The sequence below is a fragment of the Microtus oregoni genome, unplaced genomic scaffold (assembly GCF_018167655.1).
Source record: "Microtus oregoni isolate MIOR12 unplaced genomic scaffold, Mior012 000026F_ref0000081, whole genome shotgun sequence".
Lineage (NCBI taxonomy): Eukaryota > Metazoa > Chordata > Mammalia > Rodentia > Cricetidae > Microtus > Microtus oregoni.
In genome coordinates this window covers 341,267-547,218 of record NW_024543085.1, presented here as the reverse complement: position 1 = coordinate 547,218, position 205,952 = coordinate 341,267, and the positions used below count along the sequence as shown (strand labels likewise).

Below are 205,952 nucleotides of genomic sequence, written 5' to 3'. Positions count from 1 at the left end.
AGACAGGCTTTGAGATCTCTTTTGCTCAAGCTTCCTTCAGGAGTGTGACTGTCAATTGACTTCCTTTTGCCTGAAAGATGTATCACTTTCCGCTCCAGCACCATGTCTGCCTGCACAATGTCATGCTCCCCATCATGATGATAATGGATTGAACCTCTGAAACAGTAAGTGAGCCACCTCAATTAAATGTTTTCTTCATAAGAGCTGCTGTGGTCATGGTGTCTCTTCACAGCAATAGTTACCCTAATAGAGCTATCTATCTGAATAGCTTATAAACTGTTATCCAGCTAGTCCAATAATGGTTATCTCCCAATAGAAGATTCAGATAGTAGTAGTTCATTCCACAAGGCTTGATGCCTCAGCTTGTCTTCAGCCTATGTCAGAATCCCAAAGGAGTGAGCTCCAACGCCAGCAAAGGAATGGACTTGCTAGTGAAAGCAATCAGGCAAAGAGTGAAAGCTTCCTTCTTTCATGTCCTTTATATAATCTGCTAGCAGAAAGGATGGCCTAGATTAAAGGTGTCTCTTTCCACCTCAAAAGATCCAGATTAAAATTGGGTGTTCTTACTTCAAATGATTTAATTCAGAAAATAATCCCTCACAGGCATGCCTAGCCATATGACTTTTAGTTAATTCCGGATAAAGTCAAGTTGACAACCAAGAATAGACATCACAAGTCCACTCCTTATCAACTTGACACACAACCATATCTCCTTATGTCAAGCGTAATTTCCAAATAAAAGCAATAACCAGGTTATAATTGCACCTAACATGATGTAACTAACCCTTGAATAATTACAAATGCATTATATATTTAACTAGGCCATAATTATGCCTAACATGATATAGCTACAACCAAAAATGTTTTAGAATAGGTAATAATATCCCTTGAGGGATATATTCTTTTGATATCTCAAAACTTAACCACAGACAGTCTCTTACTTGATGTTATACCACATGATAAAGAAACTGAGGAAAGAAAATACAAATATCTGTAAAAGCACATTCTTAACAAAATACAATAAAACACTGATGTCAATTATAATTCTTGTGTCTGCTACTAGTCTCTAGGCCTTAGCTGGCATTTTGGTATTTATAACCTTCCTCTACTACCCGTTCAGGATTTTCTCCACCTTCAGCAAGGACTTCTTTAGGTCTTGGCTCTTTTCTGGAAGGAATGACCCACTGCCTTCATTCCAGAAGGCCTGTGCCCTTTGTAATCTTTCCTGGATTAGGCTGTTGCAGTTCATAGTTTCCCATTGACCATAATCACAAGACATGATAGTTCCAAGATCTAGAGGATCTGCTGGACTCCAGATGTAATCTTTCTAACCTCCAGTGTAGAGAAGTGATCCAATTTTCCCTTGAAAAAAAATATGGATCAATCATCCCTCCTAACACTTATTTCTTAGCCTGTTGACTTGAGGGCATCAGAAGCCCAAAGTGACCAGAGGAAGTCTGAGTTCAACAGAATATTTGTTGTGGCTCCTGGCAGTAGCACCCCTCCCCCCTGTAGGCCAGCAGAACTCAGTATCACAAGAAGCAACATTTTTTCTAGTAGGTCATTAGGGTTAACAGTGAGTGCATTCCACCTCTTGATTCCTGAATCCACGGATCCTACCTATGGGAAAAACCATACCACATATTGGATATTGATTCACCACCCTTTGGAGAACTCTGTCCCAGCCCTCCAGGCTGCTGCCATCTTGTTGATGTTGTAACTGTGTCTTCAAAAGACCATTTAATCTATTGGGCTTGCTGTTTCAGTGGGTTTTACGATCATGGGCCCACTGTTGCACTTCTCTGGCTGTAAAGTGAGGTCTTTGGTCAGAAGCTATAGTGGTATTTTATTTCTGTTTTAATAAATATAGCTTGTCTGAGCATCAGTGGGCAAAACAGCCATACTAGTCAGCCATATTGGCCAAGGAATGGTGGCATATACCTTTAATCCCAGGACTCCAAATCCCAAAGGTCTCTTCTGTAGTTCCTATAGAGGCCTGAAAAAGGCTCCAAACAGCATGTCTTTCTGCTACTGATACCTCAGGAACCATTAGGTCTACTGGATCCAAGTAGTAGAGAGAATCCGTACTTACTTACTGGGCCAATGTTACCTGATAGGGGCTGGTCAAGGAATTAAACCTCAGACTCAGGATGGAGAGGCCCCAGCAAGGCTAAGACTATAACAGTTTTTACGAAAGCAATCAGACTTTTTACACCCTTATCAGAAACAGAATATAGTGGTAACTGCCAGGATCAATATAGCTATAGTTGCCAAGGTAAAATGACATTTGCAAACTATACAGGGTATACCCACGATTAATGTCTAAGATCAACTTTCTATCAAGTTTCCATGGTTTCTTAACTTCTAAAGGAACATACAGAGAAAGACAAAGTGGCCTGAATGCTTCACTGCCTGAGGGGGTGCCTTGGTTTCTCAGGAACTGAAAGGCACACAGTGCCCCAGAAGTCACAGACTCTACCCTGATTCATGCCTCTCCATTGTTTCCTGCAGTAGGATCTGTTGAAGATCCTTCTGTTGTTCCAGCCCTGACTCAAAGCGAGCAGCTTTCCTAGACACTTGGGTCTATGTGTAGGAGTGACACATCTAAGTGAGGATTGTGCTGTCTCCAGAATCCAAATGACCCCACTAAAGGCTGTGTTTGCTTGTTGGTGGGAAGGGCAGATTCACCTCTGCCTGCCCCATACCACTGGATTCCTAAGAATTTCACTGAGGTAGACAGTCCTTGAATTTTGGTTGGATTTATTTCCCATCCTCTGATGGACATATATGTTACCAAGTCCAAAGTGGTTGTTATCTCCTGTTCACTGGGTCCAAACAACATCATATCAATATGGTGCACCAATGTGGTGTTTTTGTGAAACAGACAGACAATCAAGATTCCTTTGAAAAAATTTTTGACACAGATCTGGTGTTTATATATCCTTCAGGTAAAATTGTAAAGATATACTGGAAGTCTTGCCAACTGAAAGCAAATTGCTTCTGGCAGTCCTGATGGATAGTTATCGAGAAAAGGTCATTTGCCAAATCAATAGCTACATACCACATGCCAGTAGATATGTTAATTTGCTTAAGTAAGGGCACCACATCTGGTGCTGCAGCTGTAATTGGAGTCACTACATGACTGAGTTGATAGTCAAGTGTCCGTATCCATGATCCATCCATTTTTGCACTGCCCAGGTAAGAGAGTTAAAGGGAGATGTGGTTTAGCAGACAATGAAGGATTAATTTCCTCAGTCAAAGGTGGAAAAGGCAGTATTTCAGGGGTTGGAGAGACGTGAGATAAACCCTTGAGAATCTGAGGGCTCAAAGTTCTCAGCCTCAATGGGGTTCTCCACATATCTCCACCCCAAGTTACAGGATCTCATTTGTTAACAACTAATGCCCTTATTTTAAACTCTGAGACCCTCGCATAATGAGACTTGAATTTTTGCTGTAATTCAGTCAGTCTTATAAGGAGGCCTTTGCTTTGATTTCCTGATACTTGAGCCCTGTGGCAGAGAAGATTTTTTTCCTGGGCACAATTCTCAGGGTGGGTGAATCAGGATAAATTTGTAAAATAGTCCAATAATTCATGACTACAGGAAGGAGAAAAGCAGTAGGCACAGGCAAGGTTGGACTGTGGTATTGTTGTTTCTTGGCTTTCAAGGCATTGTAGGCAGCAGGCATTCATGTGGTGCATATAATACAGGCAGGCAAAACACTATACATACAAATTAAAAATTAAAAAAAAACTAGAAACAACAAAAATGAGTACACTTCCACTTGGCATTCCAATGTGGATAAAGGAAACTTCACAAGCTTCATTCTTAGATGAAGAGCTACAGGCAATTAGTGGTTGCTAAGGGAGGGAGACTCAAGTCTTCTCCATGAATGAGCTCCCAAAAGTTCATCCAATCCCAAGCAATCAACCCTAAACATATCAACAAGTAACCCTAAATGGCCTCAGCGGCTGTACATGCGAATACATATATTTAATAATAATAAAGTTAGAGATCATGAATTTGAAAAAGAGTGGGGAGCACATGGGAGGAGTTGGAGAGGGTGGGAAAGAAATGACACAAATTGGGTACCTATAGAATTTTCAAAACATCTGGCAGAGGGCGATGTTGGACCGGGAAAAGACCTGTGGTTCTGACTCAACCAGTCAAAGGCAGTGCGTTCCTCTTCACGGCTGGGGTTTCTACAGGGTTCCACCACCAGAACGGGGACTATGGGGACTGGCAGAGCAACAATTTACATGTGTCACTGTTCCTCTGACTGGGGCATGCCAATGACCGTTGTGAAACTGGTGGGATGGGATCATAATACAGTTCTATATACACTCAGATCTGGAGGCTACATTACACTGGATTACCCTCAGGCCCTCCCCCTCTTCCGGACCATTAGCTTCCCCTCCCATTACTGAACATGCTCCAAAACCATATCCATTTCAGGAGCTGAGGAGATCTGTCAGCTATGAGTAGCAGAAGAGTTAGCACTCATCCTGGGAGGGGAAGAGTCTACTTGCAGGGAGTGGGCAAGTCAGTCCAATGGTCTGTAGCCCTTGCTCCAGACTGCAAACTACTTTGTGGCTATGACCTCAGCATGCAGAGAACCTGGGCCCTGAAGCTTCCTGCCCTGGAAACGGCTGTCAGACTCTGACACCTTCTCTGCCCTTTGCACCCAGCACAATGTTCCTTGCCTCTAAGTTAGCACTTGGCTGTGCTTGCTCTAAACCCTTAGACAGAACTTTATGTTTGCTCTTGCATTTGAAAAATGCACCTACTACCTATTGCTCAAACAAAAGTTCTTTCAGTGTTTTTTAGTCCACTATGAAAAGCTCTCAGAGATCAAGGTTCTGATTTTGGGTATGATTTACTTGATGTTCAATTATTCTCTGACCCAACAGCCAGGGCCACACTGCCTTTCGGCTAGAGACACAAAACTGCTGCGTGCCATAAAAAAATGTCCCTTTTGCTGCCTGCCTACTTGCCATCTGTTTACTAATTTCAGTCCTTCCTCTAGGGCTAATCCTCTAGCCAGTGTTCTCAACCTCCCTAATTCTGCGACACTGTCAGTTCTGGGTAGTCCTCTGTGGATGTCTCTGCATGTGGGTAGATAGAGGAGCGGTCTCCAGTCCCTAAGGCCATCAGAAATAAGTGTTTTCTCATGGTCTTAGGTGACCACTGTTAAGGGTCATTCAACCCTGGGGTCGTGACCCATAGCTTGAAAACCACTGCTCTAAACTTCATTACCAGGTAGAACCTTGGAACCCCACAGGTTCCCTTCATTCCTCACCTCAACCCTATCACTCAGGCGAGAACTTTCTCTACTATACCCCAGGACTCGTAAACTTCCATGGTTACATTCTTTTGACTCAGTTTCCTTTCCAGACAATCTTCAGCATCCTGTTGTCCCTGTCAAAACTTCTGGTCTAGGACTTCGTTTTGTCCTTACAAGCTAGTTACACTGTCCCCCTCTCAGGCATGCTGGCAAAGACAGGAGATTGGGGTCAGAGGCAAAGAGCTCACCTTGAAGGTGCAGAAGGCAGCTTTGCATCAGTCCTCCATACGTCTAGTCCCACAGGGAGAAACACAGGAGCCTGGATGGTACCAGGCATGAGTGTGCTTCTGTTGCATTTGAAAAATCCTCAGCATGAGGAATGTACTACACTTAGAGCAGATAGTTTGGGCTATTCTCGAGTCTGAAGGGTACTAGTTAGACAAACACAGAGAGTGCAAATTGTTCTTAGGCCTACGGTCACAGAGTAGCTACCAGCGTGCAGCCTCCCTCCCATGGTCCCCACCTCCTGGATGAGGGACAGTGTGACCTGTAGCTGACAGACCTCCTCGGCTCCTGTGACAGATATGTTTTAGGAGCATTTTCTGTAATGGGTAAGGGAAGCTAAAGGTCCCGAGTGAGTGGTTCCTGTTTGCAATTCAGTGTAATCTCTCCAGATCTGAATGGATAAAGGAACTGTTTCACAATGGCCTAAATACACAGCAGATGAATAGGTATACAAGGGTTCCAGAATGAGTTTCTTCCAGCTATTTTCTTCATGCTATTCTGTTTACTTGTGTGTCTCTTAACCTGTTTATAAGCTGATGTCTCATGAAGAGTAGGCCCTTGCAGAAGAAGCACCCAGGGAAACAAGGGACTAGGAGATGTAGAAAGCCTGACTAAGAAGCTTCAAAGACTGAAGAACAATTCCTCCAGAACTTTGGGCCACCATTCAGTTTGTCAACTATTTCAATTATAAGCAGACTTCAGTGAATACCATAAGAGCCATGTTCTTTACTAACTGTTGTAGGGCTCAATGCCCAATACCGAAGACAAAGAGAAGACAAACAAAATGAAAAACTGCCTGCTTCTAAAATAACAACTGTCACAAAAAGCAGTCTAGGTGAGAGCCACTTTTATCTTTCTAGAAACCTTATCTACGGGCTCTGATGATGTTATAGGAACTAACAAGGCAACAGTAGCTAAAGAGAGGATGCCACAATTATGGCCCGGTGCTATGCTGAGGTGAGGGAAGGCTCTAAGAACTGAGCAAAGGGACAGCCTTTCCCTATGCAATTACGTCAGCTCCACCCCCACTGGTCCCAATTCCGACCATGGTTTAATGTTAGGTTCCAAAGTTTTACGCTTTGGAGACTATCCATAACAATTTTAAAATAACTGAACTTCAGTAAGCCTCAGGTTTTAATGCCTAAGAGGTCAGGCAACAGGTTATCTAGGACTGAAAAAATAAAGATGAGACTAGTTGTTGTGGAATATTATTTAAGATGTGTTACATTTGTTTATGCTGTGCAACATTTGTTTAATGATGCCAAGATGTCCTGCATTCTTTTATGTAAATTTGTTTAACTCTGTTAAGCTGTGTTACTTTGCCTGTCTAAAACACCTGATTGGTCTAATAAAGAGCTGAATAGTCAATAGCAAGGCAGGAGAAAGGATAGGCAGAGCTGGCAGGCAGAGAGAATAAAAGAGGAGAAATCTGGGGACAGGGAGACCAAGGAGCAAGAAAAGAAGGGGTCAGTCAACCCACCACATAGCCATACATGAAATATTAAGGAAAGAAAAGTCACATAGAGAGAGGCAAAAGGTAGACAGGATAATTTACAAAAACCTGGCTAGAAACAAGCCAAGCTAAGGCTGGGCATTTATAAACAAGAATAAGTATCTGTGTAATTTATTTGGAAGCTAGGTGGCAGGGCCCCCAGAGAGCAAAGAGTCAAAAGAGTAAAACAAAGAACTACAACTAGTGGCTACAAAAGATACCTTGAAGGAAGGACTTAGCATGTGAACTCTGGAGGTATTTTCAGATCCACACAATGAAAGATACCTTGAAGGAAGGACTTAGCATGTGAACCCTGGAGGTATTTTCAGATCCACACAATGAAAGATACCTTGAAGGAAGGACTTAGCATGTGAACTCTGGAGGTATTTTCAGATCCACACAATGAAAGGCATACATAAAAGGCACGAAGCTAAGGTACTCAGTGGCATCTAGTGGCCTGGAACTGATGCACATACCCTGAAGGTGGGACACCAAGGGCTGTGTTCACTGGAAGCCAGAGAACAAGGTGGTGAGAGGCATGACCTTCTATTTACAAGGCATACATTTTTTCCTCCCAATTTCACAAAACAGAAATTGAAGTTCTATATTACCCTTCCTCTTCTTCTATTAGATTTTAAGGAAATGACATTTTTCCTCACAAAGCTAGAGAAATGAAAATGAGCACTAAATTCATAATTTTAATGTAGTATCATATAGTGAATTCAAATTTATCTTTGGGGTGCACAATGTTCAACAAATGGGCTACTGTAAAAAATATTAGGCACTAATCAATTAAGTGGCAGAACCAAATTAATACCATCATTCTGGAGGGTATTTAACATAAAGCAAACTTTACTTCCTAATTACTTTAAAATGAAGTTTATGATTTAGTGAGACAAAATGGAAATAGTTTAAGTAATAAATGTTTAATCAAAGAATTTTACATATTATTAACAGCATTCATTTGGCCAAACATCTACAGGTCTGTAGAATCCTACTGTATATAAAGTGGGAATGTATCAAGTATAGACTATGAAAGTGCAAATAACAAGTCAAGGTTAGATTAACTTTTTTTTTTACATTATAAAATTAAAGTTGTTTACAAAATAGGCTTTGCCAAACTTTATTACTGAATTGGAAAGTCAATGACTGTGCCGTTTTTAAAATATGTACCAAGGAAGTATAAACCGGAAAATGATAGTTTTACACCCAGGAAACCAGTACATCATGACAGGCACTGCACAGGGCACGGGGACAGAGGTCCCTCCTCTCCTCACTGCGACTGTGCAAGATGTCTCTAGGGATACAAGTGCTTTCTACTGGAAAAGTTACACCCTGGTCTAGAAACTTTATGGTGTTCATATTTTTAATCCAAATTAAAAATTCTTTAAGACCATTTCAGTTTAACATACAGTAATACACTGTAGACAAAGTTTGCATTTGCCCCACTAACTTTAAAGGGACTCATATCAATGCTGTGATAACTGGAGAAATAAAAACTATTAGGAACTCTTGATATCCATGAATAATTACCAGTCAATACTCAGGTACAATGTTTTGGCCATCTGAAATCAAAGTACATGAATATTTCAAAAGCAAGGTTTGAAAAAGAGGTAATAAGAACAATAATTATGGACATCAGTGTGAAAGACAATCTTCTACCTGGCCTAGGACTTACCTATACAAACTCAGTATAGAAATTTTGGTTTCTGGTAACAATGGCAAAGCACTACATGGAGTGCTCCTTGTATCTATTTTGCTTATGTTATGCTAGCTTTAATAATAATAAGTAAAAGAGCCATTCCAACAGTTTACTCTAGTATTAATGACACGCTGTACCACTGTATCTTAACTAGAACTAAGACCAGTATTTCTTCACAGTAGGACACTGGTAACTAGGAGGTTGGGTTGTCAATACTAAACAGTGATCACACAGCAGATGAGTTCTGCACAAGAGAACAAACACAGCAGCATTTGCTATCTAGGCAAACAAATTGAACACTTAGTTGTCATAGTTACTGTAAAGGCAAGGCCATGGGTGGTTTCATGGAGGTCTTTGCAATTCATAGCATAGTTACTTCAGAAGAGACATTGAAATTTGAATTACTGACTTACTTAACTGGCAACTACCCATTTAGGTTAGGCAAAGGCACGGTAACATGTTGTGTAGGATGTTGTATTGAATTTTTTAATAACTATGGGATTTACTGTAACTCATGAAAACTCCAGTTTTTCTATGTTATAAAACGCCATTAAAAGTAACTGCACCCATTAGTAATTAGAATGCACTGTAAGATTGTGAAAAGAAAGAACTATGATTGCACTTCCAATAAAGTGTCTCTTAAATACAGCACCGCTGTTGCTAATCAACTGTATTTTAATATTAAAATAAACTGTTTTAACAGCAGCATTAGCTTTAGTTTACTTAAGCTACAGGCTACATTTATTTAAATGCAGTCTCCATGGCAACAAAAGCCCATTAAATTCTGGAACATCATTGCTACCGAGTGGCACCTTTTACTCCCCAACAACGCTGACACTGCCCTGGAGCATACTAGGATGCTGCACACCTGAACATCTTGTTAGTCAGCGCCGGAGTCAGAGTTTGGCACAATTGGACGGTGAATAGACATGAGAAGGAATCTTTGATCCATGTGGGAAAAAAAAAGTCACACTGTGGTAGACAGGTACTAGAAGCAGCACAGACACCACAGCTCACACTGCTGGGACAACAAGGGACATAGACATAGACACTGAGGACACACACTCAGTCCAGCTTTTAAAATGAAGAAAACGTCTCACTGTTTTAAAAAAGAGGAAAGCCATCAGAGGATTAAGGAGTAAGCTTTTGATATAGGTGGTCAACTTAATACTGTCAACCCCAGGCTAGACAGAGCACTGCATTCTCTGAGAATGTGGATGTCAACCCATTATTCCATTGTGTTCTCTCCTGCTCTTCTTTTGTCACGGAAAAAGGGACAAACACAAAAGAAAATTCCCTGTAAGGTTAAAATCGACACTGGAGCTATCATCCGAGGGAACACCTTTGCATTCAATCCTAACATCAGTGGTTTATAACTGAGTTCAAACTGAGTGGATCAAAGTCTCTATAAAGCAAACTCCACCTAACATACCCCCTGTACTGCGATTCACCTGGAGAACGAACATGTACCACTCATACTAAATGTACTTGCTCGAGCCAGTCACTTGAGGTTTGAGGGGTTTGACTGGCAGCATCTGACAGATCCCCTCTGCTGACTGCCTCATTGCTACCGTCACCAACTTGAGACAACTCCTCCCCGGCCAGAGTATTCTCTTCCCGAGGTTTTTCTTCCCTCTGTGTTCTTTCGCCTTCATGGACACCAGCAATTTTGGACACTGAGTCTTCTGGAGGCACCAGTCTCACATCCCTCATACCTTCTGACCCAGCTCCGACACAGGGAAGCTGAGGCTCTGCACTCATTTCCGTGGCTGTTGCTGGAGGAATCAGGGCGATACTCTGAGGGTTCATGTCATGAAACCAAGCCATAATATTGCCAAGAAGATTGTCACTGGCACTGGGGTCCTGGCCAGCTGAGTCAAGGTCACTGGAAGAGGGACAAAAATCACTTCTTGGTTCACTGAGAGGTCGTGAACTCAAAGTGTCAGTTGAAAATGGGTCACCGTCTGCTCCTAGTCTCATGAGGCTGTCACCAAGTTCCAGTAGCTCAGAGCTGCTTAGTGCAGCCCGAGGACTATCTGTGCTCCTGGGTACAGAGTCTAGCCGCGAAGGTAAAGAAGTGCCTATGGCTCCCAGGGATGCTTCGTTATTAAGGAAGTCTCTGGTTTCATCATCGATGGCCAGTCCAGACTCTTGCAGTGACAACTGTATAGCAAGAAGTATATTGGGGTCATCTTCATCTAAGGAACTCAGAGCCTGAGGCAATGAAAAATAAAGTCACGTTAAAATTTGACTAAAGGAAACATTACTTAACCTAATCACACTTACCAGTTTCCTTTCTCAGATAATTCTAATTCTACAAGTTACTTTACATATTTACATCTTACCATTTTCTCCTTGCCTTTGATAAAAGGGAAAATATACCTAACATAAACCTGAAATACAAGAACACTTTTTATGCTTTATCATTAAAACAAAACTACCATATTAGGAAGAAAGAGGAAACCAGTAAAAGTAAATCCCCAAAACCACTGAGCGGAGAAGGAACGAAGCATGGTGCCACACCACCAGCAAGGTTACCTGCAGAGAGTCCTGGTTTCCAGAGCGACTGGCAGGGCTGTAGTCTCGAAGGGAAGAGCTATGCAGCACACTCATGGATGCAGAGCTTACCACGGATGCACCAGGCCTGAGGCTGCCGCCACCTTCTGGCATATCTGCTTCAAAGTAATAATGTGAAAACTCAGGCTCACATTCATATCCACTTCATTTCCTGCCCTTTTTAGCAGGTCTGACTGTAAACAATAACAGGTATCTAGTGTGATCACTGCAAATCTGTGAGCATTTTTTAGACTCTTGCTTGCAATCTATGACTTTCATTAATGCAGGTTCTACTGTTTACTCCTTTTTCCTGAGTTACAATGAATTTCATTATTTTTATCTTCAGATTTCATAAAATTAAACAGTTCTGGAATCACAATAGCCTCAAGAACCAATCGGTAGTTCAACTGATTCTGTTATTACAGTCTATGATGTGGGAGGTGATGTATGCTGTGAATATATTTATTGTCATTTAGTTAATAAAGAAGCTGCTTCTGGCCAATGCTTAACAGAGTAAAGCCAGGCTAGAAGATATATATATATATATATATATATATATATATATATATATATATATGTATGTATATGTATATATAATCACATACAAAGTAGGCAGAGTCAGGGAGGAGCTATGAAGCTGCTGCAGGAGACAGATGCCAAATGTCGGATGGAACCTTACTGTAGGTAGGCCACAAGCACATGTCAATACACAGATTAATAGAAATGGGTTAGTTTAGGATATAAGCTAGAATTAGGCTTAAGCTATTGGCCAAACAGTATTGCAATTAATATAGTTTTTCTGTGTTTATTTCATGCCTGGGCAGCCGGGAAATGAATGAAAAGTCTCTGAAAACAGATTGGCGTGCCAACCGTGTGCCAGCTAAATTCACATAAAACCTGAGAGAGCTTATAAAAAAATTCTAGACACACAAAAAAACCAAAGTTTAGCTGCATTTTTTTTTTCTCGGATGGGCTCTGTTCACTGGTGGCAAGCAGGGGCACAGTGGCTCATTTAAGAGAGGTCTTCCTGATTTATCATTAGCAGCTAACAAAAAAACAAAAACACATCACATAGCCCCTTTAAAAAGGCTTCCTGGTTCATGCTAGTTGAATGAATAGCTCTGGCCCTTTCAGGAGACCGAGCACTTAAATGGGGTCTGTGACCAGTGTGTTACAAATTGCTTAATGTTGACACAGACCTGCTACAACTCTGGAGCTGGGGAAATGTGCATGACTCTCACCACCATGTTGGACTGGGTGGAGCCAACAGGCAGTGCTGTGGAGGGGGTCCTGGCCATGCCTGTCATTTAAAAACTAATTACAGATACACACGCAATAAAGACAAATTCAGATAGAAAAGACCTCTAAATGGGTCACAGTGTTGGATAAATGTATGTAGGCTTGAGAAAGAGAGGAAAAAGAGTGTAGACAGTTGTAATATAAAAGAGTACAAACAGTCTTGGATTAAAGGCATAAATATTAAACTTGTAGAAAAAGTAATACAGTAAGAAAAATAAGCCATATTAAAATAGAATATACACAGACAATCTGGATTATGTATATTTGAGTAAAGTACAGAGCGACATTTCATTATATGTGCTGCTAAGCTAAACCAACATATATATTTTAAAGGTATCCTGACTTCAAAATTTAGGGCTAAGGATATGTTGCTTTGGAAAAGAGGTTCTACTTTTGTTTCTACAGAGGATGAGAACCTGTAGGTTTGATCAAAGAAGACTCCTGAAACAATGGCCTAGATGATCCAACATCCATGTTGGCTTTAGGACTGCTAAGATGGACCTACCACATAGGATATCCCATGACAGGCCTGATTAATAGCGCCACCTCCCAATCAGCAGGAAGTAGTCTAGACAACAATCCTAAATTCCCTAAATAATTGTTTATGTTTATTTACATTTAAAGGGGGATATGCTATTAGATTGAATAATTTGCGTTGGTATGGATCATGGTCTGCTGATACAAATTTTAGGTCAATTTTGTTATATGTATATTTCTGCTCTTGATTAAGGTATTGTGTTTGTGCAGCTCATTTAAAAATATAATGTATAATTAAGAAATACATTATTATTAATAAATAATCATCTATAATAGTCAAGCTTGTAGTCATGTTAGTTAGGTTTTCTAGATATTTAGAGATATATTTAGGTTAGATAGATAATCTTCAAACCTTTCAAAGACCTAAGGAATATGACATTTAAAATGTTTTATGAACTTAAGACTTTTCATGATAATGAGACACATCTGCTTCTGGCAGCACCAATCTACTTCAAGAGGATGATGGTCACTGAAGAGGCTCCTGATGGAGTTTATTAGACGTTTGGGCAAGAAACTGCTCTTGCCTGGACTGCTTGATGTTATGCTGTATGAACTGGGCATGCAGGACCCACAGAAAAATGACTGCTGAACTTGCCTAAAAGTGAGACCGTCCTTTGGGGTTCCTGCTTCATGAAAGAGTCTGCCAGACATTCTGCAGGATACAGAAGAAAGCAACTGATGAACTTTGCCAATAGAAGGCATAAGAGATCTTCCAATTTCCTGCTTCATGTAAAAGTCTGCTGGATACTATGGGCTGAAGATGGGTGCCCCAATGTTACAAAAGAACTCTGGGTGACTGTCCAGGCAGTGAGATGTCTCTGTCATTTCTCAAGTTTTGGAAGTTGCTTACAACGTACTTCCTGTTAACTTAGGTAATATTATATCCTTCTGGGGTCTTTGATGGAGTTGAAGAATAAATAGTTCTAGTTAGTTTTCCTTAGTTATAATAAAAGATAGATTAGATATAAAACTTTAGACTCACAAAGATAAGATAGATGATAGACTATTTTTCTTAATTTACCAAATGCAAATGGACTAAATATTGTAACTAATTCTTGGTTGATAACAGTTTTGCTGTATCTAATGATGTATTAAAGTTAAAACTTTCCTTTTAATTTAGACAGAAAAGGGGAGGTGATGTATGCTGTGAATGTTTTATTGTCACTGGTAAATAAAGAAGCTGCTTTCGGCCAATGGCTTAACAGAGTAAAGCCAGACTGGAAGAGAGAAATATATAGAGAGAGCAGGCAGAGTCAGGGAGAATTTAGATGCTGCAGGAGACAGATAATGAACACCAAATGGAACCTTACCCGTAGGCCAAAACCATGTGGAGATACACAGATTAATAGAGATGGGTTAATTTAAGATGTAAGAGCTAGCTAGAAATATGCATAAGCTAATAGGTCAAGCAATGTTGTAATAATCCAGTTTGTGTGTGTGGTTATTTCGGGTCTAGGTGGCTGGGAATCAAACTGCCTCTGCCTACAAGTCTAGGTATGTTTAATGAATATTTTTAACATTTTTAAAGTCAAATAATTTAAATAGTCCTGTTTAAGAATGCTTCTGGGAACACGATCCCTTGAGAAATTTGAATCTTTTATTCATTGTTTCCTAATCTGGTAGGATGCCTCTCACCTTAAGAGTCCAATTAAATGCAGAAAAAAAAAATTGAAGCATATCCTAATGGTATCAAGAGCTTCCCTTTCTGAGCAGCCACAGTGCTTTACCTGCATGGCCTAACTGGATGCTCATTTTAGAATAAAGAAGACAGAGACCGCAAGTGCCTGATTAAAGTTACACAGCAGAGATGCGTGCAATAAACCTAGGATGTTCCTACTTGATTCCTCAATACCATGGTTTTCTAAGAGACTATGATACCTGCCACGCCAGGCGCTCACCAAAAGTGCTTTCGCTTGGCTCATCAGGATCTGTAGGGTGACTGAGCAGACTGTGCACGTCTCCTCGACGGCGCTGTTGTCTGTGCCTCCTCCGGTACTGAAATTCAGCATATTCCTGCATAAACCAAAGGTTATAAAATACAGGAGAGCATGCAAATTGTAAAAATGTAAATAAAACAAAAATTCCTCCACGAGGAAAAAAAATGTATGATTTTACACATACTATAAAAATCACTTGCTTTAGAAAAGGGAACTTTAAGTTTAGCCAAGCCAAGGAAATAAAAAAGGCAGAAAGCAAAATGCAAAATTTCTAACAGTCACAGATGCTTCTACTGGGATACTTGCAAACTCCAGAGCTAGCTGTAACTGTTACTTCAAGGGTCTTGTTATCTAAAATTACCATTGATATCACAATAATGTTAGTAACAGTATAGGTTCTCTGGGGGTCTAGTTTTTAAGTGCTTGTGATATATGCAAGAAGAATAGGTGGGGAAGAAGAGGAGGGGGACAGCAGCAGAAAAAAACCAGATAGAAATACTGTTAAGCCAGAGAGTCTCTGTGACTACTACTTATCAACTCACAGGTCAAAAGTATAGCTGAAAAGAAGTATGTTACATGCTGGCTTTCAAATACATCACTGAGTTTTCTTTTCTCATTATTCAATGCCCAGGTTAGTTACAACATAGGAGTATTCACTACATAGTATTTTAGAAGAAGACAGACTAAAATAAGATGTCCATACATTTGTTTTACATTTATGATAATAGTTTATGATAAGTTTGTTACTACCAAAGGCTATGATCTAAGAATATCTGCTACAGAAATAGGGGAAATGAGAGTCAAAGAGAGGCCACGGTGTACGGCAGCAGACTTCTGAGAATCACTGTTGACTCTCCCAGGGTTAACATGAAGGTTCTCAGGCCTGTGAATATCCCAGTTACTTTAGAGTTACTCAAAGTGCTTATAGTGAAAGTACTAGGAGTAAGAGAAACACCAAGTTAGATATTATAAAACTTTCATACTTTATCCATCTGGCCAATACAGCCAATCTATCTGATCTATCTTTATTTATCTAATTCTACCTGTCTATCTATCTGTCTATTTATCTGTCTGTCTGTCTCTCTACCTACCTACCTACCTACCCACCTACCTACCTACCTACCTGTCGGTGTGGCTGGAAACTGAATCTAGGATATGCTACGCAAACACTCTATCACTGAGCTACAGTTTAGCACATTCCTAAAGTTATTTATTAATATTATTTTTACAATATGTAAAATATTATGTAATATTATTTTTACAATATGTGTATGCCTTTAATCCCAGCAGTCAGGAGGCAGAAGTAAGTGGATCTCTTGAGTTCATAGGCCAGCCAGGACTACAGAACAAGTTCCGGGACAGCCTGGTGGTATTATATCACTACCAGGCCACAACTCACAACTATACATTTCTATACATAAAATTTACATCTCTACTAACAAACTAGAAGATGTTCTAAATATTTATGCTATAAATTTGACTAAATTCTATGAAGTAATTAATAGCAGTGAAAGGGGAATGTACTGTTAGACTCCAATATAAGGAAGAGCTGAAGGCAGACTCCGCCAAGGCATTTCTGTTACAGAAGAAAGAACAAGCATTTCTGATCTCAGAGGATTTAGACAGGTGGGGATGCAAATGCAAGTGGGGTTGCATGAAGAAAAACCATGGAGATAACTCCAAACCCCAGAAAAACAATTACCTCAGGTGATGCAAATCCTAAATATTCCCAATCCCATGTTCCACCGGCAAAGCTACAAAGAAATTAGACATACTGTTTGATTCATTATCGGTACTGCAATAATATAACCAGACTCTTACCCTTTAAAATGCTTATCTGCTTATAACTTGCCAAACTCAGGCAGATCCAACTAGTAAAATATAATTACTTCCATTTTTTTCTCAAATACTAAGTTGCTTTACACTTGTGCAAAATGACGGAGAAAATAAAAATAACCATGTAACATAAAAATATTCTGATTAATTACATTTTAATTTTGTAAGTATAAAAGATTATTTCACCATAAATATTTATGTAAAAATAAGGACAAATGACTTTCTAGTGCTATAATTATAAGAAAAAAATGCTTTAATTTATTGTGGCACAAGCAATGGAGGATAATGTGAAATAAAATAAACAAACCAACTTCTCTTTAAGGGATTAATTCAGACCACTAAAGTAGTCTTAAAATACCAGACTTTTAATTTCCTAATACCAAAATACAAATATGAACACAGCAAGCTGGCAAAGATTCCAAATTCTACACCTTAAGATGTTTATGACTATCATTCCCAAGTCACTACATGTATTAAGTTTGAAATCACATGTCAGAATACTCTGGATTATGAATTCTAATATGTGAAATTAAGCTAGCCTTATTTAGTCTGGAGAGCTGCACAATGATAGACAAGCAAAATCATTTTGAAAAAAGTTGTATTAAGAAGAAAATATCACCAGAACAACATATTTTTATCAGCTACCCATATTGTAGGTATAAATAACTCCCAATATGAATGGCAGCACGATTTAAAAAAAGTCCTGGCACTGGTGGCTCAGACCAGCAAGGCTTCTATATTGCACAAATTTTTACCTGCGCCTGGGAGCATCTGGTGAGTCTGCAGGAGCAACTCCACGAGCTACAGAGGCCAGGAACTCTTGCCTTTTCTGCTGCACAAGGCAAGCTGCTCTGATGATTTTGTGGCGGGGGGTACGGAGATAAGGCCTATTGACTTTTTGGGCAAGGTCTTCAGTGACCATTTCTAGGTCTGTCTACAGAAAGGAGAAACGAGGTAAGCAGATACAAAGCATATATGGTTTCTTAGTCAAGTCAAATTCTCTTGAAGTCAGAAATTACATTTTGAAATAATTTCTCATTTAACATTCTTTCTATTTTGTATATTTTTCAGGTTATGAAAGGATGATATTTTAAGTCATCATGAATGCAAGGAGATAGCATCCATTGATAAACACAATAAGGGAGTGGGTGCAAATCTCCAAGCAGTAGAGAAAGACACCATTTAGAACAAATGTACAGTATATTCAGGGCATTGCATACTCTGGTACACAGCTGCTGCAATGGAAATGAGGTATGAATGCTGAAGGAATCTAAGACAAGGCAAGACTGCTGTGGCCTTAAAAGAAATACAGAATATAAATCAGTGGAGGGCAGCTTAAAAGTTCAGAATAAAAATCACCAGAAAATTGTGGTGGCCTCCAATTACGAGGATGATGTAATGAGTTTGGTGAGTTTTGGGACTGGCTTAGGAGTTTTTGTTTTAAATATGTAACTTTTTGAGTTCTACTTCTGAAATAAAATGGCAAAGATTAACTTTCTATTCAAGTATGCAATGCAGTTTGTTTCATCTCTAAATATAAAACCTCCATTTTTTAATAAGAAATAGGCCACACTCTACCGTGCCCAGTCTGAAATAAACTCATGCTCATAGAAATGTTACACAGTGCAGAACTCATTCAAACTCACACTGACAAATTTAAACACAAAGAAAATTTAGTCCATTAAGGTACTTTTCCCTTTATGTAAAGTTATTTAAAATATAAACAAAACTGGTTTACTACTCAAAGTCAAAACAATTTAAAATAGCATCTTACTTGCATTAATTCAAAAATTTCTTTCTTTGTGCTTTTAGGTTCTAAGAAAAATCCATATGGATAAGAACACTTGAGGATGCGTCGAGTTTTTAGGAGAACATGTACTGCATCTTCTATGAAAGTGGTGTCTGGACAGCCTCCTTCAGCTGCAAAGCAATTGAATACAGTGAATGTTTCTGCAAATATATAGTTTGACTGAACTAAAATCCTAGATAAACACTTGTGTGAAAGGTACAGGCCCTTGCAGCCCAGAAGCCACGAACACATATTTTCCTGAAGTGTCTTCTAATATGGTCAGGAAATAGTATAGCTCTGGGTCCACCCAAAGATGCTTACTTCATAAAAATAGATTATCCCTGACTTAAATTTTGCTGCTGTAGAATTTGTATAAATGCTTTTGTTAAGTTGCTCGCTTAAAAAAATCATAATTATTCCTCTGTAAAAGCAATATTGTAAAGAAAAAAAAATAAATGCTGAGGAACTGGCTAACTAAAACTAAAGTAAAAAAGAAGGGAGGAAGAGTACGGAGGATAGAGAAGAAATTGTCTTGGCAGAATAATACCAAGATATCATCATAAGATTCTATAAACTATAAATGAGACAGAATGAGCTGTAGAATCTAAATTGAAGTATTAGTGAATATCAAATTCAGCATACCATTAGGAAAATAATACACATGCGTGTACAAACTGACACGGAACATCCAAATATATCTACAGACATGTTGTGGAATATTTGTTTAACTAGGCAAAGATGTGTTACATTTTTTAGGCTGCATTTGTTTAATGATGGCAAGATGTGTTACTTTGCCTGCCTAGGACACCTGATTGGTCTAATAAAAAGCAGAATGGCCAATAGCAGTAGAGGGATGGGCAGGACTGGTGAATGGAGAGAAATAAGTAGTAGGAGGAATATAAGCTTGAAAGAAAAATAGAAGAGAAGAGAACAAGGGAGAAAGAGAGGGAGACGCCCAGGGCCAGGTACCTGATAGCCAGCCAGACATGGAGTAGGCCAGGAAGAAAGGAAGGAAAGAAAAGAGGAAGGGAGGAAGGGAGGAGAAAAGCCCCAAGGGAAAATGTAGATGAAGTGAAACAGGTTAATTTAAGTTTTAAGAGCTAGTGGGACAATGTAAGATACTCATAATTAATAATAAGTCTCCATCTCATGATTTGGGGCTGGCTGGTGGTCTAAGAGAAACCCTGCTACATGTACACTATGTCTCTAGGTATGTGTAGTAAAATTAAAAAGCAAAAGGAACTCAACATCCCTTGCCTTCCATTATAATAATACATGAAATGTCTAAGAAGCAGACTGTTTCATTTTCCAATTGTTACAGCTTCTAATTTTCAGCTTTACTCTGCTGCCTGGAATCTCTAATATAAATAAAAGCAATAATTCGCACTTACTGTTTGTTGTTATGTCAGACACAGTCCTAAACACGAGGAAATATGCACCTGTGAGACTTTTTGTTTTCCTGCTCATAAGCACACTTCTAGAGTTGGTATTAGTCCAGCAGAGTCACTGACCTCTAAAGTTTACACACTAACAATTAACAAGGAGACCAGACCAGGAGTGACACTTGCCTCCACTAATTTATTTAACTTTTTAAATGTCTTATTAGCAAACTATTTCCACAAAAAAGAATATAGGTGCAAATTACTTTATGAACTGAGATAAATATAAGAGATTACACTTTTATGTTTGAAATGTGCTTTTAATATATAAACTATGAACCCTCAAAAACAAGCATACTAGGACTTATGCTCTGTGTAGCTGGTGTGAATACTCACAAGTTGGGCCCTCTCAAGACTTTGCTTCTTGAGTTCAATTCGCCCCCAAATCTATATGATGTCTGAAGCAGCTGAGTACTCAGTTATGTGATGATTGGGCAACATGTATACTTCCTCCTCCTGGAAGACCTTTAGGATCCGTTCACTTTTGCCAACACTAGAGCACCAGCGCTGGCACAGGGGAAACAAGATTACGGTGCGGTTTTGTCTGGTAACAGCGGAGTCCACATGAGGAGTCTCCGGTAGACACTAACATGCTAGCACGCACGCAGGGCTTGAGAGAACTTAGGACAATGGCAGAAGCAGTTCACGGGATCTACTGTCCTCCTTTAGGGGTCTTCCCATCTACCATCACCACTGAATTGTCTTCACACACACACAACACACACACACACACACACACTAGAGAACTTACTTTCTTTGAGAGCTCTACTCAATTGTTCCATCTTTTCTTTGGCTGTTTTAAGAAGGCGTTGTTCTAACTAAAGGAACAGAAATAAATAATTTAAATATTCATTCATTTATTTATTTTAAAGGCAGGGTCTCACTGTGTAGCACTTGCTGTCCTGAAACTTGCTCTGCTCTGTAGACCAGGCTGGCCTTGCACTTAACTCTACCTCCTGAACGCTGGGATTAAAAGCATGTACCACCACACCCAGGCTCTTCACTCTGAACAGTGTCTTAGTTCATTTGTAATGATTTGGGACATACCTGATAACTATGTTCATGGTTTTTATATCTCGTGTAGTAGTGCATAAATCTGTCAAGTTCCTGAAACCGTTTATGCTTCTTCTCAGCCTAGGAAACAAAAGTACATTAATGACTTTTGCTAAAACTATATTAAAATTGGTTTTAGTGGGATTTATGTCTCATTAGTAATGGGTAGTAATTCAAGCAAATGTGCTATTTTGTTGCTAGAATATAATGACCTATACTTTTTCAAGGCGCTTGTTTGTAGTCTTGGTGATAACTCCACATCTTTAATATTTGATTGTATGGTTCATCTCTATAGAAGATTTGTATTCCTTCAAAATTCACATTGACGCCCTAATACAAAATGTACTTTTATGTGGTGACAAGATCCATGAGGAGGTGACAGGTTAAGTGAGACCATTTCAGCTCTATCTTAATGCAAATGCTGCCAGAGATCTCTTGTTCTATTTCCCAGTCACCATGACCAGAAAGTGGGGCCTGTTGGCAGGCCAAGATGAGCACCCTCACTCAGAATGAGTTAGGTGGGGCTTTGTAGTCACTACATGGGAGAAAGTTGAGACAAGGTTTCTTCAAAGCTTTGGAACGAGCTCAAACTCACAGAGATCCGCCTGCCTCTGCCTCCCCAGTGCTGGGATTAAAGGTGTGCGCCACCACTGCCTGGCTAAATTTCTGTTGTTTAAGCTGTCTAGACTAGAAAACTAGAGAAAAGGCTCAGTGGTTAAGAGCACTGGCTGTTCTTCCAAAGGACCCAGGTTCGATTCCTAGTAGCCACATGGCGGTTCACAAACATCTGTAACTCTAGCTTGAGGGGAATCTAGCACCCTGACTGTGGACACAAGGTATGTACATGGTACATAGACATATATGCAGGCAAACACCCACGTACATAAAATAAACAATGAAAAAACCCACCTAATCTATAAAACAAATATAATAAAACAACTATTAAGGCTGGAGAGATGGTTCAGTGATTAAGAGCACCACCTGCTTTTCCAGAGATCCAGGTTCAGTTTCTAGCACACAAATGGCAGTTTACTGTAATTCCAGTCCTAGGTGATTGACGCTGTCTTCCGGTCTCTGTGAGCTCCAGGCAGGCATGCGTATTGTACAAACTTATATCCAGGCAAAACAGTCACACACATAAAATAAATTAATCAAATAAAAAAAATTCCCTCCTTGTGCCTGACTGGAAAAAAGAGGTACGTTATAACACAATACTATATTGCTAATATTATGTTAAAATTGGTTTTAAATCTTTACAAAGGCAGACTGGAACTGGATTTTTCTCATCTTCATCAAAATAAAAAAAAAAGGAAAATTTTAAAGGAAAAAAGTTCCCAGTTGATAGTGTTTTTGTTTCAAGGGTACTCTAATGTGCATTCAAATCAATGCTTCATCATGATAAAGACAGGGAATTCTCTCCAACAGTAGCTCAGACAGAAAGTGCTCAGGCAGGGGCTACCTCCACAGTCATTTCCTTGGATTGCTCCTCTACATGCTGAATGACTTCATAGCGGGTACATCTGTAATAACCACCAGTGGAAGAACTATGTTTCTTCCATTCTTCTAGGCAGATCCAGCAAAAGTCATACTTGCACTGTAAAAGAAAACACACATGCGGGTATCTCCATAAACTAATTAAAAATTCACTCATTAAGTAGACCACAATTAAAAGATAATGACAAAAGTATAATGTAAAAATTCATCTTTTCATGCTTATGGGTTCTGCATCAGAAGATCTTCCCATTTCAAGTGGACAGTCTTCTGATTCTTTTACCAGGACTTCTTGTACTGGTTTGTTTATTGTTTAAACATTAAAATCTTGGGTATATCTTCTCCAGTATGAACTCAATTGTAGAGCTGTCTAGTTATTGCAATACCATGTTCTACATACTTCATGTTTTTTCATTCATTATATATTGCCATTACCACACATTAAATCCCTACGTATGCATCTATTTCCTAGGCTTGCTTTCTATTCCACTTCATACTCTCTGCATTCACATGCAGTACCAGAGTGTTTCAACTACTGCAGCTTCACAGCGTATTATCTTACAAGGCTACTTCCCCCTAAGGGAGTTTCCAAGGTTTCCTAACTAAGCTTGTTCTGATTTGCCAGATAAACATCTGAATTACAGAAGCACAAGAACAAGCTGCTGGCATTTCTGTTCGCATCTTTTTATTTAAAATGTTGTATTTCTATTTGTTTGCCATTTTTGTCTTAAAGAGGATTTTAAAATATTTTCAACAAAAGCCTTGTATATTTATTAAGCTCATTTCTAGATTCAGAAGGTCTATATATTCCATCTAGATGTTGTTAGGAGATATGGAGGTTATTATTTTCTGCACATTAATTCTGTATTTTGTTACTAAGCTGAATTTTTGTTGCTGGTAGTACTTTTTCAGTTGATTCTTATAAGTTTTATAGTATGTAGTCATGCCATCTGTAAATGTGATAGTGTTGCTTTGTTTTTGAGACAGGGTCTTGCACCATAGCTCAGGTTAGCCTTGCATGTGAATGCTGGGACTACAGGTATGTGCCACTACACACAGCTTTGAAGTTCAGGCACTTTATGACCATATTTCTAGGTTTTACACTCTCATTTATTTGTTATTGATTGCTTCTAATCTCTATATTAAATATTCTGGTCCTCTAATTCTCTTTTCTCCCTTTATTGTATATCTGAAATCGTTCAACTTCCTGCTTTGTAATGTTAGCTTAGTTTACCTTCATTTTTCTTTAAAAACTACCTTTTGGATTTTTTTTTGCCACACTGGTCATTATTTTTAAAAATTATTTTCTGTCTTAAAAAGCTTCTTACTGGTATTTCTTAATTTGCTTTTTAAAAAGCCAGAACCACATCCTCAATTTATTGTTTATTTTGTATTGTTTTAAATGAACAAGACTATAATGGTTTTAGCTGTAACATTCAGGCTCTGATAATGTGCTCTGATAATGGTATTGTTATTTCCATAAATTCTTTAATTTATTTGAGTTATTTGAAAGATTAAATATTTTCATGGTCTTTAATAACTTCATAATTAATTTCAAATTTATTCTCTATGATTAAGACTATTACTTGGTCTAATTTTTTTATCTTCTTTGATTACAATAATCATTTAAAATTATTGATTATAACAGCCAACACTTAAAGATTATTAACTTGTTTTTCTCTGATGATCCATGGTGTTTTGGAAGAAGACCACTGCTGCAGGAATTATTTTGGATACATACATGTATCTACTGTAGTAATTATGACACTTTTCTATAACTTCTATTTCTTCACTACTTTTTGGTTTCCCTGTAGTCATGGAGATTGAACTGAATTAAACTCTTTGCATTCATTTAGCACTTACTACGCATTTATTCAATAAATTGTGAATTTGTTTCAAAGCTCTATACAAATTCTTTTCCTGGTTGATAAAACCAAATTTTGTGTCTGCTTTGATATAAATACTCTGTGATGTGACTTTATTTCTCAAAAATTCATAAATCAACTAGACATTACCAATTATAATAGAAAAACAATACATAACTTTATTAATACTTTTATATGTTAATACTTTTTTTAATTTAAGAATGAAAGAGTTACATCCTGAGTGAGGTAACTCAGACACAGAAAGATTCATGCACACAAGTAAAGCATAATTACGCTATAATCTACAGCGCTATGGAGGCTAGGTAATAAGGAGGGCTCTAGGAGAAGACGCATGGATCTCCCTGGAGAGGGGAAATAAAATAGATTTGGCTGTTGGACTGAGGAGCAGGTAGGGATGAGAAGAGGAGGGATCAAGTGAGGGGGGAAGAGACTACTGGAATTGGTGGGGGGCACTTGCGTGGCAATATGGAAACCTAGTGAAGTGGAAATTCCTTGGAATCCATGAAGGTGACTTTGGCGAGGACTCCTAGTAATCAGGCAAGGCTTCCATTAGTAGGACTGAGACACCAACCCAACCACAAAACCTTCAATCTATAATCTGTCCTGGGGCAAAGATGGCTTAGAGCTTGAGGGAGTAGCCAACCAATGACTGGTCTAAATTGAGGCCCATGCAATAGGAGGGAACCCATGACTGACATGTCTGGATGGCCGAGAACCAGACTGAGGCTGGATAGCCCAGAGACCTAAGGTAGAATCACACAGGGCTGGCAAATTAAAAAAAAATATTCCTAACAATATTGTTATACTCAGAGATTGGTGCCTAGCCAAATCATCATCAGAGAGGCTTCCTCAGGCAGCTGATGAGAGCAGATGCAGAGACCCACAGTCAAACATTATTAGGTAGAAAAAGAGCCCAAATTGGAGAACACCTCCCCTCAGAGATTGGGGAATCCTGCAGAAGGGTGGGAGGAAAGACTGTAGGAGCCAGAGGGATGGCTCTGTGCCAGATCATCTACATACATGCTGTAGTTGTTTAGCCTGGGAGTGAGGGTATCTCTGAGTCTTTTGCCTGCTCTTGGGACCCCTTTCCACATACTGGTTTCTCTTGTCTAGCCTTTATATGAAGGGAGGTGCTTAGCCTTACTGTAACTTGATATGCCATGTTTGAGAGATATCCCTGGGAGGCCTGCTCCTTTCTGAAAGGAAAAAGAGATTTGTGCCTAGTCTCGCCATATTTGGTTGATATCACTGGGAAGCCTGGTCTTTTCTGGAAGAGTAGAAGATCTGGGGGAGAGGGATGATGAGGGGGCCTGGGAGAAGTAGAAGGAGGGGAGGGTGTAGTTGGAATGTATTGTATAAGAGAAGATTAATTTAAAAGAGTGATATGGGATACCCCTCTGTATGCTGTAAATATGTTTTATTACCATTGGTTAATAAAGAAGTTGCTTTGGCCTATGGCAAGGCAGAATAGAGGTAGGTGGGAAATCCAAACAGATAAAGGGAGAAAGAAGGTGGAGTCTGAAAGATAACAGCAGCTGCAGCTGCCAGAGAAACAGGATGTAGATAACACCATGGTCATGTGGCAATACAGATTATCAGAAATAGGTCAATTTAAGATGTAAAGGCTAGTTAGTAATGAGCCTGTGTCATTGGCCAAACAGTTTGTAATTAATATTAGGCCCCAGAGTGGTTATTTGGGAACTGGCGAGTGGGAGAGAAACCTCCAGTTATAAACGGCATGCCAATGTGAGGTCTTCCATAGGGCCTGAGGAAAAAAAAATGAGGGACGTTCTAAATGCACAGAAATGGATCTAACCTGGGCTCCCGAGTTTCACAGTCTCATGCCAGCAGCAGTACAGAGACTGCAACAACAGCTGCACGCAGGACAGCCGCCTTGAGCTAAGCCATGTGGTGGGTTTCCGCAGTCTCACACAGGCCTATCACCCTGCGTGGTAGATTTACCGTCTTCTCATACAGAAAGAAAAGGTTTGTGGGCCAATGGGAGCACTGGGGTGGCATGTAAGTGTGTTGCTTGTTGCTACCTCTGCCATGTTGAAAAGACAAGCAGGGTGGAACCAAGAGCCAAAGCACTTGCTTTGGTCCTAGCCACATCTGCTTACAAGCATAAACCAGTAATCAAACAATGATTACAGATACATAATAAAGACAGATTCAGAGAAAAACAAAACGCTCCAAAGTGGTCACTGTGTTTTAAAAATGTACGTAGGCTTGGGAGAGCTATAAAAAGAAATAGTTTAAAAAATAAAAGTCTTTATTAAAGAGATGGCAAAAATAATATAAAAGAAAAAAGCCATGTAATGATAGAAAATACACAAGGAGTCTGGATCCTGTATAGTAAGTACTGTATTGATTTTGATTTTGATTTTTTTTTTTTTTGATTTTTGAGACAGGGTTTCTTCGTAGCTTTTGGTTCCTGTCCCGGAACTAGCTCTTGTAAACCAGGCTGGCCTCAAACTCCCAGAGATCCGCCTGCCTCTGCCTCCTGAGTGCTGGGATTAAAGGCGTGCGCCACCACTGCCTGGCTCTGATTTTGAATTTTTTGATGGCTGATAAGATGACAAGGGACAGCTGCTGAGAGACATGGGATTGAAAGAGAGACTGAAAAAATATGCCAACCTAAATATTTTAAAAACGCCTTAACTTTAAAACAGATGTCAAAAATATATTTGTAAAATAGAACTTAAAAGAAGCATTATTTTGTAAAAATGTATTTGTAAAATGGAACTTAAAAGAAGCATTACTTTGGAGAAGCCACTTTGTTTTTGGAAACAAAAGGTTATGGATTTGTTCCAGGTTAAGATGGACCAGATTTGGTCAAGGGAGACCGCCTGAATTTTGAGAGGTGATATCTATTAACAAAGGTTATAACTGGGCTTGATCTCAGGGCTTGATCATTGTCTAAAAATATTATCAGGGACCCTAAAGATACTTTGCCCACAGACAGCAGGAGAGAACAATGTCTCACTCATAAGAATTTTGGGGGGTATGGATAATCTTTGGTTATTTGGTAGGTTATGAATGTTTGTTATATTTAGAGGAAAACAGGAATATAGGATAAAAAGACAACTATTAATATCAGATATTTTGTATTGACATGGATTTTGATGTAGGAGGAGGGGCTACTTGTTTGTCCCAGCTGCCCCAAACCAAAATTACCACACAGAAACTGTATTAATTAAAACACTTCTTTAACTGCTTATTGGCTAACTCTTATATCTTAATTTAACCCATCTCCATTAATCTGTGTATCACCATGTGGTCGTGGCCTACCGGTAAAGTTTCAGCATGTCTAACTTTGGTGGCAGAAGCTCCATCCCATCTCTCTGACTCCGTCCTTCTTTCTCCCAGCATTCAGTTCTGTCTCTCTGCCTACCTAAGTTCTGCCCTATCAACAGGCCAAGGCAGTTTATTTATTAGTGGTGATCACAGCACACAGAGGGGACTCCCACATCATTTTGGTATAGTGATATAAATTCAATCTTGTTACACTGTATATATGTTTCTATTCTTGTTTAAAGGATTTTTGTATATTGATACAAATTTAAAGTCAATTTTGCTATACTCTATGTATATTTCTACTCTTGGTTAAGGTATTATGTTTATGTGGTACATTTAAAAATATATAAGCCAGGCAGTGGAGGCACATGTCATTAATCCCAGCACTCGGGAGGCAGAGGTAGGCAGATTTCTATGAGTTTGAGGCCAGCCTGGTCTACAAAAGCTAGTTCCAGGACAGCTAGGGCTGTTACACGGAGAAATCCTATCTCAAACAAACAAACAATGGACAAGCAACCCCCCAAAACTAAAACCAGCCAAAACCAAAAAAAAAAAAATACGTAATGCATAGTTAAAAATACAAATTAAGGTGGGCCCTTTGTTCGCGAGCTAAACAGGCAGCGTGGAGTTTCGATCTGGGCACCGAGTGAAACATCATTGTGGTGAGTGAGTGCTGCGGCAGCTGGGAACATACCTCAGCCCGCCCACACTTCCAGGCCATCCCACAGGGGCTATACTGCCCAAACCGCCTCTCTATTTCTATCCCATTCAGCTTACATCCAGATCCCCACACCCCCTGTCTCCCTCCCTCTCTCCCTCCTTTGGGGCATAGCGCCTCCCTGCCCAGCCTGCTAGGACGCTGGGACCGAACCGGGAGGACATAGGGGTGGCCGGTAGCTCCTTTGTTCCCATAGCCTGCCCACAGCGAGCAGGGTGGGCCCTTTGTTCGCGAGCTAACCAGGCAGCGCGGAGTGTCGATCTGGGCACCGAGTGAAACATCATTGTGGTGAGTGAGTGCTGCGGCAGCTGGGAACATACCTCAGCCCGCCCACACTTCCAGGCCATCCCACAGGGGCTATACTGCCCAAACCGCCTCTCTATTTCTATCCCATTCAGCTTACATCCAGATCCCCACACCCCCTGTCTCCCTCCCTCTCTCCCTCCTTTGGGGCATAGCGCCTCCCTGCCCAGCCTGCTAGGACGCTGGGACCGAACCGGGAGGACAAAGGGGTGGCCGGTAGCTCCTTTGTTCCCATAGCCTGCCCGCAGCGAGCGGGGTGGGCCCTTTGTTCGCGAGCTAACCAAGCAGCGCAGAGTTTCGATCTGGGCACCGAGTGAAACATCATTGTGGAGAAACATCTCTGGGGAGTGACATCACTGGGAAGGTACATCAGTGGGCAAGAAGACCTGATCCTGTAAAAGAAGATCCAAAAGGGAGTATTGGGAGGAAGAGATGGGCAGACGCCAATGCAGGAATTCTCCCAACAATCTGAAAAACAACACGAAACCACCAGAAGCCAGTGACCCCACAACAGGAGGACATGAACACCTTAATCAAGAAGAAGTAGAAAAAACTGACTTCATGAAAGTGATTGACACCCTTAAACAGCATATAAAAAACGCCCTTATGGAAATGGATGAGAAGTATAATAGAAAGTTCGAGGAATTGAGTAAATCAGTGAATGATACCCTAGGAAACCAAGGAAAAACAATCAAGCAGATAAAGGAAACAGTTCATGACTTGAAAACTGAAATGGAGGCAAAGAAGAAAACACAAACAGAGGGCCGGCTGGACATGGAAAATCTAGGTAAACGAATAGAGACTACAGAATCAAGTATAACCAGCAGAATACAAGAGATAGAAGAAAGAATCTCAGATTCTGAGGATAACATAGAGAAAATAAACACTCTGATCAAAGAAAACAGCAAGTCCAACAAACTCTCATCACAAAACATTCAGGAAATATGGGACACAATAAAAAGACCAAACCTAAGAATAATTGGAGTAGAAGAAGGAGAAGAAGTGCAGCTCAACGGTCCAGAAAATATACTTAATAAAATTATAGAAGAAAACTTTCCCAAACTGAAGACAGATGTACCTATGAAGGTTCAAGAAGCATACAGAACACCAAATAGGCTGGATCAGAAGAAAACATCCCCTCGCCATATAATAATCAAAACACAAAATATACAGAATAAAGAAAGAATATTAAGAGCCGCAAAGGAAAAAGGCCAAGTTACTTATAAAGGTAAACCTATCAGACTTACACCTGACTTCTCTATGGAAACCATGAAAGCCAGAAGGTCCTGGACAGATGTTCTCCAAAAACTAAGAGACCACGGATGCAAGCCCAGACTACTATATCCAGCCAAACTTTCATTCACTATAAATGGAGAAAACAAAATTTTCCAGGATAAAAACAAATTTAAACAATACGTAGCCACAAATCCAGCCTTACAGAAAATAATAGAAGGAAAATCACTAACCAAGGAGTCCAACAATGACCACAATAACTCAGACATCTAGAGACTCTTCACCAGCGCAAATCAAAGAAGGAAAACACACAAACCCTACTACTAAAAAAGTGACCGGAGTTAACAACCACTGGTCATTAATATCACTTAATATCAATGGGCTCAACTCACCTATAAAAAGGCACAGGCTAAGAGATTGGATAAGAAAACAGGATCCAACATTCTGCTGTCTACAAGAAACACACCTCAACCACAAAGACAGGCACCTACTCAGAGTAAAGGGCTGGGAAAAGGCTTATCAAGCAAATGAATCTAAGAAACAAGCAGGTGTGGCCATACTAATTTCTAACAAAGTTGACTTCAAACTTAAATCAATCAGAAGAGATGGAGAGGGACATTTTATACTCATAACAGGAACAATTCATCAGGAAGAAGTCTCAATCCTGAATATCTATGCCCCTAATATAAAAGCACCCATGTACGTAAAAGAAACATTACTAAAACTCAAGGCAGACATCAAACCGCACACACTAATAGTAGGAGACTTCAACACTCCTCTCTCACCAATGGACAGGTCAATCAGACAGAAACCTAACAGAGAAATTAGAGAATTAATGGAGGTAATGAAGCAAATGGACTTAACAGACATCTATAGATTATTCCACCCAAAGAGGAAAGAATATACCTTCTTCTCTGCAGCTCATGGAACCTTCTCGAAAATTGACCATATACTTGGTAACAAAGCTAACTTACACAGTTACAAAAAAATATTAGTAACCACCTGTGTCTTATCAGATCACCATGGATTAAAGTTAGAATTCAACAACAATGCTACCCCCAGAAAGCCTACAAACTCATGGAAACTGAACAGTCAACTACTGAACCATACCTGGATTAAGGAAGAAATAAAGAAAGAAATTAAAGTCTTCCTTGAATTCAATGAAAATAAAGAAACAACATACTCGAACTTATGGGACACTATGAAAGCAGTCCTGAGAGGAAAGTTCATAGCACTAAGTGCCCACCTAAAGAAAACAGAGAAAGCACATACTGGAGACTTAACAGCCCACTTGAAAGCTCTAGAAAAAAAAGAAGCAGACTCACCTAGGAGGAGTAGAAGACTGGAAATAATCAAATTGAGGGCTGAAATCAACAAAATAGAAACACAGAAAACAATCCAAAGAATCAATGAAACAAAAAGCTGGTTCCTGGAGAAAATCAACAAGATTGATAAACCCCTATCCAAACTAATCAAACGACAGAGAGAGAATTTGCAAATTAATAAGATCAGAAATGAAAAGGGGGACATAACCACAGACACAGGGGAAATTCAGAGAGTCATTAGATCTTACTACAAAACCCTGTATGCCACAAAACTGGAAAATGTAAAAGAAATGGACGCTTTTTTAGACAAATACCATCTACCAAAACTAAACCAGGACCAGGTGAACAATCTAAACAGACCTGTAAGTCGCGAAGAATTAGAAGCTGTTATCAAAAACCTCCCTACCAAAAAAAGCCCAGGACCAGATGGTTTCAATGCAGAATTCTACCAGAACTTCCAAGAAGACCTAATACCTATACTCCTTAATGTATTCCACAATATAGAAACAGAAGGGTCATTACCAAATTCCTCTTATGAAGCCACAATTACTCTGATACCAAAACCACTCAAAGACTCAACCAGGAAAGAGAACTACAGGCCAATCTCACTCATGAATATCGACGCAAAAATCCTCAACAAAATACTGGCAAATCGAATCCAAGAACACATCCGAAAAATTATCCATTATGATCAAGTAGGCTTCATTCCTCAGATGCAGGGCTGGTTCAACATACAAAAATCTATCAATGTAATCCAGCATATAAATAAACTGAAAGAAAAAAACCATATGATCATTTCATTAGATGCTGAAAAAGCATTTGACAAAATTCAACATCCATTTATGTTAAAAGTCTTGGAGAGATTAGGGATACAAGGGTCATACCTAAATATAATAAAAGCTATATACAGCAAGCCGACAGCTAACATCAAATTAAACGGAGAGAAACTCAAAGCCATCCCACTTAACTCAGGAACACAGCAAGGCTGTCCACTCTCGCCATACCTCTTCAATATAGTGCTTGAAGTTCTAGCAATAGCAATAAGACAACATAAGGGGATCAAGGGGATTCGAATTGGAAAGGAAGAAGTTAAACTTTCGTTATTTGCAGATAATATGATAGTGTACATAAGCGACCCCCAAAACTCCACCAAAGAACTTATACAGCTGATAAACAGCTTTAGTAATGTGGCAGGATACAAGATCAACTCCAAAAAATCAGTCGCCCTCTTATACACAAAGGATATGGAAGCAGAGAGGGAAATCAGAGAAGCTTCACCATTCACGATAGCCACAAACAGCATAAAATATCTTGGGGTAAATCTAACCAAGGAAGTGAAAGATTTATTTGACAAGAACTTTAAGGCATTGAAGAAAGAAATTGAAGAGGATACCAAAAAATGGATGGACCTCCCTTGCTCTTGGATTGGGAGGATCAACATAGTAAAAATGGCAATTCTACCTAAGGCAATTTATAGATTCAATGCAATCCCCATCAAGATCCCATCAAAATTCTTCACAGATCTGGAGAAGACAATAATCAACTTTATATGGAAAAACAAAAAACCCAGGATAGCCAAAACAATCCTATACAATAAAGGATCTTCTGGAGGCATTACCATCCCTGACTTCAAACTCTATTACAGAGCTACAGTAATGAAAACAGTGTGGTACTGGCATAAAAACAGAGAAGTCGACCAATGGAATCGTATAGAAGACCCGGATTTTATCCCACAAACCTATGAACACCTCATTTTCGATAAAGGAGCTAAAAGTATACAATGGAAGAAAGAAAGCATCTTCAACAAATGGTGCTGGCATAACTGGATGTCAACCTGTAGAAGAATGAAAATAGACCCATATCTCTCACCGTGCACAAAACTCAAGTCCAAATGGATTAAAGACCTCAATATCAGCCCGAACACACTGAACCTGATAGAAGAGAAAGTGGGAAATACCCTACAACAGATGGGCACAGGAGATCGCTTCCTATGTATAACCCCAGAAGCACAGACATTAAGGGCAACATTGAATAAATGGGACCTACTTAAACTGAGAAGCTTCTGTAAAGCAAAGGACATGGTCACTAAGACACAAAGGCAACCTACTGACTGGGAGAAGATTTTCACCAACCCCACAACAGACAAAGGTCTGATCTCCAAAATATATAGAGAACTCAAGAAACTAGACTTTAAAATGCTAATTAACCCAATTAAAAAATGGGGCACTGAACTGAACAGAGAATTCTCAACAGAAGAAGTTCAAATGGCCAAAAGACACTTAAGGTCGTGTTCAACTTCCTTAGCAATCAGGGAAATGCAAATCAAAACAACTTTGAGATATCATCTTACACCTGTCAGAATGGCTAAAGTCAAAAACACCAAGGATAACCTTTGCTGGAGAGGCTGTGGAGGAACGGGTACCCTCATCCATTGCTGGTGGGAATGCAATCTTGTGCAACCACTGTGGAAGTCAGTGTTTCGGTTTCTCAGGAAATTCGGGATCAACTTACCCGTGGACCCAGCAATACCACTCTTGGGAATATACCCAAGAGATGCTTTATCAAATGACAAAAGCATTTGTTCAACTATGTTCATAGCAGTATTATTTGTAATAGCCAGAACCTGGAAACAACCTAGATGCCCTTCAATGGAAGAATGGATGAAGAAAGTATGGAATATATACACGCTAGAGTACTACGCTGCGGTAAAAAACAATGACTTCTCGAATTTTGCATGCAAATGGATGGAAATAGAAAACACTATCCTGAGTGAGGTGTCCCAGGACCAAAAAGATGAATATGGGATGTACTCACTCATAATTGGTTTCTAGCCATAAATAAGGACCACGGAGTCTACAAGAGGTGAACCTAAAGAAGCTAAGTAAGAAGGTGAACCCAAGGAAAAACATATAGTTGTCCTCTTGGCTAAGGGAAGTAGACCAAATTTCCGGGGAGAAAATGGGATCTTGGGGATGGGGTGGGATGGGGGTAAAGGGAGATGGGGAGAGAAAAGGTAGAAGGGAAGGAGGGGGGACCTGGGAAACAGGAGAATTGGGATAAAGGAAAGGTGGATAGGGGAGCACGGAACCACAATTCTTAGTTAAGGGAGCCAGTTTAGGGTGGGCAAGAGACTTGACCCTAGAGGGGCTCCCTAGTGCCCAAGATGAGGTTCCCAGTTAGTTCCTTGGGCAGCTGAGGATTGGGAACCTGAAATGACCCTATCCTAGAGCAATACTGACGAATATCTTGCATATCATCATAGAACCTTCATCTGGTGATGGATAGAGATAGAGACAGAGACCCACACAGGAGCACTGGACTGAGCTCCCAAGGTCCCAAGGAGGAGCAGAAGGAGGGAGAACATGAGCGAAGAATTCGGGACCACGAGGCGTGCATCCACCCACTGAGACAGTGGAGCTGATCTACGGGGAGCTCACCAAGGCCAGCTGGACTGTGACCGAAAAAGCATGGGATAAAACCGGACTCTCTGAACATGGCGAACAATGAGGGCTGATGAGACACCAAGGACAATGGCAGGGGGTTTTGATCCTACTTAATGTGCTGGGTTTGTGGGAGCCTAGCCAGTTTGGATGGTCACCTTCCTAGATATGGACGGAGGGGGGAGGACCTAGGACTTACCACAGGGCAGGGAACCCGGACTGCTCTGTGGACTGGAGAGGGGGGGGGGGAGAGGAGTGGGGGGAAGGGGAGAAGGGTGGGAGGAGGGGGAGAAGGGTGGGAGGAGGGGGAGAAGGGTGGGAGGTGGGGGAGAAGGGTGGGAGGAGGGGAAGGGAAATGGGAGGCTGGGAGGAGGTGGAAACTTGTTTTTTGTTTATGTTTTTTTTCTTCTTTTCGCAATAAAAAAAATTAAAAAAAATACAAATTAATAGTCATCTATAATGCTTAAACTTACAGTTATATTAGTCAGGTTTTCTAGATATGCAAAGATATATTTCAGATGGATAGGTAATCTTCAAATGCTTCAAAGACCTACAGAATATAGCATTTAAAGTATTTTAAGAACTTAGACTTTTCTTGACAGTAAAAGATTTCTGCTCCTGGCAGCACCGATTACTTCATGAGATAGATGGGCATTGAAGAAGCTCCTTATGAAGTTTGCTTTTAGTTTGTCAAGGGTCACCATTTGGTCAAGAAACTGCTCTTGCTCTTGACTGTATGCTTTATAAAGTTGATATACAGGACCCAGAGGAAAATGACTGCTAAACTTTGTCAAAACAAGGTGGGATGGTCCTTTAGGTTCCTGCTTCACAGAAGAAACTGCCAGACATTCTGCAGGACACAGAGGAAAATGACTGACAACCTGCCAATGTTACAGTTTTACAAATTTCCTGCTTCATTTAAAAGTCTGCTCGATCCCATGGGCTTTTAGGCCCCAATTTATAGGTCAACTTTGGGTGATTGTCCAAGCAGCCAGATAATCTTTGTCATTTCTAGAGCCTTGGAAGTTGATTACAATGCACTTCCCAGTTACTCAGGTAATATCATATCCTTCTGGGTTCTTTGATGGAGTTGAAGACTAGACAGTTATAATTATAGTTTTCCTTAGTTATGATAAAAGATAAATTATATATGAAACTTTAGACTCACAAAGATAGGATAGAGTATTTTCTTTAATTTTGACAAATACAAATAGACTAAATATCATAACTGTAATTCTTGTTTGATACATGGTTTTGCTATATGTAATTTTACTATGTTAAATTTAAAACCTTGCTTTTTAATTAGAAAAGGGGAGATGGTGTGGGATACCCTTCTGTATGCTGTGAATATGATAAATTACCATTTGATGGAGGAAGGTCATTGGCCAATAAAGGAACTGCTTGGCCCTGTGGGTGGAGTAAACAGAACAAAATGCTGGGAGGAAGAGGAAGTGAGGTCAGAGTCTGGACAGCTCTTCTCTCGGGAGAAGACGCCTGAGAGAGACGCCATGCCCTGCTCCTGGGATGAAGCTCCGACCCAGGATGGACATAGGCTAGAATCTTCCCGGTAAGTGCACCTTGGGGTGCCATACACAGATGATTAGAAATGGGCTAAATTAATACGTGAGAATTAGCCTAGAATAAAATGGGCCAGGGCAGTTCCTTTATTAGCCAATGACCTTCCTCCATCAACCATTGGTTAATAAAGAAGCTGCTTTGGCTTATGATAGGGCAGAATAGAGCTAGGTGGGAAATCCAAACTGATACAGAGAGAAAGAAGGTGAAGTCTGAGAGCCACTAGGAGCTGCCAGAGAAACAAGATGTGAAGTAACGCCACAGTCACATTAGATTAATAGAAATGGATTAACTTAAGGTGCAAGTGTTGAGTTGGTAATAAGATTGAGCCATTGACCAAACAGTGTGTAATTAATATTAAGCCTCAGAATGGTGAATTGGGAACTGGGGGGTGGAAGAGAAGCCTCTAATTACAAAAGAGATTTGTTTTAATTTATGTAAATGTGTGTATGTGTCTGTGTTAATATATGCACATGTATGCGCGCTTGTATGCACATGCCTGTACAGGTCCATGGTTTGGGGTAAGTGAAGAAGCCGGAAGATGTTGCATACATAGCTGGAGTTACAGGCAATTGTAGGATGCCTGGCATGTTACATAGTGTTGAGATCTGTAGTCCAGTCCTCATTATTGTGCAGTAAATACTCTTTAACTTCTGATACATCTTTCTATACTTCTAATCCTGAATCTTAGACACCAAGAAGCATTGGATGGTGGCAGGTGCCTAATTAAAGACCACTAGACAGAGTCAGTGTGTTCCTGTGGGCTGAGGAGAGGGAACTTGTGATCCTCAGCTTAGAGCCTCCAGCTCTTTCCTCTCCTACTAGGGGTCAAAGGTCCCAGGCTTCCAGGGTCTCAGAAGTCTAAGCAGGGACAATAGGAGAAGGAGCCTAAGTCAAAGGAGGATGTTCAGTGGATCTAGAGAAGAAACCTTAGCCACCAGGCCTCCTGATTCCACTATCAAACCATAGAGGAGCTAGGGGGAAAAGTGATAGGGTGGAGTGGGGTGGGTAGGGTTATGATACAACATTCTAATTAAAAATGCAGAAACAAAAAAATTTTCTAAGGGGAAATGAAAAAAGTATTTTAAAAAATAACTTAGTTTATTTTCATATGAGTAAACATGCCATTTAAAAAATGTTTAACCCATTGAATCTCAGACAATGCAAATTGTCTATTGAATCATAATCCACACTGAAGCATCAAAAGCCTAGGCAGATAATGACATTGTTTGCACTTCAGCATGGATTCAATTTTTCATGACATGTTTTATTTGCATACTTGAAAAATATTCTAAGAGGATTCAACTGTGTGCACTGAAGCTATTAGCTAGGTAAGTTTTCTATGTCAAAATGAGAACACCACTCTTCAGTTTATTTTCTTTCTTTTTGGATACAGGGTATCACTGTGTAACTCTAACTACTAGCTTGCTATTTAGACCAGGCTGGTTGCAAAGATTTGCCTGCCTTTGCCTATAGAGTGCTGGGATTAAGGCCATCTGCTATCATGACCAACTCGGCTTATATTTTCAATCTGAAAAATTCAAAAAGTATACAAAAATAAGGCTCTTAAATTGACAGATCGTGAAAATGTTTTAAACCCTAGCGAATCTCAAGCAACATACGCTTATGTTAGTACCTTTGTACTGATTAGTTCATGAAGTTGCTCCTCCAGTAATTCATATTCATGAAAGGACAGAAAGGGAATACTAGAGTCTACCTCAACAGCCAACTGCTGATTTTTTATGATCAAATTATACTTCTGTGCACATTTAGGAATTTTATACCACATTTTCTAAGAACAAAACAAATATGGAGTTAAACATGAGGCCATAATTAGAGAAAATAATTTTATTCAGTTCTTAACTAAACTGTTAAGTACTTTTGAGTAATTTTCTCAGAAAAAAACAGTATGTTGTTTCCTTCTACCACTTAGGGAATCACTGCTGGCTCAAAAAGTACATTTCTTTACATTAATTTTATTATAATGCAAACTTGTAAGATAATTTTGTAATTTCCATTCTTTTGCAAGTTGTAATACAATGATAATTGGTTTAAGGATTATCCCCCCAAGACAGCATTTCTCTCTAGCTTTGGAGCCTGTCCTGGAACTAGCTCTGTAGACCAGGCTGGCCTCGAACTCACAAAGATCCGCCTGCCTCTGTCTCCCTAGTGCTGGGAGTAAAGGCGTGTGCAACCAATGCTCCGCTCAAGTGATTCTTAGAGCAACGTTTTATTAGTCTTAACTATTTTAATTTCTTTTACATTCTAAATGAGAAAAAATATGATATCTTAATATTTTAAAACCACTTCAAATAAAGGGAGAAAATGAAAAGCATTATTACAATTTTTAAAAAAAACACTGAAACAGAGGCATGAGTTAATAAAATATTAACCTAATTCCAAGATTAAAACACAACAACAATGCAGATCGCTTCTTTTCTACACTGAGATCCGAAGATCACAGACTTCCTTTCAATCCCCTAAATGTTTCAGCCAGGTGGAGGCATTTTAATTTTTCAATGTAGCAATGAACTGAATTATTTATTTAGCTGATGGTTTTATTACCAGAATATCATCTTGTAGTACAAACTAAATTAAGACTTTTAACCACAAAGCATGGAAACACACGCCAGCACCTTACCTTGGCACACTGCATGTGATTGCAGCCTTCATTCTTCTGTATTGGAGACTTACAGTTTGCACAAGGCTTGGAGTTAGTTAACAACCACAGACAATTGGCAGCATCCTCATAGGCTTCACTGACTCCAACAACTTTAAGATATAGAGGACAAACATAAAAGCATATTATTAAGCATATGACTCCAGGTGGAACTAGACTTTTCTTTGCAGGCTGTCTCTCCAGTGTAATAATGTATTTCTTTTTCATAATAGTGTTTATGGAGAAACTTTTACAATTGCTTCAATTTTAATAATATAAGGACTTCTGTTCCAAAATTATTCTTAGAAAATGTACTTGAAATGAGATTTCTCTATAAATCTATACAAATAAACTGGGGAAGAATCAAAGTTTTTTTTTTTTACTTAAAAAAGTATGTGCTTTGTTTAAATTAACTATTATACCCAAGAAAATTTTAGAATGACTACGTTAGATCTAATGTTCTCAATCTGGGGGTTAAAAGAACATTTCACAGGGGTCAGCTAAGACCATCAGAAAACATATAGTTCTGACAGAACCAAAACATATTTCTTAGGAATCAAAATATGTTCCTCTGTCTGTCTCCTGGCAGGTCTGCCCACACGCAAATACACTCACATACAAGTAACCAAAGGTTGAGAACCATTGTGCTATACTATAATTTATTTAGATTTTAATTATTTTAGATGTGTATTTTGTTCTATGTGCATGACTATTTTGTCTGTATGTGTATGTATCACATGCAACTTGGTGCCTGCAGAAGAGTGTTGGATCCCTTGCAACTGGAGTTGTAGATGATTGTGAGTTACCTTCTGGGTTTGGGATCCACATCTTCTGCAGGAGCAACAAGTGTCCCTAACCATTGAAAAATCTCTCTAAGGCCCTGAACTATACTTTCCAAAACAGGTTAGTTGCAAACAAAATTATCAGGAATTTTTCCTAGTGGAAATTATTAAACACCAACATCTGTTTTGTGAGACAACTTGCTACGCATCGTCCAGGCCACCTACAAACCCAGAATTTGGCTTTCAGCCTTCAGAGTGCTGCAAATACACAAGAGCACCATTTTTTTTCTTTTCTCTTCCTTTTTTTTGTTTTTTAAATCTTTGATTATTTCAGATAAACAGATCCAAGGGTATATGCCCAAAAGTAAACATCAGTTCTTTTATTTACCCATGCTTGTAAGTCATCTAGAGAGCTCAGACTTCATCTACTGGGTGGACTGTCTTCAACACCCTCTGGCTGGCTCACTCACAGAACATCACTGATTCCACTCTTGACTCTTCCATGTCCTTTCCATCCCCACTTTTTGCTGTCTGAGCTAGTGCCCTGCACATCTCTTGCCTGGACAACAGACACACAGGAAACTAACCCTTCTTCGCAGTTCCTTCTCCCTCCCACTTTCAACAACACTGACTACAGAGTGATCTTTGAAAAATAAAATTCTGCCTTCAATCTTTCATTTGCTTCTCCTTGACAAAAGGACTACAAGATAAAAATCAAGTTGCTTTAGTAAACAGTGTGAAGTCCTTTACGACTTGGTGGGTTTTTCTAAGGGACTAGGGATGTATGGCTCAGTGGGGAACTGCTTGTCCCACACCAGCTTTATCAATTGTCTTCTTAAATTCATCTGTGATCTTAAGGAATATTATGGTTTTTAAAGATTCTAAGCATTCTATTTTAACTTCCCCCTAACAATTTAAAAAGTAAAATTAAAATTCTGTTTGTCCTGTAAGAATGGCAGGCGATGGTGGCGCACGCCTTTAATCCCAGCACTCGGGAGGCAGAGGTAGGCGGATCTCTGTGAGTTCGAGACCAGCCTGGTCTAGAGAGCTAGTTCCAGGACAGGCTCCAAAGCCACAGAGAAACCCTGTCTCGAAAAAACAAAAAACAAACAAACAAACAAACAAAAAAAAAAGAATGGCAGGGATCTGTGGGCTGTCTTTACTTTTCTACCTCTGCACTGGGCAGCCTTACTTTTTCTGTAGTGAAAATGATGTCAGGAAAGTCACATAAGAGTCACTGTAAGTGGCCATTCAAGTCAAGGCTTTGATTCCATGCACACTCTAAAAGAAGGTACAGCAAGTAAGGTTTGAGTTGTATTGTCCAAAGCAAGGAATGTTGCCCCAGTTCTTACATACAAGACAAAGGGACAGAGATTGGGGCTGACTGACCCTTAGAAAGCGGCTCTGAATGTGAGCAAGGGCTGGGCACTAGGAGTTGCCTTCCCATGGAACCTGGCGGCAGAGAGGAGCTGTTTTGCTGTACTGATCCCACAAGCTACCTCTGTATGTCTGCATCTACAACACCACAGCACCAGCTTTTGCCTATATAACACTGGTTTTTAATTCCACATAGCAAAGAGAAACAGCAGCACTAGTGAGGTGACTAGGTCATACCAGTTTCTAACTTGAGAGGAAAAGGCTGGTGGGGAGAACAGGAATCTGAGAAGGAACTCATAACCACTGGTGTGGTCAAGCTGTAGAGGCAATGCTGTAAAATCTAAACATATTTAAAGCATCGGATTCTTGTTTAAAAGAAAGAGCCTTTCTTCTCTTTTCAGTATCAACACTATTTTTAGTTTAGAGATTCTAGCATATTCTTATGATTCGTATTGTTCATTGTTTTAACACATAAAGCACAATGCCATGCAAACAAAGCCGCTGTATGAAGCACAACAGAGCACTTTTCTTCCACTCTTGGAGAGAAGGCTCACTTTTTTTTAAAAAAAAATATTTAATTATTTATTAAGCATACAATGTACTGCTGGCATGGAAGGCACCAGGTCTCATTACATATGGCTGTGAGCTACTATGTGGTTGCTGGGAATTGAACTCAGGACCTCTGGAAGAGCAGCCAGTGCTCTTACCCTCTGAGCCACCTCTCCAGCCTGGGAAGGCTCACTTCTAATTACATTCTAGGGCTTGTATGATGGTGATTAGGAACTGACTAACTGCTACTGTATTGAAACTTCTGGGGGATTTGCTTTCTGTGCATCCACTTCTTTGAACCCACCCTTCTGAGCACCTGTGATGCATGTCCCACCAGTGAGTTTTCTTACTCCACTGGTTTTCAAACTCTTCCTCTTACCTGAGCTATATATGTCTTATATACCTTGATCTTGTATTGTTAATAATTTGATGTGCTAGGGTCTCATGATAAGAAATATCAGCTTTATTTAATAGCGTCAGGGTATAACAGAATCTAAGCCTCTTTAATAGAACCAAAATGTATACAGCCAGTGCACGCACACACACACACACACACACACACGCATGCACATCCCTCTATATGCACTTGTATACAGACCACACACTTTTAAAGACTTGTTTCATTTAATGAATATATAAATGGTCTGCAAATTTTATAATTTTACCATTTCACCAGACAATAACTATACCCACTTCTTGCTCTGATTAAACACAACAGAATCAATTTAGCGCTTTAAAAGACTAGTCAATTGTTTATATGAAATCCTCTGAACTGATTTTTGGTATTTTTTAAATACTTTTTCTGATTAATTTGATTGTGTCACTTCTTTTGAATTTCACAACTCAAGGACTAGAAAACTGGGCTTAAGAGAAAAAAAAACACTCACAAACTTAAAATTTGGTAAAAAAATGCTTCTGACAGCTGAATGGGGTGGCATATGCCTGAATCTGAGCTATTTAGGAGGCAGAGTCAGGAAGAGCACCAGTTTCAAGTCAGCCTGGATAAGTTAGTAAGAAACTGTCTTTTTTTTTTGTTTGTTTTTTTCAAGACAGGGTTTCTCTGTAGCTTTGGTGCCTGTCCTGGAACTAGCTCTTGTAGACCAGGCTGGCCTCGAACTCACAGAGATCCACCTGCCTCTGCCTCCCGAGTGCTGGGATTAAAGGCATGCGCCATCACCGCCCGGTTAGAAACTGTCTTAAAAATGGTTGTGATTGTTATTTTTGTTGTACGAAGCAGACAGAGTAACCCTGGAGTGTGACACAAGTAGATACCTAGGCTTCTCTTGGCAATGGGGATTTTCAGAGCAATCTTGGTTTGGTGCCTCTTTGGTAGGGAAGTATAGGTGGACGCTCTTTCTTCTAGCCTGTTTTCTAACATTCTTTCCAATATTTCTGAATCAAAATTTCATTTGGACAATTCAAAGAAAAAATGTTAAGTTGCAGTCTATCTATCCCTGGCCAATAGAAATATCACGCATCTCATTGCTAATCTTACACTTCTTTCCTCCTCTTCCCATAGGATCCTTATTATGTACAAGGATGGTCTTTACTAGGTCCAACACTAACCTCATCTTGCCAGTGAGGACTCTTACTACCCTCCAGAGTAGAAAATTATCTGTGGGCCAGTTCTAAAATGGTGAGGGACAGTGTTGTGCTGTCCTAACTGAAACACTGCCTCTGGAAGAGGGCAGTTCAGGAAGAAGATGATATTCACAAGTCTCAGGGAACTCCTGAAAGTTAAAAAGATTCACATGGCCCTGCCCCCAAGGTTATATCAGAAGTCACAACTACTGCAGAGAAAAGACACTCCAACCAGCTTAGCTGTTGTCAAGCAGGAACTCCAGGAACACGGCTTTTATGTCATCACAAACTGAGGTCAATTTCCAAATGACACAGATGCCTTTGAGCCCACCATGCTACCCGTAGTCCCAAAAAAGCCACCGGATCACTAAGCTAGATTGGGTGGATTTGTTTCTCTGGCCTGCAATAGGTGCCCCGTTTGGGTCCCTGGAAATATGATACAAGTAATTCTATCTATAAATTCCCCTATAGTAACTCTAACTAAGAAAGTGGAAGAGTTGTATGATTAAAACTTTAAGATGTTGAAGAAAGAAACTGAAGAAAGTATCAGAAGATGGAAAGCTCTCTCTCCCATATTCATGGATTGGTAGGATTAACATAATGAAAATGACCAACCTACCAAAAAATCTACAAATTCAATGCAGCTCCCAACAAAACTCCAACACAATTCTTCATAAATCATGATATAACAATTTTTCTTCTTCATGTAGAAACACAAAAAATCCAGGGTAGCTACAACAATCCCAAATAATAAAAGGACTGTTGGAGGTTTCACCATCCCCAATCTCAAATTATACTACAGAGCTATAGTAATAAAAACATCATGATATTAGCACAAAAACAGAAACACTGATCAGTGGAAGCAAACTGAAGACCTAGACATAAATTCACATACCTATGGATACCTGATTGTGACAAAGAAGGCAGAAATACATAACGGGAAAAAAAAGACAGCATCTTCAACAAGTGGTACTGGTCAAACTCTATGATTTATAAAGCCAAATGAGTTGCTTAGACAATGGTTTGCATCAGACTTCCTGGGAGGGAGTCTAGTTGCATTCAACAGAGAAGACAATGTTAGACCACAGTCACAATACTATCCCATCCAGGTAGTTTGGTGAACCAATGTGTTTACTGGGGAATCACTTATAGGAACATAGGTGACTCAAAAGTCAGGAAAGCATGGATGATGACTAAAAACGCTGCTGCTCCCAAATTCTATTACACAAGGAACATGCAAACATTCCCTGCCAGTTTCCTGTGGTGGATTCAATGAGAAATGTTCCGTATTTGAGGCGCTGTTTGGGAGGCTGAGCTGATATAGCCTTGATGGAGGAAGATGCACTGGGGGCAGGCTTTGAGTGCTTAAGGCCTTGTCCTACTCCAGTTCATTTTCTTTGCTTCATGCTAGTTGACAAGATGCAAACTTTGAGCTTGTGGCTCTAGCTGCCATCATGGACACTTCTTTCTCTGGAACCCTAAGCACAAAAAAACAAACAAACAAAAAAAAACCAAAAAAAAAAAAAAACCCCTTCTTCCTTCTCTTGCTTGCTCATGGTGCTTTATCACAGCAATAGAAAATAATTAATATATATCCTCTAAAAATATTTCTCCAAATACTTGCTTTGCATATCAAACCACATACTTAGGCCATATTCTGTTTTAGAATAAAAAAGTATGCTAGACTAATTACATCTGGTAGCATAGCAATCTTCAAGCAACTAGCATGCTAGATTTAAAACAATGACACTGCATTTTCTTTAAACTCCTGTGTCTATTTACGTCCACCCGATCTGAACTACTGCCTGCACAGCTCCATCACTCACCACAGCACCCTGCATTAAGGACTGAATTTCAGGCCTTCAGTACGCCATGCCGCTTCACAAAGCGACTTGACCCTGCCCGTGAGTGTGCTTCTTATTTTGGTCCACAAGAAGAGCACTGACGAGGTTTCAAATGTGCATCAAATTTGTCACTCTTCTCCAGAGATTACTGCCTCCATGCTCCCCTTTCCCCATAGTTCATCACAGAAATAATATCCTCTTACAATATCTGTGACACTTACATTATTGAAAACATAAGTGTTAAGAGCATGGATAGTGTCTAAATTTTATATCTAAGACAAACAGTACTTAAATAAGGAAGACTCCATTTAAAATAAACAAATTACTAACTTTTCCTAGCATTTCTACTGAGCATGAGGCAAGTAGTTCTAGAATTCCACTGAACATCTCCAACCATTTATCCTGCAAGTACCACACATTCAACATGCCTACATCAAGCGCCGTTCTTTTTCCTAGAAAGCAACATCTTTATCTGAACTTGCTAACTCTGACTAAAGGTGTAACGGTCTATCTTATGACACAAATTCAAAACCTCAACTTCTCAATCACTGGTCTCTCCATCCTTTAAGCTAGCCCTACGGTTACCAGCTATTCTGATAGAGATAGGTTTGATAAACACCGTGTCCCTGCATAAATACAGCACTCTATGACTTATTCTATTAAGAGTTTCAGCAGACAACATGGACCTCAGGGATCTACAACACTGAGGACTAGCCCTTGGGCAATGGGAGATTCCCTTCCATAAGGCCAAAGGTCTCATAGCTCTAGCCTCTCTCCAAGTGACACTTCTGATACAAGCACCTTAGCCTCTAAATAAAAGCCCCGAGGCCAATTTACAGTCTCTTGCCTTCATGAGAGCCCGAAGAACCCTTTCTCCCTTCAATCTCAGCTCCAGCTAGCTCTTCTCACGTTTCCTTAACTGTATGCTAGCATATGCCATATAATCTGACAGTTTCTCTTAGTCCCTGCCTTCCCTAAAGGCCGATGCCATGCTTATTATGTGTTTGTTCTGAAGTATAGATTCACCAAGTGAATTCTTACTAGCTCCATTATCTAAAACACATAAGAAGACTCTCACTAAATCTTTACTTACATTACTTTAACAGGAAATAGTTGCTGTCAAATACTTTAGAAAATGGAAATTATTACAAAGAAAATACATTTATTTGTTAAATATGGGAATTACTATTAGGAGAAATGTAAAAAGGAATCCTTCAGAAATTCAAACCTATTCTGTCACTCGATATATGCCTTATGTCACTCAATCCAGGGGTCATCTTATCTGCAAAATGGGATTACTAACATCACTTCATATCCTTTCTACAACGGAGCAGAGATAATGTATTTATAGAAGTTTTAGAATCTGAATCAACTAAGCAGATGTCCTGGCTCACTTTGTTTGCCAATTCCACACAAGCTAAAGTCATCAGAGACGAATGAATCTCAGTTGAGGAAATGCCTCCATGAGATTCAGCTGTAAGGTATTTTCTTAATTAGTGAACAATGGGGGAGAGCTCAGTTCATGGTGGGTGGTGCTATCCTGGGCTGGTGATCCTGGATTCTATGAGAAAGCTGACTGAACTTTCCTCTTGACTCTAGAGGGGTTCCCAGGGGTCCAGAGAGATGTCCCCAGCTAGGTCCTTGGGCAGCTGAGGAGAGCCTGAAATGGCTCGATCCTATAGCCATATTAATGAATATCTTGCATATCACCATAGAACCTTCATCTGGCGATGGATGGAGATAGAGACAGAGACCCACATTGGAGAACTGGACTGAGCTCCCAAGGTACAAATGAGGAGCAGAAGGAGAGAGAACATGAGCAAGGAAGTCAGGACCGCGAGGGGTGCACCCACCCACTGAGACAGTGGGGCTGATCTAATGGGAGCTCACCAAGGCCAGCTGGACTGGGACTGAAAAAGCATGGGATAAAACCAAACTCTCTGAACATGGCGGACAATGAGGGCTGCTGAGAAGCCAAGGACAATGGCACTGGGTTTTGATCCTATTGCATGTACTGGCTTTGTGGGAGCCAGGTCTAGGAAGGTAAGTTCTATCGGGAACTCACCAAGGCCGGCTGGGCTGGGTCTGGAAAAGCCTGGGATAAAACCGGACTCTCTGAACATAGCGGACAATGAGGACTACTGAGAACTCAAGAACAATGGCAATGGGTTTCTGATCCTACTGCACCTACTGGCTTTATGGGAGCCTAGCCAGTTTGGATGCTCACCTTCCTAGACCTGGATGGAGGGGGGAGGACCTTGGACTTCCCACAGGGCAGGGAACTCTGACTGCTCTTGGACTGGAGAGGGAGGGGAGTGGGGGGAGGGGAAGGGAAAAAGGAAGCGGGGAGGAGGCAGAAATTTTTAATTAAAAAAAAAAAGAAAGCAGACTGAGCAAGCTAGGGAAAGCAAGCCAGTAGGTAGCCCCCCTCCATGGCCTCTGCATCAGCTCTTGCCTCCAGGTTCCAGCTCTGCTTGAGTTCCTGTTCTGACTTCCTTCAATGATAAACTACAATGCTGAAGTGTAAGCCAAATAAACCAACCCTTCCTTCCAATTTACTTTTTGGTCATGGTGTTTTGTCATAGCAACAGAAACCCTAACTAAGGCAGAAGGGCTCATTCAGACGGAAGCAGAAAGCATGGGGCCTGCATGGGTCTGCATCAGGACCTCTGGCGTTTCTGTAGAACTCCTAACAGTGGGAACAGATATACCTCTGAATCTTTTGTCTGTTCTTGAGAACCCCCCCCCCCCACACACACCTATTAGGTTGTCCTGTCCTGCTTGATATTAGGGCTATTGCTTTGTATCTTATTTTGTTGTGTTTGTCTCTTGGAGGCCTGGTCCTTTCTGAAGGGAAATGGACAGAAAGTGGATCCAGGGGAAAGGAGAGCTGGGGGAAGTGGAGGGAAGGGGTGTGGAGGTCAGAATATATTGTATGAGAGAGGAATCTATTTTCAATAATAAAAAAGTCTCAGTGTTTAAATAAATGTACAGAACTGCACAGTACCAAGAAATTAATATTTTACTGGAAGTTTCAGGGAAATAGGTGTTTTCCTACTACAGACCATAACGCTTATCTTGTAAGTACAGAAAAAACAAGGTGGCCCACTAAAGAATGAAAAGGGCTTGGTGAGAAGGTTAAATATGACCCTCACTTGCACCTTAGGTTAAAATTTCTTGTTACGATCAAAGATCTGCCTGTGATTCTGCCCTGTATAAACTCATCTCCAAAAGGATCTACGTGAGAGAGGCCACGCTGAACATGGGGCCTGGCATTAGCAAGTTTGAAAATCTCTCTTAAATAAAGATTATTTAAGAAATGATATGACATTATCTTTTGAATGCCCATAGGAAATATGTAGTGCAGATATGCAAAGTTCCACTTACGTTCCTCTGGCTTCATTTCAGTAATTTTTTGTAGCCAATTTTTCCATGTTTGGCAGTCACAAGGCTCATGTGCTTCACCAAGGCACTCCCTAAAAAACAAAACAGGAAAGTCATTGAAAAATAGTCCTCATCACTATCTGGAATCAAATATGTGAATGGCAAATATTAATCCAATTTTAAAATTGAAAAAACTAACGCACAAATGAGATACGACACATTTCAAAACTGGCTTTGAAAATGGGATTCCAAAGCTGGACGACTTCAGTGCAGTCTTTGAACACAGCATGGTTGCACCCATTAAAGTACAACTTAGTTTTGCAGCTGTAGGAGCCATAACACAGCTATTAATCACTTTTAATTACTGTTACTCAGGTATGATCTTTGTCAGCAGCATTGCCATTAGACTCATTCGAGCAGGCCCAGAGACCTGGCAACGACATCACGAACACTCCTCCTTCATTGTGGAGTCCGAGGAGCTCTGTGTAAGGAATTCTTCTAGTTTCATCTACCTGTGTCCACTCACTGCAGACCCCGCCCCCAGCGCTGGGGTTACAGACATCTGCTTTTATGTGGGGGTTAGGGATCCAAACTCAGGTCCTTACGTTTGCACAGCAAGTACTTAACCCATACAGCCATTTCCCCAGCACTGGAAAATCATATATGAACAGTTACGTTTACCTCCAAAATCTCTGGTAACTGCCAGTGCAAGCAACCAAAAGTTACTTTTACAAGGATTTTTGAAATTAGATATAAATAACTGAAAATATCAATCATTCATTTGTAACTCAATTACACATTCATTCTATGAATATATAGAGTTCAAATATTAGGAAAAAGTCTAAACCCTTTATCACTCATTTTGTTTCAACATGGTATAATATAGTGTTCTAGAAAGTGTCATTAGGGAAAGAAACTCCAAAGGCTGGACATATTAACACCACTGTTACTACCTTCTTAAATAAAAATCTTATTTGTAAAGGTTAAGTTTATTAAGACATACCAGTTGAGCGGGCGGTGGTGGCGCACGCCTTTAATCCCAGCACTCGGGAGGCAGAGGCAGGAGGATCTCTGTGAGTTCGAGACCAGCCTGGTCTACAGAGCTAGTTCCAGGACAGGCTCCAAAGCCACAGAGAAACCCTGTCTCGAAAATCCAAAAAAAAAAAAAAAAAAAAAGACATACTAGTTGGCTTAGATAATGCCTTAAAATCTAAGAGGTAATATTTCACTATACTTAAAATATACTGATAATGATTTTACTTCATACTCATTAGCATAATTATTATTGAAAACTAGAAATAACAAGTGTTGGTGAGGATTTAAAAAACTGGAGCTCTTGGGCACTACTGATACAAATGCTAATGACGCAGCTGTCTGGGCAACAGCTTAATGGTTTTCTACCATCTAACTCAGAAATCTCATGCTCAGGTATTGTATTATGATGTGTTTCTTTGCTGTGACAAAGTAACAGCATCTTAGGGAGAGGCAGGTTTACTCTGAGTTTAAGTAGGGAACTCATCATCACAGTAGGGAAGGCATGGGGTTTGGGTCCCACCTTTGACACAGCCAGCAACCCACTTCCTCAGTCTTAGGCCCCATGTCTCAGAGGCTCCATAAGGCCCCAAAACAGTGAATCAGCTTGGGACCAGGGGCTCAAACACGTGAACTTCATTTTGCTAAAGGAAATAAGCAAAATACAAAAGGATAAAAACTGCATGATTTCACTACTATTAAAAGTAGAGTAGGCTAATTTATAGACAAAGAAGACAAAACAATGATTTTGTCAATGGTTGTTGGGGAAAAAAAGAGGGAGAAGTGCTTTTTCATAGTCACAGGTTCTCTGGGGATCAGGAGGTTGGTAAGAGGTGAGAGTCACACTTTGATGGGAGACTTCAGCCAATCACATGCTGCTTAAGGTGTGTTCCCCTGGGGCCATGCAAAAGCAATAAAAACATCCACACGCTTGCTCTTCCTCTTTTGGTTCCCTGTGCTCCTGGGGTTCGTGGGATCTTCGGTCGTGTAAGTTTTCCCTTTTTCCTCAATTATTAAAAACTAAATCTTTTATATTGAGCTGGTCTGGTTATTTATCAATCGACCACACCCCTTCAACACTTAACAGCAACTTAAAAGCTACTCAAAACCCCAGGTTGTTTAAAAACACTAGTGCATAGTGCACGTGCTATATGCTAAGTGCAGACTCAGATCTGTGATAACCGCAAACTTTCATTATGCACCTGGACTAGCATGCAGAAGTAAGGAGTACATGCTATAGCCAGAGAGAAGCAGTGCTCCTATCTGGTGCTTGAGAATTCATGTTGGAATGCGGAAGATAACATTTCTTGGCACTCATTATTTTTAAAGCCTACTTGTTAATTATATTTCAAGAAAGCAGAAAACAAAATCCTAGGATGCAAAAAAGTTATACATCTTCAGCAACTATAAGAAATGAGTGAAATCAATAAATATAAATTAGTTCCATTAAGTTTTTTTCACCCACCCCTGGAGATTATATAGCACATTCACTATTTTTTCCTAGAAGAATCAATAATAGTATATTGGTCCTGCTGTAAAAATATATTTTGAGAGGAAAAAGAAAATTATGGAGGAAAAACCCAATGCTGTAAAACAGAATCTAAAAAGCCAATCAACACTTCTTCAAAAGGCCGTAACTGCTTATCGGTGTGCATGGCTCTCTATAACTGTGTGGCATTAGATAGCAACAGAAGGCCTTCCTTCCCCGAATCTCGCAGGACACAGGTTTGCTGTTGCTGCAGGTGCCAGCCCAATCAGTGATGACAGTCTGACAGTTCCCATGGACACCGAGAGTGGGTGTGAAGGAGACACTTCTAAGAAGCTTCAGGAAGGACTGCGGAGTAGAAAGTGAACCATGGCTGCTATTTAATGATATTCTTGAGCACTAACTCATCTGTGAAAAGAGGTTTGAACTCCAGAGTATTACAATAAAGGATACTAGATAGAGTAGCTGGTTGATAATCTAGGTTGAGAAGTAGTCCTGCTGATATCACGAAGCTAAATTCTTTGATTTTTTTTGTACTTCTGAGATGTGGTTTTGCTGTGTAAGTGGCTGACTTTAAACCTGTTACCCTTCTGTCTCAGACTCCTAAGTTTACAAGGATGCAATGTTATACCTCACTCCTAAAAAAAGATTTAATTGGTGAATGCTATCTGTTGCCTATTGAAATTGTATCTCAGGATGTCCATAGAACATGGTATGGAGGAGGACCGTGGCTAGAATTATTAATGGAATTGATCTACCAGGGTTATGAAGGAAAATGTGGGTGCCCACAGTCTTCATCCCTGGAGGCTAACCTGACATCAACAAAACAAGGCCCTTTCTTGAAGATGTGTCAATGAGCACCACTGTTGGTAGGAATACAAACTGGGTGAGAAAGAAAAAAACCTTCTACTCCTTTAAAGTTTAATTACTTGATTAAAAAAAATTCTATCAAGATCTAAGAAATTTCATTTATGTGTAATTATAGAACCTTAGTAATCACAAATAGCGAGTGATTTAATTAAGAATCATCACTTTGATAGTTATTTGCTTTAGTTACAGTTCTAAGTCTTGAAGGCAACCTCTGGTCACTGGGTGTCTTCCTCTATTATCTATCTGTCCATCCACCCACTCACCCAACCCATTTTTTTGAGGCAGGATCTCTTACTGAAGCAAGACTAGCTGGTTAGCAAGTCCCAGAATCCTCCTTTGTTGGCTTGCCCAGTGCTGGTTTACAGGTGCCCACCACCTCTTTTGGCTTTTTATTTGGGGTTGGGTATCTGAACACAGGTTCTCATGCTTATGAAGCAAACAAACACTTTCCCATTCAGCCATCTCTCTAGCCGCTGAACTTAAATTCCTAACAACTCTTTCCTAGGGGTCACCAAAGGCCATCAGAAAACACATTATTTCTGATGGTCTTAGGAACTGAGACACTGCTCTTTTATCTGTTTCCAGGCAGGTCCACCCACATGGAGATAAGCTCTCACAGGAGTACTTGAAATTGTATTAAAGGGTTGTGCATTAGGAAGGTTGAGAACCACTTTAACAGTGGCTGCTTGTTGATCACTGAACCACACTGTGAGGCAGAGTTAAGGCTCAAATGCAGACTCTTAGGATATCAATATGAACTTTACTGGAGTTCAATAAATTGAACTTTCAAGCAGTGTTTGAATATGCTGTTCTGTAAAGAGTATTTACAATATTTTAGCAATGACTGAGATTTGCTGAATAAAGAACACCACATCATTATTTCCAGATTGTAAAGACCTGGGAAATGCTACTAGTCACCAGGGCACCTTCACAGTCAGATACTGTTAATCAGGAAAAGTCATTCTTTCCATGTGTGGAGCTACTAACTCAGGGGATGGATTGTAATTAAATTAAAAACTTTATTTTAATCGGAGGATGTTTAAAGAGTCTCTCTGACTATGATGTCTCCAGCGAGAAAGATGAGCCCTAACTGTTCTTTACTGTAATTAGCATTCACGGTCCCAGGTGTGATAGCATGTGTCCGCAATTTCAGTAAACAAATCTCCACTGTTATACAATGTCAATCCCACCACGTCATATTTAGAGTATCTTTCCAGTGACACTTCTCTTTATTTTGTTGGCACTGTGGGTGGAACCTGGAACCTCCTGCATAGTAGTTAAGTGACCTACCACTCAGCTACATCTTCCAGCCCTTTCCAGTAAACTTGAGGAAATTATTCTAAGGTAGGTTTAATTGTCTACTGACTCACAGGAGAACCTTCCAAGTGAGTTCCCAGATACAAGTGCAAAAACCTGTCATTTGAGTTAAGGCCATTCTGGAGCAAGACAAGATGATTAGTATACCATGTTAAATCTTAGCTCTGGATTTGATAGATATGGATGCTGGTGGCCAAGAAATATTTCTGACAAAGAATCTTTAAATGTTTCGTCTAAGGCAAGACAGACTCTGTGCTAATTCAGAGGGCAGAGAAGTTACTTACTAGTATATGCAAGCTATAAATGGAAAACAGGGGACCAGTCACTGGTTAAAGTCATTGCCTTCCAGTTTGTGGATACCACCTAGCGGTGACTGATTTCACTTCAAATAACAAAAACTATTTAAATAGGTTAAGGGGAGAGAGCATTCTAGATTCAAACATTTTGTGGTGTTTGTTCTTTGGTCATCATTGGAAAACTTTCTGAGGTTCAATAGGTAAAGTGCTTGCTGCAAAAGCATGAGGAACTGAACTCATGCTGTGGGATAATCCTTCCGTACTCTGTGAATACATATTACTCTCATTGGTTGGTAATAAAGCTGATTTAGCCTATAGTGAGGTGGGAAAGATAAACTGAAAATACAGAGAGGAAGCAGGGCAGAGTCAGAGAGAGAGAGAGAGAGAGGAGCCAGCTGCAGGGAAGCAAGATGCTAGAGGACAGATAAAGCCATGTGGCAAAATACAGATTAATACAAATGGGTTAATTTACATTGTAAGAGTTAGTTAGTAATAAGTCTGAGCTTTGGCTTGAGCATTTTGTAATTAATATAAGCTTCTGTGTGTTTATTTGGGACTGGGTGGTTGGGAAAAAAAGAAAGCTCTGCCTCTGTTTACAAATTCAGATCCCTAGTACCCATGTAAAAGCCAGGTGAGGAGATGCACAACTGTAATAGCAATGCTGGAAGATGGAGACAGGAGGATTATGGGTTTGCAGTCTAAATAGGTGAGCTCCTGGTTCAGTGAGAGATACTGTCTCAAAACTCATCATAGTGGACAGGACAGATGGTTTGGTGGATAAGAGTGCTTACTGTTCTTTAGTTCCCAGCAGCCACATTAGGAGGGACCTGATTGTATTCTTCTGAACTCCCCAGAAACGGTATACATGTAGTGCACATACACATATACATAAAATAAGAATAAACGCATGTTTTAAAAAAAGGTAGAGAGCAACAGAAAAAATTGTCAGCAAGCTCTGTACACACAGAGACGGGTACAAGTGAATAAATGTACATATAGAAGATGGTTTAATAACTGTTGGGGAAAAAGAAAGGGGCAAAGCCAGTCACAGTCTTTACTTTGTAAAGTTCTCTCTTGTACAATTTCCTTTCACAAGAGATTTTGTTTCTTGGTGGAATAAGATAATAACATCAGATGTGGTCATTTTGACTCAGAATTTCTGATTACAAGTTCAAAACATTTATCCCATATTACCAAGAAACAAAGAATGAAAAAAAAAAGGACTGTATATTAATGCTCACAGTGGTAGGACAGGCAATATAGAAAGTTCAGAAAACTATGTAGTAATCATATAGTTGAATGAGTATCAAAATTGAAAGGCAGCTAGATTAAACTAAATAACTTAAAATTTGAGTTTGTTCTACATAAAATCTAATCTCATTTCATTTAAGTCAATTCCCCTCAGACCTATGTACAGAAAATGTTTCCATGTATGAAGTTCTCTGTTGTCCTTCTGCATAAGCGAGAGAACAAATGACTACCAAATGCGATCAAAGTCAGTGTATAGTCTTTCACAGATCCCAGACGGGAACAGAATTCACACCAGAGCCTGAGGTCCTGGACAACCATCTCCAGTGGATCTTGATTAGTCAACAGAAAGAGTAAACTGGTGCATTTCTCCAAAGGTGGGCAAATTTACCATTACAGCTATGTATGTGTGCACGCACGTACATGCGTACAGGCGTGTGTGTGTGTGTGGTTTTAAAGTATGACCTACCCTCAAAAAATAGAGTCTATTTGTTCTAGATCAGAACAAGCTCATTCCATGGAGCATAAAGAGAAGGCAGGACAGAAGGAAGTAATGTTCCACCTCCACGGCACAATGAGAAATCTAGTAGACTCAAGACCATGGAAATCACAAAACTTTGGGTAGATCTAGTCAGAGGTTATTTTTATCCTTCAAAACTTTATCTTTAGAATCTTTTATCTCTCTGAAAATGTTATATCTAAATGTTTTCTAGGCACTTGTTTTCCTTCTTTGTAGTGTTTCCACTTTAAAACCTAGCATCTTAGAACCAGGATTCCTCAATTGAAGCAAAGCGCTCGTAAAATGATTTATATGATAAGTTTTCTGAATTTTCCCAGGAATGATATACAAATGGTATCATTCTAGAAGCATAGGGAGGATACGATGGGTGCCTTTGTGGACAAGAGCTTGGTTTTTGCAAGAGATAGCATAGTGACTTAAAAGAAAAAAATAAAAATTTTTATTATTTAACACCCATAGTTCTCAGTAAAGTTGGTTGATACCCATCTAAATTCCATTTTTCTGTGGAAAATAATGCTCATTTGCATTTATTAAGTTATTTTTCTTGCTAAAGTTCCATTTATCTTTAGTATTAGTGAGGTAGAGTCAGTAACATGGTAAATAATAAAAAATTGTAAAAGCGTAGAGACTGGCAATTCTTCTTTTAAATGTTTAGAAAAATTACCTTTAATACATGTGAACAGAACTTATTGCTAAGCATTTTGTTGGTATGTTAATTTGTTCAGTCTGATTTAGCCAGAAAAGTAGTAAATGGAAGAAAAGTAGAAAAGTAGAAAAATGGTATTGTTTTCTTAATTACTATACCCAAAATCTAGTGAGCAAACTATTTAGGTAAAAGATGAAACAGTAACCATTTTAAGTAACTGTATACCAATGGCAAGAACTCACTTCTGCTGTTACAACTGCAAAACAGACACAGATAATACATAAATAAACTTGCATGGAAGGGCACAATTGTGTTCCAATAAAATTTTATTTTTAAAACTAGGTATACATAGTAATTAGATGGCCTCTGATCTCCAACATGGTATTTTTATAGAAAAGCAGGAAACAGACAAGATAATATAGGGATAGCTCCATTACTGTGCCGTTTTACGATTGCCAGTGCTATGACTAGACTCTGACTTGAAAACTGGGGTTTTAATCTTAAAATGTCAAGGGTATTTAAGTTCCGTAGGTGAAGGTGCTTGCTACCAAGTCTGACAACCTGAACTTGATCCCTGGAACTCAGATGGTGCAAGGACAGAATTGTCCTTTGACTTCATATGTTCACTAGGACACTCATGTAGCCATACACATACATAATACATACTCACTAGTAAATAAATTTTAAAATGTGATTAATTCTGGAAATAGACAAAAGGCAGAATTCTTATTTGGATCATCTAACTAAATAAAATTATTAATTGAATCTACCTGGAATAAATGAGAATGCTAATTACTAATAAAACTGAACGAGTGTGCAGAGTTACATAGTCTTTGCAATATTAATTGAGCAATATTAATTGAGTTCAACCTTACTCAGTACTTAGGAGGCATTAGAATATTATGTTTAGAATATTATTTTTAGATGTGTTATATTTGTTTATGTTGTCGAATACCTGTTTAATGGTGCAAAGATGTCCTGCATTCTTTTATGTAAATTTGTTTAACTCTGTGAAGCTGTGTTACTTTGCCTGTCTAAAACACCTGATTGGTCTAATAAAGAGGCCAATAGCAAGGCAAGAAGAGAAAGGATAGGTGGGGCTGGCAGGCTAAGAAAAATAAATAGGAGGAGAAATCTGGGAGAAAGACGAGGAGCAGGAAAAGGAGGAGGACTCCAGGGGCCAGCACCAAGCTACACAGCAAGCCAGGGAGTAAGAAATAAAGAAGGTAATAAATAGAGAAATGTAAAAGCCCAGAGGCAAAAGGTAGATGGAATAATTTAAATTAAGAAAAGATGGCTAAAAATAAGCCAAGATAAGGCAGGGCATTCATAAGAGAGTCTCTGTGTGTGATTACTTGGGAACTGGGTGATAGGCCCACAAAAGAGCCAAAAAAAGAGTAGAAAGTAAAAACAACCAACATCACTAGAAGCTAAGTAAAAGAGAAGCTATGTGTTGTCATAAGGTTTTTTCTTTCTTTTGTTTGTTTGGGTGTTTATTTTGCTGGTGTTGGTTTTGGTTTTACTAGACAGGGTTTCTCTGTGGATCTTTGGCTGTCACTTTTTCAGACTATGCTGGCCTCCAACTCACACAGATTCACCTGCCTCTGACTCCCGATCCTGGGATTAAAGTATGCGCCACCATGCCCGGCTAGTCTTGAATTCTTAACTAGAATCATGCTTTACAGTTACCTGAGAATTCATTTTGGGGGAGCCTCTCTAAAAAACATGCATTAAAACATTTAAGTCCAGGATGGAAATCTGGAAAAGATCACAAACCCTAAACACCCCTGGCTTAGAATGGCTGCCAAAGGCTTATAGTTTAATGAAGACATGAAGCTTTGAAAATTTCCTAATCTATGACCACCACTTTTGTCGTTATGGGTGAAGTAATGGGCTCTGGAATCAACAGGGGTCTCCACTTTCATTTCTGTCATTTCCTAGCTGTACAACATTAGGAAATGTCTCCATGACTGAGCTTCCTTACGTGGATAAAACAGTATTTAATTCAGAGCATTGGGAGAATGATTCAACTAAAATATATAATCACACTTAAAAGAGTTGGCATGGTGCAGATATCAAGCCCACGATAGTTATGAACTGTTTATTACACATTCCTAAATTACTAACAATAGTATCAAGTATACGGCAACTTAAACACCAGATTCAAAGTTCCAAATCTTTACAAACTGTGAGCACAGGGTGCAGTGTGGTGGCTCTGGCTTGTCTTATACTAACCAGCAGAAGAGGTGTCCTTTCCCGCAGTCCACAGCAGGTGCTCTTAGCAAGGGGAAGCTGAGTGTGTCAGACCCAGAGGGATTTGAGCCCTGCTTTGTCAGTCTGACTGCTCTTTCACAGCCTGCAGTTGGACACCATTTAATGGCAGGATTATTTTCAACAAAGGCCTGTTTAAAAACCATAATAATTAGAAAAACAAAAACTATTTCAGCTGCAAATTCTAAAACAGAATGTATCTCCATAGTGATTAAAAGCAAACAAAAGAATGAAATCAAACACAGGAGTTTAGCTTTAAAAAATACTAAAACCAGAACTAGAAATACTTCAAAAGCAAAAATATGGCATTTACCTTAGTAATAGAATGGTTTTTAAAAACGTTTTTTCCTTAATCTAAAAGGTAGGTAAATGATAACAAAGTAAAAATGCAATTATCTGCGAAAAGGTGTCTAACATAACAACGATTTGGTTCATATTAAGCTACTTTTTGACTAAATGTAAGCAGAAACTTGTGTATAATTATGTTATATTTTAATACTAAATTTCTAAATGTCATTTTGATAAATACATAAAAATCAGTATTATAATACTTTCTACATTGAAGAGGTAGGGCCTAATGTTTTTAAGATTACATAATAGTATTTAGAGTAAGAAAAATCATACAAAGTAATTAAAATAAAAGTTTTAAGTTATATACACAAAAAGAATAATTTTCATGTTTAATTCTTAAATGAAAAAAGAATAGGAAAAAATCAAAAATTTTAATTTATGTATTAAACTGTTATTTGGAATAAAAATTATTTTCAAGTTTAAATTTTTAAAAAAATATTCCTCTCAGGAGTATAAACTATTGTTTGGGAAGAGTAGCTACAAATAAATGCTATTTTCAACAATTAGTTATAAAAAAGGGACAAGAAAATTAGTAAAGAATATCAATAGCTTTTTTGTGGGATGTTAACTTTCATTTTTCCTTTTATACTTATAAAATGCTGCTTTGGTTCAAAGTTTTAATAATATTACCATTCACATATGCATTTTTTCTGGAAAATAGCACTATTTTGCTTATAAAAATAAAACACAGGCTTAATAAGTTGGTACCATACCTTAATATCAAACTGTAGGTAGCGTTTGTCCATCTCCTTAGAAACTACGCTTTCTATAATATCTACAGGCACAAGTTGAAAGCATTCATATGCAGGGCAGAAAATGTTATGGGCTTCACCTTCTTGAATTTTCAGATTTAAAAACCTGTTAAAATATTAATTGACAGAAAAAAGGGAGAGGATGTAAGTTATTTGTATGTCCTAAGACTTTCGTTTTGATCAATTTTCTATGAGAGTGTTGTTAAAATAACACCAAGAGCATGCACCAAAACCTGTGTTTCTTCTCCAGTCCTCATTCTCTTTATATATAAAACTTTATATATATAACTTTGTACTTTCAAAAACCTAAAACATTTTTCACATAAAAAAAACTCAGACCCGAGTGATCTAGAAAGGTTATATTAAATACTCAATATTCTTTCCCATTAAATAAATGGGAAATTAACAAGAGATAAATCAAGTATTTTGTAGGAGCAATAGAATATACAGCATACTTCTTAAAAGAAAAAAACTTTTTTCTTTATATTTCTTTAGATGAGTATTAAAATGAGTTCTGTGTTATTTTCTGTGTACACTAATGAGGTAGTAAGAAAAACTCATATTGCAAAATAGTTGAATCAACTCAGAAAAAGTTTTGAGCTAGGAAAATTTTAGTCTTTAGCAATTTATTTTAATGATAAAAGCCTTATTTTTGCGATATTTTAATGAGCATACTAATATGTACTTTTCAGAACTGCTAACACAGATTAGATAGTAAAATATATGCAAAAAGAATCTGTATGTTTTAGAAGGTGTTATAACTATTATTTAATATGTATATACAAGTAAGAAACACACTTATTATGTCTGGATTTTAATGGAATTAAATTTTTTTTCAGACAAGCTCTTATGTACCCTAGGATATAACTGAGAATGTGCTCTTGCGTCTACGTCATATGTGCTGTTGAGACTACAAACATGTGCCAGCAGGCCAGGTTTTTATTATACTAAGGTTGAAACTCACATGTTAACGAAGCATTCTACCAACTTGGATACATTTCTAGCTGTGGATTACACTATATTTAACAACTCTAGAGAAAACAAAATGAGAATAGGCAAGTATATTATGACTGTCTGGCTCTTAGGATCAACAATTTTTGATTTTTCTATTATCTTCTTCCGTTAGTACTATCTATTAATTTCACTGCACTTTAGGAAGAAACAATAAAGGAAGACTTAGAAAGACTGCATTATCCGTGAGGCTTAAGCCTTACTATTTGTAAGAATGTATCTGTGAGGGTGTCTTTTAGTCCTTGGCGCAGATCTGCAAAGCATCTGGCCGTAATGACAACGAAGAGATGGGGAAAGTAAAGTAGATGGGAAGTTCTAAGCTCACACTATTCTTCATTAAAACCAAGTTTTATTTTTCTATGTGTTGCTGACAGAATGTTTGATTTGTGTGTGGTGGTGGGGGACACATACTACATACAGTGTGCACATAGAGACTAGAAGACAACATGCAGAAGTCATTCCTCTCCTTCCAGAATGTGGGTTTGGGGAATTAAACTCAGGTCATCAGGCTTAGAGTCTCTCTGGCTAGACTCCTATTAAGTTTTAAAGATTTTTTTTTTGACGCCAACCACCCAATTTGTTTTACTGGTGTCTGATTTGACAAGAGCTGTCCTGGGTCAGATGGAGAATGCTAGAAAGCCACACAGCAGCAATGAAAACGGTAACAAAGAATTAAATCTTACTAAAACCTTTTTCTGAGTAGTCTTTGATAAGAATGGGAATTAATTTCTATGATACTACTTATGTGAGGAAGGTCAATAAAGGTCAAAAAATTAAAGTAATTCCCAGGCAAGGTCAATTTTCACATAAAAACCAAGTTCAACAATGACAAGATATAAAACCCAGGTAACACTTCCTCAAAACAGTATAGTTAATACTTCAAAACTGCATACATGGAAAAGATTTTCTGCTCTAGAATTGACTCAAAGATTGATTTAGTCTGTGAGTTTTGACTCTGTAGATTAGCTTATTTGTGCCAGCTATACTGACTTGATCCTACTGAACTAAAAAGTCTGCTCTACGTTTACATCTAAAACAAAACCAGGCACACTTATTTATTTTGACGCTTTGAAAAACAGTTTGTTTCCTCCAAATGAAGTCTTGCAGAACACCTAAAAGGACCACAAATGAAACCAGTAACAGATCAGGAGGCTTTCTATCTATTTGTGGGTGGGGGAAGGGAGGTGGATGAGAGAGAGGCAGAAAGGTGTGTGCAGGAGAGAGTCCAGGAAAACAGTAAGGTTTTAATGCACATATGTACACAAGTGTAGGAGTGTGTGTACGTATGTGTGTGTGTGTGTGTAGGCCAGATGACCTCCATTGTTATCCTAAAAACACTATTATCCACCTTCTTTGAGATGGTCTCCCAAAGTCATGGAATTAGAGGAATTTTTAAAAACGAGGCTAGATAGGCTGGCCAAGGAGCCCCACCCCGGGTTCAGACCTCTCTACCTCTCTAGCACTGGGACTGTAAGTGTATGCTACTGTCTGACCTTCCTGTGTGTTCCTGGGATTGAACTTGGTTTCCTATGCCTGGGCAACCACTTTACTCACTAAGCTCTCTCTCTAATCCAATGAGTAAATTTGAGGAGCTAACAGAGATATTCATTATCTTGATTATGGTGATTGTTTAATAGTATACATGTATGTCTTGGTTTATGAACTATTTAGTTTAAATGTACAGACTGATATATCTCAACTGCACCACAGCAAAACTGTAAAACAAAGAATACAAAAAAAAAAAAAACCAAAAAACAAAACAAAACAAAACAAAAAAAACAGACAGAAAACCTGCCAGGCCTTTGCTTTCTCACTCATGTAATGCTCCCCAGAGGCCTATACTGGTACCCAATATTCCATGAAAAAGTATGAAAAAAGTATTCTTAGATACTTATGACATATTTTGCTTCAATCATCAACTAAAGTTTTGTGAGTCTCCAGAGACAGTAAGACACTGTACTGCATCTGTTTTAGAAGCACTTTCAAAAAGTGCAGCTATAAAGTTAACACATAATATAATGAGAATGCATAAATCTAAGGTAATAAAGAGGAAATGAGAGAAAAATACGAGAAGCAAAATAAAACTTCCGGTATAATATACACCCAATCTCTAGCATAGGCTTTTGAGTTCAGAATAACAAAAAAAGAATTTAAAATATCTGCATTCTTACGGATTTCCAAGGCTATCTACTTGCTTTAAAAAATTCAGAGACCACAATGCTTGGGATTGAAGATGGAAACTGATTCTTGATATTTACATTAGATCTGAAATTTATATTATATGTAATATAAATAAAAATACTAATACAATTGTTTAGATATACTTTGTTTGATGTCAAAGAGGAAAAACAAAAATATTCTTTGTAATAATCCATAGTACATTTCAGTGTAACTCAGAAACCAATATAAATGATCTATACCATTAAACACTGAAGGCAAATAATTTCACTACCAAACCAAAGGTGTTAGCATGTAGTAAGAGATGAATAAGCTGTTCATATACTCACGACTCCCAACATCCTCTACAAAAATCATGTCCACAAGGCATATCCACTGGATCTTCAAATACAGAAATACTGCACATACAAATGTCACACTGGAGATGCACAAGAAAAGTGACTTAGCAAGGTCATACTCTGAAGAGATGCAGTACATTCATTTTGTTCAATAGTTTAATGACAAAAATTATTGCAGTAATTATAAATCTTAAAAACTAAATGTTTCAAGCTACAAAGTCTGTTAAGAGTACCTAGCTTGGACCGAAGAATAAATATCAAGACTGCCTCTTTTAAAAAAAATATTTGCTATAGAATTTAATGTCTTAATACAAACACCAAACTTAGTTTACCTATTAATCAGCACTGTGCATTAGGAAAGGGAAACACAAGAAACAAATCGTTAGCATCCACTCAGGTCAAGATCACACAGGTGCACCACACAACAACCACTTCAGTGTGTGGCTTTCACTCTATGCTTACTGGAAAACGCACAGAAACAGAAACTTTGCACTTTGAACACAGAAATTCAGGATTTTAAGAGTGGCAAATGGGTTGGGGAATGTGGCTCAGTGGTATAGTGCCTGCCCAACAGGGTTGAGCAGCTGGGATCAAGAGTTAGCACCTCCTACCTTCCCCTGCCCCCTCAAATAAATAGCAAAGTAAAGTTTTCATGCAAGGAAGTCTAACTCAACTATGTTACCATTTAACATGACTTATGAGAAACAAAGATAATGTTAAAATGTGAATTATAGACTAGCATTTTACTTTCCCAAATGGTTACTACCTAAGAGAAAGGGGTGCTATCACATCTATTCCATATTCTGCATGGCTAAACCATGCAGCATATCTGCTCCACAGCAAACCAGTCACAGGCTGCTTATCTTTCACATGGGCATTTACTAAGGACCAGCTCAGAAGCTCTGCTACAATGAGCACACAATCATACAAATATTCTGTAAATGCTTTTAAAAAACCAGCATTCAGCAAATTCTTTTAAAAATTATGTTTTAGGTTAAACATGCATACTACAAACTAAGTTTTAGTATTTCAAATATGCTGTGTTTAAAATACATTGAATACTTTTAGGTGAAAATACAGGGCATGCCTTTTCATTTTTTTTTTAAGTTGATTTTTATTGAACTCTACATTTTTCTCTGCTCTCCTCCCTGTCTCTCCCCTCCCCACTTCAACATTCTCCCATGGTCCCTATGCTCCCAATTTACTCAGGAGATCTTGTCTTTTTCTGCTTCCCATACATTTTAGATCTATGTATGTCTCTCTTAGGGTCCTCATTGTTGTGTAGGTTCTCTGGGATTGTGATTTGTGGGCTGGTTTACTTTGCTTTATGTTTAAAAACCACTTATGAATAAGTACATGTGATAATTGTCCTGCAAAATTTAAGATGTCGTTATTTTTTTTTTTCTGCTGAGGGCATGCCTTTTCTAAACTGTTTTGAAGTGAGAAAATATTTTGCTTTTTCAACCTATAATTCAGAGATCACAAAAACATTCTGTGGTAGGAAGAATTTACCAAAGCATGAAAATAACTGAGCTTTCAAAGCAAGGTACGACATTTAGTTACAATAATATAAACAACCACTCCATGGAACAGTATCACATAGTTTCAAAGTTGAAAGACTAAAAGCAAAGCTATGGGAAATACACTAAGCCATACCAAACTGGTATCTAAATCCCCAGGAGACAGACTGATTTCATCTGGAGAGGTGACAGAAGAGCGTGTAGTCCTTGGAGTTCTTGGGGAAGGAAGAGTGTCCCAGGCATTGTACCCACTTGGTGGTGGAGTTGGCATCTGCACACCTGACCGTTGGCAGCAGTTCTCTGGGTTGGACATCCAAGCTTCAAGTAATTTCTCCCTGTCCCAATCTAAAAAATGAAACAGATGTCTATCAAAATACAGAATTGAAACCTACTAATCACAGAAACAGGATAAATGAAGATGATATATGTCACCCAAGTTAACAAAATCACAGAATTTATATACAATAGTAACTACAAAGGCATGTCTAGGTAGACTGAAGTTAGTAATGTTTTAAAATATAATTTAAACTGCTATTACAAATATCAATATCTAAGAATGTGCTCAGAATTTCCAGTCATTTTTATTGATATTTTAATGGCTCATATCATTTAGAATTTACTATTTTCTTTAGTAGAGATTTAATTTAGCTACTTTCCACTTTTAATTCATAATTTTGCAACTGTCTTCACAATGGTCTCTAGCTGTAAAATGATCATATAGTGCGAAAGGTCATTTGGGAAAGAAACTGGAAATAGAAGAAACTTCCAAAGGAGACTGAGTTGTAAGTAAGGTTTTAGTGAACTAAGTATAAATATGTATTAGGGGAATTTAACTCTGGCTTAATTTAAAGCAGATAATCTTCTGTAAACAATTATAAAATGGTTAAGTGAAACATGTTACTATAAAATCCAGAGCCATAAAATCCAGTTTTTTTAAAAAACAACAAACTAAAAAAAACAAAAAAAAAAAAAAAAAAAAAAAAAAAAATAAAAAACAACAAACTAGAATATTCAACTATTCTGCTTGGGGTTGTATATATATCCTAAATTATTTCTCCCAACAAAGTTTTCAATTATTATTTAGGAGAAAAAACCAGGATGCAGAGACGTTACTTAACTTACCCAAGCTCAGAAAGAGACTTGAAACCTCTTTGAGATTCCAGAAGTGTGTTCTTTCCACTAACACACACTGTCAAGTGTATTAAAAGTGCCCCTCTCAAATGTAAAACAGAACAATATAATTTAGTCATAGCACTTATTCATAAGAGCCAAAGTTAGCCTACAAATTCGATACATGGATGGTTATGTTTATCTTAACACTAACTGCAATGAATAATGGACTCAACCTAGGTTCTAACCAACAGATGAACAAAGAACCCCTGCCCCCCACATCAACCTAGGTACTAATAACAGATGAACAAAGAACCTCACCCCCCACATCAACCTAGGTTCTTACCAACAGATGAACAAAGAACCCCTGCCCCTCACATCAACCTAGGTACTAATAACAGATGAACAAAGAACCCCTGCCCCCCACATCAACCTAGGTACTAATAACAGATGAACGAATAAAGAACCCCCATATACACTAACACAACTTTTTAAAAGTTCTACTAGAAACCAAGCAAAATTAAGTCTTTTAATTTAAGGCAATGGCTTTTCTATTCCACTTCTACTTCCCATTTCTTATGCCCACTACATCAGAAAACAATGTCTACATTTTCTGTCATTTCCTTAGTATATATAAAATACTACATCAGTTACTATCTCCCCTTTCTTTGCTGTTTCACTCATATGGAAAAGCACTTTAAAAAGTTACCTGCCCTTTTTTAATGCTTTCCAAGCAATCTGATTTAGATTGCAGAGAAAGAAAAAAAATTTCAAACGTGTTTTATCAGTAGTGATTCATTATATTATATAATCTCAGACAAAGTTTGGCACACATCCAAGTTAAATGCACGAATATTCTGAACAGGAATATTCAGTCTAGCCGACAAAAAGAATGCTGCAAGTCAAGCTAAACTGACATTGGTAAAACTACTTATTGTATTATAATGCCAAACTCTCAATGACGTATTAGGAAAACAAGCATAGGGGGAGAGATGCCCCAAGACCAACTAACTCTATCTTACTCTTGGAATAGGAAAGTGGTTGAGTGTTAGAAAAGGTAACTCATAACCCAGTATGTTCAAAGAGAAAAACAGTATTGGCATTTCTTCTGAAGATTGAAAAAAGTGCAACACATTGAAAAATAATTCTTGACTTTATATAGAAAGCTTAAAAGGAGATTATTAGCAGAGTAAAAAGGCAGCTTGCAAACAGGAGGGAATCTTTAGTAGATACATGTTGCTAAAATTAATCATACTCTACCCACCAACGACCCAGTCAGTACATGGACGAATACACAGTTCTCAAAACAAACACAAACGTCAATACACACTTTTTAAATGTTCGCATTTGGCCACTGGGAGTCCATCTCACTCTCTCCAGAATGACTAAGACGTGGAAGGCTAGGGACCCTTCGTCACTGCTGGCTGGGTCTTAACTGGTACAACCAATATGCAAATCAGCATATAGGTATCTCAAAAACTGGAAAAAAAAATCTGCCACAAACGACACACTTATACCAACACTTCTAGTTACAGAGGCAAAAGATTTCATACCTTATCACAGAGATACTTGCATATCTATGTTTGTTGCTAGTCATAAAAGCAAGGAAACGGAATCAGCCTACACGGACATGAACATGAAGAGACAACAAAAAGGTGGCACATGCACCGAGATTTAATTAATCTGTAAAGAAAATGAATAAGTCTAGGAATTACTATATCGAGGCAACTCATACTTAGAGAAATACTGCATGATCTCTCCTACATGGGTGTAAATATGGGCACATCATGAAATAGAAAGGGGACAAGATGGAAAGACTCTAAGGCAGCATGGAGGTTATTAGAATACAGTGACATGAAGAAGGAAAGGGACTGCTGAGGCTGCAGGAGTGATAGGCGGCAGGAGAATGGGAAAGGAGTGTGTAAGGGAGTAGGATCGACAAAACGAATTGGGAATGAAAATGTCAAACTTCTTACTTTGTATGCTACCTAAAAAAAACGAAATAAAGAATCTACATACACATGGTCAAATGAGGTTTTAGGTGAAAAGGCAATGAGGCAGAGAAGGGTAGAGTTTTTTAGTAAAGGACAAATTTCCATGCAAAAATTATAATTTTAATTTATATCCTATAAAAACAAACTAAAATTTTATCATAAAAGTAGCTTAGTGGTAAAGGTCTTGCTGAGCATACATGGTGTCCAAAGACTGATCACTAGCTACAGCTTCAGAAAGAAGCTGTGAAGCACAAGGGAAACACAGAGGGAGTCAGGCATGGTGACATACAATTGTGACTCCCGTATCGGGGAGGCTTGGACAGGAAGATTGTGACACATTTAAGACTAGCCGAGGGTACAGAGCAAAATCTTAACCACAAACCAACTATCTAGGAGATCAGTCAATCAAAGTCGTCAAAATTCCAGATAAAATCTTCATAACTTTAGGTTAGACACAGACTCTATGAGGCAGAATTGGCAACAGCAATGATCCATAAAAATAAAATGATGCTTATTAAATAGTTTTTGGTAGCAAGAGAAAGATACTTCTTTTAAGCTGGAAAGCAAATCTGGTTCAAACATGTTCTGGAGAGCTCAGAACATGATGCAGACATCTCAACCAATTAAAACTCATCTCAATTAATGAATCTTATATAGTCCCAAATGATGGTAAATTGGTGTAGGAGTTCCTTCTGTTTGTGTTGCTTTCATAGGATAATGAAGAAAGAAACTGCCTTGGCCTAGTTGATAGGGTGGATCTTAGGTAGGCGGGGAAGACAGAACTGAATTCTGGGAGAAAGAAAGAGTGAGAGAACCACCGTGGAGCCACCAGAATCAGACATGCTGAATCTTTCCTGGTAAGCCACTGTCACGTGGCGATATACAGATTAATAGAAATGGGTTAAATCAAGATATCAGAGTTAGTCAATAAGAGGCTAGAGATAATGGGCCAGGCAGTGATTTAATTAATACAATTTCTGTGTGGTTAATTCAGGTGTAAGCTGGCCGGGCGGACGGGATGAAAAGCAGGCCCTCATCCTCCAACAGAGGCAATTCCAGGATTAAAACTTCAATCTATTCACGGATGTACTGTTGTTGAATAATCTTTCTGCGCTGTATGAAGATGTGCCACATTGATTGGTTTTATAAAAAGCTGAATGGCCAATAGCAATGCAGGATTTTTGGTGCAGAGAGGACACTGGGAAGAAGGGCAGACACCAAGGGGATGGAGAGCAAGCAGGATGGGCACTACAGAGATGAGATAACAAAGTTACAAGGCAGAAAGCAAGTTAATAGAAATGGGTTAATTTAAGCTATAAGAGCTAGTTAGGAACAAGCCTAAGCTATTGGCCGACTTTTTGTAATTAATAACAAGTCTCCATCTCATTACTGGGGAGCTGATTGATGACTCCACTGATGAAAAAGGCTGAATATAGTACTACTTAAAAAACCAGATTCTAGTGGATCCAGATTCCCCCCTCCCCCCGAGTTTGCCCTCTGTGCGCTGGCACCCAGTTCGTGAGCTTCGGGCAAGGGGGCTGGAGGTTAAAATACACAGGCACACACAGAGAGACAGCGACACAGGTCATCCTTGAATTCCCCAAGAATGCCCCCTTTATTGTGTTCAGGGGAAGATTATATAGAGATAGCCACACTCCAGCCAAACCCACCAGAAACCACTCTCCTGCTATCAGGAACTCCTGAAGGTCTTGTGCTCAGAGCAGCTGTAGGCACTCAGATCAGGGGATTACAAGAAATTCAGGATCTGGGGTCTCACTGCTCCCAACACAGATCAGGGACATTTGTGGAAGCAGGATTGAGCCAGCAACCTGGGCTGGAGCCGGCCTGGGACAGCAAACTCCACAGGTGCAGGAATGAGTCAGGAGCAGGCCTGGGACAATGAACTCCAGGGGAGTAGGAGTGGATGAAGACCAGGAACATTTGCAGAAGCAGGACTGGGCCAGTGACCTAGGCTAGAGCAGGCCAGAAGCAGGGAGCTCCATGGGAGTGGGACTGAGCCAGTGACCTAGCCTGGATCAGGCCTGAGGTGGCAAGCTCCATGGGAGCAGGACTGAGCCAGCGACTTAGGACTGAGCAGGCTGACAGGGAACTCCGTGCTGAGTTTGAGCGGATTCAGACCGGGGACATTTATGAAAACAGGACTGAGCCTGTAACCTAGGCTAGAGCAGGCATGACATAGCGAACTCCACAAGATCAGGTACAGGGAAGCAACCTCTGAGAAAGTGGGCTGGAGCCAAAGATTTCTGCAGGTCCAGGTGTGAGTCTGCGACCTTCGAGGAAGTAGAACCCCTGCAGGTCCAGGCGTGAGTCTAGGACTTCCAAGGAACTAGGCCTGAGCCAGGACTTCTGCGGGTCTCAGACCTCTGAGAGAGTAGGCAAAAATCAGAGACCTCTATGGGTCTGGGCATGAGTCTGGGACCTCTGAGGGAGTAGGGTTGAGCCAGAAACTTTGTGGGAACAACCCCAAGACAGGGACCTGTGCAGGAGCAGATCAAGACAAGGGACATTTACAGAAACAGGTCTGAGCTGGCAACCTAAGGCAGAGCAGGCAGAGGAAACCCCGGGATAACTGAGTGACCTCGAAAAACAAGGAGTGACCAATGGGGTAACTGGAACCGTGACATTAACTGCACCATGAGGAAGAGAAAGTGGGAAATACACTTGAACGCATTGGCACAGGAGACCACTTTCTAAATATAACCCCAGCAGCACAGACACTGAGAGAAACAATTAATAAATGGGACCTCCTGAAACTGAAAAGCTTCTGTAAAGCAAAGGATACGGTCAACAAGACAAAATGACAGCCTACAGAATGGGAAAATATCTTCACCAACACCACATCAGAGAGAGGTCCGATCTCCAAAATATACAAAGAACTCAAAAATTGGTCATCAAAAGAATAATCCAATAAAAAAAGAAGTTCAGGCCTAAACAGAGAACTCTCAACAGAGAAATCTAACATGGCTGAAAGACACTTAAGGAAATGTTCAACATTCTTAGTCATCAGGGAAATGCAAATCAAAACAACTCTGAGATTTCACCTTACATCTTGTACCTGTAAGAACGGCCAAGATCAAAAACACTGATGACAACTTATACTGGAGAGGTTGTGAGGAAAAGAGAACACTTCTGCAAGCTGATACAGCCCCTTGAGATGTCAGTGAGGCGATTTATCAGAAAATTAGGAAACAACCTTGATGGAGGAAGGTCACTGGCTAATAAAGGAACTGCCTTGGCCCATTTTATTGGTTAGAGGATAGGTGGGAGGAGTAGACAGAACAGGACGCTGGGAGGAAGAGGAAGTGAGCTCAGTCTCGACAGCTCTCCTCTCGGGAGCAGACGCCTGAGAGAGACGCCATGCCCCGCTCCTGGGATGAAGCTCCGACCCAGGATGGACATAGGCTAGAATCTTCCTGGTAAGCGCACCTTGGGGTGCCATACACAGATGATTAGAAATGGGCTAAATTAATATGTGAGAATTAGCCTAGAAGAGAATGGGCCAAGCAGTGTTTAAATGAATACAGTTTGTGTGTTGTTATTTCGGGCATAAGCTAGCAGAGCAGGCGGCTGGGGTGCTGGGGACACAGCCCCGCCGCACCTAATACTACACAACCTTCCTCAAGACCCAGCAATACCACTTTTGGGTACATATCCAAAGGATACTCAATCGTGCAATAAGGACATGTGTTCAACTATGTTCATAGCAGCATTGTTTGTCATAGCCAGAACCTGGAAACAACCTAAATGTCCCTCTACTGAAGAATGGATAAGGAAAATGTGGTACATTTACACAATGGAGTACTACACAGCAGAAAAAAAATAATGACATCTTGAATTTTGCAGGAAAATGGATGGAGCTAGAAAACATTATTTTGTGTGAGGTAACCCAGACCCATGAAGATAATTATCACATGTACACACTCATAGGTGTTTTTTAAACCTAAAGCAAAGACAACTAGCCTACAAACCACAATCCCAAAGAACTTAGACAGCAATGAGGACACTAAGAGAGACATACATAGATCTAATCTACATGGGAAGAAGAAAAAGACAAATTCTCCTGAGTAAATTGGAAGCATGGGGACCTTGGGGGAGGATAGAAGGGAGGAGGGGAGAGGCAGGGAGGGGAGCAAAGAAAAGTGTAAACCTCAATAAAATCAATAAAAAATAAAAAACAGCACAAGATTCAGATTCACCATTGATTAACTTGGGTGATATTTTCTAAAGTACCCTCTCCCCTTTCTGGGCCTTATATGTTGAATAAAAGCCTTGTTTCTAGAACAACAATAACAACAAAGGCAAAGATAAAATGACAAAACCAAAAAAAGAATAAAAAGCCCACCAAAATAAAAAGTAAACAACAAAAAGTTATCATAGAAAGGGTAATGGCAAACAGAAAATTTAATTCGAGTTTAGTTGTGAGAACATAGGTATCTGGCAAAGATGACTATTTGCAAAAGTGCAGAACTGTTACTTGTACTTAGCAGTAGTGCCTGGCTAAAATCTGGCCAGTGAAATACGTGTACGAATGACCTATAACACATTTGGGATGGGCTAAAAAATGTAACCACACTATTCTTCTCGTTCTGACTGGTTGGCTAGGATGGAGATAAATCATTTCCAGATGTCACGTGTTGGTATCCCTGAAGGACTGTGTGGAACTCTGTTTCACATCCAGATAGAAATGCTTTGAACCATGTAATAAGATTAAGAAATGTTTCAACAGCAAGCTGATCCTAAGTGCTAATGTAGTTCTTCCTTACCCACTGAGGACAAGTCCTAAGACTTTCATTAGAAGCCTGTGGATGGTACTGACCCATATGTATGTAATTTTAAGTGCATGTGTACCGAGGACTGTTTTTTAATACAAACATGATAAAGTTCAATTTATAAATTACCAACAACTACTTGGATAGTTATAGCAACGTACTCTAACAAAACTCGCAATGTCAGTATGCTATGCTATTATGAAGTAAAGCGTTATGAACTTGAGCACTAGTTCTGTCATACTGTAAAGGCTGATCTAATATGGAGATGGCCACTAACTGATGAAGGCTGAGTACAGCATACAGGTCCCAAAGACTGGACAAAAGACTGATTTGCATCTTGAGCCTGAGGGTGTGAAATCTCATGCCATTCTGAATGGTGTGTAATTAAAAACTTAGTTTGATTCTTAAACTTTCCATTGATAATTATGAGCTATAGCCGAGGTAACTAAAACCATGGAGAACAAAAGCACAGACTAGATAAAGGAGATAATGCCATATGATGGACCCCACTGATGAATAGCCAGGCTTGCACTTTATTTCTTCTATTTTTGCTGTTTTTATTTTTAGGTTTCTGAAATAGATTATAACCCTGTAGACCAGACTGCCCAGAACCTTACTGTGTAGCCCATAGTGATCCTCCTATCTTTCATTCTTAAGCACTGAGATACAAGGTAGAACATACTACATCTTGCTTTCTGTACTACATTAAACTACACATACTTTGTGTGAAAGAGGTTAAACAAAAGGATAGAATATATTTAGTGGTGCTAAGAGCCTGACTCTAAAGAAACATGGTAACATAATTTAAGGCATTTCTTCTTTCTATTTTTTAGTTTGGTGCTTGAGACAGGGTCTCCCTATGTAACCTAGGCTCGTCTTGAATTCATCATACTGATGTCCCTGCCTCCTAAGTTACAGGATTTTAAATTCTAAATTACAGGATTCTATACAAGTTTTCATATTATGATTGTTAGGCATTAATGTCAGGTAAAAGGAGACCATTCTACCACTGAAATGTCTCACTAAGCAAGGACTCTACAAACTGAGATGTATCTCAAGTCCCAAAAAGAATTTCTAAACTTAATTTTTTTGACCCAGGATTTTCTTTGGAATTTAAAAGATGATAAATGAAAAACAATTTGAAAGCAAAAACACAGATTTTAAAAACATCTAAAAATAAAATTCAAGCATGTTTATTCATTTCACAACTATTTCCTGAAATTAATTAATATATATTTTGGTATTATGGAAACAAACAAACACACACACACACACATACACACAGGCATTTCCAGGCTAATAAAGAAGAAATGCAAATAAAGACATTTACTATTTTAGTCTGAGTGTGTAAGGCATTGGTTCTCAACCTGTGGGTTGTGACTCTCCTAGGGAAACCATTTATTTCTATGTTTTTAGGAACTGAGACACTGCTTCCCTATCCATCTCCAGGCAGGTCCACCCACATAATATGGGCCAACATATGAGTACCTGGAACTGTATGCTTTAAAGGCTTTCAGCATTATCAAGGTTAAGAACCACACGTGTAAGACATGTATGTATTCATGTGTGTGCTGTGTATAGAATATAATGGAAACAAGAAGAGTCCCAAAAGATGAAAGGTAAGAGAAATTCCTAGAAGGGTGGCTTTTAAGGACAAATTGGGATACATGGTAAAACAAAAACAAAAACAAAAACTGGAGATGAAGAAACAGGTGTCACAGGTCTACTTTAAAAAACTGGATGGGTTTAAAGTCTGGGAGACAGTGATCCGTGCAATGATGGGCTCAGATTTGCATTTTAAAACAACACAAAGTATACACCGGATGAAAGGAAAACAAAATAAAGATTAGTCCAAGGTAACACAATGCTGAAAACTGGTAAGTCTAAATTCCAGTCATCAATGGGAACGGAAGAACAAGGAAGATGAGCTGAGGCTGGGGTACTTAAGAACAGAAATGATGGGAACTAGCTAGAAATGACACATTTCCGCCAGGCTAATTAGTGAGACTGGTGTCCACCTATCAGTGAGTAGTTAACAGAGCATAGTGTTAGGTAGTATGGAAAATGACTGATAAGCACGTAGACATACAGTTTAGAAAACCTGGTTACAGTCAAGACGATAGATTTGCAGCTATTATCAGGTCATTTTAAAAACTATTGGTTTCATAGTAGTCCACTTAGCAAACTTGTTTAAATACATTTATTTCTGAGCTCAACCCCACATCTTAAGATTCTGATTCTCTGAAGTTTGCCTTGGAATCTATGTTTAATTTCCCAGACCATTCCTTTTATAGTAAATTTAGGAGTCATTGGTACATAACTAGAACACTGTGGTCCAGAAGGAAGAAACGATAGAACCATGCAAGCACTAGTGATAATGGTGTGATTCTGGATGGTTAGCCAACAAACTGAAAACAGTGGTCCTTAATCCATGATGAAACACCAAGTTCTGAATATTACTTATTTATTTATGTAGTTTTGAGACAGGGTTCCTTTGTGTAACAGGTCTGACTGTCCTGGAACTCCTAGCTTTGTAGAAGAGGCTGGCCCTGAACTCACAGATCCACCAGCCTCTGCTTCCCAAGTGCTGAAATTATTATGAACAAAAGATGACACAAACATTTTGGGAAGTAACCAAGTAACATTCTATTTTGGTGTTCAGGATAAAGACCCCTTGCTAAAAATAGACAACTAGTGTGGTGGCATTTCAAATGTATTTTAATAAATGAAGACTGCCTGAAGATCTGAGAGTCAAACAGTCCCACTGGTCAGCCTTACAGACCAGGTTATGATAACCGCACCTTTAATCCCAGTAGCCACAGGAGTTACCATAGAAACTAGGCGATACATGCCTTTAATCCTAGCCCTAGAGAGGATTATAAAATGGGAGACAGCTTTCAACACAGTCTCAAGAGATTCCTAGAGGCAGAATCGCCATTTCAGGTAGAGGTAAGAGCCAGCAGCTGGCTGTTTTGCCTTTTGGATCTTCGGGTTGGACCCCAATTTCTGACCCAGAGTTTTTATTAATCAAGCTTCAAACTAGAGTTTCAAGTAACTAGAAGAGAACATTTACTATTCTGTTTTAAAATGTATTTTGTTAAAATTCAGCACTTACCTTTCTGCTATGGGATATTTATACACTGTGTCAAGATGTATTACCGTGATTTATGTAATAAAAATCTTAATGGTCAATAACTAGGCAGGAGGTATAGGCCAGACATCTAGGCAGAGATAGAATTCTGAGAAGAAGAAAGCTAGAGTCTCTAGTCAGGTGTAGAGAGGAAACAGAACGTGCAAGAAGGAAGAGAGATAACACAATGTAGCAGAACATAGATTAATATAAATGGATTAATTTAAGTTGAGAGCTAGCTGAGACTAGTCTAAGATACATGTCAAGCTTTCATAATTAATAAAAAGTCTCTGTGTCATTATTTGGGAGCTGGCTGGTGGGACTGAGAAAGACTTATTACATTCCTTTTTATGTAGACAAAAAGAGGGAAATGTGGGGGATTTGTACACTGTGTGGAGATGTATTGCTGAGATTTATGTAATGAAAAGCTTAACAGCCAAGAGGTAGGCAGCAGAGAGACAGCTCTGGGATGAAGAAAGGGGGAGTCGCCAGCCAAACACAGAGGAAGCAGGACATGCAGGAGGAGAGTAAAACCCACAAGTCACCCGGCAGCACACAGATGAATAGACATGGGTTGTTTTAAGTTGTAAGAGTTACTCAGAAAAAAGCCTAAGCTAAGCTCAAACTTTCATAATTAGTAAGAAATCTCTGTGTCATTATTTGGGAGCTGGCTGGCAGGATAGAAAAAGACTCCTTACACCTTTCTTTTTTAAAATTATTTTAAAGTGAGGAAATGCTTTTCTTTTAAGCCAGATAAAATAGCAAACATAAGTACGCAAAGAGAGTATAACCCAGCATGCAAAAACTTCCAAAGTGGATGTGCTAAGAATCACAGAGGTCAAAGGACAATTTGGGTAAATTTTTTTAGTTGGTTATATCTTTAAGGAAAAAGAAATAACCCAAAGCAGTAAGTTAAAAAATGAAAAAACAAAAATATCTTATAAGAGATAGTATGTTCTCAAATATTAATTTCAATTTGGACATTTCATGTGAGAAACAGCTTCTGAATAAACATAATTGATAACAATTTAATTGAGCTATACAATTTGATACTTGAACAAAAATTACTTCAGCAGCTAAGGCTAAAAAAAGTTCTAATTTTCTTTTTGATTTATAGCCACTTCATGCATCAAATGTAACGTGTTATAGGGTGATGACTATTAGAGCAACATGTACACAAAAACTGTCAGTTCATTTTAAAAAATTTCATATTAAAACTCAGAAATAGCCATGTTTAACTCTGAAGTTTCAAAAGGCGCTGAGTTATCAAAAGTAAGACATTTCTCATTACCATGAGCTCGAAGTAGCGCTTCAGCAGTAAACAGAGGGGCCTGGAGCATGTCTGCAGTCTCCACAATAAGCATATCCTTTAATCTACGAAGATCTTGAGGCCTTAACCCTTCATACGGCTTTGGAAAGAAGAGAAACAACGTTAAAATGGCGATTATATTCTATTAATATTTCAGTTTCAGTTTAGATGTGGAAGGACCTTTTGACTCCACTACCTTGATTTTCAGTATAACCTTGCACGGGTCCACTTTAAACCACAAGGGATTACAATGAGAGACCAAAACTGTACACTACAGTACAACAATTCTGGATACTATATAAAAAAACTACAGGAATAAAAACAGAACCATTAAGTAATAACCATTCTTATGGTCCTCATGTAATTTTATCTCGTTTACTACTGAGGTGAGTCCGTCATTTGTGAATATCTGAATGCTCACGAGGCACAACTAAACAGTAACCATCTTTTAGCAGTAAACAGCGAACTAAAGATCACATTTTAAAAATGCAAATTTCCCAAATGTTTGGGAAGGAGAAAATAAATCCATAAAACCCCCAAACCAACTGAGAATATGGTGTGGCATACAAGTTGTTAGAGAGCTCGGGGGATATGGTGTATCTCACCTACTGTAGTTGATTTACAAGCATTTAAAATTTGATACGGTTTCTAATCCCTGGATTTTTTTAAAAAAAAATATCACGACAACCATTTCATCAGTTCTTATAGAGCATGTGAGTAGGGCTGTTCACAAAGGTAATTTCTGAGGTAAAACGATTCACTTCTTGATCTCTATATGTCTTCTAGCAGTCACATAAAAGGTAACAAATATGATAGTTTTGAAAAGAACAGTAGAACTAAAACATATAAAAGTCTACTTTTTTTTACAAAAAGTGTACTATTTTAAAAATACAGAAAATTGAAAACCTATAGATAAAGAATTATAAAACACAAACATTCAAAAAGGTGCAAACTTTTATCTCTCAATTTATCCAAGGTTAGAAAAACAAGATTAACACTTAATGTTGGTAAGGTTTTAGGAAGCTGGTCTTCAGATACACTAGGTTGAAAAGAGTATCTTCCTTTTACATATAAAACTACATATAACTTAACAATTTGGTGTCATGAGCTTTCCTTTAGAATATTCATGTTTTAACCCATGGTAGAATTCTATTCCAGTGCAAACAAAACAAGCCATCTGTAGTGTTACTTGAAAAAGAGAATAAATGCCAGTAGCTCAAATACATATTAACAGAGTTATGCAATACCTTCATGTTACATCATTCATCATTCATTTAAAATGATTTCCCTGAGTTTCCAAAAATTCAAAGAGTTAAGAATAAAAGCTGTTAAAAATAAAATATGTGAGTCAGGCGGTGGTGGTGCATGCTTTTAATTCCATCACTTAGATATCAGAGGCAGTCAGAACTCAGAGAGTTCTAGGCCAGCCTGTTCTACAGAGCAAGTTCAGAGACAGGGCTACACAAAGAAACCCTTTCTCAAAAATCAAACAAACAAACAAAACAAAACAATCAAAAAAAAAAACGGGAAAAGAAAATATGGAATATCATTACAACAACATAAAAATAAGTAAGAGGCAAAATGCTGAGGATTATTTGAAAACAACAGAAAGATAAACTTTAAAAATAAGGAACTACTAACAGTGGCAGTGTTAATCTTTAGACAGTGCACAATCTTTAGAGCTCTTCCAATTAAATACTAAGGAGCAAACTTAGGTTAAACATATTTTCTATCACACGGAATAAACACCCTACTTCATCTGTGTACATTCCTGCCATGGCTGTGATCATGTGATCACATGAAATTAACCAAAAAGAAATGGAAATTTAACCCATGGTTCTATGTCGAGGATATCATTAAATGAAAACTGCAACTTAATCCTAAGTATCATTAGAAAAGTGTCTAAAGTTTGTTGTTAAGCTAATTATTAAACACACCTTTCCCTGAAAAATATAATACATCCCTTCATAGTTAAATCTTCAGAATTTGTTCCAGAAGTTACATATAATCTATCACACAGCTTCTTCAAAGGGTATGCCATGTTCGGCCATGCATTCATAGGATTGCAAGTTGCCTCAGCAGTAGGACTTAGGTATTCCCAATGGTGGCAGTTGTGTATTTCTTGCATGTATTTCCTAAAAGTTCTTTTTCAGATTAGTAATCATTTTATCTCCTTTAGGTTAAATCAACTAAGCAAAGAGGAACTGCAAATTTATCAACAACTCTATAGGTCATTGTTATCCAAAAAAGTGCAAATAAATAAGAAAATTAGTCTTCCTTGCAATCCTCACAACATACAGAGGATCTAGATTTCAGATAGCTAAGAGTCTACATACATTAATCTTTTAAACTGAAGTGAGTAACAATGGAAGAGTTCTTGACAGACAAAGGCATACTGCCTTCATGAGCACATAACACAATTTCTGTGAAACTCTGAGTTAGAACTGTAATTAGGTCACGTTAAACATTTTAACACATTGTTCAGAACATGAACTCTCCCTTCTGTGGCAAGGATTAAAATGAAGGTGCCTTTCTGTTTCCTGTTGCAAAGATAAATGGTTACTGTTTTCAGATTACAAGTCAGTAACCTTTTGACCTTTAGAAAAGGTCAAAACTGATAGGAAAAAGAAACTAAATTGGAAAGAAACCATAAATAAAAGTGCCTCTTCTCTAATCTGAGTATACTACTGCTATGAAAAACACCACAGAAGAAATGAGCAACAGCGTAATACACAAACTACTATTTTGATAATACTAAAAAGATAGTTAATTTAAAAAACTATTTCAGAAGAACTATGATATTAAGGAATCATGAAAAGAGTACTTTTTCTATTATTTATTACAGAAATGAAAACTAGTCAACCACAGGTGAACATGGTTAAAAAAAAAAAAACTGCTCAGGAACCAGGCAGTGGTGGCACATGTCTTTAATCCCAGTACTTGGGAGGCAGAGGCAAGTGGATCTTTGTGAGTTTGAGGTCAGTCTGGTTTAGAAGAGCTAGTTCCAGGACAGCCAGAGTTACACTGAGAAACCCTGTTTCAAAAAAAAAAAAAAAAAAAGGCGCTCAGTCCACTGAGGCACTTGTACATATAGGTCAAGGAAGAAATAAAGAAAGAAATTAAAGTTCTCCTTAAATTCATTGAAAAGAAAAACACAACATATCCAAACCTATGGGACACTATGAAAGCAGTGCTAAGAGGAAAGTTCATAGCATTAATGCCCACATTAAAAGAAGGGAGAAAGCTCACATTAGAGACTTAACAGCACAGCTGAAAGCTCTAGAAAAAAAAAAAAGAAGCAGATTCACCCAGGAGTAGAAGACTGGAAATAAACTGAGGGCTGAAATCAACAAAATAGAAACACAGAAAACAATCCAAAGAATCAATGAAACATTCTCTTTAAGAAAATCAACAAGACTGACAAACCCCTATCCAAACTAATCAAAAGGCAGAGGGAGAACAAGCAAATTAACAAGATCAGAAATGAAAAAGGGGACATAACAACAGATACTGAGGAAATTCAGAGAATCATTAGGTCTTACTACAAAAGCCGATATGCCAGAAAGTTGGAAAATGTAAAAGAAATGGACTTGTTTTTAGATAAATAACATATACCAAAATTGAATCAAGACCAGGTGAACAATTTAAATAGACCTATATGTCATGAGAAAATAGAAGCTGTCATAAAAAAACCTCCCAACCAAAAATAACCCAGGACCAAATGGTTTTAACGCAGAATTTTATCAGAACTTCCAAGAAGAGCTGATACCTATACTCCTTAAGGTGTTTCTCATAATAGAAACAGAAAAGTCATTGCAAAATTCTTTTTATGAAGCTACAGTTACCATGCTACCAAAACCACACAAAGACTCAACCAAGATAGAGAATACAGACCAATCTTGCTCATGACATCGATGCAAAAATTCTCAATAAAATACTGGCAAACTGAATGCAAGAACACATCAAAAAAATTATCCATTATGATCAACTAGGCTTCATCCTAGAGATGTAAGGGCTTGTTCAACATATGAAAATCTATCAATGTAACCCATCATATAAATAAACTGAAAGAAAAAAACCATATGATCATTTCATTAGATACTGAAAAAGCATTTGACAAAATTCAATACCCCTTTATGATCTTGGTCTTGGAGAGGTTAGGGATACAAGGTTCATATCTAAATAAAATAAAAGCAATATATAGCAAGCTGACAGCTAATATCAAATTAAATGGAGAGAAGCTCATAGCCATTCTACTAAAATCAAGAACAAGACAAGGCTGTCCACTCTCACCATATCTCCTCAACATAGTGCTTGAAGTTCTAGCAATAGCAATAAGACAACAAAAGGAGATCAAGGGGATTCAAACTGGAAAGGAAGAAATGAAACTATCATTATTTGCAGATGATATGATAGTGTACATAAGCGACCCCAAAAACTCTACCAAAAAACTCATACAGCTAATAAACATCTTTAGTAATGTGGCAAAATAGAAGATCAACTCCAAAAAATCAGTAGCCCTCCTATACACAAAGGATAGAGAAGCAGAGAGGGAAATCAGAGAAACATCACCTTTCACGATAGCCACATATAGCATGAAATATCTTGGGATGACACTAACCAAGGAAGTGAAAGATCTATTTGACAAGAACTTCAAGGCTTTGAAGAAATTGAAGAGACATCAGAAAATGGAAAAATTTCCCATTCTTTTCGATAGGTAAGATCAACATAGTAAAAATGGTAATTCTATGAAAGGAAATCTATAAATTCAACGCAATCCCCACAAAATCCCAACACAATTCTTCACTGACCTTGAGAGAACAATAATCAACTTTATATGGAAAAAAAACAAAAAACTCAGGATAGTGATACAGGAGGGTCTTCTATCTATCTGTTGCTTTCATTGGTTAATTAATAAAGAAAACTGCTTGGCCTGATAGGTCAGAACATAGGTAGGTGGGGAAGACAGAACAGAATTGTGAGAGGAAGAAAGCAGAGACAGGCAGACACCATGAATTTCTGGCCCGAGACAAATGTAGGTTAGGATCTTTCCTGGTAAGCCACAGCCTCGTGGTGTTACACAGATTTAATGGAAATGGGTTAATCAAGATGTGAGAGTTAGCCAATAAGAGGCTAGAGCTAATAGGCCAGGCAGTGTTTAATGAATACAGTTTCCGTGTAATTACTTCCGGTAATGCTAGTTGTGTGGTGGGATGCGGCCCTCTTGCCTCATCACTACAGTTGGTGCCCAACGTGGAGCCAGATTTCTAATAGTGGGACTAGAACACCAACTCAGCCACAAAAACTTTGACTTTAACCGTGTTAACTGCTTTGATTGAATCATTCCACAATGTGTATATATCAAAACATTATATTGTATGCCATCAATGTACACAATTATGGTGTGGAACATTAACTGTTAGGGCCATGTAGCAGATCCTTAAGGGAAGGGATGGGAATTCAAGTCTCCCGCTGATTTCCTGTTTTCTGTTTAATTATGTGATCCTAGCTTTTGTGCATTCTTTTCTATTTATCATGGGGCCCTTACCAGAACTTGCTTGGATTTTCAACCTCTATGATACTATGAGCAAAGTAAACGTATGTATGTATGTATATATAAATTTATTTAGTAAGACACCAAAAGGGACTAATAATACAGTCACTAAATGTTTCAAACAATGATGCATTTTTTTTTTTAAATCATTTTGTCTCCTTTGTACCAAGCAGATTCTCAAGTGATCATAGTGGAGGGAGGAGATCAGTAAAGAGCTATGACAACCGCTGGGACGACAAGTGAACATGTGGTTCAGTTTAAAGCACAGGAAAACAAACTGGGACAAGTGAACATGTGGTTCGGTTTAAAGCACAGGAAAACAAACTGGGATGAACAGATTCAGGTCATGTTTTTGAAGGTAAAAGTAACACGATTTCTTGGTTGTTTGCATGTAATTTGCAATGATAAAGGAGATATGAAAATCAAGAATGTCTGCCACATTTACGTTTGAATCACTAGTAGATCAAAGTAATGCTTATTGAGACAAGGAGAGCAAGGAGATGTCTGAAGCCAAGGGTGGCATTTCTTCAGGAAGGCAGTAGGTGAGTCTGTGAAGAGACTGGCCTAATGCAGGGGAAGGAAGAGAGGGAACAGGATGAAGACCTTGGTAGGTACAGACTGCTATGTTGTTTTGCTTTTTCAATCAAAAAACAGATCAGAGACATGACACTACAGCAAAAGAGGGATATGGGTGGTGAAGAGCAGTGGTCACGTTTTTTAGTTGTTACATTTTCCTTTGGTTTTGAGTTTCAGGTGGTCAACTGTAACCTGTGAGAGAGGGAAACACTAACAGAGAATGGAGCCATGAGGTTAACTGGGTAAGTGGTAACAGTTCTCTTGTAGAATGGAACTGTACTTGACATGGAATCACATATTGGTCAATTTTCCATTTCTCTTCGTCTTTCCTGAATGCCTCACAGTCCTTCATAGACTCGCCTACTGCCTTCCTGAAGAAATGCCACCCTTGGCTTCAGACATTTCCTTGCTTTCCTTGTCTCAATAAACATCAACAAATTTATTTACATGTCAGTAAACATATAAACATGTTAAAGGGACAACTCAACATCCAGGTTTTCTAGATGTACTTTTATGCTCATGGCTATGGAATGAGTACTGATGAGGTTATTTAACATACTGTAAGATGACCACCCACACTGAGTTAAAGAAAAAAAAATAAGTAAAGAAAAGAAAAGAAATCACCTTACCTCTCGTTTATCTAATGCAGCATACTCGGCTTCTATTTCCTCAGCCTCTGGGTCCCGAGAGAACACCATCTGAGACTCCAGACTGAGGGCCAGATCTTTGTGGTGTTGTTTTTCGGCACAATCACAAGGAGTATCTTTATTTTCATTTTCAGCAAACAAATCTCCTCCATGTTTTACTAAAAGCTAAAACAGTTTTTTTTTAAAGAAACAACTCACAATTATAGATTGGGTTATTTCATGTTACACATTAAAGAAATTAAATGTACATAACTGCAATAACAAAAATATATAGTAGATGCAATGTATCTAAATGTATTTTAATGTAAAATTAAAGTATATTTAAGAATTTAAATTAAAATATAAACGTATGTAGCACAAATTCTTATTGGTCTTAATAAGACCTGGAGTCAGATATTAGGAGGTGAAATCTGAAAGATCAGAGAAGCAGAGCAGCCAGCCACTAGGTTTTACCTCTACGAAATGCTTAGACAGAATGGGGTATCCTGTCTCTACAAGTCCTCAGACTGAATGCCTGAGTTCTGGTCCCCTCCCACCTTATATTCCCTTCTTTGTCCAGCCATATCTCTTCCTGTCTCCACCTCCCTAGTGTTGGGATTAAAGGTGTGGAATTCTCAAGTATTGGATTAAAGCTGTGAGCTACCACAGCCAGGTTCTGTTTCCCCTTTCCACCGGATCAATTTCTTACTTCACAGGGTGGCCTTGAACGCACAGAGATCCTTTGTCTCTGCCTCCCAAGTGTCGGGATTAAAGGTATGGCACCATTACCTGATCTCTATGGCTATCTAGTGTGGCTAGCTCTGCACCCTGATCTTCAGGCAAGCTTTAGTTGTTACAGCACAAACAAAATATAACCACAAATGTATTTTAAATGATAGGAGGCATCAGGTAGTAATGACTTTTTAATTTTTAAGGTTGGGAATTCTTGTTTTACTAATAATGAGTTTCTTTGGCTAAAGAAAGTAAATCTTCAACTTTAAAAACAAATTCTTAAGTACTTTGTTAATTTCCCACACCTAAATAAACTTTACTTAAATATTCAAAAAGATTTTGGTTATTTAATGCTTAAACTTTAAAATTTTGTTTAGATTTTTCTCTCTCTTTTCTTGACGAGGGCCTGCAACAAGTCCAGGTTGGCCTTGGACTCAGTCTTCCTATGTCAGCACTGTGTCTAGAGACATTAGAAAGAACATAAGGAAGCCTCAGTTTGTCATGAAATCTTTTAAAGGATTGTGACCCTCGGAGCAATACAATAAGTCACATATTGTGCACTGGTCAGAACTTCTATGCTAAGTACTATAAATACACATTCTCTCCTTACTGTTAATATCTTAGGAAATTTACAGACTGTGACGCAAGATCCTCAGCAAAACAGTGTAACTGGATTCAGACAGTTTGACTGATTTTCATCATGCTTATATCCTGAACGAAGTCAGTTATACTGCTCACATAAAACGAAGAAGACAAATGCACACCATATCTATTCTGAAGCTCTGCACAGATTCTCATTTAATATATGATGTGAATATGATTTAGAGGCTCTTATTTTGTTAAAAAAGCTTTTGTTTTGTAAAAGGATAATCAAAGTTAAAATTTCATCTAAATAATTTTATACTTTTCATTACACACCGATAAATACAAACACAAAGTTCTTTGGGACTGAAACTTTATTTTCTTGGGCAAGGGGAATGTTCTAAAACAATATGCTGAAGGTTCAAAAGGTGTGTGTGTATGTGTAGAGAGGACAGGTAAGTCATTGTTGAGAGGCATGCTGACCTTGTTTGAACGGAGACAAACAGGTAGTTAGCTGTGCAAGAGGTCCCCAGATGAGTTTGATGAGTGGCTGAGGGTACCACTGTTACAGCTGGCATCTGTTGAGAATCTCATTAAGGCGACCATATTTGCAGCAGGATGAAAATCTGCTTGTATGCCACCTTTAGCATGGAAAATAGCTAAAAGTAGTACTGAACACCGGAAGGTAATGCATTAAAAAGTACTTCAGCCTACTGGCCTTTGGGAAATAAGTTAAAAAAATTAGCAGCTAACGGCATGCTGGGTAGAGATAAGATTTTCCCCCTATACAAACTTAGTTGTTTTGCTTTGACATGACAGGAAGTTTGGTTTAGAAAAGGCAGTTTTAAAACTTTTTAACCAAAGCACAGCAAGTATCCTTCTACTTATTCTGATCAGCTAAGCAAAAAGAAACAGGAGGACTGGGTATTTTATTTGTGACAGTTTTACTCTCTCTCAAATACTTGTTGGCACATAAAGTGATCTCAGCAAATCTATTCTAATTCTGTATTTTTTTGGTTCATAATTTCAGAAGAAAAGGAGTAACCAAAATATTAAAGACATATTCCATCCATATCCTCTTTATGGTTTGGTAGTTGATGACAAGTCAAATCATTTAACTGCTTTAAAGACTAGGTCCACAATGGCTTATCTGGAAAATACGGTAGCTTCTATAATTTTGATAAATGATATCAGAAAGTCAACTAAAGTGGTATACAACTGTACTTCCATATCAATTAGGTGGAAACAGGAGGTTCAAGATCAAGCTCAGCCTGAGCTACATGAGAATTTCAAAAACCAAAAGCTAAACCAAATTGTCCTGGCTAGTTTTATGTTAACTTGACACAAGCTAAATGAAAGGAGGGAACCTCAAATAAGAAAATGCCGCCATAAGATCCAGCTGTAAGGCATTTTCTTAATTAGTGATTCATGCGGAAAGGGCCTTGTCTCTTGCAGGTGGTACCATCCCTGGGCTGGTGGTTCAGGATTCTGTAAGAAAGCAGGCTGAGCAAGCCTTGAGGAACAAGACAGTAAGCAGCACCTCCATGGCTTCTGCATCAGCTACTCATTCCAGGCTCCTGCCCTCAGTGATGGACTGTTGCCTGGAAGTATAAGCTGAAATAAATCCCTTCCTCTTCCTCCTTCCCTTTCCTCTCCAAACTATTTCGATTGTGGTCTTTCTTTCTTCCTCCTTTCCTTTCTTTTTTCCTTTTTCCTTTTTCCTTCCCTTCCCTTCCCTCCCCTTTCTTTCCCTCCCCTCCCCTCTCCTAGCCACCCCTTTTTGCCCCCTCACCTTCCCTTTCCTTTCCTTCCAGGTTTTTTGAGACAGGAACTCTCTGTGTAGCCCAGGCTGTCCAGGAACTTAGAAATTCACTTGCCTCTACTGCCCAGGCACTGGGATTAAAGGCAGGCAACACTACCATCAGGTGGTCATGGTGCTTCATCACAGCAATAGTAATCATAAGTAGCACACACACCAAAACAAAAAGATGCAATACAAAATACTTTCTCTAAAGCCTCTCCTAGTTCTAAGATTGCCCCTTTGCCACCTGCAACCTTTATGACCTTGAGTTCTCCCTTCTCCCTCCAATCCCATTCTAATTTCCTATCAGCTCCTGGCATTGCGAACTTTCTTAACGTGGTTACAGGTTTGACGGTCTGCATAATACAAAGAAATATCAGAAAAATTTAGCAATATTGAAAAATTTCTATTGTCTAGTATATGTATCAAGCTTTTTTGTTGGTCACCAGCTCACAAATGATGACATAGAGATTTCCTATTAATTATGAAAGTTTTTAACTTAGGTTTGTCTCAACTAGCTCTAATATTTTAAATTAACTCATTTATATTAATCTACATTCTGTTACATGGTGTTACCTCTCTTCCATCTTGTACCTCCTGTTTCCTCTTTGAGTCTGGTTGGCAACTCTGCCTTTCTTCTTCCCAGAGTTCTCTCCCTGTCCGGAAAGCCTACCTATACCTCCTACCTAGCTATTGGCCGTTCAACTTCTTATCCCACCAAGCACAGCAATCCATCTTCATACAGTGCAGTAGTTCTCAACCTTCCTAATGCTGTGACTCTTTAACACAGTTCTCACATTGTGGTGAATCCAACCATAAAATTATTTTCGCTACTACTTCCTAACTGTAATTTTGTTACTGCTATGAATCATGATGTTAAATATCTGTTTTCCAATGGTCTTAGGTGATCCCTGTTGAAAGGGCCATTCAACCCCAAAAGGGGTGTGATCCACAGATGGAGAATGGCTGGTCTAGTGTCACTGTGGCCTTGTTAAGGTCATAATTCACAAGATGTTGCTAGTGTAAATAGACCAACTGCTTCACCAATTGTATAAAATGGCATTATATAATTACAGATACAAGGTATATAGTAGAATGTATCAGTCAAGTTTGTGTAAGTACACAGTGATGTTTACACAATGACAAAAGCACCTAACAACACATTTCTCAGATGGCATTCCCCATCATGAGTGACGGAAGATTAGGAGGACCTTGGACTTCCCACAGGGCAGGGAACCCTGACTGCTCTTCGGACTGGAGAGGGAGGGGGAGGGAAGTAAGGGGAGGGGGAGAGAAATGGGAGGCGGGGAGGAGACGGAAATTTTTAATAAAAAAATAAATAAAGGAAAAAAATTAGCCTCATTTCTTAAATTTGCTGTTGATATTCCCTGTAAATCAACCACGTACTGCCAGCAATCACATTTCTATCCCAACTGTCTTACAGAAATACTATTCCTGAAAGCCCTCACTCCAACCTACTATTCTTATTCCTAATTCCTTTACCTTTCTGTAACATGTCACACGACTGATCCACGCTCCTTTCCTAGAAATTCTTTTCTTGGTATTCTTTGCCCAATATCACCTTAGCCCTCTCCTCTACTTTTTCTGTTTGTTTTGTGGTCTTCTGGTTCTCCTGGGTATTGTTTAAATTGATGTGTAAGGCAAAGTCTTTCCTTTGAATTTTGCTTCTCTTTAATACCCTCCTTTTAGTTATCCCTGAAGGTGAGAATTACAAATCCATATTCTTCATTCCTAACATCTGATCCTAATGTTCTACGGGCTCTCTACTATTTCATGTGGATATTGTTTTTTAAATAAAAACTTAATAAATACCTTCTGACCAATTCCCCACCTCATTTCACTTATTCATATTTCAATTCATATTTCACTGGTAATTGTTAGGCTTTAAAGTCACTCAGGTTTCAAAACCACATTTTTTTACTTACAACTTTCTCTCCTATACTTTAAGACACCCAATTCAATTGGTTCTTTTCATTGTTCCTTCTGACCACTGCATCTTTGCTTCTCTGTGTGTCAGCTCAAAGACCAGGAACTAGTGCACTGATCTTGTTGTAGCACTCTTGCTAGCACACTGATTCCTAGCTTCACTACAAAATGGAGGCACACACAGTATTTTAACCTTCAAGGATTTAAACAGCACTGGTGTGATGTTTCTGGGCAAGCACAGCTGGAAGTACTGTTCTAGTACAAGGGTTTCAAGCTATGGAAGAATGATCTGGGCACCTTGATAGTCCTATCACAGACCTGGAAAGTTTATAGGTGATTTCAAAGTGGACTGTGCTCAAATTGAGAGCTTCTTAATATTTAACCTGAGTATGACTGAGACTTGACAGGGACTGAGATTCTAAGAGTCTATTAAACTATAGATTCAGATTGCACTGTTCTGACATCAAGCTGTAGTTTCTATATTTTCATTAAGTTTTCAGAAGACTGATATCAATACTAGCTGGGGTCTTTTGAAATAGCAAGTCAAGAAGCATTCATTGCTTTAAGAATATTTCTAATCTAATCTATACTTCAGCCATTAGGCTAATAGTTCTATATTTGCTTGCATAACACTACTCCAATTAAAATTTTTGAATAGTTCAGTTTTCTGGTCCTGACCCTGAATGTCTAGCACTTGGTGGATTCTATTTAATATGCCCTAGTCTACCCTCCTTCAAAGTCACTCATCTTATGATTTCCTTACAAAATTCCTTAATCGGAACATACTTGAAACCTGGACAGCACTTTTCAATCTGCCATGGAAAATAATCACCAGAGGAAGAGGCCAAGTTACTCCTAGAATCTCATATACGGATTTCACTTTCATATCTGGAGGCCCAGTGTTTAATATAATCAGAAAACTGAAGTCCAGACAGGAAGTTACCTAGCTGCTGGTCTAGAAGAGTCTTATATTCTTTTGTATTAAAGCTCTAGGTAATAAAACCAACAAAATTAGGTAGACTATTCAATCTGATTGGTTAATGGTTTTTATGGCTTTCAATGACATGAGAAAGACCGATAGCAGTTGAGAGTGTCAAAAAGGTGCTGTGGGTGGTATAAAGGGACTTACCACTCTGGGTTTCTCATGGTCTTTACTTGATCAATTAATTACAACTCCACATAAGCATTTACAGTAAAGCATATAAGAAAGATGTGACCTAATATCAATTTTAATAAAAATGTTTTTCACCAAGTGTGAAACACCCTCAAAAACTAAACCTCTGTCATGTCTGCTATTTACAGAACCACCATTACAGGTCAATCACTAATAGAAATAAAATGTTGCCTACTGAGTATGATTACCTTGGAGAAGTCTACCAAAGGGGAGAAGAGTCATGGAGCTTTTGTTAGATTATGCTAATTGGCATCATCCATCACCAAAGTTCATTTCTATTTCAAAGCAGAAAAGATAAACTTTCAGCTACAAAGAAAACCAGAATATTAATTATCACATTAAATTCCTGCCAGTTTTATGTACTACTGAAGCTTTATTTTTGTGTGCTGGGCATCCATACAGAGAATGTTTTAAGTCTTTTCTGTTATTAAAGCAAATGGATGTTATATATTGATAACACTATATATGTTTAGGCATTTGTGTGTATGTATTATATATAATATATACATGTATATACATGTATATATATATATATATATATATATATAGCAGAGAAAGTGTATGTTTTGAGGTATAGTTCCTTTTCCCAGTTCTTTATATTATGTAGAGGGCTATCACAAACTGGGGCTTATGGGCCAAATCTAGCAGGTTGCCTCTTTTGTATGAATTTTTATAGTTCTTAAATACTTTAAATACCTTAAAGAATATTTCATGACATATAAAAGTAAGAAAATCATTTGGCAATGTTCACAAAAATAACAATGTACTGGATGTTGGTTCTTTGTTACATATTAACATAATACCTATAGTATCTTGTAAGCTACACTAGGTAAACTGCCTGAAATATTTACTATCTAGGCTTTAACAGAAAAAAATTATTAACTCTTAATTCTCTGGTGCTGTGTACCGCGGCCCCAGTCTGCGCTCTATGCGCTAGACCCTAGTTCGCGAGCTTTGGGAGATATGACGACATTAAAATTATAGGAATATTATTTATGGTTTATCTGTAATGCATATCATGTAAGCATTTCTGATTCCTTTTATTAAAAGTTTTTATTTTATATGTACCAGTGTTTTACCTGCAGGTATATGTACAACATGCATGCAGTGCCTTCAGAAGCCAGAAAGAAGGTATTGGATCTCCTAGAACCAGAGTAACAGAAAATTGTTGCCTGATCTGTGGTTGGTTATCCAGAAGAACAGCCAGTGTGCTCTTAACAGCTGAGCCACCTCTTAGGCAGCGCCCCACCTTTCCTTTTAGTTTACACTTAATTATTTATACTGTGAATGTGGAACATACAAATGACATGCTATGTGTGTGGTCAGGTGACTATTGGCAGGAGTTGCTTCTCTCCTTTCCCTGTGTGTGCCTAGGAATCTCACTGACCCAAAATTAATTGTTTAAAATTAGCAATTTCAAATTTAAATTTAATTTAGCAATTTTAAACAATTAAATCTATTCTTTACACACTTATTATCTCACAAATAATTTCAGGTACTTACTATTTATAAGATTCCAGGTTTTTCTTTTTAAGGAAATTTTAAAAATACATAAAGGTGAAGCGTTTAAGCACTTGGTATTAGAGAGTGACACAAATAGATAAAAAGGTCACCAGGCCTGGGGCACAGACCTGTAATCTCCAAATTCAGGACATGGAAGCAGGAGCACCAAGTTCTATGATACCCTTAGCTACACAGAGACTTAAGCCTAGGCTGCATGAAACCATGTCTCAAACAGTAACAGCAAAGGAAGGAGTTGACTAGAAGAGACAGCAAAGAGCCCTATTCTGATACGTGGAATTAAGCTGATGCAATGAGGAGAGAAGGGAAAGCAGGAGAGGTGAGGAATGAGAATGGATATATGTGTATAACCCAAAGGTAAGGAGGTTTTGCAGAAAATGGTAGCATCATTAGGAGAAACCAGATACTCAAGCTAGTAACTAGAGGTGACTGAGGCCAGCTTCAGAAATACAGACCTTGAGACTGCTACAGTATACTTATGAGGAAGTCAACATAGAAGCAACAGAGCGTGACATACTCCAAAGGAGTCAGACAAGGCATCACAGACAGACACAAATGCAATTCTGTACAATGCCTTTAACACTTTAATACCTGCAGGTTCTAAGAACAACATAATTAAGGGGTTTTAATTTTCTGCTATGCATAAGTATGAGCATATGTGTATGTATATGAGTGTGTGTAAGTGTTGGGAATATTTTTTAAGGTGTGTTACCTTTGTTTATGATGCATTTTATTTAACTATGTGAATCTGTGATACTTAGCCTGTCTTGAACACCTGATGATCTAATAAAGATCTGAATAGCCAATAGCGAGGCAGGAGAAAGGACAGGTAGGGCTGGCAGGCAGAGAGAATATACTGAAGGAGAAAACTGGGAGAAAGGGTTTGTAATAGTAGTCTGAAAAGGAGGAGGACATCAGGGGCCAGACACCAGCTACACAGCAATCCACGGAGTAAGAGTAACATTTAAAGAAGCAAGAGAAGAAGAAAAACACAGAGGCCAAAGGGTAGATGGGATAATATAAATTAAGAAAAGTGGGCAAGAAACAAGCCAAGCTAAGGTTGGACGTTTATAAATAAGAATAAGACACCATATGTGATTATTTGGGAGCTGGGTGGCAGGCCCCACAAGAGAGTCCAAAGAGCTAACATCATATTACTACATGTAAACACTTATGGAATATAGCATAGGAAGAGTTTTGATATAAACATTCCATCTCTATGGTTCAAAATGATGAGTCATAACTGGGTATGGTGAGGCTCACCTTTAACCCCAGCACTTAGGTGACAGGTGGATCTCTGTGATTTGAAAGCTAGCATGGTCTGCATAGTGAGTTCCAGGACAGCTAAAGTTACATTAATAGAAACTCTTTTCTCAAAAGCAAGCAAGCAAGCAAACAAACAAACAAAAAACAGGAACCACAAGGAAACTTCAAATTATTAAATGCACAGAGGAAACAGCCAAATAATAACTTTCTAAATTCTTCTTTTGATTTGTTTATGAGTATTTTGCCTGCATGTAAGCATATGAACCATGTGAGGGCCTGGAGTTCAGAAGGGGGTGTTGGATATCCTGGAACTGGAAATAGGGATGGTTGTGAGCCACCCTGTAGGCGCTGGGGACTAAACCCAGGGTCCTTGGCAGGAGCATCAAGTGCTCATAACCACTGAGCCATCTCTTCAGCTCCTGATAACTCTAAATTCTACTCTTAAATAAATATACTGTTATGGTTTGAATGTGAAATATACCTCCCAAAAGCTAACATGTTTGAACCCATGATTCCCAACTAAAAGTACTGTCTGGAAGGCTGTGAAAACTTTAGGGAGTGGGCCACTGCAGTAGGCTGTAAGGGTTTCTAATTTTATGTGTTTTGGTGGTATTGTTTTGATTTAAAGAAAAAAAGTCAATTAAGAAAGCACTAACAAGAATCAGGCGATATAGCTAGCGGATTTGAAATTTTATAGCCTGGTCCTACTTCCTGTCTGCTTTCTGCTTCTTATTGTTTTGAGGGACGAGTAGTCCCAGGGAACCCTCTCCTCCCAGAGTTAGAGCCACTCGTCCTATCACGGTTGTCTGGCTACGACTCTGAGTCAAAAAGCATCCTACGCTGCTTTGTCAAAGCAGTGGGAAAACTAACACATAAAGAAAAGAACCAAAACTCACAACTAGAGAAGAAATGTTTCCATAAATATAAACCCCTACTAGTTAAAAAATAGGTTGGTCTTACTTGGGAAGGGGAATAATCTCAAGTTTATAAACACTATGCAGAGAAAGGGGGTATATTTTACAATAACCATTAGTTAATAGAACACTAGTGACTGAGGGGTCTTTTGAGATAATTTTGAGATTTATCCCAAGCAACCAAGAGGAAACAACCTCAAAAAGTCCCATAGGCAGTAGCAGGACCAATAATAGACATCTCTGCCCCTTCCATAACTAGATGATCTCATAGTTTTATGAAAAATAATGACTATCTGGTGGTATTTATTCACTTATACCATTATTTGATACTTGGTATCACTGAGCATTACAAATACTTGAAAATTACAGAAATGGCACTTATCCCTATTATTCTTATAATAAAAACTGTGAGCAATAATGTAGAGAAGTCTAAAAGTATTTAAAGTACCCATAATAATAAATATTTAAGATACATTATAATCTAGGAACTTTAGTTACACAGTGGGCTATATATTATAATGTGTGTGTTTTAAGCAGTTATGCTATGAAAACACATAAGGCCTCTGTAGATAAGTTAATTTATGCTGCCCAGGGAAATGCTTTTAGTTTAATAATAAGCATGACAAAAGGTCAGTAAGAGCCTAAAGCTGAACAAGAGGACAGTTAAGGCATTGGTGATAAACTTTATGTGGACAAAGTATTACACTGAAATTTGTCAATAAATGCTGGAACACATGCAAGGTGTTTATAAGGTTCCACTTGGAAGACTTTACAGTAAACCAACAAGCTCTTCTTCATATCGGAAAAATGGAACAGTCATTAACCAGAGTGGCTCGTGATGTGATACGCTGATAGATTAAGCAGTACAAAGAGAAACTCACATACATATCAAGGCAATCATCGGACCTTCCTTCCAAATACTACATAATTAGCCCTCTGGAAACAACAACAAATGAAACCATTTAATATGCACAACATTGTAAATACACTAAAAACTGACCAGTACTTAATAATGCTTACTGAGAATTATTAAAAGCAAGTTATTAAAGCAGAATTTAAGAGTATTATTACTACTAACAAGAACAAGCTGTTTCTACCTTAACACATTTATAGAACCATAGAGTTAACACATGTGAGTCACCACCGCCGATTCTTCCCTAGGAGGTGAGCACAGAACGATATTCAGGAAAGCTTGTCAAAAATTCTGTTGGTATGTGTCCCCCTCCTAAGTCCTAGGGCATCTTTTCACTATGTTGAGTCAATATTAGAAAGCATTGCTTGGGAATTCAAGTTAATGACCATATTTCACTAACTAGTGGGCAAAAAAGATACAAACAGAGGAAACAAAAGGACAAAGTTTGTAAAAGATTAACAAGTAAGAAATAGCAGTAAATAGAAAACAAGATCATAAGAGTTCAAGAAGTAACAAAAACTGATCTTTAACTATACTAATGAATTATGTGACTATAGCCTTTAAAACATTCATAATTTTAATAACAACTTAAAAGTGTAACATTAAAGAAACATTAAATATTAAATCTTTTAGGATAATTACTTTTAAAATATTCTAATTTTACAATAAAAAGACTGATCCAATCTCTAATCTGTCCTGCATATAGCTAAATACATCTATACAAGAGAAATTCTATCAATTATGTATGAATTAACATGAAAGTTGGTAGTTGAGAATATTTGTACTGCTGTATGAACAGTAGTGATAATACTATAAAGATAACTTTTTATAGTATCTATAAAGATAACTATTGGACTCCAAGTGGCCAAGTTCTGTCCCTAGGCCCCACCTCTAGACTGCTCTGACTGCTAGGCCTAGCACCTAGAGACATAGAATTGGCCAGTCCCATCTCCAGAGTACTCTTAAGGGCGTAAAAACCAAGCCAAACCAACCAACCAACCAACCAACCAACCAACCAACCAACCAAACAAACAACCAATCAACCAAACAAACAAACAAACAAAAACCATGACGAGGCCACAGAATCCTAACAATCAGAATCCCACCAATATCTCAGCTTGCCCCAAGATGAGACTACTGAACCCCAGACTATCCTGAAAAGGTCTGCTTCCCAAGAAACCTGCCTCCTATGCAGTTCTTTGCTGCTTCTCTCCTGCGCTGAGGCAACCACCCTCTTGTATCCTTTCCAATAAATCTCTGGTGTGAGGTTTGTTGTGCAGTGTGACTTTGTGGTATTCCTTGGCTTCTGACTGCCAGGATACCTATCCCCTCAGAGATGTGACACAGTTACAATGTCTTTAAAGAAACTATGGGCTTAAGCCTTTAAGATGGTTCTATATTAGCAATATATAATAGGCATTTATAAATAAAAATCCCCAAATTTAGTATGTATTCAGGAAGACTTTAGCACAGAATCAAGGCATTTTAAAGACAAGCTTTTCAAAGGAGTATAACAAATGCATCCATTATCAGTTACCTATTTAATAAACAAATCAAGTGAAGATAATATTGCTCAGGTGGAAGTTCCATCCCAAGTCTCCTCCCCGGGAACTGCCTCAGTCAACACTCTATCTCCAAAAAAGCCCGCCAAATGATGACCCCTTCCCAGAGATGCTCAAGACCATTCCCACAGGGTATTTAAATTGTATCCCAGGGAACAAACACATGGTTTTCTAGTCTTCCTTTTCTGGCTCCTCTCTGAGGGGCTAGAAAGCCATCTGGTGATGGGGAAGCTCAACCAATCACATCTGGTTAGGGTGTGGCCGCCTGGAGCCCAGATAGAAAAACCAGAGATGCAGGTGCACGGCTCTCTCTGCACGGTGCTTGCTGGACCATTTTGGATTTTGGACATCCCACTCTTGTAGCGTGAGTTCCCCCTTTTCAACTATTAAAATATAACTGTTGTTTTTGAGCTGGTCTGGTTATTTATCATACCGAACTAACTCGCGACAATCTGGGAGTGTTGTTATCCATTAAACCTGGGATTTTTCTAATTCGGTTTGATTGGTCTGATTTGGGTTATTGCGTTGGTAGAGAGGTTTATCAGGGTGTAGAAACTTTTCATCTGGAGGTCCCATGGAGGAGGCTATTTCTCCCACTGGTCCAAGGCACATGGTGGAAAACACCCTTTTCCCCCACACCTGCTCTCTGCCAGGCTAAGATTGGCTTTGTCCGGGTAAGTTCCAAGTTCTAAATCATAAACTTAGAGGCCCCTGCCCTCAGGCGATTTTCGGACTGTCCTGCCAAAGACACAGCCTGCCAGGCTCCTGACCTGTTACAGGAACAAAGAAAGGGCCTGCCTTGTCCTGTGAGATTCCTTTTTCAGGAGACATCCTGTTCAAGGTATTTCTCACACCCTCTGGGTTTTTTGACCCAAAGTCTACCACAATGGACGTATTAGACTAGGCTATGGGTCTCAGTATAGACTTGCAAAATGGATATCTACAACTTGAGGCCTGATCCCCAAATGTCCTTGGGTGGCCTGTTACAAAATCTTTTTAAATTGGGCTATCCAACACTGTACATCCTTGACACCTAAAACTTTTTGCCGGTGTGGAAACAATTAAACACCCCCCCCCCCTTATGCTCATGGTCTCTGGATGCTGGTTCTCCTGCTCCCCTCCTCAACTCCCTTCCCCACTTCTCTCATTGTCTGCTGGTGTGTGCATTTCTGGCATGTGATCAGGTCACTCTGGGCTTCCCACTCTGAGCTGCATGGCAGTCTGTCCTAATGTTTTTGTTCTCCCTTACAGCATCTGCTCATCCGGCCCTCAATGGAACCACCTGTGTGCTCACCTGGCTTTTGCAGCCTATTCCAGGATTTTTAAGCTGTTTTGTTCGTCTTTCTGTTAATATATATGTGTAAATAATGTGGCCACAGTATGCTTGTTTTATGTCTGTGTATATATGTGTGCTTATTTTAAAATCTGTAAAACTTATAGGTCCAGATTACTACAACAGCTCTGAAAAAATACAAATACATGATTAACCACTATCTTTGGTTGAAGTCAAAACAGAAACCTCAGCATCATCTCTGGTAAGAGTACCCATGGATGCTGGTCCTACCAAGGAGACAGTCCACCTCCAATATCCTTTGGCTTACTAAAATATTCTTTCTAATTGTCTTGCTTCTATATGCTTTAACTAACTGAGTAAACTATATGTCTAAATCTAACTTATATGTCTAATTTAGATACACCTGACAGGTAATGGTACCCTGATTCTCAAGTATCTTTACAGATCCGACAGTATGACATTTAACAAAAGAGCTTCCTATGACAGAGAGAGATGCCAGCTCCTGCACCACCCTATAGCTCTTCCAAGAAAATGCATGGTTGCGAAAGACCCTGCCTGGAGGCTTGCCTTTGGGTGTGGCAAAGTCACCCACACAGCAAAAAGCTGCCTCATCAGCTTCCTCGATATATACTGGGGGATCAATTGTCTAATCCTGCCAAGACAGGCAGACTGAACCTTACCCCCACAGAAAAATCTGTCAGGCCTCCTAGGATTAGCAGCTAAAGGCAAGTACTGCTTCATCAAAGGCCACAGAAAGACTTGGGATTGCCTGCGTAGCTGAAAAAAGCTGTCTCACTTCTGCTCACTTACTTATCCCTCTCCAATCTGTCTAATGGCATTTGATGACTTAGCATGCTGGTAGCTCATTACTTCATTATTTAAGTTTCCTGCTAAAGGACAGACAGGTGTGCCTCTTTCACAGGCTTCATAATACAAAATTTAAAAGGTTTCAGGTGTATCTTCAGAGGTTCAGAATTTCCAATTTTCTTTAATTGTCTTCTAAAATGTTCATGCTTTTTAACCTAAAGCCCTAGCCTTTTGCTGTGACACCAAGATATAAATCTGTTCCAGTTGTCTTACAGAAACCTGCAGGTTCCTGTGAAAAGTTCTGCTGCTGCATCAAGAAATCCGGTCTAGTGGAAACTAACGGTCTCCAGAGCCTATTTTGACCCCACCCATTTTCAAGCTTATTTTATACATCATTACTTCTGCCTGGGCCAAGATCAACCTGCAGTGGGTTCTCCAGATAATACCAGCACCTATACCAGCTCACCAGCTCCTGGGACTTCACCATTGGTATCACCTCTCTAGGTTCAAATGGGCACCCACCCAGCAACTGAAATCTGGTTTTAAAGGGCATATCTGCTCTCATCTCATCCATTCACCCTTGCCTCTCCTTTACAACCAGGGCACTTCTCCATCCCATTCTTTCTGGCAGTTCACAGGGCCTGTAATAACAATCTCTTTTTTTCTACTAGCAACCTGCCTTCTCAGCTCCCTCAAGGAACACATGCCTTGAGGTCTCCAGGATGGTAGTTATTGGATGCCTCACCATCCACACCTCCCGCTGAGCGTGAGCCCACAAACTCCCAACTCTCCCCTCCCCCACATCACTCCATGCCTGAAGGAAGTAGCCAGAATTGAGCCAATGCTCCTATACCCAAAGTCTGGAAATGTTTGAGTTAGGCTACAGCCCCTAACATTCATATATCCAAAGAGTCTGGAATGTCCAAGTTGAAGTTCTATTCCAAGCCCCTCCCCTGGGAGTTGCCTCAGTCTAGACTCCATCTCTGAAAAAGTCCACCAAAGGATGACCCCTCCCCAGAGATGCTCAAGACCACGCCCACAGGGTATTTAAATTGTACCCTAGAGAACAAACATGCGGTTTTCTGGTCTTCCTTCCCCAGCTCCTCTCTGGGGGGGGCTGGAGGGCCATCCAGGAGCATTGGTATCCAGTAATTTTTTTTTTTCTAATTCGGTTTGATTTGGTCTGATTCAGGTTACTGCGTCAGTGGAAAGGCTTATAGGGGTGCAGAAACATTTCAAATATATTGATAGGTCGTACATGCCATTTTCCCCCCACATTTAAGATAATGTAAGTCTTAACTTAGACAACAAAGAAGATACTAAGAGAGACTTACATAGATCTAATCTACATGGGAAGTAGAAAAAGATAAGATCTCCTGAGTAAACTGGGAGCATGGGGATCTTGGAGGAGGGTTGAAGGGGGGAAGGGAGAGGCAGGGAGGGGAGCAGAGAAAAATGTAGAGCTAAATAAAAATCAATAAAAAAGATTAATATCTTAGATTTAAAAAGATGTGTAAGTTTTATAAGTTATTTTAAAAATCAGCAAAAGAAGAGAAAAGAAACCCAAACCCTATTATTTTCAGTATGAGAGTACTGAAAAAGTACTTTATCTTAGGGGATGTTAACATTATCGATCTTGATTACATAATATTTCAAAAGGCTGGCAAGCTGCATGGGTTTTTGTTGTTGTTCTTTCCTAACATAATGAAATAACTTTACTGATAAAGTTCTTTTAGAATGAATAAAGAGGTAAGAACTTCTAAGACAAAGCAAACACTGACGACCACATATCAGCACACATTTTCTAGCACAGAAAATTGGAAAGAAACCAGGTTTACCTCTACACAGGCTTTCATCCCTGAGGCTGCAGCATAGTGAAGGGGTGTGTTCTTTTTGTTATCAACAGCATCAATAGCTGCTCTTTCGTATTCACCCTGGTCAAGCTTTGCTCCTTTCCATCTTAAGATCATCTGCAGACAGTCTGCCCTCCTGCAATCATCTTCCACAGGGCGTGCTAAGCGGGGATGAAGGGGTCCTTCAGATATCATGATTTGAGGCCCCATACACAACAGGTGCATAGATGTTTCATTGTGCACATTCCGTTTATTGGGGTTTCCATCTCTACCAAAGAGAAAAGTCCTAAAAGGAAAAGGAATGATAAAAACAACTTTTTCCAACCTAAAAATACAGAGAAGAAAACAATTTTAAAGGTAAGCTGTACTTCAGAACTAAAAATCCAACTTCTATTGAAGTGTCTGTATGACTAATTAATTCAATTAAGAAGACTGGGAGCCGCAAAATGGCTTAGACGGTGAAGAGCTCATCACACAAGTCTGACAGTCTGAATTTTGGGCACAGAACTCATGGTAGAATGGCAGAACTGACTCTTCAAAGTTGTCCTTTGACCTCCACCATGAGCTGTGGCACATGTATGACTGCCCCATACACAAGAAAAATGAACTTTAGTGTCTATAAAGTATATGACAGTAAAAATAGAAAAGGGAAAGGAAGAGAAAAAAGAAAGCAGAAAGAAGGAGGGGACAGAGGATGTTCTAATCCAAAAGAGTACTTTAAAAGAAAAGCTCTGACATGCCATATGAATCAAGGAACCTCCAAAGAGCCCACTGAGTTTATTCTTTTGTTGGCCACCTACTGCTGGGCATGCAGCAGTAGATAGTTTGTTTCCCTGGTAAGACCTACTTGAAGGAAACTAAAGACTGCTTCTGGATTAGGGATGGGACATGGTGTCCACTCCTACTTTAGCTTCTAGACACCACAGAAGAGTTTTTCAAAAGACTCCATCTGTCTTAACACATGTTTTGATTGAGCATAGTTTATGAACAAAAAAATAGTTTAGAAAATGGGAAGGCAATTTTAAATTGCCTTTTTAAATAGCTGAATACTCATATTTGATACCATACCAAAAGTTTAACAAGTGATAGATTATTAAAGGTTAGTTAAAAATTGTATGAATGAACTTTTTGCAGTGTTAATTAAAAGTCTAATGGTCTAAGTTACATTTAAAAAATTTTAATAAATGCAGAACTTTAAACAATCATAAACAAATGTGAAATATATTGATTCACTGAGTTAGGGACACTCTAATTTTATTATATAATAAATTACATTGGTTTTTATCTCTACCAATTTTATTAAAAGGTAAGAAATCAGAAGTTGTCAGGTTGAACATAAAGAATGGGTCTTTCAAAATTTTAGCATTCACTTGAAAGATCAAAGAAAAGAGAAAAAAGAACAAGAAAGTAACACATCAGTCCAAATGGATCTGTCAATCAACTGGTCAAGAAAATCCTCTCAGCTCTTTGGGCTGGAGAGGGAGGGGGAGAGGAGTGGGGGGAGGGGGAGAAGGGTGGGAGGAGGGGGAGGGAAATGGGAGGCTGGGAGGAGGAGGAAATTTGTTTTTTTTTTTCTCTTTCCTTAATAAAAAAAAAAGTTAAAAAAAAAAAAAGAAAATCCTCTCAGGAAAAACTGTCTGCTATAGAGAATTAAGAAATAATACAAAAGTTGCCTAAATTATAGAATGATTAGCAGTTGCTTTACTTGAAAGATTTAATTAGTTTTTGAGAAAATGCCAGCCTAGGGCCCCAGTTGTCATTCACCGTTTGAGAATAGTACTGTATTGCAGTGGGCAACAATAAATGAAAAAAAAAAACCCTAACTGTCCAAAATGCTGAAAACAAGTGACAATAGAATGCTCAGCCTCAATCAGGATATGGATCACCCCCTGTAAGACTCAGGGAGCATTGCAGAAGAGGAGTGGAAAGAATGCAAGAGCCAGAAGACAAGGAGATATGCAGCAAAAAGATATTTTCTGGACATGACATAGCAAATATAGTACTCTTTTCCTTAACTCACTAAAGCTGTGTTGAACTGCACATGACTTGCACAAGATTGAGTTACTCAGTATTTTATCATGGGTAGGAGAAGAGCCCATGAGGCCCCTTCCCTCCCAGAGGGTTTGCTGACAGATAATGGTCCAAAGGGATTATTGCAAAGCAATGTACACTCTTAAGGGGTGAATGTGAACAATGACCAAAGAGGTCATTCTATAATTTAGGCAACTTTTGTATTATTTCTTAATTCTCTGTAACAGACAGTTTTTCCTGAGAGGATTTTCTTGACCAGTTGATTGACAGATTCATTTGGACTGATCCTTAGGTGAGGGGACACTAATGTGTCACTTTTTTGTTCTTTTTAAACAGAAAGCCCCCAGCTCACTAATAATTCTATATATAGACAGTTATCTATTAATGATCTTCTGGTAAGACCAAGATGTCATACCTATAACCCAGAGCGAATCTATGACTCAGATCTCAATTCCAGTAATCAGAATTCTTAGTTTTATAAGTCTCTTATAATGAGGAAGAGCTATAACTAGTGACTGCTAATAGTCATTTTTTTCCACTTCTAATGCAAAATGTCTTTAAATTAGTCTTAATCTCTTTAATTGGGAGAATACACTGATCTCCAACGGTCCGTTTGACTACTGTTCACTCTGACCCTTGAGAGTATTCTTTTGTAATCTATCTATTTTCAACAATGCACTCTGGATATCAATACATCCAAAGCAACAAAGCACTATTAGAACTTTTGGTCTGATTTAGAGATAATACAAAAGATCATACTAAATCACAATCCTATCAAATTATTTGGGTACCCTCAGTTTTAGAAAACTTAACCCAGAATAGTATCATGTAACACAAACCTGTCAGTATACATTTTCAAATATCACGAATATTTTCCTTTCCACTGATTACTTAACAACGGGCTGAAGGTAATACTTACCCTAATATTCTATTCATTCCATGTCTAGCAGCATAGTGTAATGGAGTGTTGTGTTGATAGGGCTCTCCATAGGATGTATTTGGATCAAGGGATTCTTTTAGTTGAGGATTATTTTCATATATTTGGCAAGCGAGGTTTTCATCACCATTGATGAGAGCTTTGCGGAATTTGGTGGTTGTATTTCCCATGTTTTGTTTTATTTTCTGATAGGCAGTGGCACTTTTTTTCTTCAGCCACTTCTTGAATACTTCTACATGTTCCACATTCTAATGAAGGAGAAGTAATCAAATTAGTGTGTAACAGTAATTACAAAGCAGTATCCAACATTGCCAATTACAAATATTAATAACATCTGTGAAGCAGATGAAGGAAATAAACAATATTACATGCTGTTAAATTTGCCATACTTTTAACACTGGTCAAATTAACATCTTATTAAATTTTAACATTTTCTCATATAAAGACTGTAAGGTTACACAGCTGTATTTTATCTAGAAAAGTTTCTTTTATATATATAAACTTTTCACATGAGCAGGAATCAATTTCACTGACTTTTATGGCTGAATACATTTGTAATTCATGAGGACTAATTTTGGTTGTCAATCCAAGGACATCAAGAATCAAATAAAACCCAAGCAGCTGGGCACACCTGGGGACAATGTGAGGTGAGCAGACACACCCTAATACTGGGCTGCACCTTCTGGCAGGACCCCACATAAAAGCACATGGAAGAAGGGAGCTTTTGCTTTTTGCCTTCTCATCTTCACTCCTGCTGGAAAGTCACCTTTCTGTTGCTGAGGTATTCAGCATTAGAACCTACTTTTTCTGAATCCTAATGCAGATGGAAGACAAGCAGCTCTCCAAGAAAACTCAGGCTCACTGACTGAACAGCTAAAGGATTCTTGACCTTCTGGTCCAAAGATAAACTACTGTTGGGCTACAAGAATTAGTCTGTAAGTCATTATAACACCCCCCCCCCCGCAAACGCACACACCACATGTACATGCAAACATGTGCAGGTACACAGTATTCTGTCAGTTCTGTTCCTTTAGAAAACCCCAAATAAAACATAACCCAGTGAATTACAGAAAGCAAAACAGCTACACTAGTCAGTAATACAAGCCAGGCAGTGGTGGCACACACCTTTAATTCCAGCAGTCACACCAGCTGGCTACAGAGGCTGGGTAGTGGTGGTGCATCTCTTTACTCCCAGCACTAGAGAGGAATATAAGGTGGAATGAGTGAGGAAATGGCTCTCTTCCATTCTGAAGATTTCATAGAGGTAATAACTCTTTAGTGGCTTGGCTGCTTTGCTTTTCTAAACTTCAGGATGAACCCCAATATCTGTCTCAGGGTTTTTATTATTTGTGCTACATTTGGCACTCAACATTTGGGGGTATGAATTCACGAAAAATCCATTTGCCTACAGCTTTTTCTCTATTAAAAATTTCCACCTCTTCCCCTCCTCCGATTTCCCTCCCACTCCCCGCAATTCCCTCGCCCTCCCTCTCCAGTCCAAAGAGCAGTCAGGGTTCCCTGCCCTGTGGGAAGTCCAAGGTCCTCCCCATTCCATCCTGGTCTAGGAAGTGGAGCATCTAAACAGACTAGGCTCCCACAAAGCCAGTAGGTGCAGTAGAATCAAAACTCAGTGCCATTGTCCTTGGCTTCTCAGTCAGCCCTCATTGTCAGCCACATTCAGAGAGTCCTGTTTGATCACATGCTTGTTCAGTCCCAGTCCAGCTGGCTTTGGTGAGCTCCCATTAGATCAGCCCCACTGTCTCAGTGGGTGGGTGCACCCCTCATGGTCCTGACTTCCTTGCTCATGTTCTCCCTCCTTCTGCTCCTCATTTGGACCTTGGGAGCTCAGCCTGAAGCTCCAATGTGGGTCTCTGTCTCTATCTCCATCCATTGCCAGATGAAGATTCTATGTGATATGCAAGATATTCATCAGTGTGGCTATGGGATAAGGCCAGTTCAGGCACCTTCTCCTCTGCTACCCAAGGAACAAGCTGGGGACAACTCCTTGGACACCTAGGAACCCCTCTAGAGTCAAGTCTCTTGCCAACCCTAAAATTGTTCCCTAAATTCAGATATATACTTCCCTGCCCCCATATCCATCCTTCCTCCATCCCAGCCATCCCATTCCCCCAAGGTCTCCCCAATCCTCCCCTTCTCCCTTTTCTCTCTTCATATCCCCTTACCCCCACCCCAACACCACCCCGATGCTCCCAACTTTTGCCCGGTAATCTTGTCTACTTCCAATATCCAGGAGGATGACTATATGTTTTTCTTTGGGTTAACCTTCTTATTTAGTTTCTCTAGGATCACGAATTATAGGCTCAATGTCCTTTACTTATGGCTAGAATCCACTTATGAGTGAGTACATACCATATTCATCTTTTTGGGTCTGGGTTATCTCACTCTATTTCCATCTATTTGCATGCAACATTCAAGATGTCATTGTTTGTTATCGCTGAGTAAAACTCTAAAGTGTATATGTGCCACACCTTCTTTATCCATTGTTCTATTGAGGGACACCTAGGTTGTTTCCAGGTTCTGGCTATTACGAATAGTGCTGCTATGAACATAGTTGAACAAATGTTTTTGTAGTATGATGGGGCATCTCATGGGTATATTCCCAAGAATAAAATTGCTGGGTCCTGAGGCAGGTTGACTCCCAGTTTCCTGAGCAATCACCACACTGATTTCCAAAATGGTTGCACAAGTTTGCATTCCCACCAACAGTGGATGAGTGTTCCCCTTACTCCACACATCCACTCCAGCAGAGGCTATCATTGGTGCTTTTGATTTTAGACATTCTGACAGGTGTAAGATGGTATCTCAAAGTTGTTTTGATTTGCATTTCCCTGATCACTAAGGAGGTTGAGCATGACCTTAAGTGTCTTTTGGCCATTTGAACTTCTTCTGTTGGGAATTCTCTGTACAGTTGAATACCCCATTTTTTAATTAGGTTAATTAGAGTTTTAATGTCTAGTTTCTTGAGTTCTTTTTTTTTTTTTGATTTTTTGAGACAGGGTTTCTCCGTAGCTTTTTGGTTCCTGTCCTGGAACTAACTCTTGTAGAACAGGTTGGCCTCGAACTCACAGAGATCCGCCTGCCTCTGCCTCCCGAGTGCTGGGATTAAAGGCGTGCGCCACCACCGTCTGAGTTCTTTATATATTTTGGAGATCAGACCTTTGTCTGATCTTTGGGTGAAGATCTTCTCCCAATCAGTAGGTTGCCTTTTTGTCCTAGTGACGGTGTCCTTTGCTTTACAGAAGCTTCTCAGTTTCAGAAGGTCCCATTTATTCATTGTTGCTCTTATTGTCTGTGCTTCTGGGGTTATACACGGGAAGTGGTCTACTGTGCCCATGTGTTGCAGTCTACTTCCCACTTTCTCTTCTATCAGGTTCAGTGTAGTCACATTGAGATCTGTAATACATTTGGAGTTGTTTTGTGCATGGTGATAGATATGGATCTATTTTCATTCTTCTACAGGTTGACATCTAGTTATGCCATCACCATTTGTTAAAGATGTTTTCTTTCTTCCATTGTATACTTTTAGCTCCTTTGTCGAAAATCAGGTGTTCATAGGTTTGTGGATTAATATCTGGGACTTCGATTCTATTCTATTGGTCAACATCTCTGTTTTTGTGCCAATAACAAGCTGTTATCATTACTGTAGCTCTGTAATAGAGTTTGAAGTCAGGGATGGTAATGCCTCCGGAAGCACTTTTATTGTATAGGACTGTTTTGGCTATCTAGGGTTTTTTTTTTTCCCCATATAAAGTTGATTATTGTTCTCTCAAAGGTCTGTGAAGAATTTTGTTGGGATTTTGATGGGGATTGCTTTGAATCTATAGATTGCTTTTGGTCAAATTGCCATTTTTACTATGTTGATCCTCCCAATCCAAATGCATGGGAGATCCTTCCATTTTCTGGTATCTTTTTAAATTTCTTTCTTCAAAGCCTTAAAGTTCTTGTCAAATAGATCTTTCACTTCCTTGGTTAGAGTTACCCCAAGATACTTTATGCTATTTGTGGCTATCGTGAAAGGTGAAGCTTCTCTGATTTCCCTCTCTGCTTCCTTATCCTTAGTGTATAGGAGGGCAACTGATTTTTGGAGTTGATCTTGTATCCTGCCACATTACTAAAGGTGTTTATCAGCTGTAGGAGTTCTTTGGTAGAGTTTTGGGGGTCACTTATGTATACTATCATATCATCTGCGAATAACGACAGCTTAAATTCTTCCTTTCCAATACGAGTCCCCTTGATCCCCTTATGTTGTCTTATTGCTATTGCTAGAACTTCAAGCACTATATTGAAGAGGTATGGCGAGAGTGGACAGCCTTGTCTTGTTCCTGATTTTAGTGGAATGGCTTTGAGTTTCTCTCCATTTAATTTGATGTTAGCTGTTGGTTTGCTCTATTTTGCTTTTATTATATTTAGATATGATCCTTGTATCCCTAATCTCTCCAAGACCTTTATCTTAAAGGGGTATTGAATTTTGTCGAGTGCTTTTTCAGCATGTATTGAAATCATCATATGTTTTTTTTCCTTCAGTTTATTTAAATAATGGACTACATTGATAGATTTTTGTATGTTGAACAAGCCCTGCCTCTCTGAAATGAAGTCTACTTGATCATAATGTATAATTTTTTGGATGTGTTCTTGGATTCAGGTTGTCAGTATTTTATTGAGAATTTTTGCATCGATGTTCATGAGTGAGATTGGTCTGTAATTCTCTTTCTTGGTTAAGTCTTTCTTGCATGGTTTTGGGATCAGCTTGACTGTAGCTTCATAAAAGGAGTTTGGCAATGACTCTTCTGTTTCTATTTTGTGAAATACCTTAAGGAGTATAGGTATCAGCTCTTCTTGGAAGTTCTGGTAGAATTCTGCATTGAAACCATCTGGTTCTGGACTCTTTTTGGTAGAGAGGTTTCTGATGACCGCTTCTAATTCCTCGCAACTTACAGGTCTATTTAAACTGTTCACCTGGTCTTGATTTAATTTTGGTATATGGAACTTACCTAAAAAAGTGTCCATTTCTTTCACATTGTCCAATTTTGTGGCATACAGGCTTTTGTAGTAAATCTAAAGATTCTCTGAATTTCCTCTGTGTCTGTGGTTATGTCCCCCTTTTCATTTCTGAAATTGTTAATTTGCGTGTTCTCTCTCTGCCGTTTGATTAGTTTGTATAGGGGTTTGTCAATCTTGTTGGTTTTCTCTAGGAAACAGCTTTTTGTTTTATTGATTCTTTGGGTTGTTTTCTGTGTTTCTATTTTGTTGATTTCAGCCCTCAGTTTGATTATTTCCAGTCCTCTACTCCTCCTGGGTGAGACTGCTTTTTTTCTTCTCTAGAGCTTTCAGGTGTGCTGTTAAGTATCTAATGTGTGCTTTCTCCATTTTCTTTATGTGGGCACTTAGTGCAATGAACTTTCCTCTTAGCACTCCTTTTGTAGTGTCCCATAGATTTGGGTATGATGTGTCTTTATTTTCATTGAATTCAAGGAAGACTTTAATTTCTTTATTTCTTCCTTGACCCAGGGGTGGTTCAGTAGTTGACTGTTCAGTTTCCATGAGTTTGTAGAATTTCTGGGGCTAGAATTGTTGAATTCTAACTTTATTACATGGTGATCCAATATTACACAGGTGGTTACTACAATTTCTTTGTATCTATGGATGTTTGCTTTGTTTGATCAATTTTTTGAGAAGGTTCCATGAGATCTTGGAAGAAGAAGGCATATTCTTTTATGTTTGGGTGGTATGTTCTATCAATGTCTGTAAAGTCCATTTGGTTTATTACATCTGTTAGTTCTCTTATTGCTCTGTTAAGTTTCTGTCTGGTTGACCTGTCCTTTGGTGAGAGAAGAGTATTGAAATCAACCACTATTAGAGTGTGGGGTTTGACGTATGTTTTGAGTTCTTGTAATGTGTTTTTTACATATGTGGGTGCTTTTATATTTGGGGCATAGATATTCAGGATTGAGACTTCCTCCTGATAAATTGTTCCTGTTATGAGTATAAAGTGTATAAACCTTTTCCCAACCCTTTCCTATAAGCGAGTGTCTGTCTTTGAATTTGAGGTGTGTTTCTTGTAAACAGTAGAATGTTGGATCCTGATTTCGTATCCATTCTTTTAACCTGTGCCTTTTTATTGGTGAATTGAGTCCATTGATATTAAGTGATATTAATGACCAGTGGTTGTTAACTCTGGTTATTTTTTCTGGTGGTAGTGTTTGTGTGTTTCCCTTCGAGTTGTGCTGGTGGAGGATTGTCAGATGCTTGTGTTATTATGGGTGTTGTTGGCTTCCTTGGTTTGTGATTTTCCTTCTAGTATTTTCTGTAAGGCTATGTTTGTGGCTACGTATTGTTTAAATTTGTTTTTGTCCTGGAATATTTTGTTTTCTCCATTGATGGTGAATGCAAGCTTTGCTGGGTATAGTAGTGTGGGCTTTCATCTATGGTCTCTTAGTGTCTGTAGTACATATATCCAAGACCTTCTGGCTTTCATGGTTTCCACTGAGAAGTCAGGTGTAATTCTGATAGGTTTCCCTTTATATGTTACTTGACCTTTTCCCCTTGCAGCTCTTAATTTTTGTTCTTTATACTGTATGTTTTGCGTTTTGATTATTATATGGCTAGGGGATGCTTTTTTTTTTGATCCAGTCATTTGGTATTCTGTATGCTTCTTGTACCTTCATAGGAATATCCTTCTTTACGTTGGGAAAGTTTTCTTCTATATTTTCTGGACCTTTGAGCTGTAATTCTTCTCCTTCTTCTACCCTTATTATTCTTAGGTTTGGTCTTTTCATGGTGTCTCGGATTTCCTGGATGTTTTGTGTTAAGAATTTGTTGGATTTGCTCTTTTCTTTGATCAATGAGTTTATTTCCTCTATAGTATCTTCAATGTCTGAAATTCTTTCTTTTATCTCTTGTATTCTGTTGGTAATACTTGTCTCTGTAGTTCCTGTTTGTTTACCCAGATTTTCCATATCCAGCCTTCCCTCAGTTTGTGTTTTCTTCATTAGCTCCATTTCATTTTTCAATTCTTGAACTGTTTCCCTTACCTGTTTGATTGTTTTTTTTCTTCTTGGTTTTCTTGGGTATCTTTGAGAGATTTATTCATTTCCTCTACCTTTTTGTTTGTCAGCCTATGGCTTTTTTGCCACCATCATAGGCCAAAGGTGCACACAGAGCTTTAGCCCCACCTGGCTAGGTTTTTTTTTTTCTTCACAGGCCTCTGATTGAGTTTGGGCTTTTCCAATTGCAGCTCCTCTGAAACAGTCACCAGCTTCCACCCAAACTCCAGAACTACCTGGGCTCCAAATGCCACAGGACTCACTCACTCAAGACTGGCCAGTTCTGCCATCAGGCAGTACCACCCCCAACACCACCACACATGTTTTCTCTGAATTACAAAGACAGCCATCCCCCCCAGAGCTTACAGGCTCTCCTTGAAACCCATTTTTGGGCTGCTGCCAAATTTGGTTGCTGGCTTGAGATCCAGTCAGGCTTTTACTGTCCTACACAGCAGCAGTCAGTCTCACATGTTCATCAGCATTGTTGAAGATTTGTTAAGACAATTAATTCTTCAAGGAATTAGTTAAAAGGGAGTTTTTTACCACATTAAAAAATGGGGGAAACCATTAGAATGGAAGGATTTGGGTCTCTGTATGATAATATGCTAGACAGTTTCAAAATGGAATGATTAAATGAAAGGATATCTAATTTTGATGGGATTTATGTGATATCAATTGTAAATACTATCAGCTTTATCATTTTTGTCTTATCACTAAAATAGTTGTTTTAATATGAATGCTAAGATACAGTTCTTAGAAAAACCTAATAAAACAGATCACAGAGATAATAAAATCCAGACCAAGGAATTTAAGGGAGAGCCATTCATCACTGGATTATAAAAATAGAGAGGAGCAGTCTAAAGTTTTCAAACAACCAACCTTAATAATGTAACCAGTAACCTTACAGGAATCACCAGATGGCAGAGGTTCTGTTATACCTAACTGGATTCCTATGCCAATGTTAGATTTAGGGAGAATCAAGGAAGCAATAGTCTCATATGGCATGCTGTGAAGCAAATGTTAAACTTGTGGTCAGTTTGTAATTATCCTTAAAGACTGGATAGAATTGGTTAAAGGTGTTTTAGAGCCTGGTCCACAATCACAATGGAGTACCAGGTTCAAAGAGGTTAAGATTATTGAACAATGGAGTAAAGCTAGAGGTAGAGAAATCTCCCAAGATCAAATTCTTGGAGAAGGTTATGCTACTACAGAAAGGCAGGCTGTATATGATTTACCACACACTAGATTTATGCCGCACAGCACCATTGAATGTTTGGGACAGAATTGGAAAAATTGGAAAGAAAATTGAGTCATTTACGAAAGTTACACAGGACCCAATGGAAACCTTTATGGATTTCTTACCAAGACTGACTTCAGCAGTAAATAGAATGATACCAAATTCAGAAGCTAGACAAAAAATGATTGAATCTCTGGCTTTTGAAAATGCCAATTCTCTATACAAAAAGATAATATTAGGCCATTAAAAGCAAGGTCAATACCATTGGAGGAATGGATTCAAGATACAATTAATACTGAATCTCATGACCATGATGATGCATGGATAGGAGAGGTGATTTTTAGAGGTTTGAGGAAAAATTGTACTTCAAACGTTGTAATTGTGACAAACAAGGTCACCTTAAAAGGGATTGTAGACACTCCTAGAAATAATGTTTTTTCTAAGATTAATCCATCCAGAATGCCCTTCCCTTCTGGATTTTGCGGAGGGTGTGGCAAATGCAGGCATTGGACTAATGAAAGAAGTCAATGAGGAATATTCAAGGTTCTTTTGCTGTCAGGAAGCTCCCTGAGGGGCCTCTTGCATACCCCTATGCCTAATCAAGTTTAGTCACTTCCTGTCATCATAGAGGAAACTCATTCCTAGAGCAATGACAGAACCTAATGCCCACTGTAATAAACCATACTGCTCTGGATAATAAAACAGCTATCGAAGAGAGAACAAAAAATTTAGGTAAAACCATAAAGCGAGTATTTTGGAAAAACTTGAATAAATGAACAAAGCCCCAAATTAAAACTACAAATAAGTGACATCATTGAAGGTCTGATAGACACAGGTGTGGATGTAACAATAATCTCATCAAAATCTTGGCATTCAAATTGGCCTCACTGATGTAAATGTTCAGTTTTCAGGGACTGAATCTTTATCTCAAGTAAAGAACTCGAGATGGGTCAAATGTATAGGGCCAGAAGGACAGAGAGGAAAATTAAAACCATATGTGCTAACATAGTAATGAATTTGGGGGGACATGATCTCTTACAGCAATGGAACACTCAGAATAAAATCACCCCAATTGTAGAAATAGACCATGAACTAACATATGTTTCTGTGAAAAATATTACAAGATATTATAAAGAACAGTCACCAACAATTCAGGTTGTACAATAGGCCACAACAGCTGCTGATCTTCCAAAGGCACCAAAAGTCTTACCTTTAAAAATGGGTGACAGACAAACCTGTATGGGATAACCCACAGCTTTTAATAACAGAGAAACTGCAAACTTTAGAATAGTTTGTACAGGAGCAACTAGATGTTCAGATTATTGAAGAATCAATGAACCCTTGGAATTCTCCTGTACTTGTTGTTAAAAAGAAATCTGGAAAATGGAGAATGGTAACAAATCTAAGAGCTGTTAATGGGCTATCACAGTTTGGAATCCATTTGCCTTCCCTATTACGTAAAGGATGGTCTCTTATAGTTATTGATTTAAAAGATTTCTTCACTACACCATTACAAGAAAAGAAGAAAAATCTGCATTTACAGTCCCTACTTATAATAATTCTCAGTTTACTAAGAGATAAAAATAGAAGGGTCTCCCTTAACCTAAATAAATAGCCACACCCTGTGCCAATATTTTGTAAGTCAGCCACTGGAAATGATACATAAGCAATTTCCTGAATCTATAGTTTACCATTACATGGATGACATTTTACTATCTGATTCAAATGTAGATACTTTAGAATGTTTGAAGAAGTACATTTTGCCTTGTTGGGAAATGTAAATTGCTCCTGAAAAAATACAAGGAGAAATTTTATTAATTTTGTAGGCTATAAGTAAAATAAATTTACAAATTAGGAGATTTTTTTTTTTTTTTTGGTTTTTCAAGACAGGGTTTCTCTGTGTAGCTTTGGTGCCTGTCCTGGAACTCATTCTGTAAACCAGGCTGGCCTCGAACTCACAAAGATCCGCCTGCCTCTGCCTCCCAAGTCCTGGGACTAAACGTGTGCGCTGCCACTGCTTGGGTTGATTATAGGCTCTTAATGACTTTCAAAGATTTCTAGAAGACATTTTCTGTCTATGGTATAGTATTGGGATAGGTCCTGATGACCTGATTACTTTAATTGGGATAAAACCTGATGAACTGAATAATTTAAACAAAATCATGTTGACAAGGACTTAAACAGTACCAGAAAATTATCAGCTGAAGTTGAGAGAGAATTGATTTTGATGAAGAAAATCTACAGAAGGCAGACCGTGTGGATCAGAATCTTAACTCCATTCTGGTCATATTACCCTCCAAATAATCTTCTACAGGAATTTTAATGTAGACGGAAGATATTATCTTAGAATGGGTATTTTTACCACATAAGCCGAGAAAAAAATTTAAAACCTAGCTAGAAAAGGTCTCTAGCTAATTCTAAAAGAAAAATTGAGACTTCATCAATGAGCAGGATTAGACCCAGCAGAAATTATAGCACCCTTTAATAATGATGAAATTGGCAAATTAAGGGGATAAAGTGAACCTGGCAAAGAACTGCACAACTTTTGAAAGAGATTAACGACAATTATCCCAAGAGCAAGACAATACAACTTAAAAAGAGAACTAACTGGATCATTCCTCACATTGTATGGGATACACCAATAACTGGAGCCCCTACATTCTATACTGATGCATATAAATTAGGAAAGGCAGATTACAAATCGGAAAATTTACGTAAAGTGGATCTAAGCCCTGATGATTCTGTCCGAAGTCAGAATTATATGCTATTCTCATGGTACTAAAAGATTTTAAAGAACCTCTCGACATAGTTAATGACTTTTAATATGCAGAGTTGTTTTTCATATTGAAACTGCTGAATGTATAGCAGATGATAGAAAACTATTATTCAGTTACAAGATACAATCAGGAATAGGAATCATCCCATGTACATACATCTTCTAGCACAAACGAATGCAGAAATCTATCAATTATTGATTGGAAATGTGCTGAAGGCCTCAGAATTTCATATAAATGTCATGTCAACAGCAAAGGTTAAAAAAAAAGACTTTTCCATCATGTGGCAAGAAGTCAAAGAAATTATAAGGTAAAGTACTAATTTTTTTTATACAACCAGACACTACTGCCTGCAGGAAGAACCTGCAGGGTACTCAAAGGAATGAAATATGGCAGATGAATGTGGTCCATTTTGTCACCACACCATTGAAACCTATCAAGGTTTTCAATGGGAAACTGCCTTGAGTATGGAAAAGGCTGATTCATAATCATACATTTGCTAGACATTATGGCCATCATGGGTATGCCAACACAAATAAAGACAGACAATGGTCCAGAATATGTCTCTAAGAAAATGAAACAGTTTTTTACTTATTATAATATAAAGCATATTACAGGTATATCAACAAATCCTTCAGGCCAGACAGTTACAGAAAGAGCAAACAGAACTAAAAGGATATGTTAAACAGAAAAGGATGATGAATACCCCCAGAAACAGACTGCATAGTGCTTTATTAATGTGGAATTTTCTAAATAGTAATGAGAAAGAAACAACAGCTGTGGAGTTACATTGGATAATAGAAAAAAACTACGGAATTAAATCAGTCAATATACTTTATTAAAGATGTACTGACCTCAGAATGGAAACCAGGACATGTGTTATGTTGGGGAAGGGGTTTCGTTTTTGTTTCTACAGGAGAAAAAAAATGAAATGCATTCTACCAAAATTGATAATGATTCGATTTGAACAAGAGAAACCTCTTAAATAGAAGAGATGATAGTTCATCAAATGCATGGCTGTTCAATCCAAACTAACCTATAAAACTAACAAATGCTTTTCATTTGATCAGAATCAACTTGCCAAAGAGAATAGTCCCAAAATTATGGTTTGGGAAAGGTTTTGTTTCTGTCTTTTTCAGGAGAATAAAGGTATCCAGTTAAGAATTCTGAAGACCACTGGACAAACGAGACACCTGAAAAAAAAACAAAAACAAAAACAAAAAAAAGGACAAATCATCCGGGAAAAAAATGCCTCAAGAGAAAGATTGATCTATTAGTATATCACACCTCCAAAAGCATAAAATTTCATAAATCTTCCCAAATTTTTGTTTTTGCTATTCGCTACCAACATTTAATACAAGTCTCTACATAGTCCCAGTCTAATGAAAAATCAAAGCTGGGTTTGGAGCTGGTGTGTGGCTCTCTCCTCTAAATACAAGCATGTTTATATTTTAAAAAAATTAAAAATCTCTGTCTTATGTCAGAAGAGCCACATGATATGGAGCAGAAGAAAAACAAATATTTAAGGACTATTGCTGCTAATCTCATAATCCTTTGATTTTATATTGATTCTTTAATAGCTTACTTAAGGTATAAATTTTATAAGATTAACATATATCTTAAACTTTTTGTCATGCTATTAATGGTCATAAAGAGTACTAACTAGTTCTAGAAAAAGGTTTCATCTACCTTCCTATGCATGTTTTCTGCAGTGAACCAGGACCACGCCTAACGGTGATCTTTGAGGTCTCCAAAAGGAGGATGGGGACTCACAATGATGATTCCTCTAGGACTATGATAACACCATCTAATGACAGCATTGGACTAGAATGGCTCAGAACAATTTTCATGTGGATGGCTGAGATGATCTAGTCTAACAGACTTCTCTAGCCAGGACTTAGAGAAAGCCTGCACTGTCCCATTACACAGAGATTGAACTGCAAATGATACAGTTACCTCTCTCAGGACTTGACAAATTTGTTTTTTGGGATTTCCTAAAGATACTGTTGCTCCCCACAGACAGCAGGAAGTAAATTAAAAAATAAGACACTCATATTCCCAAGAGGTGGGGGTGGTTGGTTTTTGGTTATTCAATGGGTTATGGATATTTGTCATTGTTTAGGAAGGCTGGTTACAAGTTGTTATTGGTTATAGTCAGAAGCAAAGTTAAACAAAGGAGATTAGATTCAGAGTTCTTGTTTTGAAAAGAAAAAGGAGGGATATAGATATGACAGAATAAAAGGGTAGATTATTGAATCTACTCTGAAAATTAAAAGGAGGATAAAGATAGAAAATAAAAAGAAAGATTATTGAGTCTACTTTTAAAAAGTAGTTTTATTTTAAAAGTATTAGTTTTCAATGTTTTACATTAGACTTTTGTATAGTGTATACAAATTTTGTATATTGATACAAATTTGAGATTAATTTTGTGAGAACATACTGTACATACATTTCTACTCTTCATCAAGGTATTGTACCTACACAACTCATATAACAATGTAATGAAATTTTCTAGTCCTTGAAAACTATTATTTCCAATTATTTAGGATAACAACAAAATACAGGTTAGTAGTTAATCACCTATTATGATCGAACTTGTAGTTATATTAGGTATGTTTTCAAGGTCAAACAAAGACATATGTTACACAGACAGGTCATCTTCAAACACTTCAAAGGTCTACAGAATATGGCATTTAAGATATTTTAATGGCACAGATTCTTCTTTTTCTTCCTCCTCTTCTTCTTCTTCTTCTTCTTCTTCTTCTTCTTCTTCTTCTTCTTCTTCTTCTTCTTCATTTTTTAATGACAATGATACATGACTGCTCCTGGCAGCACCAATCTACTTCAGAGAAGATAATGGGCATTGAAGAAACTCCCCATGGGGTTTGCTTTCTTTGGGGCAAAAGTAAGCCACTGGGCAAGAAAATGCCCTTGCCTCGACTGCTGACAGTATGCTCTCCTATTTGGACAATCAGAACACAAAAGAGTGACTGTGAAACATTAATAAGACAAGGAGGGGCGGGCCGGTGGTGGTGCACGCTTTTATTTTTAATCCCAGCACTTGGGAGGCAGAGGCAGGCAGATCTCTTAGTTTGAGGTCAGCCTGGTCTACAAGAGCTAGTTCCAGGACAGGAACCAAAAAGCTACAGAGAAACCCTGTCTCAAAAATCCAAAAAAAAAAGGCCAATAAATATGAAAAAACTGTTCAATATCACTAGACATCAGAGATATATAAAATAAAACTACCCTGAGACCCCATCCCTTCCCTCAGTCAGACCATCACTCATATTTAAAAGAACAATAAATGCTGGTGGGGATGCAGACAAAAGGGAACTCTTACTCACTGCTAAGGAGAAGGTAAAGTTAATCCAGCCACCATGAAAATCAGAGAAAAATTAGATCTATTATATGACCCAGGCATTTACTGCAAGAATTTCCAGTCAGCACCACAGAAATACATGTACATTGGTGTATGATGCAACACTATTCATAATAGGTGAATTCTGCAATCAACCTAACTGTCTGTCAACAGAGGAATGGACAACAGAGGAAGGAGATGCTATGTACATTTACAATGGGATTTTATCTAGCTATGAAGAAGCACCAGTGTCATTTGCAGGGAAATGGAAGCACTTGGAGCTTATTGTGCTAAACAAATCAAATCAGACTCATAGAAAATATCATGGTCTTTCTCATTTACAGATTTGTAGATTGTATGTAGATATACAAAATCATGTATGTCAGGCGGCCCTGTTTAGGTACTGAGAAGTTCCATCTGGACGGGCATCTATGTTTTGGTGCTGAGAAGTTCCATCTGGACTGGACGGTTCCTGCTTCTACACTGAAGAGTTACAACCAGAGAGTCAGTCACAGCAAAGACTGGGCCAAGACACCAGGCCTCTCCTGGCTCCATTTGAAGGAAGAGATGGGAAGGTGCCAAGGCAAGAATTCCTCCAACAAACTGAAAGGCAACATGACACCACCAGAATCCAGGGATCCCGAAATAAGAAGAATTGTACACCCTACTCTAGAAGAATTAGAAGAAATCGACTCAAAAGTGAATTATATGAAAATAATAGAAGACCTTAAACAGGAGGTGAAAAACTGACATAAACAATTAGAGATTACAAACAAAAAGGTAGAGGAAATGAATAAATCGCTCAAAGATATCCAAGAAAACCAAGAGAAACAAGAAAAAGCAATCAAACAGGTAAGGGAAGCAGTTCAAGACATGAAGAATGAAATGGAAGTAATGAAGAAAACACAAACCGAGGGAAGGATGGAGATGGAAAATCTGGGTAAATGAACAGGAAATACAGAGACAAGTACTACCAACAGATTACAAGAGATAGAAGAAAGAATTTCAGACATTGAAGATACCATAGAGAAAATAAACACACTGATCAAAGAAAACAGCAAAGCCAAAAAATTCTCATCACAAAACATTCAGGAAATCTGGGACACAATAAAAAGACCAAACCTAAGAATAATTGGGATAGAAGAAGGAGAAGAAGTACAGCTCAACGGTCCAGAAAATATATTTAATAAAATTATAGAAGGAAACTTTCCCAACCTAAAGAAGGATATTCCTTTGAAGGTCCAAGAAGCATACAGAACACCGAATAGACTGGACCAAAAAAAAAAAAAATCTCCTCGCCATATAATAATCAAAACACAAAATATACAGAATAAAGAAAGAATATTAAGAGCTGCAAAGGAAAAAGGCCAAGTTACTTTAGGTAAACCTATCAGACTTACACCTGATTTCTCTATGGAAACAATGAAAGCCAGAAGGTCCTGGATAGATGTACTGCAGAAACTAAGAGACCATGGATGCAAGCCCAGGCTACTATATCCAGCCAAGCTTTCATTCACTATAAATGGAGAAAACAAAATTTTCCAGGATAAAAACAAATTTAAACAATACGTAGCCACAAATCCAGCCTTACAGAAAGTAATAGAAGGAAAATCACAAACCAAGGAGTCCAACAATAACCACAATAACTCAAACATCTAGAGACCCTTCACCAGCACAACTCAAAGAAAGGAAACAAACAAACTCTACTACTAAAAAAGTGACCGGAGTTAACAACCACTGGTCATTAATATCACTTAATGTCAATGGGCTCAACTCACCTATAAAAAGGCACAGGCTAAGAGACTGGATACGAAAACAGGATCCAACATTCTGCTGTTTACAAGAAACACACCTTAACCACAAAGACAGGCACCTATTCAGAGTAAAGGGATGGGAAAAGGTTTATCAAGCAAATGGATCTAAGAAACAAGCAGGTGTGGCCATACTAATTTCTAACAAAGTTGACTTCAAACTTAAATCAATCAGAAGAGATGGAGAGGGACATATTATACTCATAACAGGAACAATTCATCAGGATGAAGTCTCAATCCTGAATATCTATGCCCCTAATACAAAATCACGTATGTGTGTATGACATGGAAACAAGTGAAATTGTTTAGGAGAATGAAGGGGACTAATGGCAGGGTATGAGGTTATATGTGTGTTGGGAGGACACGGTCAGGTACAGTATGTCTACAAAATGTCCTTATGAAATCCAGAATGATGTATACTGAATATATGCCCAAAAAAGAATAAGCATGACAAAATTGGGAGGATCGGGTGGGGGAAGAAGGGAGGGTGGATAGGGAAGAAGAGGTGGTAAGGGGAGGGTTGAGAGGAGAACTTGAGGGAACAGAATAGGCAAGATGGAAGACGGACAGAAATGAGAGCAAGGAAAGAGATATCTTGATTGAGAGAGCCATTATGGGGTTAGCAAGAATACTGGCTCTAGAGAAATTCCCAGGAATCCACAAGGATGACCCCAGCTAAGAGCCTAAGCAATAGAGGAGAGAGGGTCCGAAGTACCCTTGCCCTGTAGTCAGACTAATGAATATCCTAACTATCACTATAGAACCTTTCTTTATCCAGCAACTGCTGGAAACAGAGGCAGAGACCTGCAGCTCCCAATGTCCACTGAAACAATCACCTGAGCTAATAGGAGCTCACCAACTCCAGCAGAACTGGGAAGGAACAAGCAAAGGACCAAACTAGTCCCTCTGAATGTGGTTGACAGTTTTATGGCTGGGGCAGACTGCAGGACCACTGGCAGTGGCACCAGGATTTATCCTTACTGCTTGTACTGGCTTTTGGGGAACTTATTCCCTTTGCATAGATACCTTGTTCAACCTAGATATAGCAGGGAGGGCCTTGGATGTTCCCTAAAGCAATGTGCCTTACCCTCTCTGAGGAACGGATAGGGGTGGGGTAGGGAGGTATGTGGAAGGGATGGGAGAAGGGGAGGGAATAGGAACTTGAATTTGGTATGAATAATGAAAAAGGATAAGTTTGTTTTCTTTTTAAAAAATACAAAAATAAAAAAGAATAAGTAATCTATACCTAATTGATCATTATACGTACATGTGCTCATATTTTGCTGACTATAACAAAAATTATTACCTAGGAACCAATTCATTACATTTTGATGTTTCACCAGGCTTTTACACTAACTTCTAAATGTGTGTGTGTGTGTACAAATGTCTATGTGTACACACACACATATATATGAAACTTGAGAGATGTGTTCAGATGTATTCACTTCAATATTCATGTCTTTATTTCAAAGAGGATGAAAACACTTGGATAAGGACATTACTGGTATTTATGTAAAGTAACCAAACAAACAAAAAGGGGGGCTAGAGATGACTTACTAGATAAAAGCGTTCACTCTCCAAACATGATAGCCTGGTGACCTGAGATCAATTCCTGGAATCAATTTAAATGAAGAAGGAGAGAATCCACTCCACAAAGGTGTCCTCTGAATTTTATATGAGCTCCAGGGCATGAGTGTCAACTCTCAACACATATACACATCACATACAAACAACAACAATAATAAATAGAATTATTTTGGGGACAAGGTCTTACTATGTAGTTCTGGTTGGTCTTGAACTCAAAAATATACAACTGCTTTTGATTTTTGAGTGCTAAAATTAAATGCATATGCCACTACACCCAGCTAATAAATAGTTTTAGAGGAAAAAAAACTTGTCAAAGACTGCAAATTTACACCACAAAAACATAAAATCTGTAAAGCATAATTTCAAATCAACAACTGAGCTTTGTCCATCTCTGAAGAAATGAAACTTATAGCCAGAAGTGATGGCACAGGACCATAATCCTGGCATTCAGTAGGTTGAGGTACAAGACTTCAAGAAGTTTAAAAGCAACAATAAGTTAAACACTGAGCCCTACGACAAAAGAATGGAGCTAAGGGAAAGGAGAGGAGAGGGAAAAAAAGAATGGGAAAAGAAGAGAGAAGGAAAGGGAAGAAGGGAGGGGAGGAGAAAATGAAAGAAAGGAAAGTAGAAAGGAAGAAAGAGATGCAAGTTAAAATATCATGGAGTTAAATGTAAGATGTTAATGAAAATGTTGAACAGTACAGCTTTATCAGATGTGTAGAAGTGAACTTGTACAAAGACCAAACTCCTGGGTCCGTAATGAGATGATCATGGTAAGATTTATCTTTGCGGTATATGTACCATTTCAAATTTAATTCACACAATTAATTCCACCTGCATTTTACAATCAACTAATAAATATTAAATAAATATTAATAAATATTAATAAATATTAAATAAATATTAACTAATAAATATTAAATAGATTCTAGAAGCTTACTAATTCTGGCAAGGTTTAATGGTAAACTGAGAAAATTCTAGAGACAAGCCTCAGTTTGAATCCTGGCTTTCCCATTTAGAGTCTACTGTATGTGTAGACATTTGAATCTTAGTTAGCACCTAGAAGCGTTCATTTATATTCCCATACATCTTTATTTGTTGATACTAAATCTTAAGTGTTCAATATATTTTACTGCTACAGGAACCAAATATAATTAAAGTTTTTCTCAGGCCTACTATCTGTTACCACGGACTTGAACTATTCCAAGTTAGAAACTCTCCAGTATCAGAAAACAAAACTTGAATCCCATGCCTACTTAGTTTTGGATTTCACTTTATATAACATACATCTTAATGAAGTAGCGAAGGACCACATAGACCAGTCAGTACGATTAACAAAATTATGAAGATGTGAGTCTTGATGCACCCCTGCTACCCTATATCCTGAAAGGATGGAACGAAATAGCCTTAAGTGCTTCAGTGACTCTTACAAATTGAAACATTAAGATATAATTCAAAATACTGGCTGACAACAGGGCAAATTACTTGGAAAAAGCTAAGGCATTGTGATATTTATATCAAGTACACAAATTTCAAGACTTACTGGGCCAAAAGAAACTGAATTAAGGGCAAGACCCCCTGTAGAACATAACTGTTCCAAATAAAGAAGTTAAGAAACACTGGCTACATAGAACTAAAGTCCTTGAAAGGCTCAACTACCATGGCCCCAAAACTCTCAATTCTGGTTAAAAAGGTGGAAATCAGTATTGATTTTCTTTAAACATGAAAAAAAAAAAGCTATGGCATTGTTGTAACTCCTGACATAAAAGTCACTTAAAAGCAAGATGTATGTCAGATCTTACTATGAGTATTAGAAAGCACCAGAGTCAATGAGAGCAATCAATAATGTAATCAATAAATAGGGGATGAAAAGATGCTTAGTTATTCCCCAAAATTACACATAAAGTAAGAAAAGACAACTTACATAAGGGGTAAATGTTACCCCGTCCAAAGAAGAATCAATAATTTCAAATACAAACAAAAGAACGGCATAAGGCATATTTATTTATTTATTTATTTAGTTAGTTAGTTTTTTGAGACAGGGTTTCTCTGTGTAACAGCCTCGGCTGTCCTAGAACTTACTCTACACCAGGCTGGCCTTGAACTCACAAAGATCTGCCTGTCTTTGCCTCCCAAGTGCTAGGATTAAAGGCATGCGCCATCATCAACAGGCTAGACACAATTGTTTTTTAAATGAGAAAAACAGAATTAAATATTCAAAGTAAAGATTTAGATGTGATTTTCAAGCTAACTTTCCAGAAGAAAGCTATACTTTTTTAGATATATAAGCTCATGGAAGAATGTACTTTTGGACCACCTACCATGTGCCAGGTTATACTAAATATAGGAAAATCCTGCAGAACAAAACAGATGAATCACAGGTACACGAACGGAGTTTTACATTCTACACACGGTAACATAAAGTGTCATTTCTGAATTATCAAACCAGGAAAGGGAGAATGTTGCAATGCTTAAGAGTAATCAGGGAAAAGTTACACCTTAGTAAAGAGCTAAGGGAGGCAGTCAGGCACCATCCACAGGTAAAAGTACTCCAGCACGAAGAACAGCTGTGGATGGATGTTCAAGCACAGAAAGGGGCGGGACCGTGGTGAGGAGAACAGGAGCAGCTAAATTCTTGGAGGGTTACTTTAAATTACTTCATTTTTATTCTGGTTGAAAAGGAAAGGCACTGGAGGCTGTTTGCAAAGAGGGAATGACCTGTAACATTTAACCTGGCTGGCTGATTGGAGATGGGGGGAAACCAAGAAGCAGGAGCCCATTTATGAAGTATCTGTAGTAATCCAAGTGAAAGCTGATAGTAGGTAACTTCAACGGAGAAAGCAGCAGTCGTGATGCAGAGCACTTACTCCAATTCGGGATGTACTCTGGAAGTAAGGACAGACAGAATGTGCCAACAACTTGGAAGTGGAGTAAGAGTGGGAAGAATGACTCGACAGCTCTTTGTCAAAGCACCTGGAAGGATGGAATAATGAAGGTGGAAGACTGTAGGCATTATGGCTTAAATGACAAGTGGGAGAGCTACTTATATCTGACACAAATATTCAGACAGACCTCAAGTGAAAAGTCTAAAGATTTAACAATTCGCAACGTATAGAATTAAATTGCTCTTATAAAATATTATATAAAATGGCTTACTTCTCATATATAGTTTTCCAATTTAAAACGCTAAGATTTTCTCTTAACTATCTAGTAAACTTTATTCATTATTTAATACACATGTTAAATGAGAGACAGGAAATCAATTATGGAGACAGAAATATATAAAACCCAAGAAAAAATATTAAGGTATGGATAGGGAAAGTATATAAAGCATCAAAACAAAGTCATTGTGAGTTTTGGGTTACAAAATGGAACACTGACATCATGGTATGTACTATGTTTAAAAAAGGTCCTTAATGTGTAGCTGATGTTGCCTAGATCCAAAAGTAAAACCCACTGGATGGACAGGTCTCTTTAAATCATATTCTGGCCAGCAGACAAGTGACTCTTCCAAGTAGATGGACCTATTCTCTGTCCCTCCACTCCAACATACGATGCACACAATACTACATTAATCTGCCTATGTCCATGAGTAAACAGGAAAAGAAACTGCTTGTTAAAAGAACACTGGCTCCTCACTTGGGTCCAGAAGGTAACTAAAAAGAATCAGTAGAAAACCCTAGCATCTCTGTCTTCATTTTGTACCTGCCTCTTTCTTTCAGTCTGTACTTGTATCAATCATTTAAAGCCTGTCTAAAATTGATAACTGATAAAAAGTGAATTTGTTATACGTTTCTCTAAGCAGCCTCATTCCCTTCCAAGGCTGAAAGCTCAAAGAGTAATTAAAGTATTTTGCCATCAATGTATATGAAGTTCTGTTCCACCTCAGTCTGCCCTCGCTGTCTTAAACCTATAGACTAAACCTAGGACTATACGAACAGTGAAGCCTTACAGGTCACCCCAGGATAAAAACAAAGGCTGCTTCTCACTAGCAATAGGAAGTATCTGCTCAAATGATAAGGACTTCTCCAGAGTCCCTAACAGAAATGGAACAGACACATATAACCCACTAGAGTAGTTTGATCAAGAATACTGATCTTACAGAGGACCTGAGTTTGGTTACCAGCACTCACACTGGGCAGGACACAACCACCTCTAACTCCAGCTCCAGGGGATTTGATCCTCTTTTCTTGCATCTAAAGGTAACTGCAGACATGCATAAATTAAAAAAAAATCATTTTTAAAAATAAAATTTTATTCATCAGAGTTCCTTATCTAAAGCACAAAACATAGAGAAATGAATCGAGAATGTTTTTAAATTCTCAAAGTGATTATCTATAACTAGTAATATTTTAGAGACATAGGGAGAATTTAAGGTCATACACCAAGTAACAGAAATCCTAGCAGCACCTGGGAACTTATTAAGAAAAAACTTTCAGACTGCCACCCAGATACCTAGAATCAGAAACTCAGAAGTGGGGCCCAGCATTTTGGGTATTAATAGGCTATCTAGATGATACTATGATACATGGCCAACGTGGAGAATTCTAGGTTAGAGCACTAAAGGCTCAGTTTTCTCAAGGAGTCAAATGAAAATGACTATTGGACTATATATATAATCCTTGAACACTGGAATCCTATTTTCCACCTTCTCTTGCCTTATATATTCGACATTTAACACATGGAGTTTTTGAGTAGTTAAGAAAAATCAGATGTTCCCACTTCCTGAGTTGCCCTACTTCTCACCATTATATGATAACAAATCATCAGTTTAATCCTTACCTTCCATCGTTGTCACCCATATTATATATAAAGATGTTTTCCACTCAGAATATCATGTCATATCTTTTAGTATTAAATCTGTGGATGCCATGTCAAATCAAGTTTGGGGAAAAAGTTTCATGTACCATGCCAACATTAGTCCCATACCGGGCACACCTCTTTTCAGAAGGAGAGAGAACCTGAGCTGAAATAACTATTCTATTTCAATGATTTGGGATATTTATTTAAATGATTAGTAAGGGATGGGAAATTATCTTTATTTTCACAGTTGTTTTGGGGAATTAAACATCATCAAATCTACCAATGCCTGCCTTAAGTATCAGCAATAGTGTACTCCCTTTTCTTATTCCTTATTCTGAACATCGACTATGGCAGTGGGGAAGAAGAATCTTAACATTGGTGAGTGCTACTCAACTGTCCGATGGCATGGCATGCCAGGCTAGCATCTTGTCTTCTACTGTCTTATCAGTTCAATACTACATTTCTCAGAAACTATTGTCAGCATGTTCACAATAGCTGCCTCATTCATGTAATGTGGCAATTTTCTGGTTAGCACTTATCTTTCAGATTATACTCCATCTCACACACAGAGAGTGTCTGTAGAAAATCAAGAGTAGAATTCTTTGAAACTTTGTCCCAAGCTGAAAACTATTTTTACAAGATTTCTGAGGTAGAAGCAACATACAGATTATATGGGACCAAGGGGAAGGCAGAACAGAATATACAGAAAGAACCTGGGTTTGAGAATATAGGACTTAATAAGATCAAGTATTTTTCAAAAACTTCTAAAATTACATTTTTTATGTATGTGCACAAATGGGTTTTGAGGTTATGTACACTGTCAAAGAACACTTTTCAGGAGTTGGTTTTCTCCTTCCACCATGTAATTTCTGAGGAATGAATTCATGTTAGGAGGCCGGGCAGTAAGAGCTATCTAACCAGCCCTGAGCTGAAGTCTTAATTCAAGCTCACTTTATAAAACAGGACATGGTCTCTGTTCTGCTCTGTTTGGCTCAGCACCACAAGAGGGTGGCCTGGCCCCATTCACGCCACAGTACTATTATACTATCTTATATTGTTGATATCTAAACTATATTATAACAAAAAGTCCTTGAGAATAAGCTTACATTTACACACACATTCAATATTCAATATACACAAGAATTATCTTAATATATCAGATTAACTACCATTTTTTCATATAACCAAATTAACTTTATCAAATAACAAACATGATCTTGTCCAGTTCCGTTTTAGAATATTATAAAGGCAACTTGCTCTAAAGAAAATTTCCTGCTAGCACTTTAAAAACCATTTTCACTATTAGGACTCTGGATCATAGCTCCCCAAACCTTTATTAAGTTATAGGTTGTCTAATTTGATCATGGGGTGAGCTTACCACCTAAAACTGTACTTCAGTGTTTATCTGCTTGCCTGGCTATGTGTAAACTCCTGGAGAAGAAGAGCCATATCACACTCAAGGTTAGTTCCTTTGTTTTCATGGTGCTCGAGGTTAACTTAGGGCTCTGCAGTTGCTAGGCAAGTGCTCTGCCCCTGAGCCTTGTTCAGTTATTTTTTTTACTATTTCTATTTATTATTGTTTGTGTGTGTGTTTGTGTGAACATCATATGTGTATCAGTGGTCATGGTGACAGAAATATATATAGGATTTTTAAAAATTTATTTATTTTTATTTCATGTGCACTGGTGTTTTGCCTTTATTTATGTCTGTAGGAGGGTGTAACTCCTGGAAACAGAGTTACAGACAGTTTTGAGCTGCCACGTGGTTGCTGGGAATTGAATCTAGGTCCTCTGGAAAGGCTACCAGTGCTATTAACCACTGAACCATCTTTCCAAGGCCAGCCTTATTCAGTTTTATAATCACTGCATACAATAGTTGCACATAAATTTTTTAATCAACATTTATTTATTGTGTACAATGATAAATTTCTGTGCTCTCCAAAATATCAGTTTTCAATTTGATAATATAATCAATCATGTTTATATCTCTGTTTATAAATAACTTAGTATGGGGTCGGTCATGAAAACCTTTTAGGTATGACAATTCAAGAGATTATAGAAAAAAGTTCTGAGTTCCTAATTTAAATGCAATTTTATGTCACACGAAGCCAAATCTGAAATATTTTCTAAAAGAACAGAAAAAAACTTGTTATGGGAATGTAAAGAGGGCATTGCTTTGTGGTCTTGGCTCCATTCAAGAGATAACTACATAGGATACTGTTAACACACCCAGAGGCATGGATGATGAGAGAATAAAAAGAAAGAAGCTGCTACTCAGTCTGGAATGTCACCTTAAGACCACAGGTGATAAGACAGGACAACTAACCAGAAAGACAAGTGAGCATGTATTACTGACAGCCCTGTGGAGCCACCACACTGCCACAGACAGTGGTATCTGACTTCTCACTACATAGGAAACATCTTGTTGTTTGTTTGTTTTGTGAAGTTAGGAATATAACTCAACCTTGACTATATAATAAATTTAATTCCAGTCTGGAAAATGACTCAGAAACAAAGCGAAACAAAATAAAAAAGAGGTATGTATATGAGTGTGTACATATGTGTGGGTGCACACACAAACCATCTATCCTAACCATGTCCAGTAAAAGCACACGGAAGCATTCATACTCTAGAAGCAAAGAGGATGAGGTCCCAAATCTTTGTTATAAACATCTATCATCTTTACAAACAAAAACGCAAAAACAGGCTCCTTGTGGGAAAGCTGATTTCAGTGGCAGAGCAAGCAAAGCACAAGATGAATCAGGAACAATTTATTCTGCCAGAAAGGAAATGGGAGCATGATCAAGGGGCATGGCAGACAGTTTAAAGATGTTCCCCTGACTAAACTGGGGACATCTGAAATAGCACAGTAAGTGAGATAGTAACAATTCACAACCTCTCACATAAAGTCAACACCATTTCATCTCTACTTTTAAATAAAAAGCGAGAAAAGAGAAGCAGTTTTCAATAAAACATCAACTTGTATATGCAGAGAGAAAATGTAAATAAATAATAATTGCTAATCATAAAAGTGGTTAATTGAGGTAGGAGTCATCAATGACACTAAGGTCAGCAAGTGAAGGTTTGATAAGAACTAAGATAATGGCACAATTTTGGAGTTTATTTCCACAATTATATCTTGTTACATTCATTGCTAGTGACATGGCTTGGTACTGAGGGCCTCTGGATGAAATTCACTAAGAAGGGCATGGCATCTTTTCTTGATATTCCTGCCAGGAAGGTATAACTTGCCTGGGGGACATGAAGTTCATAGTTCTAGGATGAGGATTATGCTAGAAAATATAGGCTTACAAATAGCAAGAAATATCTCGGAGTAACTATAACCAAACAAGTGGAAGACTTGTATGACAAGAACTTTAAATCTTTGAAGAAAGAAATTGAAGAAGACACCAGAAAGTGGAAAGATAGCTCATGCTCTTGGGTAGGCAGAATTAACATAGTAAAAATGGTGATCTTACCAAAAACAATCTACAGATTCAACGCAATGCCCATGAAAATCCCAGCAAAATTCTTCAAAGACCTCGAAAGAACAGTACTCAACTTTGTATGGAAAAGAAAAAACCCAGGGTAGCCGAAACAATCCTGTATAATAAAACAACTTCTGGAGGCATCACAATCCCAGACTCCAAACTCTACTACAGAGCTACAGTACTGAAAACAGCCCGATATTGGCATAAGAACAGACAGGAAGATCAACGGAACCGAATAGAAGACCCGGATATCAATCCACACATCTTCAAACATCTGATCTTTGATATAGAAGCAAAAAAATATCAAATGGAAAAAAGAAAGCATATTTAACAATTTGTGCTGACATAACTGCATATAAACATGTAGAAGAATGAAAATAGACTCGTATCTATCACCATGCACAAAACTCAAGTCCAAATGGATCAAAGACCTCAACATAAAGCCAGCTACACTGAACCTTATAGAAGAGAAAGTGGGAAATACACTTGAACGCATTGGCACAGGAGACCACTTCCTAAATATAACCCCAGCAGCACAGACACTGAGAGAAACAATTAATAAATAGGACCTCCTGAAACTGAAAAGCTTCTGTAAAGCAAAGGACATGGTCAACAAGACAAAACGACAGCCTACAGAATGGGAAAAGATCTTCACTAACCCCACATCAGACAGAGGTCTAATTTCTAAAATATACAAAGAACTCAAGAAATTGGTCACCAAAAGAACACATAATCCAAAAAAAAAAAAAATGGAGTACAGACCTAAAGAGAGAACTCTCAACAGAGGAATCTAAAATAGCTAAAAGACACTTAAGGAAATGTTCAACATCCTTAGTCATCAGCAAAATGCAAATCAAAACAACTCTGAGATTCCATCTTACACCTGTAAGAATGGCCAGGATCAAAAACACTGATGACAACTTATGCTGAAGAGGTTGTTGAGAAAAGGGAACACTTCTGCATTGCTGGTGGGAATGCAAGCTGGTATAACCCCTTTGGATGTCAGTGTGGCGATTTCTCAGAAAATTAGGAAACAACCTTTCTCAAGACACAGTAATACCACTTTTTGGTATATATCCAAAAGATGCTCAATTGTGCCACAAGGACATGTGCTCAATCAACTATGTTCACAGCAGCTTTGTTTGTCATAGGCAGAACCTGGAAACAACCCAAATGCCCCTCAACCGAAGAATGGATAAGAAAAATGTGGTACATTTACACAATGGAGTATTACACAGCAGAAAAAAAATAACGACATCTTGAATTTTGCAGGAAAATGGATGGAGCTAGAAAACATCATTTTGAGTGAGGTAACCCAGACACAGAAAGACAATTATCAATGTACTCACTCATAGATGGTTTTTAAACATAAAGCAAAGAAAGCCAGCCTACAAACCATAACTCAAGAGAACTTACACAACAATGAGGACCCTAAGAGAGACTTACATAGATCTAATCTACATGGGAAGTAGAAAGTAGAAAAAGACAAGATCTCCTGAGTAAATTGGGAGCATGGGAACCTTGGGTGAGGACTGAAGGGGTAGGGGAGAAGCAGGGAGGGGAGCAGAGAAAAATGTAGAGTTCAATAATATCAATTAAAAAATATTAAAAAAGAGAGAAAATGTAGGCTTATACTTGACAAAACTGCCAAAGACATGGAATATGAGGAAACTGAGGCCAAAAATGTCTGAAAAAAGTTAACATAGTGTTTATTCTTGAAGGGGCAGTATCAGGATTGCATAACAGGGCTTTGTTTTTAGAAAGCAGACACTGTAGTGTGGCAGGGTAAAGACACACGTTTGAAGTTTCCTCAAAATGCTGCGAAAGACTTATAAAACTGTATGTGTTGGATGTATATATTTATGCATGGAGAATGAAATGGTAAGCAATTAAGGAAATTAGCAGAACGTTAACAGTGAAAGAAATCCAAATGAAGATATACAATTGCAGATCTTTGTGTTGCTAGCATCTTATGAATTTGAAATGACCTAATTCAAGTAATCTGAAATCATTTCAAAATTATTGTTAAAATTTTGAAAGATATTGTAATGTAGAATACCCGGTGGTAGAAAAGAATGGGATCCAACTATCATTGTCTGAGACCAAAACCAGATGAAAACTTTGGTTTAAAGCATTTATATACCTGCCTTTACCATAATGAATGGGTGTATTAACAAGGCAATACTTTTACACCTTTAGGGTACTGAAGGTATCTAAATAGGCTTTTCCTTCATGAATTTTAAGTAGATATTTTATAGCCTAATGATAAAAAGAATCTTGATTTGTTCACCTTTATAGGCCAAGCATCAACACACATTTATAGTTTTGTCTCTGTTACATTGTTGAGTAGGAATTCTAATTCCACCATCATTCCAATCAGAAAAATACAGTACCCTTGAGTATTACCAAAGACTTTTACACGTGAAACAGAAAGACTATGGGTAGCCAGTGTGTGTGTGTGTGTGTGTGTGTGTGTGTGTGTGTGTTAAGAAAAAGACAGAAAACAGAAAAAGTAGCAAGTATTGCTGTTTTTTAAGAATTCAAGAATTATTAATGGTATGTTCTATAATCTCAGAAGCAGAAGAGCATGTAATTATAGTAAAGGGCAGTGGCCAAAACAAGAGCAAAATGTTTATAATACAAAAGAAGCTTTGGGAGAAAAGTGGTAATAGTAGTAAATTATGCTTCTGAAAGTTAGGGGGTTCAAGAAACCATAAGATTGAACTGTATCAAAATGCTGCTAAACCATACATCCCACTAATCAAGTCTGAATGAGTATTTTCATCTCAGAACCAGTACTCTCCAATGCCTTCAGATAGAATCACAGTCAAACATCTAGATTGGGAAAGTTAGTGAGAAAAGGAATCTTGATATATGTACCCTGGAGTGGCAGAACATAAACCCTGATCCTCACACACAGCTCAGTAAAGGTTGAATGAAATGAAGAAATACAATAAGCAGGAAAGTGAAGTATCTAGGGTGGAGAAGAAAGAAGCAGTTTGAAGAAAATGGACTGAAAAGTCCAAATATCACTGTTCCCCAAGTTAGATCATTTTGTGAAATTAAATAAGATACCTAAGCGTTTTTAGGATAATGCAGAGAAACTCCTGACAATACTGAGCTGAAACTCAAAATCTTTACTGACAATATGTGCCATATAAATCTCAATATTTGAAACACTTAAGAATTTAACCTAAATGATATATGCAGCCTCCAAGGGGGGAAAAACTATTAAAAGCACCGAGAAAAAAATTTTCACTTCCACTAATGGAGAACAAGAGACACTTGATTCATACTTCTTCCATCAACCGTATCTACTCATTTACGAAAAATACCTTTACCTTTTACCTATAGGAACGCTGTATAAATATATGCACTTCACTTTCACAAGCGAACACACCGAGGAAAGGAGGAGGAACGACAATCAACACTCTAAGAAGTGAGGAGTGCTACAGAAGCCTGAAAGAGCGGCCAACGAAACACTGTCTCCAGGGCACAGCATGCACCCGTGTACAGCCCTCACTTTCTAAGACAGCATGCATGATTTCACCAACACTTTCATAAATTCGGTATTCTCAGAGCTGTGAGAAAGAGAATAAATGAAATAGGAAAATGTGGTTCTATTTTTCCCTCTTTGCCCCAAAGATAATTGAAATCGGTGGACTTTTAAATAAGGATTGTTCTGTGTAACTGCCCATTCCCCCATTAAAATACTCAGATCTTATTCAGAAGCTGATTGTACAGAAAACAGAAGACACCCCTTCAACAATGCACTCAAGTCTGCACAGTGTTGGCTTCTGTGCCATGGAAAGTGTATTTCCAGAAAGACCGTTGGAACTACATCTTCTGAGCCTGTGAAGTGTAGTTACAGAATCAACTGCTAAAAGAATTGTTTGGGGGGGAAGGGTGACTAAACATACTTATTGTTCTGAAAGAAATAATAGTTTCCAAGAAAAATGTTACCAATGCTACCATCCTGCCTTAGAGTAGTTCACAGAATAATGACAAAACCTGCAGCCTACAGAGCACCAGTATTTTGAGATTATCATTTGCTTTCTACAATGCCTTGAAAAGTAGTAAATACATGAAGATACATGACAGCTACTGTCCAGTCACTGAAGTATTAAAAATATATTTTAACCTAATTTTTGGAAAGTTCTGCAAAAGCAGACTAAAAAAAACTAACTAAAATTTAATGAGAAAAAGTCTAGTAATCAACACAGTAAGAAATTAACAGTATCCAAAGTATACTAACTAAAATTTCAAACATTTTCACATTCGTTCTTCAGATATACCAGTAAAGTTTTCCTGCAATGAGTTGTCGCAATACAAGATTTTTCAAGAATAGAGCTTGTGAGAATAAAACCTCTTCAGGAGCTGCTTCATTAGGGCTCTAGCTCCAATTTCCTCCGACTCCAACCTCAATGTAAGAACAGTTCCCACAAACAGGGACAGGACTGAGGGTACAGAAGGAGCGTCCATTCTTTTGTTTGGGTGGCAAAACCAACAAACAACGGTGCCATCAGCACCTACCTAACCCCACCATGACAGTCCTGCAGAGCACTTTTAACCTCTTAGCTCCTCGGTACGTCAGATCTGCGGAGTTGGAAGTATCCAAGGCTTTTCACATCTCATGCCCGGGCTGCTCCGGGTTCTACAGAAAATGAAGGAGGGCACGAATCTTGTGAGGACAGAGGGACAAGGCGATGTAGACACGTATGGAGGATGGGGCGCGCCGTGGAAACCCGGAGGCTTGTAAATACGTGAGCGTACCTGTTCAGGGATAGGGACAGAAGGGACGATGGGCACACTCGCAAGAGACAGGGAAGGGCGTGAAGTGGGCAGCTTTAGATAGCCTCGGCCAAAGCCGAGCCGCGAAGCAGAGACTTACGGTTACTTCTCCCGGTGGGAACCGGGGTCGCGCGGACCGCACAGGTCTGCAGCCTCCTCCCCCGCGGCCACCTGCCTCTCGCGCCGCCGAGCCGATGACCTCGCTTCCACTCCGCGCCCTACCCACCCGCCGCCAGCGGCTGAGGGAGCCGGAGGATGCGCGCTGGAGGCCGCGGAAAGCGCTGCGCGAGCCCGACGCCCGGACGAGCTCACACCCTCTCCAGCTGCGCCGCCGCGCTCCGGGTGGGGAGGAGGGGGGCGGGGGCGCCTGCCTCCGCCGCTCGGTCAAGTCCAGAGCATGGTCGTGCCGTGGGTGCGCGCGCAGCCGTGGACGCCGACCTCCGCCAGCACCGCGAGTGCCCAGGAGCCGGCTGTCCGCTCCAGACAGCGGCGGCCGCCGCAAGAAGGGGCACGGACCGGCACGAACGGCGGCACCCGCAGACCGACCCGGAAGCTTTTCCGCCGCAAACCTTAAGCAGGCTGGGGGAGGGGGAGGGGCGTAACCCCGGAAGTTATTTCCTGGCGCCGGTGGCGGCGACGAGGCCAGGCGAGGCCTTAGGTGTCCCGAGTTTGTGGGAGAGGCTGAAGCTGATTGCCGCCGAGGGAAGGGAAGGACAGTGGAGAGCAGGTGTCCAGACCCGAACTCTCGGGGCGGCGACTTCTGCTGCAGGAAGTTGGTTCGAGCCCCTGGTCCTCTTAGAAAGGCAGAAGAAATGAGAAAACGGTGACGGCTCCTCAATGCGCCGGTTGCCGCCCCACCCTGTGACTTGGATGTAGCGGACCCGTAAGGGGATGGCCGCTCGCTCGGGTTAGTCTTCTGGGTTTCCTTCGCGGAATCGAGAGGCACCATCCAGACTCCAGCTAGCGAAATCGGGTGGGACACCGAACCTCTCCACCTAGGTTCTGCAGGCAAGGGGTGTATTTCTCCCAGCAGTTAGCGAGACTCCAAGGTCGTCTTTTGGGTAAGAGCCCTTGGAGCAAAGCAGCTTGCTTTTTCCCCCAGTAGTGGAAGATTGGTGGGTGGTGGGGCAGCTTCCCAGGCAGAGTGTTATCTTTGTAGGGAAAGTGATGACCAGCGTGTTGATTGTGGGTCCTTTCTTTCCGAGTTCTTCGTTTATGGTTTTTACCTCGCTTGCTTTGCTGTCCCCGCCCCTTCCCCTGTGTTTGTAGCTTCAACCAGAACCCCTTTATGTGGCTGGCCTACCTCAAGATTACAGCTCCATTCCTGTCCCACCCTCTCAGAGAACTTACCATGGCCTTGACTGTTTGTTTGCAGTCAGACCAGCTGACCCACAAAGGAATATTACCCTAGCTGTGGGCACTTAATGACAATTGTCCGCCTCTCCTTTCTCAATCATAATGATAAACAAAAACACCCCTACGTGTTTCTAAAACGATCTCAGAAACCTCCCAGTTATGAACCATCACTTACATAAGTCCTCGTTATTTTGGCAGCGTATCACGCCTGAGCATTTTCTCCAGTGCACTGAGCCGTAACAATACCTTTATTTCTTTTGTCTTTTGTGTTTCTGTTGCACCTGTCTTACTTCATGACTGGTAGCTTTTGCTATTTTCTTTCTTTCTTTTTTTTTTTTTGTGGTTGAGTTTGAGCTGGAGTAGGTGCAATAACCTTAGCTTTTGCTATTTCCTAGCTTTAACTTTTGTTTCCTTTTTTGTCACTGAAAGATTATTTTAAATGCTCCAGTACAAGTACTTCTTGAAAACCAATTTTAAGGATATTTGGGGGATATGTTAATAGTGAACGACTTAAAATATATGAGTATTAATTAATGAAACACTTTGTTAATAGGCGTTTTCTTGTCATGAGTTGATTGAAACAAGAATTAGTTTTCTTTAAATTCTGCGTAGAAAGTGAACAGCTACTTCATTTCTTCTTTAGGCGAATTATAGAAAGCACTGTTTTCTGCAATTGCCATGTATTCTGTGCTGTGTCTCTACAATACAAAGCCTTTTAAAGAAGATTGCAGTCTTTAAGGCACCCATGTATCTTATTATTTATAATTTATTATGTTTTAGTCATTGTTGATCGGCGATGAAAATAATTGCTAGACAGGAATTTTGTAGAAAAACCTCTTTTTCACTTTCTGTAAGCAGCTTTTCTGCATGTAGTGGCTTTTTAGGATGATCTTATTAAAATGATTGAATTGAAAAAAAATCCCTTGAACTATAGAAATGGAACAAATCTTTTTTCAAAACTTTGAGCAAAATGAAATGCTTTCATTCTAATGTCTCATAGAAAGTTCATCGAAATATCTTAGTTTCTGTGGAACAAAATCAATGAAAACTTTTGTAATTAAATACTTTAACTTTAGGAAAATGAGTTGGGCTATCAGAGTGCCATCCATTGCATCTGAGCAAAGAGAGTAAGTGTGTATCCTCTCAAGTAACATTTCAACCCTTTTTGGAAAATGCTTCTTCTGAGAATTGAAGCAATAAGGGACTCATTAAATATGAAAAGACCATTTTAATGCCTAAAGGAAGCTGATGTGAGTGTGACTAGAAGAGAAACTCTGGGGTTGATTTCTTCTAGAAATTTACTGGCATATCACTGACTGGAACATTTAAGAGCCAAAGGATAAAGATACGCAGTCCAAGAGAAGCTTTTTAGTGTAGCTATGAACAAGTAATGGTTCTGATCAAACAGAACATTCAGCAGTCAAGTATGTAACTGAAATTCAATTACTTTTCCAAAATTGCCCAGTGGAGACTTAAAAAATAATTTTGGGGGGTTAGGGAGGATTACATACATCGACGCAGTGACTATATTTAAAAGAAAAACTGTGGATTACCTAGGGAAATCGATAAAAGAAATGGAAAAGATTTTTCTTTTCCTACTGACCAAATGGTTCCAATCTGTGATGGGCATCTCCAAAGAAAGTTATAAACCTAAGTTAGGGCATCCAGATATCTAAATCAAATGTTTTCTTGCTCAGAGTTCTGGAGTGTTAGTAGGTATAAAGGAGCTACTTCCAACTTCCAAACTCAATATTTATTTCTATACTTTAAGGAAAATAAAAGTACAACATTATTCCAAACCACTATTTTGAATTATTATTTACTTTATAAAATATTTTATAATTATGCCACCCTTTAAAGCCCCAAAGACAGATTCTTGATTCTTTTTTTTTTTTTTTTTTTGGATTTTCGAGACAGGGTTTCTCTGTAGTTTTTGGTGCCTGTCCTGGTGCTAGCTGTTGTAGACCAGGCTGGCCCCTAACTCACAAAGATCCTCCTGCCTCTGCCTCCCTAGTGCTGGGATTAAAGGTGTGCGCCACCACCGCCTGGCCAGATTCTTAATTCTTGATGATGAAGACAAAATTAAAGTCATCTTTGGCTTGCCTTTTAGGTATTATATAAGTTATAAAAATCAATATTTTGCAATTGTTTTGCAAAGTGACTATTTAAAAAGTTGTTGAACTGGGTTAAATGCTTTACCTTGCCACCAGTTATGTCATTTACTCTTCCAAGGACCTTTCTGTTTGTTTTATAAAGCAATGGGAAATCCAGAAAACATAGAAGATGCCTATGTTGCGGTTATCCGTCCAAAGAATACGGCCAGTCTCAACTCTCGGGAATATAGAGCTAAGTCCTATGAAGTGAGAAAATTTAATAACATTTTATTCCTACCATTGAATGTCATTCTGTACTGTCATTTATATATAAAGCTTTATGACCATATGCTGTAATTATTATTAGTGAGCTAGTTAGTCTAGGTCTCTACCCAATTGTATTTTTTTCTGTTGCATACCTTTCAATTTGGCATTCATTTACATGTGTAGATTATTAAATAAAAAGTTACTTGTGGGACTGAGATATAGATCTTTTTATACATTCTTGGCTAGCATGCATAAAAAAACTGAGTTTGATTCCCAGCACTGCCTAAAATCAAGCATGGTGGACCTTGACTACATAGGTTACTTGAAGCCAGCCTGGGTGCATGAGACCCCTTCTTCAAATGAAAGGGCAAGAGAACAAAGACAAAGTCATGAGGTTTTTTATTGGTGGTGTTGGTGGTGGTGGCGGTATTCCCCCACCCCCCCTCCTACCCCACCCCCTCCCTCCCACCCCAAGACAGGGTTTCTCTGTGTATAACCCTGACTGTCCTGTAACTCACTCTGTAAACCAGGCTGGCCTTAAACTCAGAGATCTGCCTACCTCTGCCTCCCGTGTGCTAGGATTAAAAGTGTGCACTACTATGCCCAGCTCATGATTTTCTTAAGTTTATCTATTTAGGTATTTATATAATTTATGGATTAACTCAAAAATAAAAACTTAATGAAAATCAGTTTAATCCGACTTTTAATATAAAGATTGATAATTGATTATTTTCAGATTATTTTTAACAATTCGTTGAAAAATATATTTTACCTTAACTCATTTGACAGCTTTACACAATCAAATAACTTTTCTGTAGTTGTATATAGATTAGTAAATGTGTAATTGGGGCAGTTATGTATCTGTGTGTTACAGTTGTATGTTACATATATAAATGCAATTGAATTGCTTTTCCCCCCTGTATTATAGCCTAATTTTTCTAACATTTGGCTTAAAGTGTGTTTCTAAGGTTATCTGTAACCATTTCCTGATTTCAGTTGCACAATAGATTGATGGGAAACTATTTGCACTAGGATTCCATTCCTTATGCATTCTGATTGAATAGGTCCAGAGAGGAGACTAGGATTGGTATTATTTTAAAGCTTCATAGATTATTCTGTAGTATGCACCTAGGGTTGAGAAATACTGTCAGATTATAATAGTATTCTAGGGCAAGTGATTAAACTTTCTATTAATGCTCTTTTTCTTATCTAAGATTTTATTGCATGAAGTTCCCATTGAAGGACAGAAAAGAAAGAGAAAGAAAGTTTTGCTGGAAACTAAACTACAAGACAACAGTGAAATAGCACAAGACATACTGGATTATGTAGTAGAAACTACCAAACCAATTTCTCCTGTAAACCAGGGGATCAGAGGTAGGAACCTTTCTCTCTCCCTACACCTAACAGTTTGTTTTCAAGAGTTAAAAAGAAAAAAATGTGGGGTTTTTGGGTGGAAGGGTTGTTTTGTTTTGTTGGTTTTGTTCACTGTGTAACCCTAGCTGGCCTGGAACTAATTATGTAAACCAGGCTGGCTTTGAACTTGCAGAGATGTGTCTGCTTCTGCTCTTGAGTGCTGACTTGTACTGCGGTGCCAGGCCCTGAAAAATATTTTTAAAAGTATTTTAAAACCAATTTCTGTTTTCCTTTCCATTTGAAAAAGTAGGAAAACCTCAGGAAGTTGTTAAACTATATCCAAATCCTTGAAGTAGTAACTTCAATGTAATTTTATCAAATTTTATTCGCAAGTATTAACTGCACAATAGATTTAAACTATAGTCCAGATCCTTGAAGAAGTAAGTTCAGTGTAATTTTATCAAATTTTATTAGTAAGTATTAACTGTACAAAATAGATTTAATTATAGAATTTTCCAGTGTATGTTATGTAGTTTATCATATTCACTGTTGCAGTTCAGTCCCCGTCCACCCTGCACTGGTCCTCTGCTTCCCAAAGATAACTGACTTCTGCAGAGCCCAAACTGTGTGAGGAACTGCGGTGCTAGGGATGTGTTTATGGAGCAGGTTACTTTTGCTAACAGTATGGTTTTCTAGATAATTATCTTTGAGCTATTATTTTTCTTTCTACCAGACAGAAGAAACTAACTATAAGCCTCTCTCTATGGCTTAGTGAAATATAATATTCATGGATTAATTAGCCATAAAAACCCTTTAAAAGCTACCAAGGTGATACAGTTTTCTTCTCATTTTAATCATAGGAAGAAAATTCTTTTCAAAAAACCAAACTGAAAAGTATTAACTTGGGCCAGGTTATGGTGGTGCAAGCCTTTGATCCCAGCAGTCTGGAAGCAGAGGCAGGTCTGTGAGTTCAAGACAAGCCTGGTCTACAGAATGAGTTTCAGAACAGACAGAGCTACATAGAGAAACCCTGTCTCAAAAATCTAAATTAATAATAATAATAAAAGGAAATAAAAATAAAACGAAAGAAAAAAAGTATGAACTCTAAAAAGTAGAGCCCATTTAAAATGTTAGATAATATATAGCCTGTGAAAGTTATTGAAAAGTAATAACTTATTTTTTGGCCTCATAAGAAACAGAGAGCTGTCAGAAGGTACAACTTTTATAAACTGTGTATATGTTATGTTTTAAAAAGGAAAAAATTCAGAGCTGGATAAATGGCTCAGTGGTTACGATCACTGGCTGCTCTTAAAGAAGACTCAGATTCAATTTCCAGCATCCACATGGTGGCCCACAGCTCTTAGAATTTTCTAGTACATTAAAATATGGCCCTGAATCTATTAGTTGATTGTCTATATGTTGATTCCTTAGTATCAAAATTTTACCACCATTTTTTAATTAAAAACTTTGTGTGTTGTGTATGCATGCATGCCCATATGCTCATTTGTGTGTGTGAGTGTGGGTCACAGTTATACCACGACTCAAGTGTGAATGGGCTAGGGAAACCTTATATTTCTCTGTTCTTGCTTTCCACCTTCTTTGATAATGGATTTCTCAATTGCTGCAGCTGCATACACCACGCTAGTTGGCCCTCAAACCTCTAGGACGTCTCCTGTCTACATCTCCCATCTTGCTGTGGGGCACTGGGATTATAGGCACACACTAATGTGCCCAGATTTACCTGAGTTCTCTGAGGAGTCTCACACTTGTGCAGCAAATACTTTACCAACTGAATCACTCCCCAACTGCCAGAATGATCAGTTTTTATTAGTGCATTTAATATAGTATAATATAATAAAATATAACATAACAACCTTTTAAAATGTTTGAGTTTCTTTTCTAAATCTTTATTTTCTTTGGTCTTTTTGTATATGTTTTAAGTTTTTATTAATACTAATTTATTATTAAAATATATATTAATGTTGTCTTATATATTTAATATAAATAAATATTTCATATTTATTTATGTGATGCAAGAGATCAAGCTTGGACCCTTGGTCCTGTTGGAAAAGTGTTATACCAATGAGAGGTATCTCCAACCCCTAAAAACTTGTTTTCTAATCCAGAAGACAATTTGTCAGGTTTAAGTATCTATTATTTTCAGTCAGGTATGATGGCCTGCAGCTGTAATCTTGAAACTTGAGAGACCGAGGCAGCAGAATCATGAATTAAGCTATCCTGGGCTATAATGAGGAAATCTTATTTTTTCTTTAATTTAAAATTTTTTTAATTTTACACACTAGCCCCAGTTCCCCCTCCTCCCTTTCTCCTGCCCCCCTTCCCATACCTCTTTACCCTCATTCACTCCTCAGAGGGAGTAAGGCCTCCCTTGGGAGTCAACAAAGTCTGGTGTACCAAGTTGAGGCAGCACCGAGCCCCTCCCCCTGTATCAAGGCTGAACAAGGTGTGGTGGGATGGGCGCCAGAAAGCCAGTTCATTCACCCAGGATAGGCCGTCCTGGTCCCACTGCCTGCTAGGGCCACACCAAACAGATCAAGCTACATAACTGTCACCCACATTCAGAGGGCTTAGTTTGGGAGGGACCCTATCTTAACAAAGCAAACAAAATAACCCTTTACTTTCATCTTTGCTCTTCTTTTTCTTTTCTTTTTTTCTTTTAATTAGGGAAACGAGTAGTACTAATGAAGAAATTCCCTCTGGATGGAGAGAAAGCAGGCAGAGAAGCAGCACTGTTTATTGTTCCATCAGTTGTCAAAGGTAATCTGAATTTAGATTTTTAGGTATTTTGAATGTTAATTGAAAATTTACTGACGTACTTAGGAATGTATGTTTATAGTTACTACTGTTAATATTGTTATACGAATTTTTAAGTTAACGAAGAAAAATGATCATATATATTAATTTCAAAGTAATGTATAGGTTTCTTGGCTAATTCATAATGTTTTCATTTCCATTTTTAAGATGGAGATGTGAAGAGAGAAGGAGTAATTGAAATTAAAAGTGTTCAGGTTAAGGAGCTAGAGATGGTTCAGCAGTTGAAAACAGACTGTGCTTCCAGAGGGCCCAGGTTCAGTTTCCACCATTCAAACAGTGGGTCACAACCATCTGTGACTCCAGTTCCAGGAGATGCAGCACTGTCTTCTGGCCTCTGAAGGCACAAGGCATGCTTGTGGTGGACAGACATACTTGCAGGCAAAACTCATACACTTAAAATTTAAAAAATGTTCTTGCTGGGCAGCCGTGGTGCTCACCTTTAATCCCAGCACTCGGTAGGTAGAGGCAGGCAGATCTCTGTGAGTTCTGAGAGACCAGTCTGGTCTACTAAGTTCCAGTACAGCCAGGGCTACACAGAGAAACGCTGTTTGGGAAAAACGAAACAAAAGTATTCTGGTTATAAAGCATTTTTTCAAAGGATATGCCATTAATAGGCTAAAAATAGATACAACATAATGAGGCCAAGAAAATGTTGTTCTAAAATACTCTGCCCAGTAATATGGTTGATAACGTTTACAGAACATAGATCTAATATAAAAATTTTAATTGAGCTTTAGATATCCTGGAATAATAGAAAGGAATTTTGAGTTTCAGTGCAGATCCTGTAGCTATTTCATTTTTAGACTTTGGGCGCATCTTTAAGATTTAAAATTAACTATATGTGAATAGAGACAATATCATTCCATGCTTTCACTTGATTTGTAGTATAGAGAGAATTCATTGAGGAACTTTGCAAACCATAGAGTGTTTGTCTCATGTAAGTTAGTGATACTTCTGGTAAAAATTTAATGACCTAACAGAGACATCCATCAGCCTGCTGCTGCATTATTTTGTTGACCAGCTCTAGTAAACAAGACACATTCTTCTAAGTGTTCTAAAGTTTTTAAAATATGTAGTATTTTAAATGATGTTGGAAATCATAATAGATTTTACAACATTATTGAGAAAGAGATTATAAAGATTATAAGTGCTAGGACCAGAAGTCTGGCTTAGTGACTAAAAGTGCTTGCTATGCAATCCTGATGACCTGAGTTTGGTCTCTGGATCACATAAAACAGCCCAAAGCCTCTGGATTCACAGCATTCCAGTTGTGAGTTTGGGTGATGGAGATAAAATGAATGAACCAAAACCTCATAGGCCAGCTCTCCTGGAGAACAAGACACATTGTATCAACAAGGTGGAAGACAAGAACCAACTCCCAAAAGTTGTTCCCTGATCTACACACAAACACACTAAAATTTAAGATATAAAAATGCTGTATTCATCAAAGGGGACAAGTCACAGAGTTGGTTGTCACTTGAATCCAGGCCTTCTAATTTCAAATACAGAACAATTTCTGTTATAGTCCACAAATTTTGAGAACATGCTCTACATTAAGAACACGTATTTGTAAACTTTATGTAATGAACAATTTCTTTTTCTTTTTCAGATAATACTAAATATTCATATACTCCCGGATGCCCAATTTTTTACTGCTTACAAGATATTATGAGGGTTTGTAGTGAGTCTAGTACTCACTTTGCAACACTTACAGCAAGGATGTTAATAGCCTTGGATAAGTAAGAAACACATTAAGAATATTTTTAATCAATCATAATTGAAATTAGTCTGTGGTTCTCTTGTGGGAAAATATTACTGAAAAATAACCTGTCTCAAAAATGGTCAGTTTTTCAGCTTTAAGGTTGAAAAAAATCCCTCAATTAAGTTTGCCTTGACTACTTAGAGGATATTAATTTTATCTTTCCAAAATAATAAACACTTCTCAGTTTTCAGGATCAAGATTTTTTTTTTTTTTTGGATAAAGTAGGCATAGTAGTTACTCTTGTCAGTGAACAGTTATAGTCTGTCTTCTGGGTAATATCACATCTCAGGAGGCCCAGTATAGAAGTATTTTATATTTTCTAAAGTTGTTTTATGATTATAATGGCATAGACATTTTAGAATAATTGCTGTGTCTATTGACAAAGCTTTTATTAAATACTTAATACTAAACATATTTTAAAGCTGGACATAATATTAGAATATGTGACATGTCAGAGTTCTAGAGCAGTCTGCCTTTGTCACGTTCACTTTTGCCTTTTTCCTCTCTGCCAGGTGGTTAGATGAACGCCATGCGCAGTCTCACTTTATTCCAGCTTTGTTCCGACCTTCTCCCCTTGAGCGGATAAAGACAAATGTTATAAACCCTGCATATGCAGCTGAATCAGGCCAGACAGAAAACTCACTGCATATGGGCTATAGTGCACTAGAAATAAAAAATAAAATGCTAGCCCTAGAGAAAGCAGACACCTGCATTTACAACCCTTTGTTTGGATCAGAGCTTCAGTACACAAACCGGGTAAGAGATTCAGTTGACTCTTAATTCAAAAGACATTTCGAATATAATAAAAACACATTGGTTGTCATGGAAAACATTAAAATAGTACCAACGCTTTTTATATATATATATATATATATATAATCAAGTATATGAGACTTTTAAGGAGTTTTATTTTAACTTTTTTTTCCTTTTCTAGGTAGACAAAGTGGTAATAAATCCATACTTCGGTCTAGGAGCTCCAGACTACTCAAAAATCCAAATTCCCAAACAGGAAAAATGGCAGCGAAGCATGAGCAGTGTCATGGAAGACAAGTACTGTTTTGGTTTTACTCTAACTGGCTCTCATAACTTGATGTTGAAATGTATGTAGGCAGTAAGTGAGCAGTGTGGTCACGGGCCAACAGCCACACAGTGATAGGTCCTCTTCATAGATGTATCACTTCTGTATGGACGTAATGTGAGTTTCCACAACGTTTATACTATCTTAATTTCTTTTTTATGATTAGAGAACGGCAATGGGTTGATGACTTTCCTTTGCATCGAAATGCCTGTGAAGGAGATTCAGAATTACTAAGCCATCTTCTCAGTAAGGGATTTTCAGTCAACCAACTGGATAATGACCACTGGGCACCCATTCATTATGCATGCTGGTAAATAGATTATTCTTTTTAGGAAAATCGAATTTATGAGTTTTGTTCATGGATCTATTTGCATTCTTATACATGTTGACATCCAGTTATGTTTTAAAACGTGCCATGAAACTTCTAAAAAACTCCATCCTATTCCTTTGTTTTCAGCAAATTGAAGTTGAAAAGGTTTTCCTTATCATCATTATTATTGAATATTATATTGTTATTGTTGGCCCTTTCCTATTGAATTCAGAAAACTAGATTCTCATTCTCATAGTCATGAAATTGTTGATAATTACATAACTGATTCAAACGTCATTTTTCTAATCTGATACAGTTACCACTACCTAACTCATACTTTGTTGTGAAAACTGTATTAAATAGCTAAATAAGAAAAGTTTAAATGTCATACAAAACTCACGTTTATGTAGTTATTATTGTTGTTGTTGGAGCTGGTCTATCTCACACCTTCTTTCCTGTCTTTTCCTGAAAGGGTATTTTTCTGCCTTTGCTTCAAATCAGCCTTCAGCATGTCTTTGGTCTTGACTCAGTGTACCTGGCACCTGCTTGGTACTCGCCTGAGATCTTGTGTTACTTACTCCTTTTTCCCAAATCTAAAATTTTTTACTTTCTTCACCTTTTAAGTTCTGTCCTATTTAAAGTCCAATTAAAAATCTTTTTTTTTCCAAAATACTTTTTAAAATATCCTTGGACTAGTGCTGTATCTTTTTTCTTTTCCAATAATTTTTAAAGAGTGTATACTATTTTGATAATTAAAAATTTGAAGTGCCAGACAGATGGCTCAATAGTTAAGAGGTTTCTGTCAGAGGAGCTGGGTTCCATTCACAATGCCCACAAGGCTGACAGCCATCGGAAATTCTAGATCCAGGAGGTCCAATAAAGGCATTTCATGCAAATGATTCACAGACATATATGTAGGCAAAGTACCCGTACACATAAAACGGAATTTTTTGAGTTGATCTTTTTTTTATTATTATTTTATTACTTAAAAAAAAACCAATCAAAATTCCCACTCTCTCTGTCCTCCCACTCCCCTCTCACTCCCTCCACACACCCTCCCACCCCACCCTTTTCAGTCCTAAGAAAAGTCCACAGCCCTCCCTACTACGTCTAGGTTGAGCAAAGTATACATCCAAAGAGAATAGGATCCCAAGAAGCCAGTACATGCAATAGAAACAAGTCCCAGTGTCACTATCAGTGGCCCCTCAGTCTGCTCCACCTGTCAACAACCTTCAGAGAGACTTGTTTGTTCCCATGCTCATTCACTCCCAGTTCAGTTGGAGAGCTACCATTAGCTCAGGCAAACTGTCTCAGTGGATGAACCCCTAATGGTCTTGAAGTCCTTGCTCATCTCTCACTCCTTCCACTCTTCAACTAGATCTTGGGAGCTCAGTCCAGTGTCCCGATGTGGGTCATTGTCTCTGTTCCCATCTGTTATTGGACGATGGTTCTATGGTGATATTTAAGATAATCATCAGTCTAACTACAGGGTAAGGCCAGTTCAGACACCTTCTCCTCTATTGCTTAGGGTCTTAGCTGGGGTCATGTTTGTGGATTCCTGGCATTTTTCTAGAGCCAGGTTTTTTGCTAACCCAATAATGGCTCCCTCAATCAAGATATCTCTTTCCTTGCTCTCATATCTGTCCTTCCTCCATCTCGACTATCCCATTCCCTCAAGTTCTCCTCAACCTCTCCCCTTCCTTCTACCCCCTGCCCACCATGCACCCAAATTTTTGTCTGTTTCCAATTTCCAGGTAGGTCTATATATGTTTTTTCTTTGAGTTTACCTTACTACTTAGTTTCTCTAGGATCATGAACTATAGGCTCAATGTCCTTTGTTTATGACTATTATCCACTTATGAATGAGTATATACCATATTTGTTTTTTGAGGGGTCTAGGTTACCTCACTCAGGATAGTGTTTTCTAATCCCATCCATTTGCATGCAAAATTCAAGATGTAATTTTTTTTAAACTGCTGAGTAGTATTCTAATGTGTAGATGTGCCACACTTTCTTTATCCATTCTTCAGTTGAAGGGCATCTAGGTTGTTCCCAGGTTCTGGCTATGAACATAGTTGAACAAATGCTTTTGTAGTATGATTGAGCATCTTTTGGGTATATTCCCAAAAGTGGTATTGCTGAATCCTGAGGTAGGTTGATTCCCAGTTTTCTGAGAAACCGCCATACTGATTTCCAAAGTGCTCGCCTCATCACTAGAAAGTTTGCGTTCTCCCCAGCAATGGAGGAGTGTTCCCCTTACTCCACATCCTCTCCAGCATAGGTTATCTTTAGTATTTTTGGTCTTAGCCATTCTGACAGGAGTAAGATGGTATCTCAGAGTTGTTTTGATTTGCATTTCCCTGATAACTAAGGAAGTTGAACATGTTCTTAAGTATCTTTTGGCCATTTGAAATTCTTCTGTTGAGAAATCTCTGTTTAGTTCAGTACACCACTTTTTAATTGGGTCATTTTGAATTTTAATTTCTAATTTCTTGAGTTCTTCATATATTTTGGAGATAGGTCTTTTGTCTGATGTGGGGTTAGTAAAGATTTTTTTTTCCCATTCAGTAGGCTGCCTTTTTGTCTTATTGACTGTGTGCTTTGCTTTCCAGAAGCTTCTCAGTTTCAGGAGGTCCCATTTATTTATTGTTGCTCTTATTGTCTGTGCTACTAGGGTTATATTTAGGAAGTGGTCTCTTGTGTCCATGCTTTGAAGGCTACTTCCCACTTTCTCCTCTATCAGGTTCAGTATGGGCAGATTTGTATTGAGGTCTTTAATCCATTTGGATTTGAGTTTTGTGCATAAATATGGATCTATTTGCATTTTTCTACAGGTTGACATCCAGTTATGCCAGCACCATTTGTTCAAGACATTTTCTTTTTTCCAATGTATAATTTTAGCTTCTTTGTCAAAAATCAGGTGTTCAAAAGTGTGTGGATTAATATCTGGGTCTTCAATTCAATTCCATTGGTCAACATCTCTGTTTTTATGCCAGTACCACGCTGTTTTCATTACTGTAGCTCTGTAATAGAGTTTGATGTCAGGGATGGTAATGCCTCTGGCAGTTCCTTTATTGTACAGGATTGTTTTGGTTATCCTGGGTTTTTTGTTTTTCTATATGAAGTTGACTATTGTTCTTTCAAGGTCTGTGAAGAATTGTGTTGGATTTTTGATGGGGATTGCATTGAATCTATAGATTGCTTTTGGTAGGATTGCCATTTTTACTATGTTGATCCTTCTTATCCAAGAGGATGGGAGATCTTTCCATTTTCGGTTTCTTCTTCAATTTCTTTCTTCAAAGACTTAAAGTTTTTGTCAAATAGGGCTTTCACTTCCTTGGTTAGTGTTACTTCAAGATATTTTATGTGATTTGTGGCTATTGTGAAGGGTGAAATTTTCTGGTTGCTTTCTCAGCCCATTTATTATCTGTGTAAAGAAAGGCTACTGATTTTTTTGAGTTACTCTTTTATCCTGCTACATTACTGAAGGTGTTTATATGGTGTAGAAGTTCCTTGGTAGAATTTTTGTGGTCACATATATAAACTATCATATCACCATCAAATAGTGAGAGTTTGACTTCTTCTTTTCCAATTTGTGTCCCTTGATCTCCTTTTGGTGTCTTATTGCTCTAGCTAGAACCTCAAGCACTATATTGAACAGATATGGAGACAGTGGACAACCTTGTCTTGTTCCTGATTTCAGTGGGAGTTTCTCTCCATTTAGTTTGATGTTGGCTGTTGGCTTGCTGTAGATTTCCTTTATTATGTTTAGGTATGTTCCTTTTATTCCTACTCTCTTGAAGACTTTTATCATGAAGAGATGTCATTTTGTCGAAGGCTTTTTCAGCATCTAATGAGATGATCATGTGGGGTTTTGTTTTGCTTTTCCAGTTTCTTTATATGGTGGATTTCATTGACAGATTTTCATATGTTGAACCTTCCCTGCATCCCTGGGATGAAGTCGATTTGGTCATAATGGATGATTTTTCTGATGTATTCTTGGATTCGGTTTGCTAGTCTTTTATTGAATATTTTTGCATCAATATTCACGAGTGACATTGGTCTGTAATTCTCCTTTTTAATCATATCTGTGTGTGGTCTGGATATCAGAGTAATTGTAGCCTCATAAAAAGAGTTTGGTAATGTTAATTCTGTTTCTATTGTGTGGAACAACTTGAGAAGTATTGGTAGTTCTTCTTTGAAAATCTTGTAGAATTCTGCACTGAAATCATCTTTTTGGTTGGACTTTTTTTGTTTGGGAGACTTTTGATGAATGTTTCTATTTCTTTACTAATTGTAGGTCTACTTAATTTCTTGATTTAATTTTGTTAAGTGGTATTTATCCAGAAAATTGTCCATTTCCTTTACCTTTTCCAATTTTGTAGAGTCCAGGTTTTCAAAGTATGCCCTGATTTTTCTGGATTTCCTCTGTCTCTGTTGTTATGTCTCCCATTTCATTTCTGATTTTGTTAATTTGGATATTCTGTCTCTTTTGTTTAGTTTGATAAAGGTTAGTCTCTTTTATTGATTTTTCTCAAAGAACCAACTCTTTTCATTGATTTTTTTTTTATTGTTTTCTTTGTTTCTTTCTGATGATTTTGGCTCTCAATTTGATTATTTCCTGTCTTCTAGTCTTCCTGGGTCAGTTTGCTTATTTTGGTTTTAGAGTTTTCAGGTGTTCTGTTAACTCACTATTGTGGGCTTTTTCCAGTTTATTTATGTAGGCTTTTAGTGCAATGAGCTTTCCTCTTAAACTGCTTTTATTGTGTCCCATAAATTTGGGTATGTTGTATGGGCATTTTCATTGAATTTTAGGAAGTCTTTAATTTCTTCCTTTATTTCTTCCTTGATCCATTGGTGATTCAGGTTAGGATTATTTAATTTCCATGTGTTTGTGGGCTTTCTGAAATTAGTGTTGCGGTTGAATTTTAACCCTAAGCAATGGTGATACTTTGGGTTATTCCAATTGTTTTGTATCTGTTGAGGTTTGCTTTGTTACCTAGAATGTGGTCAGTTTTGAGGAAGGTTCCATGAGGGTCTGAGAAAAGGATATATTCTTTTATGTTTGTATGAAATGTTCTATGATGTTGTTTCTCTGTTAAAATATCTGGCAGAGCTGTTCAGTAGTAAGAATGGGGTATTGAAGTCTTCCACTATTAGTGTGTGGGGTTTAAAGTATGATTTAAGCGTTAGTAGTGTTTCTTTTACATATGAGGGTGCTCTTGTATTGAGGACATGGATGTTCAGTATTGGTTTCCTCTTCATGGATTTTTCCTGTGACTAATATGAAATGTCCTTCTTTGTTCTCTTTTGATTGATTTTAGTTTGAAGTCTATTTTTGATAGATATTAAGATAGCTAGACCATCTATTTCTTAGGACCATTTGATTGGAAAATTTTTTCTCAACCGTTTTCTCTGAGGTGATGTCTGTATTTGAGGTTGAGGTATGTTTCTTAAATGCAGCAGAAGGATGGATTCTGTTTTCATATCCATTTTGTTAGCCTGTGTCTTATTATAGGTGAGTCAAGTCTATTTTAAGAAATGTTTATGACCAGTGATTGTTATTTGTTGTTGATTATGTTTTGTGTGCATTTCCCCCTTCTTTGGGATATACTTCATCAATTTTCTGTTTTTGCAGATGTAACTAACTTCCTTGGGTTGGAGTTTTCCTTCCAGTACTTTGTTTAGGACTGGGTTTGTGACTAGGTATTGGTTAAATCTGGTTATGTCATGAAATATCTTGTTTTGTTTTGCTATGGCAATTGAAAGTTTTGCTAGGTATAGTAGTCTGGGCTGGCATCTGTGGTCTCTTAATGTCTACATAACTCTTGACCAGGACCTTCTGGCTTTCATTGTTGCCATTGACAAGTCAGGTATAATTCTGATAGGTCTGCCTTTATCTGTTACTTGGCCTTTTTGCTTTGCAGCTCTTAATATTCTTTCTTCTGTATGTTTAGTGTTTTGATTATTATTTGACAAGGAGACTTTTTTTTCTTGGTCTAGTCTATTTGGTGTTCTGTAAGCTTCTTGTATCTTGATATGCATATCTTTCTTTAGGTTGGGAAAGTTTTCTTCTATCATTTTTGTGGAATATATTTTCTGTGCTTTTGAGTTGAACTTCTTCTATCTCTATTATACTTAGGTTTGATCTTTTCATGTTGTCCCATATATCCTGTATATTTTGGGTTAAGCTTGTGTTAAATTTAATGTTTTCTTTGACTGGTGAGTCTTCAGCACTTGAGATTTTTGTCTTCCATCTCTTGTATTCTGCTGCTTATGTTGCACTTGTGCTTCCTGATCATTTTACTATATTTTCTGTTCCCAGAGTTCCCTCGGTTTGTGTTTTCTTTGTTATCTCTATTTTGTGTTTGTAGCCTTTAATTATTTCTTTCAACTGTTTGGTTGCTTTTTCTTGGTTTTCTTTAAGGGATTTATTTATTTCTTCTGATTTTTTTTGTTTGTCTTTTCCTCCAGTTTTTTTGAGAAAATTTTTTTATTTTTTCTTTAAGGGCCTCAAACATGCTCCTAAAGTTATCTTTTAGGTCATTTACTTCTGCTACATCTGTACTGTGGTGTTCATCCTGCTTTTTTGTAGCCACTAGTTTATATTGGTTTCATGTTCATCTTTGTGGTGTTGGGTGTGTTTTTACCTTGTCTACTCATCTTTTTCTCTGATTGATGTAGTTGGGGTCTAGTCTCTGGTGATTGCTCTTTCAGGTTCCAGTGGATCCAAGGCTCAGATGGTTGTTCCTGGTGGTGGAGTCAGGGCCATGGTTTCAGTCACTTGACATTCCTGGAAGTTGCTTGACTCTCCCAGTAATCACTCTACAATCCTGGAGGTTGTTTGGGCCTATACCCAAGAAGGTCACTTGCTTGGGCCGGCTCCTGCTGAGGTTGCTGGCTTGGGCCTACTCCGATGGAGGTTGCTGGCTTGGGCCTACTCCGATGGATGTTGCTGGCTTGGGCCTACTCTGGTGGAGGTTGCTGCCTTGCGCCTACTCTGATGGAGGTTGCTGGCTTGGGCCTACTCCGATGGAGGTTGCTGGCTTGGGCCTACTCCGATGGAGGTTGCTGGCTTGGGTCTACTCCGATGGAGGTTGCTGGCTTGGGTCTACTCTGGTGGAGGTTGCTGGCTTGGGCCTACTCCGATGGAGGTTGCTGGCTTGGGCCTACTCTGGTGGAGGTTGCTGGCTTGAGTCTACTCTGGTGGAGGTTGCTGGCTTGGGCCTACTCCGATGGAGGTTGCTGGCTTGGGCCTACTCTGGTGGAGGTTGCTGGCTTGGGCCTACTCCGTTGGAGGTTGCTGGCTTGGGTCTCCTCTTGTGGAGGTTGCTGGCTTGGGCCTACTCTTGTGGAGGTCGCTGGCTCAGTCCTGCTCTGGTTGAGGTCCTTGGTTCAGGTCTACTCCTGTGGATGCTCCTAGCTTGGGCCTGCTCCTGCAGAGGTCGCTGGCTCTGGCCAGGCCCCACAAAGGTCGCTGGCTCAGGCCTGCTCCCACAGAAGTAGCTGGCCTTGGCTTGGTCCTGTCGAGGTGGCTTGCTTGGTCCTGCTTTGTGGAGGTCGCTGGCTTAGGCCTGGTCCCTTGGAGATTGCTCCCTTGTACCTACTCTGGCTAAGGGCACTGGCTCAGGCCTGCTCTGGCCTGGCCCTATGGAGGTTACTGGCTTGGGCCTGCTTCTGCCGGTGTTTCTGTTCAGGCCTGGTCCTGCAGAGGTCCTGTACTTTTTTTTTTTTTTTTTGAGTCTGTCCTGGAACTTTTTCTGTAGACCAGGCTGGCCTCAAACTACAGAGATCTGCCTGCCTCTCCCTCCTGAGTGCTGGGGTTAAAGATGTGCACCACCACCACCTGGCTAACTTTTGTACTTTATGGGATAATGATGCCATCTTTTTCCTCTTGTTTTGAGAATATATTTCTCTTACTTGGTCAGAAATTGAAATAATTAAATTGAATCACAGTAATACATAAAAATATTTGCAAGCATTCTAGATACTTTGGTATCTTAATACATTATTCATTTGTTCTCTAGATTTCCCTCACATATCTTGTAAAATTTGAATTTTGAAGCATTTCAAATGGAGTTTTTTATGTATATTTTATTATTTTTATAGGTATGGGAAAATTGAGGCCACTCGCATATTACTAGAGAAAGGAAAGTGCAATCCAAACCTTTTAAATGGGCAGCTCAGCTCACCTCTTCACTTCGCTGCTGGAGGGGGACATGCAGAAATAGTACAGATCCTCCTAACCCACCCAGACATTGACAGAGTAAGTTATTTTCTGTTTTTATATTTTAATGCTCAGCAACTAACAAGTAGTAATACAAAAGTATTTTATTGTATACTAATCAAGTCAACTAAAAACAACAAATTTTACTTTATAGAGTATAATGCATGTGTTAACTGTGATTAACATAAGTTTTGAATTATTATGATAAAGAATACTTCACATAAAATGTATTATTTTAACAACATAAATGCAAAGTTTATAACATTCAGTACATTTGTGTTGTTATATATAGTCATTACATATATCTCTACAAAATATATAAAGTTTATTCTATATCTTATTTCCCCCCGAATGTCTTAAAGAAAACCATTTACCCATTTTCTAGAATTTGTACTAATAATCATTTGATAAAAAGGAAAGTAAAATTGTGGAAACCTTTCTTAAATCTATAACTGAACTTTTACAAAACATAATCCTACTAATGCTTTGAATTTTGTAGCTTTTCTATTTTTTTAGTATATACTAAGTATGGTTAATATTTACTTAATCTTTAACCAGAGTATTTGTATAATGTTTTAATTGAATAACATTCCTTCAGAACAACATGTATTTGTAATATCTTTTCGTCCATTGCTTCCTCCATTCTAGCACATAACAGACCAACAAGGAAGATCCCCATTAAATATTTGTGAAGAAAACAAACAAAATAACTGGGAAGAAGCTGCAAAATTATTGAAAGAAGCCATAAACAAACCTGTAAGAATTGTCTGAATAGCAAAGGCAAATGTTGTATTTGCTGTTGTTTGTTCCACTCTTTACTCTCTTGGGGGCCCACTATCCAGGTCCCAAATAAATACACACATGGTCTTCTTCTTTCTTATCAATGCCCGGCCTTAGCTTAGCTTGTTTTTAACTAGCTTTTCTTAAAAGTTATGCTGTCTAACTTTTGCCTCTGGGCTTTTACCTTTCTCTATTTCTGTATAATGTTTCTTTTACTCTTACTCCATGACTTGCTGGGTAGCTGGGTTACTGGCCCATGGTGTTTTCCTCTCCTTGTTCTATTGTGCTCCTTCTTTTCCCTCCAGATTTCTCTACCTATTTATACTCTCTGCCTGCCAACCCCTCCTATCCTTTTTCATGCCTTGCTATTGCCCATTCAGGTGTTTTAGACAGGCAAAGAATCACAGCTCCACAGAGTTAAACAAATGCAACATAAAAAAATGCAACACATCTTTGCATCAAATTATGTGTGATTGTATTTAACATGTTTATTGTAAGTAGTTCTGCTCACTGGTGTGTTTTACCCCAGCAACGTTTGTGTAACAGCAGTATTATATACCATTCATTAATAGTCTTCAGCAAGTTAAGTGTATAAAATCTCATTTTCTTCTCTGCAGAGGTGAAATAGATGACTTCCTAGTTTTGTGTATATGTGTGTGCATGCATGTATACATGTGTGTAGTTGTTTGTGCTCTAGAGACCAGAGAATAATGTTAGGAAGTCTTTCTACTTCTCCACTTGTGTTTTTTTTTTTTTTTTTTTTTTTGATACTGGGTCTCTAACTAAAACTAAAGCCAACCATTTTGTCTAACTTCCAGGACCCTCCTCTCTTCCCTCCTCTATCCCACCAACTCTGGGATTATAGACACAGACAGCCATTCCCAGTTTTTATGTGAGTGCTGGGGATTTAAATGTAGATCTTCTTGCTTTCACAGCAAGTGAGCCATATTCTTAGCCCTTTCCTGCTTTTTTGTTTTTTATTAAGCTAGCTCAATAGAGACCTCCTTATGTTTTCCTTCTCTATCATTCAGTTTCTAATGATACAGTCAGATAACATTTTCTGGCCTAACTTTTATATTGTGAATGTGATCAAATGAATCGGATACTTTTAATCCAAAATGTACTGGCCTGTCGGTTACTTGGGAGATAAGCTGCCTCCTTAACAGTACAAATCTATCGATAATGCTACTGCTATTTGGGGGTTTTGTGAACTTGAGGAAGGAAATTAATTCAAAATCCAATATTCCATGACTTTCAAAGTCTTCCATCATGAACTTCTCTTAGCATAAGTTATTGTTAATACACATTTCCTCAGTGCAATTTATGCCCTACTTCTCATGAGGTTCTTAGATTTCATTCCAAGTTTATATTTCCCGTGGCATTACATTGTATATTCAATACTCTATAAACTGTATTTTACAAAAGACAGTAATAAAGATTTTCCTTGATTTGATCATGGAACATTCAGAAGAAAATTTAGACTGTAATAGAAGTAATAGTTTTCTAAATATTGTCAGCCTGTTCTTGTTTGAAGTAAGTTTTTGATAGTTCCCACATTAGACATCCATATTATGAAGGATATGAAGTTGGGCATAAAGTATCTTATGGCATTGTGATACATAATTATTATTAATGTGTATGTGAGTGTGCCTGCATGTGTTTGTGAGTGTCGATAGGGACCAGAAGACCAAGGTAGGTGCAGGATCCAAACTCCAGTCCTCTGCCGGAATAGCAAGTGCTCTTGATGCTCTTGACTGCTGAGCCATCTCTTCAGCCTCAAGATTTGTAATTTTCAAGTAGCTTAGATGACTTTTCTTTTTTTCCAGTATGAAAAAGTTCGAATTTACAGAATGGATGGGTCCTACCGTTCTGTTGAACTAAAGCATGGCAATAATACCACAGCGCAGCAGATAATGGAAGGAATGCGACTCTCTCAAGAAACTCAGCAGTGTTTCACTATTTGGATCTGTTCAGAAAACCTTAGTAAGGAAACTTGGGATGGAGAAGTATTTTACTGTTTAAACCTCATTGTTCCTTTTTGGAAGTGGGCTAGTTGTAGCACAATTAATGAAAACTAAGAGACATAAATTGGGGTTCATCCTGAAGGTCAGAAAAACAAAGCATCCAGTTACTGGCTCTTACCTCTTCCTCAGTCTGAAATGGCGATCCTGCCTCAAGGAATCTCAGAATGAGACTGTCTGAGAGCTCTCTCCTCCCATCTTATATTCCCCTCTAGGGCTGGGATTAAAGGCTTGCACCACTATTGCCCAAATTCTGTGACAAACTAGTGTGGCTACTGGGATTAAAGGTGTGTGTCACCACTGCCTGGTCTATAAGACTGACCAGGGTGGCTGTTTTACTCTCTCATCTTCAGGCAAGCTTTATTTATTAAAATAGGAATGAAATATCTCTACAACTAGTAAACTTGAGTATAGCATTATCATTATTAAACTGCTGAAATGGGCAGGATTCTATCCCCTGTGTTTAGTCAAGCATTTAAAAGTTTACTACTGTGATAACCCAGTTAGTATGCTATGAACAGTAGAATTCATACAATTTGCCTTTATTTTCAGTGTTTCTCTCAAAGTGATTGAAATATTTCTTTGTTTTCTGTCAAACCTTTTTATTTAAAATCACCTTAATGTCAGTGTATATTTATCTTTCCAAATTTACTATAAATACTTAAAGAATTTAATTAAATGGATGGTGGTTATCTATGTTTAGCACCAAATCATACTGATTATTCTTAATTCAGTAAGCTATAATGGAACTAAGAATTTAATATATATTAATATATTTCATTTATATTTACATATTTCATTTATGCAAAATTATCTGCAATTTTTTCCATTCTTATTTGTCAAGCCAGGACTTCCAAATACTAAGAATCAAATGCTATTCTACTGATTCACATCCCAAACACAAGAAATATTCTTTATTTTTATTTCATTTTTGGAGATAGGATTTCATGTAACTCAGGCTGGTCACACTTGCTATTTAACTGAGGATAACTTTGAACTTGTGTTCTTCTCCTACCTCCCAAGTGCTGGGATTATAGTCTTGTGCCGTTATACCTTTCTCCCATTCTTTTTGGAGGGATGCTCAGCCTAGATATAGCTGGGAGGGCCTTGGTCCTGCTTCAGAGGGAAGTGTCAGACTTTGTTCACTCCACTTGGGAAGCCTCACCTTCTCTGAGGAGTTGATGGGGGGCTGGGGTGGGGTGAAGGTGGGGGAGTGGGATAAGAGGAGGGAGAAGGCACTGGGAGAGGTATGTAAAATGAGAAAAGATTGTCTTTAAAAAAATAAATTTAATTAGAAATTATGTTCTTAAAAGCAGGCAATAATCCACAAATGGCTAGTAATAATTATTAAACACTGATTTAAATTTAGGTCTATAAACAGTCTACTACTTAGGCACATATAGTTTAATGGAAAGTTTCTATGCATTGATATAATGGATTTGTTTTTACAGTGTCATTTATAAAAGAAAAGCTCTTTTTCAGGCCTTCAGTTCAAGCCTTATCATAAACCCTTGCAACAAGTTCGTGACTGGCCAGAAATACTTACTGAGTTGACTAATTTGGATCCACAAAGAGAAACACCACAGCTTTTTCTAAGAAGAGATGTGGGACTTCCTTTAGAAGTTGAGAAAAAGGTTTGCTTAGAAATCTTTAGTTATTTGAATACACAGATTCTATAGATCCCATTGCAGATAGTAGAGGTAGAAACTGTGCTGTTCCTGGACTAGGAGTCTTTCCTTCTTTTGCCTTCTTTTAATCTTTGTATCACATCATAAGTGGGAGTTTCAGTTGGTCTGTATACAAGCTTGGTGTTTTTCATTATTTTTGTTTTTGTTTTGTTTTTTCTTTTATTTCCATTACCTTAACAAATACATTTTTTTCCTTGTAAAATAAGGAAATGAGCAACTACAGAGATAGTTTATACAGAAATTAACTTTTTAAGACTGGGAATCAATTTTGTGAATTTCAAAGATGATGTAGGAAATAATAGGATGGAAAAAAAAAACCCTTCAAAGCCCTGGGTAAAGAATAGAATTTTTGCAAAATGGATTTAATAATGTTATCCTAAGCAGTAAGAAAGCAACCATTCTTGACATAAGAACAGAATTTAAACTTGATCAGTCTTTTCCAAGCAAGTTTGTTTGAATTGAAGTACTGTAGATTTAGAGAAAATGAGATGTCAAGACAATAAATTGGCAAAGAAGAAACTTAAGAGAGAAATTATAGCAAACTAGGTATATTAGCCTACTAGTATCTATAAAAACTTAAAAATAACTGCTAGATCACATAATATTGTTAAAGAAAAATAAATTCAATTTATTATTATTAATAAATCCATAACTATTTGTATAAAAAGAATATTAACAGACAAGGTTGAGCAAGTGTCAGTTATGTCCAAACTCCCTAAGCATTTTTAGTTATATTATCTTGATATTATAAAGCCAAAGTATTGATACTATAAAGCAAAAGTAAATTTGGTCCTCTCAGATGAATATGCTCTGAATTAGATAAAAGTGTTTATGAAGTACAACAAACATTGATAGTGAACATGTGTTAGAATTATATTAATTGAATGAATTGGTGGTGGGGATGGTTATCTCAGTGATGCAGAAAAGACATTTGTAAAACGCAGTGCCATTTCAGGAGACTGGAACAAGGGAGAATGTGCGCTTTCACCCCTGCAATGCAGCACTAGTGTGGAAATCCCACACATCATAGTTAGAAAACAAAATGAAATAGATTTTCAGACTATTTGCAAGTGATATGATCTTATGTGTAGGAAATCCTTAATAATCCACTGGATAATTACCCAAACTAGTTAGTAAATTAGTTTGGAAAAGTTACAGGGTACAAACTCAACACACAAAAATTACTTATATTTCTGTATACCAACAAACATAAAAACATTCAGAGCTGCAGAGAAAGTAGCTCTGAGTTCAGTCCCCAGTACCCATACAACAAGCTAGGCATGGAGGAACTTACTTATGATCCCAACTCTGGGGAGGAGAAACATGGATCCCTAGGACTTGCTGACCAGCCAAGCTAGCCTAATAAGGAACCAAGGTCTTAGTGAAATACCCTGTCACAAAAATCAAGGTTGACACTTCCCAAGGAATGACACCTGAGGTTGAACTCTGGCCTTCATTTACACGAACACACACACACACACACGATGATGATGATGATGATGAATTTAATAGATTCTTTAACTGAATGACTCAAAAAATTGAAATACACAGAAATAATTTCTAACACAGTCCAAGATTCATACGTAAAAAATGTGTGCTGGCAAAATGGCACTGTGAATATAGGTGCTTGCTGCTAAGCCTGGTATTTTGAGTTCAGTCTTCAGAAGCCATGCTGTGGTAGGTGAAACTTGACTTCTACATATTTTCTACATACACACATAATAAATAAATAAATATGAAGAAAAGGTTTCAATGAAAATATAAAACATTGCTGAAAAAAACAGTAAGACCTAAATAACTACAAAGATATCCATCCCATGTTCAATGACAAAGATATTTTATGTTTAGCTGACAGCAAATTGACCTACATATTTGGTGATGTAAAGGAAAGTATGTCTATTCAAATAGTACAATCATGAGGAAAGAATAAAGTTTGGGGTATTCACACTTCAAACATGCTACAAAGCTGTAGTAACTAAAAACATTGTGATATTAACATAAATTTGAGCGTATATACACCAGAAGATTAGAAATGGAAGTCCAGAAACAGACCAATAAATATATCTATGTCCCCATGATTTATTGACAAGCATGACAAATCCATGTGATGGAGAAAGAGTAGTTTCTAAGGTGACACTGGGATAGCTATGTACACTTATAAGTACTTAGAAAATTGCTTAGAAAATTTTAACAGTTTTTTTTTAAATCTATGTATGTGCTTGGGAAATGAACCCATGTGAAAGAGAGGCGCAGTCGTGCATATGTGTAATCTCAGCTCTCCCATGATGTAATGGATGACAGAGAGAGTCAGATAATCCCTGAGTGTTCACAGGTCAAACACCCTGGTGTGTGCACTGGCAAACAACTAGAGACCCTGTGTCAAACAAGGTAGAAAACAGAGACCAACTCTTCAAGTTGTTCTCTGACCTCACGTTCTTGTCTGCACTCATGAACATAGACACACAGAATGTGGGGCAGGACTATGTATGCATTGACATTTGATGAAGTAATTCTACTTGTAGGTATATACTTGAAAGGGCTGAAAACAGGAACTGGGACAATTAACTGATATCGTTTAGTGCGTTTTATTCATAATTTAAAAGTTGGAAGCAACCTAAGTGTTGAGTAATGAGGGGGGCAAGAAAATGCAATAAATATATACATAATATGCAATGATTAAAAGAAATTAATTTGCAATATATGATACATGAGTGATCCTTGAAAACATTCTAAATTAATAAGAAAGACCAAAGGGTAAATGCTATATTATTACATTTATGTTAATTAAAGCATGTAAATTTATAAAACCAGAAAACACATTAGAAACTACTAAAGTCCTTATGTTGGGGCTATCAGGAGGGTTCTTTTGTTGTGTTTTATTTGATTGGGTTCTGGGGATTGGACCTGACTTCTTTTGCCAGCTGAACATTAGCACTACTGATGAACTACATCCAGCTCAGACATTCATTTTTTCAGAGGTTCTGTTCGAGTAGTGTAAAGTCCTTGGCAATAGTGATGAGGGCATACCACAATACTGAGAATATAATTAATGGCATTAGATTTCATACTTACGAATGATTAAAATAGCAATTTTATGATATATATATATTACCACAATTTAAAAAATTTATTAGATTTTTAAAAACTGTAAGTAAAGCTGGGCAGTGGTGGCGCACGCCTTTATTCCCAGTACTCAGAAGGCAGAAGCAGGTGGAGCTCTGGTCTACAGAGCAAGTTCCAGGACAGGCTCCAAAACTACACAGAGAAACCCTGTCTCGGAAAACTAAAAACAAACAAACAAAAAAGCTAAGTAATCTAAGTATACTAAGTCTATCTTCTTGACTTGTGATATTTTAAAAAGTCATCTGGGAGAGAAAAGGAGGAATAAAAATCATAGATATTAAATTTTGTGGTTAGAAAAAGTAGATTCATAAAAGGAAACAAGGTTTTACCAAATTCTGAAGTCAGAATGTCACATAATGCAGTATCTTTGTCCTTTCATTCATATAATTGAGAAGTTTCTAACTGCACTCTGAAAAACGGGAGAATTGCATTGATTGGTTGGCATCATAATTTTAGGATGAAACAGCCTGATTTTATTAGTATATTTTTAAGTAAATTATATGTTATTAATCAAATTATACATTTTTCCCTTTAAGATTGAAGACCCACTAGCTATTCTTATTCTCTTTGATGAAGCCAGATACAATTTATTGAAGGGATTTTATACAGCTCCTGATGCTAAACTGATAACACTAGCAAGTCTGCTGTTACAAATAGTTTATGGGAATTATGAGAGTAAGAAACACAAACAAGGTTTCTTAAAGTAAGTATTTGATACAGTGCATGATTTATAATATACTCAAGATTCTCTTTAGCTAACACAATTTTAATATTACTGGCCAGGCATGGTGGCACCTACTCATAATCAGTGAACCTGAGACCAGAGGGTCATGATCAGACCAGCCTGAAGTGCATAGTAAGACACTGTCTCAGAACAGACATACTGTTTATACATTGGTTTAGAATTAAATAATACAAAACATTGAATAAAAGAAAAAAACCTATAAAACATGAGTTGCTGTTTTGGTTAGTAAAGCAGTTTTGAGTTTTTCTTATGTTTGCTGTATTTGATATAATTTAGCTTTATAGTTTTGATTTATATTTTTTTACTTTGTGCTTAAATAAGTTGGCTAAAAATTTGACTTAATAAAAAATATGTGTCAGATAATTAAGACTCCCACCATAGAAAATAGTTTGAGAGAAACAGATTTTAGCACAGATTTAGTCTAAAGTTTTTATACTGCGATCTTTCAGTTTTTGAAAATATTTTCAATAAAAAAATTTCATATTAAAAAAACCATTTCTCTAAATTGATAATATTAAGATTGTGGAGCATTTTTAAAATCATATTTAGCTTAAAATTTCCATTATTTAATGCCATTTGTGACAGAGGATTATTATACTTTAGCTACTAAAGATGACTTATTTAAAGGATGTTGACATGTATACTTCCAGCGAAGAAAATTTGAAATCTATTGTACCTATTACTAAACTGAAAAGTAAAGCGCCTCACTGGATAAATCGAATACTCCATGAATACAAGGTAAGCTGCTCCAGAAATGGAAAAAACTGTAGGCCATTTGTATTAGTGTTATAATGTTTAAATATTATTAGTAGCAGAATTAAAAGTGAATTTTCTGGTTCACAATGCCTAAAACTGAAACTAAAAAGATGTATTTATTTCTAGAAATATAAAGTCTTTTATTGAATACTTTATATATGCTGAATTTTGTGGTAAAGACATGAGGTAAAGCTGAAATAATGCAGTATCCTTGCCCGTAAAGTGCTTACCTTCTGTTAGCTTAGACAGCACTTGATCTCAGCTTATTTCTTTTTAATATTAAGGCTACAAGAGAAAAAATCCACTTGAGATAATATACCATAACTTTATTCTTGTTTGGAGACAACATAGATTTTAGAAATAACTAGTTAACCTCTTTGTATTATAAAAAATCACATCTCAGCCAGGTGGTGGTGGTGGTGGTGCACTTGGGAGGCAGAGACAGGTGGATCTCTGTGAGTTTGAGGCCAGTCTGGTCTATAGAGTGAGTTCCAGGGCAGGCTCCAAAGCTACAGAGAAACCCTGTCTCAAAAAACTAAAAAAAAAAAAAAATCACATCTCTTTTTATTCTACTTTGTTTTCAGAATCTTAGCATGAGTGAGGGTGTCAGTAAGGAAATGCATCACCTGCAGCGCATGTTTCTACAGAACTGTTGGGAAATCCCCACGTATGGAGCAGCTTTTTTCACAGGACAGATATTTACAAAGGCAAGCCCAAGCAATCATAAAGTCATCCCTGTATATGTAGGAGTGAATATAAAAGGACTGCATCTCCTCAACATGGAAACTAAGGTAGGTCTTAAGCTGTTTTTAGTAGTCACATCGTGTATTATCTGAAATAGTGCCATCCTCCGTGAAGAATCTAGAAATGGCATATAGATACACTCTGTGCATACACTTTTGCATTTGTAATATCTTTTGTCCATATGGTAGAATAAGTAGTATTTTTGGTAGAATGGCACATTTATATGTTACATTTTTATTAAAAGGGTGCTAAACTTTATGTAATGTGCTAATTAATATTTGTGTAAAAATTATAGGAATTGAATATTTTTACATAAATACAAATTGCATGTATATTTCTATATGAAAATTTTGTTTTTGTTTTTTAAGACAGGGTTTCACTATGTAGTTCTGGATGTCCTGGAACTAACTATTTAGACCAGGCCTTAAACTCAGAGATTTGTCTGTTTCAGCCAAGTGCGGAGATTAAAAGCATGCACTACTATATCTGGCTCATATATATTTCCTATTTATTTCTAAAAAAAAAAAGTTCATTGATAATTTTGGAGACAGGAGCCAGATATTGCAAACTCAAATCAAGAGAGACTTTTCCTTATGTATCTGTCTTAGTTCTGGCTGCTATAACAAACTACCATAGACTGGAGGCTTATAAACAATAGGCACTTGTTTCTGGACACTTCTAAAAGCTTGGAGTCTGAGATTAGGGCACCAGCATGGGCAGATTCTGGTGAGGGTCCTCTTCTAAGTCATAAGCTGCTGCTAATTTATTTTATTCTCATACTTACCCAAGCATAGTGGCACATATCTATAATCCTGGCAGCTGAGGGGGAAGTAGGAAGGTCATGACTCTGAAGCTAGCCTATCCTAGAATACATAGAAATACCATGATTAGAAGGAGGTGAGGTAGGAGGACTCCAGACTTAAGAAAGGAAAGGCGTTTATAACAATTAAAAGTGAAGATTAGTTTCAGGAAGCTCTTCAGGGAATGAGGTTTAGTGTGGAAGGGACTATGGCTACCATTAGAATAACTGATTTTTACAGAGTTTTTCATTTGTTTTGTTCTTATTTTTTATTTTTATTATGTCCAAAATTAAACATAATAATATGTCATGCAGTATGTACTTGTGTGTGCAGTTGCCCACAGAGGCTGCAGGTGTCAGATCATCCTCGAGCTGGTGGTGTAGGCGTTGTGAGCCGCCAGTGTGGGTACTGGAAATCAAACTCAGGTTTCAGTAAGAAATGTGAGTGTTCTTAGCTGATGAACCATCTCTCCAGGCCCAGTACAGAAATTCTTGACACTATGTTGTTCCTTATTCTAATCAAAGTGATTAGAATATAAGAGATAAGCTTGACAGTTATTTTTAACATATTCAACACATTTAGTTTGGATGAACATCTTTCTAATTTATGATAGTAAGCTGGTAAAATTTTTCCCTAATTTATTTAGATTTGTCAAGGCTAGATCATTTTTCAAGGGTTTAGAAATTTCATAACTTTTTATTCTCGTTTTTGTCTCTTATTATGGACTTTCTTCTTTTCTATGTTTTATATTATGTGTATGGGTGTTTTACCTGTGTGTAAGCCTGTGCATCTCATGTGTGCCTGGTGCTCTCAGAGGTCAGAAGAGAGTGCTGGATCCCTGAACAAGAATTACAGTTGTGATATGAGCTGCCATAGGGATGCTGGGGGATAGAACCTGGGTCCTCTGCAAGTGCAACCAGCGCTCTTAACTACTGAGACCTCTCTCCAGCACTGGAGTGCTACTGACTGCAGAATTATGCAGTGAGAATTCAGCACATATTTCAGGGTCAACTCATTAGAGATGCCTATCTCATGGAGGACGCACCTCATTTAGCAAGGCGATGGGGACTGTTGTCACCAGAGGTACACATCTCATCAATCTTATCTGCAAGCTGGTAAGAAATACTGCCTTCAGAATGTGTTAAACTGTCCCATTGCAGAATCCTGGTGTTCAGGGCTCTTTGTCTCACGTTACAGCTTGGGGATTTTTCCCACAACACTGCAGTGTGTTAATAGTTTACTGAGCGTAATTTTTGGCAAGAAAGTAATCACAGTCAATACCCTTACTCTTCAACCAAGTCTTTGTATAAACTTAGGAGTCTGTCCTCCTACAATTATCTCCTTTGGAAGCCAGTTGGTTAGTGTTAGTGTCCAGGCAAAGAGACCTTCACAGATGCCCAAGGATTATGGCATGTCTGAAGTTATTGAATCATAGCTCAGAGAGACAGAGGTCAAGAGTGTCCTGGATTTACTGTGCCAACAGATGGGAGAGCACTGCCCTAAGACTGACTTACATGCTCCTTTTTTTTAAACAGAAAAGGGTGAGATGTCTGGAGTGTTTATCACAAGCTGTTGCAGGCCATGACACAATTACAGCTTACTCTGAAAACTGTTGCTTTTCTCTGAAATTTCACTTTTGCAATAACAACTATGATATCTCCCTATTATCATGCACTTTCATACAATGTGTACATTTACTCTTGTGATTGTATCTCAATCTTATGGACACACATATGCGTGAATGGTCAAATAGATGACTTTTCATTTAACTATATAGTTTTGATTTATAGAATATATACTAGGACTTGTTTCATAGCTAGACCTATTGTCCACAAGGGCTACAAACACCTAAAAGCCTACCTTGCTAGCTACACACAATTAGTTCACAAGTTCAACTAGACTAAAGGCTTTTTTCAAAAAGGAAACTTTACAGCTTACACAAGGTCATAGTCACAGATGTCCAACCAAGGTTACTAAGAAAGCATGCCAATTCCTCACTTGCCAGTAACAATGGATCTGTCATTGGGCACTGTGCACACACACACCACCCTGGTCTGGTCAAGGCTTTGCTCCTATGGCCTTGGACCTTTGTGTTGCCATAGTAAGCAGCTCAGCTCCTTATCACTTCAAGGCTCCTACAGGAAAAGAGTTTTTAGGATAGAAGAAGAAGCTTGGAGAAGTTAGAAGTAGAATAGGATTTTTAGAGTAGAAATAAAAAAGTGAACACTTTGAATGAGAAGCATTAGCCTGTCCATGTGTTATTACAGAACTCCTCTGCACCCTCTTTGCTCCTGAGAAGCATTTCATCTTTGGGATCCAGGGTAAGCTTGGAGCAGGTCTCATAGCCCTTACTTATCTTCTATAAATTATCATTTATCTGAATTTGTAGTCAACCTTATGGACAACAGTATTTTATTATGCTGTTAACCTGTGGGAGAATATAGAGAATAACTACAAACATAGGGCTGAAAAATAAACATAGATTTTTATACTTGACATGGAATTTGATTTCTTGGAGTTCCTTACAGCTTGCTCTTTGATCATTGCTTATTTCTGTTAAAACTGGTTTACTTATACTGGGTAGGCTACTACTATGTAGTTTGTGGCTACTTTTCTATTTCTGTGAACTGAGTTTGCTTAAAAGAAATGAAAAATGGGCAGAGCAGTGCATAGTGAGTGAAGGCGAGTGGACCCCTGGAGCTCCCTGCCGTACAGTCTAACCAAGCTTCCAGGTTCAGTGAGCAGACCTATGTTGAAAGATAATGTGGGAAGAGACTGAGAAAGCCACTCAGCATTGACTTCTGGGCTTCATGTGCTTGCACAAGTACACACATCAGAGGACTGTGTGGACCTGGCTCTTTGTATTTTGGGGGCCTTCAGAGTTCTTTCCTCACTTGTTGAGGGAAGAGCAGCGGGGCTGCGTTCCGGCCGCCCCAGCTCCCGCATGGCTAGCTAAGGCTCGAAATAATTACACGGACACTGTATTCTTTTAAACACTGCTTGGCCCATTAGCTCTAGCCCTTACTGGCTAATTCTGATAATCCCCATCAACCCATCTCTAATAAACTGTGTAGCACCGGTCTTACCGGGAAAGATTCAGCATGTCTGACCTGGCGGCTTGCTTCATGGTGTCTGCCCAGGAGAGGGGAGCATGGCCTCTGTCTGAGGCGTCTTACCTCACTTCCTCTTCCTCCCAGCATTCTGTTCTGTTTACTCCGCCTACCTAATTTTCTACCTATCAGGGCCAAGCAGTTTCTTTATTTTTTAACCAATGACCTTCCTCCATCACTCACTGGGTATTGTCCTCCAACAGCAGATTTTCATTTTACTATATGGGGTAAAACTGAGAGTTGCTGCCTTCACCTCTTTTCTTTCTTTTCTCTCCCTTCCTTATTTTATTCCCCCCTCTTTTCTTTCTTTTCTTCTTTTCTACCTTCCTTTTTTTTTAAGTCTTGTTAAAGGACTGATTTCTGACACTAGTTTTAAAAAAAGTTCAAGTGACTAAGTCTGCTCATTTTAAAGTATTTCTGTGCTTTCACTAGTTCCAGTCTATACTAAATAGATATTTTAGCATATTTTATAAGTTTTATTTTACAACATGAATGTAGATAACTGGTTTTTAAACAAATATTACTTCTTTTATATATAGCATACACTCATGTAAATTAGCTATACTGTGTTTCCTTTACAGAATCCCACTTTAAAAATACCCTAAACTATTAGGTGTGGTGATGGCACATGCCTTTAATCCCAGGAGACAGAGGCTGATGGATCCCTCTGAGTGTATCAGTTTTATATAGTGAACTCCAGACCAACCAGAATTACATAATAAGGCCCTGTCTCAAAAAAAAAAAAAGAAAATAAAGCAAACAAACACATAAAATAAAAAAGTCCCTGAACATATTTTTAGCTTATAGTTAACATTCTAAGAATTGTCATTTATAAACAGCTGATATTTCTAAGCTTGTATGTTTTAAAGGATAGCATAAACACTTTTTGATATTTGTATGTTTAGGACAATAAAGAACAAGTTTTTACTAGGAGAGAATAATTAAAGATAAGTATATACCAAAATAGAAGAAGGGAATTTTATTCTACTTACCAGAGAGAAACAATAAGCATTTTAGATTTTAGGCATGTTAATCAATGTATACATGGTATATATAGGCTCATGAGAACATCATATCAACATGTCAACAAAGTAAACATTTAGACATAAGGAAAAATCAAATGGCTACCTAAATATAGCATTTCGTAGGGAAGCATGAGAGTAGCTTGCCCTAACATTGTTTCTTAAATAATTCTATTAAATTTATGAAGATTAGATTTCTACTGTTTTTTTATTTCTGCAATAAATATTAACACATCAGTGTATTTCCTTTCAGTGGAATAAAATTGCTGAAGTCATCTGTTAATCCCACTATTTAAATTTCAGATTTAAAAGTACTGTATATATATTCATAAAAGGTTTGGAACACATTAAAGAAGTTAGTATTAACCTGCATGAAGTAAAAGCTTATCCTTCTGTGTTCAAACTCACTGAGAATGAGCATCTGTTAAAATGTTTATTAGTCTGATACAAATATTGTCATTGTTCATTGTGTCCCAGGAGTCTGCCTTCTGGGTTCTGTGCTTCACTCTGTGTGAGGTTAGTGCAGGTGCTATAAAGAGATCTTAAAAATAATGTTCAAAACAATTACATTTAATAACTAGATACATATCCTAAGTGAAGATAAATGTTACATTTATTGTTTAGGGTGTTTGCAGGCATTTTGAGATAGGGTTTCGTGTGACTGGTCTCCAGCTGACTGCTAGCCAAGGATAGCCCTGATTCTGATCTTCATCTTCCACCTTCCGAGTACTGGGATTTATAGGTGTGTGCCACCATTACTGATCAATGTTACTTTTAGCTCTATTTTAGCATAATAATTTCTAATTCTGTTGCAGGCTTTACTCATCAGTCTTAAGTATTGTTGCTTTACATGGCAACTGGGAGATGCTGGGACTTGTTTTCAAATCCATAGTATGGAAAATAAGATGAGCTTTATAGTGCACACAAAACAGGCAAGTACTGATAAATTAGTTTGGACTTATGATGATAGACTACAGTTTTACTAAAAGTCTTTTTTTTTAATTGTTAATTCATTTACCTTCCCTGGAAACCTTTAGTATTAGATGAAATTTAATATTTAAGATCAAGAAAAAATAAAATTCCTTTCCTAACTAAAGGAGCCAAAAACTTGGCAGATTAATTTATCTCTGTTTTAGAGCAGTTAAATGCTTCCTTATGCCATTCGTTTTTCTTCATTCTGATTACTTATCCCTCTGTTTTTAAAGTTCTTCCCTTTTCTTGACCAGTATACTATCTGAACCAGCCAATTCTTTTTTTTAAAATTTATTTATTTATTAAAGATTTCTGCCTCCTCCCTGCCACCGCCTCCCATTTCCCTCCCCCTCCCCCATCAAGTCCCCCTCCCCCATCACCCCGAAGAGCAATCAGGGTTCCCTGCCCTGTGGGAAGTCCAAGGACCACCCACCTGTGAGGCATTTCTTAACTACCTTCAGAATCCTAAGTAAATTTATCTTCTATACCCTGTTTCTTTTTTAAATATGTTGTTAATCGAAGTAGGATTACATCACTTTTCTTCTTCCCTTTTCTCCTTCCAGCCTCTCCTAGATACTCTCCCTCCAACAGCTCCCACTCCCCCACTACCTCTCAAGTCGAGAGCCTCTTTTTCTTTTATTATTACTGCTGCATGTATGTGTGCACACACATGCACATGTGTACACAAATATATAAATACAACCTGCCATAGCCATTTTTATTTTTGTGTGTTTATGGTTTCCGGCCTAACCACTCTGCATTAAACACCCAAAGAGGGGCTCATTTTTGGGAGAGTCTAATTCTTCTTTCAGTAATCATTACTTGACTGTAGTTCTTTGTCTAGGGGTGAGAGAGACCCTTTACAATTTTTCCCTCCCATAGTAACATGTTCATTGATATTGCCATTGTCCAGGTCTTACTTACGCAACTGTTTCTAGGAGACTGTTTGACAGTAGATTTTAGGAGTCTGATGTTCTGACTCGTACAATCTTTGCACCCTCTCTTCTGCAATGTTCTCTGAGCCATAGATGTAGGAGCTGGGGTGTCCATGTGTTTGTTGATACTAGATTCCCCATATTCCATTGATCTCTGCATTGTATTAGTTATGGTTTTCTATGATGGTCTATATTTCCATCTATGAGAAAGGCTTCTTTTTCTTATTTTTTTTCTTTTTAAGACAGAGTTTTTCTTTGTAGTCTAGGAGATCCTGGAATTCACACTGCAGACCATGCTGGCCTCAAACTCAGAGACTCACTGAGATTAAAGGTGTGCACCACTACCTCCTGGCTAAGGAGAGAGGTGGTAGTTATACTTATGTGTGGGTATAAGGAGAGGTTTAGAATGTAGTGAGGAATCATGCGGCTCTAACAAAGTGGCGATAGACTCAGTTCTAAGGTCCATGATGTCACTAGCCAAGGGTTCTATCTAGGTTTCTAGTACCAGGCCTGATTTTCCTCTTGAGCCTTAAGTCTGACTAGACAGTTGTTGATTACCACTGACATGTAAATGCCACTTACCGTTCCTTTCTGTATATCTCGCCATGCTGGTCATTGCTGTGGCTCCTGGGTGTTACAGCTGGGTAGGACTGCTTAATCAGTTCCAGTTCTTTCCTTTGGCAGCTTGCATCGTGTTTTCTGGAATTATGAAAGCTAAGCCACAGCATAGGGGCTTTCAGGTCAGATCCAGTTCAAATTATCCAAGTCCTTCTGTGTAGTGTCCTAACTGTGTAGTGTCTTCATCAGGAGGGGACCTCCTTGAGCCTCAACCCAGAGAGATGATAACCAGGAGCTACATCAGTAGTACAATAACTACATCATGGTTTGGGGAGCCATGTGGACTCCCTGACCAACCATTTGAAGGAGATTTCTCATTACTAATGTGTATCTATACACATGCACGTGTGTTGATACCTTGAGGCTTTATCATACAACCACGGTGTTGTCTCTTGCCCTCTGCTTCTGTGTTGTCCTCCCTCCTTCCTTCTTTATCTCTTCTGGTTAATTTTAGTTTGAAGTTTATTTTGTTGGATATTAGAATAGCAGTGCCAGCTTGCTTCTTGATCCCATTTGCTTGAAATACTTTTTCTATCCTTTTACTTTAAGGTAGTCTCTATCTTTAATGCTAAATGAGTTCTAGACAGCACATAGATAACTTTTGTTTCTTAATCCATTCAACTTCTCTGTGTCTTTTTATTGGTAAGTTTAAGCCATTAATATTTAAAATTATTATTGAAAGGTATACATAGATTGCAGTCATTTTGGGTTTTTTTTGTTTTTTTTGTTTTGCTGGTTTGTGTGCTGGTTTCTTCTTTTTTTCTTTGTAGGGTAGCTTGACTGTATTCCTCTCTTTAGCTCAAAGCTGCTTTGCTTATAATATTCTGTTTTGTGAATTTGTTTAGGCCATTTGGATCATAGAAAGTTGTTCCTTCTCTAACTATGGCAGTTAGTTTTAGTTTTGCTGGTTACAGTAGTTTAATTTTGTAGTTGTAGTCTTTTGGAACTAGGATTGCTTGGTTTTAGGTCCTTCTGACTTTCGTAGTTTCCATTGAGAAATCAGGTGTTATTCCAGGCTTCCTGTATTTGTAACTTGGGGGGTTTTGTTTTTCTCTTGCAGCTTTCAATATATTTTCTTTCTTTGTGGATTCTTGGTGTTTTACCTGTGCTATGCCTTTTCTGGTCTTGTCTCTGTGCTTCTTTTATCTCTACAAGTGTGTCTTTAGTTTGGGCAAGTTTTCTTTTATCATCTTGTTAAATATCTGGCCTATGACATTGACTGCCCTAGGATTCTTCTTTCCCTTCTATTTCTATAATTCAAAGATTTAGTCTTTTGATAGTGTCCCACACATTTCATATGTTCACTTTCCATGTTTATTATTTTTTTTTACTTTCTTTGTTTCTTTTGGGTATAGATTCTTTTATTTTCTAGTACAGATATCTACTTATCTTCTGGTTGATTCATTCTACTTGTACTATTTGTAAGACTTCCCCTGAGTTTTCTAACTGGCATATTGAGTTTTTCAATTGTATCTTCATTTCAGCTTGTGTTCTCATCAATGTTCATATCTCTTTATTCAGTTTCAGTTTTCAAATATATTTATTTCATTCAGCTGTGTGTATTTTCTTGGACAACACTCAACTGTTTATTGTTAGAATTCAATAAAAGTATTTATATCTTCTTTAAATCCTTGAATTCTTTGATAAACTTTATGATTGTTCTTTTAAATCCTTATGGGAGAATACTTCTGAAACTGGTGGGTTTATGGGAGCGATTATTTTGGCCAATCATGCTGTTTTTGTTTTTGCCATTTGACCTGGGTATATGGACTCCCTTTGTTGGTTGTGTGTCTGATGAGATAATCTGGCTTTTCTTAGACTGGGCCATGTGGCGGATGTTCAGCCAGAACTGAGCCAAGTAAGCTGGTGGGCGAGCTCTTTACCTAGACCAGGGAAAGATGGCTCCCAACCCACAGGACTGGGGCTAGCCAGGCAAAGGGAATTCTTATTGAAAAGGGTTCACACCCACAGCTTTAGAACTAAATTTGTGGGTTTGCAGGTGTGTTAGATACGCCCAATTTCTTGACATGCTGTCTCTTCCTAATAAAGTTACCCTTCAAATAGGTATGAAAATGCCCGCTACTGTGTATATCTTTTTGTATGTTTCATATCTCTTGTTAACATATGGTTTATTTTGTAGGCTGGACTCGTGGTAAAGCTGCTAATGAAGTTAAATGGACAACTAATGCCCTCTGAGAGAAATTCATGAAAAGAAACAGCTGGTTCTCAAGCCACCATATTTTATAATGCAGAGTTTTTTACATGAAAGATTTCTTAAACTGTGACTTAACACAGGCGTGTAGTCTCTTGTAGTATACATGTATATGCTGTTATATACACTGTACAGAATCTGTACTCATGCTTGTGTAATATACCACTGTTTTGTATGATATGCTCATAGACTCTTGATTTTTGAAAGAAACACATAAAAAGAGAGATAGACGGTCTGTATTATATTAGACAAAATAGTAAGCTTTATAAAAAGTTATTTTTGGTAAATAGTAAAGAATTTAGTGTAGAATGTGATGAAATTAAAATATAGGTTTGATATAATTTTGTGTGTCACTTCAGAATATACTAAAAATCAACATGATTTGAATAAACATGTATTTTGTACTCAGATCTCTTACTTAAAACATTTCTTCTGTAGTCTATGAACATGCCCCAAGGTGTTTTTAAACTTTTCAGTAAAGATATATGTATCACAAGATAGCTTTCCTTGAAGATGTTGTGGCATCAGTTTTGGGTGTTTTAACAGTGATGATTCCAGACAATGGACTGGGAATAAATAAATTTAAATTTTAAATCTCAGATTTAATAAGGACTTTATATTGATAAATTAGACCACTGGTTGCCATGCAGACACACATATATACACGTATGCAATGTAACAATTTCTAGATGTCAGTAGTTGAACTTGTTAAATGTATGCTGTATTTTTGTGTATTGATTTGTGTTACCTTTGCATTATAGGAGGCCATACCACATGTTTGATTGTTTTATTTAGTGGAGCATTAGTGTCACAAATGAGCAGTAAACCTGACTAATGTACTCTTTAATGTGCTCTGTATTGTAGTCTTCCCGACCCAGTAGAGCAGTGTATTCCAGTTTCAGAGATGTATAAAGTTGTCATAAAGTTGTCCTACAAGTTGCAGATAGTTTTGGTATGTCATTTTCTACTCTTCATGTTAACTCTTTATTCTAAACGATACTGTGTGTAAACCTTACTAAAATTAATAAGGTTCATAAGAAAGCCTTTTGTTCTGTGCTTGGTACTTTCGATTCTGTATAAACAGTTCCCTGGATAGTTTCATCCATTTGTAGGTGTGCTCTTGATTCTCAGACCTAAAACTTGAGCCTCATTCTCTGTCTGAATTCTAGATCTTAATTATAACTTCTTGTTCCTATAATTCTGCTTACATAACCTATAAGCAATTTTGTTTTCATCATTCTTTTCTTGCTTCCTCCTCTTCCACTGTTATTTGGTTAATGGTGTTGTCAGATTACATTCGTTTACATCGCCTTGAAGTCTTAGAGTAGTCTTAACTTTTCTTCTTTCCTCCTTCCTTACGGTATAGATTCTGTTGATCACATACAATCTAATGTCTTATGAGTCCTTTCCCATCCTCTTTCTGCTTATACTGCAGCCACCAGAGGTGAAGTCCTTGCCATTGTTTCCTTTGCTGATAGCCTGATACAGGCTCTACACTGCCCTGCCCCTCTGCCACACAATGCCAAGTTTATCTTACCAGTCTGATCACTGTGGATTGTATTAATAAAGTGCATGATTAGTCTATTAGGGTTCTCTAGAACCAAACTGATAGAATGAGTGTAGTAAATAGGGGCGGCGGGGCTGCGTCCCCAGCACCCCGGCTGCCTGGCTAGCTTATGCCCGGAATAACAACACACAAACTGTATTCATTTAAACACTGCTTGGCCCTTTAGCTCTAGCCCTTACAGGCTAATTCTCACATCCCGATCAACCCATCTCTAATAATCTGTGAGCACCGGTCTTACCGGGAAAGGTTCAGCATGTCTAACCTGGCGGCTTGCTTCATTGCATGCGTCTGCCCGGGAGAGCGGAGCATGGCATCTCTCTGAGGCGTCTGCTCCCAAGAGGAGAGCTGTAGAGTCTGAGCTCACTTCCTCTTCCTCCCAGCATTCTGTTCTGTTTACTCCACCTACCTATGTTCTAACCAATAAAATGGGCCAAGGCAGTTCCTTTATTAGCCAATGACCTTCCTCCATCAGAATGAGTATGTAAATTACAAAGGGGTTTATAAAACAGTTGATGCTGTAAGAGTTGGGTAATCTAACAATCTAACACTGGCTGTGTGCATACTGGAAGGGCTGAAAACCCAGTAGCTGCTTAGTCTGTGAAGTTGGATCTCTCAGCAGCCCAAAAACAGTGATGGAGGCCTAGAGGCCTCCTAAAGCACTGCTGGTCCTTATTCCAAGTAGAAAAGCGTAAGGGACTGGGTTCTGATATCAGTGGGTCGTGTATTCATTCCCAGCTACTCAGCCCTGAAATAGTCACACAGAAATCTGTATCAGTTCCAATGCTGTTTGGCCAATAACTTAAGCATATTTCTGGCTTACTCTTACATCCGAAACTAACCCATCTCCATTAATCAGTGTTTCGCCACCTGGCCGTGGCTTATCAGGTAAAGTTCATCCAGCATCCGTCTCCCACAGGCTTACATGGCTTCTCATTTTTTTTATCCCAGCATTCAGTTTAGTTTTCCTCACCTAACTATTCTGCCCTGTGCAGACCCATGACAGCTTCTTTATTCATTAACCAATAAATAACAAGTAGGGGCTGGAGAGATGGCTCAGAGGTTAAGAGCATTGCCTGCTCTTCCAAAGGTCCTGAGTTCAATTCCCAGCAACCACGTGGTGGCTCACAACCATCTGTAATGGGGTCTGGTGCCCTCTTCTGGCCTGCAGGCGTACACACAAACAGAATATTGTATACATAATAAATAAATTAAATAAATAAATATTAAAAAAAATAAATAACAAGTAACCAATAAATAACACATAGAAGGACTTCCCACACCAAGTGAAGGATTGTAGCTGCAGGAGTGGCAGCAACAGGGTAGAATTTCTCACTAGCAAGAAATGAAGGCAAGCAAGAAACACTGTTGTATCTGTGGGAGTGATCTTCTTATGTCAATCCTTTCTGTAAATGTCCTCATAGGCACCAGAATTCTCATTACGTTTAGAATCAGATTGCAAATTCCATAACATTGAACATAAGCCTCTTTAAAAAAAAAAGTTATTCTTTCAGAGTTTCGCATGTATTTGACACATTGAGATTACTCTTGCCACCACCACCCTTATCTCTCACTCCTGTCAGTCTCCCATCTTCCTACAGATCCCATTCCCATTTTTTGTTTTGTTTTGTGACATACTGAGTTTAATCAGGACTGTCTGTGAGCATGGCCTCACCAGTGGGTTCACAGCTAAAGATACTGACACCCCTTCCCCTGGAATCCTTCAGTATCCAGTAAGTAGTTCAGCGGGGAAGGCTTGGACCCCTGACTGCTCCAATCCATGACTGGCTGTGGAAAGATATAGTCTTATACAGGCAGCCAGACCTCCTGTAAGGTCAAAGTTGTAGTGCTGTGCGGTCCATGCCCAGATCGTATTTTGACCATTGTCACTGTCTTCCAGATTTTACATTCTGCCACCTCTGTGGTAGTCCCTGAACCTTAAATGTGGTATAAATGTCCTATTTAGTTCTGAGTGCTCAGTTTTCCCTTGGTCTCAGCACCTTGGGCAGTCAAGAATCTTTGCATTCATTACTGTTTATTATGAAGATAAGCTTCGCTAAGGCTGAGAGTGATATTTGTCTGTATATATTGTAGTTTGCTTCTCTGGTGTGATTAAAAACCTGGGGAGAAGAGGATTTGCTTCAGCTTACAGGAACCTGGAAGCAGGAACTGAAGCATAGACCATGCAGAAATGCTGCTTACAGACTTGTTCATCTAACTTTGTTATATGTAGCCCATGGGCTCCCCCTACACACACACACACACACACACACACACACACATCCATTAGCAATCAAGAAAATGTCCCACAGACCACTTTGTAGAAGTCTGTTCTTCAATTAAGGTTCCCTCTTGCTGCCTATGTAAAGCTGCCCACCAAGATTAGCTGCCACAAATCTAAACATAGACGTTTAGAAGGCAGTTTAACACCATGTCAACTTGGGTAAACAAAAGTAGTAAGTTATCTCTCCCTAGAGTCTACAACCCTCCCAACCATGAATTTTAAACTGGAGCTACAGTACTAGGCATGGATCCCTTTCTGTGGAGCAGACCTTAAATCCAACCAGAGTGGTTTGTTGCACTATTCACAGTCATTGCCACTAACGGATTAGCATTTAGTGGATTGGTATTTAGTTAATAGGGTTCATAGCTGGAATTGTCCATTGATACTGTTTTACCCCTGTATAGAACCTGGCATCATTATGAAAGCAAACCAGCAAGAAGGAAGCATTCAGCTTGATTGACGTCTGTCTGTCTTGCAACCAAGTTGTGTTGGCCTACATAATGAAGGTGTGTAAGACCCTGTCTGGTGGACAGGCAGGAAGTATGACAGCAGCCTGCATTGTTTGGGAGTCCTTTGGGACCCCCTGCCCAACAATTCAGAGGGAGCTCTCACAGCTGGCACTGACATTTATGGTTAATAGCCAGTGGCTTCTAGGAACAGGGCATCTTCTCACAACTGATATTTTTACTTAAATATTTTAATTATCTTATAAAGTAGCATTTTTATGCATACTTTATTTTGGTTAACCCTCCCCATGTTCCTCTGCTTCCACCCCTCTTCCCTGTTTTAAGTTTTTCATCCTTTTTACTTTGCTATCACCCTTTTCAACTGTTCCTTTCCAGTTCCCTGGCTTCTACAGGTATTCCAAGTTAAACATAGTTCAGTCTGAATTCACAAATCAGAGAGAATATTTATACTTCTAGGTTTGGGTTACTTCACTCAGCATCATCGTCCCATTCCATTCATTTACCTACAGTTTTCCTAATTTACCTTTTATTTACAGATGAATCGAATCCATTGTGTGTATGTGTGGATAGATAGATAGATAGATAGATAGATAGATTATGTTTTCATTATCTGTTTATCTGTTGATGAACTCTTTCCATTTCCTGACTATTGCAAATAGAACAGCAATGACCATGGATGAGCACACATCTCTGTATCCTTCCTCCATCAAGGATATATATATAGAGTCCTGAAGATTAGATGCCCGGGAATGATACAGCTGGTGTATATGGAAATTCTACATTAGTAGTCACCTCTCTCTCTCTCTCTCTCTCTCTCTCTCTCTCTCTCTCTCTCTCTCTCTCCAGGTCTATGGTTCATTTTTTATTGGGACTTGTTTTCTTTGTGTTTTGTTTCTTGAGTTATTTGTGTTCTTGCTATTAATCCTGTTAGATATCTAGCTAGCAAAGACTTGCTTCCATTCTGTAGCCTGTAGGCTACTTCTTCATTTGATTGACTGCTTCTCTTGCTGCACAAAGGCTTTTAGTTTCTTGAGTTTCCATTAGTCAGTGATTGGCCATATTTCTTAAGCAATCAGAATTCCACTTAGGAAAGTCCTTGTCTGTGTCTATATCTTGTACATACTCCCTACTTTTTCTTCTAGTAGTTCCAGAGTTTCAGATTTTTACATGGATCAGATATAAGCTCTCATAATGCTCTAGGGCCATGTCTGCCTGCCACCTTGTTCCCTGCTGTGATGGTCATGAACTAAGCCTTTGAAGTTGTAAGCAAGGCCTCAGTTAAGTGCTTTCTTTCGTAAGTGTTGTTTTTTATTCTTTGGGCTCTTTACTCTTTTGGGGGCCAGCTCCCAAATAAATCACACACATAGAGTCTTGTTCTTTCTTATAAATGCCTGGCCTTAGTTTGGCTTGTTTCTAGCCAGCTTAAAAAAAAAAATCCACCTCAAATAATACCATCTATCTTTTGCCTCTGGGCTTTTATTTTTCTCTGTATACCTTTCTTTACCTTCTTTCTCCATGGCTTGCTGGGTGGCTGGGTGGCTGTCCCCCGAGGTCCTACTCATTGTTCTTTATTTTTTTTTAATTGTCCGAGTCAGGGTTTCTCTGTAGCTTTGGAGCCTGTCCTGGAACTAGCTCTTGTAGACCAGGCTGGCCTCGAACTCACAGAGATCCGCCTGCCTCTGCCTCTCTAGTGCTAGGATTAAAGGCGTGCGCCACCACCGCCTGGCTTCTACTCATTGTTCTGTCTTGCTACTTCTCTACTTTCAGATTTCTCCTTCTATTTATACTCTCTGCCTGCCAGCCCCACCTATCCTTTCTCGGGCCTTGCTAATGGCCTTTCACCTCTTGATTGGATCATCAAGTGATTTAGACAGGCAAAGAATAACAACTTCACAGAGTTAAACAAATGCAACATAAACAAAAGCAACACACCTTAAAATAATATTCCACAGCACATAAGTTGCCTTGATCATGGTATCTCTTCACAGCAATAAAACAATAACTAAGACACTGTACCTGGTAATGCCTCAGGGATTATTTTTGCTTTGGATGTCTGGGATCTTTTATACTTCTATATCACTGTTAAGAATTTTTTGTTTGTCTCTGAAGAATGGCATGAGAATTTTGAGTGGAATAGCATTGGTTCTGTAGATTACTTAGTAAAATGGTCACTTTCACAGCTTTAATTCTGACTCATTAGCATGGGAGGGCTTTCCATCTGGGAGTGTTTCCTCTGAACCTCCTTTTTCTGACTATTGTCAATTCCCTGATTCCTCTCAGTGTGCCATTGGTATGTTGAATGGCTGTGGAGTTTTGTTTTGTACACCCTACTTTGCTGATAGTATGTGTCAGCTCTAATTGGTGTTATTTTTAGGATTTCTTTCTGTAGTATTGTATCACCAGTAGACAGGGAAACTTAGACTTTGTTTCACATTTGTGCCTTTTTTATTTTCTTCTTTTCTCATCTGTGGCTGTATCTTGAACCTCAGACTGTTTTAAATGAGAGTGGAGAGTGGGCAGCTTGATTTTAATAGAATTGCCTCGGTTTTTCTCCATTGAGTATTGTGTTTGCTATGAGTCATATATAGCTTTCATCCTATATAGGATTATATAATATGGGGTATTCCCCATCTAGTGCTATCATCTCTATGGGTTTTCTCAAATGATACATTTTCACTAGGAACCATATTTACTCATAACTACCCAAATATCCTTTAGTTGGTGAATGAGCAAACTCAGATATACCCATACAATGGAATACTACTCAAAAAGAAATAAACCGTTGAACAACACAAAGTTCCAACACACTAACTGAACAAGCCAGACTCAGACAATATAGTATTCTTTTTAGAGAACATTCTGAGAAAGATAAAACTACAGGGCAGAAGGCATAGCAGTTACTCTATGTTAAGGACGGGTGTGGGAGAACATGGGGACATAAAGGGAAGTGTGAAGGATCTGAGGGAAAATTCAGATTGGATCACAGATAATCTAACTACACATAAATTTAAAAACACAATTTTTAAAAGAAGCAGTTTTGTACAAGTTAAAAAACTTTTTAAAAAAATACAAAGGTTTAATAGAAATATGTAAGTGTCCAAATTCCACTTAGCCAAAGAAAATTATTAGATAAGTTATATGCTATCCCAACGCTCAGCTCAGACCACCTAAATCAGATTACTAGCGGCAGGCTGCGAGATCTCCCAAAGAGGGGACAGTCAACCAGCAAACAGCTCATAAAGGCAGGAGGCCGTCACTGGGGAGCTGAATGACAGCAGGGCCCACCCTTCTGGTCGCTGTGTGCGACCACAGCCAGCTCACAAACGTTTGAGGGAGACAGGACACGCTGAGCCTGCGCTGCCTCCGTCGCCATAATCGCAGACATTCGCTGCGTGCGAGTGCAGCCCCTGTCGACCCTGGTGCTTAGGCGGGGCACTTATCTAGCGGCATTTGGCCAAGGCCAGGTTAGATTCCTGTCTCCACTTACTGCCACGTTTGCAGCCCCGAACATCCTCCTCCCTTCATTTTCCCAGCCTGCGGCTTCTAGTGTTTGCATTCTGTCCCACGCTGCTTTAGCCGCCGCTCAGTGCTCTTCTTCTCACACCCGTGGAAGCAACTGTTGATGTCGCTTTCTGTGACAAAGTCCTGTGGTCACCTGAATGTCCACATCTTTCAGGTAGGTAACAATTCTCTTGTATCTTTACTAATACTTGTTCAAACAGTATGGATTTGTGTTTGCTTATCTGATTGGCAATGTGTTTTAAAATAGAACTTAATGCTCGTGGAAGTAGAGATTTTTCTCAAATACATTTTTAGAATTTTATTTAGCTGTATATTTCAGCTTTTACAACCTTTGTGGAAAAGAGTACATGTGCAGAAAGGGAGGAGCTCAGGGCATGGGGGCCTCACATGTGGAGGTCAGAAGGCAAGTTGCGGAAGCCTTCCTAGGCCGTCTCCTTGCGCTGTGTGGGTTCCGGGCATGGAACTCTTGTTGTCAGGCTTGGCAGAAAACACCTTTACTAGCCAAGCTATGTTCCTGGATCACTGATGGCAACTCTTTCAACTGAATCCTTTTCAGTTAGTTATTTAAAAAAAAAAAATAATTTTTTTTTAGGTATTTGTTTTCAAATAACCTGGTTCGATACCATAATGAAACAGCATTCTACACTTCTAGTGTAGACCAGTGTGTGCGGGTAGCATTAGTCACCAGTCACATGTGGCTATTAAACACCGGAAATATGGCTGTGACTAAGGAGATGACTTGTATGTTACTTAATTTCCACTGAAATAGCTACACGTTGCTAGTGTATACCTTACTGGAAAATGATACCATGCACTAAACTCTCAGCGTCATCCCCAGTCCCTGGGAATAAAGCATGTGACTGAGATTGCCAATTGTTTCCCTAGCAAGCTGAAGAAGACATCTTAGTTTCTCTTCCAGCACCTGTTTTTCCTGTGGGGTTGCCTGTGCCTCTATACAAGTGGTTCTCAACCTGTGGGTGGAGACCTCACTTGAGGGTGAATTACCCTTTCACGGGGGTCACCTAAGACCATCAGAAAACACAGAACTTTACATTACAATTCCTATGTTATGAAGAATGGAAATTTTCTCCGATACATTTTTATAATTATGGAAGCTGCGAAGAAGCAAATAAAGTGATTTTATGGTTGGAGACGCCACAACATGAGGGTTGTATTAAAGGGTCACAGCGTTAGGAAGGTTGAGAACCACTGCTCTATACAAAAGAGTCTGTAGCATTTGTGATTTAGCGGAAGTAGATGCTACCTTAGACTTAGGCTGAACCGTGTAGCACAATCTAAAAATCTGGCTCACTTATCCTTACACAGTGACACTTCAGTCCTTGTTTGTTTGGTTTTATTTTTTTCATTCAAAAATTTACACTTCCTCCCATTCCCCTCCTGCTCCCCCACTCACCCTCCTTCCTCCCCATCCCTCCTTAAGAGAGGGCAGGGAACCCTGACCTGTGGGAAGTCCAAGGCCCTCCCCTCTACATCCAGGCCTAGGAAGCTTTGCATCCAAATAGACTTAGGTCCCAAAAAGCCAGTATATGCAGTAGAAACAAGTCCGAGTGCCTGTATCAATGGCTTCTCAGTCAGCCCCCACTGTCAGCCACATTCAGAGAGTCTGGTTTGATAACATGCTCGTTCAGTCCAAGTCCAGCTGGATTTGGTGAGCTCCCATTAGATCAGGCACACTGTCTCAGTGGGTGGACCAACCCCTCGCAGTCCAGACTTCCTTGCTCATCTTCTCCCTCCTTCTGTTTTCAACTGGACCTTGGGAGCTCAGTCCTTTGCTCTGATGAGGGTCTCTGTCTCTATCTCCATCCGGGCGAAGATTCTATGGTGATATTCAAGATAATCATCAGTGTGATCGTGGGGCAAGGCCAGTTCAGGCACCCTCTCTTCTGCTGCCCAAGGATCCCCATGGACACCTGGGATCCCCTCTAGAGCCAAGTCTCTTGCCAACCCTAAAATGGCTCCCTTAATGTAGATATCTTCTTCCCTGCTCCTAATCCACCCTTCAGCTATCTCCACCCTCCCACTCCCCCAAGCTCTCCCCAGGCTTTCCCTTCTCCCTTCTCTCTCCCCCTCTTCCCTTCCCCCAACTTCACCCTTACCCCTAACCCCATCCCGATGCTCCCAGCTTTTGCCCAGCGATCTTGTTTGCTTCCAATTTCCAGGAGGATCTATATATGTTTTTCTTTAGGTTCACCTTGTTATTTGGCTTCTCTAGGCTTGTGAACTATAGGCTTAATGTCCTTTGTTTATGGCTAGAGTCCACTAATGAGTGAGTACATACCATATTCATCTTTCTTGGGTCTGGGTTATCTCACTTAGGATAGTGTTTTCTATTTCCATCCATTTGCATGCAAAATTAAAAATGTCATTATTTTTTACCGCTGAGTAGTACTCTACTGTGTATATATTCCACACTTCCTTTATCCAATCTTCCATTGAGGGGCATCTAGGTTGTTTCCGGGTTCCGGCTATTACAAATAAAGCTGCTATGAACATAGTTGAACAAATGCTTTTGTAGTATGTTTGGGCATCTCTTGGGTATATTCCCAAGAGTGGTATTGCTGGATCCTGAGGTAGATTGATTTTCAATTTCCTGAGAAACTGCCACACTGATTTCCAAAATGGTTGCACAAGTTTGCATTCCCACTAGTAATGGATGAATGTTACTGTTACTCCATATCCTCTCCAGCATAGGCTATCATTGGTTTTTGATTTTAGCCATTCTGAAAGGTGTAAGATGGTATCTCAAAGTTGTTTTGATTTGCATTTCGCTAAGGAGGTTGAGCATGACCTTAAGTATCTTTTGGCCATTTGAACTTTGTCTGATGAGAATTCTCTTTTCAGTTTAGTACTCCGTTTTTTAATTGTAACCCAATTAACATTTTAATGTCCCGATTCTTGAGTTCTTTATATATTTTGGAGATTAGACTTTTGTCTGATGCGAGGTAGGTGAAGATCTTCTCCCATTCAGTAGGATGCCTTTTTGTCTTAATGACAATGTTCTTTGATTTACAGAAGCTTCTCAGTTTCAGGAGGTCCCGTTTATTCAATGTTGCTCTTGTTGACTGTGCTACTGGGGTTATCCACAGGAAGTGGTCTGCTGTGCCCATATGTTGTAGAGTACTTCCCACTTTCTCTTCTATCAGATTCAGTGTGGTCAGATTTATATTGAGGTCTTTAATCCATTTGGACTTGAGTTTTGTGCATGGTGATAGATATGGATCTGTTTTCATTCTTCTACAGGTTGACAACCAGTTATGCCAGCACCATTTGTTGAAGATACTTTCTTTCTTCCATTGTAAAATTTTAGCTCTTTTCTCAAAAATCAGGTGTTCATAGGTTTGTCTGGTAATATCCGGGTTTTCTATTCAGTTCCATTGGTGTTCATCTCTGTTTTTATGCCAATATCAAGTTGTTTTTATTACTGTAGCTCTGTAATAGAGTTTGAAGTCAGGGATGGTAATACCTCCATAAGTTCCTTTATTGTACAGGATTGTTTTAGTTATCTTGGGTTTTTTATTTTTCCATATAAAGTTGATTATTGTTCTCTCAAAATCTGTGAAGAATTTTGTTGGGATTTTGTTGAATTTATAGATTGCCTTTGATAGAATTGCCATTTTTACTTTGTTGATCCTACCCATTTAAGAGCATGAGAGATCCTTCCATTTTCTGGTATCCTCTTCTGTAGGGTTAAGACAGCCCCTTGAGGGGGCAGGGTTTGCCTCAGGCGAATGCCTACAGATAAATGGGCGTGCGGGAGGCAGCTCCGTCTCTTTTTTCTTCCTACCTCCTGTGCCACGCGGGAACTTCGGTTCTGTACGTTTATCATTAAAGTGTAAATATTCTTTAATATCTGCATTGCATTTATTTACGCCGATACATTTGGCGCCCTCCCCGTGAGGCTTTGCCGAGACCCAGCCCAAATCGGAGCCACTGCTCCTGGCGGTGGTCTCCCTGGGCGCGCAGAAGCAGCTGAGATTCTCAGTGACTCGATTTTCCCTGCTGCTTGCTAGAGAATCAAGCGGGATGGGAGAGCTAGCACTCCACCGCGTTTTGAAATCGGCAGCGCCTCTGTAACAGCGTGATCAGTCTCTGTTCCCCTCCCACCTCCGCCGGCGCTTGGGTCACGTGACAGCGGCCCTGCGAGCCCTGGCACGCCGGCATCCCTCTGATTTATTCCCTTTGGAGGCTTTTCTCTCTGTTCCCATTCTGGCCCAATTGCTACTTATCAGTCTGGTGTCTGTTTCAATTTTGTTTTTGAGTCATTTATTTCAGACTTAGGCCACGTGGACTCAAGTGGACTCTTTCGCCACCACTGGCAGGAACCGGTCATTATAGGTAAAAGAATTTTTTCTTTAATAAATAAAATGTCTGAGAACGTGACAATTTCAGATTTCAACAGCTTTTTTGAGTGTACCATTTGGGAGATTTTACAAGAGGTGTCTATCAGCCCACATCTATGGATATTTCTGGGATTCTTAATTTTCCTTAGCACTATTTGTTTTGATAATAGGAAAATGATCAAATCTCTTAAGGCAGAGGTTGAACATTTAAAAACTATTGAGAATGACAACAATCTTCTCAAGAATCAGTTTGAAGTTCTCCAGGAAGAAAACAGATCTTTGTTTAACATGACTCAGTTAACTGAGCAAAATGTAGAAAAGGTACAGGCTGATGTTAAGGAGAAATTCATTACTATGGAAGAAGGAACAGCTAAATTAGATCGTAAGTTCCAGCAGTCCCTTTCTGTAGGAACTGAAACATTAACTGAGAGAATCAAAACTGCTAAATGTGACAATCGAATTTTGTCTAAAGCTTATGACAGATTGGCAGAAAGATTATCAATACAAGAAGGCATGGTTTATGCCATAAAAATTATGTCCAAAGATGACAAGTTATCTCTAATGGACAAATTTCATACTTTAGAATCCTCAGTGAAGGCTTTGGAACATAATTCTGGACAGGAGATTCAGACATTACAAAAAGCAATGGTGAATAGAATTGAAAAGATTGAGGAATTTCTAAATTCTGATAAAGAAGAGCAAAGGGTAGAGAGGCAAATTTTAACTACATCTGTGGATAAGTCCCTCAGGGACAATTTCCACAAAGCTCTACCTACAGCTCTACATGCCTTTCCAGTAATAACAACAGAAAAGGTGATTGGTTCCAGAAACCCTAGGGTCATCAAGGAAGATACATGGGAGCCTGTCCGTATGAATGATCTCAAAGAAATTAAACAGGCCGTCATGACTTTTGGGATGCACGCCTCTTTTGTTAAAGAGATGCTAAAATCTTGGGCCACAACAAGCAGAGCAACCCCCTCGGACTGGCTCCAGCTGAGCTCCGCGGTCCTTGAGAGTGGACCGCAATTAAAATGGAATTGCTTATTCAGGCAAGAGGCTAGACTTTTAGAGCAGCAGGAAAAGGCGAAGGGAATTGACATTTCCCTAGATAAAATTCTAGGTGAAGGGCTCTTTTCCGGCCCTCAGGAACAAGCTAATTTGGATGAAAACATACTCTCCATGTGTACTACAGCAGCCTTAAGGGCTTGGGACAGAGTACAAGACCCAGGACAGAGAATGGAATCATTTGTCACAGTTAAACAGGGTCAGAGAGAACCCTTTAGTGACTTTTTACAAAGGTTAACTAAGGCTGTACAAATAGGGATATCTGAACCAAAAGCAAGACGTATAATAATTGAGTCTTTGGCTTACGAAAATGCAAATATGGAATGCAAAAAGATCTTGGGGCCTTTAAAGTTCAGATCAGCGTCCTTGGAAGAATGGGTCTTGCGTACACTAAATGTTGACACATTTGACTATGGCACTGAAGCATGGGTAGAAGAAGCAATTTCCAATGGTAAAAGGAGACACCAGAATACCAAATGTTTTAATTGTGGCAAACTGGGTCATATGAAAAGGAATTGTAAACAACGGATTTTCAGAAATAATAATAATGCATCTTCTAGAAATAACAAAAATAGAAGGACTCAACCTTCAGGTTTATGTAAAATATGTGGAAAAGGCAGGCATTGGACGAATAAATGCAGGTCTACAAGAGATAGACAAGGCAATCTGATACAGACAGGAAACGTGAGAAGGGGCGCCTCACAGGCCCCCATGGCAAACATGGTTCAGTCATTTCCAGTTTCTGCAGAGAACATGCCTCGTCAGGACAATTAGGAAGCCACATGCCTACTGTTACAAGCACTAGTAATCAGAAAGATGAATTACGTGTGTTTTGGCAAACTTCTATAAATGATCAAAGACCTAAGCTGAGAGTATGTGTAAATGGCACTTTTATTACTGGCCTGCTGGACACAGGTGCTGATGTAAATATCATTACCCCAGAATCTTGGCATCCATATTGGCTTCTTCAGAATGTAAATGTTCAGCTCCTGGGAATTGGAACCCTATCTTGAGTAAGGCAGATACACTCTTCAATCATGAAAGGTGAAGTTTCTCTGATTTCCCTCTCTGCTTCTCTATCCTTTGTGTATACTATTCTGATTTTTTTTGAGTTGATCTTGTATCCTGCCACATCACTGAAGGTACTTTTCAGCTATAGGAGTTCTTTGAAAGAGTTTTTGGGGTCACTGATATACACAATCATATCTGCAAATAACAAACGTTTGACTTCTTCCTTTCTGGTTCGATTCGATCAAGATCCCTTTGATCTCCTTATGTTCTCTTATTGCTATTGCTAGAACTTCAAGCACTGTGTTGAAGAGATATGGTGAGAGTGGACAGCCTTGTCTTGTTCCTGATTTTAGTGGAATGGCTTTGAGTTTCTCTCCATTTAAGTTGATATTAGTTGTTGGTTTGCTGTATATTGCTTTTATTATATTTTGATATGATCCTTGTATCCCTAACCTCTCCAAAGCCTTTATCATAAAGGGGTGTTCAATTTTGTCAAATGCTTTTTCAGCATCTAATGAAATGATTACATGGGTTTTTTTCTGTCAGTTTATTTATATGAAGGGTTACATTGATAGATTTTCGTATGTTGAACAAGCCCTTGAAGCCTACTTGATCATAATGGATTATTTTTTTGTTGTTTTCTTGGATTTGGTTTACCAGTATTTTATTGAGAATTTTTGCATCAATGTTCATGAGAGAGATTGGTCTGTAATTCTCTATCTTGGTTAAGTCTTGGTGTGGTTTTGGTATCAGGATAACTGTAGCTTCATAAAAAGAGTTTGGCAATGACTCTTCTGTTTCTATTATGTGAAACACCTTAAGGAGTATAGGTATCAGCTCTTCTTGGGAGTTCTGGTAAAATTCTGCATTAAAACCATCTGGTCCTGGGCTTTTTTTGATTGGGAGGTTTTTTTTTTTTTGTTTTTGTTTTTTTAATGACAGCTTCTATTTTCTCACGACTTATAAGTCTATTTAAATTGTTCACCTGGTCTTGATTTAAATTTGGTATATGGTATTTATCTATAAACAAGTCCATTTCTTTTACATTTTCCAACTTTGTGGCATATAGGCTTTTGTAGTAAGACCTAATGATTCTCTGAATTTCTTCAGTGTCTGTTGTTATGTCCCCCTTTTCATTTCTGATGTTGTTAATTTGCGGGTTCTCTCTCTGCCTTTTGATTAGTTTGGATAGGGGCTTGTCAATCTTCATGATTTTCTCAAAGAAAATGTTTCATTGATTCTTTGAATTGTTTTCTGTGTTTCTATTTTGTTGATTTCAACCCTCAGTTTGATTATTTCCAGATTTATACTCCTCCTGGGTGAGTCTGCTTCTTCTTTTTTTCTAGAGCTTTAAGGTGTGCTGTTAAGTCTCTAATGTGAGCTTTCTCCATTTTCTTTTTTTTATATTTATTTATTTATTAAGTATGCAGTATTATGTCTGCGTGTATGCCTGTAGGCCAGAAGAGGGCACCAGATCTCATTACAGATGGTTGTGAGCCACCATGTGGTTGCTGGGAATTGAACTCAGGACCTTTGGAAGAGCAGGCAGTGCTCTTAACCTCTGAGCCATCTCTCAGCCCTCTCCATTTTCTTTTTTTTTTAATTTTTTTATTGAGAAAAGGAGAAAAAAAAACAAGTTTCCACCTCCTCCCAGCCTCCCATTTCCCTCCCCCTCCTCCCCCCCTACGCCCCCTCCTCCCACCCTTCTCCCTCTCCCCCCACTCCTTTCCCCCTCCTTCTCCAGTCCAAAGAGCAGTCAGGGTTTTCTGCCCTGTGGTAAGACCTAGGACCTCCCACCTCCGTCCATATCTAGGAAGGTGAACATCCAAACTGGCTGGGCTCCCACAAAGCCATCACATTACGTAGGATCAAACCCCCGTGCCATTGTCCTTTGCGTTTCATCAGCCCTCATAGTTCGCCATGTTCAGAGAGTCCAGTTTTATCCCATGCTTTTTCAGTCACAGTCCAGCTGGTCTTGGTGAGCTCTCAATAGATCAGCTCCACTGTCTCAGTGGGTGGGTGCATCCCTCGTGGTCCCGACTTCTTTGCTCATGTTCTCCCTCCTTCTGCTCCTCATTGGGACTTTGGGAGCTCAGTCCAGCGCTCCAGTGTGGGTCTCTGTCTCTATCTCCATCCATCACCAGATGAAGGTTCTATGATGATATGCAAGATATTCGTCAGTATTGCTCAAGGATAGGGTCATTTCAGGTTCCCTATTCTCAACTGCCCAAGGAACTAACTGGGGACCTCAGCTTGGGCACCTGGGAGCCCCTCTAGGGTCAGGTCTCTTGCCAGCCCTAAAGTGGTTCCCTTAACTAAGAATTGTGGTTCCGTGCTCCCCTGTCCAACCTTCCTTTATCCCAATCTTCCTGCTTTCCCAAGGCCCGACCTCCTTCCCTTCTAACTTTTCTCTCCCCATCTCCCCTTACCCCCAACCCACCCCACCCCAAGATCCCAATTTTCTCCCCGTCAATTTTGTCTACTTCCCTTAGCCAAGAGGATAACTATATGTTTTTCCTTGGGTTCCCCTTCTTACTTAGCTTCTTTAGATTCACCTATTGTAGACTCCGTGACCCTTATTTATGGCTAGAAACCAATTATGAGTGAGTACATCCCATGTTCATCTTTTTGGGTCTGGGATACCTCACTCAGGATAGTGTTTTCTATTTCCATCCATTTGCATGCAAAATTCGAGAAGTCATTGTTTTTTACCGCTGAGTAGTACTCTAATGTGTAGATATTCCATACTTTCTTCATCCATTCTTCCATTGAAGGGCATCTAGGTTGTTTCCAGGTTCTGGCTATTACAAATAATACTGCTATGAACATAGTTGAACAAATGCTTTTGTCATATGATAGGGCATTTCTTGGGTATATTCCCAAGAGTGGTATTGCTGGGTCCAGGGGTAGGTTGATCCCGAATTTCCTAAGAAACCGAAACACTGACTTCCATAGTGGTTGCACAAGATTGCATTCCCACCAGCAATGGATGAGTGTACCCCTTCCTCCACAACCTCTCCAGCAAAGGTTATCATTGGTGTTTTTGACTTTAGCCATTCTGACAGGTGTAAGATGATATCTCAAAGTTGTTTTGATTTGCATTTCCCTGATTGCTAAGGAAGTTGAGCATGACCTTAAGTGTCTTTTGGCCATTTGAACTTCTTCTGTTGAGAATTCTCTGTTCAGATTATTGCCCCATTTTTTAATTGGGTTAATTAGCATTTTAAAGTCTAGTTTCTTGAGTTCTCTATATATTTTGGAGATCAGACCTTTGTCTGTTGTGGGCTTGGTGAAGATCTTCTCCCAGTCAGTAGGTTGCCTTTGTGTCTTAGTGACAGTGTCCTTTGCTTTGCAGAAGCTTCTCAGTTTTAGTAGGTCCCATTTATTCAATGTTGCTCTTAATGTCTGTGCTTCTGGGGTTATACATAGGAAGCGATCTCCTGTGCCCATCTGTTGTAGGGTATTTCCCACTTTCTCTTCTGTCAGGTTCAGTGTGTTCGGGCTGATATTGAGGTCTTTAATCCATTTGGACTTGAGTTTTGTGCACGGTGAAAGATGTGGGTCTATTTTCATTCTTCTACAGGTTGACATCCAGTTGTGCCAGCACCATTTGTTGAAGATGCTTTCTTTCTTCCATTGTATATTTTTAGCTCCTTTATCGAAAATGCCTCTCCATTTTCTTTATGTGGGCACTTAGTGCTATGAACTTTCCTCTTAGGACTGCTTTCATAGTGTCCCATAGGTTTGAGTATGTTGTGTCTTTATTTTCATTGAATTCAAGGAAGACTTTAATTTCTTTCTTTATTTCTTCCCTGACCCAGGTGTGGTTCAGTAGTTAACTGTTCAGTTTCCATGAGTTTGTAGGCTTTCTGGGGGTAGAATTGTTGTTAAATCTAACTTTATTCCATGGTGTTCTGATAAGACACAGGTGGTTACTAAAATTATTTTGTATCTGTGGAAGTTTGTTTTGTTACCGAGTATGTGATCAGTTTTCAAGAAGGTTCCATGAGATGCTGAGAGGAAAGTATATTCTTTCATATTTGGGTGGAATGTTCTATAGATGTCTGTTTGATTCATTACCTCCATTAATTCTCTTATTTCTCTGTTAGATTTCTGTCTGGTTGACCTGTCCATTGATGAGAGAGGAGTGTTGAAATCTCCTACTATTAGTGTGTGGGGTTTGATGTGTGCTTTGAGTTCTAGAAATGTTTCTTTTACATACGTGGGTGCTTTTATATTAGAGGCATAGATATTCAGGATTGAGACTTCATCTTGATGAATTGTTCCTGTTATGAGTATAAAGTGTCCATCTCCATCTCTTCTGATTGATTTTAGTTTGAAGTCAATTTTGTTAGATATTAGTATAGCCACACCAATTGTTTCTTAAGTCCATTTGATTGAAAAACCTTTTCCCAACCCTTGACTCTGAGTAAATGTCTGTCTTTGTGGTTGAGATTTGTTTCTTGTAAATAACAGAATGTTGGATCCTGCTTTAGCATCCATTTTCTTAACCTTTTTATAGGTGAGTTGAGACCATTGATATTAAGCGATAATAATGACCAGTGGTTGTTAACTCCGTTTTTTTTTATTGTTTGTTTTTTTTGTTGTTGTTGTTGTAGAGTTTGTGTGTTTCCCTTCTCTGGGTTGTGCTTGTGGAGGATTGTTAGATGTCTGAGTTATTGTGGGTGTTGTTGGCTTCCTTGGGTTGTGATTTTCTTTCTATTACTTTCTGTAAGGCTGGGTTTGTGGCTACATATTAAATTTGTTTTTATCCTGGAATACCTTGTTTTCTCCGTTGATGGTGAAAGAAAGCTTGGCTGGGTATAGTAGTCTGGGCTCGCATCCATGATCCCTTAGTTTCTGCAGCACATCTCTCCAAGACCTTCTGGCTTTCATAATTTCCATAGAGAAGTCAGGTGTAATTCTGATAGGTTTCTCTTTATATGTTACTTGACCTTTTTCTTTTGCCGATCTTAATATTCTTTCTTTATTCTGTATGTTTTGTGTTTTGATTATTATATAGTGAGGGGATTTTTTTTTTTGATCCAGTCTATTCGGTGTTCTGTATGCTTCTTGTACCTTCATAGGAATATCCTTCTTTAGGTTGGGAAAGTTTTCTTCTATAATTTTGTTGAATATATTTTCTGGGTCTTTGAGCTGTAATTCTTCTCCTCTTCTATCCCTATTATTCTTAGGTTTGGTCTTTTCATGGTGTCCCTGATTTCCTGGTTGTTTTGTGTTAAGAATTTTTTGGATTTGCTCTTTTCTTTGATCAATGAGTTTATTTCCTGTATAGTATCTTCAGCATCTGAGATTCTTTCTTCTTTCTCTTTTATTCTGTTGCCTATACTTGTCTTTATAGTCCCTGTTCATTTACCCAGATATTCCATATTCAGCTGTCCCTCTGTTTGTGTTTTCTTCATTATCTCAATTTCAGTTTTCAAGTCTTGAACTGTTTCCATTGCCTGTTTGATTGCTTTTTCTTGGTTTCCTAGGGTATCTTTGAGGGATTTATTCATTTCTTCAAATTTTTGTTATTCTTCTCATCCATTTCTTTAAGGGAGTTTTTCACATCCTGTTTAAAGGACTCTATCACTTTCATAATGTTACGTTTAAAGTCTATTTCTTCTACTTCTGGATTAGGGTGTTCAAGTCTTCCTGTTGTATGTTCGCTGGATTCTGGTGTTATCATGTTGTTTTTCAGATTGTTGGAGGAATTCTTGCATTGGCACCTGCCCTTCTCTTCCTTCAAATGCTGTTAGGAGAGTCTTGTCGGCTTGGTCCGATCTTGGCTGTGGCTACCTGTGTACTTGGGGTTTTTTATTGGTCTGCCCTCTCTTTGGTCCCCTCAGCACTGGAGTCTCTTAGATCCTCTCCACCCTGGAGTAGGCTATGATGGTGGATCTCATGTCCCCGCAAATGGAAAAAAGTGCTTGGGGGCAAGCTGGGATAGGATAAGTAGATAAAGGCATTAGCCAGGGAGAAGCCCCGCTCAATGGTCAGAAAGTTTAGGGGATTGGGGGGTGCCTGTGCTCTGTTCCCAGCGAGTCCAACCAGCCAGTAGGGCACTTACTTACCCCTCCTGAGGGATGCAACTTCTGGTACAGGTTCAGGCCACTTGATGGCCAGGCACCTTGCAGACAAAAGGGAGGGCTTGCTGGGTGCAGGCTCAGTGGGGCAAAGAAACTCCTGCAGCAGTTGCACTCACCACTTCGTCTCCAGACCCTCAGCCCTGAAGCAGGCTGAGTTGGGGGATCCTACGACCCCGCAGATGGAAAGGTGCTTGGGGGGCAAGCTGGGATGGGATAAGAAGAGAAAGGCAGTAGCCAGGGAGAAGCCCCTGCTGAATGGCCAGAAAGTTTATGGTAATGGAGGGTGCCTGTGCTCCTTTTCCAGGGCATCAGGCAGGCTGCCAGTCAGGCTCACACTCACCCCTCTGGAAGGACGGATCTTCTGGTACAGGATCAGGGCCACTTGCTGGCCAGGGACCTCGCAGACAAAAGGCAGTCCTTATTTTAAAAAGGCTTTGAATCTTCTTTTCTTTTTTGTTAGTTAGTTTGGTTTTGTTTTTGTTTTTCGAGACAAAGTTTCTCTGTGTAACAGCCCTAGCTGTCCTGGAACTAGCTCTTGTATATGAGGCTGGCCTCAAACTCACAGAGATCCACCTTCCTCTGCTTCCCAAGTGTTGGAATTAAAGGCATACACCACCACCTAGCTAAAAACACTCTTCCATAATATAAATGTACCAAACTCTCTTTCACAATATAAATGTACCATGAGCTGGGGCGTGATAATCCATGCTGTAAGTCTGGCACCTAATAGTATTCTGTATACATGATAATAAGTTTCTCCACTGATGTAGTTAGCCTGATCAAGCTGAACTGAAAAAGCAAAACATTGTTGTTTTATTTGAGCAAAACTCACACCCTGGTGAGTTCCCCATCTCCAGAGATTGAGGCTGGAGAAGTCATACTTCTTATATGCATGCTTATATACCCTGTAGGTAAAGGGTGATGACATGCCTATCACAAGCTGGGTTTGTGCCCAAGTATGGTCAAAAGCTGAGTGCTTTAGAAGGGGTCTTCGGCTACTTGGAACTTCAGAGAAGGAGCTGCCACAGCCATCAAGAATGTGGAACTGGGTTTTCTGGCACCTTTTCTTTGCTGGAGATTCTCTGAGAAGGTGGGGTTTGGAGAGATAGGAATGGGGCTCTCCTGGTCAAGCAGAAGGTTCCAGCCAAATAGTACCCAGTCCAAATTAAGGCCAGGTGTGATGATCCATGCTGTAAGTCTAGCACCCAGGTGGCAAAGGTGAAGATGGAAAAACTCACAAGTTCACATCAACCTGGGCCACAGAGAAAGCTACTGTCAATATAAAACAGTAGCTCTTCAGGTTTTATTTAAATCACAAAGAAGAGTAGCTTATTTACATAAAAATAGCCAAATACTTGGAAATAACACCACCATACACCTGGCTTCTTGAACTCTGGTATTCAACCCCATGTGGTCAACTCTAACTGAAATCCAAGTAAGACATTTTGTGAAACCTGATATGCTGATTTCAAAATTCATGTGAGAATGTAAAGGATTGAGAATAGCCACCATTGCTTTGGCATAAAAGCTACAGTGAGGACACTTACCCTATCAAATATCAAGATGTGATATTAGTAGAAACTTAGAAAAGTAAAGAGCAAACAGGCTCTAACCCAGGAAGCACTTCCACCCATACTCCAAGTGACATCAGGGATCGTTGACTGAGATTGCACCATCCTTTAAGTGGTTGGGTACAGTTGACTAGGCATAGGAACAAACAAATCCTTATCGTACAGCCTCCGGAGTACAACTTCCACATGATGTAGATAACTAGCTAAAAAACAAACAACCTTCTCTCTGTCCCACCTCTGTAAATTGTCGTTCGGTTAAATCTTCCTCAACTTACCAGTTTGAGTGGATCCTCTTTCTTCTGTGGAATTCTGAAATGAGAGCCTTTGGGGTTCAGCCCGAGAGAAAGGAACAGCCAGCAAAAGTCTGAGGACAAATGTATCTCTCACTCTGTGATGTTCTGAATCAGTTGTTAATTGTTCTGCTTCTATTTTAATTCTCCTGGCCTTCCTCTTAATTTCTTCTAGCTCCCCCCCCCCTATTCTAAAAACTCTTCTCCTGACAGGAGTCTTGAAGCAATAAAAAAAATTTATAAGGGTTACCTCTCATTGGTCAAAAGCACATTTTTAGGGTAAGCGATATGGAGCTGAACCATTGCCATAGCAACACAAGATTCCAAATTATAGGAATAAGACTCATGACCAGATGGGGAGGGGACACAGTACACAGTGACAAATTTTGAGGCATAGGTCTATTGTTAACATATTTGAGAAACAGAATTGTTTTTCTTAGGGTGCTCTGTGTAGTAACCTTGGTTGGACATCTGTGATTCTGACCTTCTATATAGCTGTAAAGTTTTAAGCTTATAATCTATTTACAAAAAGCCTTTAGTCTAGTTTAAAATTATTCTTAGGTGAAAGTGAGCTAATTGTGTGTAGTAGTTAGTTGAGCCAAAAGGAACAAATCAGGGTTTTAACTGTCTATAGTTCTCATAGGACAAATAGATCTAGTTATGAAGCATGTCCTAATACATATTTTATACACCAAAATTATATAACTAAATGAAAAAGTAGTGTTCCTGACCACCCATAGATATGTGTGCCCATAAATTGAGATGTAATCATGAGATTATATATACACATTGAATAAAAATACATAGTAATTGAGAGATATCATAGCTGTTATTGTACAAATGAAATTACAGATGAAAGCAACCATTTTCAGAGTCAGTTATCTTCAAGCCTTGCTGATGGGGTACCCCATCAGTGAATACTTCCTCTGGTGAGGTGACATCTGAATTACCAATTGCTATGAGCTGTAATTTTGTCATGGCTTGTGATAAACACTCCTGACAATTCTATTACCAAAAGAAAAAGGAAGAAAGTTTTTTTTTAATTTAAAAATATTTAATTTAATTTCTCACATTGCCTATGGTTATGAGTTATTAAACTTTATCTTTCAGGAAAACAGCACTATTGGATGACTGGCATTTTGAGGAGTTCAGTCTTCTGAAGGTCATTGCATTAATAATTCTTGAAGTCTAGGCATGGAGCTCAGTGATAGATTGCTTGCCTAATGTGTGAGGCTGAGGTCCTGCAAATATTTTTTTTCAATTAAAAATGCAAAATATAGCTGTGTATGTTGGTATATTCTTATAAATTCAAGACCAGCCTTGGTTACAATAAATAAATAAATAAATAAATAAATAAATAAATAAACAAACATTGTCAAGGTCTTTCCCTTCCTTGATCAGCATTACTCCTAGTGTTTATTTTTTAAAGCTATTATGAAATGGCTATATTTCTGTTTTATTTCATAGCAATCTCATTACAGAGATCCAGAGAATTTGCTGATTTTTCTGGTCTTTTAAGTCTTCAATTACAGAGTTTGTAAATAGGGCTAATTTAACTTCTTTCTTACAAATGATGTGCTGACTAGTTTTATTTCGACTTGACACAAACTTCAGTCACTGGTGAGGACAGCACCTCAATTGAGAAAATGAGTCCATAAGACCTACTTGCAGGCAAGCCTGTAGGAAATTTTCTTAATTAGTGATTAGTGAAAGCACCCAGCTAATTGTGGGTAGTGCCAACCGTGGCTGGAGGTCCTGAGTTCTTTAAGAAAGCAGGATGGGGTGCGGAGACGCACGCGGCCGCGGTCACCGGCAGCGGCAGATGTGGGATAGTCCAAGCCTGAAACAGTGAAGCCCACACTGAGAGAAGATTGCCATACTACAACCTAATCAAGTAGGTTTCTGGGGGCCTGGCCTGCAGAGTGGTAGACCTTTTATTGGCGAGGTCCATGGGCGAACGGGGAGCCTGGTCCTGTCCCTGAAGACCACCCTGAGTGAGGAGAGTGTTCTTGGCCGACATAGGAAACTGAACAGGGGCGTTCCCCGATCCCCTTGACCCCCCGGTTAGCCTGCAAGGGCTGGCCCCCTCTGCTAGGGCTGCTCCTCCGCTGCTGCGACCTCTCTCTCCCTGGCATATTGCAGCTTGCGCCCAGGGGCCTCCTTCACTCCCCCTCCCTTCTGCGGGGCCACGGGATCACCCAGTTTAGCCTGTTTGGGCACTGGATAGGGAGCTTGGGGCAGAGGGCAGCGGGAGTTTCTCTGTTTTGGTGGCTGGCCTGCAGAGGGGTGGGCCTTTTGTTGGTGAGGATCCTGGCGAACGGGGAGCCTGGTCCTGGTCCTGAAGACCCTTCTGAGTGGTGAAAGAGACCTTGGCCAGTGGCAGGACCCAGGAAACGGAGAGAAGGCATTTTGTAAGTGGGACCCCTGGCCAGCAGGAAAACCTGTTCCTGTTTTAAAAGACCCATTAGATAGCATCAATAGGAGGAGATGGGCAGGTGCCAAGGCAAGAATTCACCCAACAATCTGAAAAACAACATGAAAACACCAGAACCCAATGATCTTACAACAGAAGGACTTGAACACCCTAACACAGAAGAAGTGGAAAAAATTGACTTTATGAAAGCAATAGAGTCCCTTAAACAACATGTAAAAAACACCCTTATAGAAATGGATGAGAAGTATAACAAAAAGTTTGAAGAAATGAGTAAATACGTACATGATACCCTGGGAAAACAAGAAAAAAACGATCAAGCAGGTAATGGAAACAATTCAAGAATTGAAAACTGAAATGGAAGCAAGGAAGAAAACACAAACTGAGGACCAGCTGGATATGGAAAATCTAGGTCAACGAGCAGAGACTACAGAAGCAAGCATAATCAATAGAATACAAGAGATAGAAGAAAGAATCTTAGATTCTGAAGACACCATAGAGAAAATAAATGCAGTGATCAAAGAAAACAGCAAAGCCAACAAATTCTCATCACAAAACGTTCAGGAAATATGGGACAAATAAAAAGACCAAACCTAAGAATAATAGGTATAGAAGAAGGAGAAGAGTCACAGCTCAAAGGCCCAGAAAATATTTTTAACAAAATTATCGAAGAAAACTTTCCCAATATAAAGAAAGATATTCCTTTAAATATTCAAGAAGCATACAGAACACCAAACAGACTGGATCAAAAAAAAATCCCCTCACCATATAATAATCAAAACACAAAATATACAGATTAAAGAAAGAATATTAAGAGCTGCAAAGGAAAAAGGGCAAGTAACCTATAAAGGTAAACCAATCAGACTTACACCTGATTTCTCTATGGAAACCATGAAAGCCAGAAGGTCCTGGATAGAGGTACTGCAGAAACTAAGAGACCATGGATGCAAACCCAAATTACTATACCCAGCCAAGCTATTGTTCACTATCAATGGAGAAAACAAGACATTCCAGGATAAGAACAAATTTAAACAATACTTAGCCACAAATCCAGCACTACAGAAAGTAATAGAAGGAAAATCACAACCCAAGGAATCCAACATAGCCAACACTGCCTACAATAACTCAGGCATCTAGCGACCCTTCACCAGCACAACTCAAAGAAGAGAGACACACAAACTCTACTATCAAAAGCAATAAGAATAACTGGGGTAAACAACCACTGGTCATTAATATCACTTAATATTAATAGTCTCAAGTCACCTATAAAAAGGCACAGGCTAAGAGATTGGATGTGAAAACAGGATCCAACATTCTGCTGTTTGCAAGAAATACATCTCAATCACAAAGACAGGCACCTACTCAGAGTAAAGGGTTGGGAAAAGGTTTTTCAAGCAAATGGTCCTAAGAAAAAAGCAGGTGTGGCCATACAAATTTCTAACAAAACTGACCAAACTAAAATCAATCAGAAGAGATCGAGATGGACACTTTATACTCATAACAGGAACATTTCATAAGGATGAAGTCTCAATCCTGAATATCTATGCCCCGAATATAAAAGCACCCACCTATGTAAAAGAAACATTACTAAAACTCAAGGCAGACATCAAACCACACACACTAGTAGTAGGAGACTTCAACACACCTCTCTCACCAATGGACTGGTCAATCAGACAGAAATCTAATAGAGAATTAAGAGAATTGGAGGTAATGAAGCAAATGGACTTAACAGACATCTATAGAACACTCCACCCAAATAGGAAAGAATATACCTTCTTCTCTGCAGCTCATGGAACCTTCTCGAAAATTGACCACATACTCGGAAACAAAGGAAACCTCCACAGATACAAAAAAAATATCGGTGTCCACCTGTGTCTTATCAGATCACCATGGACTAAAGTTAGAAGGCAACAAAAATGTTACCCCCAGAAACCCAACAAACTCATGGAAACTGAACAGTCAACTACTGAACCACACCTGGGTCAAGGAAGAAATTTAGAAAGAAATTAAAGTCTTCCTTGAATTTAATGAAAATAGACAACATACTCAAACCTATGGGACACAATGAAAGCAGTGCTAAGAGGAAAGTTCATAGCACTAAGTGCCCACTTACAGAAAACGGAGAAAGCATACATTGGGGACTTAACAGCACACCTGAAAGCGCTAGAAAAAAAAAGAAGCAGATGTGCCCAGGAGAAGTAGAAGACTGGAAGTAATCAAACTGAGGGCAGAAATCAACAAAATAGAAACACAGAAAACAGTCCAAAGAATCAATGAAACAAAAAGTTGGTTCTTGGAGAAAATCAACAAGATCGACAAACCCCTATCCAAACTAATTAAATGACAGAGAGAGAACATGCAAATAAACAAGATCAGAAATGAAAAGGGGAACATAACCACAGACACAGAGGAAATTCAGAGAATCAGTAGATCTTACTACAAAAGCCTGTATGCCACAAAACTGGAAAATGCAAAAGAAATGGACATTTTTTTAGATAACTACCATATACCAAAGCTAAACCAAGACCAGGTGAATGATTTAAATAGACCTGTTAGTTGCGAAGAACTAGAAACGGTTATCAAAAATCTCCCCTCCAAAAAAAGCCCAGGACCAGATGGTTTCAATGCAGAATTCTACCAGAACTTCCAAGAAGAGCTAATACCTATACTCCTTAATGTATTTCACAATATAGAAACAGAAGAGGCATTGCCAAATTCCTTTTATGAAGCTACAGTTACCCTGATACCAAAACCACACAAAGACCCAACCAAGAAAGAGAATTACAGGCCTATCTCACTCATGAATATCGACACAAAAATTCTCCATAAAATACTGGCAAACCGAATCCAAGAATGCATTGGAAAAATTGTCCATTATGATCAAGTAGGCTTCATCCCAGAGATGCAGGGCTGGTTCAACATAGGCAAATCTATCAATGTAATCCACCATATAAATAAACTGAAAGAAAAAACGCCATATAATCATTTCATTAGATGTTGAAAAAGCATTCGAAAAAATTCAACACCCCTTTATGATAAAGGTCTTGGAGAGATTAGGGATACAAGGGTCATACCTAATTATAATAAAAGCTATTTACAGCAAGCCAACAGCTAACATTAAATTAAACGGAGAAAAACTCAAAGCCATCCCACTAAAATCAGGAACATGACAAGGATGGCCACTCTCTCCATACCTCTTCAATATAGTGCTTGAAGTTCTAGCAATAGCAATAAGACAACATAAGGGGATCAAGGGGATTCGTATTGGAAAGGAAGAAGTTAAGCTTTCGTTATTAGCAGATGATATGATAGTATACATAAGAGACCACAAAAACTCTACCAAAGAACTCCTACATTTGATAAACACCTTTAGTAATGTGGCAGGATACAAGATCAACTCCAAAAAATCAGTGGCCTTCCTATACACTAAGGATAAGGAAGCAGAGAGGGAAATCAGAGAAGCATCACCATTCACGATAGCCACAAATAGCATAAAATATCTTGGGGTAACTCTGACCAAGGAAGTGAAAGATCTATTTGACAAGAACTTTAAGTCTTTGAAGAAAGAAATTGAAGAGGACACCAGAAAATGGAAGTACCTCCCTTGCTCTTGGATTGGGAGGATCAACATAGTAAAAATGGCAATTCTACCAAAAGCAATCTATAGATTCAATGCAATCCCCATCAAAATCCCATCAAAATTCCTCACAGATCTGGAGAAGACAATATCCAACTTTATATGGAAAAACAAAAAAAACCCAGGATAGCCAAAACAATCTTATACAATAAAAGATTGTCTGGAGGCATTACCATCCCTGACTTCAAACTCTATTACAGAGCGACAGTATTGAAAACAGCTTGGTATTGGCATAAAAACAGAGAAGTCGACCAATGGAATCAAATAGAAGACCCTGACTTTAACCCACAAACCTATGAACACCTGGTTTTCGATAAAGGAGCTAAAAGTATACAATGGAAAAAAGAGAGCATCTTCAACAAATTGTGCTGGCAAAACTGGATGTCAATCTGTAGATGAATGAAAATAGATCCATATCTATCACCATGCACAAAACTCAAGTCCAAATGGATTAAAGACCTCAATATCAGTCTGAATACACTGAACCTGATAGAAGAGAAAGTGGGAAGTACTCTACAACACATGGGCACAGGAGACCACTTCCTACGTATAATCCCAGCAGCACAGACATTAAGGGCCTCATTGAATAAATGGGACCTCCTAAGACTGAGAAGCTTCTGTAAAGCAAAGGACACTGTCACCAAGACAAAAAGGCAACCTACTGACTGGGAGAAGATCTTCACCAACCCTGCAACAGACAAAGGTCTGATCTCCAAAATATATAAAGAACCCAAGAAATTAGACTGTAAAAGGCTAATCAACCCAATTATAAAATGGGGCACTGAGCTGAACAGAGAATTCTCAACAGAAGAAATTCAATGGCCAAAAGACACTTAAGGTCATACTCAACTTCCTTAGCGATCAGGGAAATGCAAATCAAGACAACTTTAAGATACCATCTTGCACCTGTCAGAATGGCTAAAACAAAAAACACCAATGATAGCCTTTGCTGGAGAGGTTGTGGAGAAAGGGGTACACTCATCCATTGCTGGTGGGAATGCAAACTTGTGCAACCACTCTGGAAAGCAGTGTGGCGGTTTCTCAGGAAATTCGGGATCAACCTACCCCTGGACCCAGCAATACCACTCTTGGGTATATACCCAAGAGAGGCCCTATCATACAACAAAAGTATATGCTCAACTATGTTCATAGCAGCATTGTTTGTAATAGCCAGAACCTGGAAACAACCTAGATGCCCTTCAATGGAAGAATGGATGAAGAAAGTATGGAATATATTCATATTAGAGTACTTCTAATGAACAAGGACTTCTTGAATTTTGCATACAAATGGATGGAAATAGAAAACACTATCCCGAGTGAGGTAAGCCAGACCCAAAAAGAGGAACATGGGATGTACTCACTCATATTTGGTTTCTAGCCATAAATAAAGGACATTGAGCCTATAATTCGCGATCCTAGAGAAGCTAAATAAGAAGGTGAATCCAAAGACAAACATATACGCATCCTCCTGAATATTAACCTTCATCAGGTGATGAAAGGAAACAGAGACAGAGACCCACATTGGAGCTCCGGACTGAAATCTCAAGGTCCAAATCAGGAGCAGAAGGAGAGAGAGCACAAGCAAGGAACTCAGGACCTCGAGGGGTGCAGCCACACACTGAGACAATGGGGACGTTTTATAAGGAACCCAGTAAGGCCAGCTTTCCTGGATCTGAAAAAGCCTGGGATGAAACCGGCCTTGCTGAACGTAGCAGACAAGAGGATTACTGAGAACTCAAGAACAATGGCAATGGGTTTTTGATCCTACTGCATGTACTGGCTTTGGGGGAACCTAGGCAGTTTGGATGCTCACCTTACTAGACCTGGATGGAGGTGTGTGGTCCTTGGACTTCCCACATGTCAGGGAACCCTGATTGCCTTTCGAGCTGATGAGGGAGGGGGGACTTGATCGGGTGAGGGGAAGGGAAATGGGAGGCGGTGGCGGGGAGAAGGCAGAAATCTTTTTTTTTTTTTTTTTTTTATAATTTTTTTATTAAGAAAAGAAGAAAAAAAAACATAAACAAAAAACAAGTTTCCACCTCCTCCCAGCCTCCCATCTCCCTCCCCCTCCTCCCACCCTTCTCCCCCTCCTCCCACCCTTCTACCCCTCCCCCCACTCCTCTCCCCCTCCCTCTCCAGTCCACAGAGCAGTCCAGGTTCCCTGCCCTGTGGCAAGTCCTAGGTCCTCCCCCCTCCGTCCATATCTAGGAAGGTGAACATCCAAACTGGCTAGGCTTCCACAAAGCCAGCACATTAAGTAGGATCAAAACCCCCTGCCATTGTCCTTGGCGTCTCATCAGCCCTCATTGTTCGCCATGTTCAGAGAGTCTGGCTTTATCCCATGCTTTTTCAGTCACAGTCCAGCTGGCCTTGGTGAGCTCCCAGTAGATCAGCTCCACTGTCTCAGTGGGTGGGTCTGGTGATGGATGGAGACAGAGACAGAGACCCACACTGAAGCACTGGACTGAGCTCCCAAGGTCCCAATGAGGAGCAGAAGGAGGGAGAACATGAGCAAAGAAGTCGGGACCACGAGGCGTGCACCCACCCACTGAGGCAGAAATCTTTAATAAATTAATTAAAAAAAAGAAAGCAGGATGAACAAGTCATGGAGAGTAAGCAAGCAAGCAACCACTCTTGAAGGCATTTACATCAACCTGCCTCCTGGTACCTGCCCTGCTTGAGTTCCTGTCCTGATTTCCTTCAATGAATAGTGATATGGAAGTGAACCCGAGTTGCTTTTGGTCATGATATTCATCCCAGAAATAGAATTCTTTTTTTCCTCCAGCAATAGAAATCTTAACTTTCCTTTCTCTATTCTTATTGATTATAATGCTTATAATATTAGTGTTATATTGATATATGCATGTAGTATCTTCCAACTTCATATATGTTAAATATGTGTTTGATATATATATATAATATAATATATATACCCTTTATTATTTTTAACTAAGTTCCTTTTTGTTGTAGCATGAGCGTGAAATGTTCCTCTTAAGCTAATGTGTTTGACCACTTGATCACCAGCCGGTGGTACTGTCTTCCCAAAAGGTTATGGAACCTTTAGCAGGTGGAACCCTGTTGGAGGAAATGTGTAATCAAGGATGGTTCTTGAGTTTTTATAGCTTGGCTTCACTTCTTGTTCTTTCTTCACTTCTTAACTGTGGATACAATGTGATCATTTGCCTCCTGCTCCTGCCGTCCTGTTCTCCTTCCCTCTGACACGCTGGACTATAAGGCAAAACAGATCCTTCCCCACTTAAGTTGCTTTTGTCACAGCAATAAAAGTAACTATTGTTCTCAGTTTCTTTAGGAATTTTTTTTATCATGACAGGGCACTGAACATTGTTAAATACCTTTTTTGGATCTATTGAGATGACCATGTAAATATCTAACCTTAAATCTGTTTTTATGATTTATTATATTTATTGATTTGTATTTGTTTCTGCTGAACCAACCTTACCTCTCAGTGATAAAAATCAAGTCAGCCGTGACATAACTTCTTAGTGAGCTCTTGAATTTAGTTTATAAGTACATTATTGACTATTCATCAGAGTAATTGCTCTATGGTTAAAAGTTCCTGCACACCACAATGAAGAGAAAATCCTTTCCAACTGTGGTGGTTTGAAAGAAAATAGCCCCCAAAAGGAGTGACACTATTAGGAGGTGTGGTCTTGTTGGAGTAGGTGTGGTCTTGTTGGAGGAAGTGTGTCACTGTGGAGACAGGCTTTGAGATCTCATATGTGCTCAAGATACTGCCCAGTGTCTCAGTTCACTTCTTGTTGCCTTTGAATCAAGCTGTAGAATTCTCCAGCAACATGTCTTCCTGCATGTTGTCACTCTCAGCCATCATACTCCCCTCCATGATGACAATGGACTAAACCTCTGAAACTGTAATCTGCCACCTCAATGAAATGTCTTTCTTTATAAGAGTTGCCATGGGTCATGGTTCCTCTTCACAGAAATAGAAACCCAAACTAAGACACTAACTGTATGTAAGACAGGAGGTTGATAACTAGACTATGTATAGAACTGCAAAAATTAAACATCGTTAGGTCCCAAAGAATCACACAGAAAGTCTACATAAGTTATAAGACTGATTGGCCCATTAGCTCAGGCTTCTTATTAACTCTTATAACTTATATTAACCCATTATTCTTATTTATGTTAGCTATATGGCTCAGTACTTTTTTCAGCAGGGCAGGTCACATCTTTCTTCTTCCATGGTCTGGGCAGGACTGGAGAAAAAGCTTCCTTCTTCCCAGAATACTCCTGTTCTCATTGCTGTGCCTCTACTTCCTGTCTGGTTGTCCTGCCTATACTTCCTGCCTGGCTATTGGTCAATCAGCTTTTATTTAAAACATAATTGACAGAATACAGAATTGTCCTACACCACTTTCCCCTCTTTTTTTTATTTTTTATTTAATTGAGAAAAGGAAGAAAAAAAAACAAGTTTCCACCTCCTCCAAGCCTCCCATTTCCCTCCCCCTCCTCCCACCCTTCTCCACCTCCTCCCATCCTTCTCCACCTCCTCTCATTCCTCTCTCCCTTCCTCTCCAGTCCAAAGAGCAGTCAGGGTTCCCTGCCCTGTGGTAAGTCCTAGGTCCTCCCCCCTCTGTCCATATCTAGGAAGGTGAACATCCAAACTGGCTAGGCTCCCACAAAGCCAGCACATTGCGTAGGATCAAAACCCCGTGCCATTGTCCTTGGCTTCTCATCAGCCCTCATTGTTCGCCATGATCAGAGAGTCCAGTTTTATCCCATGCTTTTTCAGTCACAGTCCAGCTGGCCTTGGTGAGCTCCCAATAGATCAGCTCCACTGTCTCAATGGGTGGGTGCACCCCTCGTGGTCCCGACTTCTTTGCTCATGTTCTCCCTCCTTCTGCTCCTCATTGGGTCCTTGAGAGCTCAGTCCAGTGCTCCAGTGTGGGTCTCTGTCTCTATCTCCATCGATCACCAGATGAAGGTTCTATGATGATATGCAAGATATTCGTCAGTATTTCTATAGGGTAGGGTCATTTCCGGTT

General features: G+C 38.7%; 2 protein-coding genes across 7 annotated transcripts; one reads left to right on the top strand and one right to left on the bottom strand.

The window, feature by feature from the left end:
• Positions 1-7,965: 7,965 nt before the first annotated feature.
• Positions 7,966-134,477, bottom strand: Ankib1 (ankyrin repeat and IBR domain containing 1). 5 transcript variants are annotated; one of them, XM_041675716.1, is made up of 21 exons: positions 133,927-134,031; positions 104,037-104,108; positions 102,894-103,159; positions 99,929-100,229; positions 83,581-83,763; positions 76,804-76,921; positions 64,625-64,833; positions 62,960-63,048; positions 59,403-59,547; positions 58,303-58,469; positions 48,656-48,744; positions 39,118-39,248; positions 22,668-22,802; positions 21,203-21,289; positions 20,907-20,973; positions 18,702-18,847; positions 17,683-17,861; positions 16,794-16,845; positions 15,053-15,167; positions 11,301-11,437; positions 7,966-10,976 (listed from the first exon to the last, which is right to left on the bottom strand). In XM_041675716.1, exons 3-21 carry the CDS (start codon positions 103,079-103,081, stop codon positions 10,236-10,238), a joined length of 3,279 nt encoding a protein of 1,092 aa, XP_041531650.1. In that variant the 5' UTR covers positions 103,082-103,159; positions 104,037-104,108; positions 133,927-134,031; the 3' UTR covers positions 7,966-10,235. The 5 variants fall into 5 exon arrangements, with proteins under 5 accessions (XP_041531650.1, XP_041531646.1, XP_041531648.1 ...); XM_041675712.1 differs by lacking the exon at positions 104,037-104,108 and having other exon boundaries at positions 133,927-134,477; XM_041675714.1 differs by lacking the exon at positions 104,037-104,108 and having other exon boundaries at positions 15,053-15,149; positions 133,927-134,477.
• On the top strand, positions 134,438-173,674 carry Krit1 (KRIT1 ankyrin repeat containing). 2 transcript variants are annotated; one of them, XM_041675717.1, is made up of 17 exons: positions 134,439-134,733; positions 137,439-137,542; positions 138,757-138,916; positions 141,581-141,673; positions 143,340-143,469; positions 144,005-144,248; positions 144,427-144,542; positions 144,737-144,880; positions 152,990-153,146; positions 153,756-153,863; positions 155,714-155,870; positions 157,391-157,542; positions 161,256-161,422; positions 162,115-162,202; positions 162,805-163,011; positions 168,712-168,828; positions 172,562-173,674. In XM_041675717.1, exons 1-17 carry the CDS (start codon positions 134,718-134,720, stop codon positions 172,628-172,630), a joined length of 2,229 nt encoding a protein of 742 aa, XP_041531651.1. In that variant the 5' UTR covers positions 134,439-134,717; the 3' UTR covers positions 172,631-173,674. The 2 variants fall into 2 exon arrangements, with proteins under 2 accessions (XP_041531652.1, XP_041531651.1); XM_041675718.1 differs by lacking the exon at positions 168,712-168,828 and having other exon boundaries at positions 134,438-134,733.
• The last annotated feature ends 32,278 nt before the right edge of the window (positions 173,675-205,952 follow it).

Bases quoted from the DNA above. Each gene is read 5' to 3' on its own strand.
- Krit1 (XM_041675717.1), top strand. The intron at 144,881-152,989 runs GTAAATAGATTA...TTATTTTTATAG, and splicing joins CCCATTCATTATGCATGCTG to GTATGGGAAAATTGAGGCCA. The intron at 157,543-161,255 runs GTTTGCTTAGAA...TTTCCCTTTAAG, and splicing joins CTTTAGAAGTTGAGAAAAAG to ATTGAAGACCCACTAGCTAT.
- Ankib1 (XM_041675712.1), bottom strand. From the start codon at position 103,081: ATGGGAAATACAACCACCAAATTCCGCAAAGCTCTCATCAATGGTGAT. The intron at 20,974-21,202 runs GTATGTCCCAAA...CTGTTCCTTTAG, and splicing joins ACCATGAACATAGTTATCAG to TTAGAACAACGCCTTCTTAA. The intron at 16,846-17,682 runs GTAAAAATTTGT...ATTTCTTTGTAG, and splicing joins CCAGATGCTCCCAGGCGCAG to CTTTGCCGGTGGAACATGGG.